The sequence below is a fragment of the Cotesia typhae genome, unplaced genomic scaffold, assembly GCF_013202065.1.
Source record: "Cotesia typhae breed Kobodo isofemale line unplaced genomic scaffold, CoteBio_Ctyphae contig_48, whole genome shotgun sequence".
Taxonomy (NCBI): Eukaryota; Metazoa; Arthropoda; class Insecta; order Hymenoptera; family Braconidae; genus Cotesia; species Cotesia typhae.
This window is the reverse complement of record NW_027423756.1, coordinates 2,464,695-2,753,052: the sequence shown is the minus strand read 5'-3', so window position 1 is coordinate 2,753,052 and position 288,358 is coordinate 2,464,695. Positions and strand designations below refer to the sequence as shown.

The 288,358-nt window shown below is 34.5% G+C and overlaps 4 protein-coding genes across 4 annotated transcripts; 2 read left to right on the top strand and 2 right to left on the bottom strand.

Moving 5' to 3' along the window:
* Nucleotides 1–37,860: 37,860 nt before the first annotated feature.
* On the top strand, nucleotides 37,861–39,980 carry LOC141529762 (uncharacterized). Its single transcript, XM_074246451.1, has one exon. The coding sequence runs from the start codon at nucleotides 37,929–37,931 to the stop codon at nucleotides 39,750–39,752; it is 1,824 nt and encodes a 607-aa protein (XP_074102552.1). The 5' UTR covers nucleotides 37,861–37,928; the 3' UTR covers nucleotides 39,753–39,980.
* Nucleotides 39,981–91,245: 51,265 nt separating this feature from the next.
* Nucleotides 91,246–287,781, bottom strand: LOC141529316 (dual specificity calcium/calmodulin-dependent 3',5'-cyclic nucleotide phosphodiesterase 1-like). Its single transcript, XM_074245817.1, has 11 exons — nucleotides 287,627–287,781; nucleotides 263,086–263,250; nucleotides 224,766–224,961; nucleotides 215,015–215,128; nucleotides 213,043–213,292; nucleotides 132,279–132,536; nucleotides 132,023–132,192; nucleotides 131,434–131,679; nucleotides 100,608–100,828; nucleotides 92,039–92,131; nucleotides 91,246–91,975 (listed from the first exon to the last, which is right to left on the bottom strand). The coding sequence occupies exons 1-11, from the start codon at nucleotides 287,670–287,672 to the stop codon at nucleotides 91,917–91,919; spliced, it is 1,818 nt and encodes a 605-aa protein (XP_074101918.1). The 5' UTR covers nucleotides 287,673–287,781; the 3' UTR covers nucleotides 91,246–91,916.
* On the bottom strand, nucleotides 108,733–110,661 carry LOC141529322 (uncharacterized). The gene is made up of 2 exons (XM_074245823.1): nucleotides 109,186–110,661; nucleotides 108,733–108,998 (listed from the first exon to the last, which is right to left on the bottom strand). The coding sequence occupies exons 1-2, from the start codon at nucleotides 109,562–109,564 to the stop codon at nucleotides 108,733–108,735; spliced, it is 645 nt and encodes a 214-aa protein (XP_074101924.1). The 5' UTR covers nucleotides 109,565–110,661.
* Nucleotides 220,323–223,246, top strand: LOC141529720 (uncharacterized). Its single transcript, XM_074246396.1, has 3 exons — nucleotides 220,323–222,276; nucleotides 222,464–222,746; nucleotides 222,817–223,246. Exons 1-2 carry the CDS (start codon nucleotides 221,898–221,900, stop codon nucleotides 222,727–222,729), a joined length of 645 nt encoding a protein of 214 aa, XP_074102497.1. The 5' UTR covers nucleotides 220,323–221,897; the 3' UTR covers nucleotides 222,730–222,746; nucleotides 222,817–223,246.
* Nucleotides 287,782–288,358: the final 577 nt, after the last annotated feature.

Here is a 288,358-nt window from a genome sequence, read left to right as displayed (position 1 = left end):
ATTATGAATGCAATTATTTTTAACATCAATCTATTGTTATCATTATAATAACTATCAGTATTATCTTCATTTTTCTTGTTATTATTAGCATGATCATTTTTATTACATATTATTATTATCATAATTATGTTGTTAGTAAATAATACGATTCATCAAACTCATAATGAATATAAGCATTATGTACAGAATATTGTCGTTTTGAATGTCCGCGCAGTTCGGTCGCAGTATAGCAGTGCCACCTATATCTGTAAAACACTCGACCAGAATTACTTAGGCAATGATCAGCTGACTATTACATAGAAACTAAACCCAAACAATGTGAGCTCTTGTAGATATTGACTCTAGTTAATAAATAATAATTAATTTAAAAAATTCATATGTAAAGTTGATAGATAGTAAATTCTAGAGATTTTATTTAAAAAAAAAAAATTTCAACATTTTATGTGATTGAAAAAATTTTCAATTCCAATTATGTACTTTTGCCGCAGAAAATTAGTGCACAAACAATTGTAACAATAAAATCACGTTAAACTTTTATTTCTCGTAGAGTAACTAATAAGCATTAATAAAATTCCATCAAGTATATCCTTTGGTTTAGATTGATAGACAAATTATCAATCATAATATTTATATTTTATAAAATCGTAAAATAAATTTCCATGGTTTTTGTAATATTGATGATTGTTACTATTTCTTTTATTTTCGATTTCGAACTTTCTAACTACAGTTTGTGTTAGAGTAACATTGACGAGCCCTAGTGAGCATCGACGCAAGCTCATAACTTTTTTTTTTAACTGTAGTCTCCCATCTAGTAGAGAGTTACCATACATTCTCGAATTATTTAGTCTGTGGCATGTCACTTTCTCCATAAGAAAAAAGTCAAAATCTAAAAATCTGGGTCGCTATAGTTTATGCTAGAGAATGTAATTAATTTTAAATAGAATTTATTATTTTCAATGACCATTATCAATTAATATTGATAATATAACATATAATGTATAATTATAGAGTAATATTGCAGAAAAAAAAGTTCTGTAGAATTAATAAAATTTTACAACCTAAAAATATCGTTCTGCTTACGTTAAACACATTCGGTAGTCTGGCGCTCCGTTTATAACGGAATTTTTGAACGGAACTTGGCGCCAGATTCTACCGAATCTGTAGATTTAGATAATGACATTATCAATTAATAAGAAAAAATGTGTGCGTGTACTAGCGTACACTCGTAAGAAGTGAAACTTCTTTATGACGTTATTTTTCAAAAAATAATTTACTATATGCAACTTTAGAGAAATTGGTTAAATAAAGTTAAATTAGATAAAATTTAATACAAGGCTTTTATTATCATAAATCCAAATTTTACAATTATTTCATTTTAGCTTATTACTACAAAAATTATTATTGAATTTCATTAATTGTAATAGAATTATTACTATTATTGATGTCGTTATTATATATTTGTGTTATTAATGGCTTATGGTAACTGAAATACGAAATATATTGTTTACATTCCACAAAATTTAATAACCGAGTGAAAACTCCATCAATTGTAGTGCCGGATCCCGTTGTCGACGTTTGAGGATTGTTTTTCATGGATAAATTCAGTTTATCTTTCAGAAATTCAATTATAAATACATATATATATATATATATATATATATATATATATATATATATATATATATATATATATATATATATATGACAGAGGTTAAGCTTAAATAACTTGAAAACTTGAAAAATAAAATAAAAAACATGATCACGCCCACGTGTTAGTATTTTGAAAAATGCAATCAAAAACCGAGGTTGACTTTGATTATTTTAGAAAAATAAATACCACAACCAACATTCAAGTATTAGAAAAAATTGATACCATAATTACACCCACGTGTTAGTGTATTGAAAAATACAATCAAAAACTGAGGTTAATTTTAAATAACGTAGAAAAATAAATACCATACTTACACCTAAGTATTAGAAAAAGAGATGTAATTACTTACTTTTTTCATAAATTCACTTGAATTAGAATTAAAATAAACCCTTTGATTTTGCTGATCACTTCAATATAATATATATATATATATATATATTAGGGTGGGTCAAAAAAATCGAATAATTTATTTTTGATTTTATACTCTGAAAAATAGGTTCGTACACACCTAAAAGAATTCTCTCCAAGTATAAGCTCTTAATTATAACGGAAGGTCCTCCGCTTTGCGGGTTTCTATTTTTTTCGAATAATCAGATAAAAAAATTTATATCTCGCTTCCAACTGCTTGGAAAAATATTCCGTGGCATAGATTTTGTGAGAAATTGAATGCTTTACAAAAAGGTCTCTTATGACTTTTTCAAAAACTCAACCGATTAAAAGATATTCATAGTTGAAGTTTGGCTATTTTAAGGAAAATATTCGTTTTTATTATGAATTTTATAAGTCGATGAAAAAAATTATTTCGGATTGCGGAACTCATAATTTTGTAGGAAATTTACTGCTCTACAAAAATGGTCTCTTATGATTTTTTGATTTAGTGAAGCCGTTACGAGATATTCATCGTCAAACATTAACGAATATCAATATTTCCAGTTTTTGATCAATAATTCGATAAATTTTAATTTAAACTATGAGTTTCAGGAAAATTTACATAAATTTGAGTTTCGATCGATAAAGAAATGTTATAATAAGTTAGATAAAGAATTATTGGAATTATCATTGATTTTCCTTGGAGAAATGCCTCAAGAAAAGATTTCTTTCAAACGTCCTGGTGCTGTTCATCATGCTAGATGGATGGCTAAGGCCATTTATAGTTTGAAAATGTATCTATTCAGAGATGAATTCAAACTCTCTCAGAAAGAATTGCATGGTCTTCGTCATTTCTGTATTTTTATAGTCACATTGTATTTAAAAGCTTGGTTTTCATCAACTTCTGCAACAACTGCTGCTTATCATGACTTGCAGTTTATGAAAAATTTATTGGAGTACAAACATATCAATCCTTTGATTTCTTCAGCTACGTGTGAAAAAATGATTTCGCACTTCTGGTATTTGAGCGATGAACTTGCCATTTTATCACTGTTTGACGATGGCGTTCCATTAGAAGTAAAAAAGTATTGTTGAAGCTGTTAATACTCGTGAAGGTACAGATTCTAAAGCTAAAAGATTTGTAATTGCTAAAAAGATTTGAATTCATTGGCGCAGAGAACTCTGAGTGACTTTGTGTCTAAAAAGTCATTAAATCTTTTCAAAATCTTCGATCTGCCGTATGACTTTCTTGATGTCGATGTTGAATTATGGCCTACTAATGAGAGTTATCTCGAAAATAAAGAATACTTTCAACAACTAAAAGTTGTCAATGATTCAGCAGAGCGAGCTGTTGCATTAGTCAGTGAATATAATCAATGCTTGACAAAAATGAAGAACAATTCCAGTACTTATTGCAAGTTGTCAAAGAACATCAAAAAACATTCCCAAATTGTAATAAAAGAAATTATTTATAGTAATAGCGTACTGTTATGTTAAAAATATAGACAATTATATTGCAATTGATAATTCAATAAAAAATTTATCTATAAAAAGTTAAATACTGGTTGTTTCTCACTTGATTCAATACTTTTTATATTAAATTTGACAAAGAAATATGTCATTCACTTCAAATTAAACTAATCATTGGCTATATGTCGAAAAAAATGCTCTAATTTCTTGTTTTAATGCAATCAAACAAGCTCAAGACTGAAAACAATATTAAAAAAATTGTTTATAACATTTCTTTATCGATCGAAACTCAAATTTATGTAAATTTTCGTGAAACTCATAGTTTAAATTAAAATTTATCGAATTATTGATCAAAAACTGGAAATATTGATATTCGTTAATGTTTGACGATGAATATCTCGTAACGGCTTCACTTAATCAAAAATCATAAGAGATCATTTTTGTAGAGCAGTAAATTTCCTACAAAATCATGAGTTCCGCAATCCGAAATAATTTTTTTCATCGACTTATAAAATTCATAATAAAAACGAATATTTTCCTTAAAATAGCCAAACTTCAACTATGAATATCTTTTAATCGGTTGAGTTTTTGAAAAAGTCATAAGAGACCTTTTTGTAAAGCATTCAATTTCTCACAAAATCTATGCCACGGAATATTTTTCCCAAGCAGTTGGAAGCGAGATATAAATTTTTTTATCTGATTATTCGAAAAAAATAGAAACCCGCAAAGCGGAGGACCTTCCCGTTATAATTAAGAGCTTATACTTGGAGAGAATTCTTTTTAGGTGTCTACGAACCTATTTTTCAGAGTATAAAATCAAAAATAAATTATTCGATTTTTTTGACCCACCCAATATATATATATATATATATATATATATATATATATATATATATATATATATATATATATATATATATTTATCACGTCACTATAGAGCATTGGGAATAAAATAAGCGTGCAATAGAAAAACGGTCAAGTATAGTGGTAGGAGTAAGCCCGTTAAAACGATATGCTATTGGTAAATGGCAATTGCACGACACCAGCTAGTGGTCAAAGTCATCACTACTCAAAGCGGGTCATGGGCTCTTATGGAAGTCGATGCAATCGCCACCTGGATTTAAAAAATGTAACTACTCAAAACTGGCCGCAAAATACATCGGAGACATTTCCCAACCCCTACTCCGCTGGAGAAAGTATACTTCGAATCACGCGTGGTAGGGAGAAAAAAAAGATGGCGCGTAACGGAAAAATGTGACGCGTAACGAAAAAACTATACTAAATTTTTTTCGAACCTCGATAAAGAAGTTTCACTTCAAAAAAGAGATTGATTTTTTTATCAAATAAACCAATTTTTATTCATTCAAATTCGATCAAATTTTTTGTTTGATTCAACACAACTAAAAAATTGCTAAAGATTAACATGTAAAACATGGGCCACGAATAATGATTGTTTGGAAGGATGATGTCATTAATCATCTACGATGTAGCCGAAGGTGCGTTTCAATAAATTCAAGAATACATCAACATTTTAACTCATAAAAAAGAACAAAAACAACATTTAATCCAAATTATTCATGAAAACAAAAATACTTATCATTCTAATGTGACTAAAAATTGCTTAACGAATAAATGTGAATAGAGACAAAAAAAATATAAATCAGTGGCAACATAATTAAGAATGTAGTCAATACACCGTATTGTTAACGTTAGTGTAACTATGAATCATTTTAATAAAATTGTTAAAATATTTATAGATGAAATGAATAATAAACTCAAACCAAAAATAAATTCTAAAGCAATGACTTTATCAAAAAATTATAATAGAACTTTTTTGTAGAAAATTTCATTTCCCATTAGAATATGCTTCAATCGTAGTTGTAATGACAATTTTTTAAAGAAAAAAATTAATTGCAAAAGTTCCAAATTCCCATGTTATTTAAATGAAAAATGTGACTTGATTTCAGCACGGTTTAATTTCGTAATTAAGAGCTTATTTCTGTAACATACTTTTTTTTAGTTCAAGAACTAAAAATCCAGGAGGTGATGGCGGAAAAAAATCAACTTGGGAAATAACGGACACTCTACTAAACATGTATAATCTTAGTTTGAGACACTACAAAATGTCCCGACTTTATCAGCCTGGCGAACTACCACCCGAAATTTCCGTTACCGACACTAGCTAAAATAATAGGTAGTCCCGTGACGTCACAAGACGTCACGAGGAGGGGAAAAACGGCCACAAACCCCGATACTTGAGCGGTGATCGACACTTCGATCTATCCCCCGGTGTCAACCACCACGTTAGATTTATCTTAGTCATTCTTACCACTATACCACTATTGCCACTATTAGGTGATTACTCACCAAAACTAAATAATTATTAACAACTATCACATCTATTAATTAATTAATAAGTTTATATCATCATTATTACTACTATTCTGTGTTAAAATATGATTGCGTTATTATAAATAATTAACCATCGACAACCTAGAATATTAGTAAAATATTCCTATTACAAATTTATTGTATTTCGTCACCGAATATAATAAATATATTTCAAGTGTTGAGTTAGTGAAATAAAATTAAGTTTGTTGCAATTTTGTTACCAATCAAGTTAATTTATCCACTATAATATTCACACTGCGTAATTTCATCTAATCAATTACAACACCAACCACGGGAGAAGGACCATCTGTACAGTAACTTTTGTAAGTAAGTAAAATAAATTTAACTGGCACACGTGGTAACTTCTGTCCCACAATCTATCTAATCGAGCTCTCTTAAAACAAAAGACAATCATAAATACGGGAGCGGAATATCCCAGGGCAGTGGACCAAAATTATAAACGAAATCCAGGCGACTATTTCTTATCAGCGAGGTTTAATGGCCTGAAAACTAAGAATTTTCATAGAAGTAAAAATTCTAGTGTTTCAAGTTATAACCATGCACTGAAAAAAAAAGTTTTCTGCTCCGCTTTATACAGTACCACTAATGTCAGTATCTTCACGTTGTTGTCTAGAGGAGAGTGAGGTTATGAATACAGTATGCTAACGATAGCATTGATTTTGTGAATGGCACCGAATAGATCATGACGGTCAGTATCCAAACTGTAACTCGTAGCTTTACGGATTGTACCAGTAATGACGGGATTTTGCATATAATAATGTGATATAATATAAATAAATATAATTTATTTAATGCCGTAATATGGACGGCAGAGTTTCTAGGGTGCACCTTTAATATATATATATATATTAGAGTGTCTCAAAAAATCGAACATTTTTTTTTTTAATGAACGTCGAGAAATCGTTAAAGTAGAAGGAAAAAAGTTCTACGAAAAATTACTTTGGTAACATCGTAATTTGTCTTATGATACATCATAGCGCCGGACCATACGATGTACTCTCTTAAATCGAAATAGTGACTGTCGCTTATGAAATAGTGACTATTCACTATTTAGTAGTGAAAAGCATACCACTATATTAGGGTGCTTTTTTTTTTTGCGACTATTTTTTTCGCTCCCATCCCGAAATTTTGTTGGAAATACACCCAAAAAAATTCCCTGAAAGTTTGAGCCCTTAATATTAATATTAAGTACTCCTACACAGCGTGTGAAGATTTCCCATTTGAAATATACGAGAACTTTCATTTTTTTTTAATTTCTATAGCTCAGTGGCATTTCATAGCATTGCTTTGACCATGGACGGGTTTTTTCAGAATTGAATGCTCTACAAAAGTGTCCATTGTCGCGAAGTCGTAACTCATACTGGTGGGGTAGTACGGACCGCCAAACCGAATTTTTCATAGAATTCTTGTTTTTCACTCATTATCTCATAAACAACAAGACATATAGAAAAATGTAAATGATAATTTTGTAGGAAATTCAATTCTCTACAAAAAGGTCCTTACCACCAAATCACTAAGATCGATATTTTCTGAGATATTAGTCATTGAAGTTTACGTAGCATTAAATTTCCACAAAATGTTGAATCAAATCTTAAAAATATTGATTTTTTTATTCGTATCATAATTATAATTAGTAATTACTTATTGATTAAGTTGCAAATTCAACGAAAAAAATTTTTAATTGTATTTTTCTGAAGTTTTTTTATTTTTAAATAAATTTCTCATTTAAATCACACCATAATATTTGAATTTATCATTTAATAATTCAATATTAATGAAATTCTAGCTAAAAATATATTGTGTATGATCATTACAAAGAATATGGGATGTTTCTTTGTTGCTGTGTATTGTGATACTGATTAATTGCGGTTTATTTTTATTGCTCTAGTAGTACTACTGAGCTTTCACTTGACCTTGAATGCGTTCAACAAATTTCCCCTTTAATTGCAGCGCTTTCTTTGTTTTCGCGTACTAATCCCGCGAGAGTAAGAACAAAGCTTAGTGTGCATTCATCAGTGTGACGCCGTTGTATGTATACTTTGTTAAATTTGAGGTTAGATCGACTTTAACAATAATTAAAATGAGTGAAAAATTGGTAATAAAACTTGGAATTATTTAATTGGATTTGAAAGAAGCCAAATAAATAATAATAAGCTGCCTCCGTATCGTGACTTACTGAATTTGTTTATGTATAAACATCAGTCTTTAAAATTAACTATTCGAAATAGTGCTACTAGTGTTATTAACGATACTAATACTATTTGGGCTAGTTTCAAGATTCCAACTATACGTCCTCAGCACAGTCTTGCGAAGTTGGAAAAATTTTATGCCGAATATATAAAAGTGAAGACACATCATAAGAGGGAAAACAGATCGAAAGCACAAAAACAGAATGTTGCAAAGTTTAACCAAAAACTAGATAAATTGTTCGATATTTCCAATTCCACAATGGTTAAGAATTTGCCAAAAGAGCAACAACAATTTCTGAATGAGTGTCAAAAGGAAAAAGCAATCTTCACTCGCCCGTTACTACTTTCTTGCCGGTGGAAACTTTCATAATAAATCTGATACTGAACAGGAGATAGCAAATGAAGATAATGAGAACAATACAGACGAATTTGGTTAGTTTCTTCTCACGTACAACTATAAATTATCAAGCTCAACAATCAATCATTTTTTAATAATCGAAAACAATTTCTTATAATTTAGACTCATATTTTTTCTACTTACTTGTAAAATTTAATTCGCATTAAAATTCTAATTTTCTTAACCTCATTTTCTGAAAATTGAATTCTATATAATTTGTCAATATTTTAAAATTTGTTTCTAGATTCATAACTTTTTTTTCTAATTATTAGTCTATCATTTTTGGTAAAATTTCTATCAAGTAAATCTGAATAAGGAGATAAATCAAAATTTATTTAATTTAATCTAATGCGCCAAAAGAAGTATAACTTCAAAAATTTGTTTTCGATTTTTTTGCAGTCGAAAATCCCCACGCTATTAAAAAATTGAAGTCACTGTAACCAATAAATTTAAAATACATATCATTTTATCTTATTTTTATTGGGGAAAATTGACGGAAACTCAATTCAAAGAATATCTTTGCTTCTGAATAACAGAAGCTGAATATAAAATTTGAAAAATGTTTTAATCGATTGGGTTTATTTATTTAATTCTGAAAAAAATTGTTTTAGGCATGAAATTATCGCAACATTCGATGCCAGCAAGTTTTTGTAGTCTATCATCAAATTCCAGTGAGTTGAAACGAACATATTCTGATTTTGAGAATGAACTCCTTGTACCTCGTAAAAAGAAAAAAATCAATATTTTAACTCCAGAACTTGTATCAGCTTTAGATCGCACTGGAACTAGTGATAGAGATGCAATGTTTATCATTGCAGCTGTTATAGAAAGTCTGGGATTAGATATTGATAAATATAATGTGAGTTATTCTTCTATTCGCAATGCACGTATTTCTAAGAGAGAAGAAATTGTCGATGCAATTAAAAAAGAAGAAATAGACGAATCTTGCGTAGTTCATTGGGATGGAAAAATGCTACCTACAGGACAAGGAACATCAAAAGTAGAACGGCTCTCGATACACATTTCAGGAATAAGTGGCGAAAAATTTTTAGAAGCTCCGTTGCTTTCTGACGGCACAGGTATAAGTCAAGCTTCAGCCGTATTTCAGACTCTGACGACACGCAATATTTGCGATAATATTAAAGGAATGTGTTTCGATACGACTGCTTCAAACACAGGTAAATTGTCAGATTGTTAAATTACATTTTCAAACCTACGCTAGTCATAATAATTAAAGGATATAATAAGAAGTCTAAATTTTTGGGTGTTTTTCAACGAGCTGTAACTTCGAATAGAATGATTGTAGAGCAAAAACAAAAAAGCAAATAGTAGCTCTAAGTGTCTAGTTTTTAGATACGACCATGACAATTTTTTTTTATCACGTTTGAGTCGGGAGAAATGCTGAGGAAACTACAAGAAAAAAATTTTCCAAATTTTTTTCTTGTCTAAAAAAAAGGTCTACGGGCTTCAAAAATGTTTTTCCATTCTTTCACTCAAAAACGCTTGCAAAAAAATTTAATGTCCTTTTATTTGACAGAATTAGAAAGCCTGTGCGATGATTTGCCGCGGAGTTATCGTCAATCAAAGCAAAGAAGTTCTTTTTAACTTTGATAATTAATAACTCTGGGAATAATGGTCGTATGAGAAATTGACGGAGAGTTTTAAAAACTACACGATATTTTCTATGAGATTCAGAGAATGGCTTTTGACAAAAAAATTTTTTTAATTGAAAATCCAAATCTCAATGAAAAAGATTTTTTTCTTAAGAATCTTTATTTTTCGATCAAAAGATTGATTTTTTTAGAAATTTGAAAAAAAAACAAAAATTTCAAGAAAATAAATAAAAATTAAGAAATTGCTCACAATGGCGATTTTTGCGAAAACAAAAAATTTGAAGCTTCGGGACACTATGGAACAAAAAATCGCAGCACTTTGAATTTTCCAGGGATTTTAGGAGATACTTTAAGGTTAAAAAATTACCCATGAAATTTTTTGTTCATCCATTTTATCCAAAGTCATACCAAGTTATCCAAATATCTTTAATTATGCAAATTTTTGTCTTTTTTCAGTCAAAATTTTCAATTCAGAAAAAATTTTCTCGTCAAAAACAATTCACTGTATCTCATAGAAAATATCGTGTAGTTTTCAAAACCCTTTTGATTTCACATACGATCATTATTCCCAGAGTTATTGTTTATCAAAAGTAAAAAGAACTTTTTTGCTTCGATGACGATAACTCCGCGGCAAATCATCTCACAGGCTTTTTGATTCTGTCAAATAAACGGGCATTAAATTTTCTAAAAGAGCTTTTGAGTAAAAGAATGAAAAATTTTTGAAGCCCGTAGACCTTTTTTAGACAAGAAAAAATTTGGAAAATTTTTTTTTATAGTTTCCTTAGGATTTCTTCAGACTTAAACGTGATAAAAAATTGTCATGATCGTATCTGAAAACTAGACACTTAGAGCAACTATTTGCTTGTTTTCTGTTTTTGCTCTGCGATCATTTTATTCGGAGTTACAGCTCGTTGAAAAATACCCAAAAATTTAGAATTTTTTTATGTCCCATAATTTTTGTGACTAGTGTAGGTTTGAAAATGTAATTTAACAATCTGACAATTTACCTGTGTTTGAAGCAGTCGTATCGAAACACATTCCTTTAATATTATCGCAAATATTGCGTGTCGTCAGAGTCTGAAATACGGCTGAAGCTTGACTTATACCTGTGCCGTCAGAAAGCAACGGAGCTTCTAAAAATTTTTCGCCACTTATTCCTGAAATGTGTATCGAGAGCCGTTCTACTTTTGATGTTCCTTGTCCTGTAGGTAGCATTTTTCCATCCCAATGAACTACGCAAGATTCGTCTATTTCTTCTTTTTTAATTGCATCGACAATTTCTTCTCTCTTAGAAATACGTGCATTGCGAATAGAAGAATAACTCACATTATATTTATCAATATCTAATCCCAGACTTTCTATAACAGCTGCAATGATAAACATTGCATCTCTATCACTAGTTCCAGTGCGATCTAAAGCTGATACAAGTTCTGGAGTTAAAATATTGATTTTTTTCTTTTTACGAGGTACAAGGAGTTCATTCTCAAAATCAGAATATGTTCGTTTCAACTCACTGGAATTTGATGATAGACTACAAAAACTTGCTGGCATCGAATGTTGCGATAATTTCATGCCTAAAACAATTTTTTCAGAATTAAATAAATAAACCCAATCGATTAAAACATTTTTCAAATTTTATATTCAGCTTCTGTTATTCAGAAGCAAAGATATTCTTTGAATTGAGTTTCCGTCAATTTTCCCCAATAAAAATAAGATAAAATGATATGTATTTTAAATTTATTGGTTACAGTGACTTCAATTTTTTAATAGCGTGGGGATTTTCGACTGCAAAAAAATCGAAAACAAATTTTTTGAAGTTATACTTCTTTTGGCGCATTAGATTAAATTAAATAAATTTTGATTTATCTCCCTTATTCAGATTTACTTGATAGAAATTTTACCAAAAATGATAGACTAATAATTAGAAAAAAAAGTTATGAATCTAGAAACAAATTTTAAAATATTGACAAATTATATAGAATTCAATTTTCAGAAAATGAGGTTAAGAAAATTAGAATTTTAATGCGAATTAAATTTTACAAGTAAGTAGAAAAAATATGAGTCTAAATTATAAGAAATTGTTTTCGATTATTAAAAAATGATTGATTGTTGAGCTTGATAATTTATAGTTGTACGTGAGAAGAAACTAACCAAATTCGTCTGTATTGTTCTCATTATCTTCATTTGCTATCTCCTGTTCAGTATCAGATTTATTATGAAAAGTTTCCACCGGCAAGAAAGTAGTAACGGGCGAGTGAAGATTGCTTTTTCCCTTTTGACACTCATTCAGAAATTGTTGTTGCTCTTTTGGCAAATTCTTAACCATTGTGGAATTGGAAATATCGAACAATTTATCTAGTTTTTGGTTAAACTTTGCAACATTCTGTTTTTGTGCTTTCGATCTGTTTTCCCTCTTATGATGTGTCTTCACTTTTATATATTCGGCATAAAATTTTTCCAACTTCGCAAGACTGTGCTGAGGACGTATAGTTGGAATCTTGAAACTAGCCCAAATAGTATTAGTATCGTTAATAACACTAGTAGCACTATTTCGAATAGTTAATTTTAAAGACTGATGTTTATACATAAACAAATTCAGTAAGTCACGATACGGAGGCAGCTTATTATTATTTATTTGGCTTCTTTCAAATCCAATTAAATAATTCCAAGTTTTATTACCAATTTTTTCACTCATTTTAATTATTGTTAAAGTCGATCTAACCTCAAATTTAACAAAGTATACATACAACGGCGTCACACTGATGAATGCACACTAAGCTTTGTTCTTACTCTCGCGGGATTAGTACGCGAAAACAAAGAAAGCGCTGCAATTAAAGGGGAAATTTGTTGAACGCATTCAAGGTCAAGTGAAAGCTCAGTAGTACTACTAGAGCAATAAAAATAAACCGCAATTAATCAGTATCACAATACACAGCAACAAAGAAACATCCCATATTCTTTGTAATGATCATACACAATATATTTTTAGCTAGAATTTCATTAATATTGAATTATTAAATGATAAATTCAAATATTATGGTGTGATTTAAATGAGAAATTTATTTAAAAATAAAAAAACTTCAGAAAAATACAATTAAAAATTTTTTTCGTTGAATTTGCAACTTAATCAATAAGTAATTACTAATTATAATTATGATACGAATAAAAAAATCAATATTTTTTAAGATTTGATTCAACATTTTGTGGAAATTTAATGCTACGTAAACTTCAATGACTAATATCTCAGAAAATATCGATCTTAGTGATTTGGTGGTAAGGACCTTTTTTGTAGAGAATTGAATTTCCTACAAAATTATCATTTACATTTTTTCTATATGTCTTGTTGTTTATGAGATAATGAGTGAAAAAACAAGAATTCTATGAAAAATTCGGTTTGGCGGTCCGTACTACCCCACCAGTATGAGTTACGACTTCGCGACAATGGACACTTTTGTAGAGCATTCAATTCTGAAAAAAACCCGTCCATGGTCAAAGCAATGCTATGAAATGCCACTGAGCTATAGAAATTAAAAAAAAAAATGAAAGTTCTCGTATATTTCAAATGGGAAATCTTCACACGCTGTGTAGGAGTACTTAATATTAATATTAAGGGCTCAAACTTTCAGGGAATTTTTTTGGGTGTATTTCCAACAAAATTTCGGGATGGGAGCGAAAAAAAAAATAGTCGCAAAAAAAAAAGCACCCTAATATAGTGGTATGCTTTTCACTACTAAATAGTGAATAGTCACTATTTCATAAGCGACAGTCACTATTTCGATTTAAGAGAGTACATCGTATGGTCCGGCGCTATGATGTATCATAAGACAAATTACGATGTTACCAAAGTAATTTTTCGTAGAACTTTTTTTCCTTCTACTTTAACGATTTCTCGACGTTCATTAAAAAAAAAAAATGTTCGATTTTTTTGAGACACTCTAATATATATATATATATTAAAGGTGCACCCTAGAAACTCTGCCGTCCATATTACGGCATTAAATAAATTATATTTATTTATATTATATCACATTATTATATGCAAAATCCCGTCATTACTGGTACAATCCGTAAAGCTACGAGTTACAGTTTGGATACTGACCGTCATGATCTATTCGGTGCCATTCACAAAATCAATGCTATCGTTAGCATACTGTATTCATAACCTCACTCTCCTCTAGACAACAACGTGAAGATACTGACATTAGTGGTACTGTATAAAGCGGAGCAGAAAACTTTTTTTTTCAGTGCATGGTTATAACTTGAAACACTAGAATTTTTACTTCTATGAAAATTCTTAGTTTTCAGGCCATTAAACCTCGCTGATAAGAAATAGTCGCCTGGATTTCGTTTATAATTTTGGTCCACTGCCCTGGGATATTCCGCTCCCGTATTTATGATTGTCTTTTGTTTTAAGAGAGCTCGATTAGATAGATTGTGGGACAGAAGTTACCACGTGTGCCAGTTAAATTTATTTTACTTACTTACAAAAGTTACTGTACAGATGGTCCTTCTCCCGTGGTTGGTGTTGTAATTGATTAGATGAAATTACGCAGTGTGAATATTATAGTGGATAAATTAACTTGATTGGTAACAAAATTGCAACAAACTTAATTTTATTTCACTAACTCAACACTTGAAATATATTTATTATATTCGGTGACGAAATACAATAAATTTGTAATAGGAATATTTTACTAATATTCTAGGTTGTCGATGGTTAATTATTTATAATAACGCAATCATATTTTAACACAGAATAGTAGTAATAATGATGATATAAACTTATTAATTAATTAATAGATGTGATAGTTGTTAATAATTATTTAGTTTTGGTGAGTAATCACCTAATAGTGGCAATAGTGGTATAGTGGTAAGAATGACTAAGATAAATCTAACGTGGTGGTTGACACCGGGGGATAGATCGAAGTGTCGATCACCGCTCAAGTATCGGGGTTTGTGGCCGTTTTTCCCCTCCTCGTGACGTCTTGTGACGTCACGGGACTACCTATTATTTTAGCTAGTGTCGGTAACGGAAATTTCGGGTGGTAGTTCGCCAGGCTGATAAAGTCGGGACATTTTGTAGTGTCTCAAACTAAGATTATACATGTTTAGTAGAGTGTCCGTTATTTCCCAAGTTGATTTTTTTCCGCCATCACCTCCTGGATTTTTAGTTCTTGAACTAAAAAAAAGTATGTTACAGAAATAAGCTCTTAATTACGAAATTAAACCGTGCTGAAATCAAGTCACATTTTTCATTTAAATAACATGGGAATTTGGAACTTTTTGCAATTAATTTTTTTTCTTTAAAAAAATTGTCATTACAACTACGATTGAAGCATATTCTAATGGGAAATGAAATTTTCTACAAAAAAGTTCTATTATAATTTTTTGATAAAGTCATTGCTTTAGAATTTATTTTTGGTTTGAGTTTATTATTCATTTCATCTATAAATATTTTAACAATTTTATTAAAATGATTCATAGTTACACTAACGTTAACAATACGGTGTATTGACTACATTCTTAATTATGTTGCCACTGATTTATATTTTTTTTGTCTCTATTCACATTTATTCGTTAAGCAATTTTTAGTCACATTAGAATGATAAGTATTTTTGTTTTCATGAATAATTTGGATTAAATGTTGTTTTTGTTCTTTTTTATGAGTTAAAATGTTGATGTATTCTTGAATTTATTGAAACGCACCTTCGGCTACATCGTAGATGATTAATGACATCATCCTTCCAAACAATCATTATTCGTGGCCCATGTTTTACATGTTAATCTTTAGCAATTTTTTAGTTGTGTTGAATCAAACAAAAAATTTGATCGAATTTGAATGAATAAAAATTGGTTTATTTGATAAAAAAATCAATCTCTTTTATGAAGTGAAACTTCTTTATCGAGGTTCGAAAAAAATTTAGTATAGTTTTTTCGTTACGCGTCACATTTTTCCGTTACGCGCCATCTTTTTTTTCTCCCTACCACGCGTGATTCGAAGTATACTTTCTATTCCTGTCTCAACTTCTATCAAATCGAAGTTTCAACTCCATAATACAATATTTATTATAAAACAATAAAGTAATAGACACAAAACAGGTTGAAATAGATTTCTCGCAATCAATAGTAAAACACAAGTAATCTAGGTTAGAGTAAACGGATAAATAATCGATACAGCTGTCGGTACGGTCGGAATAAGAAAGAAACGAGCAGCACCATCGTGTAAAAAAATTACGAACCTATTTCAAAAGTTATTAATAATTAATTTATACTATCACTAAAATAAATTAGATAATTAATTAGATAAAAAAAGTATCTTTGAGAAATTAAATTGTAACTTATATAAATTATGTTCTTAAAGATAGATAGATTTAACGACTAATTAATTACTTCAAAAATCCTTCAATTGCGTAGAATTGTAAAAAAATACTCCGGAATGATATAAGAAATGATATTTAACGACGAACATAATGATCAATAACTATTGATGAGAAAAAATATTTTTTTAACTTTCAAAAATAAAAAAAAAATAGTAGCTATGGCGGTCCTACGACCGGAAATGCCTGAAAAGTTGTAGAATGAACAGTAGTTTGTTCTCACAAATTTTCAGGGAAATTAAAATATGCATGATTTTCAGAAAATGACTTTAAAATTTTAAAACTTTCAAATGACGTGGAAAAATTTTTCAAAAAAATTCTTCGTATTTTTTTTTTAAAGTACACAAAAAAACAAAAATTTTGAAAAAAAAAAGTTTGAAATTTGGCCATTTTTGTAGAAGCTATGAGCAAAAAACCAAAAAAAGATAACTTTTGAACCAGTAGTCAAAAAAATCTCTAAATTTACGAAAAGGTGTTTTTTGATGCATACTAAAACATATCAAAAAAAGGCCATTCAGCAGCCGAAATGGAAGTAGATTTAATTTCATTAGTTATTAAATAAAATTTCAAATATCGACAATCTAAATTGACAAACTGAGTCAGAAAATGACTAAATTTTTTAAAAGTTGCGCCATCAGGACGGCTGCAATTGTTAGATTTTTATGAAATCTACTAAAAACTGTTTCTTTTAAGTGAACTAAAATGAGTAATATTAAAGCTATTTTCACTTCTAGCTAGTAAAAATTTAAGCTTAATAAAAGAGCTTCAAGATGCATTTTACTGAATTCCGATATCTTGTCTAGTTCAGTAATTATATCAAGTTAAAGTAGTGTAAACATCAATTTTTACGATTTTCAAAATTTCAAAATCCTGTTATTTAAAAACTACTCGACCGATTGAGCTCATCTTCGAACTTAACCTTGGTATTTATTGGTAGATAAAGCATGTTGATTTTCAGAAGAATCGGATGTAAATTGAGAACGCTATCGTGCCGACAAGCCGCGTTATATATATATATATATATATATATATATATATATATATATATATATATATATACACATACATATATAAACTTTTGAACCATATATATTTTCTGACTCAGCTCGACAAACTGAGTTAGAAAATGACTAAATTTTTTAAAAGTTGCGCCATGAGGACGGCTGCAATAGTTAGATTTTTATGAAATCTACTAAAAAAAAAAAAAAAAAAAATAACAACAACAACAACAACATGATGATGATGATGATGATGATGATTTTTGTTCTTTTTGTACATTTTAAACCGGTTAAGAAACGGTAACCGATTGGTTTTACGGCGACAGTAATTTTTAATTTTTTAAAGCTTCTTGAATATGTTAAGGAATTCAAAACATATTTAAAATTCATTGATTTTTACTAAATTAATAAAAAAATAAATTCTATTGATAAAAAATTCTAAAATATCAATTTCTCGATTAAAGATCGTGTTATGAAGAAATTAAGCACTACAAAATTAATTAAAGAGTTTTTAAAACAACTTTAAAAATTTTTTTTTAAATTTACATATCTTACCATTTTTATAATTATACCGTAAATCTACCATAAAATGTATTAATTAAAAACGTAAATTTGCCTATTTTCAGACTTAAAATGCCTAGTGACCATATAACAGAATTATCACTCAGATTCAGCTTTATTTGATATCATTAAGTCAAATCCGGCCTGACAAAAACATACCAGAAGATATCAAACAAGGCCATATGCCAGTTGAAATGAAAGTAAATTTCATAATGAATAGAAAAAATAACTATTAGGATTGTAGACAAAAAAAAACAGTATAACAGCAAATTTCATAATTGGCATAGCGGAATAGGACTTAAGGGGGTATTCTAGTCTACAGGCCCGAATTTCGAGCGTTTTTTGACAATTGATAAGAAAAAAAAAGCATTCGATATACACTAGTCACAAAAATTAAGGGATATAAAAAAAATTCTAAATTTTTTGGTGATTTTCAGCGAGCTGTAACTCCGAGGAAAATGATCGCACAGAAAAAAAAAAAAAAAGCAAATTGTAGCTCCAAGTGTCTAGTTTTTAGATATGACCATGAAAATTTTTGTCATCGTCAGGTCTGGAGAAATCTAAGAAAACTACTGAAAAAAAATTTTTCGAAATTTTTTTTCGTCTTAAAAAAGGTCTACGGGCTTCAAAAAAATTTTTTCGATTGTTTCGTTTAAAAGCTCTTTTAGTAAATTTAATACCCTTTAATTTGACGTAATCAAAAAGCCTGTACGATAATTTGCCGCGGAGTTATCGTCAATCAAAGCAAAAAAGTTTTTTTTGACTTTGGAAATCAATAACTCTGGAAATAATGACCGTATAGGAAATCGAAGGAGGGTTTTGAAAACTACACAATATTCTCTATAAGAAAACGTAAACCGCTTTTGAAGAAAAAATTTTTTTTGAATTGAAAACTCGGACTGAAAAAAAGACAAAAATTCGCATAATTAAGGATATTTGGATAACTTGGTATAACTTTGGATAAAATGGATGAACGAAGGATATCGTTGGTAATTTTTTAACTTCAAAGTGTCCCCTAAAATCCCTAAGAAATTCAAAGCGCTGCGATTTTTTGTTCATAGTGCCCAGAAGCTTCAAATTCTGTGTTTTCGCAAAAATCACCATTATGAGCAATTTTGTGATTTTTATTCATTTTTCCATTGAAAAAAATTTTTTTTTTCAAAATTCTTTATTTTTTCGATCAAAGAGATTGATTTTTCAAGAAATTTGAAAAAAAAAAAATTTCAATTTTTTTCGAAAATTTTTTTCGAAATTTTCTCAATTTTTTTCGACTGTTGTTTTACCGCCGGCATTAGCGTTACCCAAAGCGTACCACGTGGAGGTTGCTCGGTCGGATTTACGCTTCTCACACACGCGCGCGCGCGTGTGTGTGTGTGTGTGTGTGTGTGTGTGTCTTTGCCTGCGTGTTTGTCTGTTTGCAGCTGCCGAATGACCTCTGTACGCACGGCAGTAACTGCTCAGTACCGTGTATTGCCACCTCTGTTCCGAATCACAGCTCGTAAACGCTCTTGCATGTTGATGCATCGTCGAATATCACGTTGCGAAATTCCTTGCCAACAACGTAACAACGCTTGAGTCAACTGATGAAGATTGTGCAGTTGCGGATAGTCTCGCCGCAATCGACGCCCAAGCATGTCCCAAACATGCTCAATTGGGTTCAAATCAGGACTCATCGCTGGATGATTAAGCGTTGTTACGTTGTTGGCGCGGAGAAAAGTTCGCGTACGAACTGCAGTGTGAGGACGAGCATTATCCTGCATCAAAATGAACCGTCTTGCCCCCATGCGTGTGCGCATAGGCAGGACGTGTGGCTCCAGAATTTCGTCGACGTACCTATCGGCAGTCAACGTCCCACGAACGATGACCAACGGGGTTCTGGTATTGAAGGACACGCCTGCCCACACCATGACTGATCCACCATTGAAAGTTGTAACTGGTCTCGTAAAACCATCCCGATCTCGTTCTCCACGACGGCGCCAAACGAGAGATCGTCTATCGCTGCCATGAAGACAAAATCGAGATTCGTCAGTCCATAATACACTGGTCCACTGTCTACGACCCCAATGGTGATGATCATGAGCATAGGCCAATCGGGCTCGGCGATGTCGTGGAGTGAGCATAGGCACGCGATTTGCGCGTCTAGCGCGTAGTCCTTGCTCTCGAAAGCGATTTCGAACCGTCGATGCCGATATGTGTTGTTGGGGAGGACATTGTCGACGATTGCGAAATTGATGAGCGATCGTGTGGGCATGCGCAGTAGGGTTTCGACGAGCTTCTCGAATGATAGCTCGATCATCACGCTCGGTAGTGATTCGTAGTCTACCTTGACCCGGACGACGATCGTAACTTTGAGTCGCGTTAAATCGGGCATAGGCCCGACTGATAACGGACTGGCTCACTCCCATAGAAGCTGCTACTTCCACCTGACTGTAGCCCTCTTGAAGGAGGGTAACAATGCGAGCCACATCTGTGGCAGCTAAATGTCGACGAGGCATATCAAAAGGTGCTTATCAAAGAAAAGCTTACATAAAATTCACGTAAGGAATTTAGGCTAAAAAGAAAACGTAAAATTCAAGTTTTGTGTGAGGAAAAGCCGAACTCCGCGGGGAGTATATCAATTTGTTTTTATTGAATTTTTAAAATGAGATTTAAAACTAAGGCAGTTGTAGCGGACAGAAAAAATTGAGTTAATTTTTTTTGACAATAGTGAAGCATTCTGAAGACGATAAAAAAAAAAATTAAAAAAAAATTTTTGATAAAAAAATTTCGAAAAAATTTTCGAAAAAAATTGAAATTTTTTTTTCAAATTTCTTGAAAAATCAATCTCTTTGATCGAAAAAATAAAGAATTTTGAAAAAAAAAATTTTTTTCAATGGAAAAATGAATAAAAATCACAAAATTGCTCATAATGGTGATTTTTGCGAAAACACAGAATTTGAAGCTTCTGGGCACTATGAACAAAAAATCGCAGCGCTTTGAATTTCTTAGGGATTTTAGGGGACACTTTGAAGTTAAAAAAGTACCAACGATATCCTTCGTTCATCCATTTTATCCAAAGTTATACCAAGTTATCCAAATATCCTTAATTATGCGAATTTTTGTCTTTTTTCAGTCCGAGTTTTCAATTCAAAAAAATTTTTTCTTCAAAAGCGGTTTACGTTTTCTTATAGAGAATATTGTGTAGTTTTCAAAACCCTCCATCGATTTCCTATACGGTCATTATTTCCAGAGTTATTGATTTCCAAACTCAAAAAAAACTTTTTTGCTTTGATTGACGATAACTCCGCGGCAAATTATCGTACGGGCTTTTTGATTACGTCAAATTAAAGGGTATTAAATTTACTAAAAGAGCTTTTAAACGAAACAATCGACAAAATTTTTTTGAAGCCCGTAGACCTTTTTTAAGACGAAAAAAAATTTCGAAAAATTTTTTTTCAGTAGTTTTCTTAGGATTTCTCCAGACCTGACGATGACAAAAAATTTTCATGGTCATATCTAAAAACTAGACACTTGGAGCTACAATTTGCTTTTTTTTTTTTTTCTGTGCGATCATTTTCCTCGGAGTTACAGCTCGCTGAAAATCACCAAAAAATTTAGAATTTTTTTTATATCCCTTAATTTTTGTGACTAGTGTATTTAGTATCCATTTTTTTATCACTTGTTTATTTATATTCAAAAAGTACAAAAAATTAGTTGAAAAAAAAATTTTTTTAACTTCCCGCTAAAAAAACCGAAGATTTTCAAAAACCGGGAAGTTATTGTTTTCACCCCGTTTTGCCAAAATCGAGTTTTCATCAGATCTCGATGTTTGAAGGTCTCAGGAAGCTTCCCGGACTACTGCAGCGATGCTGTCTGTTTGTATGTCTGTGTGTGTGTGTGTGTGTGTGTGTGTGTGTGTTAACCGCTTATAACTTTTAAACGGCTTAACCGACTCTATCGCGGTTGACGCCAATCGAAAGGGCTTGCCTGAACTTAGGTTTTGAATATAGTATAGACCGATTCAGACCGGTAGATTTTCAGAAATTTCAAAAAAACTACAAAAAAAATTTTTTCAAATGAGGTTTTTTTTTCTAATAACTTTTAAACGGCTTTAACCGATCGATTCCAAAAACTAATCAGCTCTTAACATCAAAAAACCACGTCGATCGCTACCAAGCCGGTCAAAATCGGTTATTCGTTCCTGAGTTATCGTTGACGAAACAAATCGACAAAAAGTGTTTTTTTCGGATTATACTGAAAATTTTGGTCCAATCAATTTGTGTTTGAAAGTATATCATATAATTTGAAAAACTACGTCGAATGCCGCTAACCGCGTGAAAATCGGTTCATTCAAAAGTTATTGCGGTTTGAAAATTAAAAAAATAGTGATTTAATAAACTCCTATCAAACTTTTGAGCTCGGAGAGCTCAAAACTACACGAAAATGAGATTTTTAAACTTGAAAAAGTCAAAAACATAATAAATGCAATTTCGAGCGCTTAATTACGAAAATAGCGGGAAGTTGCAGGGATGGCCTTCAGGGTCAACCATTTTCCTAATTTTTTCCATTGAGTTATGCGTTCTTGAAGTTGAGGGGAAAAAAAAAGGCCGTATCCTTGTCACCATGATTTCTACTCTTGTGGTCATCTGAAAAATAAAACAATAATGGATTCTTGATTAGTACGAATTCCGCTATCTCATGAATCTGTAAAATTAGAATAAAATTTTCATTCTTAAAATGGCAGCTACTCAAAAATAAAGGTCGATTTTTTACTAATTTTTTAACTTTGTCGAATTATGTAAAAATATCACAAATTTTTAATTTTTTCGATATTTCATACGATAAAGAAACATTCAAAGAATATTCATGTCAAATTTCAAGTAAATCGGCTGATTAGAACTTGAGATATTATGGCTACCACATCGAAAAGAGTATCTTCGAAAAAAACGCGTTCAAAGTTTTGAGTTAGGTTTCAGACAGCGTGACTGATGAAATAGTACGTATAACTTACATTCTCTTAATCAGCCATCTCAGCTTCATACATTGGGCCTTCCTCTACTTAAAATTGATTGATTTCAGCATTTTTTTCCTTATAACGAGCAGTTCTTTCTTCTTTTGGAGCATCTGACGCTCGAACCTCAGACCGTTGAACCGTTCTTGAACCGCTCTTGAACCAGTCTAGTTGCCACGACACTAAAACGGCTAAAAGTTAAGAAATAATTTGAATTTTTAAAAATCCTTTGAGGGAGATATTTTTTAATATCTAAACTATTGGATCATGAAAAGAAATATTTTCGATTTTTTCAAATTCTTAGACTTGAATACCCCCTTAATTCGAAGACAGCACATATGATATGGTACTTAATTAAAGCTTATTTAAAGAACTTTTAAATGACATTTACAGAGATTCAATAAATTATCCCATTCAAAAGTTATTCAAGTAAGAACGTGAAAAGATATAAATTTTTATGATTTTGAAAATTTTGAAATTTAGGCATTTCTAAATTACTTGACCGATTAAACTGATCTACGAACTTGACTATAGTACCTATCTGCGGAATAAGTATGTTGAGTATATCCCTATATACTCCTATAGATATATCCCTATATGTATGTATATGTACATACATATAGGGGTGGAAGGGGGCAAAATGGGCTTGGGGTGGCAAAATGGGCTACCCCCAAAATTTCGTAAAAAATTTTCTTTTGTTATTATCGCTCCAAAAGTTCAACTCTGGAGCGCTGGGTGGCGTCCGTAAAGGGACTCTTTTCTAGAAACTCTACCATACCGTCTTTTTTTCACGAAGTTTTTCCCCTTTCTTTTCTTTTACGAACTTTCCGAGTCCATCCAGACGAAATTAAAAGAGATTGTAAACAAAAAAGTCACATTCTAGTATACCGACCAATGATTGTGAGTAAATTTTAAACAGTTACTATTAAGTGGCGTTCAGTATTTCCTTGCTGGCAGTTTATTATGAAGCGGACCTAATTTTAATAAAATAACAACCACGCTATAAAAATATATTAATGAAAAAATAATGAATATAAAATAGTTTTGTTGCCCTTGTGAAACTTCATAAAATTTAAATGTCATTATATGTCTCCTATTCCTCAAAAGTTAAACTTATAAAGCGATAATAACAAAAAATATTTTATGTCATTCGGCCGTTAAGTGGCGATTTTGACAACGACTTTTTTTCGATATTCGCTTTAATGATTGTGACGCGAACTTTAAGCTCATATCGAAATATTGTCGCTGTCAGAAAACCGTCACTTCACGGCCTTATGACATAAATATCTATTTTTTCCAAAAAGCTATTTCAGTTTTCCAAAATATATGTGGACGTCATTTTCTACGATTCAAGAGAAAAAAAAATTTTTTTAATTTAAAAAACAAAAAAAATTTTTTTTCAGTAATTTTTATCATCATTAGGCATCATAATAATTTTTTTTTAAATCTAAGACTTCTTTTTCTAAATTTTTAAGGTCTCGCTATGCAAGAAAATGATTGAAAAAAAAGTCATTGGTTCCATGCCAGTTTTCTAAAATCAAGTTCTTATCTGATCTTCACGTTCTCTGTTCAAAAACTATTGCGTAAAATCAACACAATTTCTACGTTAAATATGATCAAGACAGAATTAATGTTAAAATTCAACTCAAAGTGTATCAAATTTTAACACCAATTTTGTGTGGATCGTATTTAACACAATATTTTTTAATGTGTTTTGAAGTCCTAGGAAGTTGTCCTCAATATTCTTACGAGAATGTCTGTCGACGCGCGCGCGCGCGCGTGTGTGTGTGTGTGTGTGGGTGCGTTTTTTTTTTTATAGAGAAGCGAAAACAAATCTTTCAAAGACACCGCTGTCATTAAAAGATGATGGTCGGTAGTGTGGGATTTTTACTCACTAAAAAATAATGCTCTCTCTTCCCCCGTGGATAGTACAGAGATGACTGAATCGGAACCGCGTGAGCATTACTTCAATCCAGTCCATGTTGCGTCTCACGACGCCTACTCCTGGTTACTGATTCCTTTCTGCGGTTTCGTCTTTTAGGTGCTGCGCGTAGGCTGCAATAGCTAACTAGTTATCTTCTTTTCTGAGCATGCAGGCTATCAAGCTCTCGGGGGAGAGCGTAGAGCCAATAGTTTCTTCGGAGCTGCTTCTGTTATCCTTCCACAGATCACACTTAAAAAACGTGTGTTCGGCGTCGTCAATTTTGTCTGGGCAGTATTTGCAAGTTGGCGTGCTATGCAAGCCCATCTTGAAAATATAGGCGTTGAACTGTTCATGTCTTGATAATAGCTGAGTCAAAAAGAAGTCTGTTTCACCATGCTTCCGAGAAAACCAGACATTTATGTCCGGAATCAGGCGTGCCGTCTGTCTGGCTGTTTACCCGGATGTCCATCGGTCCTGCCACTCATGTAGTATTCCCGTCTTCATCTTCGCTCTTGCCTCTTTAAAGTTGTCACCATTTATTTGTAAATTTTCGTTCTCTCAAATGCTAGTAAATTGATTGGCATGGCACCTGCTATGACCAATACGGCTGCTTCTGAAGCCGTGCGGTAGACATAGGTGACTCTGAACGCTCCTCGTCGTTGCACTAGCGCTATCTCTCGTCGATTTTCTTTTTAAAGATATCCGCCCATATCTTCGCTCCGTAGAGTAATATAAAGTAAACTACTAGAAACATCCTTTTTTTTCTGATTCGTAGCCTCAATGTGTTGGCCATGATTCTCGACAGGTTAGATATTGTCTTGTTTGCTTTCGTGCGAGCGTTTTTGAGGTATTCTCGAAAAGACAGCTTCTCGTCGATCACAAATTCTAAATAACGCAGTGCTCTTGTAGATGTCAATGTTGTCCCTCCCATGTCAATGACGAAAGGTTTTGGAAACCACTTTTGTCGAGTCAAGACGACGATCTCGGATTTCTGCTCGACGAATTTCAGGTGATGTTTCTCAAGCCAATCTTCGACGGCGTCAATGGTTTTTCGATCAAGTAGTTCTGTCTTCTTGGCACAGTCTACTACTATCACTACCGCAACGTCGTCTGCGAAGTCCGTGAGTTCCACTTGTTTTGGCAACGGGATTTCTAGGAGTTCGTCATAGTTCGCGTTCCATAGGTCAGGCCCCATGATTGAACCTTGCGGCACGCCAGACGTTATGCCATATTCTTGTAGGCCTTCCGTCGTTTCCGCTATCAGCGTTCTTTCGTCAAGATAGTCATCGACTATTGCCAAATTGTCCGGCTACGCATCAAATTTGTGCTTCAAGGCATCTAGAATGTCTGGATCGCGCCAACTGTCGATTGTCCTTTCCGGAAGCCATGTTGGTTTGTGACAAAGCTTCCAACATGATCGATGTCTTTGTGTATTCTTCCCTGTATAAACTTCTCGAGCATTTTTCCAGCAATGTCCAGCATGCAGAGTGGTCTGAACGACAAGCGTGTTACAGGTCTATCTTTGCCTTTGTCTAACAGAACCAATCTCTGACGCTTCCAGGCCGTTGAAAACGTACAATTTGATAGGCATGCATTGTAAGCGTCCAGAAGTATATCTGGGAATTCCAGGGCTACTATCTTGATCACTGATGCTGGGACACCACAGGGCCAGGTGCTTTTCCTGTCTTGAGAGTCTTCGCCACATCCTGTAGTTCCTTGGTTGTGAAAGGTGTTTCGCTGTTTTTCATATAATGTCTTCTTTCCCTCGGTAGGTGTTTGGGAAACAGCTCACCTACGATACTACTCATTAAGGCAGGTGATTTCGGCGCTTCTGGTCAAGCCTTTCCAAGTCGTTTGGCGACAATTTGATAAGCTTTACCCCAGATGTCTTTATCAAGGTCGTTACAGATCTCTTGCCACAATTTCGCTTTGCTTGCTTTGATAGCCAGATTTAGATTCTTCTTGGCCTGCTTCTACTCACTCGATTGTAGATCTTGATTGGGGAAGTGTTTCGCAGCTCTCGTTGCTAGCCGACGTAGCTCATTACATTTTTTTCGAAGTTCTGCTATGTCTTGAGACCACCAGTATGCCGGCCTATGGAAGCCTCGCTTTTTCATCCATGGCATAGAAGCATCGCATGAAGTGACGATCGATTCCATCGTATTTGACACTAATGTTTCTGTCTCGTAACGAGTATTCGGAATCAAATTGTTCTGAAAAGAAGACGAGCTTCGTGTCAGAGAAGTTCGTAGTGCCTCTGAATCGAGCTTCCTGGCATTCCATTTCCGTGGCCGATATTCACGACGCGGTACCGCAACAAGTGCTAATCGAATGCTGAATGTCACATGTTGGTGATCACTGCCACTGTATTCCTGCAATACTGTCCAATCCTCGATCATGTTCGCGATTCTTGGAGTCGCCAACGTGACATCGAGGATGAATTCCCGGTATCCTGGTCTTCTAAAAGTCGTAGTATTTCCGGTGGTCAGCACTATGAGGTCGAGTTTTGCGGCAAAGTCTTATACTTCGTTGTCTCTAGTGTCAGAGAAGTCAGCACCTCATTCAGCCAATTTCACGTTAAATTCGCCAACCACGATGGCTCCCTCGTTGAACTTGCGGATGGCGTCCTGTATGTCTGCCATTTTTTGTCGGAACATCCGAATCCCTTCATTGGATTAAAGGTAGACGCTCTTAAAGTAGGTCGTGGAGGTTTTGATGCCGACGAATCTTGATCCGCTCGATGGTTGTTTTTGGAGTGAGCGTTCTGACTGAACCGATGTTAGCGGTTGCTATTTTTATCGCAGCCATGAAAGTAGCAGTGTCTTCGGTCTTGCGACCCATTTCTAGGAGCACGACCCCGCGCTTCGTTTGTTTCATAGACTTTATGTCTACTCCAGTCTCTGTCGGGTTAATCTTGGCCTAGATTTTCTTGAGGAGATCGGTGTACGTTCGCCTTTCAGCTGGTTAGACAAGCACAGCCTTTGTTCTTTTCTTCTTCCTCCTCGATTTCTTTGAGCCACTCTTACTTGGCCTGTTTTGGGCTTTAGTAGATTGTGCCTTTGACTTCTGTTCTCTTTCCTTTTTTTTCTTTTGCCAAGTCAGTTTTATTTATGTGTCCTCTAGGGCAGTCTTTTTCTGTGCTTAGTTGTCGCTTGCCGAGGAAGGGCTGGGCCTGGAAGGCAACCTTTTCTTGTTGTTGTGTTTTCTTTACGGTGGCAGTTTTTCAGGAGTGCCCGAAAGTGGCTGTGATTTTGTAGTCATCCACGGAGATATTTGAGTAGTTGTCACCGATGTCGTTGGTGATTTGATGAGCAGCCTTTGATTCAATCCGAAGATATAAAATTCTAAAGTTAAAAACATTTTTTCCCTATGTTATTTAAATAAGAAATAGAAAACTACAATCCGCGACCTGTAAATCTCCAAATTAATAACTCATACTTTGACGAAGTCTTTACTATAGGATTCTCGGAAAGAATTTGCTGACCATTTGAAAAAATAACAAAAGACTATTTTTGAAACAACCCAGATTTTTATTATTAGTATGTAAAAATTCAATTTTTAAAAAATATTCAAATTTTGAAGATTCAAATTTGCAAAAGAATTTATGATGTAAAAGAAATTTAACTTTTTCACAATTAAATTTTTATCCATATAAAAAAATTTTTTAAATTAATTTGCATCTCAAAAAAAATTTTTTTTGTTAGTATAAAAAGGATGCCAAATCAAATCGGACAGCTTAACGAAATTTTAGTTTTGATTCTTTAAATTTTTTTACATTTTTCAGTTAAGTTTTTTCTTTTATTTTGAAATTTTCTATTTAGCTTATACAGAACAATTTCTAAAAGCTTGATCATAGCATGAATAATGTCTCAGTCAACCGATTAAGTTGATCAGTATTCTTTTTTGTTTTTGGTTTTGAAAAGTATGTTTTTATTAATGACAATACGGATACATAAAGTAAGTCAGAAACATGTTAGAAAATAACTTGAATCAAATTAATATAATATTTTGATTACGCTTGGTTATAATGCAATATAAATCTCAGCATATTTTTATCCATAGTTCAACTATATAACCGCCAAGTTTCTATCTTTTTGGCTGAATCTTTTACCATTTTTAAATATTTTTGATGATATGGAAAGAATTAATACCATAATAACATAAATTATTCCTCACAAGCTAATAAAATATGAAACTATAAAAATATTATAAAATATATTAATATATAATACAATATTTTAAAACTACAGATATTTACATATATACTTTTGTACTAGTTTGTTAGGCTTGCGATTGCCTGACACAATAACGTTGTGTTTAGGCAGATAGAAATTTCAATCTTATACGTCGTTGTCTGCTCCGTTGTTGTTGGAGCTGTTGTTTGAGTCTAGCTCGTCTTCTGAGCTCGTCAATGAATTTATCGTCATCTTGTAACCACCAACAGTCCTCGGATAGTCGGTCGAGACAATTTTTATCTGCGACAAATATCGTTATTGAATACATTATGTTGATGTGTTGTATGTTTCCGTTTAGTGGAATTGTTTGATTAATGTAGTGTTTGTTGACATGGAAAATTATTGGTATATTATTTTCATTTTAGATGAAACCAAGTTTATCCAGATTGCTAAATATTTCATGAAATGAATATTTACTTCTGGCCATTCTGTGAATATGAAATATGTCTACACATTTAAGATTAAATAAACAAATATTATCTATTTGGTTCAGTGTACTGCAATACTTTCTTGTGAGTCTTAAGATAAAAATGTCGAAACGTGGAATACCTGCTGAATTTTATAAGGTATTATTATCTACGCATTTTATACTCGGATTCTGCTGCCCTGTAGAGTCCTAAAAAACTTCTTATATAGGACCTTTCCAGTCTTCTATATTTTTCCATTATTGAGGCACCTGTATTCCAACATATTGGAGCTGCGTATGAAAGTATAGGTCTTATTAATAGATGACAGCAGATGATTTTGGCCTTGGCTTCTATGTTTTTTGTTGTAACAGATTCCTACATTTGCTCTTCCCTTGTGGAAATAATTCTCTGAAAAAACTCTTGACAAGTCTTTATAACTCTGAATAAGACTTTTCGAAATTCTTCACATCCCTAACTAAGTGAAGGAAAGACTTAATAAGTCTTCAAAACTCTGCAATACTCTTCAAAAGTCAAATTTTCCCTGCAATTTCGGAATTTCTCAAAGAGTTATTAAGGCTTGATAAGACTTGTTCAGTTTTACAGGAAAAGAAGAAAATATTTCTTTTCAAAAAAATTACGTATCAGAATTAAATAAAACTATAAAAAAGAATTAATGCATGTTTTAAAAAAATTTTTTTTAAATAATATTTTCATCACGAAAATACTTTGATGGGCATCGAATCACTCATAGTTGAGCAAGTCAAAACATCAACAGCAAATGAAGTGCACTTGCTGTTGGAAACAGATATTACTCAAAGAGTAAATCCAATCGGTATTTAATTTGGACTATCAAATATTAAAGTCAACTTTCTAGGTAGGAAAGAATTTTCTAACCACATGCCACCTATTAGAAACTAAGAACACTCAAAGATTCTAACTGTAAATTCGTAAACTAAAATATGTTAGGTATCAATTAATTCCAGCAGATAGCGTGTGGATAGAAAATTCTTTCCTACCTAGAAAGTTGACTTTAATATTTGATAGTCCAAATTAAATACCGATTGGATTTACTCTTTGAGTAGTATCTGTTTCCAACATCAAGTGCACTTCATTTGCTGTTGATGTTTTGACTTGCTCAACTATGAGTGATTCGATGCCCATCAAAGTATTTTCGTGATGAAAATATTATTTAAAAAAAATTTTTTTAAAACATGCATTACTTCTTTTTTATAGTTTTATTTAATTCTGATAAGTAATTTTTTTGAAAAGAAATATTTTCTTCTTTTCCTGTAAAACTGAACAAGTCTTATCAAGTCTTAATAACTCTTTGAGAAATTCCGAAATTGCAGGGAAAATTTGACTTTTGAAGAGTATTGCAGAGTTTTGAAGACTTATTAAGTCTTTCCTTTACTTAGTTAGGGATGTGAAGACTTTCGAAAAGTCTTATTCATAGTTATAAAGACTTTTCAAGAGTTTTTTCAGAGAATTATTTCCACAAGGGTTATGGCTTTTTTGGATTCTATGTACCATCTCAACCTTTTACAAATGATTTTTTCTGGAAGTTTGCACATATTTTATGTTAGAGCTATGGGTCTATAACTGTTCGTTTTGGTGGCTGGCTTATTCGGTTTCAGTATTGGGACTATTATTTCCTCTTTCCAGTTGTCAGGGAGTACTTGATTGGTCCATATGTGGTTGTAGAGGCTTAAAAGGAACATTAAGCTTTCCCAAAATTTTCTCCTGCTTTCTTTGAATATTCTACGTGCTTTAGCTCTTTTCTTTTTGAATTCTATCTTATATTTATCATTTAGGTCATTAAGGTTATTTTTATTTTACTGTTTTCTGGTATTTTTAACCTCTTTGGAAGCTATAGAGCAAGTTTAGTTCCACCAAGGTACTTTTTTTTTCTTTGCGATCCCAGCAGATTTGGGAACACATTGATCGGCCACTAATAGGAAGATTTTGTTCCAGTGGCTCAGTACTGAGTTTATAGCAGAGTTATCCAGATTTAAAAGGTCATTTTGTTTAATTATAATCTTGTTTATGAATTCTTGATATCTTGCCCAGTTAGCCTTTTCAAAAATCCATTCTTACTAGATTTCATAGAAATCGATCTATTGCATTGGTCCTCATGACGGAACTTTTGAAAAATTTTGCTATATTTTGACTCAGTTCGTCGAGCTGATTCAGAAAATACATATGGTTCAAAAGTTTATATATGTATGTATATATATAGATAGACGATATAACGCGGGGCTTGTCACGACGATAGCGTTTACAATTTTAAACTCATCCTTCCCAAACTCAACATACTTCATCGATCAATAAATACCAAGGTTAAGTTCGAAGATGAGCTAAATCGGTTGAATAGTTTAGAAATTATAAGAACTTGAAATTTTCAAAATCGTAAAAATGCGAATTTTTTCACTTTCTTCCTCGAATAAGTTTTAAATGCTCTATTTTATTACATTTTCGACAATTGCATCTGAAAGCTCGATAAAACAGCTACAATTTTTATATATTAATATATATTTAGATTAGAAAGTACTATACTTACTATTAAACTATCGATTTATGAAATTTGCTGTTGCATTTGTTTCAAAACTATTTTCCATTCTTTGTCTTTCCACTCATATCGCATTCGTAGATTCTATCAGATTAATTAATTAAATTACGCTTAATAAATATTATTTTTCAGTAGACATTTTAAATCTTTAAGTACGCTAGTACACAAAAAAAGACTTATGATCCTAAGATGGAAATTAAACATTAAAGCTCATCTTAGAACATGACCTTCGTATTTATCTGTAAAATAAGTATGTTAAGTTTGAAAATGATCCATAATGAGTTAGCAACGCTATTTTCGTATCCAATTCAAGTAATTTTTAGATTCTTACAGTCATTTTAATGAAATTTACTTCCATTTTGGCTACCGAAGGCCTTTTTTTAGGTATTGTAGTTATATTTTCAAGTTCGTCCTTGCTAGTCAGTTGGATATAATTTGAAAAATGGTCACTGTCATAGAAATGGTCTAAGATCGACTATTCCAATCGGATGTTTAGTCTAGTAGATGCGATTGATGAGTCGATGTTACTAGTTGTGATATATTAATTGCTGAAGTGGGTTACTTGGCCAGTGTTTAGGAGCATTAGGTTGTCTCTGCAATCAGTACTGGTATTGGTAGTTGTTCTACAAGGTTCTATATATCCTCTTCTATGATCGGGGAGCTGTTGGAGAGGTAGATGCTGCAAATTGTCATTTGGTATGGGAATTTGATTTTTATTGCTACTGCTTCTATGTTGGTGATGACGGTATCCCCTTGACCTTGCCATCTGGATCCTACTTTTGAAAAATTTCTGAAAATTTGGAAGATTGGCGCAGTTGTTGTTTTGAAAGTTAGTTTCCTGAAAACAGAGGGTTAGTGGGTTGATCTTGTTAACTAGAAGTTAGATGTTCTCTAATCGGTTATAGTAACCATTAACGTTCCATTGTACTATGGCCATTTTTAATATTATTTTGTTGGGTTAGGTTGGGGAGGTCGGGATGCTTAAGGGTCTATCCCCAGTTCCTGCGAACTTCTGGTTGAAAATTGGTCTTTTCGCATCAATCTAGAACCTAGTTTTTCAGTCTGGAGTTCATGCTAGGGTATATATTTTTAGCCATATCCAGCAGCAGATCAGTTCTGGTTGTGTACTCGGCTACTATTTCATCTACATTTTGCTGGCCTTTCGCTGAGTCTATCAAATTCCTGAACTGTGTCAAACTTAGATAAAAGCTTTCAGGCGGGTTTTTGAATTCGTTATTTAAGTCTTCCCAGACTTGTCCATCTGTTCTGATGTGGGCTTCTTCTAAGTCCCTCTGGGTATTGGCGTCGTCCAGTTACCTTCTAGCTCACTAGTCACGCTGGAGTTGTCAAAGTCCTACTCCATGTCACTTAGAATGGCGATCTCTGTTGACATCGACTCTACGGTGCTAGAGTGTACTCTTTTTTGTCCCTCCATTTATGTTGGGGTTAAGAGAGGAGCCATGTTTCCAGTGGTCATTTTTGTTTCATTGGGGCTAACTTGCGTTGTGGGGCTTCCGCTGGATGGAGGTCGGGAGTCCGCTGGTGGGGGTCGGAAGAGCTATCGGAGATTACTGTGTTGAGTGTGGGTGATATCTGTACGGGTGATTTCGCGACAGGTCCCATCCGGGGTGGCAGGTTATTCTTATCAATTTCTCTAGTAGTGCGGTAAGATTCAGGGGTATCTTTATTGTTTACTTTTGGGCATTGCTTAGCAATGTGTCCTTCTTGTTTACAAAAAAAGCATGTCATCGTGTGCGTCGTTAAATAAATCCAATAATTCGTTTCTTCGAATGAGATTTGTAATGACTTCGGTATTTTATTAACATCATCACGGGTTACATATAATTACCTTCTGAAGCTTAGTATGTGGTTAAATCTTGGTACTGTTAGTCCGACTCGAAGGAATGTTATTGGTGAGGCAGGGATAATGTTAAGCTCTTTTAGTTTGACTATGAGCACGTGGTGGGGGATGACTGGACACACATTTGATAACATTATCCTTTTATTCCTGGTAATTAGAGGTCTTATTGGTACTAGTTGATCGTGTATTTTAATTATTTTATGTTGGTCTACAGGCTCGTCTGCTAATTCCTTTGTGGCAACGTAAACACAAACGCGGTTGTTGGCGATTTTTGAGATGAATTTATTAATGCTGGGAGTATAACTTTGGCCAGTGCTAGAGTATAGTCCTTTAACTGTGTGTTATCTAATACAGCTATGATAATGGCTAGGTTTTTCTTTGAGAAACAATCAGCTTGTGCAACGTTGGAGTAGCTTGGCGAACTTTGGGTCTGTGGGGTCTAAAGGTTCACCATCCTGACCTTGAATATCTCTAGGTAGAAATTTGGATAGAGTGGCTTACGCGAGCACTAACAGGGTAAATTCACAGAACTTTTGCGCCGAATTCTTAACTGCTAGTACATAGACGAACACAATATACACTCGAAACACGTCTGTACTAGACAACGGTTGGGTCAAGACTGTTTAAATTAATTATGCAATAGTTGATTAATCATTTTGTTCTGCTCGAACATGAACAATGCAAGTGTAATAATTGTTAAACTATAAATTTGGGTTTTTTTTCTCTCTTGAAGCAATTCTTTGAAGACTTAAAAATAGATCCCCGTAAAAAAAATTAGGAAAACGGTTGACCCTGACGGCCACCCCTGCAACTTCCCGCTACTTTCTAAATGGAGCGCTCGATATTGCACTTATTATATTTTTGAGCTCGAAGAGCTCAAAAATCTAATTTTCGTGTAATTTTGAGCTCTCTGAGCGCAAAAGTTCGACAGGAGTTTAATAAATCACTATTTTTGGAATTTTCAAATTGCAATAACTTTTGAATGGATCAACCGATTTTCATGCGGTTGGCGGTATTCGACGCAGTTTTATCATCCTCATGAGTGATTTTCAGGCTTTAATTGATCGAACGGAAAATTTCAGAGTAACCCCGAAAAAAATACTTTGTTCGGTTTTCTTTCGTTCACGATAACTCACGAACGAATCAACCGATTTTGACTGGACTGGCGGCGATCGACGCAGTTTTTTGATGTTAAGAGCTCATTAGAGTTTTTGAAATTGATCGGTAAAGCCGTTTAAAAGTTATTCCAAAAAAACACTTTTCAAAAAAATTTTTTTTGTAGTTTTTTTACAATTTCTCAAAATCTACTTATCCGAATCAGTTCAAATTTTTAGGAAATCTGAGTTTGGCAAAGCCCTTTCGGATGGCACCAACCGCGATGAAATCGGTCAAGCCGTTCAAAAGTTATAAAACGGTCACACACACACACACACGTCATAGCGGGAATAGTCAGGGAAGCTTCCTAGGACCTCAAAACGTCAAGATCTGATGAGAACTCGATTTTCGAAAAACGGGGTGAAACCAATAACTTCCCGATTTTTGAAAATTTTCAATTTTCTTAGCGGGAAGTTGAAAATTAAAAATTTTTCATTTTTCACATTTTTATTAATAACTTTCATTGTTCCGTAATTAAAAACTTCAATTGATCACCGAAAAAGATTTTTTTTTTTTTTTTTTCAAAATATTATTAATGATCCGTCTTTATGTTGTCAAAAGCTGCGTAGGAATAATTTATTTTTTCAATTTTCGTCTCTTACCGTTTAAAAAATATTATAAACGAATGCGTTGTTTATATGATAAGTGAAATTTTTTTTTATAAAATTTCAATCGGTGAAACAAATAATGATTCTTAAAAGAAAAATTGATCCTTAAAATAATTTTTTTATTGCTTAAAAACGCATTTTTTTGTTACGTTCAACGCTTAAATCATTTTCGATTAAAATTGTAATAAATGACATAGATGAACAATAATGATTAAAATTTTCTTGGTTTTTTTTTTTTTAATTTCTATGTAAAATTTAGCAATCGCTTTAAAATGTGAGGTATTTAAATATTTTTGTCAATTTAGATCATTTATAATTTGAATCCATAAGATACATAGAAAAAAAATAAAAATCGTGAAGTTAGCAGCCGATACATAAGAATGTTTAAAAATTGGTAGAACAATTTTTCTTTTCGGTCTTTACCACCGAATTAGATTGAATCGAATTGAAACGAATAGAACCATTAGCGTTTCACAAGTTGGATTGAATCGAATAAAGTCGAATAGAAAGTTCTATTCAATCCCAATTGTTGGGAATTACTTTAATAATTTTTAAATCAAGTAATTGAAGTTCGTTAAATGCTTCGATCACATTGTTTTCATCAAAACCACCGTATATTCCTTTTAGAACTACGGTCTTACGGTTTTCATCTGTTGGTGTATATAAATAAAATTTCATTTTATTGGTTTTAAGTACATTTTTTAAATTATTAAATGTGTCTTTGGTGCTGGCAAAAATATCAACTAATAATTCTTTAGTAAAAGTAAAACCCACGTGTTTGATCCAAAATGATTTGTTGTCGACTCCATTGTCGTTTAATGTTTTTAGTAAGGTTTTTATTTGTATGTATTGGTGGCGGCTTGATACTTGATTTTGTAGCAAAAGGTGGCGCTGGACCGTTGAAGTTATCGATCGTGAATCTACGACGGGCAGTGTTTTTAACTGCTAGTCTTCAGAAAATTTGATTTTTTTTTTTTTTATTAAAAGTAATATGAGATACAAGGCGTTAGTTTAAACCAATATAGTGTTACGTTCTGGAATTTTCCGAACTTCAAGAATTATTTCCAGGCCGGCCGCGTTAGCTGATCGATAGATTCCCGGTGGGCCGCACAGATAATGTCTCGTACCATGATTTTTATTTATAAGATTATTATTAATTTTTACTGATAGGAACGGGGTGGAACAGCTAATAAGCGCTCGCCCCTATAGAAATATTAGGAAATAGGGTGGAACGCTAAGAAGCGCTCCCCCTATTAGAAGTAATTAGTCAAGATTAACATTGTGACATAAAAATTTAATGATAAGGAAAAGGTTAGATAGAAGCCGGTGGACAAGGTCCGAGCTCGAAGAGCTCTTCCGGTCGACTGACTTAGTTAATTATTTAATTATACAAATGATCAGAGGCACCCATTGTTGGGCTCAGGTTACATCTCGGGAACGTCGTCGAGGCCCGGATCCCATGCTGACGTGGGTACATTAATTGTTTCAAATCTGTTAGATGTGCTGGGCCCGTCATTTTCCGATAGGGGAGGTTCTTTACTGTACCTCCTTGGATGAATAAACCCATCATACGTGGATTCTTTGTTTGACGAAGTTAAGCAATCAATAATTTTGTTTCAATTCTCATTAAATATACTAATGAGTTCTAATATAACATGAGTATGTGATCCTAAATTATTTTCGATCTTTTCGAAAATCATAATATTTTTTCTTTCAAAATTTGAATTAGGTTCTGATGGGGATTTCCCCATTAGGACCTAAAAGGGGTTGCCCAATGAGGGCCGCATAGGACTTCGCCCGACATTCCTATGTCGGGCCCCTATTAGGCAGCCCGATGAGGGACCAATAGGTCTTACATTAAAATTTGTAGTTGAGTTAGTCTTAATTACTGTTATAACATTATTGCTTTTTGCTATCCATATATGGTTAAATATTATAAATACATACGATCTGGAGCACATAACATACATCAGCTAAAAAAGTTACATAATGTAATGTTTAAAAATTACATTTTAAGACATTGACTTATTCTTACTTAAATGAGTAAAAAAAAAACTAGTATCACTAAAATAATTTTGACTGTATATTTCAATAATATGTAATATTTTATGTTAATAGGTGAAAGTATGGTTTCAAAATCGACGAATGAAGCATAAAAGACAGACATTAAGCAAAGAAGATGGCGATGAAAAAGATGTTCTATCTTCAGATGGTGTGGAAAATCTTACAGGAGATAAGACAATGACGGACGAGGATGAAAAGAAAAATTGTCATAAATGTGATATTACTGGTGGAGCTAATAATACTCTTAATGAAATTAATGATAATGGATTATCAAATTCTAGTAAACATTCATTGAGTGCTTTAAATAATAGAGGTGCGAGTGGAAGTATGACTTTTAGTAATAATAGTAATGGCGCTAGTAGTATCGGTAGTACAAATAGTGTATCAAGTTCATTCGAAAGACTCGTAGCAGAGGATGATTCTCGATCTAACGATGAAAGTGCAATAGCATCTCCAAAAAGAACTACCAAAAAAACCATTGAAGTGAAAATTAAAATAGAAGGTGACCATAAAAATTTCAATTCTCTTCAAAATCAATTAATAGTGAGTCATAAATCCCCAACAAACACCACAGAAATATCTTCAACTGCAAATAGTAGAACCTGCTTAACTACTTCAGATTCTACCGGAGTAAATTCAACTGCATCTGGACAAACTTCTTCTACGAGAAGCTTGACACCATCATCAACACCTGGAACTCCAGCATCTATTCAACTGCCGCAAGGTAGTCCGTTAGGAATACAATCAAATCAAAATCCTTACACACAAAGACCAAGGAGTTCTCCATCGTCAGCAAATTATACTCCAAGTACTATTTTGAATAATCTTGCTAGCACTGACCACAAAACATCCCAAACTCCATCAAATATTCCTGCCACATCACAAATGAATAATCAAACGTTACATAATACGTATCAAACAGTAAAAACCTTTGAGTATCAAAATAGGCAAACTTTAAGTAAACAAAACTTTGCGATTTCTGGTTATCATGATCAATCTCAAAACGTATATAGTAAGAGAGATACGTATCACCAACGTATGTTGCTTAGAAATGAACTACATCCGCTTTATCCTCGACAAAATCATGCAACTTCATCTTTACCAAATCACAATAAAAGAACAAATACAACCGCAAAACCTATATATAACTCTTCGATGCAATATCATCAGCAACAAACACTTTATTTACATGCAGGTGATTACAATGGATATTTACAAAATGGACCGAACTATCATACATCATATCATAGAAATATACAAAGTGGAAATATATATGGTGTCAATCAAACGTACTCTAACTCTCACAATGAGCAAACCTCTGATGGATATATAAGTAGTAATCATTATAGTTATACTACATCAGAAGTATATCATAATACAGAAGAAAATATAAATATACACGATCATTCTGGTATGTCCTTACCAACGGGTCATAATTATTATGATAATGTTACTGTACAGCAACCGCATCAAGAAAGTTCTACAGAAATATATGCTGTTCATCAACCATCTATTTTATCGAATCAAAGTGATGATAGATATTTAAGCAAATATTCCAATTCTTACTATGCTCAAAATCCACCATTGCAGATACATCAAGGTGGCGAAGCATCAAATATTCCAAGCAATTATGTATCATCTCCAGATCCTTTCCCAACTTCTGGAATGACGAATGCAGCAACAGCTATAGCTGCTGCTACTACCACCGTCATCACTCCTTCTGAGAATATTGAACAGTTAGAAAATAACAGTGAATCATATGCAAACACAGGTAGTTTTTATGTCGACCCAACTAATGCTGCAGCATCTTCACCCTCGGGAGAAATAAGCAACAATTGCTCTGATTTTAATTTTCTCAGCAACTTAGCCAATGACTTTGTGCCAGAATATTACCAACTGAGCTGAGCCTTGAATAAAAAATTGTATCAGCAGGACTGACTTTTTGGTGCGTGATAAGATAGATTTAAGTATATAATTTAATGAACCATGGTAAACTATGTAGATTAATTGAATAAAATGAAAAATTTCCTCATTATTTGATACACCTTTCCTATTAATTTCATATTTCATTAAGTGACCGCACATCATAAAATAGTTGGAAAGCTTGTAAAGAAAATAGCATTCGCTACGAAATAAAGCATTAAGCTGCGAGGTTGAAATTAGTTTTGAAACATATCGCATGGTTTTTGACGTCATAACTAAAATTACAATAAATTTATTGATATGAATGAAACTTTAAATTGCCTGTGCTATGATTAAAGCGTTTCGTGAATATATTAGTAAGTAAAGTGATCATTAGAAAACGTTTTCTTGCTACGGCAAAAAATGGTGTGATTATTACGTTTCAATCTCGCAACGCTACTTATTATAACCCAAATCTAAAAATCACTTGTTAATGTTTATTAATAAATTAACAGTCATATAAATACCCTTGATTCTTTATAAAAACTATTTGTCACTGTAATTTGCTTTTTATTGAACCGCTATACGAACTATTTAAAAGGAAGTCACATGAAAGAAACAGTATCGCGAATAGCGATACAATCCTAAAAAATAAAAGGATTAGAAATGATTCCTCATATGAAAACCAGCCATCAGAGACAGTATTTGAAATGATTTCAAAGATGAAAAAATTGTTAAATATGATTAAGAAATAAAATATGATCCCTTAGTCATGATCATCCCTTGCGACCTTTAACCCACTCTGAAAACACTCTGGATTCAGAGTCATAGTAAAAACATACTGAATCCAATCCGTTTCCAGGATAGTTTTGTGCCTTTTTCAGAGTAAAACAGGAGTGGTTTCAGACATCATTCAGAGTGGTCCAAAGTGAATTTAGAATAGACCTCGAAGTGGCTTCAGAGTGAAATTAGAGTGGTCTCAGAATGATAAAACATAGTTTTCAGTATGGACTCAAATTTTTCCCAAAGTAAATCGAAAGTATCCCCAGAATAAAACCAGATAGCTTTCAAAGTAAATGCAAAGCATTATTTCAATTGAGTTCAAAAAAGATTTACTTCAAATTGTGTGTATTCAGAGCATGTAGAAGTCGAGCTCTCAGTTCTTACATAGTTTTTTTTAATAATCTTATAAATACTGATCAAAAATTTAAAAATCAAATAAAATATTTAAAACAATCAATTTTTAATGTATATTGCATCTTCTATACTGAGCCAGCTACTTTTTCCATTTGACCTCCCGATTTTTTTTTTATATTTAATGTTTCCAAAACCAAAAAATGTATGTCCATTAATTTTTTTGATTTTCTTGACCATCCGCTTTTTTAGTTCAGAAAAAAAGTCGATATTGACTATATGCCTGCTCCATTGGAAATTTTTCATCAATACTTGATTAACCGATATTCTAAAAGAAAAAAAAAAGGGGTATTAAATAAAATTTTAATATTCTTGAATTTTTAAAAAAGTGAAAATTATTTAAAAAATTAAATTACAATTTACTAGATCATTATTAGACCCATATATTTCACTCTACAAAACGGAAGATAACAAATGAATATGAACTGTTTGTTGGCGTCTTCTCTTAAGAATTATAAACTAAACAACAATTGAGTAGTGGATAGAGCTTTTTTGGATTCGGAGATCCATTGAACGGCATTCATAAAACCGATAATTTATTTGATTTCAAGAGATATTACTGAATTTTCGCTAAAAAATTATGACTTTTTAACAACGTAAGAGGTGTCATTAAAGTTTAAAGTTTTTAGGCTTAAATTAAGTTTATTTTCAATCTCCTTCAAGTCTTGACTAGCGAAATAGATCTTAGTATCATCTGCAAACAACCTACATTTGACACCTAAGTCATTTATTTCTCTAATCATATCATTTACATAGATTATAAACAATAATGGACCAAGTTTTGAGCCTTGTGGTACTCCATTATCATTTCTAATCTTGTCTGAAAAAATATTCTGTACTTTGACTCTTTGCCTTCTGTCATATAAATATGAAACAAACCAATTTAAAATATTTCCTCCAATTCCGAGTCTTTTCATTTTTAAAATCAATAATTTTCTATTTATCGTCTCAAATGCTCTAGCAAAATCAATGAATAAGGTACCAATATACATGCCTTTATCAAAATATTTTCGCCAGTCAATAAGAGATGTCTGTACCGCTGACTCACAAGAAAAATGTTTTCTGAAACCAAATTGTTCATTGTCTAACAAACCCTTTGATTCCAGAAAGTTCTCCAGCCTATTTTTGACAATTTGTTCCAATACTTGTTCCAATATTGGCAGGGTGTTAATCGGTCTAAAGTCTTTGACATTTATACTATTTTTAATTTTTTGCAACGGTGTTATTGTTGACAACTTCCAAATATCTGGTACCATACCATCTCCCAATGACTGATTAATTATATCCATAATAATGCAAGGATCCGTCTCCCATACTAATTTTACAATTTTTACATTTATGTCTAATTTAGAACCTTTATTATTATCCAAATCCTTTATTATTGATCTTACTTCAGCATAAAAGGCAGAGTCAAACTCGTCAAATTTCGTAATATTACTATCGTCATATATATTTATATTCCCATTAATATTAATAATGTTAACGTCATCATTCGAAATATTATTCTGTCCATGAACAATAGCTTCGCCAATCTCATTTACGATGTTATCAATACTATTTACAAAAAATTTATTAAATTCATTTACAATTTCAAATTTATTTTCTATCAATCTCCCATCTACTTTAATAGATTCAATTTTATTTACTACAGATTTTTTATCACCCATAAGGCTTTTAATTTCAGACCACATCAACCTCGCGTTTTGTTTATTTTTATCAATTTTATCTTCGTAATATCTTTTTTTGCTCAACCTCAATTCATTTACTATCCTATTTCTCAATAATTTATAATTTATCAAATCTTGTTTACATTTGGTAGATTTAGCTCGATAATAAGCTTCATCTCTAATCTTTAATTTTTCTATTATAATACTGTTAATCCATGGTTTACTATTCCATTTTGTTTTTATTGTTTTCTCCACTACTGGAGCTGTTTTATCCATGGTTTCATAAATAATTGAATTAAATTTATTAACAAATATATTGAAATTGTTATTATCGGAGTCAATTTTTTCGTTCCTTAGCATAATTATTTTCTCCAACAATATGTTTCGGAATTGATCACTGTTAAAATTTTTGTTATCTCTAATCAGTACTTTTGAGTCTTTATCTGTTTTTATTGCAAAATTCTACGTTAATGATAATAATATTATGATCTGAAATTTTCGGTGTTTTCAATACTTCTGTTTTACATTTATAATTACTAAAAAATAAATCTATTATTGTATCTGAGTAAATCGTTGATCTTGTGGGAGATCTAATTTTTTGTTTAAGACCTAACGCACCCAAGTTATTTAATATTTTTTTACTATAATAATTTTCTTTCATGACATCAATAGTAAAGTCGCCAACAATTAGTATTTTATTTTTATCTAATATATTCTTACTTTGTAAGAATTTATCAATATTCGAACAAAAATCACTAATATTACTATTTGGAGACCTATATAAATTAACTATTACAATATTATCTTCAGATTTTAGTTTACAAATATTGATCCATCTTCCTTTACATATTTTTTCATTAACACTTAATAATTTAAATTGTATACTTTTTTTCACATACGTAATTACTCCTCCTGTCCTGTTATTTAATGTATCTGTTCGTAGAAAGTTGTAATTATGAATGTATATTTCATGGTCTTGTATATCTTCACTAATATGTGTTTCACCTAGGCACACAACGACAGGGTTAACCATTTCTATCCATTTTATTAAAATATATTTTTTACCGATTAGTCCATTAATATTTAGCGAAACTATTTTTAATTGTTAATTATCACGTATTACATGTAATATTCTATTAGCCTCATTTTTTAACATCTTTGCATAAAACTTACATTCTATATCCGTCGCTTCATGGTTTATATTCCAATCCGCCAAGTTATATTTTTTTACCCAATTTAAACAGTTTATGCACTTTTTAACACTATTCTCACATTCTGACTCCTTATGTTGTTCCCCACATTTTCTGCAAACGACAGCTCTTCTACAGTTTACAGCTTTATGGTTATATCCCCAGCAATTGAAACATCTATTTACATCTATGAAATTATATAATTTAAAACTCATCCAACCAATTTTTATTCTACCAGAATCCAATGACAGTTTATGAATCATTGGATTTATTTCTATGAGCATCGACCCTGTCTTATCATTTTTCATGTATTTTTTTATTAATTTTATATCTATTTTTTCATCAAAATTTAATAAATTATTTTGTTTCCAAATATTTCCCGTGAGAATACTTTGGTCCATTGAAAAAATCTCTTTAGTTATACCAATAATCTTTATTTTTGGTCGTTTTTTACTAACAATTGTGACGTCAACCATATTTCCAAGTTTATCATTAATTTCTTTTGTCAAAATAGTTTTATCTTTCTCTTTTTCTAAATCCACAATAATTTTACCATTTGCACCACTACTAACTTTGTTTATTCCAATACCAAGTTCTCCGACATTGATATTACTTTTAACATGTTGAACAGTTTCTATGCTGTTTTGTTTACTTTTAGGTTTAATAATAATTCTTTCATTAGGCACCTTGTCAATTTTATTGTGTTTATCTTTAGAATTATTTATATTACAATGACATAAATCCTCTTTGAGTATATTTATTTCCTTTCTAATCATTTGAGCTAAACTATTGTTTATTTCCCCAAGAGTTTTATTATTTACGGTGCTCTTACTAATCTCACTGACAATTATATTTACTTCTTTTTTAACTATATCACACAATGATTGTTTTATTTCAAAAATCTCACTTTTCAATTTTTCCAATATCAATTTGTTTAGATTATTTACGCTTTCTTCCAATTTTTTACTTATACTATCCATAGCTTCTTCTAAATTTACCTTTGAATTTATTTCTTGATTTACTGCCACTGTATTTGTATGTCTAATATGTGTATCAACTAGAGATTGTATAGAAGTTGATTTCCGGTTTATCGGAATTGAGCCGTTTGACATTCTAATACTTTTACTTTTCTCAATTTTATTTGTTGTCCTTAAGTTGACCTTTTCATATGGTCCATTGCAATTTATCTTTTTATTATCATCATCCAAAACTTTATGAAATTTAATACAGCACGGATGAAAAAATAATTCACAAGCTAAACATTTTTCTACAATAGTCTTTATATCTTTGTCACATTTGACACAGATAAATTTTTTATTCGTATTCATCTTGATTTAATTTCAACTTAATTTTTCACTTATAATATTTAAAACAAATCTATTTGGTTTTACTTTAATTATAAAATTTCACTATTAACATTAATTAAACAACTTTTAAATTAATTGCTTTACGGAGCTCCGTACGACACGTCCGTACACTCCGGCGTCTCAATAGGATATTATTAAGGATATAATTAAGGATATTATTTTACGTATGAAAAAAATTGAGTTGTCAAACTTGAATTATGTACAATTGAATATGCCTGACGCGTTAAGTAGTGAAACTATTAACCTAAATATAATCCAAGTTTATTTTGAAGATGATGCTTTTCAACACTTAAATGAATTGATTCAAAGGAAACGTCATAACAACACTAACTGGACCTGTTACAGTTGTAAAATATTTGATTGTATTACAACTTAGTATTAAACATTTGAATGAACTCTCACATTAGAATATCCCTCGAGTATTTTAAGTATATTTACTGAATTTTTATTTTGCTTGTAAATTTGAAGTGAATCAATCGAGAAAATTTTAGGAATTTAAGAAATTGAATTTTTACCAAAAATTTTTATTGCAATAAATTTTGAATTACTTGTTTATTAATTAATTCGAAAACTCCATCAATTTTATTCTTAAAAAAAAAAAAAATTAAATATTAGAAGCACATCGTTGAATAATGCAAAAATCAACTACTACTTCACTATAATTTTGTATCAAGTTAATTATTTAATTTTATTCTCTTATTGCATTGAAAAAATGGATTTAAGAGCATATACGCGGTTCTGTAATAGGGTTATCGGCCTAATTATTAGAAATTATTAATGACTGATTATTAAGACTAATTATCAGCGATAATTAATATTATTAATTCTTGTGAAACACAAAATATTTACTTTTCGAAAAAATTTGATTCCTTAGATCATTAAGCCTCGCTGATCAGAAAATAATCATCTAAGCTTCTAAAAATATCAGATTCGCTGCCCTGGAATATTCCACTTTCGTGAACAAATGAATGTTATATGTTCTTATTTATTTTAAAATATTGAACAGAAGTTCTCATGCGTGCCAGTTAATTTATTTTACTTACTTACAATATTAACTGCGATAATTATTCTGTGCTTTTGATTGATTCTTTTAGATTGAATATAGATAGTCGTAGGAGATAGATAGCGGTATTTTCAGTAATGATGTATGTATAGCGGTAATTACTATAAACTTAACTTCATTACACAAAATAAGCACTTTTAATATAAACTTGTGATATTTCGGTAACGTAACTTAACAATGAAGTAGAATGCTTGTAACAATAGAATGAATATTACTTAATATTAGAAATTTAATAAAGAATGAATAGTAAATTATGGTGAGTAGTCACCTGATAGTGGCAATAGAGAATATATAATTAAATTAATGATAACTTTTGGTGAGTAATCACCTGATAGTGGTAATAGTAATATAGTGGTAACATTGACTAAGAAATATCTAACGTGGTGGTTGACATCGGGGGATAGATCGAAGTGTCGATCACCTCTCAAGTTTTTAGGTTCGTAACTGATTTTTCCCTTCTCGTGTCGTCCTGTGACGTCACAGGAGCTACACATTAATTTAGCTAGTAACAGTAACAAAAATTTCGGGTGGTAGTTCGCTAGGCTGATGAAACCGAAGCATTTTGTGGTGTTTTACTAGGTTTGATTAATACCATTTGATCTTTATAAATAAAAAGAATTAAGTTACTAAATCGAGCTTTAAAACAGTTGTTACATTTAAAATTTCAAAAAATATTTCGAATAAAATAAATGCATCATTGATATTAAAATAAGAAATCTTGAAACAGCTTAAATATTTATTATTTATATGATATCTGTGAAGATATACTTTATAGTAACATTAACGCTAGGATAATAAGAAGTTTGAAGGATTTGATAAATGAGAGAAAACAAATGTTTTCATAGTTCATAAAATTTTATATAAATTTCATAGGTTAATAAAGCTTAAGAAAACTAATGTCTATTTACATATTAACAAGTAGGCTAGTAAATTCATTGATCACAATAACTAATCAAATAATAAATATGACGAGTTCGGTTAGTTTGTTAGATATTATAGCTGCCATATTATAGTTACAAAACTTTAAGCACAGTTCAAATACATGTATGTACTTATGGTTTAGTTGGAATCAGATCTTCTAGTCACAATGTGAAATCTTAAAGTTGCTCTGAAGATAATCTCTAAATTATCCAAAAAACTATTTCTCATCTGCGATATCGATTGAAGTATATAAATTATGGCTTTATAAGTTAATACTTATTAAAAATTTTAGTTTGAAATAACTGCTTAGTCTAAAAAAAAAAAAAAAGAGCGTGTGTACAGAGTACACATGTTAAAAGTGAAACTTCTTTGGCAAACTCAATTTAAAAATTTATTAATTAATAGTTAATAGATATCGAAGATAGGTACATAAAGGATTTATGCATATATAGTATTAAAAGAATTAAATGAGAAAAATTTACACTATAGTTATGTCACATATTCTTTCAATTCATTTCTTCTATGTGTGCAACATTATCTGATAGTATTTGTAATGGTATGGTTGTCACCACCTAAGTTCTTGACATAAGTTCTTGTGTCAATAATATATATCAGTTAAATCCTTTCAACACTATCTATGCATAAATTCTTTATGTACTTGTCTTTGCTATCTATTTATTAATTAATAAATTTTAAATCAAGTTTGCCAAAGAAGTTTCACTTCTAACATGTGTACTCTGTACACACGCTCTTTTTTTTTTTTTTTTTTTTTTTTGGTGACATCGGAGTGCAGCTAATAGATTGTTCATCAATGTATGTAGTTAAATTTTCTGAAAATAAAATAAAATTAGAAATTTTCAAATTTACCACATATGCGTGTTACGTTCGCAAAATTTGAGATATTTAATTTTAATTTTTTTCCAGGTTTAGCCGCGTTCGGTAGTAGACAGACTCCAAGTGGGCCTTGTCACTAGACCCTTTCTCAAAATTATAAGAACTTTAGGAATGGTTTTATTAGAAATAAATCAACAAAATTTCGTTAGTTAAAATTGTAACGGGGTTTTTTATTATCCCGCTCAATAGCAGCCTTACTTATTAATTAGATATTAATTTCGAATACGATGAGATTATAATATATTGAAATTAAGGGCGCCACCAGGTTGTTATAACGGTGTTCTGGAAACCGGAAGAAAAATGAGAGATAATCTACAGGGCAGAGAGAAATAGGAAATCTTCTGGAATTAATAGAATTAATCAGTTCGTGGTTACCAATTATTTATTTTACAAAGCACTCACATGCATACTATAAAATTAATTTCCAAACTTATTTCAATAATATCTTAATTAATACCCGCGAAACAGAGGGAAAACCGTACCTTAATTCACGGGTATGTAGACCACGTGACCTCCAATTATTTTACCAATGTACCGTAATTCCAATGACCAATTTTTATTGTAACTTCTGATATAGAGGGGAAACCGTACCATTTATCTGAAGCTACTCGTCAACTATCTCACTCTCTCTCACTCATAACTCAAACCAAAATTAAAACAATTTATTAAAAATATCTTATCGAACTAACAAAATAACTAGCGATTATTTTCAACACAATAGACTTAGTGATGCTAGTAACGTGACCTTGAATTTTCATAAGTGTAATAAAATTATACTGCGTAGTAACAAAATTTGCAACTACTTTCTTATAAAATTTTACAAACGATTAAATTAATTAATTTAATTATTTAACTGAAAATTATCCGCAATTAATTCAATAATTAAAGTAAATTCCATTGTCAAAATGACGCGTAAAAACTTATCAGAAAATTCACCTCGAGGTCAAACCAATAATTTTCTCGGTATCGGACCACAGAAATTTCTAGCAACTAATAATTAATTTTTAACCACAATCAATTAAATTATAAAATCAATTAAATTAATTAAAATAAATAAAACCTTGCCTGAAGAGGAAATTAGACCGGGTGAAAACCACGGTCAATTTTTCGCCCACGAGAAATAACCAGATACCTTGCAAATTCGACGAACTCCTTCCCGCCAACTATTGTTACGGCCCTTGTTCTGCTGCCGTGCTCGTCGCTCTCGTTATTCTCGGGAATTTCTTTTTCTGCCTTTCCCTACCGCAATAATATTTCCTAAACGTACAATTGGATTAGTATATTGTAAATTATTAATTAGAACTAATTAACAATTATAAAACATCGCTCGCGTTCCAACTAAGTGGACGTGCGACTAGATAGTTACCTGAAATTCCAACTGTGTCCAAAACGTTCGGTGGTACAACCTCTTCTGTCTTGTTGCCAGTCGCCTCTTACTTGTACTCGCTCCGGCCCATCGTCCCTCTCCCTACAACCTAAAATGCCCGAGACCATCGCGCTCTGGTGTCGCGTCGATAATTTATCGAACTCACAACAGTTCGTGATAGTTACCAGGGGTAACAATGTACCCTGTTACAAAATATATTGTAAGACTTAATAATTTGGGTGGAGTCAGTTCATCTACGGACATAAGTCCGGGGCCGAAGATATTCATCAGCTGACTTACTTAGACTGACTGCTTTGGATTTGTATCCAGAGTACAAAGAATTATTATAATTAATAAAATCGGCAACGTTGTATCTCAGGTTACTCTAGAAAAGTCGTCAGAGTCCAGCTCTTACGATGCTTAGGCTAGAGCCCGGCGACTCTCTTATCGGAAGCGATTTCCGTCACTTCGCTGACGATGAATTTTATTCATCATCAGCGAAGTAATTGTGATTTTTAATATAAAATTAATTGAAATATTTTTTAATTTTGCGAGAACGTTACACCTCTCGACCTAAGAAAGTCGCAGCGCTTCCCAAGAATCAGTGTGACTTCAAAACGAAAATCAATGACTACACAAACTAAACGTTCGGCCGGAGGTGAAAAATAAAATTTTATTTAACCTAAACCTGAGATACAGCGTGAATATTAATTCGTTCTTAAAATTTAGTACAAAATTTAAGATCTTTCTGACCTTGATTATTTGGCACAAAAAAAAACAATCGTTACATTTATTTGTTGAAATATAAGTTCATGAATATAATACTTTTACAGAACCAATCTAATTTGTCATTAACAGTCCAGTTGATTCTTGGAAGTGAACCTCTTCCAGATAGACGTTTCTTGACCTTAAATCTCGGTTCTGATTTTTCGGAAACAGGATAGCTTCCATACTGTTGTGAATATCGAGGTAATGGATTTGACAACATACGTGGCACACTGCGCGGCCAGACATAATATGCTCAAAGTGAGATATTTCTTCACGTCGAATCCTCTTATGTTGAAAGTCCAATCCTTCAGGCTATACAATAAGCATACCACTATACCCAAATTTTTGCATGTGGCAGTCATCAACTTCTCGACCATTGATAAGAACCAGTGGAAGTTGATGGTCCCGATTAGTTCATTTTTCTCAACGTGTATAAATTCATACCTTATGCACGGGAGATATGCCTCCTCACATAAATCCTTTGGAAAAGTAGATCCTTTCAGAGGAGTCGTTTTGGTCAAGTTTTCTTGACACAGCCTCGCAGATAGACACAGATCACTTTGCAGATTTCTGAAGGCCATGGAGTACCATTCTGACGTCATGATGTCCGACAATCAAATTAGACCAGTTCTTAAAAGCTTTTTTTTTTTTTTTACATTTGAACTAAAAAATCTTAATTTATTTCTATTGTCTTTTATTTTCTTAATATTTAAGAAAATTAAAAATGAATCAATAACATTCATCTGTCGGCGACTTTTCAAAATCATATTTGTCATATTTGTCTGTGACTTATCAAAACCATATTTGTCATACGTATAGTTAAAACAATCGTTATTCTCCAGGATAACATTTTTATCTGGAGGCAATTTTAAACTTATTTTAACCTAGCTATCTCTAAAGTTAAGCATATAAAAACAAAATCTAATGCAATTTCTTAGCCAATGTAGTCGTATCCATACACATCTTATGAATAATAAAATTAAAGTTAAAATTTTCGTGATAGTTGAGCATGCACACAAAACAATCGCTTAATATCTTTTGGGAATTAACACATTTCCAATTTCTATTGTGGGAGTCGTTTACTTCAGAGCCCATACAAAGAATAAGGATCGGTCGATCATTGGACGATGATAGGCATCCGATCCTTGATAATCGGCCGAGAATCGGATTTTTCATTGGGCCAAGGCTGGCTGGGTATCGAATGTTAACATCGTCCCAAGACTGGCGACTAAGCATAGGCCGAGCATAGTAACCGAGCATCGGCTGATCATCGGCTGAGCATATTCAAACGGAAAAATAATTTTTAAATCATGCTGAAGTATCACGAAATTATTGATTTTTTCCAGTCGTATTGTTATGTAGATTTTTAATTTCGTCCCCAGGTTGCACAGAAGCGGCGAGCTTATCGATGTTCCTTGAAAAAAATTTTAAGATTAAAATGCGATGGGAATCGAACCTGGTCCATCTGCGTGGAAGTCTCGAACATTACCAACTGCGCTGCATGCCGTAGTTAACAGAAAGAATTTAGTTTAGTTATTTAAATGATCAATAAGTATTTTATTCCAATGCATACCAATAATTCGCTTTATAGGTACTTTATTTTCTCAATTTTTATGAGTAATTAATGAATAACTAATTGAAAAATTTTCTCTAATAAAAACGGTAAATTTATCACCTAACTTATTTGTTTGAAAATGTTTGTTATCTCCCATATATATTCAATAATGCCAGTAAATAAAATTTAAGAAACAGCTGATGTGATATTTAGAGGAGATGCATAGCAGAAAATTTATCATATCGGCCAAGCAACGTCTGATGACCATTTGTCGTTGCTATGAGCTTAGTAGAGCGGTCGATGATGAGCCATCCATAGGCTGATCATAAGGCGCTGATCCTTGTCCAAGCATTAATAGCCTAGCCTCGAACGATACTCCATACACAGTAAAAAATTTACATCATTGCGTCAAAAAATTTAATGTAAAAAATTTTTGTGTTAAATATTTAACACTTTTATGTTTAAATTTAACAATTATTATGTTAAATCAACACAAAAAAGTGTTAAATATTGAACATAAAAATTTTTAACACAAAATTTTTTGACGCAATGACGCAAAATTTTTTACTGTGTATGGGTATGAGTTCTTAACTTGAAAAGTAATTCAGTCAATATATTTGTTAATAAAAATAACATTTTTGTAATTTACATACATTTTTTGCATTAATTTTCTATAAGTTCTGCAAGAAGTAAATTCATCATATCATCGGCCAAGGATAGACTGATGATCGTATGTCGTTAGTAAGAGCATCGATCGGTGGCCAATGGTGTACCAGCCATAGGGCGATGATAGAGTACCGATGCTCGGCCTAGCATAAGTAGCCTAGTCTTGGCCGATCATCGGTTTTTTTCGAGCATCGGTGACTTCGTATGGGAGACGACCTACACTGGCGAACTATAATTCGAATCTATTATGTCCGAAAAATATAATCTTAGAATTTGGTAGCTGGACTATCGGAGGTTTGAATAACAGATTAATTTCCCTAACGAAAGGATCTTGAAATGGACAATCGACCTCGGAAATAATAAAATAACCTCTACTTACTATTGTGAATCCTAATTCCAACGATGATTCGGCCTTTGATTGGACTTTATACCTTTGACTTCCGCTGCTTGGCTTCTCCCTTCCTCCTTCTGACTGGAGATTGAAGATCGAAAGTTGAAGGATGAATAGCTTCTTAATTTATAAATGATGGAACACTTCGATTCGGGTTTTTAGTTTATATATTCTGATTAACTGGCCCTATGGGCAAACACGTCTTAATTTACACTTATCACTTATTAACTAATAACAATATAAAACAAGTTGAAGGTTTATATGAGTTCGTAACTGGAATAACGACTCCGGCAAACAAAAGTTCGCCGATTATAATTCACAAAAGAAAAGATAATTTGAGAGTGGGACCAGGTCACCGGAACTGCGGGAATCTCGATTATCGTAAACACGAATCGTGGCTCGAAGAATCACAATCACAGAACTCGGAAATACCGTTGAGGAAATCGAAATTAATAATTAGGGAAAAGATGACTAATTAATTTAATAATTGAAGTCTGCCTATACGTCTCGGTGTATAGGACTTACCCGGGCTTTAAGGTAGAACTGTTACCTTGTAAATAAGCTGGTGAATTATGGTATTCGCGGTTTTTATCACCTCGGTCGCGATTTGAAAGAGGGGCTACTAATTAAACAATTGGTTCTGTTGATGAGGTGACAATGCGCGATAATGTGTATTCTTCAGCCACGAGTCAGTTGTCACGCAGTCCTGGTTGAGGTTCCCTAAATATGCAAACGCTGCACTTTTCGGCGGGAATGGGAGGCCCTGTATTATATACGGTATGCCGGATTTAACAAATCCAATGATTTTATATTATTTTTATCATCTGGCGAGTAGAGCAATTTATGTTTAACTGGTAAAAAATCTACAGTTTCAATGCGTTCAATATCTACATTTTTATCGATCTCAACTAACCTGACGACTTGAGTTAACGATACCAAACCTTCCGTTTTTGTAAAAACTACGTGTTCTTCGGTATGGTCTTTCAACAAATTGGTATTAAACTTAGCTCGAGCTATAACAAACTTTTATCATTGGGTACGGCTCTTTATTTGGATAAAATTTCAGCGGTACGTCTACGTGCTCAACTTTATTGAAATTAAATACTTTCCTTCTTTGGGCAGTTCTAATTATTCTTTTCAGTTTGACGGACTTTACATTTTCAGAAAAGAACTCCCGTCGGCCCCCGTCGAAATAACCCAAGGGAGACTCTAGTTTTCCGGCTGCGAACATATTTGTTGTGCTGATTGATTACAATAAAAATCATTTTTTTCAGAGGATTCATAACTCATCAAATGCGCGTATCGCTCCTGAAATATCTCATTCTGTTTAAATACAGCTATTGATGACGCGTGCGTTTGCTCCAACGTGTCGTGAAGTTGCATTAAACATTGAATTTGAAGCAGAGAAAGAATGCCTTTAAGACAAGCTGAAATCGCGTCTTGCTCAATGAATGATCTATATTGGTCAGATAGATCGCCTTTTTCAAATAATTCGGCATCCAAGGTATCGCGATAAATGGATCATGCACGGTTTATGTATAAAGTCATACTTTCTTCCGGCTTCATAAAATCTTTTTCGAAGTCCGCTTTTAACTGATTTGCTGTCCAATTATTGCCAAAAATGGAACGAACTAGATTTTCGAACTCTTGCATATTACCGTACTCTAAATGTTCAATAGTATCGCGAGCTTCTCCTCCAAATCTTTGTCGAACAAGTGTCAAAAAGATAAACTCTGCATTTGAAGAAAGTATTAAGCAAGCCCGTTTACATGATCTTATAAAATCCGAGACTGCTGAACTAGAACCGTCAAAACTAGCCCTTATTAAAAAAAAGAATTAAAAATGATCTCACATGTTAAATGCCCATAAGAGATAGTATTAAAAAGGATTTGAAGGATTAGAAAGTATTCAAAATGATTAAAAATCAAATCATTTTGAATTCTTTTTTTTAATGAGGGAGGTACATGCGATAACGCATCTTTCACCGTAATATTTTCCGTACATGCAATAGTTTCAAGAACGGAGGGCCTATCAACTTTAAGAGAGAGTTCAGTTTCCTTGAGTCGTTGGGCCCAGGCACTAAGCAATTACGTGATTTCGCGAAGTTCGGAATCTCGGACTTCAACTTCATTTTCTCGTTGAGTGACGTCAGTCTCTCTTTTCCACGAACGTTCTCTGAAAGCGGGTAACTTGCGTTCCTTTTCGTTAAGCGCAAATTCGCGTTTCTTTTGCTCTTGAAACTGAGCTTCCAGGAGCTGACTCCATTTGAAGAGCTCTGCCTCCGTTTGAAATACTGCCATTATTACAATTTATCAATCACCGAACTACTATAATTTTTCTGAAAAGGCGTTATCATTGGTAACTAAATTGATTAAAATTTTGTTTCAATATAAAATAATGACACTCATCGATGAAACAGACATTTTAGACGTTTACAAGCAATCGTACGAATAAATTCAAGTTTCAATTTGCCTACAATTTCCCTACAAAAAAATTAAAAAAACATAATTTTAGGCGAAATTCTGAGAACGTAACATGCATTATATTATATAGCAATTTTATTTAAACACTAAACTAAAATAAAAATAATTTATGATTTTATTTTTTGAAATTTTTAATTACTAAAAGAAAATTTAATAACAATAAAAATAGATAATTAATTTAATTAATGACAGGCAACAGTGATAGTATAAATATTATATAGAATGCAATATAGAGAATGTAGTTTATGCATGGTACTTTGGGCATATTCATGTGATCGAAATAAAAAAAAAAATTAAAAAAACGGTAGTTCCTGAAGGCCTTCGAGCTCAAAAGTCTGATAAAACACAACTTTTCAAATTTTCAAACTGCAGTAACTTTTGAATAACTGAATTGATTTTTACGCAGTTGGCAGCATTCGGCGCAATTTTTTAAGCTCTATAAAGAATCTGTAAGTTTAGTTTGATCAAACCAAGAATTTCGGAGTAATTCTGGAAAAACACTTTTTTCGGTTTTCTTTCGTCAACGATAACTCACGAATGAATGAACTAATTTTGACCGGACTGACGGCAATTAACGTGGGTTTTTGATGTTGAGAGTTGATTAGTTTTTGGAATCGATCGGTCAAGCTGTTTGGAAGTTATTCCGAAAAATGTCGGAGTAATGTTGAAAAAATCCTGGCATCCAAATATTTCGTCGAGGATATCTCTCGAACCAATCAACTGATTTTTACGTTCTTGGCGGCGATCGATGCAGTTTTTTGAGTTCTAAAAAGTATTCCATTTCACGACAAACGATCCGAAAAGAAATATCGAAGTTATGTGAAAAAAACACTTTTTTCGGTTTTTTTTTCGTTCACAATATCTCTTGAACGAATCAACTGATTTTGACCGGATTGATGGCAATCAACGCAGTTTTTTAAGGTTGAGAGCTGATTAGTTTTTGGAATCGATCGGTAAAGCCGTTTAAAAGTTATTCCAAAAAAACCACTTCTGAAAAAAATTTTTTTTCCTATTGTTTTTTAGATTTCTCTAAATTTCTCAAAATCTATCGGTCCGAATTTTCAGGAAATCTAAGTTTAGTGAAGCCTTTTCGAATAGTACCAACCGCGATAAAATCGGTTTAACCGTTCAAAAGTTATAAAAGAGTTACACACACACACACACACACACACTATACTGTGCCAAATAAATCGACTATTTTTTTTTTTTTTCGGTCCCATATCAAAATTTCGTTGAGAGTGACGAAAAAAAAAATTGTGTCAAAATTTGAGCCCTCTATCTTCATTTTTCAGTTAGCGCTCGAAGAAATAAGAATGTTCGCCAAAAAAGGTTTTTTTTCACTTATTTTTTGGTTATAGACAATTTATTATACCAAATATAAAAAAAACCCTTGGTATGGTTTTGTAGGAAATTAAATTCTCTACAAAGATGATTTTTTGTCGAACTTAAGAAATCAACAGCTTTTTTTTTTATAGCTGATTAAATTACAATTGGTTCTATAATTTTTATTTTTAATTATTGATGAACACTTATTAAACTACTTCCTAACGAAAAGAACATACTAATGCAATTTTTTTAGGATTATTTATGATCTAAAAAAATAGTTTTTATGCTTTAATTGATTGTACTACGGTACTATAGAAGTTAAAAATAATTTTATCACCAAATATAATGAAGACAAAAAGATTAATTTTTTATTTATAAGTCTCATTGACTTGAAAATTATTCATGCTTTAAAATTAATAAAATGTATATTTTTCTGTCATTTTCATTCATCAACGAATTCCTCTATAGCCTTCGTAACTCGAACCGGCAGTTTTAAAAACCCCGCCAGTGTGCAACTACAAACATGATTTAATAGATGTCGTTAACATATACGTCACAGCTGGTTAGATAAAGTTGGCTACATTGACTACATTGACAGCTGACTAGTATTTATTTTAAAATCTGAGACTATATTGATATCTTCGGAGATTAATTGTTACTCGTTTTGTAGAGATTTATTAGCTATGTCGGAAAATAGTTTAAACAGTATTTATCTTTTGGGTGCCGTTCATAATAATTTGCCATCACGCAAGCTGCCTAAAAATGGCGACGTTTTGAATTATTTTATGTTTAAGTATAAGATCTTAAAGAAGACAGTTCGTGAATGTGCTGCAGAGATTATAGATGAAGTTCAAGAAATTTGGAGTGATATGAATACACCATTGATAAAACATCAACATGAAATTACAAAAATGGAAATGCTATTTACAGAATGGAGAAATTTAGATAAAAGTCGACTTAAAAAACATTCGGAGTTTCATCTGTTGAAAATAAAAAAATTTACTGATAAACTAAATGAATTATTTGATGTGAGATTAAAAAAAGATATATCTCATGACTCCTGTCCTGAAAAATTGTTTTCGTTAGTAAGAAAAAGTAAAGGCCGGTTAACACCGATACCAGATGACGTAGAAGATGAAAGTTTTCCTCTTGAACCAATAGAGAATGATATTGATGAGAATGGTAATTATTATAAACTTCTTATATGTTGACAAGACATTAAAATCTAATTTTTCTTAAAGTTTATTTTTTAAAAACCTAATCATTCAATATTTTTTTTTTCAGTCTTATGTCAAGCTTTATCTGACACATCTATTTCTTTTGGAGAATTGAGCAGATCATCTTCTAGTTCTTGTTCAAGAGCACCAAAAAGAACGATATCTAATTTTGAAGACGAATTTCCGCAACGTTCATACGAAAATAAAATAGATGTTATGACTCCCGAATTATCATCAGCTTTGGACAGATCAAATGTCTCTAGCAGAAATGCTGCTTATATCGTTATCGCTGTCGCAAAAAGGTTGGTTCTAATCCTAACAAAATTAATGTTAGCCATAGGTCAATACATAGAGATCGTAATAAAATGAGAAAAATGATGGCGACAGATATAAAAAATAATAATTCTGCTGTCCAGAATTTACTATTACACTGGGACGGTAAATTGCTCCCAGATTGTGGTGGTACTCAGAAAGTTGACAGGCTTCCAATAGTTTAATCAGGTCTAAATTATGAACAACTTCTAGCAGTTGCAAAATTAAACAGTGGTATAGGATTTAACCAAGCTCAATCGATAGTCGTAGAGTTAAAACGATAGGACATTGTCAATAATGTTAAAGGAATGTACTTCGACACTGCCTACGTTAACTCAGGTATTACATTTTTGTGCAACTAGATTAAAACTATGTGCTCTAAGCCAAAGATTATGCTTTATCGTCATTGGATTTTTCTCATTGGTTTTTTGTATTGATCATTATTGACTGTATTTAAAGGTGATGAGAATGGAGCAGCAGTATACATTGAGAAAGCTTTGAATGAAAAATTGCTCTGGTTTCCCTGTCGGCATCATATTTATGAGCTAGTCTTAAAAAGTGTTGCTGAAGTTGTCTGGCCTGTGTCTTGTGGTCCAACTCCTGCAGCTTTTAATCGATTCAAACGAGAATGGTCTACGATTAATCAATCCTAGTTTGAAACAGGAATGGATGATCTAAACGTCAAGCAAATTTTGTGTGAAAAAAAACAAGATATTTTGGAATTTATTTTAGATTAAATGAAGGTAAACTTAATCAACTAAATATCACTTTGTTTTTATACGACAAGTATCATCCACGGATCAATAAAAATATTCTGATTATTTTAGGAATTCCAACCTAGAGGGGATTATAAAGAGCTCTTAACTTTGGTCTGTATATTTTTAGGAGAAGTTCCACTTCAAGGTATTTCTTTCAAGACTCCTGGAGCACACCATCATGCTCGATGGCTGTCAAAAGCAATTTACTGCTTAAAAATGTATTTATTTAAAAGTCAATTTAAACTTGCTAAAGTCGAGCTTCCTAAACTAACACAAATTTGTATCTTTATTGTCGATGTTTATATCAAAGGTTGGTATAATGCATCAATCAGTATCTACGCTCCGTATCAGGATTTCATGTTCTTGAGTAGTATATTAGATTTTAAACACATAAACGTAAAATTTTCCGAAGCTGTATCAACTAAATTTCTTAGACATCTCTGTTACTTGGCTGAAGATCTTGGGGCATCATTCTTCGATGAAAGAATTCCATCGGCCATTAAGATAAAAATGGTTCAAGCAATAAAAAATCGACAGAGTACAACAGAAAATACGAGAAAGTTATGTTTGAAACAAAAAGATTTAAAATCATTCGGCTCAAAAGATATAAGTGATTTTGTTATTCAAAAGTCGATGGTTTCATTCGAGAAGTTCGGTTTATCTACAAATTTTCTTGATTTATCTGTAGATCAATGGGAATTCGATGACGAGTACCAGGCTTCTTTAGAAATTGTTCAATCGATAAAAGTTGTAAATGATATTACCGAAAGAGCTGTAGCGTTAATTGATAAATATAATGATAGTCTCACTTGTGATGAAGAACAAAAACAGTTTTTATTACAAGTTGTTGCTGAGCATCGCAAAAAATATCCCAATTGTAACAAACGAAATTTATGTGAGTAATATGTTTACTCGAATCTCGTAACTGATTTCAAAATAATTCAAGTAAAGATCTTATTAGTTTCATTTATATATTACAAGAATAAAAGTGTGTCTATTATAATTATATTAATTTTTTTTTTAAATGTAAGCTTTTAAAAACTAGTAAAACATATAAATGAAGACACTAATATATATTAGCCTATCATTTTTTTACTTTATTAAAATTTTTTGAGATATTTCGTTTTTAGTAATTATCTATTTCTATTAAAATACTAATGATTTTTCATTTAATCAGCTATGAAAAAAGCTGTTGATTTCTTAAGTTCGACAAAAAATCATCTTTGTAGAGAATTTAATTTCCTACAAAACCATACCAAGGGTTTTTTTTATATTTGGTATAATAAATTGTCTATAACCAAAAAATAAGTGAAAAAAACCTTTTTTTGGCGAACATTCTTATTTCTGCGAGCGCTAACTTAAAAATGAAGATAGAGGGCTCAAATTTTGACACAATTTTTTTTTTTCATCACTCTCAACGAAATTTTGATATGGGACCAAAAAAACAATAGTCGATTTATTTGGCACAGTCTAATACATACATACATACATACATACATACATACACACATACATGCAGACATACATACATACATACATACATACATACATACATACATACATACATACATACATACATACATACATACATACAGACATACAGACATACAGACATACATACATACATACATACATACATACAGACATACATACATACATACATGCAGACAGACAGACATACATACATACATACATACATACATACATACATACATACATACATACATACATACATACATACATACATACATACATACATACATACATACATGCAGACAGACAGACAGACATACATACATACATACATACATGTATGCATGCAGACAGACATACGGACATCATCGCGAAAACATTCAGGGAAGCTTCCTAGGACCTCAAAAGGTCAAGATCTAATGAGAACTCGATTTTCGGAAAACGGGCTGAAACCAATAACTTCCCGATTTTTGAAAATTTTTAATTTTCTTATCGGAAAGTTAAAAATGACTAATTTGTATTGAATAGAACGAGTCACAGCGAGTCCGAGGTATGAATTAGAGCGACAAGGAGGGAGATACGACGTCACCAAGCGAGTATCGACGTGAGCGAGGCATCGAGCGGCGTAAGTACCTGAGAGGTCCGAGGACAAATCGACGCTGTATTGCCTTCATTTTCCAATACGACGATCGCCATCGATGACAGTTGGTTAGTCAGTACTGCTGGAGCAGAGGTGACTAAAAACTGTCATGGAGATCCGTTAACTGTTATACGGACCTAGATCAACAATCGATGGGATTTTTTATATTGCTATTGTTGCATAGTGTGATTGTTGAGACGTGTATGCGAGTGTGCAAGATAACTGACGTAACGACGTTTTTTTAAATTTTGTTAAAAAATTAATATTGACTACCGACCTATATTATGTTAAATAAATGGTTATTTTTTTTTTTTGTTAATTTCTTCTGAATTTATTTCGAGTAATTTTAAGAATTTGATTTTATCTTGCAAACCTCTTCTTTCAACGACGAGTATTTCAGCATGGCCGCCGCCTTGAGGAAGAGGTAAGAGTTAGCCGAAGTCGAAGTTTACTAATTGGAGATTATTCTCCTGGCGCCCTTTGTTTTAATTTTTTTTAAGTATGCCAAAATTTAATATAAGCGGTGAGCTTGCTTTGGTAAATCCCCGGGCTAGGCAAAACCACGTTATAATTGTTATAAAGGTACCTAAACGAAACCAGGGGCTCCTGGTCGACGACTGGGGATAGGTATTGTAACAGGCCGCTTTAAGCGCTACCTGTTAATAATTTTTTTTCTTGAGTTAATTTAATTTAAATTTAAATCTTAGTTGTTTTATTGTTGTCCATTGTTTGGATTCGCCGCGACCGAGTCGCCCTCACGTGAATTTACTGACGAAGCTCGATTGCGCACGAAACCCCAGAATTTATTTTGCGACGATAAATACTTCAGTTGGCAATTATAAATTAGCTTTAAGTTAGTTTTAGAATTATTGTAAATGGGTACAAAAGACGACGGCCACTTCACTCGAGAAGAGGAGACAACGAGGATCATCGACGTAGATAATCTTCAAAATCATCATCGTCGAGGAGTCTGTTCCAAAAAACGAGACGACGGACTGCTCGGAATTTAAAGTTGAGCAAGCGGCGCAGCACTGAAGTTTGTAATGTCCACGTTTTCTAATTTGAATACTAAAATATAAACTAAACACTTCATTTTGAATAAATCAGCGGAAAAAAAAACCTCTTCATTGGCCTAATCATGTTAATAAACAATATAAACAGTATAAGCTAATTAAACAGTATAAACAATACATTAGAATACTTTTTTTACCCATATCCGCGGTTCAAAATCAATAACGCGGTTCAACATTAATAAACAATATCAACAATGTAAGTATCATAACCTCATACAATAGAACATTCTATCCAAACATACACGATGGTATTCGCGGTTCAAACTCAAAAATACAGACATGGTCTACAATACAGAAACTAGTTCCCCAATAAATTTATTATTTATGTTCTTTATTAACTACGGCAAATAAATACGTATATTTTCCCGAAAATTTTCCTCGTTCCTCCTTTAATTAAGTCGTACCCTTAATACCTACCACCCCGACGAAGAGTCCCGGATCGCAACAGCTGGAAACGACGATATCTCACTCTACAGAGGGTTTCAGGGGTAGATATTAACAATGAAAGTTTTTAATTTCCAAGCTATAGCTCCTATAGACTCCAAATTTAATAGGAGTCGTCTACATGTGATAAAAAATTATCTAAGAACGGATTTTACACTGAATCACCTCCAATAAAGATCGCGAGAATGAGTGTTGACAATAAAAAATCTTAATTTTCAAAATATAGCTTTAAACAGCTGCAAATTTGGTAGGGATCTTTTGTTTGTTATGTAAAGATCATCTCAATACGGATTTCAATAAATAGGAATTGCAGAGGTGGGTATTGAAATCTAAAATTTTAATTTTCAAACCGTAACTTCTGCAGACTCTAAATTTGGTCGGAATCTTTTTGTTTGACATCAAGTTCAGTTAAGAATGGATTTTCTCGAATTCTAACCCTATAAGGGATTGCAGGGACATTAACAATGAAAATCTCTCATTTGCAAACACTAGTTTCTATTGGATTTGAAGTTTTGTTGGAACCTTTTATTTATCAGGTAGAAATCATCCCGAATAGGATCTTACGAAATTCCTCATGCACATAGAAATGCGGGAGTAATAATTGTCAAACAATTCATATCTTTTAAATGCAGTTCCTATAGACATTGAATTGATAGAATCTTAAGAGAAACAGAAAATCACTGGGATGGCCTCCAAAAGGTCAACGGATTTAAATATTTGTCTTCCTCAATAATCATATTTTCTTACAAAAATCGTCTCTTTGGCAGCTCCGAGAAAAAATGATCAGACCTGATCAGACATGAACAGGCATGAGTCTTCAGGCCTTATCAGGCATGAAAAATGACCATACCTGACCCGATCTGAGCAGACATGCTCAGGCCTGATCAGATCTGTTCATGTCTGACTCGATCAGGTCCAAAAAAAAAATGGTGCCTGTGGGGATTCGAACTGCAGACGCCGTGCTCTCCAGACTAATGCCTTCTCTCTTGACCAAATGATTTATGTTTACTTGGAGATATCTTTCAAACTACTTCAAGTAATTTAAATTTTATACGTGAATTATCCTTACAGTTAACGGAGTTAACTTTACGTAATTTATTAATTATTGGTAATTAATTATATATTAGAGTGATTTATTTGGAACGGCTATGTATTTTTTTCGCCTCATTAACATATGGTTCTATGCACAGTAATGAAAAAATATCTGGAAAACAGTTGACCCTAAAGGCCATCCCGGCAACTTCCCGCGAATTCCATACTCGAGCGCTCAAAATTGCACGTATGTTATATTTTTGAGCTCGGAGAGCTCAAAAACGGTATATGTGTTATTTTGAGCTCTTCGAGCTCAAAAGCCTGATGAATGTTTAATAAAAAACTATTTTTTGAAATTCCAAACTGCCATAACTTTGAAATGAATCAACCGATTTTCACGTGATTGGCAGGTATGAATGCAGATTTCCATGTCCTTTAAAAGAATCGACAACAAAAATTTTTTAGATAAAAATTTTCGGAGTAATTCCGAAAAAACATTGTTTTAGGTTTTCTTTCCTGTATGATATCTCTCGAACGAATGAAGCGATTATCACTGCATTAGTGGCGATCGACGTTTTCGATTTTTGAAAATCTTTAATTTTCTTAGCGGGAAGTTAAAAATTTCTTTAAGATTTATTCCAGAATTATAATTTTATTGTTTTCTTTCAATATTGCAATTTTTTAACTTCCCGCTGAGAAAATTAAAAATTTTCAAACTCGGGAAGTTATTGGTTTCACCCCGTTTTTCAAAAATCGAGTTCTCATTAGATCTTGACGTTTTGAGGTCCTAGGAAGCTTCCCTGACTATTCCTGCGATGATGTCCGTATGTCTTTATGCGCGCGCGCGCGCGCGTGTGTGTGTGTGTGTGTGTGTGTGTGCGTAAGTATGTGACCCTCTTATAACTTTTGAACGACTCGACCGATCGAAACGCGGTTAATGGCATTCGATTAGGTTCCACTAAACTTAGATTTCCTGGACATTTGAACCGATTCGGACGGGTAGATTCCAAGAAATCTCAAAAAAACTGCAAAAAAAGGTTTTTTTTAATTGGATTTTTTGAAATAACTTTTAAATGGTCTTACCGATCGATTCCAAAAACTAATCAGCTTTTAACCTTAAATAACGACGTCGATCACTGCTAACCGCGTCAAAATCGGTTCATTCATTCGGGAGATATCGTGAACGAAAGAAATCGCAAAAATAAAAAAAAAATGGAATTTTTCAAGAAAAACTTTGAAATTCTCATCTGATGAATTTATGTTAACATACTATTTATATTACTTGAAAAACTGCATAGATTTCTGCAAACCGCGTCAAAATCGGTTAATTTGTTCGAGAGATATCGATGTTGAAAAATTTTGAAAAAAGTGTTTTTTTTACATAACTTCGAGATTTCTATTTGGATCGTTTTCGATGAAATAAAACAATTATTAGAGCCTATAAAACCACGTCGATCGCTGCCAAGAACGTGAAAATCGGTTGATTGGTTCGTGAGTTATCGTTGTCGATAAAATTAGGAAAAAAGTGCATTTTTCAAATTTTTCTTAGATTTTCGGTTTGATCAGTTTGTGTTTAAGAGTATATTGTAGAATTTAAAAAACTGGGTGGAATGCTGTTAACTACGTGAAAATCGGTTCTTTCATTCAGAAGTTATTGCAGTTTGAAAATTCAAAAAATCCTGATTTATTAAACTTCTATCAGACTTTTGAGCTCGAGGAGCTCAAAAGTTTAGAACAGCTAACTCTTTGAGCTCGGGGGGCTCGAAGTAACACAAATTATATTTTCGAGCTCGAAGAGCTTGAAAACGCCATATGTTCAATTTTGAGCGCTTAGATATGGAATTAGCGGGAAGTTGCAGTGATGCCTTAAGGGTCAACCGTTTTCCAGATTTTTTTCATTTAAAACGTATAGGTAACTAAAAATTATCTGTGTGTTCTATAATTTAGCAATCTTTGATTCTACTACAATAAACCAAGGTAATAACACCTTAAGATAATGTAACGGGTTACGTTTTCACGTTTTTCAAATTTTTGACCAAATCCTCGATTCGAAATTTACTCGCTGGAGTCTAGGGTTATAAACAGTGATTTATATAAAAAAAAAATAACTAAATACATACATTTTAATTATTAAATTAAAGAAAGAAAATCTGTTTATTGACCTAAATCATGTTAATCAACATTATAAACAATATAAACAAATTAAACAATATAAACGATACTCAAGAACATTCTTTTCACACATATTCGCGGTTCAAAATTAATAACGCGGTTCAAAAACTCAATAAACAATATAAGCAATATAAGCAATATAAACTAAATACAATAGAACATTATTTTTCTAAACATACACGACGGTATTCCCGATGCAAAACTCAAAAACGCGGTCTATAAACACACTAGTTCCTACATACATAACACCCCCTTCTGGTCTAAACTCTACTTCGAGAGCAAGTAGAGAGTATCCTCCTCACCCCCTACAGTCCCAAAATACCCCCCCGCCCATGGTGACTAGCCGTCTGCCCTGGGAGTCCTAAACTATACTCTGAAAGCGAATGGGGAGTATTCTGCTCGTCCTCATCTACACGGCTCTTGGATTACCTACCGTACCTCAGCGGAAGGCCTCGGCACAGGGACTCACAACTTTCATCCAGTCGGTCTACGGTACTTACCTGGGTCTTGGTTAGACTCCAGGTAGAGTATCATTCTCTAGAATTACTTAGTGAAGAATATTCAGCCAAGTAATTCTCCCGAGAACGAATTGCTTGATGAAAATTATTTTCAAAACCAAACTTTACATATTTTTGAACTATCTTTACGAACGAGTAATCTTCGCCCTCTGTCGAGGCTCGCGCAAGCTCATTGATCGTCAAAAATTTCTAAGTTTTTCTTTTCCATACAATAATTTAGTCGTAACACTCATAATTCTTTTCTATTTTAATCTTCATTCCTTCATCATCTATCCATTCTGTCGCTCAAATTCTACGTATTTATTCTATGGAATAATTCCTTACCAAATAATTTCTTTTCCATACTAAATTTCACTCGGGACTTAGACAAATTTTCATTCTTTTAATTTCTTTTATGATTATTTTCTTTTGCTCAATAAACTCGCTTGGCGTTAAAATAATTTCTCACACTTATAAAAATTCTAAATTAATCAAACCTTCAATAACAATAATCTAATAATATTATCCAAATAATACAATAGTGAAAATTAATAATTAATCGTCATAATAATCATAATAATTATTTCTATCAAATTTTAAGTGATTAATAAAAATAACAATATGCATTAGAATCTATACTATCTCGAGTTTTTACAGCGTCTACTATCTTCTTTTTCATATCAAGTGGTACAGCGTCATCAAACAGTGATAAAACGGCGAGTTCATGACCAACCACATACATACAAACATAGTGACAGCACCGCGGAGATCATCAGGGAAACTTTCTGTAGCCTTAAAAGGTCGAGATAAAAATTTGATTTTTGAAAATCTTCGATTTTCTTGGCGGAAAGTTAAGAATTTTTTTTTCTTGGGATAGTTGTTTCAATCTGAGTGTTCAGATTATCATTTTGAATACTAAAGATTTTTACCTTCATTGTAGCCTATGTATCGAAATCTTCTAAATTAAAGTACATGATAGTCTTGAAGTTAGCCAAAGGTCGAAACTCGCAAAAATCGGACCACGATTCATTATTGGTTAAAATTTAGGCACGCGCGTAACGCGCTATTCAAATTTCTAGTTAAATTAAACTAAAATCGTCCTACACTCGGACTCGAACACGGACCCCTACACTCTCTAAGCCTAAATCTAACCGACTGCTCTATACTACGCATGTAGTTATTTTTACGACAACTGTTTTCATTCGGATTTGAAACCTACAAGAAAATTTTTTTCTTTTCTTCTATTGTCCAATGAATAACCTACTTTTTTTTTTTTTTTTTTTTTTTTCATTTTAACGTTAAAATTAAGTATTTCCAAATTCATTATAAAAACTTAATTGTGATTGAGAAATAAAACAGATTGAAGAATTTAAAATGTAAATAAGCATTTGCATTAATGAATCATTAAATGAATTTGGTTTCCATAAACGCTTAAAGCGTTTTACAACATTTGAAAAAAAAAATTAAATTAGCTGATGAACCATGTAAATTGCTTCAAAAAATCATTTAATTATTGAGTATCTATGATTATATCAGCACGTTTATGGACCTTATCCAATTTTTCGAACTTGAAGGAACATTTTGTTCATTGATCACGGAGAGTTGATTATTCGTTGCTTACTAAAATAACAAAAATGTATTTAGATTTTTATTGATATTATTTATTATCTATTAGCTTATTGGTAATATGACTCATATACAATTGCATGCCTTAAGCGTGAGCGTAGATATTGCTCTATTTTCGTCTAAAAATCAACATCCCGTGTTTCTTCTCATTAATTTGTACACAGTTAATTTCTGTGCGGTAAATAAAACATCAAAGCAATCGAGACTTCTGAGGTTAAAACTAAGATTTGTTCTTTGTCTTGGGCTCGATGACAGATACTGACACCGATACAATTTTTTGAGTGATGTTCACGAAACTTATCAAATATAAATATTCGGCTCTCAAAAACTGAAGAATATACAATTCAATGGAAGAACGGTTCAAAAGTGCTAAAGCGATACAGCAACACAAAACATTTATCAAATAAGACCATTACTGAATTGTGTAGTGGAAGTAACGTCTTTTTTTTCATCACAAAAGTCCAAACAACATACTGCGCTAAACAATCCGAGAAAATAATTACTGAATTAAGAGAAATAATTATAATAAATATCAGGATCACGGGCAATTGGAAAAACAGAGTTAAATTAATTTAAACAATCATTGAGTTGCAACATTTCGTCTTTATTCTGAAAACTTTATTAAGCTTTGGAAAATAATGTAAGAATTAACAACATATAAAACATTTCAGGCCAAGTCGAACGGTTTCAAAAATTTAAATTTTAGATGTTCTCAATTTTTTGGTATTTCTAGTACCCCGAAAAAGAGGTTTTCTGATAAATTGTGAGATTTTTTGATTACTGGTTCAAAAAATATCGAATTTCTAAAACAATTGCTCTATTTTTGGTTTTTTGCTCGTAACTTTCTTGATAATGGTCGAAATTCAAATTTTTTTTTCAAAATTTTCGTTTGTAATACCTTTGTCAGAAAAAAAAAATATAATAAGAAATATTCAAATTATTTTTCATTGAAATCTCTCGATTTTAAGTTTTTAGTCGTGTTTTCCAAATTTCATATATCCTTCGATTTTTTTTTTTAATTTGCTTATTTGAACTTATATCCATTCTTTACACCCCGTTCGGTAATGGTCGTAACATAATTACCATTTTTTATCGATTTTCAAAATAAATTGTTTTTTCCGCTATAAATTATTTTGAGTACCGATTTTTTAAACTCTGTACTTTTTGTTTTACTTATAATAAATTGATTTTGATAAATTTCTGCCCCGGATAGAAATTTTAAAGAAATGAAGAAAGGCTAATTTTATTTGCGGGTACCGATTATTACAAATATTATTACAAATATTTTTATTACAAATATTTTTATTACAAATATTATTACAAATATTTTTTTTATCTTCGTGTTTTTTTTTAATATTTTACATCAACGATCGTCTTGTAAACTCGCATACTCCTTAATTAATATGTTTCCGTCGTTTCTGGGAATAACTAAATGAAATTTTTGAGTTCTTGTAATGGTCGTTGCGGTATTGTATCGTAAATCTAATCTTTTTTTTGCCTCACCATTAGTTTTATTCAGGCGAAAATTGGACAACAATATTTGGTAGACTTGTTGGTCTTGACGCCTAGCTGTACAACTCTCTTACTGTGGTTATTTGGTCTGTAACAGGGTAAAATTACCCTGAAGCGATAAGTCGCCGAACATCGATAATTATTCGACGCAGCACTGGCGTGTCTCGATCTTCGGGCCCAAAGAGAGAGTGGGAGGGCGTAGTATTGGATTATTATAGGTGAACCGTGCAGTGCAAACAGAGGGAAGTGGTGTGACCGCCAGACAGAGTGCCACGGAAATCAAGAAAGGACTGATCCCCGGAGTAGAGACGAGACAAAGGAAGCCAACAACTACCAGGACTTCAACCTCAAGTAGTGAGTTAGATCGTCAGAATAACATTAAGATGTCAATAATCACTCTGTGGGAAAGAAGTGGACAACTATTTCTGATTTTAATTTGTAGTTTAGAAAATATGAATGGTACTAATGCGTAGTTAATAGCAAATTTATTTTAGTTGTTTATAGAACTTTATTCAAAAACAGATACACTCTGTAATAGAGTACAAAAATCTTACTTTTTTTGGAACTTAATACTTCCAAGTCAAGTATCTAAAAAAGGAACAATTCTGCGGCCATGCGCCATTTATCGAACACTTTTCATACTAGTTTCAACACTGCGGAACATGTGATTGCTCCATGATGTCTTTGTAACTAACTAATATGTTGTCAGACTTATAAATATTTCATTGGTTATTTAAATTTTTTCCAAAAATTTCAAACAATTTTAATAATACATGAATAAATAACTGAAAAATACATATCATGATAAAAATGTAAATCATACACAACAGATTTTTTCATTTGGCATCACATTGCATGAAAAATAATAATAATATTAACTTCATGTTGTATTCAAAAAATAAATTTTACTTTTTTTTTAATCTTAAAAAACGGTAACCGATTGAATCTAAAAAATTAATTCATTTTTACTGTACTGATAAAAAAATTAATTTTGTAAACAAAAAATTCTAAAATATCAATTTCTCAATAAAAAAAAAATTTTTTTTGTGGAAAAATTGAACGGTAAAGAATTAATGAAAGAGTTTTTAGAGCAACTTTGATGATTTTTTTTTTTTAATTTATACATTTTACTATTTTCATCATTTACACCATAAATCTACCATACATATTAATTAAAAAAAAAATTAGGAATACGGTAGACCCTGAAGGCCATCCGTGCTACTTCCCGCTAATTCCATGCCTAGGTGCATAAAACTGCACTAAAAATACAATTTATGTGTTATTTTGAGCTCTTCGAGCTCAAAAGTCTGACAGAAGTATCATAGAACAATATTCTTTAAATTTTCAAACTGCACTTACTTTTCAATAGATCAATCGATTTTCGCGCGGTTGGCAGAATTTAACGCAACTTTTTTAGTTTCATGATGAATCTTCAAGTTTGAATTGATAAAACTGGGAAATTTGTAGTAATTAAAAAAAAACACTTTTTTGGTTTTTTTTTGTTCCTGATATTTTTTGAACAAATTGACCAATTTTGACCGGCTTGACGGCGATCGATGTAATTTCTTCATGCTAATAGCTGATTAGTTTTTGAAATCGATCAGTGTAGCCGATTAAAAGTTATTCCAAAAAATGTCGGAGTTATGTTAAAAAAACACTTGTTTCCAAATATTTTATCGAGGATATCTCTCGAACCAATCAACCGATTTCCCCGTTTTTGGTGGCGATCGACGCGATTTTTTAAGCTCTAAAATTGTTTTGCGTCATCAAAAATGATCCGAGAAGAAATGACGAAGTTATGTCAAAAAAACACTTTTTTCGATTTTCTTTCGTTCACGATATCTCTCGAACGAATGAACCGATTTTGATCGGATTGGCGACGATCGGCGTGGCTTTTCGAGCTTAACAGCGGATTAGTTTTTGAAGTTGATCGATAAAGCCGTTTAAAATATATTCCAAAAAAACCACTTTCAAAAATGACACACACACACACACACACACACACACACACACACACACACACACAGTGACAGAATCGCGGGGGTTGTCAGGGAAGCTTCTTGTGACCTTCAAACGTCGAGATCTGATGAAAACTCGATTTTTGCAAAACGGGGTGAAAACAATAATTTCCCGATTTTTGAAAATCTGAGATTTTTTGCGGTAAGTTAAAAATGGAAATCTAAATTTGCCGATTCTTAGACTTGAAAACCTAGTGACCAAATGACAGAATTATCATTCAGATTAAGCTCTATTTGATACTATTAAGTCAGATCCGGCCTGATAAAATCATATTAGAACATATTGAAACATAATGAATGGGCTTATTAAATTATATCAGGCCATATCAAGCCATATCAGACTATATCAACAAATTATAGATGGATATATCAAATTATATCAAACCTGATCAAGCCATATCGAGCCTAATCAATCTATATTAGTCCTGATATAGCCAATTTTCATAACAGGTCATATCAGGATCTATCAAAAATTATATGTAGACTTATCAGATCATATCAGGCTTGATATGATTATATAAAAAAATTTTGATATGGCGGTTTGCTGTCGGTACAAAAGAGATTGACGAGATTGCTCTCATGAGTGTACTCCAACTTAAACAACTATACTTAAATATTTAACATGGGTCATTCCCATGGCAATTTCTATTATCGTTCTTATGAACCCGACGTCAAATGGCTGCTATACATGCGCACCATGACTTAGCGGGAAGAAGACCGGCCGGCTTGAGGCACGAAGCCCGGGCAGTGCTGCCAGAATGTGGGTAAAAGCTACCCTCTTTCTAGATCCTTACCCACGGCCCACACAATGATACAGCTCTCTATCCGTGTGCGCGCAGCGCCGGTCTTGCTCGAAAAGAGCCGAGAGTGGCCGAAATTCATTGCCCCTCACGCGTTTTTGTTACCCCACTAAATTCTCTCCAGCTACACTAATGCATGCGAGTTGGGACTGTTAATGTGCGAGCCAGCGTGTTATCTTAATTCTAAGCCCGAAAATAAATTTTTTTGAACAAATGCTGGGAAAAATACAATCGTGCTTAACATTATGCGTACAATTTTTCATGTTTCAGGTTTCTTACTCTAAAATTTTTTTTTTTTTTTTATTTAATAAAAATGTAAGCATTCGTAGATTGTGATCAATTTAAGATGATGATTTATAATTAAATTTATTATAATGAAATTTTTCGAAGTATGACTCACTTATGATAATAATAATAAAAATGATAATTATAATAATGATTGTTAATAATTATTAATATTTATTCTAGTAACGGGTTCATTTAAGTGTCAAACACAATTTATATATAAGTTATTATCTAATTTTCACAATGTGCACCAGTAGGTGTGCGGCAATGTTATTTGCCTCATGCGCACAAAGTCGTGAGTTCGACTCCATGAGACGTAATGTAATTTTTTTTTCTTTTTTAAATAAAAATATTTATTACTATTTTTTTTTGTTTTTAAATAAATTACTTACTATTAAATTCATAAATAATCAAAAATTCAAATAACAATATTGAAAAATAAATTATCCGTAGCTACATACTTTAATTTGTTATAAATTTGTCAAGTATTTTTCAAATATTAATTATTAAAACTAAAAATAACGGTGATTTATCATTTATTAATAGTAATAATTATTACTATTGTTTCTAGAAACTTGAAGTTTTAAATATAAGTTATTTTAAAATAATTATCACAAATTTTTGTGTGGTAGTAATGACTGCATGTTAATGTTTTAACCAACGCGTAAAACTTCGTGGGTTCGAAATCACGTCGAAAAAAAAACTTTCTTTTTTTTTAATTTTTATAATTCTATTTATTTCAAAATTTAATATTTGTTTTTTATTTCACATCAAAATTTAAAATTTTATGTATTTTTATTACAATAAAAATAAATTCTCGTACCATACGCACAAGAATTTATTTTTATTGTATTAATAATAATATTATTTATTTTCATTTATCCTTTGTTATTAATAATAATTATTGTTGTTTGTAACGGGTAATTTTTGAGTGTTTATTCTTTTGAGGAATAAACGGTGAACGACTATGTACGATACTGCGACACAAAACGCCCCCTCGCTCGAATCTGAAGCTCGCCGGAGTCCAGGGTAAAAGGGGGGTTAAACAACAATATACGATCCGAAATAAAACCAGCAGAACTCAGTTACTTATAAATAAACTATAAATAACTACGTCTAAATAACTAAACTCACAATGTCAACAGGTTATGATAGAGAAACAAAATATTCATTTAATTATCAAAATCAATTCAATAGGTTAACGAAAAAGGTTACAATAAAAAAAAGTACAAAACTCTCGTAGTACAATTTTTGGTTATCAAACCTCAACGACTAAATCTAACGACAATAATACAAAAAAAATGACTTCATGACATCGGTCAACGCACGCGTATCACGGCCCGATCAAAACTGGTCTGTACAAAACAAACTCTCACTCATTCTCACTCTCGTGAGCATCAAAATCGCGAACTAGAACTCCAAAAACTGGTTACCCGTTCCCCAGGAGACTAGCCGTCACCCTGGGCCTAAATCTCTACCCCGAGAGCGGATGGAGAGTATCCTCTCCGCTCCCACCTACACGGCTTGTGATTACCTACCGGATTTTCGACAGGGGGTCAAAAATCCGGGGAAGTCAAATCTTGTTGAGAGTTCAAAAGGTACTTACCAGTGTTCTAGACGAACCAAGGTAATGTCCCTCCAGCTGTTATTGGCGGAAGAATATTCCCTCAATAACACTCTGTCACAAGACTCTCTTTTCCGTGCAAAATTTTTGGGCTTTATCATTTTCCCAAAAACTCACTTACAACGAACCAGAATGATCGTTTTTGCCATCTATACGGTGTTTACAAACTATCAATTTATTTGGTATTCTTTCATTCTATATCCATTCGGTTCGTCAAATTCTGAGTTTTACTTTTCACTTTGACAATCAAATATCAACAGATTACATACAATTCGACAGAATACATTCCCATACTAAAATTTGTTCGGGACTTAGAAAATTCCTTTTATAAAATATTTTTCTTTTAAATAATAATCGTCATTTCTTTCATTTTATATCTATTCGCCGCTTTCCCATACTAAATCAGCTTGGGACTTAGAATAATTTCTTTTCTAAATTGGAAATCTACAATAATTTGTTTCCAAAATTAATTACATTAATTTTCTTTCAATAAACTAAAGAAATATAATCACAATAAATAATCGTCGTAGACAAAATAATACTTTTATAACTAACTAATTATTAACCCGTCTAGATATTCAACATTGGTAACTAAACTATTAAACCTTAATTGTTTTAAACAAATGATATTAACTAACAAAAAATAGTTTTAGATATTTATAATCAAACCTAAATTAAATAATAATATTTTCACAAGTCTTTGGTGAATAGTATTTTCAATATCGTAAATTATCATTAATAATTAGAATAATAATACTGCACTCATAAACAACAACTTAAAAAAAAGAAAATTCGGATTATTTACAACGTTAAATAATAATTTCTCGAGAAAATACGCCCGTCGAAGTATCAGGCGGACATGAATAACGAAGAGTAGGTAACTGCCGTCGTTTCCCTCCTTGTCCCTTCCGCGCCAAACTCCTCAGCTGTCCTGCACTAGCCATCGGCCCTCTCTCTCCGACTCAGTCCCACTTCCCTACTCTAGACCCTTTTTTCGATATCTGGGTCATATGTTACTGGTAACATTAAGCCTTAGATAAAAATTATATCAAATTTATTGCAATTTACTCTCGAACAGTCGTAATAGCTGTACGACAATGTTTTTGCCCAACATGTAAGACTTCGGGTTCGAAACCACCGTCAGAAAATTTTTTTTTAATTCCCGCTAAGAAAATCAATGATTTTCGAAAAATCGAGAAGTCATTAGTTTTACCCCGTTTTGCAAAAATCGAGGTTTCAACAGATCTCGACGTTTTGAAGCCCTACACGGAGAGAAAATAATAGAACTTATTCCTATGTAGAATGGTAACCATTACCATGTTACATAGTAACGAAAATTTTAGTGAGAACTCTGTGTAAATTTGCTCATAACAATCTTAGAAATTGTGATTGAAATATGAACAATCACTCATTCGATGCGGAATTAACTTCTTTTGTCTCACTGCCGCGCCGATGCTAAAATACAACAGCAGTCGCGCGGCACCCTATTTTCAACATTAAATAAAAATTATTGCTTTTCAAGCTAGAGTTCCGGGAGTCGATACTTTTTTTTAGAAATTTCTTCCTCTTTAAGGATCTTTTTTCCGATTTTTGATATCACCAATAGTTATTGAGTTATTTACAAAAAACTGAGATTTTTTATTTTGGTTTGGGTTTTTGTTAATAACAAATTGAAATTTTCTTTAAAAAAAAATAAAAAAAACAACAACATTATTTTCAGAATTTAATTCCGCATCGAATGAGTGATTGTTCATATTTTTATCACAATTTCTAAGATTTTTATTAACAAATTTATACAGAGTTCTCACTAAAATTTTTGTTATTATGTAACATGGTAATGGTTACTATTTTACATAGGAATAAGTTTTATTCTTTCTCTCCGTATAAGAAGATTTCTTGAGTATTTTCAAATTTTAAAACCCAAGATTGTAATTGACAGATTGTAATTAACAATTAACTAATGTCGCCATTCTGTCTACTATCTTCTACGGCTTTCTGAGTACGGTCGAATCATTCAATACTAAACTATCCGATTAAAAAGATAGACCTATCAGGATTCTTATCAGCTTATCTTTTTTTCAAGATGTTTCTACAATGTTGTCGCTATTTTGCAATTTAAAATTTAAAAAATATAGAAATTTTTCTTCACTCAACTGTACGCCTTCGATGCAAGTGTGCTTGTCGAGTTTTATTCCAAAGATATTATTTCAAACATTTTATAACATTGATAGTATTTTACAGTTAATAAATTGTTATTGATTTTTGTTAATCGTTCATTAGTTATTGTTGTTAATAATTTATTAGAATTATTTTTAAATTTGATAAATTTTGATTCATCTTCAATATTTCGCGACGGCTAAATCGGGATCGTGTTGGTGTGTGTCCCGATTATTTTAGTGTCAAAGTGTGATTCGTGATTAAGGTTTGCGTGACCAGTAATAAGGGATTAATCAGGACGCGTTTTTAGATTTGGCGGTAAGTCATCAGGAATTTCATTTTAGGTTATCAATTACACCAAACGTTTAATCTTCGTATTTTTTTTTTTTTTTACGTGATTCGTGAGTCGTCATCCTCGGTCTCCTTTATCTTAATTTCGTAATTCACGATTTCTTTCGTCTTAGGTACCCTGTGCCATTGGTGGTTCGATATAAATTTTTAATTAATTTTACAATAATTTTTAGATTACTTTCTTGTTAATAATACTTTTCTTCAAGAAAATTTTTTTTCCATATATCTATTTTCAAAAATTTATTTTCTAAAAATATTTTTTTTTTTTTTAAATAGAACTTTATATACTTTTTTTTCTAAATAAAATTTGCCTTTCTTATTGATCAAATGGCTGAACTGTTGATGAAGAAGCGCAAACTAAATAAAAAATTTCAACACCAGTGATACGACGATTTTCCAGAATGGCGAGAATGGGTTCAGGACATCCCATCGGACCCTGCGAAATTTTTTTGCACCATTTGCAACGTCACACTAGTGTGCGGACGCAGCGAAATACTTAGGCATTCGAAATCGGGAACGCATATGAAAAATGTGCCCTTGATAGGTCAGAAATCGATGGACTCTGAGAATACAGAGTCTTCTTCTGCTGTTTAAGATGGAGTATATGTTTCAACGCCCTTTGATTTTGAAATTCCCGATATAACCTTTCTGGAAAAAGTTCAATCGTCGGAGATTCGCGTCGCAACTTTTGCTGCCGAACGCGGTATTCCCTTATCGATCGTACAGGAAATGGTTAAGTTATTCTAATCAATCGGAAAAGAACCTGCTGTGTTGCAGGCAATGAGAATTGCGAAAACGAAAGTGACGAAAGTCGTAGATAGGGTAGTTTACGCAGTAGAAACGGATCGTATGACGGACACATTACGTGATAGTAAATTTTCAATTCACATCGACCAGACATCGGATTGTACCAACGATAAATGGATGTCGTTAATGGTCCGTTACGTTGAGCCAAATATGTTGACAGTAAGAACTGAATTACTGCAAATGCTTCATTTGGACGCAACGAACTGTTCGGCCATTGAACTGTTCAAGGCGTTCAAGAATGAGTTTTACAGAAAACAAATTCCTCTGCGCAACATTCTTGGTTTTGCATGTGATAATGTATCCGTAATGGTCGGCAAACATTTATCGTTTGGTAAATTCATGTCTCAGAACAACCCCTATCTTATTACTCTCCCGTGCGTTTGTCATTCTCTTGCGTTAACTGCTAGCGCTGCGTATGCCGTAATTCCTGATGAAATTAATCGGTTCATTAAAAATGTAGCTTCTTTCCTTAACGGTAGCCCGAAAAAGACAACCATTTTTCGCGATTTTCAAAATAGCGTCCAGGATCGTCCATTAAAAATTACTCGGTACGCCGAAACAAGGTGGCTGTCACGTCATTCTGCAGTTGTTAGGATTTTAGAAAATTGGTTCACACTGACGGTATTTTTAACTGATCAGTCTGTTGAAAAGATAAAACAGGCAGATGAACTTCTTGCTATTTTAAATTCATCGTTTACTAAAGCATATCTGCTCTTTTTGAAATTTACACTAGAGTCATTCAATAAATTTAACGCATATTTTCAAAGTGAAGCAACACTTATTCATCGCCTGCAACCCTTTTCAAAATATATGCTTCATGAAATCCTCCAGAGATTTTTAAAACCTGCGCTGTTAACGCCAGAAATTTTTGATTCGAACGTTCGCAACATCAATTTCGAAAATTACGCGAATCAGCTTGATTTAAGCAAAATTGATGTTGGTTATGATTGCAACAAATATTTGAAAGAGTTGCAAACTGGAGGAACTTCAGAAGCAGACATCGAGTTGTTACGTCAAAAATGCCTTCAGTTTTATGTTACCGCGGCAAAACAAATTAGGGATAGACTTTCGTTCGACGACGATTTATTAAAAAATTTGACGGTATTTGAAAAGACTCTCGCGTTATTTCATAAAAATCGCGAGATGGCGGTCGCGTGCGTGCTAAGCGTTTGTCGCCGATTATGCGTTACCGATGAAGGTGATATTCGCCGCGAATGACAATCCTTGTATAACGAAAGTAATGATCAGAAGAAAGAATGGAGCGAATTGTCATTTGACGAAATGTGGATGACAATTTGTAACATTACCAATCCTGATGGCTGTTTTCGTTACGAAACTTTGCGTTTGTTACTGGGAATGGTGAGGATATTATCTCATTCTAAGGCGGCGGCGGAAAGAGCATTCTCGCTTATCCCAGATATCAAGACAAAGAAGAGGAAGAGCCTACATGCGAGTACCCTTAATTCTACTTGCGTCGTAAAATCGGCTTTGAGGGCCAGGGAGGACACAGCAGCGACCTTAAAGATCGGTAGGGAACACTAAGATAAATTTCGGGGGGATAATTTATATACCAAAACAGGAACCAAACCACAAGAAAAGATTCGCGTGCAAGCTTTAAATGTAGATGATTCCGGGGAGGTGTACGATTTTATGGAATAGTTGTAATTATTTTTTTCAATGTTAATTATATAATTTATGTGCAATAGATTTTCACTGTTATAACTTAATATTTATTTTAACTAATATATATTTCTCTTTAATTTGTAATTAATGATAAGCATGGGCTTGAAAATTTCTTTTGGTTTCGTTTCTTATCATCATATTTAATCGTGGACTAGACCTATTGGGGATACCACGTGAAAAAAAATGCGTACCACTATACCTTACCCGTTGGGTGACGTGGAAAGAGGTACAATAAAAATGAATTATGGTGTGTATGGTACGAGAATTTATTTTTTATTGTAATAAAAATACATTTAAATTTTGGTGTGAAATAAAAAACGAATGAGCTCAAAGAGCTCAAAAACGTCATAAGTGCAATTTCAAGGGTAGGTATGGAATTGACGAGAAGTTGCAGGGATAGCCTCCAGAATTAACCGTTTTCCTAATTATTTTTTAACGTTACGGACGTTTTTCGCCGGCTAGGGTACTCCATCTCAACGCCCCATAAGAAACTTCGTTTCAAACGTATTCTAAAACTCCAAAATTTTGGTTTTTAAATTTTTTAGTCAAAGATTTTCTGAGTCTGAGGCATATATTACGTCAGTGGTCACAATGACTTTTTTGACGTAGTAGACAAATTAGCGGGTATGGATATCAAGACTAACGAGTGAATGTTTACGACAATGATGTTGCATAGACTGCCATCGAGCTTCGAGAACTTACTTTGATCCACCGAAAGTCAAGAGACATTGCCGAAACTTGAAGACTTATAAATAAAAATAATGATGATAAAGCATTTTGAAATGATCTCAAGGTCATATATGATGGTGGTGGTTGTGGTAAATTTAAATACTACGGAACATGCTTCAAGTGCGATAAATATGTTGTATAAATCCGTGAATTCGCTCAAAGCACATTACCGTCATATGACTCCTCGAATATTTTTGAAAATTTCTTAGTACATGGTCGAAGTTACAAGAAGGCGAATATCATCAGCGTAGGCTAGCGGGAGCACGTCGAAAGCACCCTGACGGTCTTCAGATGTTTTATCTTTAAAAAATTTTTCTACATCTGATATATAGAGTATAAAGAGCAACGGACTGAGTGTACACGAAAAAAAATAACAGTAGAAATTGCTACCGTAACATCTTAATCCAGGACCAGACTTTCAGTATCTCGATTTTTATGTTTAGAAGTTTTGAAAATTACTCTTTATCCATGAGTTTTTACAACTTTAACATCGTAAATTTAAACGAACGATTTCTATCAGAGCAAGTGAATAAGCATGTATACTTTGTGCATGTAAGAGAGATGGAATGCAACCACGACGCCACTGCGGAAAAGTGATCAATTATTTATCATAATATCGATGAGCGTGTTGGCGAGCAAAGAAAGCCGTTAACAATTATTAAGTAAATCACGCATACATCTTTAATTAGTAAAATTCCATCATTTAATAATATGTGTAAGTATATTTTTATATTATTTTATTTTTTTAGTGAAAAACAATATTAGAAATGTTAGGGTGCTGTTTTTGTGTATTGATTGATTTTCATCTCGATACGCGCTAACGTGTTTAAAGCATAACCAAAAAAATTTTACAGAGTTGTACACTGTTATTATTGTCAACAAAGTAGCCAAATTTTTTTGGATACTTAAAAATTAGATAATGTTTATTATGACGAACATTATGATGATTATCAAATATTAAATAATAACAATTAAGAATGGAAAACATTTAATACCTCTGATTTACGTACAGGGTTAGCAACAATAACTTATTAAGTAAAGTTAAATAACGATTATTTTTATATTCCAAAACGATATATTTAATAAAACATGTAAAATGAAATCAATACTCGTAAATATAATTATATTGTTGTTAAAATTGTGTAAATTGAATGAAACTTTGTAAATAAAATTTTAATCGAATTTCTTGTCTTATTATTATTATTATTATTATTATTTTGTTATCAAATGCTCAGGGAGGTTATCCCCGGAGTCCGATTCTCCGAGGGCCCAGCCTGAGCTCTATCCGTTACTGCTGGACCACTCCGCACAACAAGGCGGTTAGTGATCACAGCAGGCCAAAGTCATATCCCTTAAGAGACGGAGAGAACCAACTATAACAGCCTTCTGCATCCTAACTGCCAAGAACTCAGCTTTTGATGAGCAAGTTGGAACTTTGGCAAGTGAGGATACAAAAGATTGTTTCATCACTCCAAGGACGCCAACAATCAGGACGACAAGCTTGCCACGGTAACCTGGGTAAAGTTTGCCAATTTCATACAGGAGATCCTGATATATTTGTCTTTTGTGCTCTTCTTTGGCTGAGATGTTGTATTCAGCCGGGGCCGAGAACTAAATGACATAAATGTCACGAGTGGCCTTGTCGAAGAGCACAATATCAGGTTTGTTGTGATCTATCCGCCGGGTTGTTGCAAATGGCATGTTCCAATAAATTTTGCAACTGTCATTCTTAACAACCTGGGGAATATCTCTTGGCAGATAAGGCAGCATTGGTGTCACGTCAATACCGTAGCAATGACGAAGATAGTAGTACAGTAGTCTCAGGGCAGCATTGTGACGCTGGATATATGCACCTCTCGCCAGCACAGGACATGCCGACAAAAGGTGCATAAGCGTCTCCGGATGTTGTTTACACCTCCTACAGGAAGTGTCCGGAAGCTGCACCTGGAGCACCTTGCTACGGTACTCAAGAGTGTTAATGACACCATCTTGGCAGGCAAATATGAACCCTTCAGTCTCGGACATCAGGCCAGGTGACTTTAAGAAGGAAAACGTCAGCTGGGTGGACAAGCCATGATCACGCACGTGTTTAAAGAACACGCTGTGCATGGACTTGTCCATCAGTTCGCCAAGGAGTAGTTTTTCCTCGGCGTTCCTGATGACGCTCTTAAATTCCTCCTTTCGGAGTTCCATAAGAGCGTTTATTTCTCCAAGACCAAGGGTACTTGCCGCATATATTGCTGCCTTATATAAGAACGACCCCTTATGCGCATTTTCATGTTTATGAACAATTTGCATAAGAAAGTCATCCTCGTCTGCAATGAAATTGACAACTTCATGTGTTAAACCCAGGACCAAACGGTCGTGTAGCCGCTCCAAGCTCTGCAAACCTCTCCCACCGATGGATCGGGAGAGGTATAATCTGGCGACTGATGAATTGGGGTGCAAGCTCCGATTCATATTGATAATCTTACGGGTTTTGATGTCGAGATCTCGTAAATCCTTTTGGGCCCATTTCAGGACACCGAAAGAGTATAGTAAGACTGGGACAGCGAGCATATCAGTAGCTGAGACTTTATTTTTGCCGGAAAGTTCGGAGGACCAAATTTTCCGGAGTCTCCTAACATACTCGCTCTGGAGAGCTGTTTGGACTTCAGAGACCGCATGCATACGGTGCTCTTCCATGCCTAGATATCTATACAACTCTCCGGCGTCTAATTGTCTTAAGACACTCCCATCCACTAACTCGACATCATCACCCGAATCAGAGCATTTACCCCTCGCCAGATGTACGACCGCACACTTGTCCAACCCAAAAGACATTTCGACATCTCGTGTGTACTCTGCTACGATGTTAAGGGCCGCCTGTAGATGATCTTCATCAGCACTATATAGCTTCAGATCATCCATGTAAAGCAGATGGGTGATCGAATATTTTCGATCATCCGTAGGCCCCACAGAGTATCCACGAGTTTTACGAAGGGCAACAGATATAGGCAGCAGTGAGATGCAAAACAGCAGAGGGCTTAAGGTATCACCTTGGAAGACCTCTCGTTTATACTCTACAACTCCGGTAACGTGCAATGCGTTTCCACTTCCAATGTGAAAACGCGTTCGCCAGAGCTGCATTGTACGCCGAATGCATTCCACTATTTCAGCATTGACCCCCAGGCACTTGAGGAAATATCAAATCAATTCATGAGGAGTTGAGTCAAATGCCTTGCGATAGTCAATCCAAGCCATTGACAGGTTGCGTTGATAGTAGTTCGCATCCTGTAAGACGCATCGATCGTCTATCAGGTTCTCCTTGCAACCTGACAGGCCTCTTTTACTGCCACGTTGTTCATATATCTGTTGCCATACAGGCTCTATCTGCTGCAAGATACGGTTATTTAAAATTTTTGTAAAAATTTTATAAACCGCATTCAAGCAGGTGATAGGCCTGAAATTCTTAGGGTCAGACAAGTCACCTTTTTTTAGGTATCAGTACGGTTCGCCCTTCTACAAGCCAGTCCGGAATCGGATCGTCAGCTCTAATGTACGATATAAATATGCGGACCAGATGGAGGTGGGTAGAAGTAAACTTCTTCCACCAAAAGATATTAATGCCATCTGGTCCCGGGGCAGCCCAATTTTTACTGCCATTTAGAGCTGAACGTACTTCATCCACACTGACTGCAGGGCTCTCTTCATCAGCATTCTGCCGACGGCGTTCCCGACAGAATGCTTTGAAGTCGTGCAGAGCTGGAGTGTTGTTGGCGTTCACGTTTGGTCGATCTCCATACAACTCAGTCCAAAAAGCTTCCACCCGCTCAGGTGTTGGATAATTCCCGGTAACATCGGTCTTTGGTGTCAGGAAGCGTGAGGGGCTGGATCGGAAGAGTGAGTTGTCGACCAACCGCTTCAGCCTTTTCTCTAATGACTTTTTAGCAGCCACTAGAGCCCGCAATTTATTAAGAGACTCTTCCTTGATGACAAGAAGAGTACTCTTATTCAGTGTGTGATGAAGCTACCGAAGTTCAGCAGCAATGCGCCGAATTCGGGGCGTGTATGTTCTTTGAGTTGTTTCGAACTCCATCACACACTGAATGCGGGAGACCTGTTTCCGGGATATGTCAATTTTCAAGCCAAGTTGTGAGATGCGCTGTTTCAACCTTGCCTCGATCGAGAGACAATGGCTCTCTCTCGGAAAAGCTGAGACCGCTGCACCATACACAACCTGACTCACAGTGAGCAGGGTGGAATCCTCTAGAATGTTTGCACGGAGATCTTCATTTGCCGTTTCAAGCTGTTGTTTGGAGTAAGTTATCTTTTTAGATATACTTACTTGTCGTTCTATAAAGGGATTGTTGTTGTCCAAGGAGGATTGGCGTCGCTCTTGGTGTAGGTGCGCCGGAAAAGAAAGTCTATTAGACTGCCTTCTATCCGGCACAAGCGATTTTCTGTTACGCCGAATATGAGCGGCATAGTTACGCAGGTGTTTGTGCGTAAAATGCGCTAGCTCCGGATGCATATCACTCCAAAGAGTGTGCATCCGGGCCATATAACCGCTCACCCCCGTTTCGCTACGTTCGTAGCACACCAAGAGATCGACTCTGAGTTCCTCCGTCCACTTAATGTTGGTCCTTCTAGCGCCAGGGTCGTCATAATTCATCGGGTCCGGCGTGCCCCTCTCACCTGATGAATGGTCCTCATCCGAAAAGGACCAGTTGTGCGGAGCACTTCTGAGTTGGTATCTGGTGGTAACTCAGTTATTTCTATGCAGTCGGTAGTTGGCCCACTGCACGGGATACGTCGTTCGCCTACAGACCTGATCTTATGGTCTGCGTTTCCCGCGATGCGCCGCTTGGAGGCCACGTAGCAAGCATCGCTTATTATTATTATTATTATTATTATTATTATTATTATTATTATTATTATTATTATTATTATTATTTTGTTATTAAATGCTCAGGGGGGTTATCCCCGGAGTCCGATTCTCCGAGGGCCCAGCCTGAGCTCCATCCGTTACTGCTGGACCACTCCGCACAACAAGGCGGTTAGTGATCACAGCAGGCCAAAGTCATTTCCCTGAAGAGACGGAGAGAACCAACTATAACAGCCTTCTGCATCCTAACTGCCAAGAACTCAGCTTTTGATGAGCAAGCTGGAACTTTGGCAAGTGAGGATACAAAAGACTGTTTCATCACTCTAAGGACGCCAACAATCAGGACGACAAGCTTGCCACGGTAACCTGGGTAAAGTTTGCCAATTTCATACAGGAGATCCTGATATATTTGTCTTTTGTGCTCTTCTTTGGCTGAGATGTTGTATTCAGCCGGGGCCGAGAACTAAATGACATAAATGTCACGAGTGGCCTTGTCGAAGAGCACAATATCAGGTTTGTTGTGATCTATCCGCCGGGTTGTTGCAAATGGCATGTTCCAATAAATTTTGCAACTGTCATTCTTAACAACCTGGGGAATATCTCTTGGCAGATGTGATGGTAAAAAGTGAGTGGGAGCGAGACGGCGGAGCAGCAGAATTTATTGTCGATGTATCATTATTATTATCATTATTATTACTATTATTATTATCATTATTATTACTATTATTATTATCATTATTATTACTATTATTATTATCACCCTTGTCATTATTAATACCGGAGTGTATTTAATATACTAAAGATGTTTTTTTGTTTGTTGTTCATTTATATTTCTTTGTTTAATGGAAAAGTTTATTTAGTTTTAAATATTTGACTGCGATTTATTATTATTTGGAAATACGCGCGAATTTTTGAGTACGTCGCCGCGGCGAGAGATGGCGAAATATTTCGCCGCTCGTTCGTTTGCAGTAAAAACCGACGAGCTAATATAAGCGAAACTGCGTGGCGATAATTTTTGTTCTTTAAAAGAACAAAAATTTATTTTACCTGAAAGTAAGAATAAATTGAATTCTCGAACAGATTCAAAATATATGAATAATTATTTAATTAATTATTTTCATTGTGAATTAACTTGTTTTTACTAAGTCCCAGAAATGAAATTAGTATGGGAAATTATTTTGGTGAAAATTATTATTTGGCAAATGTTATTTTTTCTAAGTCCCAAACGACTTTTGTATGGAATTGATTTTTGTATGAAATTTATTGAAATTAATTGAAATTGATGGATGAATTTGATATTTGATCAGATTTAAATAATGGAAAAATCTGAAGTTTGACGACGAGCGATAGATGGCGATAATTTTCCAAGATCTTTCACTCTTGGAGAAAGGTCTAGGAAATGACAAAAGCGATTTTGATTGACGGAAAAAGTAACCAAGTTTCCCAGTGGTTATAACCTTCCCAGTAGAAGACCATTCACTAGGAAGGAACCAAGGAACTCCTACCTTGTCTCCGACCAGGAACCAGGTAAGTGCTGACTTGTCCATTGGGGGAAATTTGGCCACCTAGTAGGGCCGGGAAGGGTTGCTTTCCAAGCACCCAGAGGGAACTAGGGGTAAGTAGGGCCGGGAAGGGTTGCTTTCCAAGCACCCAGGCGGGATTAAGGGCAGGTAGGGCCGTGCGCAACCGTCGGTAAAATAGGAATACTACTGCGTAAAGGTACACTACTGGAAAAAATTAAGGGATCAAAAAAAAATTCCAAATTTTTCGGTAGTTTTCAACAGGCCGTAACTTTGAGAGAAATGGTCGTACAGGAAATAAAAAAAAGGAAATTGTAGCTCCAAAAACCAGCAACCAAAAAATTCTCAAAATTTTTTTAGTTTTTTTTTTTTGGTCTACGGGCGTGGAAAAAATTTTTTTAGCTTAACCACCATAAGGATCGGATACTTTGTTCATTTAGCTTTAATTTCTTTCTTTAAAAACCCTGATACGTCCATTCCTCGCTGAGATATCGGTCTTCAAATGGAAAAGGATCTTTTTGTCTTTGATTATCGATATCTCAGCAACCAATGATCGCACAGAAAGTTAAAGGTGGGTTTCAAGAACTTGAATGAATTCCCCTTAACGACTGTCCATTGTTTTTTCGAAAAAAAATTTTTTCTTTCCGTCACATGAATTTGAAAATGCAACAAAAAAAGGGCTTTTAGTGGTTTTTTGGAAAATCAAGCGCTGGATCGAAAATATTGAGGAAACCACTAATGTTAAGTGTGCCTTTTACAGTTCAATATGTCCACAAAAACCTACAAAGAATCAAATTAATCCAGCCAGCCGTTTTTTTGTTTCACTTGATCGAATTTTTGAAAAAATTAAAGGATCACGTTTTTTGCTCTGAAAAGCTCATAATTTTTAAAAATGAGAAAAAAAATGGTTTTTTTGAGCTTTTTCCACATTTTTGTTCCAAAAAGCGCTTAAATTTTCAAAAAAAAAAAAATTCAAAAAAAAAAAAATTTCGAAAAAAAAATTAAAAAAAAAAATTTTTTTTGGAAAAATGTTTTTTTTAACAAGTTACGGAAACTCAAAAAACCATCGCCCAACGATTTTTATCACCTTTCCACCGCTGCATTCCTTGATTCTACTGATCTCTTTTTAATTAAATTAATAAAAAAAGTTAATACCCCCAATCGAATTTCGATTTTTTTCATACGCTTTTCGGAGTTTTTTTTTTCTTTTCTTTTTGTGAATCCTTAGCAAATCGCTTCATTCAACAGTTTTTTCAAAACTAATCCCTCTGCGCTAAAAAAAAATTTTTTTAATTTTTTGGTCAAAATTGAAAATTTCTGACTTTTGATTCTTAATCATGGTTAGACGACATTTATCGGAGGTGGAAGTCGCTCGATTAGTGACTCTTATCGACGAAGGTTACACTCAACATGCAGTTGCTATCCGGATGGGTGTAAGTCAATCTGTCGTATCTCGAGCTTATACCAGATACCAAGAGACGAATCAATATCATCGTCGCCCCGGACAAGGTCGCCATCGAGTCACTAATGCCCGCGATGATCGAACAATTGTTAGAGAAGTTCGACGACAATCTTTCGTCAATGCGAATATTGTCGCTCGAAACTTCCCCAATCGCAGACAACAGCAACAACAACAGCAACAGCGACGACGGCATCAAGTGCGAAACATTTGCTCTCGAACAATCATCAACCGTCTTCATGAAACTGGGTTACACGGACGACATCCTAATCGTGTACCCCTGTTGACAGTAAGACATCGTCGAGCTCGTTTAGCGTATGCTTACGATCATCGAAAGTGGAACTTGAGGGAATGGACAAATGTTTTATTCACTGATGAGTCTCGTTTTAATCTGTATGGCAACGATCGACGTCCTCTCGTTTGGCGCCGTCGTGGAGAATGTTTTCGCCAGAACTTTGTCCGTCCAGTCGTTGCCTACGGCGGTGGATCAGTTATGGTGTGGGGCGGCGTTTCACGAAATTGGAGAACACCTTTGGTAATTGTACGCGAAAATTTGACAGCTAGACGTTACATCGACCAAATTTTAAGGCCCATTGTTCTGCGCAGACGACACCATCTGAGGTCGTTCATATTGATGCAAGATAATGCACGTCCACACACAGCCAACATTACCCGGCGCTTCTTTGAGCGGCATGACATCACATTGTTGCGATACCCAGCAATGAGTCCAGATCTCAACCCCATAGAGCACGTTTGGGACATAATGGGCCGTCGGTTGCGCAGAGAGTATCCAAATTTGCAGAACTTAGCTGCTTTGGAGTGCGCGCTTCAGCACATTTGGAATACCATTCCGCAGTCTCAAATTACCGTCTGCATAAACATGGCTGAACGTTTGATAGTCGTTATTGAAAACAGGGGTGGTAATACCCGGTATTGAACCAACAAAAACCTTCAGAGAATGAGTTTGGAGTCATTAAATACGGTGGAACTGACGAGCCACCGGGTCTCAATTCTCCTGAAATACCTTACACACACACACACACACACACACACACACACACACACACACACACACACACACACACACACACGCACAGAAGCGTAAATCCGACCGCGCGACCTCCACGTGGTACGCTTTGGATAACGCTAATGCCGGCGGTAATTGTTTTCTTAAACTTTTCAAGAAAAATTTCAAAAAAATTTTTTTGAATTTTTTTTTTTCAATTTAAGCACTTTCTGGAATAAAAATGTGGAAAAAGCTCGAAAAAACAATTGTTTTTCTCATTTTTAAAAATTATGAGCTTTTCAGAGCAAAAAAGTGATCCTTTAATTTTTTCAAAAATTCGATCAAGTGAAACAAAAAAACGGCTGGCTGGATTAATTTGATTCTTTGTAGGTTTTTTGTGGACATATTGAACTGTAAAAGGCACACTTAACATTAGTGGTTTCCTCAATATTTTCGATCCAGCGCTTGATTTTCCAAAAACCACTAAAAGCCCTTTTTTGTTGCATTTTCAAATTCATGTGACGGAAAGAAAAAATTTTTTTCGAAAAACAATGGACAGTCGTTAAGGGAATTTATTCAAGTTCTTGAAACCCACCTTTAACTTTCCGTGCGATCATTGGTTGCTGAGATATCAATAATCAAAGACAAAAAGATCCTTTTCCATTTGAAGACCGATATCTCAGCGAGGAGTGGACGTATCAGGGTGTTTAAAAAAAGAAATTAAAGCTAAATGAACAAAGTATCCGATCCTTATGATGGTTAAGCTAAAAAAATTTTTTCCACGCCCGTAGACCAAAAAAAAAAACTAAAAAAATTTTGAGAATTTTTTTGTTGCTGGTTTTTCTACGATTACTCAGAAACCGCGGAGGCTACAAAATTTTGAATTTCTAATCCAAAAACTAGACACTTGGAGCTACAATTTCCTTTTTTTTTATTTCCTGTACGACCATTTCTCTCAAAGTTACGGCCTGTTGAAAACTACCGAAAAATTTGGAATTTTTTTTTGATCCCTTAATTTTTTCCAGTAGTGTAGTAGATAGAGTTTGGCCACCAGGTGGCACTGAAAAACGGGAAAACAAACGGTGTGTGCGGGTTATGTGCGATATAGTAAAGTTTGATGTAAAATTTGTAAATTTTATAAGTTAAATTTCGATATTTGTTGTTTGTTGTCTTAAATAAATAGAGTACTAATTATAATCAGGCTCAAATTTCATTTATAAGTAATATAAGGTATCCCTGAAAAGATCCTGGATTCCGGCGAGATTTCATTCGAGCTAGGGGATATAGATATTTGAGGAAGTTTTGTACAAATCACCAACGGTTAAAATTCACTCCTCTTGGAAACCGGAAAAATACCCGTTACACAGATAAGGCAGCACTGGTGTCACGTCAATACCGTAGCAATGACGAAGATAGTAGTACAGTACTCTCAGGGCAGCATTGTGACGCTGGATATATGCACCTCTGGCCAGCACAGGACATGCCGACAAAAGGTGCATAAGCGTCTCCGGATGTTGTCTACACCTCCTACAGGAAGTGTCCGGAAGCTGCACCTGGAGCACCTTGCTACGGTACTCAAGAGTGTTAATGACACCATCTTGGCAGGCAAATATGAACCCTTCAGTCTCGGACATCAGGCCAGATGACTTTAAGAAGGAAAACGTCAGCTGGGTGGACAAGCCATGATCACGCGCGTGTTTAAAGAACACGCTGTGCATGGACTTGTCCATCAGTTCGCCAAGGAGTAGATTTTCCTCGGCGTTCCTGATGACGCTCTTAAATTCCTCCTTTCGTAGTTCCATAAGAGCGTTTATTTCTCCAAGATCAAGGGTTTTTGCCGCATATATTGCTGCCTTATACAAGAATGACCCCTTATAAGAAAGTCATCCTCGTCTGCAGTGAAATTGACAACTTCGTGTGTTAAACCCAGGACTAAACGGTCGTGAAGCCACTCCAAACTCTGCAAACCTCTCCCACCGATGGACCGGGAGAGGTATAATCTGGCGACTGATGAATTGGGGTGCATGCTCCGATTCATATTAATAATCTTACGGGTTTTGATGTCGAGATCTCGTAAATTATTATTATTATTATTATTATTATTATTATTATTATTATTATTATTATTATTTTCATAAAAATATATTTATTTAATAAAGGATTTTTTAATATTTTAACTCTATTGACTAAAGTGATAGTTTCTTTTAAAATTTCTACTTTACCGATCCCAGATATTGTGTTTCTATTTGACATATTTTACTTTTTTAACACCGTATTTTTTGTCTAAAAGTATTTACGTTGTTGCATCGTATAATTTCAAGTTTTTTCGCTCTGGTCCAGCGCTGCAATGTACTATACCAAAAATTACGATGTTACCAAAGTATTTTTTGATACAATTTTTTTTCCGTGTAGTTTTAAACCGACCCAATTTCATTAAAATAACAAATTACTATCTAATGATTCGTGAAAGGAAAATTATAAGGACTGTCTTTTATTGCGCAAACGATATCAACAAGTTATTTTCTTTAATTTGATAAAAATAAAGCTATTATAAAAAATTGAAATAATTTTTAGTCATTTAGATTTTGGATAGAATAGTTCAATGTATTTCTTTGTGGATATTTTGAACAAAAATTTATGACATCATTTAAATTCTGAAATTGTATAGAAATCACAGTTTCTTTTTTAATGAAAATAAATAAATTCATTCGTTTTCAATTTATGTTAAACGAAAATATTATCCTTCAAGAAAAGAACAATCTAAATTATGTCTCGAGATATATTACATTCTGCCAATATCGAACAAATTTTGATTTATTTATTTTTTTTTTCTTTTTGTATATTAAGAATATTCTCCTTAATAATCTGTAAACACTGTGTTGTTCTACACCACCTAATATCTCGGTTAAAAAAATAAAGCTTTTATTCATCAATTCATTTATAAGATACAATTGATTGAAGATAGAGAGGTGTTATATACGGATCTGCTTCTAAATCGAAAAGCCACGATAGTGCGCTTCTTGAGGATTAATTCAATACAATTGTTTTTTCTAATAAGAAAGTTAGTTGACTTAAATTTTTGATACAATTCTTTTAGAATTATTTGTTCTATGATAAGAAAAAATATGTATATTGCTTTCAACAAATCAGAATGATTCAAGTTTGGCTTTTATTGAAATTTTCTTCCATTGATATGTTAAATTAAAATTTTACGTTATATTAGCTATACCACTCATTTCTGTGCCATTAAAATTTCACTCTTTCCGAATAATAGATATTTTTTTACTGTCTTCTAGTGGCTTCGATTCAGCATCTGAAATAATAAAAAATCGATTTTTATCTTTGTGATGTTTTATAGAAAACGCTATCTACTCACCTTTTTCAGCTAATTCTTTCCATGATTTTTTATTTTCAATCAGACATTGGACCCATGGTTTCATAATTGTAAATTTTTTGTCACCTAATGATTCTAAACATTGATATTTGTTAAAAAAAAATTCAAAACAGGATAAATTTTCAGACTTGTGGCTTTACTGCTTTTTGAGTGTCAGAAATTAAACATTGTAAATGTTGATATTAATAAAATTACATTTGAGTAATAAAGCCGTAGGTATGAGACATTATTTATGTTCAAAGATTATATAGCATATGATATATATTATGTATGAAAGCTTGTAGTTTAATCAAGAAATTTATTTAATAAAGTTGTAGATAATCAAGAAGTCGGCATGCGCGCACCGCCACTGTAGTGAGCGTAGTTTTTAAATAATTTTTTTATGCAATTAAATATTAATTGAAGTATTTTAAAAAATTTTGCCTCATCAAGACACTTCAAAGAGTATGAAGTAGTAATAAACTATAAAGTAGTGATAGACATTCAGCAGTAACAAAAGTTGTATCACCATTTTTCAAAAAGTTAATCAATTGTTAATCAACATTCTTTGTGCGGGTTTGTGTTGTTATAAAAGGAGGTATAAGATTTTAAACAAGCAATCGATAAATTCTTTGTTTTCTGGAACCTCTTCTATAAACATGCTTAACAAGATGACGTTATGAAAGTTTATAGAAAATTTTTATTTTATCAATTATTAATTTTGAAGGAACAAAAAACTTTTTAATTTGTGCAATGTATGTTAAATAATTTTTTTTCCTTATTTTAAGTTGTTACTGATTTCACATTCTTGTAAGGCATTATATGATTACTTATCAAATTTTTTCATGCCATTAGTTCATAAATTTCTTACGAACAGATTGATTAAATATTTTTAAAAATATTTTTCATCATTTTGGTAGCGTGAGAAAATAATGAATTTTTAGAAAAAATATTTTCTTAAATTCAATATCTTATTGTTTCTAATCGTTTTTTTCATATTTTGATTAGTTGAATAAATTATTAAGAAATTTCTTCAACTTCCCACTAAGAAAATTGAAAATTTTCAAAAATCGGGAAGTTATTGGTTTCACCCCGTTTTTCGAAAATCGAGTTCTCATCAGATCTTGACGTTTTGAGGTCCTAGGAAGCTTCCCTGAATGTTTTCGCGATGATGTCCGTATGTGTGTGTGTGTGTGTGTGTGTGTGTGTGTGTGTGTGTGTGTGTGTGTGTGTGTGTGTGTGTGTGTGTGTAGATGTATGTATACCTATCATAACTTTTGAAGGCCTTAACCGATTCTATCGTGGATGACGCCAATCGAAAGGGCTTGATTGAACTTAGATTTTGAATATAGTTTAGACCGATTCGGACCGGTAGATTTTCAAAAATCTCAAAAAAACTACGAAAAAAATTTTTTCAAATGTGGTTTTTTTTTCTAATAACTTTTAAACGGCTTGACCGATCGATTCCAAAAACTAATGAGCTCTTAACATAAAAAAACCACGTCGATCGCTACCAAGCCGGTCAGAATCGGTTGATTCGTTCGTGAGTTATCGTTGACGAAAAAAATCGACAAAAAGTGTTTTTTTCGGATTATACTGAAAATTTCGGTCCAATCAATTTGTGTTTAAAAGTATATCATATAATTTGAAAAACTACGTTGAATGCTGCTAACCGCATAAAAATCGGTTCATTCATTCAATAGTTATTGCGGTTTGAAAATTAAAAAAATAGTGATTTATTAAACTCCTATCAAACTTTTGAGCTCAGAGTTCAAAACTACACGAAAATTCAATTTTTGAGCTCTTCGAGCTCAAAAATATAATAAGTGCAATTTCGAGCGCTTAATTACGAAAGAAGCGGGAAGTTGCAGGGATGGCCTTCAGGGTCAACCGTATTACTAATTCTTTTTTTTTTTAATTATAATTTGCATTCATAAATATAATGGCAAAAAAAATTTATTTTCGTTAATAATTTAGTCATTTAAAAATTTGCTAAAAACAATTTCATTTTTATTCTAATGAAGATTTGAACAAATTCCGTTCGCTAGATTTTGAGTAATCTCGTAAACAAAATGTTTGAAAAATTTTTTTCTTAGAATAACTTTTAAACGACTTTACCGATCACTGTCAAAAACTATTCAGATCTTGAGCTTAAAAAACTACGTCGATCGGCCTCAGACTGGTCAAAATCGGTTGATTTGTTCGTGAATTATCGAAAACGAAAAATTTCGAAAAAAAAAAAGTTTTTTTACACAATTTCAACATTTCTTTGGGGATCGTTTTTGATGAGATAGTCACTATTAGAACTTAAAAATCCTCGTCGATTACCGCCAAGAATGTGAAGAAATAGCTTTTGGATGCTTTTTTGAGCTCTTCTAACTAAGTCTGATAGGAGTTTGATGGAACAATATTTTTTAAATTTTAAAACCGCAATGACTTTCGAATGAATGAACCGATTTTTATATAGTTAGCAGCATTCGACGTAGTCTTTTAAGCCTCATGAAGAATCTTTGAGTATGAATTAATCAAACTGGGAATTTTTGGAGAAACATTTTTTCCGATTCTTTTTCGACAACGAGAACTCACGAATGAATCAACCGATTTTGTCCGGGCTTGCGGCAATTGACATGGTCTTACAATGTTGAGAGCTGATTAGTTTTTGGAATCGACCGGTAGAGCCGTTTAAAAGTTATTCCATAAAAACCACTTATGAAAAAACTTTTTTCGTGGGTTTGATGAGATTCAGTCAAGCCTTTTCGAATGGCACCAACACACACACACACACACACACACACACACACACACACACACACACACACACACAGAGTTCAAGTAGGAAAAAGAAATAATTTTGTAAAAAATCGTTTTAAAGAATAAATACTTAGAGTTTGGTTGACAAAATAGATAGATAATGGAAGAATGACGATTGAAATAGGAAATAATTATGAGCGACTAGACTAATTTATTTTGCGGAAAATGATAACATAGAAATTGTCGACGATCAATGAACTTGCGCGAGCCTCGACAGAGGGGGAAGATTTCTCGTTCGTAGTGATAGTTAAAAAATATGTTAAGTTCCGTTTTGAAAATAAATTTGGGGAAGCAATTCTTTCTCGGGAGAATTACTCGGCTGAATACTCTTCACCAAGTAATTTCAGAGGATGATATTCTACCGGAAGTCTGATCAAGGCCCAGGTTAGTATCGTGGACCGACCGGATGAAAGTGCAACTCCCCGTGCCAAGGCCTTCAGTTGAGGTACGGTAGGTGATAAGTCGTGTAGGTGGGAGCGAGGAGGATACTATGCACTCGCTCTCGGGGTAGAGCTTAGGGCCCTCAAGATTGACAACTAGTCGCCCTGGGGAGGGAGGTGTTATTGGGAAACGAGTTTGTGTTTAGTAGACCGCGTTTTTGAGTTTAAACCAGGAATACCATCGCGTATGTATAGATAGAAATTTTTTATCGCAGTAGTTTTTGTTGCTTACATTGTATATATTGTTTATTGATTTTGAACCGCGAATTTGGGTGAAAATAGTGGTCTAATGTATTGTTGTGACTGTTTAATTTGCTTTTAATGTTTATTAAAATGATTAGACCAATAAAGAGGTTTTCTTTTTCTTTAAATTATTTAAAATGAAGTATTTTGATTATATTTTGTTATCTTTGATGCGATTCCTGTTTATGACCCTGGGCACCAGCGAGCAAATTCGAAGCCAAGGATTTAATTAGTTATTTATTTGAAAATCCGGACGTTACAACCTCCAAACATCGAGATCTGATAAAAACTCGATTTTCGAAAAACGGGGTTAAACCAATAACTTCCCGATTTTTGAAATTTTTTTTAGCAGGAAATTAAAAAAATAAAATATTTTATCATGAAACCAATGATTTTTGATACATGATTTATTTACTAATAGATAAATTTATAAATATAAATAAAAATACATCTATTTATTTACTAATAAATCATCTACTTTTAAATTAACTAGAAATTTGAATAGCGCGCCATGCGCGCACCTTAATTTTGACATAACGAATTCGACCCAATTTTTTTTGCGAGTTTCGACTCCCGGGAAAAAATGATCAGACCTGACCATGCCTGTTCATGTATGATCAGGCCTGAAATTAGACATGATCATGCCTGATCAGGTCTGGTCATGCCTGTTCATGTCTGAAGTGCTAAATATGCTCAGGCATGAGCAGGCCTGTACATGCCTGATCATACCTGTCCATGCCTGTCCATGTCTGTTCATGTCTGAAGTATTAAATTCACTCAAGCCTGACCAGGCCTGATCAGACCTGTCCATGCCTGCCCATGCCTGTTCATGTCTTTAATCTCTGAAGCGTTAAATAGGCTCAGATCTGATCAGGCCTGTCCATGTCTAATCAGGCCTATAATAGCCTCTGCATAGTCAGAAATGTGATGAAAATTTTTTCTTTGACGAAAAAAACTTTTTTGGTCATGACAAAATGTGCAAAATTATTGTATTCTTTCTTAATGTATAGATACTTTTAATTTAGTCCTTGCTAAATGTTTTTTCTATATTTAACTTGGAATCCGTATTTTTATTATATTAAATATATACATTTAATATTATAATTACATACGTATTATATGTAATATTTAATTATATTACATATAATACAATATAAGTATATACATATTGTAGATATGTATTTATACACAAAATATAATATACAATATATAAATAATAAATATAATATTATTTACATAAATAATACCTACATAATTAGGAGTTATAAAGATAGTATAATTAATAAATATTAATGATAAGTACGAAATATATTTATAAACAGAAATAATAAGGACGAACATAACTCTGTTACGTGAATGTTGGGACGCTTCATGTAAAAATTATCCGTAAAACCTATTCTTTCCCGCTTCACAGCATTATTTTCGAATTTAAAAAAATGTGGAACGCTTCACGATTTTGCGTGTCATCCTTATATAATACAATAAAATGTAAATATGATATGTAGATCCATAGATAAATTGTATATACATATATATATATATATATATATATATATATATATATATATATATATATATATATATATATATATATATATATATATATATATATATATATATATATATTGTAACAGGCCGCTTTTAGCGTCACCTGTCAATCAGTTGTTTCCTATTTAACTTTAATTTTATTTTTAAATAAGCAATTTTCCAGTTGTGAGGAAGGTCATTAGTTGGATTCACCGCGACCGAGTCGCCCTCGCGCGGATAAAAACGATCGAAGCTCAACTGCGCGCGAAATCAATTTAAATTGCGGTTGATCATTTGAGTTAGGTAATAAGTTAGTTTTAAGATAAGAAGTATTGTTCGGTACTATAGACGACAGCCATTTTACCCGAGAAGAGGATCATCAACGAGCATCATCGACGTGGAATAACCGAGAAAAAATCACCGACGACGGAAAGCTGACCCGAGGATCAAACGACGGACGGGTCAGTCTATGGGGCTGAACGAGTAGCGCAGGCGCGGAGTTGTCGAGCTGGCTGTTGAGCGAGCCAATGCTCCAGTCAATATATCAAAATAAGTCGATATTGGAAAATTGGACAGGCAGAGTCATCTCTGGAGCGTCAAGAGAATCAAGGGCCCAGAGAGAGGAGAGTGCAGCCAGGCGGGCAACAACCAAGCCATTTTTCCGGCTTCCACGTATTCCCGCGACAACAAACGGACGCTGATATTTTTGAGGTTTCTTTCACACTGCGATTTTTCTTGTCAGTTGCTGTACACTGGTTTTTTTTGTTAATTATTGATTCAAAATAATTATTACGACGACGTGAATAATTATAAATATTCTTGCGACGGATTGTCGATACTTTTGAGCAATAGCTTACGACGTGAGAGTTGCTGTGTCAACTATTGTGACCGACGCAATTTCCATTGTTGGAAATTTCTTTTTGTACATCACACCGTGTTGAGACGCGGAGGTCAATTCGACGTGGAAGCCGAGGACGACGGAGCCGTGCGACCCAGCCAGGACGATATTTAATTGCTGTATTTTCCATTGCTGAAATTTTGTTTTGAGGGAACGACGCCTTCTACCAGGGTAAGTGGTCTCGTCTTTGAAAAATCTCGTGGGATTCACCGACTCGGACGAAGAGTACGAGTGACAAAATTTTTTTTTGTTAATTTTTTATTTCCATTTTATTTTGTGCATTTATTCTGGAGATTATCCCACGAGGTATTTCTGGTACCAATACTAATTGTTGTAGTGATTATTCACATTCTGGTGTATTGCTGTCATAATCCCGATTATTTGAGCTTCGGTCGTGCGGGTAATGCGCCGGTTGAGAATTTTGTGTTGACAAAATCAATCTATTTAATTAGAGAAATTTGACACTAAGTTTGTTTGAAATATTTCCATGCGTAATTTTGGATAACTACTTTCATTGCGACGGTGTCCTAGGTATCAAGGACACTTTATTTGTTTAATTTAATTAATTGATATTGATTAAAAATTTTTTGCGACGATTAATTGATTCAATTTAAGTAAGTATTCGTAATTAAACAATTTTGTGACGAATAATATGTTGGATTTAATGAATTATTAGTATTGAAGAATTTTTTTTTAATTTAGTCCTGATTATTAACTAATAATTGTGCGACGATTAATCTGCCTAATCTAATTAATTATTGTCAATTAGATTTCTTTGTTTCTTGCGATAAAATAAACTGTTGGTTAATTACAAGTTACTAATTATACAATTTAGCAACGATTAATTTGTTGACTTAATTAATAATTAACAATTAAAGTATTTGCGATGAGATTTATCGTCAATTTAAATCATTACTAGTAAGTAAACCATTATGCGACAATTGATTGTGTGACTCAAATAATTACTGTGAGTTAAATTTTGCGACGGTTATTTTTTTTGGACTTATTTAATGATTATTGAACTTAAATGCGACGTTGGTTTTAGTTCTTGCAAAAATTTAATTACGATCTATTAAATTAATCGCGACATTCGATTTTGGTTTATTTTTGGGAATTTTATTATTAATGGATGAATTGTGATTTTGATATTGAAATTCTTTGGACATTTAATTTTGTTAATTAAATTCTTGCGACTTGTTCTTCGACGAAGTTAATTATTAATAATTGAATTAATTGCGGCGTGCGAAATTTGATACATTGATTATTGTGATTTTGTTATTCCGGCGACCATTTATTTTATTTTGTCAATAAATTAGAATTAATACTAAGATTTCGGCGAATTATTAGTACCCGGACGATCGTTCCTAGTTCCTCTTTAATTTAGGTTGCACCTTTTACCCGCCACCCCGACGAAGAGTTTCGGTCCGAGTAAGCCGAACATGATGTGAGTGGAGCCTAGCTCCTGGCGCCCAACAATAATCCAGCAGGTAGGCCAAATTTATTTATCTCGGACTTCGGCCTCGCTAACGCACGAGGTCGAAAAACCCGTTATAATATATATAAATATATAAGTACATATATAAATAATACAATAGTATACGGAACGTATAAATTGTAAAACAATTATATCGACGACTAAGTTCAAAAACACGTAACTATTACAAGGACCATGATCGTTTCAACATTCACAAAATTAGTAATAGCTATTACTAACTTCACACTCTCATGTGTTTTTATTATAGGGATTTCCAACTTCTTGCTTAAAAATTTAAAAGTTTTAAGAAACTAAGTTATTTTTTATTATTAAAATTCAGAAATTGTTTAATTATGAAATAAATAGATAAATTCGTATGAACAATCAAGTTAACTAAATTGTACTGAGAATAATTGATTGTTGAACATTAAAATAGTTAGTTAAATTAAATTAGTTAGACTAAGAACGTAACACTCAGATCAGTTAGCACCACCGCTCAAGACTTCCACGCAGACGGACCAGGTTCAAACCCTTTTACATCCGAGTTTTTTCGGAATAAATTTTTATCAACCAGTAGCCCATCGCCTCAATATAATAGTAATTAAAAAATAAGGAACGAAAAAAATTTTTTTTAAATTATTTTAGCTAAAATTGGATTTTTTGCCTATGCTTAGCCGATGCTCGGCCAATGCTCGGTTCCCATGTTCGGCCGACACTCAGTTACCTATATCGACTGAATGCTACTACCCGATGCTCGCCCAGTCTTGGACCAACGATATTTCATGATATTCGACCGATACTTGAAGATAGGTTGCGTCTTGATCCAGTATCGGGCTGATCTCCATTTCTTGTATGGGAACCGCAATAACATCGGTAGAGCCGTTCAAAAGTTATGAAAGGCTTACGTACGGCTACACACACACACACACACACACACGCGCGCGGATATCATTTCGGAAAAATTCGGTGAAGCCTAGGACTTTAAAACATCAACATCGGTTGAAAACTCAATTATCGAAAAACAGGGTGAAACCAATAACTTCCCATTTTTAGAAAATTTTCAATTTTCATAGATTGAAGTTGATAATGTGTATATGAAAATTTTGAAAAAGTAAAAACACAAGAAGAGTTAGAGCCACACGTCTAAATAATCATCGAATTAAAAAAAAATAAAGCTACCTGTGTCATCTATGTTGTGTCTTGTACTTATTGGTGATAGTGCGACTTCTAACAAATCACTGCAAATCTGCATGCTTGGTTCAACAATAAAGTCAATAAATCCGATTTGTGATTCGGACACAAGAGTATTGTTGCGATCGCACAGGGGTGAAAATGGTAATCCAAGTGCTTGTTCCATATCACCTTGTCGAAAAAACTCTTCTAATAATAGCATAGTCCACCTAAAATTTAAACGGTATCAATAGTTAATTTTAATTCAAAGTTTCTACAATAAAACTACAAGAACACGTAAAAAAAATTGTTCAAATTGTTAGAACAAAAAATCATTTAAAACCCTCAAGTACACGGAGAGTACAATATAATACTGGTTACTTGGCCAGATAGTACTCAGTGACATCTATTGTAAAAAAAATCTGAAAAACGGTTGACGCTGCAGGCCATCCGTGAAACTTCCCGTTATGTATGAGTTAAAAATCCTCGAGATATGATCTATTTCGAAGCTTTAAGCTCTTGGAATTCAAAAACACAACTTCTATATTTCGTCAAGCTTTTCGAGCTTAAAAATCTAGTAGTTCCTCAAAACATACTTTATTTAATATTTTTAATTACGATATCTTCCGTCCAAATCAATCATTTTTAATAGGGCTTACAGCATTTGACGGAGTTTTTTCAACCAGTAAAAATTATAGGGTCAGAAAATAATTGTTAAAATGGTTATTTAAATTGATTAATTAAGAGTAGAGAATAAACCATTTGTAATTTTCGTTCAAAAGAAAAATCATCAAAAGTTGTGCGACAAGGACGCAAGACCGAGAGAGACGGTCGGCCATTTTGTCCCGTGCTAAAACTCTGTGTAGAAGATACTCAAGGTCGAAACTAAAGTATTAGTTCAATTTTAAAATACAATAAAATCTCTCGGCTTACAATGAAATAATTTTTGTCATTATTTCACGTTTACAAGGGAAATAAAATTTGTTAAAATTTTATAGTTTTTAAAATGGATTAAATAAAATAGTTTAAATTAAATGAAAATAATTTATACAATAATTAAGGTTACTCAAATATCGGAATTAATTAGATTGGACTATAATAAATGGATTGAGATTTATTTAATGAATTCTTGGACATAACAAACAGGATTAATTCAAGACACTAAGAACTCTTGTATCAAATAATTATTGTTGGAATATTAAGAACACGATATTAATTTAGGAAATAGGAAAAATGATAAATAGGAATTAAGAAACGATTATTAAGAAATGAGAATGGAATTATTTTATTAATGGGAAATAATTTGTTGTATTGTTATTATTATTCAAATTTATAAATAGTGTGGTTGTGTGTGAGTACAGAGTCTACCTCGATTTTATGGTATACTCCTCTGGCTTCGGGGTAGATCTCTTAGAGTAACGTGAGGATCCGTAAGACAGCGTGCGCTGTGTGGACAGCGTGTGTAGTAACGTGAGGGTCCAGCACAGTGACGTGAGGGTTCGTGGGACAGCGTGAACTAAGATAGAGTAGCGTGAGGGTCTGGTAGACAGCGCGAAGTAGATAGAGTAGTGTGAGGGTCTAGTGGACAGCGGGCACTACAGCGACGTGAGGGTCAGCTAGACAGCGCGAAATATAAACGTATGAGAGATGTGTGTGAATGAGTTTATCCTGCGAATTTTTATATATTGTTGTATTGGCCTTTATCTCAATTGTAAGAAGGAATGGAGGGATATATAATTTTGTAAAACAAATTTCTGTGTTCAAGTTTTGATTCCTTTCAGCAAATCTCTCACGACCCTGACCTATAACTCCATATTCTGGTCCAGTTCTGGATACTGAGTCCAAAAATCCAGTGGTGCCCTTAATAAAAAAAAAGGGCGACCAACGAGCAAAGAACATCCCGTTTCAACGGCATAAAGGTTGGCCAATAAAGCACCATCGATGTTAGCGGAACCACCTAAACGTCTGATGATGATAATAGTAGGAAGCTGCAGGCGTTGGTGGTGGCCACAGCACAAGGTCCTGTAGATTTGAATACTAACAGCAAAGAGAAGTTTGTATTTAATTTCTCTAAAGTGCAGATTCCGGACTATGTTTTAAAGGTTTTGCATTCTCCAGCGAGCTTTGAAGTGCGATTAATATGTAATGATTTTCCAATATCGAACATCATGAAAGATCTTGAATTCGGCATCATAATAGTGAAACCGGCAAACGTAGCAGACGATGAACTGAAAGCTTTGAGAAATAATATTCGTGCAAAATGTGTTTATACTATAAGTTTTTCAATAATCTGGGAAAAAGGATGGAAGGTAAAAGTATGAACATCATTAAAGATCTTTCCAGAACGAAAAGATTCCAGAAACGAAACACGGACATGGTAGTTACATGTAATATTCAACCGTAATTTCCTATTCTTTACCGTTTCACAGTGTTGCGGAATTACACATTTGTAATTGCCGCAATTTGCTGAGAGTGACCGAGGTGCTGCTACAAACGCGCCCTCAGGTGCTCAACATAAACTCAAACCCGGTTGCGCAGTAAATCTCCAAAACACGTGCAAGTAACCAAGTGGTGATATATATTGGTGCATCAAATTCAACATCAAGTGCAACCAGGATCATCAATCAACCCAACTCAATCAAGAAGACCTTTCTCAAGCTCAATATCAACATCGCAAACTCAGGTATTGATTTATTCAATATTCAATGTACTCTTTGATCACACCAGATCCAACCTATACTCATGTTACTATCTCACTTTTACTCATTACCACATGGCGTCCCCATGCTGACACATACACACTCATACCGTCTTATAACATCATTGCAAAACAGCCACCTTTGACTCTCGCCTAGCAACACATCACCAAAATATATTGTCATGACTTCAAGTCTATTATTAGACCACTACTCATCATCTTATGCCCCATTATGTGGGAAATGCCGCATTGCGGGTGTTGCTTGGTGGGGTCAGTCGTGACTGTTATATATACACTTACACAGGCTCTAAGGGCCAGATACTGTTCAGATCTTCAAAGATTGTCACCAAATACTCATACTCATCCGAGATCAAACTGAGGTGGCCTCTCAGTTCACTCATCAAACTCATCAGAGATCGTTAGAAATCATCAAGTGATTCAACTCAGTGCAATCAATATTAATTAATAACTGTGAAGTGCATTTATTAATACGAATCTACAGATTCAAGAACTCAACATGTGTAAATATAAAACTCATAATCATCCACGCTCTTTGAATTGTCGCGTCATAATTTCATCCCTTGTTTTGTGACGCCTTTCATGAACTCATCTTTATTATAACCATTACAATCTACATGTGCTCACAATTACTTATTCTATAATAAGCCCACTCAAATTCAGTAATTTTACTAATCAACCATTACTGTCTTACTCTATTTAGTACATTCTGTGGTCAACAATTTGTGTTCTGACTTGCATCTCGAGACCCACGTAATCAACAAGCTCTTTAGCTTTAAGACTCATTCGCTCACACTGTGAAAGTTAATTGTATTGTTAATTGATTAATAATCCAGTGACTCTAATTTATACAGCTCATCCAATTAATCATTACTGTGAACTCTACAGATTCATGCTCAAGCTCTCACTACACTTACATTCACTCACTGTATTACTCATTGCATTCAGTCAACCTAATCCATACGCTCATACTATGACTATTAATTAAGTGTAATTAATTAATCGTCTGGTGAACCTAATTCTACAACATTACTCATATTTATCGCTCATAATTGCTAGTGTTAATTATATTGTACATTAATTAACAGTTCAATTGAAGATCAATTTTCTGCAACTCATACTCAGTATAATTAACATACATTAATTAATACAACTCAATTAACTCAACTCGCTCGTACTCATAACTCAGCATAGCAATTCAATGCTATAATAATTGTTCAAGTGCTCATAGTGATCATAGTTTATTTAATGCTCAACTTTGTAATCTAAGAATGACTGTGATTTATTTATAATATATGACTATAACCACGAATTGTGTCTCCTCCATCTTTTAACACCTAGTCCCGGCAAATAAATATTTAATGTTAAGACTATTATCTTACACACAGCATTATTTCGATTTATTGCAAAAGCAGATAAAGATAGAGTTACAGTACTTGTAGACAGAGATAAGTATTATTATTATTAGTATTATTCTCGGGAGCAATTTTCAACTCCTACCGAGCGCGTCTTCGGGAGCAGATAAGGAAAGTTCTCACCGTGTTTTTTAACCGTCGGACTTAGAAGAAATAAAATATCCTTCGCGGATAAAAAGTGGTTCAATGGAGAAAAGAAATATGCTACAAATATCACAGGGTCACATACGCCAGCGAGTGCATTGACACCGTTGAAACGAGATGTGCGGTATAAAATTCGATAAATAAACTGCAGAGTGAGAGAGGCCTACCATTTGACGTTTCTTCAAGTGTCTTGAATACGGTTATCAGTTCAGAGACTGGTTCTACTTGACTAGGGTAAAAGGCCACCTAATAAGCGCCATAGAAAAAATAGGTGGCCTATCCAATAACCAACATGGTTTCCGAAAGGCTAGACGCTTAAAATGCCTTTAACTCTGTTGGGTGGAAAGACATTGTAGATGCACTCGACGAGGACTTCAACATAGAATAGTACATTAAAAGAATCATGTATGACTTCTTTGATAGTAGGTATTTTATCTACGACACCACAGAAAGGCCACGTGTGGCTGAAATCACAGCTGGAGTTCCTCAAGGCTCTGTATCAGGTCCAGATATAAATCTCCATAAGGAACGCACGTTACGATGGACTACTAAAACTTACCATGCCAGAAGACACATTCCTTCTTGATTTCGCCGACAATGTTACTGCTTCAGTCTCGGCAAGAAACCCTGACCAATCCCGCCCGCGCATAAAAACTATGATCACTAGGGTGAGTGACTGGCTACCCGGGAAATAGGTTTAGATCTGACCAGATATAATTATTTCTGGTCAGATCTAATTATATCTGGTCAAATCTATTTAAATCTGATCAGATATGGGATTGGAGACATAATCAGATCTAGTCATATCTGATCAGATCTAAACAGATATAACTATGTCTGAGTTGATAAATATGTAACAGGGTAAAATTACCCTAAATCGATAAGTCACCGGATATCGATAATTATTCGACATAGCACTAGCGCGTCTCGATCTTCGGGCCTAAAGGGAGAATAGGAGGGGGTAGTTTTGGGTTAAAATAGGTGAGTCGTGCAGTGGAAAAGGAAGAAGTAGTGTGACCGCCAGACTAAGTGCCACGGAAATCGAGAAGGAACGATCCCCGGAGTAGTGACGAGACGAAGGAAGCCAACTACAACTAGGACTTCATCTTCAATTAGAGAATTAGATCATCATTTTATTCGTCAAGGTTGTGATGGTAAAGAGTGAGTGCGAGCGAGACGGCGGAGCAGCAAAATTGATTTTCTATGTATTATTATTATCATTATTATTACTATTATTATTATCATTATTAATACCGGAGTGTATTTAATATACTAAAGATGTTTTTGTTGTTTCTTTTGTACTTTGTTTAAAAATAATTATTATTTATTATAATGTTTATTCAACATCACGAATTATTTTTGTTTAATGAAAAAGTTTATTTAATCTTATATATTTGACTGAGATTTATTATTTGAAAATGCGCACGAATTTTTAAGTACGCCACCGCGATGAGAGGTGGCGAAGAATTTCGCCGCTCGTTCGTTTGCAGTAAAAACCGACGAGCTAATATAAGCGAAACTGCGTGGCGATAATTTTTGTTCTTTTAAAGAACAAAAAATCATTTTAGCTGAAAGAAAGATTTAATTAAAATCTACGAACAGATTCAAAATATCTGAATAATTATTTTCATTGCAGAATTAATTTTTTTTTACTAAGTCCCAGAAATAAAATTAGTATAGGAAATTATTTTGATAAAAATTTATTAATTGACAAATGTTATTATTTTTTTTTTTCTTCTAAGTCCCGAACGACTTTTTGTATGGAAATGATTTTGTATGAAATTTTTTGTAATCTAATGAAATTGATGTGCGAATTTGATATTCGATGGTTGCAAAATCTGAAGTTTGACGACGAGCGATAGGTGGCGATAAATTTTCAAAATCTTTCACTCGTAGAGAAAGGTCTAGGAATTAATAAAAGCAATTTTAATTGACGAAAAAGTCAACCAAGTTTCCCAGTGGTTATAATCTTCGGGTAGAAGACCCTTCACCAGGAAGTACCCAAGGAACTCGTACCTCGTCTCCGACCAGGAACCAGGTAAGTGCTGACTTGTCCATTGGGGGAAATTTGGCCACCGGAACGGGTTGCTTTTCAAGCACCCAGACTGGACTAGGGGCAAATAGGGCCGGGAAGGGTTGCTTTCCAAGCACCCAGACTAGGGTGATTAAAAAAAAAAGAATATTTTTTTTTTCGTTTGGTACTCTGAAAAATAGGTTCCTAGACACCTCTAAGAAAGCCTCTCCAAGCATGAGTTCTTAATTGTAACGGGAAGGTCCTCCTTCTTACAGTTTTCTATTTTTTCTTATTATCAGATAGAAAAATTTATATCTCGCTTCCAACTACTTGAAAAAATATCTTGTTCCTTAGATTTTGTAGGAAATTGAATGCTCTACAAAAAGGTCTCTTACGATTTTTTTTCGTAAACCCAACCGTTTAAAAGATATTAACGGTTAAAGTTTGATTATTTTTGAGAAAATTTTTTATTTCTTATGAATTTTATAACTCAATGAAAAAAATCATTATGAATGATGAAACTCATAGTTTTGTAGGAAATTTACTGCTCTATAAAAATGGTCTCTTATGATTTTTCGATCAAGTTGAGCGTTTACGAGATATTCATCGTCAAACATCAATGCATATCAATTTTTCTAGTTTTTGATCAATAATTCGAAAAATTTCAATTTATTCTGTGAGTTTCAAGGAAATTTAGACAAATTTGAGTTTCTATGAATAGAAATATGTTATGAACTATTTTTTTAATTAGTTTTTTTAGTCTTGGACATGTTTGATTACATTAAAACAAAAAATTAGTGCATTTTTTTAAATATATAATTCAATTTAGTGTGTTTCACATGTGTTTCACTTTTTATCGAAGAATTTATTTATTTAATTATCAACTGCCATATAATTTTCAATATTTTCAACATAACGGTACACTTTTACTGTAAATAATTTCCTCTATTGCAGTTTGGGTAGTTTTTTCGATGTTCTTTGATAATTTGCAATAAGTATTGGAATTGCTCTTCATTTTTGTCAAGCATTGATTATACTCACTAACTAATGCAACAGCTCGTTCTGCTGAATCATTAACAACTTTCAATTGGTTAAAGTATTCTTTATTTTCAATGTAACTGTCATTAGTAGGCCACGATTCAACATCTTTATCAAGGAAGTCATATGGTAAATCAAAGATTTTAAAGAGATTTAAAGACTTTTTAGAAACAAAGTCACTCAGACTTTTTGCGTTAATGAATTCAAATCGTTTTTATCAATTATAAATTTTTTAGCTTTAGAATCTGTACCGTTACGAGTATTAACAGCTCCAACAATATTTTTTTACTTCCAATGAAACGGTATCGTCAAATAATGATAAAATGGCAAGTTCATCACTTAAATACCATAAATGCAAAATCATTTTTTCACAAGTTGCTGAAGAAATCAATGAATTGATATTTTTGTACTCGAATAAATTTTTCAAAAACTGCAAGTCATGATTAGCAGCAGTTGTTGCAGAAGTTGATGAAAACCAAGCTTTTAAATACAGTGTAACTATAAATATACAAATTTGCCGAAGACCGTCCAATTCTTTATTAGAAAGTTTAAATTCATTTCTGAATAGAAACATTTTTAAACTGTAAATTGCCTTCGCCATCCACCTAGCACGATGAATTGCACCAGGACGTTTGAAAAAATTTCTTCTTGAGGCATTTCTCCAAGGAAAATCAACGACAATTCCAACAATTCTTTATAGTCATCTCGGGGTTGTAGTAACTATCAAAAACAATTAAAAATTTGTCAGAAACAAGAAAATTTTTTTCTTAAAATCGCAGTTAAATCATACCTGTAAGGATTGTGCAATTAAACTAGATATTTCATTTTTTTATCCAAAATGATATCAGCAACAACAGTATCTTCAATTCCAGATTTATAATTAGTTTTATTTATTTCATCCCATGATTTTTTAAATCTTCCGAACATTGGTACGTTTGGCCCAGATGACACAGGCCAATATACTTCAAATGCACTTCTCAATATGATCTCAAAAATGTGGTGACGACATGGTAACCAGATTAACTCTCTTCCCAAAGTCTTTTCAATTGCCTTACATGTACCGTTATGAATTCCTGTATAAAGAAAATAGATAACTATCGTTAAATTTAATATTTTCAACAAATTGTAGATTATATTTAAAATCCAAATGAGTAAATAATTCTCAATAATTTCAAAAGTGAAATTCAGTAAGCAATAAAAATTAAACTAGAACGTTAATAATTAAATATTTTTTAGATTAAATTATCATTGATAAGTTACCTGTATTAACTGCCGTCGTGTCAAAACACATCGCCTTAACATAATTAGTAATACCCCATTCACTCAATGTCGATAAAATGGCTGATGTTTGATTGTCTGCCGTCCCAGAATTCATTTTTGGAACCCCAAGTAATTGTTCGGTACCAAATGCAGTTAAAATAACTGGTAGCCGTTCCACAGATTTTGATCCAACAAGGTCATTCAGCATTTTTCCGTCCCAATGCACAACGTATTTATCGTGTGTCTTAAAGTTGTCATTAAGTCCTTTAGCAATATCTTCTCTTTGAAGCATACGAGCTCGTTGAATTGAACTATAACTGAGCGTTGTATCTTCAATTTTAATACCTACTGCTAGTAAAACCGGAGCAATAATAAACATCGCATTTCTACTGCTGACATTAGCTCGGTCGAGTCCAAAAATGACTTCAGGAGTTAAGACATCAAGTTTTGCTCGTTTTGTCGGAATTGGAGGTTCATACTCTGAATCAGATCCAAAATTTGTAACTCCACTTAATGTATACGTAGAGAACGACTCTGATTTTTCACTTGGAACAATCGCATGACTGGTAGACGGTTGATCTAAGTCTGGAATAAGATCTGTTTTATAAATTAAACGAAGAAAATGTATAGAATTTATTCATTTTGATGACAAATAATTAAGAAAGGACTCCAAAAATTGTCTAGTCAAATGTCATCTAGTCATCTATGAAAAGTTACACTACTACCTGACTTTATAATAATTAAATATCTCAGATACTTACTACTCTCATCTATTCCCATCATAGTTGTGGTTAAGTTTGATACAGGTACATTATTAGAAAGAATCTCTTTATGGGTACCGAATTTTTGATCCAAATACAACTTTCTAATATTATCATCAAGCACTTTTAAGGATTTTTCGCTCACAATGTCGAATAATTGTTCAAGATCAGTCTGAAATTTCATTTCCTTTTGATTTTGCGCTGAATTCTTTTTATCGAAATTTTTTTGTAATTTTAACCATTGACTGTGATAGCGAAGAAATTTTTTGACTGCATTAGGAGCTCCACTAGTTGGAATCTGATTTTTTCTCCACAGTTCAATAACTTGGTCAACTGAATTTTTAGCACTTTGTTTGATTGAATACTTTAAAATTTTAAGTTGGTAGAAAAACACACGCATAACCTCTTTCACTTTTGGTAACTTACATTCCGAAATTCTTTGTAGAGGTATTCCGATAAAACGTATTTCTTTATTCATTGTAGGTTAATTGATGATAAATAAATTTATGTGATGATTATAAGACTTATTTAAAATGAATTATTTTATTACGTATTCAAGATGATCAGTTTTAGGAACACTGAAAATACGGTATTAAATGGGTAGATACTGAAGATAGTTGAGAGTAAAAAACATAGATGGCGTTAGTTTCAGAAGACAAACAGAAGAAGAAATGGAATTTAAAACAAAAATCCCCTCGAACGAAAATTTTATGTATATTTTGTGAAAAACAATTTAAAAATACGCACTGAACAAATTTCATAATAATAAATGACAACGCGATTAAGATTTTAAATTATTAAAGATAAAATTAAAAAAATATTATTAGAATAAAAACTTTCAAATGAATTTTTGAACAGAAAACATCTATAGGAGTTGCTTTTATAATAAAAACTCAAATTTGTCTAAATTTCCTTGAAACTCACAGAATAAATTGAAATTTTTCGAATTATTGATCAAAAACTAGAAAAATTGATATGCATTGATGTTTGACGATGAATATCTCGTAAACGCTCAACTTGATCGAAAAATCATAAGAGACCATTTTTATAGAGCAGTAAATTTCCTACAAAACTATGAGTTTCATCATTCATAATGATTTTTTTCATTGAGTTATAAAATTCATAAGAAATAAAAAATTTTCCCAAAAATAATCAAACTTTAACCGTTAATATCTTTTAAACGGTTGGGTTTACGAAAAAATCGTAAGAGACCTTTTTGTAGAGCATTCAATTTCCTACAAAATCTAAGGAACAAGATATTTTTTCAAGTAGTTGGAAGCGAGATATAAATTTTTCTATCTGATAATAAGAAAAAATAGAAAACTGTAAGAAGGAGGACCTTCCCGTTACAATTAAGAACTCATGCTTGGAGAGGCTTTCTTAGAGGTGTCTAGGAACCTATTTTTCAGAGTACCAAACGAAAAAAAAAATATTCTTTTTTTTTTAATCACCCTAACCCAGACTGGACTAGGGGCAAGTAGGACCGGAAAGGGTTGCTTTCCAAGCACCCAGACTGGACTAGGGGCAAGTAGGGCCGGAAAGGGTTGCTTTCCAAGCACCCAGACTGGACTAGGGGCAAATAGGGCCGGAAAGGGTTGCTTTCCAAGCACCCAGACTGGACTAGGGGCAAGTAGGGCTGGGAAGGGTTGCTTTTTAAGCACCCAGACGAAACTAGGGGGAAGTAGGGCCGGAAAGGGATGCTTTTCAAGCACCCAGACTGGACTAGGGGCAAGTAGGGCCGGGAAGGGTTGCTTTCCAAGCACCCAGACGGGACTAGGGGGAAGTAGGGCCGAAAAGGGATGCTTTTCAAGCACCCAAACGGGATTTGGGGCAGGTAGGGCCGTGCGCAACCGTCGGTAAAATGGGAATACTACTGTGTAAAGGTAGTAGACAGAGTTTGGCCACCAGGTGGCACTGAAAAACGGAAAAACAAACGGTGTGTACGGGTTATGTGCGATATAGTAAAGTTTGACATAAAGTTTGTAAATTTTATAACTTAAGTTTCGATATTTGTTTGTTGTCTTAAATAAATAGAGTACTAATTATAATCAGGCTCAAATTTCATTTATAAGTAATATAAGCTATCCCTGAAACGATCCTGGACTCCGGCGAGATTTCATTCGAGCTAGGGGATATAGATATTTGAGGAAGTCTTGTCCAAATCACCAACGGTTAAAATTCACTCCTTTTGGAAACCGGAAAAATACCCGTTACAAGCTATTAATTATTACTCTATGGGAACGATATGGACCGCGGTTTACCCAATACCCAGTTACTTCTTCTAATTAATTATCAATTGGATCGTTTAGTCGACGATTATTTCAATAAATAATAGTTGAACATTTGCTAGTTTGTACCGAGTGATTTTCATGGGGGCTTATACCCGAGAGTCACTCAATCGACCTTGCGGGAAAATTTTAACAACTAAAAAATTATCAATTAATAAATTAACATCTGAAAAATCCGTTAAATTTATTGTTGTAATTTTCATAACAATTAATTTAGTAAAATTGATTAATTTTTGTTACTTAAAAATAATCAACAAACTTTAATCCGTGGAATTTTGGTCGAGCGTCAGTACATTTTTGTGTTGCAGTAAATTCCAATACCCAAGGTCAAATAAAACTTAGCTAGCGAATGTTCTAGCAAATAAAATTTGAATACTTCGACTTGTGTCGAATTTTTTATAATTGAATAACGATTAGAAAATTATTAAGAATATTTTGTTACGAATTATTTATTAAAATTATTTTATAGTATAAAATTATTTTATCACGTGGAAATTTAGTAAATTTTGGGATTAAGTCCGTGAAGTAGTTTGTGACAGGGAATTTGAATTCCCGAGCGGGGCTTGTGTCACTGTTATCTTGTCGCGGTGAGTAGGGACTACTCCGTACCTTCTGAGCGTGAGTAGCTAGTTGTAAGACTCGTCCCCGGGTCGTACGGGTCGCTAAGTCCCCACCGCTGTCCCCCAGAAAATCTAAACGGGAACGAGATAATGGGAAAATTCGAGAACCTGAGAGAGAGGTTATAAAAGAGCCGGCGAAAACGAAAACAGCAACTTTTTGGCGGACGAGGCTTGTGAGTATACAGTGCCCAGCGACTATTAAAACTTACCATCAAAATTTACGTAAGTAAAAATTTGCTCGAGGCGTCACGAACGAGAGGAACGAAGCGAGCCGTTATATTCTAAATCCTTATTAAATTTCATCCCGTCAGGCCTTTAGGCTGACGAAATTTGTATTTGATCCATTATTTATTTATCGGCATTTACGGAGAAAATTTGTACGAGATATAATAAAGATCGAGGAGACGAGGAAAGAATTGACGGACCGAGAAGCTGAAGGAAGTTGCTGTTCACAAAATTTTACTTGCTCTTGGACAAACCCCATCGTTGACAGAATTAATTGGAACTTCAGGTAAATTGGTTATTCAGGCCATTCTAATCGTCATTAGGCCGAATTAACCAATCTAAGTTTTTATTGAGAATAAATATAATCGTCTCGGGTAGTCTTTACGTATTAGCAAATTCCAATCGAGTTAAGTTCGTCAAGGTCACTTAGTAGTTAAGACAATAGAACTTAAGACATTTATCAATTAACTGGAAAATAAGAAAATAAATATATTCAATTCGGTCTTTTGTTTATAATTATCAAAAATTGAAAAAAAAAATTTAGTTCAGAAAATTTGATAATAAAATTGAATAAGTACGTAGTCTAGGATAAAGGTCATTTATAGTCATGTGTAAAATTTTGGCAATTGTGGAAGGATAAATTTAGGTCGCTTGGCTAAATTTAACGAAGCAATTTTAATTATTGAGTTGAGGAAATTTGGGAATTAGGAAATTATTAAAGAAAGAAACTGTCAGAAGATATTTAGTGAAATTTAGTTGAAGAATTTTGGTTGAGAAATTTGGAAAAGTAATTCTGTAGATTTCGTGATTAGGATCGTAGGAAATGAATAAATTAGAAAATCGACAAGTGATAAATTTTGTGAATTTGATAATTTTGTATTCAGAGCTGTTAGGAAAATTTGATTATTATTTGGAATAAAATTTCGGAAAACTTAGAGATAATAAACGTTGAAAAATTTGAGTTAGCGTCCGGTGGACGATGTAATAGATAAGTAAGAAAAAATGATAGAATAAGGAATCCGTCAGGTTGACGTGGAATTAGGTTTAATTGAGAATCCGTCAGGTTGACGAGGGAAAATTTAGATTTTAAGGTATTCCGTCGGAGTGACGAGGTTTGAATAAATTGGCAAGGGCCAACGTAGGTGAGAAGTTCTCACGATTAAGTTAGTTTAAGTTGTAGGAATAATCGGCAAGGGCCAACGTAGGTGAGAGGTTCTCACAATTAAGTTAGTATTAAGGAAATTGTTAAGTTTGTAGAGTCGATTGAATAAATCACTTTAATTGTTATAAATAATTTTTTTCTCAGTTTTATTTACAGCCTTTCTCGGACTTCTCACGACCCTGTCTTTTCCCTCTCATGCTTCCCCGGTTTCTGGGACACCGTGTCTAAAATCCCAGTGGCGCCCTTTCTAAAGAGGAAAGGGGTAGCTAACTGGACCTGGGCTAAACCCCCCGGTTACAAGTTAAATTAAAATTACTGAAAATTGATAATTATCGGCGTGGACATTAAGTCCAAGAAATCAGTTATTTTGAGTCAAGAATATCACAGGAAAAATTGATCAGAATTAATTAAATTACAACAATAATTTTGTGTTAATAATTTTGAACGTGATTGTAAAAATTATATCGTGATTGATTTAATTGTCAGAAGTTAATTCAGGGTATTAAGACCTTTTGTTCCGAATAATTATTGTTATATTCTTAAGACCATGACAATAGGTTACTTTGGAATTTTAATCTATCTAATATTTTGTTACATCCTGGAAAACATTAAAATCATTTAAAAACGAATCATAGTTCAATGGCCCTAATTTTGTTTAAGCGACTCTAGAATTAAAAATATAACATTTTCATATATCAAATAATACGTAGAATTATCGTTTTAATGACACCAGAGTCATTAAAGTGGAGACATACACAGGGCTAAGATTTTTTTCCAGAAAAACATTTAAAAAAAAGAAATAAATTTTAGCTTTACATTTATTACAAAGGAAAGCCATAAAAATAGAATAAATAGTGCCTTATGTAAAAGGATAAAGGAAAAATATCTTTAACATTTTGTGTACTTCAGTTAAGAAAAAAATAGTTACAGTGACGCATAGAATTTATCATTTCCGTTGGTTGCTGTTTATTCAAGAATTCTAAAATTTACTCAATAAGATAAAGTTTAAATAATTTGAAAATAATAAATTTAAGTAAAAATAACGAAACCTTACTGAAATAAAATTTTAATAGTAAATAGTAACTAATAAGAGTCTAAATACAATTTAAAATAATTAATAAAATAGATCCCAACAATAGACTCCAGTAATCCATAAATAGAGTAAATTTTAAATAAATAATATTAAAGGTAACGTTTACAATTATCTAATAAAAAGAAAATAATCTAATTAATAAGAAGATAATTAAAATAGATCAATTAACTATGAAACAATTAATAAATACAATAAGAATAATTAATTAGCTAAATTAGAAGTAAAGTTAAATAGTATTACTATCAATAAATTTTATCAATAAATAAAAAGAATGTGTAAGTGGATGTGTAGGTGCGCATACCCATCCGCTTGCATAAGGGCGTGACCTGGCCGCTTTTCTTATAGAGAAGGGGACCTGGAGTGGAAAAGTCCTTTTCTATTGGATGGAAATCGTCCCTTCTAAGACCCACAAATTTGGACCCCTTTCTAAAAAAAAACTAAAACTATGGGACTCTCCGGAGAATATTTTTTTTTATTATTCAGTATTTTCCGACTCTGATTCAGACTCAGACTCATTTTTAGTTTTCTACCAGTGCAGGCCTCCCCACTGTGTAAAGTATTCTTTTATTTCTTTTGTAAACTTTGAATTAAATAGTGATTACGAGTCGATTTTCAAACAAATATTCATCTCCAGAGATTGTCCAAATAATACAGGTATTGTAAAGTTCGTTACATATCGATCTCAAAGCGTTTAGTCAATAAGCCTTCAAAAATATATGTTGTTAAAGATTAATTCTTAATATTGTGTCGATTAAACTTTGCATCACGTTCTTGATGTTTTATTAGATTTTGTAATACGTTTATATTTTCACTAATTTTGTATCACGCTCTCATTTTTATGAACTTTTGTAGTACGTATTTAACCGTACATCCATTTATTTGCTTATATTTTACAATTTATGTATTAATCGTAACTAAATTCTTATTATTTCTAAAATTTAAACCAGCTAAAATACTCCCGATCCCAATTTATAGATCTTAAATGATCTGGATTAAAATTAAATAATTTAAAAGTTATGCTAAGACATAAAAATTTTAATAGAATTAAAATTAGCAATCGGAATTTTGAGAATTGTAATAGTTAGCTCAAGGTTATTTAGAAATTGATTGTTAATTTGGAAATATCGTTTCACTAATTACTAATGAGTGAATAATTAATTTAGCATATTTAATTAAAATTATGTTGTGTCCAGGATTAGACCTGGCGAAATATATTTTTGGTCCAAGTCTTGCGACCTATAGACCGGGATCGTGAGATTGTGTTTGGAATGTAATAATGTTTAGATGGGTGGTTTTGCTTTGCGTTGAATTTATTTTAACTATTGATTTACAAAATTCTAAGTTGAATTTATTTTAACTATTGATTTACAAAATTCTAAGTTGAATTTATTTTTAAATATTGATTTACAAAATTCTAAGTTGAATTTATTTTAAATATTGATTTACAAAATTCTAAATTGAATTTCTGAATATAAAAATAACTTAATTTGTTAACTGCTATAACTTACAATAAACCGATGATCCCTGTTGAGTTGACCTTGATTGGATACTGCTGTGGGTTTTGTTAGGATACGGGATGTTTACTTGTCTCAAACTACCGAAGTCGTTATCTTTGTGCTGTTTCACGTTTTCCACGATATGCGGAGAAACAAATTGTGCGGACACTTGAATGAAATCAGGAAAAAATGTATCGACTCGAATTGAAAGTGAAAAAAAACGGTTGTTCTCAGTTACACGTTTTCCTACTGTATGTGGAGAAAACTAAGTATGCGGATACTTGAATGTAACTATAAAAATTTAATACTTGAAAATGGTACTGATGGACCACCGTTTAAAGCAAGTAGCTGTTAACTAACTGTTGAAATAGTTGAACTAGGACTGCCCTAATATTGGAACTGGAAGACAAAGTAACGAACTCTTCGTTATATAAGTGTTCCCTAATTAAGGTTCCACCTCTTGGGCCTTGGGTTGGGGCACAGCATTTCCCAATCAGGGTCAGTTTTCAGGGTATCATCCCTACTCCGTAATTATTTTGGGCAGGTAAAGGACTGCCCTGATGCTAGCTTGTCTGTGTGCACACCCACACACAAACTAACATTTTTTTAATAATAATAATTATATGTTTAAATAATTATTTAGCTAAAAATAATTATTTCTATGTTAATTGTTATTAACAATCTTCAACGTTTTAGTACTTATGATAATGTTTACTTATTAACAAATTTTTCTTATTGGTTCTATTATTTATTACTACAATTAACAAATATATTATTGGTTTTTATAATTGTTATTAATTATTAATTTTTAACTGTTATAATTAACAAGTTTGAAAATGACATATTATAATAAATATTAATATGTCGAATGTATTTTAGTTTATAAATTCATTAATTCGTTATTTTATTTATTTATTAATTTGTTATTTTATTTAATTTGTTAGTGTGTTATCTTATCCTCATTTGGTGTACACGTGACAGTATTGCAGCCCTGTACATTTAAGCATTGGATTTTCTTTTAACTATTGTTAACTAAATAAGTAACGAATTTTACATTATAAAAGATTACAAAAGATACCTCAAACGATCATAAACTATTATTCCCAAACTAATTTACTTTTAATGGTTTATGGATCGTTTGGGGTCCAAGGTTTTATGTTATCTAAGAACCTTTTTGGATTATAGTGATAAAAATATTAGAGATAGTAAAATGCATTAGGCTATTTGTGTAGGCATTTTTAAGCAAATAACCCAAGTACTTTTGAAATAACATTACTAATATATTTTATGGTTCTGGTTTTTTTTTTACCCATTAAGAAAGATAAAGTTCTTATCGGCTTTACTTGGGATTTTATGAAAATTTTCTCATCGATAGGAGAAATATATAAAAATTTGGCAAGATATAACAATTAATTACAGTCAATTTTGTTAAAGATAAAATTTATAAAATAAAAATCAAATAAGGTCAAATCAGTAGTGTTAGTGTGAGACAAGTGTGGGTTATGTGTGAGTTGCAGAGTATCTAGGTCTACGTTTGGTCACTGGGCTGTTACTGCTGTAGTTGGAGCGGGTTATGTGAGTGTGCTGCAGAACATCTAGGTCTACGTTTGGTCACTGGGCTGTTACTGCTGTAGCTGGAGCGGGTTATGTGAGTGTGCTGCAGAACATCTAGGTCTACGTTTGGTCACTGGGCTGTTGTTCTGTAGTAAAGTGTGTATAAGCTGCAGGAGTATCTAGGTCTACGTTTGGTCACTGGGCTGTTACTCCTGTGAGCCGAGTCAACGATCCCGGTATATGATTGGTCTCTGTGCGGGTGATTATAGGTTTAGTAAACGGGTAGACGCCGAAAGGGGCCCGTCACCTGTAGACGCCGAAAGGGGCACGTGTCAGAAATCGACGGGTAGACGCCGAAAGGGGTTCGTCGAGAATAAGGATATTGTTAAGTGTGGTTAGTGTGTGAGTGATTGAATGTTGTTAACTCGTTTTAAGTCGCGATATTATTAAAAATTGTTATTGTTAATAAATACTGATCGATCTTGTTAACTAATTATTTATTATTCAGCAGCACCTTCCTCCACTCTCTCTACCCTTAGATAAGATTTCTCAGCTCTGGACCGGTTCCAGGAACCGTGATTAAAAATCCTGGTGGCGCCCTGATAATTATATTGTTTGTTAGTTTTGTTTGTTTATTTATAAAATTGATTAGGGGCCAACCTGAGCAGGTAAAACTGTTACAAATACATTAGACATAATCAGATCTAGTCATATCTGATCAGATCTAAACAGATATAACAATATCTGGATTGAAAAATACATCAGACATAAAAGTATTTTATTATATCTGACCAGATATAACTATATTAGTTAACTCTTAATAAAAACTTGTAAACTATTTTACTAAATATATTTTCCTCCTAAATAAATATTTTATAAATGTTAAAAAATATTCATTAGAATTAAATAAATTAAATAATTTATTAGTTAGTAGTTAATAAATCTTTCGATCAGCGTATATTGATAATTAATAATTTGCAAATTTGATAAAAAAACTTTGTTCATTACGCATCGATCATGGGCACGATTCACATTACTTGTAGTTATTACAAACTCTATCCACTTACTCTTCAAGTAAGCCTCGTAGGTAAACAGGTAATGAATTAGTCTTTCAAGTATTTGGTCCCAAGTTCGGTTCCCGCACGCGTCGATTTTTTTTTTTTTTGATGGAAATAATTCTATATATTTATATCGGGCCATTATTCGTATATAATTATGTATGAGTATATATAATCTTTTTTACCTGGGTAATTAAAAGATCTGGTCAGATCTGATTATATCTGGCCAGATCTCGTCAGATAGAGACAATTTAAAGATCTGGCCAGATCTAATCCGTTTTTTCCTGATAGTTCCTAAAGATTTCAAATTTGGTAGCAATCTTTTACTTGTTTTGTAGAGATCATCTCAAAACACATTTCAATAAATTTTACTTCCAATACGGATTGCGGAAATGGGTGTTAGAATTTTTAATTTTAATTTCCAAACTGTAATTTCTATAGACTCTAAATTTAATAGGAATCTTCGTGTATAATCTTCGTTTCAGGTTCAGCTAAAAATGGATTTTATCAAATTCCAACTCCAATAGGGATTGCGAGGGCGTTAAAAATGAACAATTCTTATTTCCAAACAATAGTTTTTGCGGACTCAAAATTTTGTCAGAATCTTTTATTTATGATGTAGAGACCATCTCGACCAAGATCTTAAGTACTCTGCCCATACAGGAGTGCAGGCTAGTTGATTGTCGGAAAATTCATATTCTTCAAATACAGTACCTCCAGAGAAACAGGAAATTCCAGAAATAGCCTCCAGGGTCAACTGATTTAGAAAAAAAAATTTTTTTTACATAATGAGACATCAGCTGAAAACGAAGTTCACGGTAATTGACTTCACATGCCAGCTGTGTCAGAGAAATGTGTAGAATGGAAAAATGTTATCGTTTATAAACTAGAACTTTTTGAGGCATGCAATTTAAAACATGTCTATTGGGTGTCAATAACGTTTTCTAAAAATTTCCTTCCAATAATCGTCTATCAAAACATGTCTATTGGGTGTCAATAACGTTTTCTAAAAATTTCCTTCCAATAATCGTCTATCAGCGGGGAAAAAATTATTGTAAGGTTTTCAAAACTCAACATTACTGATATTCAGTCAACGGACTAAAAGTTTTACATATATGTTATTTTTGATGATCACATAACCGATAAATTTTTATTATGGCGAGATCGCGGATTTGTAACAGATGACAATAAATGCATTTTCCAAACATGAAATACAAAAAATAAATTTTGCTACTGAGTTGAATAGAATTTGTAAAAAAAAATGTTAATTTTATATTCTATAAAAAATTAATGTCACTGAAAAAATTTTAACTAACAGAAAAATTCGTCGCACTTGAAGCTAGACAGATTTTAAGTTTACTCATAAGACTTGCAATGACTTTAACTGAAACTTTAAATGCTCATTTGATATCTGTGTAAATTAAAACAATACTTCAAATTAATTTCAACTCTAGTTAATAAATAATAGACATAATTGCATCAAAAATCTTTACAGTACTTCCCACCACATTGAAATCAGTTTTCAGCGCTTTCGTTCGAATCATGTGCTATATAACATAGGTTTTTCTCAATAAATTTGGAAAGTCAAAACGAGAAAAATCACGAAAAATATGGATTCTTCTTTATTTTTTATTTATTTTTTTTTTTTTGTAACAAAGTATTCAAAATTATGAAAGTCATCGTATATAATTTTAAGTTGAACTTTACCTGCGAATTACTTTTAACCGAGTTGACTTAGCGAAAAATTATTGTTGACCTTTTTTGTAGACCGTTTAATATCCTACAAAAATATTTAGTTATTTTTACTACACAATAACTCGTTCAAAAACATTAAAATTAAAAAAAAAAAATCCCGTGTTATTTAAATGGGGAAATAAAAATCACCATATAACACCTCTATATATTGATGTCAAGAGCTCAAACTTCACCACAATTTTTTTTTCGTCATTTTGGACGATATTTTCGTAGTAGCTAAAGAAAAAAAAATTTTAAATTCTTTTTGGCCCAACCCTATTATATATGATTATATATCAGGTTAAAACAGCCAGGTATGATTAAAAATTTGTATACATGCTAATTACATACAAGCACATATGATTATTAGGGCCAAGACTTTCGCAGTTAATTAAATTAACATTTATATGTTTAACCTCAAATTTGAACAAAGCAGAAACGTCAACTTCTTGGCCCTAATGGTCATATATACTCATATGTAACTATATATGGGACTATACGTAATCTTGCATGGCTGTATATTGCTCCATATATAGTCATTTATAATTATATCTAACCTCATATACAAATCCATATATAATCATGTATGATTATATATAATTATATATGGAACTATTGTGACATGGGAAAATAACTCCCGGTTACAGAGAACTATAGTTGTTATTTTTTTATTATTATTATCATGATTATGTTGGCCCTGCTGATAGAATGCGGAGATTCGATGCGCCTGTGTCGTCCCAAGCGGCCTCCTGATCAGAGTGCAAAGCTCGAGGTAAGTCAAGTAGGAAAACGCGCCGAATTTGAATAATTAGTATGGATGAATCAGTGCACTATTGTATAGAGTATGAGATTGAGTGAGAGAGAGAGAGCGACCGTGAGACAAAGCGATCAGACGAACCCGTGATTTCAAGAGCCACCAACGACCAGCGTGATATCTGGCGGACTATGGCGAACGACGAGGGAAAATTTGGAATTTGAATCAACGAATGACTGCACTTATCGATCAACTGCAGTAAAGTGAGGCTCCGCCTGGACGCAGAGCTACTAACTGATCAGCGCATCGACCAATCGTCGATCGTGAGAAAATTATTTGATACAGCCATCGAAAACTACGGCCAGCTGGCAAAGGCCGTGAGCTGATTGGACGCGCAGCTTCTTGTCTGCGCGAGAGAAATAAACCACATGTTGCCGAGGAGGCAGCCATTCTAACAAATAATTCTGATCTGGACGCCGAACCTATCGTATCAAGGCAAAAATTCTATTACGTGCCATTCTAATTGATTGAGCGACGCTTGATTTTGTTTTGAGTTTAATTTTGCTGATTTTTTTTTGTTGATCGTTGATTTTGTCGCTGTAATTTACTTTTTGGAGATTAAATAATCAACGTGAGTTAAACTTTGTGTGAAGTGTGGCCAAGTTACGGTCATCCTACCCAGAAATACGAGAAAAACGCCATCGCCGAGACATCAACGCCAATCCCGTCAGCTTCACCGCCAACTACGTACCGATCGAGTGATTCATCTAGCATCGGAACCAAGGGGTCTGCTGCAGCCGCATGGTAAATCTGATCGCTATTTTAGCACCTGAGTGACCTCATCGGGACTAGCAATTAATTTGATTAAATTGTTGAATTTTTTTTCTTCTGAGTTATAATTTTTCTTTGTTGAACAATTGAGGTTAATGATTTTTGCTGATTTTGTTAATTGAAAAATTTTTTTTAATCGTGAGGGTGACGACACCCAGTGGCCCGGTACCAGCGGGTGTCCAAACTTTTTGTGTGTTCTTGACGTTTTCTTCTTTTTTTAACTTCCCTATAAGAAAATCGAAGATTTTCAAGAATCGGGAAGTTATTGTTTTCACCCCGTTTTGCCAAAATCGAGTTTTAATCAGATCTCGACGTTTTAAGGTCTCAGGAAGCTTCCCTGTCTACTCCCGCGATGCTGTGTGTGTGTGTGTGTGTGTGTGTGTGTGTGTGTGTGTGTGACCTTTTTATAACTTTTGAACGTGTAAATTACCTTATCATTAAATATTTATTTATGCTGGATCGGGATGTTGGAAAGAAGAAAAATGCTCACGCTAATTCGTGTTTTGTCGTTTATTCTATAAAATATCACAGTTTAATGTATTGAACACATGAACTTTTAAAACTATTAATAACACTTTATTTAATTAACTGATTATTTTGAGTCGAGTATTACTATTATTTGATTAACATCATTGAACTAGAATTATGATTAATGGTTATTAATATACGTGACATCAACCACCAATATTAATATTGGGATTGTTCAGAGCGATGATAGTTATTTAAGTTAACGAAATTAACATTGAAATTATAAAAGGTTGATTGCATGAATTAAGTAAGTTAATTATAACATTAATCACTATTAATAACGCGATAATGTTATTACGAGCGATGATGCGAGTGAAGAGCACTGATCGAAGTCTTTATGCGAACATAGTCACAAAAATCTACAGTCCCCAGAGAGAACCAGGGTATCGAAGCATTAAGTGAATGCCTGGTGTTTGGTGACGTCACCTCAGCCAGGTATAATAATGATTTTGGTTGATTACTGAATTATTGTATGATGCATCATATCTTATTAACATGTTAAAGACGGATAAGAGTAATCCCTGGTGACTGGAGATTAATACTTAAGTATAAGGCAACAGTGGAATGCCAAAAATTCCAATGGTTACCGGCATATGAGGTTACACTGGCAGCATTTTCTATAATGATTATTTAGCGAGTTTAAGATACGAATTATTATGATATACAAATAAGAATAATACCTGAGTTACCAATGGTGTTGAGCTTCTTAATAAAACACTTGGTTGATTGAGCTGAGCACAAATAAAATATAAATTTGGAAAGTAAAGTTGATAGTACACAATGCACGTGATGTTAACTGCAGCGTGTAGGTTGGTGTGTTATGCCGGTTGGCGCGCCGGCAGATGTAGACTTCGGGAAATGAAGTGCAGAGTGCGCGTGAGTCGCTGCACCTCTGGTGAGGTTGATTGCGGACGTACCACACGTTCTGGCGCGAACATGTGGTATTTACTCAACAGAACGGCTTGACCGATTTCATCGCGGTTAGTGCCATTCGAAAGGGGTTAACCAAACTTAGATTTCCTGAAAATTTGAACCGATTCGGACCAGTAGATTTTGAGAAATTGTAAAAAAACTACAAAAAAAATTTTTTTGAAACGTGGTTTTTTGGAATAACTTTTAAACGGCTCTACCGATAAATTCCAAAAACTAATCAGCTCTTAACACCAAAAAACCACGTCGATTGCCGTCAGTCCAGTCAAAATCGGTTGATTTGTTCGTGAGTTATCGTGAACGAAAGAAAACCGAAAAAAGTGTTTTTTCGGGGTTAATCTAAAATTTTCAGTTCGATCAATTGAAACCTGAAAATAACTTATGAGGATGATGAAACTGCGTCGAATGCCGCCAACCGCGTGGAAATCGGTTGATCAATTCAAAAGTTATCACGATTTGAAAATTCCAAAAATATTGATTTAATAAACTCCTATCAAACTTTTGAGCTCGAAGAGCTCAAAACTACACGAAAATTAGATTTTTGAGCTGAAAGATCTCAAAAACATAATAAGTGCAATATCGAGCGCTTAATTACGAAAATAGCGGGAAGTTGCAGGGATGGCCGTCAGGGTCAACCGTTTTTCTAGCTTTTTTTTTTTAAGAGGCACAAAAAAGATCTTCCAAAGACACCGTCATCATTAATACTCTACCGCCCATCTTGCAGCAGATAACGATGACGGTAGTGTGGGATTTTTACCCACTAAAAAAAAAACATTCCTCTCCCCTCTCCCCGTTGATGGTACGGGGAGGACTGGATTGGAACCGCGTTAGCATTACTTCAATCCAGTCCGTGCTGCGTCTCACGAAGCCTACTCCTGGCTACTGGTCTCTTTCTGCGATTTTTTCTGTCAGAAGGTGCTGTGCATAAACTGCAACAGCTGACCAGTTTTTCTCTTGTTCGATCAGATAGGTTGTCAAGCTGGAGGGGGAGAGCGTGGCGCCTATTGTCTCTTCGGTGCTGCTTCTGTAGTCCTTCTACCGAGCACACTCGAAGAATGTGTGGTCGGCGTTGTCAATTTTGTACGGGCAATATTTGCATGTCGGCTTGTCCTGTAGTTTCATCCTGTAGAGGTAGTCATTGAATTGGCCGTGGCTTGCGAAGAGCTGGATCAGAAAAAAATCCATGTCCCCGTGTTGTCGAGAGAGCCAGACGTTTATGTCCGGGATCAGACGCGCCGTCCATCTGCCCGTTTCCCCTGACGTCCATCGGTCTTGCCACTCCTGTTGCGTTTCCTTTTTTATTCTCGTCTTTGCTTCCTTGGAGTTGTCACCATTCCTTTTTGCGTTGTAGAGTTTCACTCTGTCAAGTGCTAACAAGTCGATCGGTGTGGCCCCTGCAATTACCAGTACCGCTGCCTCTGAAACCGTGCGATAGGCACAAGTAACTCTCTCTGCTTATTAAAATTTACTCTACCACAACTCTCAGCGCTCCTCGTCATTGCACTGCTGCTATTTTGCGCCGATGAGTCTTCTGTCTAAGTATGTCCGTCCATATCTCCGCTCCGTAGAGCAGTATTGAGTAAACTACTTCCAAGAGCACCCTCCTTTTTTTGGTTCGTGCTCGTATATAGTGTTGGTCATGATTCTCGACAGGTTGGAAACTACTTTGTTGGCTTTTGTGCAGGCGTTTTCAAGGTGTTCTCGGAAGGACAGCTTCTCGTCGATAACTACACTTAAATAACGCAGTGCCCTTGAGAATGTCAATGTTGTCCCGCCCATGTCTACGACAAACGATTTTGGGAACCACTTTTGTCGGGTCAGGACGACAATCTCAGATTTCTACTTGGCGAGTTGCAGGTGACGTTCCTCTAGCCAATTTTCGACGACATCGATGGTTTCCCGGACTAAAAGTTCTGCCTCCTCTGCACTGTCAACGACTATCGTTGCCCTGAATGAGCTTCTTGAGAAGTTTCCCAGCAATATCAAGCATGCAGAGTAGTCTAAATGACGATGGTGTTATAGGGGTTCCCTTCCCTTTGTCTAACAGGACCAATCTCTGCCGCTTCCTGGCCGTAGGTAACGTGCCGGTTACCAAACACACATTGTAGGCGATCATAAGTATGTGCGGATATTCCAGAGCTACAATCTTGATCACCGAGGCTGGGATGCCATCGGGGCCTGGTGCTTTCCCAATTTTGATGGTTTTTGCTGCGTCTTGCAATTTCTTTATAGTGAAGGGTGTTGTTTCGCCGGTTTTTGCATATCGTCTCTTTTCTCGCGGTGGGTGTTCGGGAAACAACTCCGCCACGATGCTGTTCATTGAAGCAGGAGACTTCGGCGCTTCTGGAGACGTCTTTCCAAGTCGTTTAGTGACAATTTGGTAGGCTTTACCCCAGAGGTTATTGTTTAGGTCGTTGCAGATGTCTTTCCACAACACCACTTTATTTGTTTTGATGGCTTTATTCAAAGCCTTCTTGGCCTGTTTGTACTCCATCGAGTATGTGTCTTGGTCAGGGGAACGTTTTGCTGCTCTCGTTGCTCTCCGACGTAATCCATGGCATTTTTTCCGAAGATCTGCTATGTCTTGAATCCACCAATACACCGGCCTATAGGAGCATCGCCTCTTCATCCGTGGCATGGAAGCATCGCATGAGGCGGTGATCAGTCCCATCACTTTTGACACTAAATTTGTCGTTTCATTACAGCTATTCGGAGTCGGGCTGAAAAGTAGACGAACTTCGTGTCAGAGAAGTTCGCAGCTTCTCTAAATCAAGCTTACTGACATTCCACTTCCGCGGTTGATAATCGTGTCGTGTTATCGGAACGGAAGCAGTTTGAATGCTGAATGTCACATACTGATGGTCGCTGCCACTATATGCTTCGGATACGGTCCAGCCTTCAATCATGTTCGCAATTTTTGGAGTCGCACACGTAATGTCGAGTATAGATTCCCGATATCCTGGTCTTCTAAAGGTGGTAGTACTTCCGGTGTTTAGCACTATGAGGTCCGTCCTTGCTGCGAAGTCCGCTACTTCGTCTCCTCTGGTGTCGGAGGGTTCAGCGCCCCATTCAGCTGATTTTGCGTTGAAATCACCAGCTACGATGACTTCCCTATCGAACTTGCCGATACTGTCCTCTATGTTGGCCATTTTCTGTCGAAACACACTACTCCCTTCATTGGGTAAGAGGTAGACGCTTACAAAGTAGGTCTTGGGGGTTTTGATCCAGACGAAGCCTTCTCCGCCTCCGCTGTCGTTCACGGTGACCTTTTTTGAGTTTTTGATCCAGATTGCTGCTGTGCCAGATTTATCGGCGAACCATGTATTACCCTGTATATTTAAATATTGCTCGCAGATAAGGCAGATGTCGATCTTGTCTTCAAAGATACGCTGGCGCAGAAGATTTAGGCGCTAAGGCGCACCTATTCAGGTTACCCTGTAATAAGCGCGTCATTTTTGTTCTCTCGTGGCTGCGACAAGTGCGGTGCGAAATACCTTCCACGCTCCGGAACCGGCTATATGACCTAAGCCATCCTGAACGTCTTTGTCTGCCGTACAAAGGAAGCACTTTGGCATTTCTACGCAATTTGTAGATTTGTGGTTATCTCCGCCACATTTATAGCGGCATTTGTATCTGTCAGGCCCCGTACAATTCTTTGTTCGGTGACCGAATCCTAGGCATTTAAAGTATCGGGTTACTTTCGCAACTGGGCGTATGCAGCAGTTAACCCAGCCAATCTTTATACGGGCCTTGTTGAGGGCTTTAGTTGCATTGGCTTCGTCGATCTCGCAGAAGGCTGCCCGATTACTTCGTGGTGTGGGTTTTGTCAAATTCACCCGTTTGATCTCTAAGCTGTCTTTGAATTCACGTTTAAGTGCTTCGCACTTAAACGTGAATTAATTTGGATCCGATATAATCAAATCGGGCCACTGAAGAATTTTTAGAAAAGTCGATTTTTCACTGATTTTTAATAATTTAGATCTCAGCTTCTAGAGCTTGCATGGCATCCGCACATCACTTGACGAAGCTACAAGAGGGCAGAAATGATACGCATACTAGTAGGCAATCTGAATAGGTACGCATTGGCACAAAACCTGCTGTGCCAGCGCGTCGTTGAAGATAAATTTGACTTCTGTTTTATCTGCAAGCAATATTTAAGCATCGAAGGTAAAATATGGTTCACTGATAATTCTGGCAAAGCAGTGATCTCGGTAATAAACTCGAAGGTCATCGTCGACAATAACGGAAGCGGAGCAGGCTTCGTGTGAAAGAAGATTCCCACCACCTACTTGATGAACATCTACCTTTCACTTAACGAAGGAATTGGTGTGTTTTGCCAGAAGTTGGCAAGCAAAGAGGACACCATCGACAAGCTTGATATCGAAGTAATTGTAGCTAGTGATTTCAACGGCAGGTTTCAACGTCAAATCGGCTTAACGGAGCGCTGATTTCTCTGACACTAGAGAAAACGAAGTAGCAGACTTCACAGCAAGACTTGACCTCATAGTGCTGAACATTAGAACTACCATAACCTTTGGAAGACCGGGGTACAAAGAATCTATCCTCGACATCTCACTGGCAACGTCAAGGATAGCCAACATGATTAAAGACTGGACTGTATCCGAAGAATACAGTGGTACTGTATTCTATCTACGGAAAAAAAGAGAGGAATTTTTCTCCAGTTGGTGAAAATCCCACAGTATCGACTATCATAAAAAAAAAAACACACAGTGACATCATTAACAGATAAAAAAAAACACATACACACAGATTCATACATACGAAGTCACATTCTCGTAGGAATAATTGTTCACCTTACGAGTTCCACTTTTATACATTTTCAACTTCCCGCTAAGAAAATTGAAAATTTCCAAAAATCAGAAAGTTATTGGTTCTACCCCATTTTTCGAAAATCGAGTTTTCATCGCATGCCTTATCGCGGTTGGTGCCATTCGAAAGGGCTTGACCAAACTTAGATTTTCAAGACTATTTGGACTTATTAGGATCGATAGATTTTCAGAAATCTCAAAAAAATTGAAAAAAAAACATTTTTTTTAAAAGTGTTTTATTTTGAATAATTTTATCGATCAACGTTACAAAGTAATCAGCTCTTAACCCTGAAAAGCAACGTGGATCGCTACCAATCCGGTCAAAATCGGTTGATTCGTTTGAGAGATATCGTGAATGAAACAAAACCGATAAAAGGCTTAAATAACTGCGTCGAATGCTGCCAACAGCGTGAAAATCAGTTCTTTCAATCAAAAGTTATTGCAGTTTGAAAATTAAAAAAAGTAGTGGTTTATCAAATTTCTATCAGACTTTTAAACTCGACGAGTTTTAAAGTATAGAACAGCTTTTTCTCTGAGCTCGAAGAGATCGAAATAATACACAAGCTGTATTTTTGAACTCGAAGAGCTCAAAAACGTCATAAGTGCAATTTTAAGCGCCCATGTATCGAATTAGCCGGAAGTTACAGGGATGGCCTTCAAGATCAACCGTTTTCCTAATTTTTTTATACGAATATCTAGTAATTACATTCGTAAAACACTGGGTTTAACACTCTAACTCGCCATATATCCTGACTAAATTAATTGATTTTCACCGAGTTCAATGGCTTTTAATCTTTCAATCATTATCTTAGAATAATATAGGAGGTTCTGAGTACCGTGCATCTTAAGCGAACCTTGCGCGAGCATCTGCTGTAAGTTTCGTATAAAGGAAATGCGTCAGAAATCAACAGTAATATTGACAAGCCGATAAAAACGCTAGCATTTAAGTTTTTGCATTAGTAGCTGTAATTGAAATCGAGATCAAGCACATAATCCTTAAAAAATTAAGTATTCTCTCAGAAACTATCATAGGTAGTTACGTTGACAATGATGATTAGAATGCAAAACTCATGTTCATTTAGTGCAACCAATAGTGCACACCTTATAACACTCATTCAATTTTTAAGAGAGAAAACGAAAATATGATCCTAAATTTTAATATTTCAGAATACTTAGATAATAAAATAAGGTTCAAGCGCACTACTTAACAGATCACTGATCGTCAATGTATTGCCAGATACACACATATGGATATCCGGACAGGCTCGGAAATATTTTTTCAATTAATTATTTTTACTCTGATTAAGATAAATTTTTTATAAAAATATCAAATTCGTTAAGATGGGGTTTTTTTCTTGACATAAGAATTTGGCAAATTAAATAATGCTGTGAAGCAGGAAAGAATAGGAGTTACGGTTATTATTACGTGAAGTGTTCCACATTCACGTAACAGGATACTTGGTACGAAAGGATTGAGAAAGGAATGTGGAGAGTATCTTATTCATGTGAGAGTTTATAGAATATGCCAGAAAAGATTCAGATACACGGAAAAGAAATTATATGAAACATTACAATAGTAATATCGTAATCCAGGACTAGACTTTTAGTATCTTGATTTTTACGATGCTGCCGTCTACAGAATACAATTTGAATTATTGAAAATTACGATGTTATTTAGTAAATTTTTTTTCTGTAAGAGCAAGTGAATAAGGACGCATACTATATGTTTTAATAAAAGAAAGACAGAGTCCAGTAGTTTGCGGCGCCACCACCAAAAGATGACCATCTACTGTATGGAGGGTCTTATTATGTGACTGAACAGAAGTTTAGATATCCTCTCCGGTAGCGTAAGGGGATAAACCTTGAACTTGTGTCGGAAAGGACTCTGGGTTCGATTCCTCGGTGATACAGAATTATTTTTTCGGTGACCTAAGCTCCTTTTTAATTTGAGTGATAGAAATTTACGATGCTGCATCGTATAAATTATGATGTTTGAGTTGAGGTCCAGCACTACAATATTCTATACTAAAAATTACGATGTTTTCACCTTAATTTTTCATATAATTTTCTTTCCGTGTAGCTCGGACTGGGATTCGAACCGAGAACCTTCCTACCCGGTGTATACTTAATTTCTCTTTCGCTTATTTTATATACATTAAGCCACACCGTCCATCTTACGGTAAGCATTTTTACAAATTACATAATGCTGTGAAACATGCTTACATTATTTCATAATTACAACATAATCAAAATAGAGACATTTTTATTTCAGAAAATTACTTGCTTTTGTTAAGGCGAGAGTAAAACACTACCGTACGTGCTTTGCACTATAAGACTTGCAAAATTATAATAATAAAAATAAGTTAAACGACTAAACTGTAGTACCTGTGATGTAACTTCCATTTTTTTGAAGGATGAGATATATCACAACAATGCAGTGCCAGACTTACTGCTTTGCTTTTATCAACAACTGGTTCCGAAAGACTTAGTAGATTTTTCATATTTTTTAATTGCTGAAAATGGTAACTCATATCCGTTGCAAGGACCATGTCAATCACTAAAGATCTAAATTCACGATAATCTTCTTTGGAGAGGTTATGTATTATATTTAACTCATCTTCCTTGAGGATACTAAAAAAAGTCTTGATGTTATTATTGAAAAATAAGTGGGAGAAAATCTACAGTACAAACGATTAAGTATTAGCTGAATAATAGAAAGAATTTTAAATAATTTTAGATTTTATTTTATTTCTGAGTATGTTGATTATTCAATTGGCAAAAGAACTATTATAGGTTATATGTGTCTAACGTAACTCAATGTCTTGATTACTTCATAGAATAAAAATATTAAGATGTTACTATAGTGATCTTCCAGATAGCTCTATCAGCAAAAAACGACACTCAAATGCATATGAAGTGTAGATAAGAAATCAGTTATTGAAATGAAATAAATATCAAATAACCATAATCTTACCGAAAAGTCGCTGACACATGATGATTTTCCAGTACTGCCCGATCATTGTACAATAGTGCTGTATCACTGCCAGCCATAACATGGAAATTATTAGTCGTTCCAGTGTGCTCAAAGTCATGAATTATTGCTGCTATAAATGCAGCAAAAATTTCGAGCTCTGTCAACCAATTCTACATGTAGATATATCATTAAATGAAAAATGATTCCGTTTTAATAAAAAATTATTAAGTATTATCAAAAAAACATTTTCTTATACCATAAATCCAGTCTTATATAAAATATAATGCATCGTTTGTGCTACATCTGTGGCGTGAAGATTATTATGATATGGATTCTTGTGATGACAATATCCTTCTTCAATTTTAGTTAAAAAGTTTTCTAAGGTTTGAGGTGGAATTTTGAATTTTCGTATCAAACCATGACGATTGAGTAGATAATATCCGATACATTTCAAAGGTGAACCTTGTGCTACCTCATTAAGCGCAAATACATCGAATGACCAGTCGTCTAAATTCTGGAAAAGTGATATTACGTATTTTTGAGTAAAAAGTTAAAAATCATGAAAGCCCTAAAAATATATGCATGATAAATCTACTTCTGAAAAATATTTAATGACACTAACTAGAATTCATAGTTACTAATGAAATAATTATATCATGAAAGTTTCAGTCAATTGGTTTTTAAAAAAAAGCAAAATATGCAAAAGAAAGAGAAATCATCATATTTTCTCAGTCTTGATTGAAAGGAATGATCTCAATTTTTAAAGTGTTTTTGCGACAAATAACACCTTCTGGAAAAAAAATAACTGTATAGCTTCTATAAGATCTTCAAAAATAATTGTTTTCTTTTTAATTATAGTGTAACGGAAATTCAAATTTGAGTTCTCGTGTCATTTTCTCCTGGGTTGGTGGTTGGTAAGAAGGCCGCCAGGGTCTGAAACGTACTGAGCACCAGCCCGGCTGGTTCCAGGACACAAAAGTAAAATGTTAAGATTTAAGTATTTCAATTTTATTTTAATTAATAATTTTGCTATAGTTATTAAAGAATTGTTTAGAAAATATACTCTAATAATTATCATAATATTTTCTACTACAGATTAGATGCCGATAATGGCGGACTATTATTTATTGTATATAAAAATTGTTCTAAGGGACTATGTGGCAAGCTGCGAAACGAAGTGCGGAGCTACGACGGAAACTTTAGGTAAATTTTAGAAAATTATCCTGGAGCATTATGAATTTGAATGAATATTAATGATTCATTATTTTCAGTCTCTAAAAATAAAATTATTATTAATTATAAATAAATCTAAATTATCATAAGTCCAATGTTAAGCACCTAGGTATAGATTAGCAGGAAGTTGCAGGGATGGCCTTCAGGGTCAACCATTTTCCAAATTTTTTATTAATTATACATGTGTGTTCATGAATAGTAGTAGTGTATAACTTGTTATTTATAATTTCATTTTTTAATTATTCATTTTTGATCATTTTAAGTTGATTTTTAACATCAAGAGTCATTAGTAACTACACAATAATATAACATTTTACAGAATACATAATTTATGATGTAACGAAGTGTTTTATCTCCATGAGCGGAGTAATAACTTTAGTAAGTCCGTCCTGATTGTTAAGCATGGTTTTTAATGCCTTCTGCGTGTAGAGTTTTGCCCTATGGCTTCAGAATTGAGAACACTTATTAAGAAAGTGTCTTATGGTCCATCTTTCATCACGGTTAGGATATTCATTAATGCTTGTCTTGGTAATCAGGTAGATTTCATTTAACTTTTCATGGCCAATTCATAGCTTATCAACGATACATTTGCTTGTTTTGCTAACTTTACCGGTTTTTTTTTCCAACACCAGCTCAAACTGAGTAATGTTTGATAGCCAGTAGTATCCATTGTTCGTTCCCGTGTTATTTTGTTCGAATAAGTTTATTTCATTTCTAGTGGGTTAGTTTAGCGTTAGGGTGTTTGGAGAGAGTCATAGATTTCGCTGCGTTATCAGCATTTTTTGTTACTTTGGATGCTCTGGTGCACTGATACGCACGCAAAACTTTTTTTGAACTGAAACTTTTTTAGGCGCATGAGGGTAAAATTGTTATGGATGAAAGGCAATAATAATAATATTAGTGTCACGAAGATGTGCAGCGTTTTTGTCGAAGAGACGGGGTGACCGATTGAGAGAGAGTGAGAAAAGGCGAACTTATCATGAAGCACGTCCCTGTTTAAAATTTCCAATAAGATCCCATCAGAAGTGACAAAAGCCACTTAGAAACCCATAAATGTTTTTGTTTTCTAAGTGGCTTTTCTCGCTTTTGATGGGATCATATTTTAGTTTTTGAACAGGGATAGCCATGTAGCGAGAGTAAAGAGCATGCGTTTCTCCGCATTATTCCTAGCATTATTTTCAAATTCGAAAATAATGAAAAAAATAATGAGAGAGAGAGAGAGAGAGATTATATATTATAATATATTTCCATCATCTAGAAATTCATGAACAACAATAGATGCTATATATGGATATGGCTAAAAATTTTTTATCTTCTTCTACTCGATGAAAGACGTTTTTCAGAATTTTTTCAAATTTTTTTATCATACCCAAAAAAAGTTAGGAAGCTTTCAAAAAAATGGCTCTTTTATTTTCAAATAGCCATAACTCTCTCAAAAATTGACTTTTCGGGACGTCTTTTTTTTTTCAAAATATTTGTTTTTAATTGAATTTTTTGAAAAAATAAATAAAAAAAATTTAACATGATCGCTCTTATGAAATAATCGCGTTTTTTTTGTATATAATCGTTATTTTTTCGAAGTTCGTCGTTCTAATTTTTTTTTTCTCAAAAAAAACTTCAATCAATTCTACAATTATCCCCGTGTATCCCAGAGTGGGCCCATTTTTTTCTATTTTATTTATTTAGTTAAAAAAAACATTTTCAACATTTTAAAAATGCAAAAATTTTTTTTTTCATAAATATTATTTATGCACTTTTATAATTTAGATGAAAAATATGAAATATATAATGTAAGCAAACTCTTCGTAACGTGATTGGTCAAATATATCAAAGCATAAAAATATATGCAAAACCTAAATTCATGCGCGGGCAAATTTGAATTCTAGTACAACATAATTAATGTAATTATGTGATTTTAAGGTATTATATTCTCCATATATTATCCGAATTTACCATTACAACGATGAAGATTCAAATTTTATTACGTCAATGCGGTCGATAACCTAGGGTATGATAATTACAGACTTACCTCCAGCCAGTTTACTAGAGTATGTTCTAATTTATAGAATATATACGGCTCTTTTATATTGAGGTCTAAAACAAAACCTATACATCTATGTAATCCATATATATACATAACCCATAGTATATATTACGATGGGGTTTTCCTTGACGGTGCTGGCGTCGACAGCGCCGGAGAGTTCCACCTAAATATTGGCTTACCTGGTTCGTAAATTGTTGGGCGCCAGGAACTTTACGTTCCACGGTTCGGAAGTCAACAATTGATCGTCGTTGGGCGGCAGGTCAACGTCGAAGAGATCCTAAAGTGTGTAGAGCGGGTATAGGAATCAATGCGGAATAATTATTCCACCAGAGAATAAATAAAAAAAATTGGGACAGCTCAAAGGAACAAGTAATGCCCAGGGACTGTTACAATTATTTTTATTAATTAACAATATACTAGATGACCCAGTACGCAGGTTCGGCAATTCTCAACTTCAAAAGAAAACAATCTGAATATAAGCATAATACAAAATAATGAGTTCTTCCTTATTCGCTTAACAAACAAAATTTTGTATTAAGAAAAATAATTGACTTCGCTTTATTATCTTCACAACAATTTATAAATCGATCCAAAACAAAAAATCTGTCCCTCTGGTCCGTTCTCAACAACAAAATCTGTATTCAACAAAAAAATGACAAAAAAAAATAATTGTTTCGCTGCTCGTCTCGTAACAACAAATTTCGAATTTCTCGATACAAAAAAAAATGTTACCGGTCGTCGCTTCGTCTTAACAAATCAGGAATAAAAAAAAATTAACAAAAAGAACACTTATAATAGTTTCGCGTTTCTTCTCCTAACAACAAAATTTCGAATTTATCAAAAAAAAATAATAATTATCGTCGCTTTTCTTCGTATCAACAAATTTTTAATTTCTCAACCAAAATATAATTGTCTTAGCCTTTCTTTCGTAATCAACAACCTTTTTAAATTTAAAAAAAAAAATTAACAACAAAAAAAAATTAGTATTGTTTCGCATTTCTTTCCTAACAGCCAATTTCGAATTTATCATTAGCATCGATTTATCGTGTTTTGGTTATCGATGGCACAATCGATCGATCAGTTATCCTCTGCGGAGGGTAAGTGAACCGTCAGTAACTGTTGTAACCCGTCGGGCAATACGCGGGACAAAGCTCGAGGTAGCGTTTCTATTTGTGCTCATAGATGGCCCTTGAGCTGAGCCAATTTTTGGCGGCAGGCAAACTCAAACTTTTACCAAAGAAGTTGACACTGTACACAACATTCCTTTACAACGGATTAATATATTTTTGGCACCGGATACCTGGCTGACGTCACCCCGAAGCCGGAATTCAACAACGCAGTTGCTGAATTTCGGTACGATTTTACTTTCTGACTTAATTACAAAATGCGTAATTATTTGATCTTTCGATAATAAAAAAAATTCAATAATTGATTATAAATTATAACTCGGACAAGTAGTAGGCCTATTCGACCTCGACTTAATCGCGGACCGCGGTGAAATCACCCAGGTGTATTAACAAATTGCGACCGCACTTACCCCGTTCAGTCGACTCTCCAGGGAGGTTTTGAAATTCCTGATAGCAGGTGTCGGCGGTGCTGACGGCGGCAGAGGCTCTCGGCGATGGCGTCACGGACTTTTGTTGTCGGAATGACCAAAATTTTGTTCGAATTCTTGACTGCCTGGCAGTTGACAATTACAGCAATTTACGAGAGAAATTCCAGCATCGACTGGATCGACACTCAAAATAACAATTACTCAACAAAAATAATGAAATTCACCACGTAAGCGGCTGAATTTTCGTAATAATAATTAATATTCGTTTTAACTTTATTTCGTAGCGTAACAACAAAAACTATCAGCGGTTCAACAGTGGCTTTTTCGGTGTCCGGCTCAGAATTGCTGGCTTTTCCGTTTTCCAGCAACATGTGGTGTTTTTGCTAGCGCAGCTACAAAGCTGCGCGTCCAATCAGCCGTTGTTGGATAAATTTCCATAGTCGATGGTTGGTCGATTCCCAATTTAGTGTTCCATTCAGCGTTCAGGTGGAGCCCTGGTGTGCTCCCGTTGCTTCATCGTACGGTGATTCGTAGATTCCGATTTCGGGTTTCCCTCGTTGATCGTTGTCCCTCCCAGATGTCTCCTTGGTCGTTGATGACGAACTGAACTTCGGGTTCGCCCGGTCGCTTTTCTCATTCGCTCTCTCTCTCTCTCACACACACTCTTAGTTTACATAGTAAATTTTTTTTTCGGACGCATCCATCCATACTCAATTTGATTTATTTTTGGCGCGGTTCGGCTTTATTTACCTCGAGCTTCGCATTCTGACCGGAAACCACTTGGGGCGACACAGGCGCGTCGAATCTCCGCATGCCATCAGCTTGGCCAACATTCTAGACTAATTACTACTTAAGAAAAAAAATAATCTCTAATATGAAATTTTAGTGGGAAAAATTTCCCATGTCACAATATATGGGGTATTCTATGCCAAATCGACCACTTTTTAACTTAACCCCTTCAGATTTAGCTGAAACTTTATCATTCTTTTCTACCCTTTGAAAAACATTTTAGAGAAATTTTTCAAATTTTTTTTTTTCAACCCAGAGAAAGTTATGAATTTTTCAAGAAAATGGCTTTTTTATTTTCAAATATTTTTTTTTATTTTAGAAATTGACTTTTGGGTACCTTTTTTTTTTAATTTTTGTTTTAGAATGAACTTTTCGAAAAAATACACGAAAAAAATTTAGCATGATCAATTATACAAAATAATCGGTTTTTTTGAGTAAAATCGTCATTTTTTCGAGTTCGCCATTTCTTTTTTTTCTTCAAAAAAAACTTCAATTAATTTAACAACTACCCTCGCTAATCCCGGAGTGGGCCGATTTTTTTTTATAATATTTTATAAATTCTGTGTTCATTAGAGTTTGAAAATTTTTTAACATATATAAAATTCTATCACTGTTGTTATTTGTTCAGCAACTGCAAGTTGGAGACTTGCTCTTGCTGCATTTCGTATGATGATGCCACCAATTCCATCACACGGACCTTTGCCATGGGCAGTCGCAGAAAAATGCCATTCAGCAGAAATATCAAAATCATCTTCATGATAATATAAATTTACAAAATTTTTAAAGTTTTTGAATTGTTGAGGAGCCCCACCAGAAAAATAATAAATCTTTTTACAGCGTTCAGGAAGACTTTTTACATAATCAGTTATTAATTTGATGAAAACGTAAATAGCAACGGCATCGTGATTATTACAGTCTGAAATAGTTACTAAACTTTTGTGTTCAGGTTCACCACTTACTTTATAATAAATAACTACCGGAAAAACTGTTGCCTGGTTATTATTCCAGCGAAAACCAGATGCTGCATTTTGTACTACGAACGCATAATTCTCTGCAAAATCACAAATAATGACAAATTCATTTGGTTTCAGTATTTCTTTTAATTTTTTCAAAAATTTGGCTTGTTCTTTAGCAATAAATGAGTGAGGTAAAAGAACTTTTAGCTCACAGCAAAACTTTTCAACGAATTCTTCTGTAGGCTTGATAAAAGTTTCCAAACTACGTCTCGGTTTTGATACCCAATACTTATACGTAATATTCTCGATCTCCTTATACTCAAAACATGTTAGTAGAATGTTACTCAACTCATCGACCCCTGGACAGTTGTGACATCCACCCAAATAACATTGCACCGATGGAGTCTCACAAGATATCATGTCCAAACAATCACTATAGTGTTTCATGGGCTTTTCTGTATTTATTGTTAAAGAATGAAGATTTGCACCTAAAAGAAAAGTTTTTAAACAAACAAAAAATTCACACACTTATAATTATTAATTAATTTGATAATTACCAAGCATCATTAACTTAAAGTTTTGATGGATCGTACATACACAGATGGTGTGTGTTCCACTTGCTCCTGCTAAATCACAATGTTTCGGTCGTAAAGAAGCGAATTTGGAAAATCCAATTTTTTCTGTTGGGTTTACTTCACGGAAACATTGGTATAGTTCTTTTAAGTTAGACAGAACAAGTCGTTTTTGGAAGTGCACTCGATTACCATCATTATTTCGAACTGAAACAAAGCCTTACATACCGGGCATCAAAACACTCATCATCGTTGTGAAAATTCTCAATTTTTAATAACATTTGATGAGTAATTGTCCTCCCTATACAAAAAATGTTAAGTAATTCAGTCTTCAGAAGTACCAGAAACATTAATTCTACGCTATACGTACCTAATTTCGATTCAGGTGTTGAGAGTAGACCCCTTTCTTCAACCAACTTTTTTGCTACCCTTGTTAAATGTCGTGATGTATTCATAGTTTCACAAATACGTTTTTCACTCCACTTGTCAGATAAAAATGTTAAACTTTGTATTTTTAAAGACTTATCCGTTTCTTTATTGAATTTGTCATGCAGCATTTTAATTAAGGAGCGAAAATTTTCGCCATCGTCGATCGATCCTTCATCGGCATCTGAGAGCAAAATTTTTTTTAAGCTGTTAAATATCTGATTTATTTTATTTAAAAATTGATAATCATTCAATTTTTTTTTTTTTGAAGGAATCGGCGATTGATTCAACAGTAGCAATGTATCGTTTATAACGGGTAATTGAGTTTCAGCGCTAACTTGGGATGCCGAGCTTGATTGTGAATTTTTGGGTTCGCTATTAAACGACAAGGAACCTTAAAAAATAATGAAACATGTAGTTGCTAGGGATATATTTAAGTAATGTATGAATAATTTTTAAAAACTTACGGAATGATAAGGATAATGGGAGATCCGTAGAAGTTGTGTTACTATCACTGTCAGCACCATCATTGTTCTCATTGTTGTCACTAGAATCATCTTCACGGTCATTTGCATCAACATTAGGATCATCACTAGTATTTGTTTGTTCCTTTACTGATTTTGAAGATTCTTTTCGACACGAACTGCATAACAAATAATTTCCACCTAACGTTACTTTCATGTCAGTTGCTGGACGTAAAACCATTTTTCTTAAATGTGATTCCAACTTAAATGGATTACAACATCGATCGAATTGCTTTATTGATGCCACCATGTCTTCATAAAAATCTTCCAATCAATTTAGATTAATAGAAGAAAACAATTAGCTTTTCAAATAACACCCAATCAAAATAGTCTTCATGAACTATAATAATTATTTATTTACCAAATGTAATATCAACAATCTTTCACTAGACACTTGATCGCACAAAATATTAACAGAAATTTACAGGTTATGTATTATACGGTATGAAAAAACCGTATTCATAAATCGATACACACTAGCGTATAGTTTCTAGTATACTGACTATAGGTAAGTCTATAATTGTCCTCCCCTGGTTTATTGACCTTAATGATAGTTTAAAATTTGAATCTTGGTGATTATATTCGTAAATTAAATCTATAAATTGAGAATTATACATAAAATCGTTTAATTACATTTATTGTATGATAGAAATAAAGTTTACAGAAAAAAAATTTTTTTCTATTTTTGAAATTTTGACAATTTTTTTATAAATAAATAAGAAAAATATAAAAAAAATCGACCTACCCCAGGATTAGCGGGTATGGTTGTCAAATTAATTAAAGTTTTATTTTTAAGAAAAAAAATGGCGGACTTCGGAAAAGAGTGATGATTTTACTCCAAAAAAAACGATTATTTTATATAATTGATCATGTTAAATTTTTTTCGTGTATTTTTTCGAAAAGTTCATTCAAAAACAAAAATTAAAAAAAAACGTACCCAAAAGTCAATTTCTAAAAATTTATAGCTGTTTGAAAATAAAAAAATTATTTTTTTGGAAAATTCATAATTTTCTTTGGGTTGGACAAAAAAATTTGAAAAAATTCTCAAAAATGTTTTTCAAAGGATAGAAAAGAATGATAAAGTTTCAGTTAAATCTAAAGGGGTCGAGTTCAAAAGTGGTCGATTTGGCATGGGATTTCACATATATATCGGTACTGCAATTCTAATACTTCTTATCCTACAAAATTTGATTAATTGACTTTGCTTGAAGTATGGACTCATTTTCAAGGACAAATAGTTCAATTACTATTTTTAAATAAATATTTTCATTAGTCGAATCCCATTTAATCAGTGTTAAAAATGAATTGTTCTTACCGTCTGCTGTAAAATTTTCTAAATGTGGGATACGACATGTTAGAAAATGGCAGTATCGATATATTGGATATTTTAGTTATTATAATGTTTTTAGTTATTATAACGTAAAGTTATTGTGAATGCTTTGGTCACAACAATACCAATAGAAATCGCATCAAATAATGTATATATCGGAGAAATAAATTAAATTTATGATTTGCATTAATTTTCGACACTTTTGTTATTTTAACTACAATTAAATTCATTTAATTTCTAACTGTGAAATGTGCTAATAGCGGGAAAACTGTGGATCAGGTTTAGGCTGGTTATCTCAATTAAAACTGCGGAAATATCATTAAATACATCAAGTATAAATTTATTTACACTAAATACGCTTAATACTTAATTAATATAATAGCGGATTGTTGTTAATTAAGCGGATAAATTAAGCATAGCGTGTGAAATAACGTGAAGCCGTTTGACACGTGGTTGAACACAAGGTCGGCACTGTAAAAAGCGGTGAATTTACGCACAAACACAATAAATTATCCCAAGCAGACTTAAAGAAAATGAAGCATAATAAAATTAAGAACGTTAGTTAAATTTTAAAGCGAACAGCAGACTTTTATAGCAGATGCGAAAATAAATTATAATAACGGCGATGCGACTACCCAAGAAGCATAGTTGCGAAAAATAATACTAATAATGCGTCTTCTTTCTGTTCAGTCTCGTGAAGAACCCTGACTACGCATGTCAGCAGAGTGAAAAGCCAATCGATGTCGACACTGAAAGTCAATAGTAAATTTAACACATCTGGGGGGATCGAGAAGTTCGGTTTGCTCAAGCGTCTGAAATTTGCAGGAACGAGCGGTTGTCAGGTGCGGCTCATGTCTTCCTCCCTCTAAGTTTCGGAAATCTAAAGCTTAGAAAAGAATAAACATTAACTAAATTCAAAAAATAGCGTGCCAAAGAAGTTTCACTTCTGCCATGTGTACTTTGTAAGTACGCACTTTTCATTTTCCCAACGTTTATTTTGAGGGCTAGTTGCTGAATCTTCTGGGCTATTAGGTTGCTCTAGAACTTGATTTTCTGTGTCTTCCAGACAAAATTGCGATTTAGAACAGATAATACTATTTTTGTTTGGTTCTGCTACGATCAGCAGAGTGCGTACGATTGCGAACACTTCTCACGAAAAGATTAAGTTATGGTCCATTAGTCTTGCTGACGCAATACTTTCTGACCTGGAGATTTTCGCAAATCTTAAGTGATTATCCATGACAGAGAAATCAATGTAGTATTTGGTATATTATTGCTCTAATCAGGTCTGAATTCTTCCATAATTAATTTGAAATCAGGATGCTGTAGACCAAAATGACGTTATGTTTTTTATTTCCTTTATTTTAATATGCTTGTTAAATTGCAATAAATTGTTAAATTGTGATAAATTTAGAAAAATTAATTAAAGGTTTAAGACCGTGATAATTTAGAGAATTAATTGAATTGAATTTAATTGATGCGATGATTTAATTGATTATTCGTTTAACTTTATTCATGGATTCCAAATATTAATTAAAATTTATTTTGATACTATCTTCATGTTATACTGTGTATATGACAACCTGACAATAAATTTCATGATATAAAATTTTAAGATTACTTTAAGAAAAAATTAGGAAAACGGTTGACCCTGAAGGCCATCCCTGCAACTTCCGGCTACCCCGGGAAAAAATAATCAGACCTGACCATGCCTGTTCCTGTATGATCAGGCCTGAAATTAGACCTGATCAGACCTGAAATTAGACATGATCAGACCTGTTCATCTCTGCTCATGTCTGATTTTTTTTTAGTTCTATTTTTAAAATTAATTTGTTCCGTATGACGCATTAATTGCTATCCCCTTATTAATTTTAAATGTACAACTTTCATTGAAAATATCGACTTAAACAAAAAGTTTTTGATTTTCCATGCCAAAACAATGATTTTTAACTATGATTTTTGATGCAATGATACAAAATTTCTTACTCTGTTGCAAGGAATACGCGAAAAATAAGATTTTGAGTAAAAGTTTGAGTTTGATTGCGTGTAAATACCAATATAGATCAGTTGATATCGATAAGCGATAAGTCCTTTCAAGGTGTCTGTTATTATCTTAAGCTACGCCTTCGTTTCATTGCTGTAGTATGGAAGATTGCTGAATTGTGGAACACACAGATATTTCTTAGTTACCTATACGTTTTAAATTAAAAAAAAAAAAAAAAAAAACTTAAAAATTAAAAGAAAACAACAAAATTATAATTCTGGAATAAACCTTAAAGAAATTTTTTTATATTACTGTGCATAGAGCCATATGTTAATGGAGCAAAAAAAAATACATAGACGTTTTAAACAAATAACTCTGATATATAATAAATTATTAATAATTAATAAACTAGGCATAGTCAACTTCCCTAACTGTAAAGATAAGTCATGTATGAAATTTAAATTACTTAAAGTAGTTTGAAAGATACCTTAAAGTAAAGATAAGTAATATGGTTTAGAGGTAAAGTAACAGTCTGGAGAGCGTGGCGTCAAAGTGGTTTTTATAGACAATTTTCCACAACTACTATAATAATAATTAAGAAATACGAATATTCTTTTAAACCATAATATTAAGTTTAGAAATAAGTGAAAAAATAATTATTTCAATATATTTTTTTTTTAAGAAAGATTTATAGGCATTAGCTGCTCCAATCAAGGAGACTGAGGGGCCTACACATTAGGGTGGGTCAAAAAAATCAACTATTTTTTTTTTTACAATTAATACGGAAAAATGGGTTACTAGGCACCTTAAAAAAATTCTCACCAAATATGAACTCTTAATTTTAATAGGAAGATCCTCCGTGTCGCAGTTTTTCATTTTTTTCTCAGTCCAATAGAAAAAAATTCATTCCTCATCATTAATTGGTCGTACAGAAAAAATTTTTTTAAGAATTTTGTAGGAAATTTAATGCTCTACAAAAAAGGTATCTTATGTTTTTTCCGTAAACCTCACCATTTCACTAATATTGAAGATTTAAGATTGATTATTTTAAGTCAAATGTCACTTTTGTTTATGAATTTTATAACTCGACAAGAAATGGCTATTATTGAATGGGCAATAGAAATTTTTGTAGCAAATTAACTGCTCTATAAAAATGGTATCTTATGTTTTGGCGATTAAATTAATCGTTCAAAAGATATTCATCATCAAACTTTCATGTATATCGATTTTAAGAGTTTTTGATTAAATAATCGATAAATTTCAATTTAATCTATCAGTTTTGAGAAAATTTCATTTTTGTCTTTAATGTAAGTATTATTTGAATTTTGTTTTCAAAATTTTTATTCAATAATTCCAAACTTTTTATTTTTCATCATTAGAAATCACGATCATGTTGTTTTTTTATAACGTCTTCAAAACGTCTTAAAAAATTTTTCCACTACAGCTGTATATTGTCCTTGGGAAAATTTCTTCTGTAGAGAATTTTTGTTTTGTATTCTATTTACTCTGTTTCCCTTGTGAACTAGCGCCACCTACATTTTTCTTTATAGTTATATTGTTTTTATTTGTTTACATTTTCTACAGCATTTCTAGTGTTTTCACAACTTATGATCTTGTATATGTGATAAAACGATTAAATATTTACAAATTTTGCGGTCACTACATAAATTTATATATTTATCGAAAATATGGATAAGGAAATTCATTTGATCGGAAAACCCATGCAAAAAATTTCAGAACGTAAGTTGCCAACAGTGAAAGAGGTTATGAGTGTTTTTTTTTATCAGCTCAAAGTGTTAAAATGTTCTATCAAACAAAGTGCTAAAAATGCAACTGATCAAGTTATTGAACTATGGAAAAACAACCAGATTCCGACTAGTGGATCAACTAATGTAATACAAAAAATTCTTCGCTATCATAACCGATGGTTGAAATTGCAAAAATCTTTTGTGCGAAAAAAATCATCAGCCCAAAACAAAAATGTAATAATATTTCAGAATGAAATCAAAGCATTATTTGATATTGTAGATCATAAATCAATAAAACTGCTTGATAATGATATTCGTGAACTATATTCAAATCAAAAAAGTGATACCCGGAAAGAAATTCTTTCAAATAACCCAAATAAATTAAACAGTACTATGAATACGATGGAAGTAGATGAAAGTCGTGAGTATTTACAACATTTAATTATTATAAATTTTAATCAGAATTGAAAATAAATTAAATTGATTATAAATTATGAATAATAAAGTATATTATTGTTTTTCTAATTAATTATATCATAAATGTCAATATGTTCGTAGATGATAAATAAAAAACTCTTTGTGTTCCTTATTTGATGTCAAAATGAATGAGTTCCATATTTTTGCTTCCATTAATTAAATAACAACGCTTATTTTAGATTTGAATCAACCCTCAACCAGCCATGAGATTGTTCGAAGTGAGGAATCAGAGTCATCTTCAACCCTTACATTAAGTCAAGCTACAAATTTCAGTTCAGATTTAGAGTATGTGCCTCAAATACCGACAACACGAGCAAAAATAAATATTCTAACTCCAGAGTTTATCTCAGCACTCGACAGAGCTAATGTTAGTAGTAGAAATGCGATGTTCATTCTTGCTCCAGTTCTATCAAGTGTTGGTGTTAATATAGAAGATACAACGCTTAGTTATCGAACAATTCAACGAACTGGCATACTCTTACGAAAAGACATTGCTATAGGACTAAAAGATAAGTTCAAAGCTCATGATAAATATGTCGTGCATTGGGATGGGAAAATACTGAATGACATTTCTGAATCGAAATTTGTGGATCGATTACCGATTATTTTGACTGCTTTTGATACTGAGCAGTTACTTGGAGTTCCAAAAATGAATAGTGGATCGGCAGAAAATCAAACAGCAACCATCTTGTCAACGTTAAATCAATGTTAAATCAATGGGGTATTATTAGTTACATCAAGGCGATGTGTTTTGACACGACTGCGGTTAATACGGGTAACTAATCAATGATAAAATATTTAAAAGAAAATTTTATTTTCATCGTTCTAGTTGAATTGTTTTCATACATTAATTAAATTTTCGACACGTGCCCATTAGTTATAATTCTTTATTTATTTATAGATTTTAAATATGCGTTACAATTTTTATTAAATACAGAACTTAAAGTGCAATTATCTATTTTTACTATACAGGAATCCATCATGGTACATGTAAAGAAATTGAAAAGGCCTTAGGAAAAGAATTAACTTGGTTACCATGTCGCCATCATATTTATGAGATCATTTTAAGGAGTGCATTCGAAGTCTATTGGCCAGTATCATCCGGACCAAATGTTCCAATATTTGGCAGATTCAAAAAATTTTGGGACACATTCGATAAAACGAAGTATAAATCTGGTGTTGAAGATAGTATTGTTGCTAATATTATTACGAATGAAAAAAATAATCTATCTTCATTTATTAAGCGATACTCACAGGTATTATTTAAATATAATTTTAAGTGTAGAGGATAATTTTTGATTTTTTACGAATAATTAATTACTTTTGGTAGTTATCGCAACCCCGAGATGACTATAAAGAAATATTGGAATTGTCATTAATTTTTCTGGGAGAAATGCCACGAGAGCAAGTTTTCTTCAAGTGTCCTGGTGCAGTTCATCATGCAAGATGGATGGCAAAGGCAATTTATTGCCTAAAAATGTTTATTTTTAGAGATGAATTTGACCTTTCTAAGAAAGAATTGGATGGTCTTCGACAATTTTATATTTTCATAGTTATGGTGTATGTAAAAGCTTGGTTTTCATCAACTTCTGCGACTTCTGCTGCTAATCACGACTTAGAGTTTATGAAAAATTTAATTGAGTACAGTAAAATTAATTCTTTAATTTCCTTGGCTACATGTGAAAAAATGACTTCACATTTATGGTACTTAAGTGATGAACTTGCTATTTTATCACTTTTTGATGATACCGTTCCATTAAACATAAAGAAGAATATTGTCGAAGCTGTTAAGACTCGCGAAGGTACAGATTCTAAAGCAAGAAGATTTATTATTGATAGAAAAAATTTACATTTAATTCTGCAAAAAATATAAGTGACTTTGTTTCTAAGAAGTCATTAAAACTTTTGAGATCTTTGATCTGCCGTATGATTTTCTTGACAAAAATATTGATTTATGGTCTACTGATGAGAGTTATAATGAAAATAAAGAATTTTTCGCACAATTGAAAGTTGTTAATGATGTGGCAGAGCGAGGTGTCGCATTAGTAAGTGAATATAACCAATGCTTAACGAAAGACGAAGAGCAATTTCAATTTTTATTGCAAGTTGTGAAAGAGCATCGAAAAAACTACCCTACTTGCAACAAAAAATTGTTTGAAAATAAATAGCTCAGTTGAAAATTGAAATAAAAAACTTTTTCTTATAACTAACTGGACATTTTTTTCTCTAAAACTGAAATCATAATATATTTATAATGAAAAGATTGCTTTTTTTATTGATAAATGATTAACTAAGCGATAAATAATGTACAATTTATTTTTTTAAATGTAGATAAAAATACTTACACATAAAAAAAAGCTTGAAAAACATTTTGTAGTTTCTCAGTTGATGAAAAAAAATTTTTTCGTGTAAATTTTCTCAAAACTGATAGATTAAATTGAAATTTTTCGATTATTTAATCAAAAACTCTTAAAATCGATATACATGAAAGTTTGATGATGAATATCTTTTGAACGATTAATTTAATCGCCAAAACATAAGATACCATTTTTATAGAGCAGTTAATTTGCTACAAAAATTTCTATTGCCCATTCAATAATAGCCATTTCTTGTCGAGTTATAAAATTCATAAACAAAAGTGACATTTGACGTAAAATAATCAATCTTAAATCTTCAATATTAGTGAAATGGTGAGGTTTGCGGAAAAAACATAAGATACCTTTTTTGTAGAGCATTAAATTTCCTACAAAATTATCAAAAAAATTTTTTCTGTACGACCAATTAATGATGAGGAATGAATTTTTTTCTATTGGACTGAGAAAAAAATTAAAAACTGCGACGTGGAGGATCTTCCTATTAAAATTAAGAGTTCATATTTGGTGAGAATTTTTTTAAGGTGCCTAGTAACCCATTTTTCCGTATTAATTGTAAAAAAAAAAATAGTTGATTTTTTTGACCCACCCTACTACACATAGATAATAAAAATATTGTTATCCTAAATTTTAAGGCTTTTTTTTAAAGTTAATTTTGTTCCCTAAATAATATGAAAAATGTATTTCGTCAAAACAAATAAACTTCTTTAAAAAAAAAAAAAAAAAGGAGAGCGCGGCGTCTACGGTTCGAATCCCCACAGGTACAACTTTTTTTTTTGGACCTGATCGAGTCAGACATGAACAGATCTGATCAGACCTGACCAGGTCTGATCAGGTATGGTCATTTTTCATGCCTGATCAGACCTGAAGACTCATGCCGGTTCATGTCTGATCAGGTCTGATAATTTTTTCCCGGGACTTTCGTAATTATGCGCTCGAAATTGCACTTATGATGTTTTTGAGCTCTTAGAGCTCAAAAATTTAATTTTCGTGTAGTTTTGAACTCTCCGAGCTCAAAAGTTTGATAAGAGTGTAATAAATCACTATTGTTTTAATTTTAAAACCGCAATAACTTTTGAATGAATAACCCGATTTTTATGAGGTTAGTGGCGCAGTTTTTCAAATTCTATGATATACTTTTAAACACAAATTAATTGGACCGGAATTTTTGGTGTAATCCGGAAAAAACACTTATTGTCGATTTGTTTTGTCAACGATAACTCACGAACGAATCAACCAATTTTGACCGGCTTGGTGGCGATCGACGTGGTTTCTCGATGTTAAAAGCTGATTAGTTTTTGGAATTGATCGGTGAAGTCGTTTAAAAGTTATGAGAGGTTGACACACACACACACACACACACACGCGCGCGCGCGCGCGCGCGCGAAATGTCAGGAAACATTCAAACATCGTCTACGGTGCAGAGGGGGGATACCTCAGTACCGGCGAGGGAAGGCATACAAGCGGGCCTGAACTCGTCGTTATCATGGGACCGTTTGAACAGCAGAGTGGACCCCATGGCTCTGCCGTCTAGCAATGATAGCAATGCTACAGGGAGTACTGAAACAAACCAGATGGAAGTAGACGCACAGCAAACAGGCGTTCCTCCAAGAAGTGGAAAACCTGTTGCTCCCGTCAACACTAACACGTATCGAGGGAGGATCAACTCTCTACCGACTATCACTGGCCAACAATCGCCAATGGAACGGCTCGGCAGCGAGATCGAAGAGTTGACTGAGGTTATAAAGGACAAGAGAAATCTCCATCATGAACTCAGAAAATTAGTAGCGTCCATTGCCACGGCATATAAGTTGGCCAACAAACCGGCATCGATGTCGGCGACAACCACGCAAACATCTCTGGAGACCACAAAACCACAAGCGTTTTTGGTCACTCCTGAGAAACCACAGCATGAAAAAAAGAACAAAAAGAAGAGGCCGCTGTCTACACCCAGCCCTTCCTCTGAAATCGACAAGCCAGCACAGAAAAAGACAGCCCGAGATAATACCTGGATCAAGGTGACACGGCAAAAGAAAAAGAAGGAAAGAGAACAGGAGCCAGGGGCAAGAACTACTGAAGCCCAAAACCAGCCAAGTAAGGGTGGCTCAAAAAAAGCCGCGAAGGAAAAAGACAAGAACAAAGGCTGTGCTTGTCCAACCAGCTGAAGGGCGAACGTACGCCGATCTCCACAAGGGAATCAAGGCCAAGGTTAGCCCGACAGAGACTGGAGTAGACATAAGGTCTATTAAAAGGACGAGGCACGGAGGCGTTCTCCTTGGAATGGCTCGAAAGACCGAGGACAGCAAGGCTTTCACCGATGCAGTATGTTCAGCCACTGCAAACATCGGCACGGTCAAAACGCTAACACCAACAACAACGATTGAGATCCTCGACTTGGATGAAATCTCTACCGAGAGCGAAGTCCGCGAAGCACTTAAACGTGAATTCAAAGACAGCCTAGAGATCAAACGGGTGAATTTGACAAAATCCACACCACGAGGTAATCGGGCAGCCTTCTGCGATATCGACGAAGCCAATGCGACTAAAGCCCTCAACAAGGCCCGTATAAAGATTGGCTGGGTTAACTGCCGCATACGCCCAGTTGAGAAAGTAACCCGATGCTTTAAATGCCTAGGGTTTGGTCACCGAACAGAGAACTGTACGGGCCCTGACAGAAGCAAATGCTGCTATAAATGTGGCGGAGATAACCACAAATCTACAAACTGCGTAGAAAAGCCAAAGTGCTTCCTTTGTACGGCAGACAAAGACGCTCAGGAAGGCTTAGGTCATATAGCCGGTTCCGGAGCGTGTAAGGCATTTCGCACCGCACTTGCCGCAGCCACGAAAGAACAAAAATGACGCGATTATTACAGGGTAACCTGAATAGATGCGCCTTAGCGCAAAATCTTCTGCGTCAGCGTATCTTTGAAGACAAGATCGACATCTGCCTTATCTGCGAGCAATATTTAAATATACAGGGTAATACATGGTTCGACGATAAATCTGGCACAGCAGCAATCTGGATCATAAACTCAAAAAGGGTCACCGTGAACGACAGCGGAGGCGGAGAAGGCTTCGTCTGGATCAAAACCCCCAAGACCTACTTTGTAAGCGTCTACCTCTTACCCAATGAAGGGAGTAGTGTGTATCGACAGAAAATGGCCAACATAGAACGACAGCTAGAGAAGCATGGTCTGGCAGCCTCAAAGCTCGCAAGGTGTGTCTTGTTCTTACACTGGACATCAAGAACGCCTTCAACAGTGCGTGCTGGGGTAACATCCTAGATGCTTTAGAACACAAATTTGATGTGGAGCCAGAAAATCTGAGAATAGTAGACGACTATCTCGACAAAAGAACGTTGATAGCGGAAACGACGGAAGGCCCACAAGAACATAACATAACGGCTGGCGTGCCGCAAGGTTCAATTATGGAGCCCGACCTTTGGAACGCAGACTATGATGAGCTTCTGGAAATCCCGTTACCGAAACAGGTGAAACTCACGGGCTTTGCAGACGACGTCGCGGCTACGATAGTCGTTGACAGTGCAGAGGCGGCAGAACTACTATACCGGGAAACCATCGATGTCGTCGAAAATTGGCTAGAGGAACATCACCTGCAACTCGCCAAGTAGAAATCTGAGATCGTCGTCCGGACCCGACAAAAGAGGTTCCCAAAACCGTTCGTCGTAGACATGGGCGGGCGGGACAACACTGACATTCTCAAGGGCAGTGCATTATTTAGGTGTAGTTATCGACGAGAAGCTGTCCTTCTGAGAACACCTTGAAAACGCCTGCACAAAAGCCAACAAGGTAGTTTCCAACCTGTCGAGAATCATGACTAACACTATAGGACCACGAACCAAAAAAAGGAAGGTGCTCTTGGAAGTAGTCCACTCAATACTGCTATACGGAGCGGAGATATGGGCGGACATACTTAGACAGAAGACTTATCGGCGCAAAATAGCAGCAGTGCAACGACGAGGAGCGCTGAGAGTTACTTATGCCTATCGCACGGTTTCAGAGGTGGCGGTACTGGTATTAGCAGGGGCCACACCGATTAACTTGTTAGCATTTGAGAGAGTGAAACTCTACAACGCAAAAAGGAATGGTGACAACTCCAAGAAAGCAAAGACGAGAATAAAAAAGGAAACGCAACAGGAGTGGCAAGACCGATGGACGTCAGGGGAAACGGGCAGATGGACGGCGCGCCTGATCCCGGACATAAACGTCTGGCTCTCTCGACAACACGGGGACACGGATTTTTTTCTGACCCAGCTCTTGACAGGCCATGGCCAATTCAATGACTACCTCTATAGGATGAAACTACAGGACAAGCTGACATGCAAATATTGCCCGGACAAAATTGACAACGCCGAACACACATTCTTCGAGTGTGCTCGGTGGAAGGACTACAGAAGCAGCACCGATGCGATCATAGGCGCCAGGCTCTCCCCCTCCAGCTTGGTGACTTATATGATCGAAAAAGAGGAAAACAGGTCAGCTGTTGCAGTTTACGCGCGGCGCCTTCTGAAAGAAAAAATCACAGAAAGGGACCAGTAGCCAGGAATAGCCGTCGTGAGACGCAGCACGGACTGGATTGAAGTAATGCTAACGCGGTTCCAATCTAGTCCTCCCCGTACTAACTATGGGGAGAGGGGAAGAGGAATGTTTTTTTTAGTAGGTAAAAATCTCCACACTACCGACCATCGATATCTTCCGTAAGATGGGAGGTGGAGTTAACGATAGCTGTGTCTTTTGAAGATCTTTTTTCGTACCTCTTTGGGGAAAAAAACACATACACACACATATATGCGCGAACACACACACACACACACACACACATCGTGGGAAGGGGTCAGGGAAGATTTCTAAGGCCTCAAAACGTTGAGATCTGTTGAAAACTCGATTTTTGCAAAACGGGGTAAAAACAATAACTTCCCGATTTTTCGAAAGTTGGAACGCTTCACGTAATGATTATCCGTAACTCCTATTCTTTCCCGCTTCACAGCATTATTTACGAATTTGATTCGAACTTCGATTCTCTTAGCAGGAAGTTAAAAAACAACTAATTTTATTAAATATTCGTAATAATTCAATTTTTCCGGAATTTAACAATTGTTATTAGTGTCTATTATTAATTTATTGATTTATTTGTACACCTATTACGTTCAAATATTGATGTAAAAATTTATTTTAGTTTATGATCTATATAAATAATGCATACCGCCAACTAACCTAAAATTCTGTATTTATGTATATTTTATTTGGACTGATGTAAGACACGTATTGTAAGTCCTGGAACAGTGGAATTAATACCGTGAATACAGTTGCGTTCTCTCGCAAACATCCATAGATGTCCTTACTTTCACTTTGTTGGAACTTTTTTTTGAATAATCAACTAACTAGCTTGTTTTAGGTTGTTGGTTTTTCATGACGGTGTGCGCGCTCACCGTAAAAATTTACTCTCATTATTTTTCCCTAACGCGCGAGAAGAAGTGTAATTTCAAAAAGACATAAAATAAAGGAATAAAATTAGAAGCAAACTTATTTTTTCTAACATTTTGATTATTGAAAAATGAATAATTAATTAACTATATTAAAAAAATTTTTAATTAAAAATTTTTTCACGGTAAATTCTAGTATATATTGACTGAAAAAAACACAATAAAGTCGCCTTGGATCACGGTTAATGCACACGAAATTCTCATTTTCTTCGGCAAAAAATTAGGAAAACGGTTAACCTTGTAGGCCATCCCTGCAACTTTCCGCTAATTCCACACCTTAGGTACTTAAAATTGCAATTATGATATGTTTGAGCTCTTCGAGTTCAAAAATGCAATTTGTGTTACATTGAGCTCGCCGATTCTTGTCAAGAATTTTCAAGTTTGAATTAATCGAATTAGGAATTTTGGAGTAACGCCGAAAAAACGTATTTTTTGTTTTCTTTCGTTCACGACATCTCTCGAACGAATCAACCGATTTAGACTTGCTTGACGACGATCGATGTGGTTTTTGGAGGTTAAGAGCTGATTAGTTTTTGGAACTAATTGGTAGAGTTGTTTAATAGTCATTTCAGAAAAAACCATATTTGAAAAAAACCCTAGCGGTTTCACCGCTACGATTATATTATGGCCAATTCACGGTTAAACAGCAGTCAAACATTAGTCTACATGAAGTGATTTGACGGTCTTTATCAGGTATCATTGTGAATAATTTTGACTGTTGAATAATCGACTGAAGATCCGTGAAATACCTTTTTCTGCGGGTGAACTCATGGTGATTTTACCGACATTTGACCATCAATTCACCCGCATAGAACTAGCTCATTACGGTCGATTCACCGTCTCACTATAGGAATCCGATGTAACAAAATAAGTGCATTCAACCAGAATAATCGGTATTAAGCTCGTAAAATTTTCGCGTATATGATACTATTGAAAAAAAAAATCAGTGTAAAATCACATCGCCTAGACCGGGAATCGAACTCGGATCATCTGATCGAAAGTCAAGAGATTTTCCTGCAATGCTATACCAAACGTAAACGAAAAATGTCTTGGAATCACGATCTATATTACGGATACTTGATGTTGTTTTGACAATTATTTCTATTTCACGAACTCTAAACAATAACTCATTCTCTGAATTTGTCACCCAAAATGAATGCATTAAATTTTATTAACTGTAAAAAAATCTTTCTTCAATTTCATGAGTCCATGTTAAATTAAAAATTTCATGAAAAAAAAAAATTTTGAAATTTTACAAAAATTTATAAAAAGTGTTTTTTTAAGCTATTGCATAGCTTCTATTGCGGGCCTTGAGCGTGGAGACCGAATCCAGAAATTCTGTAACGAAAATAACCTAACACCCCCCACTCCGATCGGCACAGCGGTGATATTTTTTAGTTTTTCCATCTATCGATGAATAGCAGAAATTTTAATGACTTTTTGAAATATCACGCTTGTCTCTTGAGTTCAGCGGTTGACAACTTTTCTTTCGAAAATATTGAATTTGAAAATAAATAATGATCCACAAGAATCCACAATAAAATATAGGACCACCATTGACGCGGTATTTTCCAGATATTTAGAAGATATCAAGTCTCAAACTTATGTTTCTTATTTCAGTTACTATAAACCTATAGTTTCAATGATAAATATTCCTGAATAACCTACATGTATTGTAAGATACTAAAAATATTTTGAACAATATTAACTTCTCATTTATTTAATAAAAGAAAAAAATTTCTTTTCTTATCGGTCACCACGCTTAAAAAGTATAACTTCAATTAATATCAAAGACAAAAAAACAAAGGAAAAAAATACTGCATAAATAAAATAAATAAATAATTATAATTGCATAAGTTGATAAAAAATGCTATGCAATAGCTTTACCGCTGCAGTCTCCGAGTAGCACACGTCTTTTTTTTTTGTGTAATGTCAAAAATTGAAGTGACTGAATTTTTTTTTAAATTATTTTTTGTTAACTATTTATTTGTAATTTATTTGCCTCATACATTATTCTATGAAATGTTTTTATAATTACAAATCAAACGTATATTATATATAGCCATATATAATAGCTAAATTTGTCATTAAACGCAAAGTTGGGAATTAGGGAAATAAAAGATAAGGGGCAAGGGGGGGACCTTTACTCAGTAGGAATTTTCGGTAACTGAAAAAGTCATTCGGACAGCCCAGACCGGGAATCGAACCCGGAACGTTTGGTTACGCGCCAAAGGCTCTACCAGTTAAGCTATCCGAGACATTGTCCGTAATTCACTCAGCCGTTTATAAAATTTCTACTTTGCCGTCATTATCCTCTGTACCACCATTTGACCTTAAATTCACCCACAGATTACCGTGGATTCACCACCGAAATACTCTTTATTCACCGAATTTTTTCCAGTCATTCACTGTTGTATTTATGTCTGAAGACAATCAAAGGATCGGGAAGTCATGGCTATCGAATAAAAAAAAAATGGAGAAAATTTTGTACAATGTTTACTTTATGAACCATGCAATCACCGTTAGAATACTTCACAACATGACTTATTTTTCACCGTCGAACGACGGTCGTTCGACCATGAACAGACTTTCTTTCATCGGTAAAGTGAATTTACGGTGAACTCGCCGTCGCTTGACCGTAGTTTGACCGTCACCACGAATCCGCTACCCGAAAAAAAATATTTATATATAATTATATACATTTATATATAAATTGGTTATCTACAGGGTGTCTCTGAAGTGGCGGGAGTAATTGTTGGGGTCGATAGAGAAAAAAATACTGAATCGAAAGTTCCTGAGCCAAAAATTTTTTTGGGCCATAGAATTTGAGTTATGAATTAAAAACGATAGCCAATCAGAAGCGCGCTATTCGAGAAATGAAAATGAGCGGGGAAGTAGAGGAGACGCGAGAGTGAGATGCTGCAATAGCAGCTTACTCGCTCACACAAAGCCGAGCATGAGAGGGGATTGTGACGCTATGAGCCGAGTACGTAAGTGTGAATGAGTGGATGTATGAGGTCGCAAGCGGACGGCTTAATGTATGAGTGTGTGTCCGTGTATCGCAGCATTATTGGAGGCGTTGTAACGCTGAATTAAAGCTAACCGGGTACTCTAAGACAGAGGAAAAAATTTTAATTTTTATTTTTATTCGAAAAAATTAATAAAAAAATAAAAAGGCCCAAGATTTAACCAGACCCACAGAAACGGAGAGTAAATTTTTAATTCTCATTTATTTTGCTGGGGATTATTTTCAAATACAAAAAAAAAAAAAAGGCTAAGATTCAACTGGAATCCAAAAAGAGATGGATGAAAAAATTTTTATTTTTTATTTTTAATCAGCAAAATTATTTTTCTTTAAAAAAGAGCCCAATCTCGACTGGAGCAAGAAAAAATGATTGAAAAATTTTATTATTAATTTTCAATCAACAAAATTATTATAAAAAAATAAATGGGCCCAAGTCTCAACCGGACCCAAACAAACGGATAAAAATTTTTATTACTTACTTAATTTGCTGGAAATTATCTTTAAAAACGAAAAAATGCCCAAGACTCGATCGGATCCAAAAAAATAACAGTACAAAAATTTTTTCCCTTATTTTCAATCAGCAAAATTGTTTCTTTTAAAAAAGGCCCAATCTCGACTGGAGCAAAAAAATGATTAAAAAATTTTATTATTAATTTTCAATCAACAAAATTATTTAAAAAAAAATAGTCCGCAGACTCAACCGGACCCAAACAAACAGATAGATAGTTTTAATTACTTATTTATTTTGATGGGAATTATTTTAAAAACGAAGAAAATCGCCCAAGACTCGACCGGACCCAAAAAAAAAAAAAAATAAATTGAAAAATTTTGTTTTCATTTTCAATCAGCCAAATTAATTTCTTTTCGAAACAAGGCCCAATCTCAAACAGACTAAGAGAAACTAATTAAAAAATTTTTATTTTTTATTATTAATCAAATATTATTTAAAAAAGAAAATAAGCCACAGACTTAACCGGACTTAAACAAACGGATAGAAAATTTTTATTACTTACTTAATTTGCTGGAAATTATCTTTAAAAACGAAAAAAATGCCCAAGACTCCATCAGACCGAAAGGGAGATGAATAAAAAAATTTTACTATTCATTTTTAATCATCATAATTAACTTTTTTATAATAAAAGGCTCAATTTCGACCGGACCCAGAAAAAATGATCCAAAAATTTTATTTTTTATTGTTGATCATCAAAACTAATTAAAAAAACAAATGAGGCCCTAGACTCAACTGGACCCAAACAAACGGATAAATAATTTTTATTACTTATTTATTTTGCAGGAAATTATTTTTGAAAACGATAAAAATGCCCTAGACTCGACCAGACCCGAAATAAAATAAATTGAAAATCTTTGTTTTTCTATTTTTAATCAGCAAAATTATTTTCCTTTGAAAAAGGGCCTGATCTCGACTGGAGCAAGAAAAATAATTGAAAAGTTTTATAATGAATTTTTAATCAACAAAATTTTTTAAAAAAGAAAATAGGCCCCAGACTTAACTGGACCCAAACAAACGGAAAGAAAACTTTTATTCCTGTTTTTTTGTTGGGAATTATTTTTCGAAACAAAAAAATTGCCCAAGACTCGACCGGACCCGAAAAAGATAAATCGAAAAATTTTATTTCTAAATATTAATTAACTAAATTATTAAGAAAAAAAAAAAATAGACCCAAGACGCAGCAGGACCCAAATAAACGGATAGAAATTTTTTATTACTTGATCACCAAGATTAATTTTCCTTGAAAAGAAAGGCCCAATCTCAAACAGATTTCGAATAACTGATTGAAAAATTTTATTATCAATTATTAATTAACAACATTATTCTTAAAAAAAAATTAATAGGCCCCAGACTCAATCGGACCCAAACAAACGGATCGAAAACTTTTATTTCCCATTCATTTTGCTAGGAATTATTTTTAAAAACGAAAAAAATGCCCAAGACTCGACCAGAGCCAAGAATAGAAGAATGCAAAAAAATTTATTTTCTCTTTTCAATAACAAACAAAAATTTATTGAACAAAAATCAGCCTAATCTTGACAAGACGATAAAAAACTGATTGAAAAATTTATTATCAATTATTAATTGACAAAATTATTTCAAAAAGAAAATAGGCCCCAGACTCAACCGGACCAAAACGAACAGATAGAAAATTTTTATTACTTATTTCTTATGCTCGGAATAATTTTTGAAAACAGAAGGAATTGCCCAAGACTCAACCGGACCCAACCAAACGGATGGAAAACTTTCATTTCTCATTTATTTTGCTGGGAATTATTCTGTAAAATAATTTTTCAATTAATCGTCAGGTAAAATGTCAAAAAATAAATTAAAACAAACATTGAACTCAAGTCCCAATAATTTTGATATTTTAATTAAAATTATTTTTTAATTAATTGACAGGTAAAATGTCAAATAAGGAGGAATTGAAAAAATCGCTCTCGAGTCCTGATAATTTTGATATTTTTATTAAAATTATTTATCAGTTAATTAACAGGTAAAATGTCAACTAATAAATTAAAAAAAAAAATTGAACTCAAGTCCGAATAATTTTGATATTTTAATTGAAATTATTTATCAGTTAATTGACAGGTAAAATGTAAAAAAATATACTAAAAAAAAAATCGCTCTCGAGTCCTGATAATTTTGATATTATTATTAAAATTATTAATCACTTAATCAACAAGCGAAATGTCAAATGATAAATTAAAAAAAAAAATTGAACTCAAGTCCGAATAATTTTGATATTTTTAATAGAATTATCTATCAGTGAATTAACAGGTAGAATGTCAAATTATAAATTAAGAAAAAAATTGAACTCAAGTCCGAATAATTTTGATATTTTTATTAGAATTATCTATCAGTGAATTAACAGGTAGAGTGTCAAATTATAAATTAAGAAAAAAATTGAACTCAAGTCCGAATAATTTTGATATTTTTATTAGAATTATCTATCGGTGAATTAACAGGTAGAATGTCAAATTATAAATTAAGAAAAAAATTGAACTCAAGTCCATTGTTTGTCCGGTTGATTCTGGGCCCTATTTTTTTTTCAAAATAATTTTCTCGATTAATAATAAAAATAAAATTTTTCAATCAGTTTCTTCTAGTCCGGTTGAGATTGGGCCTTTTTTGAAGAAACATGATTTTGGTGATTGAAAATAAGGAAAAATTCTTTTAATTATTTTTTTGGGTCCGATCGAGTCTTGGGAATTTTCTTCGTTTTTAAAAATAATTTCCACCAAATTAAGTAAGTAATAAAAATTTTTATCCGTTTGTTTGGGTCTGGTTGAGACTTGGGCCCATTTATTTTTTTATAATAATTTTGTTGATTGAAAATTAATAATAAAATTTTTCAATCATTTTTTCTTGCTCCAGTCGAGATTGGGCTCTTTTTTAAAAGAAAAATAATTTTGCTGATTAAAAATAAAAAATAAAATTTTTTCATCCATCTCTTTTTGGATTCCAGTTGAATCTTAGCCTTTTTTTTTTTTTTGTATTTGAAAATAATCCCCAGCAAAATAAATGAGAATTAAAAATTTACTCTCCGTTTCTGTGGGTCTGGTTAAATCTTGGGCCTTTTTATTTTTTTATTAAATTTTTTCGAATAAAAATAAAAATTAAAATTTTTTCCTCTGTCTTAGAGTACCCGGTTAGCTTTAATTCAGCGTTACAACGCCTCCAATAATGCTGCGATACACGGACACACACTCATACATTAAGCCGTCCGCTTGCGACCTCATACATCCACTCATTCACACTTACGTACTCGGCTCATAGCGTCACAATCCCCTCTCATGCTCGGCTTTGTGTGAGCGAGTAAGCTGCTATTGCAGCATCTCACTCTCGCGTCTCCTCTACTTCCCCGCTCATTTTCATTTCTCGAATAGCGCGCTTCTGATTGGCTATCGTTTTTAATTCATAACTCAAATTCTATGGCCCAAAAAAATTTTTGGCTCAGGAACTTTCGATTCAGTAATTTTTTCTCTATCGACCCCAACAATTACTCCCGCCACTTCAGAGACACCCTGTATATATATATAAGAGATTCCTATCTATATAGTCACTCATCACGATATCTCGGGAACCATCAGACCTAGAAACTTGAAATTTGGTAGGAATATTCCTTTCGCCGAGTAGAGGTCAGCTAAGAACGGATTTTACGGAATTCCACCCACAAGGGGGGTTGCGGGGGCGTTAACAATGAAAAATTCCCGTTTTTAAACTATAGCTCCTATCGACACCAAATTTGGTAGGAATCTTCTGTAGGAGATGTAGAAATAATCTATGAATGAATTTTACGATATCTCACCCCCACAGGGGGTTGCGGGGGTGGCTTTGAACAATGAAAATTTTTAATTTTCAAGCTAAAGGTCCTATCGACTTCAAATTTAGTAGGGATATTACTTTTACCATGTAGAGGTCAGCTAAGAACGAATTTTAAGAAATTTCTCCCCCAAAGGGGTTTGCGGGGGCGTTAAGAATGAAAAATTCCCGTTTTTAAACTATTAATCCTATCGACTCCAAATTTGGTAGGAATCTTTTGTAAGAGATGTTGAAATTATCTATGAACAAATTTCACGATATCTCACCCCCATAAAGGGTTGCGGGGGTGGCTATTAACAATGAAAATTTTTAATTTTCAAGCTATAACTCCCATCGTTCTCAAATTTGGTAGGAATCTTCTATAAGTGATTTCAAAATGATGTAAGAGCGAATTTTATAACAACCTACTCTCAAAATGGATTGCAGGGGTGGGAGTTAACAATTAGGATTTTTAATTTCCAAGCTATAGCTTCTACAGGTTTTAAATGTGGTAAGAATCTTTTGTATGTGATGTAGGAATGCTATAAGAGCGGATTTTACGATAGCCTACTTATAAGATGGATTGCGGGGGTAGGTGTTAACAATTAAGATTTTTAATAGCCGAGCTTTAGCTCCTGCAAACCTTGAATTTGAAAATACTTTTGATCTACCCACCTCCTCCTACACATCTACCTCATAATTCTTACGCATTTAACATGTCGCGATATCAATTGTTGCCCAGAAATTATCCTTGAGGCAATAATTTTTTCTATTGACTCAAGAAAATTTATTTGTTTAAAATGGTGTTCTCGGTTAAAAATATTTTCATAATTTCAAGGTTACATATTTTTCAGCGTATTAATAACAAAATAAATTCACATATGATGTTAAATTCAGCTAGAAATAGCTTTTCTCGAATTCTGACTTCAAAAGGGATTACGCGTGCGTTAACAATGAAAATCTCTTATTTTTAAACAATAGTTTTTATGGCCTCAAACTTTTGTTGGAACTTTTTGTTTACAATGTAGAAATCATTTCAAATAGGATCGTACGAAATTCCTCCCCTACATAGGAGTGCGGGAGTGATGCTTGTCAAAAAATTCACATTGTTCCTATAGATATAAAATTTAATAGAATCTCAGGAGAAACAAAAAATCACAGGGATGGCCTCTAAGGACAACCAATTAAAATTTTTTTCTTTCTTAATAATTATATTTTCTTACAACAATCGTCTCTTTAGCAGCGGATAAAAAGTCATCATTATAAGGTTTCTAAAATTTTACTTCATATGTAACTATTGAGTCAACGGACTAAGAGATTAACATACATTTTATTTTTATTGATCATTAATCGATGAATTGTTGTTATTACGGAGAAAATTTTAATTAACAACAAAATTCGCTGGACTTTGACCTAGGCAGATTTTAACTTCACTTATGAGACCTACAATATAACTTTAACTGAAATTTCCAATGCTCATTTAAAATTTTTTTCGTTGTATGAATTGTTATTCATTTTTTCAAGAAAGCCACGGGAATGTTATATTAATTGCACATGGAAAGTTACAATACATATTAGCTAGAAGGATCACGTGGATAAAAGGTAAATGTTGCTCCGATGGAATTTGGAATCTCTAAGTCAATATAACATTCCAATCAAATTTCAAATTTAAATTTATAAATACAATTCTGTAAACGCCCAGCAGAGCGGGCGGGTAACAGCTAGTATGATCATAAATGAAAAATGGCCAAATATATAATTATATATAACAATATTTAAATAGATATGTATAACATCTAATTAATTATTGGGTTAATTTTATGGATAGAGTATTTAATAGAATCCTACGCAATTCTCTGTAACCAATTAAAACGCAAAAAAAAATATTTAGATATAATTTTACGGCTATAACACCAGCGGTCACCCATCCAACTATTGACCATGCTCAATGCTGCTTAACTTTGATGATCTCCGTGCGTCTTGAAGTTTCTGTCTGCTATGCTGCAGTCTTAGATGATGATGATTCTATGATCTACATAATGTATCATATGATTTTATTATAAATGTAATATCGAAATTGATTTTTGGATAGTCATAATTCGTAATTTATTTAACCGAATCTCATTATGATACAACACTTATTTAAATAATAAAATATATAATGATTTTACTATTACGTAGTAGCAGAGCAGACCAAAACATCTCATTGGAAATGTAACAAATTTTGTATTTCAAAATTATTTAAACGTAATTATAAACATCATTTTACACTCTTTGTGAGTACCAAAAAAATTTTTCTTTTCAAAGAAAAAATGTATGTATATGTTAATTATATACAAGCATATATAATTACATATACTTATATATAATTATGTATGGGACTATATATAATCTTGCATGCCTGTATATTGCTCCATATATAGTCATATATAATTATACATGATTATCTAAAACCTCATATACAATTTCATATATGATCATGTATGATTATATATAATTATATATACTTATATATAATTGTATATGGAACTATATATAATCTTGAGTGGCTGTATATTACTCCCTATATAGTCGTATATAATTATATATAAACTTATATACAATTCTATATATAATCATGTATGATTATATATAATTATATATGATTATATTAAATTGTATATAATTATATATGTGATTCCATATATAATCGGATAAGATTATATACAATTGTATATGATTATATAGAAACATTTTTTCTCGGGTAGGGAAATTCTTTTTTGTAGTTTTTTTGAGATGTCTCAAAATCTACCGGTCCAAATCGGAAATCTTAGCACCAAGAGACTGAGTTTTCAATTACTCTTGGTAGCGCCTTATTTGATGCCAAGTCTTAAGTGGAGTCGTCTCCAGAAGGTCACAGATCTTGGTGAGGGCTTCTAATGTGGTATAGTGAAAAAAAAAAAAAACATATGGATTTCGAATTCTATGTGGGAAAAAGTCCGTCTTATGGTTTGAAAACTAAAACGGAAACAATTAAAATAGATTCATACGAAATTTCAATATTTGCTATTTTTTTGGCAAATCCATTCGACTCATTCCTAAATTTTACTCTGATTTAAAAGTCATTTTCAAGTTGTTCTAAAATTCTGAAATTACCTTAATCACATTTTAACACAAATTCGGACATATCTAATATATTCCAAGCCGTTTTTAGTAGATTTCATTAATATCCAACTATTGCATTTGTCCTCATAGCGCAGCTTTTGAAAAATTTTGATTCTCCCTAACTCATCTCGTCAAGCGTGTTCAGAAAACACATGAATTAAAAAAATATGAATGTATCTATTGAAACACTATATTTTTTATTCATTTTAAGATTTTAATTACTTAGATCACTAAACCTCGCGTATAAGAAAATAATCATCTAAGCTTCTAAAAATGGGATTCGCTGTCCTGGAATTTTCCGCTTGTTGAACAAATAAATATCTTTGGTTTTGAATTATTTTATTTATTCAAACAGAAGTTCTCTCGCATGCCAGTTAACTTGTCTTAATTACTTACAATTTTTAACTGCAGCAATGACTCTTTGTCTTTGATTGACCCTTTTAACTGGATATAGATAGTCGTAGTAGGTAGATTGTGATATTTACAGTAATGATGTGTATATAGCGGTAATTACAAAAAACTTAACTTTATTACATAAAATAAGCACTTTCAATATAAATCTGTGATATTTTGGTAAGGTAACGTGACAATGAAATAGAATATTTGTAACAATAGAAAGAATATTATTTAATATTAAAAATATGATAGAGAATTAATAGTTAATTATGGTATGTAGCCACCTAATAGTAGTAATGGAGAATATTAGATTAATTAGAATCATTAACAATTAACTTTTTATGAATTTTAGTGAATAATCACCACTAGTAGTAATAGTGTTTTAGAAGTAAATTGACTAAGAAATATCTAACGTGGTGGTTGACAACGGGGGATCGATCAAAGAGTCGATCACCGCTCAAGTTTTAAGGTTCGTAACTAATTTTCTCCTCCTCGTGGCGTCCTGTGACGGCATGGGGGCTGCACATTATTTTAGCTTGTATCGATAACGAAAATTTCGGGTGGTAGTTCGTTAGGCTGATAAAACTGAGACATTTTGTAGTGTCTTAATATTTATTTATGGTTGTAAGGTTTTTTTTTTCGATTTCTCCACATACTTAGATATTACTTATAAACCAATTGACTTAGTCACCAGAAGTTTTCAGGACTATGTAATTTCATAAGTATAAAAAATTCTGCTATGTGTCACATCAATATCTTTCGAGGAAAGATTTGCCATACTTATACCCTTAGGGCTTATATACCATATCGTGTAATTAAAGCAAAAAGGGCGCATTGCTACAGGATAGTAGGGATCCATGCTAAAAAGGCATTAAACAAATCTCTCTTAGAATCACTCAAACCACAATGATTCGTTGGAAGAAAAAACATAAAATTCGAGCACCCTAAAGCTGAAAGGGCGTTAATCGAGACATGCGCCCTTCAAGCTTTTAGCAAAGAAGTGCCTACAGCTAAATGGGCGCATAAAAAAATATACATTTTTCTACAAAACTGTGAGCTCTTCGAGTTCAAAAATACAATTTAATTGTTATTACAAGCTCTCCGAGCTTAATGAGATATTTTTAACTACCCGCTAAGAAAATTGAAAATTTTCAAAAATCGGAAAGTTATTGTTTTCACCCCGATTAGCAAAAATCGAAATTTCATCAGATCTCGACATTTCAAGACCACAGGAAGCTTCCCTGATGACCCCCGCGATGTTGTCACTATGTATTTAGGTATTTTACAATTTTTTAATCAAACTTGCGTAAAAAAGAATGAAAATACTTACTTGTGTTTGTCGTTTATGTGTATGATTTTATATTCTATTGTTTAAATTTTCAAAAATATGCATAGAATCTTTTGAACAATTTTAATAAATAAAAAAAAATAATAAACAAATAAAATTAAAAATATAAAAAAATTATTTTTAAGTAGTCCAATAATCTAATATATAAAATTCTCGTGTCACGGTGTTCGAACTTGAACTCCTCCGAAACGGCTCGACCGATTTTTGTGATCCTTAGCGTGATTGTCGGCCAGGGTGGAGAATCGGCCAACATCTATTTTTCATCCCCCTAAATGTTAAGGGTAGTCCACCCCTAAATTTTTGTTTTTATTTTTTAGGCAAAATTTTTTGTTTTTATTTTTTTATGACACAGTATACAAAAATACATACAACCCTAAATTTTCACCCCTCTGAGATCAACCCTTATTTTTTATTTATCAATTAAAAACTTTAATTTTTTGGCAAAAATTTTTTTTTATTTTTTGATGACTTACAATAAAAAATCTCATATTACTCTAAATTTTTCACCCCTTTACGATCAACCCCTATTTTTTATTTGTTAATTATAAACTTTAATTTTTTGGCAAAATTTTTTTTTTATTTTTTGATGACGTTGAATCAAAATGATGAAATTACGAATTACCAAATTGGCCGGTATATCAGTTCCAATGAAGCTGTCTGGCGTATTTTCGGTTTCCCAATTCATGAACGGGATCCAGCAGTTATCCATTTAGCTGTCCATCTTGAAAATGGCCAGGGCGTATATTTCACGAACGATACAGCGCTTGATCGTGCTATAAATCCACCGAAAACTACGCTCACCGAATTTTTTGAACTGTGCAATCGTGCGGATGCTTTTGGTGCCTTCGCACAAACACTGCTCTATTCTGAAGTTCCGCGGTATTTTACATGGGCTCAATCGAAAAAATGGATACCCCGCAAGCAAGGGATACCAGTTGATGCGTGCCCCGGTTTATTCAAATCAAATAGTTTGGGTCGTGTATATACCCTCAATACAAGGCAGACTGAGTGCTTTTATCTGCGACTATTGTTGGTTAATGTCACCGGACCATTGTCATTTAAAGATATACGGAAGGTAGATGGACAACCATATCCTACGTATAAAGATGCATGCCTTGCTCTAGGCTTGCTAGAAGACGACAATCATTGGGACAGCATGCTTGCTGAAGCAGCATTAAACTTCACAGAAACACAAATTCGTCTACTATTTGCTATAGTACTGACTACATGTTTCCCGGCCCGAGCACAAATGTAGTGGGATAATCACAAAGATTCAATGACTGATGATATATTGTATCGACATCGTACAAGGTGCAACGATCTAACAATATCATTCAGTGAAGCAATGTACAATGAAGCATTGATTGCTATCGAGGATCTTTGAATTGCTATTGCGAATTTACCAATCAGTCATTTCGGTATGAGCTCACCGAATCGAAGTGCATCTGATTTACTCAACACAGATATGAATCGTGAACTACAGTACGATACTGTACAAATGGCGAGCATTGTTAGCCGCAGTGTTCCACTACTTAATGATGAACAAAAAATTATCTACGACCGCATCATGCTGGCAGTTTCGGCAGGACAAGGAGGATTCTTTTTTTTAGATGCACCAGGTGGGACTGGCAAAACATTTCTTATTTCGCTACTTCTTGCCGAGATACGATCAAAAAATGGCATCGCATTGGCCGTTGCATCTTCTGGCATTGCAGCAACTTTATTAGATGGAGGCAGAACAGCTCATTCAGCATTTAAGCTGCCGTTAAACATTCAAAATAATCCAGATGCAATGTGCAACATAAAAAAACAATCGTCTATGGCCACAGTGCTGAAACAATGTAAAATTATTATCTGGGATGAATGCACTATGGCACACAAACATTCGCTTGTGGCATTGGATAGGACATTAAAGGATATAAAAAACAACGATAAACTATTTGGCGGCACTTTGTTACTCCTTTCAGGTGATTTCAGATAAACACTTCCCGTTATTCCGCGTTCAACCTACGCTGATGAAATCAACGCGTGCTTAAAATCATCACGACTATGGCGTAATGTTGAAAAAGTACAACTGACTGTGAACATGCGCGTTCAAATGCTGCAGGATCCATCCGCCGAAACTTTCTCTAAACAACTGTTAGATATTGGCGATGGGAAAGTTGCTGTACATGAAAACACTGGATGCATAAAATTACAGACGGACTTCTGCACAATCATCGACTCGCAAAATAGTCTCATCGATCACATATTTCCCGACGTACACACACAATATGCAAATCATAAGTGGCTGGCAGAAAGAGCGATCTTGGCAGCTAAAAATGTGGACGTCAATGGGTTAAATTTAAAGATACAACAGCTGTTGCCTGGGGACTTGGTGTCATATAAATCTATCGATGCAGTTTGATATACCAACGAGACTGTGAATAATCCAATTGAGTTCTTAAATTCATTGGATTTGCCAGGCATGCCACCACATCATTTACAATTGAAGGTTGAATCTCCGATTATTCTACTTCGAAACTTAAACCCACCACGGCTATGTAATGGCACGCGAATAGTCATTAAAAAATGAATGAAAAACGTTATTGAAGCCACCATCTTGAATGGCAAGTTTCAAGGCGAAAATGTGTTGCTGCCACGAATCCCTATGATTCCTACAGATGTGCCAATTGAATTCAAACGCACTCAATTCCCAATTAGATTGGCATTCGCTATGACAATCAATAAGTCACAAGGACAAATGTCTGTATGTGGCTTAGATTTGGAAACACCGTGCTTCTCCCACGGACAACTATATGTGGGATGTTCTCGCGTGGGAAAACCACCCAGTTTGTTTGTGTTGGCTAAAGACGGACTAACCAAAAATATTGTACACTCTATTGCGCTAAGAGATTAATTTTTTTCTTTTCAACTGCCATAATTGATAGTAAAAATATAAATATTTATTTTTGATGTTTAGATAGCTATCAAAGACTGTTATTTAAAATATATTCGTTACTCTAATAAAGATTTATTTATTAACCTAAATAAAACATACTTTTATTCTTTATAATGCATTCGATTATACACTAGTCACAAAAATTAAGGGATATAAAAAAAATTCCAAATTTTTTGGTGATTTTCAGCGAGCTGTAACTCCGAGGAAAATGATCGCACAGAAAAAAAAAAAAAAAAAAGCAAATTGTAGCTCCAAGTGTCTAGTTTTTAGATATGACCATGAAAATTTTTTGTCATCGTCAGGTCTGGAGAAATCCTAAGAAAACTACTGAAAAAAATTTTTCGAAATTTTATTTCGTCTTAAAAAAGGTCTACGGGCTTCAAAAAAATTTTTCGATTGTTTCGTTTAAAAGCACTTTTAGTAAATTTAATACCCTTTAATTTGACCTAATCAAAAGCCTGTACGATAATTTGCCGCGGAGTTATCGTCAATCAAAGCAAAAAAGTTTTTTTGACTTTGGAAATCAATAACTCTGGAAATAATGACCGTATAGGAAATCGAAGGAGGGTTTTGAAAACTACACAATATTCTCTATAAGAAAACGTAAACCGCTTTTGAAGAAAAAAATTTTTTTGAATTGAAAACTCGGACTGAAAAAAGACAAAAATTCGCATAATTAAGGATATTTGGATAACTTGGTATAACGTTGGATAAAATGGATGAACGAAGGATATCGTTTTAATTTTTAACTTCAAAGTGTCCCCTAAAATCCCTAAGAAATTCAAAGCGCTGCGATTTTTTGTTCATAGTGCCCAGAAGCTTCAAATTCTGTGTTTTCGCAAAAATCACCATTATGAGCAATTTTGTGATTTTTATTCATTTTTCCATTGAAAAAAATTTTTTTCAAAATTCTTTATTTTTCGATCAAAGAGATTGATTTTTCAAGAAATTTGAAAAAAAAATTTCAATTTTTTTCGAAAATTTTTTCGAAATTTTTTTATCAAAAATTTTTTTTTTTTTTTTTTTTTTTTTATCGTCTTCAGAATGCTTCACTATTGTCAAAAAAATTAACTCAATTTTTTCTGTCCGCTACAACTGCCTTAGTTTTAAATCTCATTTTAAAAATTCAATAAAAACAAATTGATATACCCCCCGCGGAGTTCGGTTTTTCCTCACACAAAACTTGAATTTTACGTTTTCTTTTTAGCCTAAATTCCTTACGTGAATTTTATGTAAGCGTTTCTTTGATAAGCACCTTTTGATATGCCTCGTCGACATTTAGCTGCCACAGATGTGGCTCGCATTGTTACCCTCCTTCAAGAGGGCTACAGTCAGGTGGAAGTAGCAGCTTCTATGGGAGTGAGCCAGTCCGTTATCAGTCGCGCCTATGCCCGATTTAACGCGACTCAAAGTTACGATCGTCGTCCGGGTCAAGGTAGACTACGAATCACTACCGAGCGTGATGATTGAGCTATCATTCGAGAGGCTCGACGAAACCCTACTGCGCATGCCCACACGATCGCTCATCAATTTCGCAATCGTCGACAACGTCCTCCCCAACAACACATATCGGCATCGACGGTTCGAAATCGCTTTCGAGAGCAAGGACTACGCGGTAGACGCGCAAATCGCGTGCCTATGCTCACTCCACGACATCGGCGAGCCCGATTGGCCTATGCTCATGATCATCACCATTGGGGTCGTAGACAGTGGACCAGTGTATTATGGACTGACGAATCTCGATTTTGTCTTCATGGCAGCGATAGACGATCTCTCGTTTGGCGCCGTCGTGGAGAACGAGATCGGGATGGTTTTACGAGACCAGTTACAGCTTTCAATGGTGGATCAGTCATGGTGTGGGCAGGCGTGTCCTTCAATACCAGAACCCCGTTGGTCATCGTTCGTGGGACGTTGACTGCCGATAGGTACGTCGACGAAATTCTGGAGCCACACGTCCTGCCTATGCGCACACGCATGGGGGCAAGACGGTTCATTTTGATGCAGGATAATGCTCGTCCTCACACTGCAGTTCGTACGCGAACTTTTCTCCGCGCCAACAACGTAACAACGCTTAATCATCCAGCGATGAGTCCTGATTTGAACCCAATTGAGCATGTTTGGGACATGCTTGGGCGTCGATTGCGGCGAGACTATCCGCAACTGCACAATCTTCATCAGTTGACTCAAGCGTTGTTACGTTGTTGGCAAGGAATTTCGCAACGTGATATTCGACGATGCATCAACATGCAAGAGCGTTTACGAGCTGTGATTCGGAACAGAGGTGGCAATACACGGTACTGAGCAGTTACTGCCGTGCGTACAGAGGTCATTCGGCAGCTGCAAACAGACAAACACGCAGACAAAGACACACACACACACACACACACACACACACGCGCGCGCGTGTGTGTGAGAAGCGTAAATCCGACCGAGCAACCTCCACGTGGTACGCTTTGGGTAACGCTAATGCCGGCGGTAAAACAACAGTCGAAAAAAATTGAGAAAATTTCGAAAAAAATTTTCGAAAAAAATTGAAATTTTTTTTTCAAATTTCTTGAAAAATCAATCTCTTTGATCGAAAAAATAAAGAATTTTGAAAAAAAAAATTTTTTTCAATGGAAAAATGAATAAAAATCACAAAATTGCTCATAATGGTGATTTTTGCGAAAACACAGAATTTGAAGCTTCTGGGCACTATGAACAAAAAATCGCAGCGCTTTGAATTTCTTAGGGATTTTAGGGGACACTTTGAAGTTAAAAAATTACCAACGATATCCTTCGTTCATCCATTTTATCCAAAGTTATACCAAGTTATCCAAATATCCTTAATTATGCGAATTTTTGTCTTTTTTTCAGTCCGAGTTTTCAATTCAAAAAAATTTTTCTTCAAAAGCGGTTTACGTTCTCTTATAGAGAATATTATGTAGTTTTCAAAACCCTCCTTCGATTTCCAATACGGTCATTATTTCCAGAGTTATTGATTTCCAAAGTCAAAAAAACTTTTTGCTTTGATTGACGATAACTCCGCGGCAAATTATCGTACAGGCTTTTGATTACGTCAAATTAAAGGGTATTAAATTTACTAAAAGTGCTTTTAAACGAAACAATCGAAAAAATTTTTTTTGAAGCCCGTAGACGTTTTTAAGACGAAAAAAATTTCGAAAAATTTTTTTTCAGTAGTTTTCTTAGGATTTCTCCAGACCTGACGATGACAAAAAAATTTTCATGGTCATATCTAAAAACTAGACACTTGGAGCTACAATTTGCTTTTTTTTTTTTTTCTGTGCGATCATTTTCCTCGGAGTTACAGCTCGCTGAAAATCACCAAAAAATTTGGAATTTTTTTTATATCCCTTAATTTTTGTGACTAGTGTATAAGCAGCCCAAATCCACCCTACTCCATCCGCTGCGAGAACCAACCACAGGGCCCAAGTCAGGAAAAGGCGCTAACAGCAGCCCCAGAATCACGGATACAGTAACAACCAAAATTCCTGCAGAGAGTAAGTACATCTGCTAACATAAAAATCCGTCAATCTCAAATGAAGGCGTGGTAAGTTCGTATCTCGAAAACGTCCCACATAAATAATTACAACAACGGAATTAAAACCTCCGTTGCGTATTCTTTAAACTGTTAGTCCAAACCTCCACCGTTTACGCTACCGCTCTAAAAACGCCCTTGGACATAACATAAAGAACACTGGTGGCAGCGGTGGGATATTCGAATACGAAATTATTTAACTTCCGATTGAGAAAATTTAAAAACTCTAACAATTTTCGTTCGTTATTCAATTTTTTTAGTAAAGTAAAGTAAATTCACCGTGTAAATTTAATCTATAATCTTGTTCAATCTTGACGTAATTTCAATTTTTATTTTAGAACGAATTTTGAGTCTTACGAAAATTTTCTCTTATATTTCGACATAATTTAAATTCTATATTTCGAAAATTTTTTCTTTGCCTGGAATTCTCCTTCAAAAGTTATAGAACTCCAATAATATTGTTTCGCAATCGGTTTTTGACCTTAGCGTACATTCTTTAGACAATAAATTACCGCAAAAGGAATTCGCTGACGCGTATATGCCAGAGTTGATTAACACCAAACGGAATTTGCAATCGCAATTCCTGTCAGCAAAATTTATTTTAATTCGGTATTGCGAAATAAAGAAATTATTTTTGCTAACTAAGCAATACTAACATTAAACTCGATTTATTTCGAAATTTTGAAAATTTTTTTTATCCCTTACCTTTACACTACATTTTAAGAGAAGTGTGCTGTGAACCTAGCACCTCATCTGACAAAATTCTCACAGAAGTTTCCTAGTACTAGAAAGGTGCTTTAATTAGCACTTTCTTTTACGAAAGAAGCTCTCACAAAACTCTTGGGAAGAGTGCTTTGAATTTAGCACCTTCTCTAGGTTACACACTCACAAGGGTATAAAACAAATTTTATATTTGTATACTTGTAATATTAACCCATATTAATTATAAGAAAACTATAATCCCCTATCATCAATCGATAAAATTACAATTTTACGATCCAAAATTTTCGAACACTTTTACTATGTTGGGTTAAAATCGATAAAAATTTTTCCGGAATTCGAGAAAAGTTAATGGGAAAGAGTAGACGGTCGGGCTATCGATACCATCTGAAAAAGATACATTCCGATTTCGTTAACGGCAGAGTATACCACCGCCCTCTTATCGAAACTAAATATTGGGAAGAAGATACGGAACCCGCGATTAAGGTAGTCGTCAATCAGGCTGGCGGTCCGAAAATCTTAGAAACCGTTAAGGCTATCCCGGAAATTTACAAAAAATACTAAAATTTAGACAAACCCAAAACCCTATCAATGCTCATCTAAACCCGTCTACACGACATCTAAATCCCCATTGTAAATAGATTTATCCGAAAATCTAAACCTTATCCTTTCTACTTTTAATATCTTTCCGAATTATACATATTAATTCCCTTTAACCTCCTGTTTGACCTCCTTAAACTATTCTCCACTATTGAATATTCATTCGAACACGGGAATTACTTATTCAAATCAGTTAAAATTCTTTTGGCTTAATTAAAGGCATTTAAATCTTCTCTCATTTCAACGTAAAATTGTCTACTACAAATTCAACTATCAACTCGTCCTTACTTACACTACCGTACTCGTCACTCGGTAACCATATACCGCGATAACTAATCTTTCTTTCGTGTCATTGTACTCTACAGCTGTTGACCTACTTACCTAGTGACCGAATAAAAATACATCGCGATTTAAATTAGATAAAATCAAAATTTTTCTTTTTCTTCTCTTGAACAAACCTCCCTTGTAACCCTTCTTTAAATACCTCTCTTACACAGAATAGCTAAATTTAAGACGATTTAATCAAATAAAAATCGTGAAACCATTCGAGGACGAATCCGGAACGTTTTTCGTGCCTTGCTCTAACGATTTCCCGTTTAGAGCCATGGAAAGAAGAACCTTCCGCGTTGATACCTCTATAAACGAGGAAAACCTCAATACCCAAATTCAAACCCTCGCTAAAGAATTACATGATGCACTCCCGTATTTTAACGGAGAAGGTCCAACCGCGATAAAAGATTTCGAATTATTCGACGGAATAGTAAGAAACTGGTTACCCAGCATTCCAGCTGATAATCAGGGCTTTTTCGCTCGCCGCGTAGCACAAAAACTATATGGACGAGCTAAAAGATTAATAGAACATGCAGAACTAGCTTCTGTTGAAGATATTTTACTAATCCTAGGGCGAAAGTTAAAAAGAGGCGACCCATACACCACGTGGCAGAAAAATCTAGCTGCCGCAGCCCCAAAAGAATCTGAAAATATCGAAGATTTCTATTTTCGGTTAAGCGAAATGGTCCGGCGTATCGAACTTAATGCTCCCCAAGATGATAGGGCTGTAGTAAAACGAACTTTCGAAAAGACAGCGGCCACTACTTTCTACGAATACTTACCAGACTTTTTACGAGGCCTATGTAAAATGAGAAGAGCCGAAACATTAGACGACATGTACAAGGCCATCGAAAATGACGCGTACAGAAGACCAGACCGTAGACGCGCAATGAGAGACGACGGAGTTATACTAGGCGAATCCCTACCGCCCTCCGTAGAATTTCAAAGACGAAAGGGACAAGACGGTAACAGACACTATCCACAGATGCCGAGATCTTCTCGTGACTATGACGACCGAGGTAATTATCGAGAATTGCCTCGCACTTTATCATACCACGAATACAGACAAGTCCCAGAAACATTCACTCATAGACTAGTACATCCGACGGACTACTATGAAGACCCATACCCTGACACTTATGAAGAGAATTACTACGGTCCGAATTATCAGAGGGAACAGCAGATTTTAGGCTCCACTTTCGCGTTCGGAACCGAACGAAACCCACAATATACACCGAGAAATCAATATTACTATCAACCTAGAACCTTTCAAAATTTCAATCAAAATCGTTATCACCCTGGAATAAACGGTCCCACTAAAAGAGCGGTTCGCTTCGAAGACGACGAAGATTCTGAAGAAGCCAAATTACGACATAAAAAGGACCCTTCAGTAGTCTGTAATTGTCCGTTTTGTCCGAAGGGAGAACGTCGAGACGCCTACGACCCTTTAAACGGAATGGGCGCTCGTCAACAGGAGGCAATGGCGAGTATGCCCGTCCCGTCTCTGATTACACCGTCGAGGAACCTCAACAATTATCAACAGTACCAAAAGGGTCCATATCGGGGGTTCCAAAATCAACACCCCCGCCCAATCCTCCAAAACTCCCAGAAGCCGGACCTAGAACACCATCCAGAAACGAACGAAATGATAACCCATCAGAGATCGGAACAACAACCCGATCCGAACAACGTAAAACCACCACTCGTTCAACAGAACCCGCCATTGATGACGGCAGGAGAATTACGAGTCCAGGGAAGGACAAACCAAAATGTCTAACGACCGGAAAAGGCCCCTCGGTCCATATACGAAGCCCAGCATTTCGTAATGGAAGGGTAAACGCACTCCTGGACACCGGCTCTGACCTCAACCTACTCTGCATCGAAGAACTATGCAACGAAGTCCTCTGTAACAACGAATATACAGGAGTAGTAGGAGGCATCGCTACTAGCTCAATGCCCATAATCGGTTCAATAAACTTAAAAGTATTCGGAACAAAAATTACCTTCCATCTCGTATCAGAACCACCCGGAGGTTATAAGGCCATACTCGGAAATGAATTCTTTACTCGAGAACGCGTAACCATCTCGTTTTACTGGAATACCTTAGTAATGAAAAATAAACCAATACAACCGATCCCTATAATTAACCCAAGGAAGTTCCCAGAGCAAAAAGTCCTCGCTCTAGGAATTGGGCCAAAAATATACATGTCGTGTAACTCACTCCTAGGCAATTATCAACGCTTCCTCATTGATACCGGGGGGGATGTATGCCTCATCAATGCATCCGCTTTAAAACCCGAAATAATTATCGACACCGGAAAAGCTAGGAAATTCCGAGGACTCAGTGATAGCACTTTCGAAACGTTAGGAACGACCACCTTAAAAATCCTCAATATTGATGTAGAATTTCAAGTTTGTTTGGAAGATTTACCATTCCCTGGAGTGGGAATTCTGGGAAACAACTTTTTCGAAGCTGAAAAGGCGGAAATTTCTTATGATAACCAAATCCTAGTTTTATTATCCTGCCCTTCGAAACCGACACTCTTTAGCTTCGAAACAAAGCCTTCTTCCAGCTACACCTTACCACCTCGAATGAGAGTATCAATATCAGTACCAATCCAAGAGTTTGAAAAAGACGAAGGATACCTCCCCCGAATGAACCTTCCAAAAGGGGTACTCGGAGGAGAAGCCTTTGTCAAGGTAAATGACGGGTATGCCATGTGCATGGTCATCAACCTCAATTCAAACCCAGTAGAGATATCGATATAGGACCTCAAACACTCGAAGAATTCGAATTCGATAACCCTAGTTCAGAGGGGGATGAATCCGACGACTCTTCTATAGAAAACTCCAATCGTGTAATAGACAAACAAGAACGTATTAAGATCTTACTTCAGAAAATACCTGTAGATCACCTAAATCAGGAAGAAAAAGAACAAGTTCAGAATCTCATTAGAAATAATCACGACGTATTTCACCTCCCCGGAGATAAATTAGGTCGTTCCAAGAATTTCACCTGCCGGATAGAAACCACCACCAACGAACCGGTGAGAATAAAACAATATCGATTTCCCCCAGAACATCGGGAAGAAATCGCCAGGCAGGTCGAAAATCTTGAAAAACAAGGAATAATCAGAAAATCTAACTCGCCGTATAACTCACCCTTGTGGATTGTAACAAAAAAATCAAATGACCCCTCTATAAAAAAATATAGAATGGTTATTGACTTTAGGCGATTAAACAAAATCACTAGAGGGGACGCCTATCCTTTACCTCTAATTATCGATATATTAGACCAATTAGGCGACGCTAACTTCTTCAGCGTGTTTGATCTCGCCATGGGTTTCCACCAAATCCCGATGCACCCCGCGGACGCACCAAAAACGGCATTCTCTACTCCAGACGGGCACTGGGAATATCGTTGCATGCCTTTTGGACTAGAATGCGCTCCATCTATCTTCCAACGGATGATGGATTCCACCTTAAGCGCATTAAAAGGGACAGAATTGTTTATTTACATCGATGACTTAGTCAGTTATGGAAAAACCCTACAAGAACATGGGGTGAGAGTGCAAAGATTATTCAATAGACTGAGAAAAGCTGGTCTCACCCTCCAACCCGAAAAATGTAAATTTCTCTGCCCTGAAGTAGATTATTTAGGTCACGTAATAACGAAAGAAGGCATAAAACCAGACCCTAAAAAGATTTCATCACTTAAAAATGCCTCAAGACCTAGAAATCATACGGAAGCCAGGAAATTTATGGGACTTGCAAACTATTACCGAAGATTCATACAAAACTTCGCGGAAAGGGCTAAACCTATAACAGATCTCACGCGAAAAACGAAGCCCTTCATATGGACCGAGGAAGCACAAAAGGCATTCGATGATATCAAAAATGCCCTCTGCGTAGATTCATTCCTCAAATACCCAGATTTTAACAAATCCTTCATCCTCGCTGTCAGCGCGTCAGACTCAAGGATATCCGGAATCCTCAGTCAGCAGACAACAGAAGGGGACGATGACTTAAAAAGAGACGGAGAGAAAATAGTGTCATGTGTTTCACGTGTCTTTCACGACACCGAAACCCGATACACTGACATCGAAAAGCAATGCCTTGCAGTAGTTTATGCCATCCAACAATTTCGACCGTATCTCCAAAAACACTTTACTTTAATAACGAGCAGCCCTTGTATCACCTGGCTAAGGGACAGCACGACTGTCACCGAAAGGCAAGCTAAATGGCGGTCCAGATTAAGCGAATACAAATTTACTGTCATAGTTCGGCACAAAATCACCGAACAATATGCAGAAGGACTCTCATACAACCCCGAAGGTCGCCCCGAGCCCTTAGAAAACGAAAATAACAATACCACCGAAAACGAATATTTGGCACTGCCCATCATGGAGAATACTACCATAAAAAACTCTCGTAAAATACTCTCGGATGAAGAAGCGATTCTATGGGTCAAGCGCCCTGGTCGTCCTCTCGGATCGAAAAACAGACCAAGAATCAGCAGCGCCCCCGAAGTCAGAGAAACAATCGCTTCTCGTCTTAGGAAAAGGGAAATGGGAAAAACACGAGTCCCTCCCAAAATAAACTACTTCGAAAATAGCAACCTTGAGTTAACTATAGATGATCCCAAGTCGCAGAAAACTTGAAACGAAAAAGAGGGGGACGATGATGTTTTCTTGCCAGCCTTAACTCCCGGGACCTCCGCGATTACCCAACCAGATATGGGACAAGAGGGGGACGACGAAGCAGAGAGAGACGAAGAAGTAGAAAAGAATAGAGAAAACATCATCCGACCAAAACAAAGACGAAAAACCATCGAGTTAATAAAAATGTTCGACGAAATCAGAAAAAAACGACCCCCGCCGGAAAATTCTTACAAAGAAAAAGCTCTAGAAAAAATGCTTCTAGAAGAAGCAAAAACTAACTATACCCCCCAAGAATTAGTAAAAATGAAGAGAACCAGCTCTGAAACTGCGAAAAACATCCGCCAATCGCTAAGTAAAATGCCTCCGCTCTGGCGAAGCGAAGAAGATTCTGTAGATGATACTGCAACTGAAATTAATGTCGACGAGTTTCTTAGAGACAACGACAATGACGTCGAAGCAGAATCAAGCAGCGACATCAGCCCAGAAGATGCGGAAAGAAGCGAAGAAAATGAAACTCTCAGTGAAACGGAACACCCCGTCATCGTAGAGCCGGAACCTGCAACCTCAGCAGAAATTGCTAACATCAGAAACATCATCAACATTCACGATAAAAAGAAAAAACAAATGAATAAAAATTCACTAACACCACAAAACTTAATTAAATCCCGATTCACTGGATATTTGAGAGACGGTCCAGAACCCAGAACCCCAATCATCGGAAGAGTCCTCATCCCTGATGAACTAGCGGCCATGGGTATCCATTATGACCACGCAAGCCGCCAAATCGTAGACGAACGCGGCAAGGGAATACAGGAAATAATCGAACTTGAACCGTGCAACACGAGTAACACCCCTATCGAACCAGAACGGGTAGAACAAATAAATAATTTACCACAAAGGATTAAATCAACCAATCCACCAGATAATAATAACTCGGAAAAATCCCACGAATCTGATAAAACCCTAAATAAGTTAACAACATGCGGGAATAAAACAGTGGGGGATGATGTAGGGACACACCGATTTGGACCACCCTTCATCGCTTTCGACCCTCCAACTTTCGAAGAAGCTGAAAATATCTTTGCCGAACGATGTAATCGACCAAAAATATCTTCACCCTCTAGTTCAGACGAAAGTATACCTGAAAAAGGTCCCGAGATAAAAATAAAATTTGCAATCAGCCGAGATGGGCTCACTTATGCCCGAGACCATTTATTACATTTCTTAGCGGCCGACTGCGAAATAATAAAACCTGTAGCGAAGCTGCTCCATGACTTAAAATTTATAAATGCCGAAGACCTTCATGCCTCAAAACCTACAAAAGGGGATATTTGTCACCAAATTAGGTCGTTGTAAAATCTTCACGGTATTTATTAAGACAAAATATTTCGAAAAACTAGACCCAACAGACCTGATCGAAGGATTGAAAAACCTTCGACAGTCGATGCACAAACATGACATTCATTCACTCCGCTGTGCAAAACAAGGAGATGAGTTCGATGACCTTAACATCCAAGCTTATTTACTACAAGAATTAAGAGACTGCCCACTAACAATTACTTTGTGCGAAGGGAATGTCGAGGTACCAGATGAATCCCTACGAATTAAAATAATCGAAGAAAATCATAACAGCTTAATAGGCGGCCACAAAGGCGTAGTAAAAACTTATTGGCGCATTCGTGAAAGATATTACTGGCCAGGAATGAAAGACAATATCTATAATTATATCCGAGCTTGCGAAATCTGTCAGAAAAATAAACTCACGCGAATAAAGACCAAACAACCTATGTCCATCACAGATACACCCTTTGAACCTTTCGAGAAAATTAGTATAGACACGGTAGGACCCCTACCTATAACCCCTGACGGTAACTTACACATCCTAACGATCCAAGACAATTTCTCCAAAGCAGCTGCAGCAGTTCCTCTCCCAGATATCAGAGCAATAACTGTCGCAGACGCCTTATTAAATCATTATATTGCCCTTTATGGGTGCCCTCGCGTAATTCTATCAGACAAGGGCACCTCATTCACGAGCAAATTAATACAACAATTAGCCTTGAAGCACTGAAAATCCAAAGAATAACAACTTCCTCTTACTATCCTCAATCTAACGGAGCCTTGGAGCGATCTCACCAGCCTTTAGTCGACTACCTCCGGGCTTACGTAGATAAATTCAGTAACTGGGATCGATACATCCCAATGGCTATGCTTAACTATAATACCACTGTACATACGGCTACGAAATTCACACCATATGAAATTTTGTACGGAAGAAAAGCGCGTAGTCCAACTCAATTTCCCGACTTCAGTAAAATCGAATCATATAACGATTATCTAGCCGACCTGATTAACCGAATCTCCGAAATTCAACGAATATCTGCGGAAAACCTAACGAAAGCTAAACACGAGTCAAAAATCCGATTTGACAAACATATACACCCCGCAAAATTTAACGTAGGAGACTTCGTGTATACGTTAAAAGAACCTAGAAAAAATAAATTAGATCATCACTATACTGGCCCATTTAAAATAGTTGAAATAAACGAAATGGGAAATTTAACAATAGAAAAAGAAAACGGAAAACGGAAACTAATCCACCCGAATACGGCTAAACCAGCCAGCCGCGAAAATTTCGACTAAAAAGAACTTAGATTGTTTGTTTCAGTAAATATACACATATCTAGCTGCAGAAATCTACGAAAAATTCTAATATGATCCTTGAACCACTTCTCGTCCTGGGAATCGGATACCTGGCATGGGGAGCAGACGAAGTGAAAATAAAACCAATGGAGGCGAATCCGGGCCTACTATACGATCCATTCAAAAGAGTCCACCTCATCAGGGAAGAATGGCAAATCATCAGCTCAATAAACATCGAAAAACTAGTAACTCTCTATCCCTACTTAAATCAAAACATATGGGAAGCTTATGGGATATGCGCTCAAAAATTCAATCATTCATCCTGTGTGTCGTACCTAAGAACAGATACACACCGGGAAATATATGCTGAAATCGAACAAGCAAAACACCGGCTAAGGCAATTCCTCGAAGATCCTCAACTCGAAAAACTACGTCCACAGAATCGCACCAAAAGAGCACCGTGGTTCGGCTTCGTAGGCTCGATTGCGCGAAAACTATTCGGAACCATGGACTACAGCGACAAAGAACATATCTCCAACGAACTAGACAAGTTATATCAAGACAACAGGGAACTCGTACACCTATCTCAAAATAACACCCACATTATTAAGAGCGAAATCAACGAAATCCTCAAACACGAAACGAACCTAACCAACCGAATCAAAGAATTAGCAAAAGTTCAGCATCTCTGCAACAAACAACGAATAAACAAATAACTGACATGCAAAGGATTCAACTGTTCTCAATGATCGACAATGAAAATATTCACCGAATGACTAACCACCTAAGAACTCTTAATAATGCAGAAAAAGCCATAGAGGAAGCAAAATGGGGAAAACTGACCTACCTAACGGTGTCAGCTAAACAACTAAACCAAGCCACCGCGGACATGATCAAAAACATCCGACCTTAAATCCGCCACAACCCCTGGACCACATGGACATCAGCACGCTAGCGAAGGTGTCGAAAGTAGAAACAGGAAAATCGAACGGCCACTTCCTGATAATAATAACCGTACCACTCTTCGACCAGACGCCGTGGTTATCATATGGACTAAAATCACTTCCCAAGGCCGAGAAAATCGGAGATCAATTATCAACATTGACAATTCAGCCTACGTCAAAATATCTAATGACGGAACCTGCATTCGAAGAATATTTCCTCGCTGAACAAGATTATGTGGACAACTGCAAACCCATTGGACCAGATATGGCCTGCCCAACCGACATTCCAACAAAAATAACGAAACTAGAAAAAGAAGTAGATTGTGCAATGGAGTTACTCATAAATCCAAAAACAGAAAATCTCAGAGAGTGCAACGTAAGAATAATCGAAAAATGTAAACTAACTTGGATAAAAATGAACGAGAAAAACACGTGGGCATACTCAACGTGTAAAGAAGAAAACATCCAGTGGAAATGCCCAGAACTAACTACCGGAAACACCATAATCAACGGAATCGGACTAATACACCTACAACAAGGATGCCAAGCAAACTGCAACCAATATAAAGTCCGAGGAACAGGTAGAGAATCAACAAACATAGAAATTATCGCACCAAGTTTCAATCTATCTCTCGAAACGTTAAACTCGAGTATCATATTTAACAACGAAAACCCCAATCTATTAACAAAACTTTCAAACCCAGCTACAATCATCGACAAATTCGAACCTTGGGGTCAAGGGCTAGAAGAAAATGAAGAAAAAATGTCATTAATAGCACTAGACCACCAAAATGAAGAAATAAATAAGAAAATAACCATCGGATCGGTATCAACAATCGGAATATTATCGATCATTATAAGCGGGTTCGCAATACAAAAGCTCATTCGTCGATGCCTACTAAAAACACGACAGAACACCAAAATAATCGAAAAGCCAGTCGTTATAGAACTGAAAACAACAAAAGAAAAAACGACATCACCGTCGGAAGTCAATGAATCACTCCCAGAGAAATCTGAAACCAACGAAGAAGGAAGCTCACCGAGTAAGCAAACAACGACTGAAGAAGCGCCCGAGAACATCGAGAAACCAAAGAAGTCGAAAACATTCCGACTAAAAGACTACAAATCACCGATCTAGACAAACCGAACATCAACATCGTAGAAAATAAGATCAACATTAAAGAATTGTTAATCATAAAACCGATGGGGAAAACCGAAAAATTGATAAAGTAAACTATTAATAATAAAAATCTTCCAACGACATTTTGCCTTATGAAATTTTAAAATAGCCAAAAAACGAGTCAACGGTTTTCACATCAATATTTCTAAGAGAAAGAGATAGTAAAATGTAAAACAAATTTTCTCTTAATCTACAAAATTTTTCTTATTTTACAAAATTTTTTTTGCGACCATAAGACTCACAAGACCGAAGATAAATTTACCTCCGGCCTTGAGGGGACGAGTGGAAACAGCGCAAAACCTCAATTGAAAATTTTTTTTTCTCGCTTTTCTTTATATATAATATAAATTTAACATAAAATTTTCCTTTTCCATTTTACTATCACTATATCATACATTAAGAATTTTATTTTTACATTAAGAATTTTTATTTTTCTATATATTATCAAATTATTCAATTAGTTAATTACATTCAATATATAAAACTCATATTAAGAACCCAATTATACACTATTTAAATTCATATCACCTATATGTAACCAATTATCATGTTTAGTCATGTTATTATCTATTATTATGTCAAACTATTAAATATTTAACTATTAAATATATACACCCAACAATTTCCATATACAAAATTTTTACTTCGTTTTATATGAAAATTCTATTTCAGAGCTAACGTCACTCATACAAAATTTCTTCAAAAAAAAAAAAAAAAAAAAATTTTTTCTTCTTATAATTCAAAACGATTAACTTAAAAGTTTAGTATTTAATAATCAAAAATAAAATAGGAAAAGAGAACTAGAAGAGGCATCTAGCGTTAAACGTAACGAGCTATTAAGTACAGCGGAGTAGCTTATCGACGCCCGCTTCATCGCAACCGCCTCTCGGCAAGCCACGCCCACAACCGCGTTACCGCATGGGTATACATATAATACACGTATACACATATAATTACGAATACACTTCTCCCTCTCTCACACTCTTCTAAAATAAATCTTTAAGAAATTTTCCTCACTACCTAAACCTAAATTATCTAACTAAATTACTATAGTTAACTATTTTATTAATCAATTATTAAAATACCGTTAAACTCTACTTACCTTTTTTTTCTAAATAGGATTAATTTTGAAAAAAAAAAAAGGAGAAAGTACAGGAAACAAAAATGAGAAAACAAAACGAAATAAAAAGAAATAATTTTTATTTTTCAAAAAGAAAAAAAAAAGAATTTTTATATTTCTTTTACATAAGTTTTCACATAAAAATATAAAAAAGAAGGAGAAAACAATTAAATCCTAAAGTTTTTTTTCTAAATAATAACTATGAAGCATCACGCAACATACCTCTATCCCATGGCGACCAAACCATTAAAGACCGCCTCGAGCAAGGCGATCCTTAACCGATCGATCTCCTCGTGGTTGGGGGCAAGCACTTCTTCAAAGTCCTGAACCTCAGCTACCATCGCTAGGTCCTGGAACGCGAAGAAGACAACTGCATCCACGACCTCGGGAGGCAGAGAGCCAAACAGGGTCACCAGGCATGAAGCCGAAAATAAGGCCTCTCTCGGATGGATAGGACGAGCCAACCCCGCTAAGAGACGAATCGCCCTTCTCAAATCCTGAAAAAAAAATTTTTATAAAAAATATTAAATAATTTCCTATTTTTCTATATACAAATTTTTGTTATCAATTTTAAAATAATGCTTTACTTACCCTCTCCCCATACATCATTAGGACCATCTGGTACCAGGTACCATAGCCTTCAAAATTCACCTCACAAGTATACATATCTTTATTTTTTTGAGGAGAATATCCTTACAACAGCCCACGGTTTGAAGTACACTAACACTCAACCCGACTACGCGAACTCGAGAAGCAAAAAAAAAAAAAAAAAAAAAATATCATTTGTCAGCAAAATATGTACAATGCAATGCATTGCAAAATTAAAATATGAATTAAACTTAATTACAAGCACTAGATGACTCCTACTGTTACTCCTTTCATTATATCAAATTATATTAAGTTAAATCAAAATTTGTAAGTGGCTCTCGCTTATGGGGAAGGTGGCCATAGGAAAACCGAAAAACTATACAAGCTTCTCGCTTTTCCGGGGGAATGTTATGTCCACCCCAAAATTTTTCTTTAAATTTAAATCACCCGCGCAGATGGAAGACTTCACCATGCGCGAAAGCCACAATAAAATATAAGCTACGCGACTGCTGGTTGACTAGCGGGGACATCTGCAATCTCAGCACCGCGAGTATTTAAAAAGGCGATCAACAGCCAACGCCTTGTCTTTGATCAAGTAATTCGACTTCCGCGTTTAGTTGACGGACCCGTGCCTTGTAAAAGTCGCTCATCTTGATTTGCGCTGCACTTAAGACGAGTTCAGACTTGGTTCAACTGGCAGGCCACGTATTGGTCTTTGATCAAGTAATTCGACTTCCGCGTTTAGTTGACGGACCCGTGCCTTGTAAAAGTCACTCATCTTAATTTGCTCTGCACTTAGGACGAGTTCAGACTTGGTTCAACTGGCAGGCCACGTACTGGTCTTTGAGCAATTAATTCGACTTCCGCGTTTAATTGACGGACCCGTGCCTTGTAAAAGTCACTCATCTTAATTTGCGCTGCACTTAAGGCGAGTTCAGATTCGGTTCAACCAGCAGGCCACGTATTAGCTATTAGTTCTAAATATCTAGAGAACCGGAATCTCAGAATTCTAATTTGCTCTGCACTTAGGCGAGAAACCGGGCAGTAAGTTTAAATAAAATACCACTAAAAAGCTAAATGTGCGCACTTTACCCTACGGGGGACTGGAGGACGTTAGCTCAATTAAATTACTAAAATTCATTAAGTTAAATTCTTTAAAATTCAAATTGTGAAAGTGTAAGTTTTAATGTTTATAAAAATAAATCTCAATTAAAGTGAAATCAGTTTCCAACAAGTCATTCCATAAAATAAGAAGCCCGTAATATAAGCAGCCCAAATCCACCCTACTCCATCCGCTGCGAGAACCAACCACAGGGCCCAAGTCAGGAAAAGGCGCTAACAGCAGCCCCAGAATCACGGATACAGTAACAACCAAAATTCCTGCAGAGAGTAAGTACATCTGCTAACATAAAAATCCGTCAGTCTCAAACGAAGGCGTGGTAAGTTCGTATCTCGAAAACGTCCCACATAAATAATTACAACAACGGAATTAAAACCTCCGTTGCGTATTCTTTAAACTGTTAGTCCAAACCTCCACCGTTTACGCTACCGCTCTAAAAACGCCCTTGGACATAACACTGGCATGGGGAGCTGACGAGGTGAAAATAAAACCAATGGAAGCGAATCCGGGCCTACTATACGACCCATTCAAGAGAATCCACCTCATCAGAGAAGAATGGCAAATCATCAGTTCAATAAACATCAAAAACCTAGTAACTCTTTACCCCTACTTAAATCAAAATATATGGGAAGCTTATGGGATATGTTCTCGAAAATTCAATCATTCTTCCTGTATGTCGTACCTAAGAACTAACACATACCGAGAAATTTATGCTGAAATCGAACAAGCAAAACACCGGCTAAGGCAGTTCCTCGAAGATCCTCAACTTGAAGAATTACATCCACAGAATCGCACAAAAAGAGCACCGTGGTTCGGCTTCGTAGGCTCAATTGCACGAAAATTATTCGGGACTATGGACTACAGCGACAAGGAACATATCTCCAACGAGCTAGTCAAGTTATATCAAGACAACAGAGAACTTGTACACTTATCGCAAAATAACACCTACATCATTAAGAGCAAAATCCACGAAATCCTCAAACACGAAACAAATATTACCAACCGAATCAAAGAACTAGCGAAAACTTCAGCATCTCTGCAACAATCAACCAATAAACAATTAACAGACATACAAAGGATCCAACTATTCTCGATGGTAGGCGACGAAAATATTCACCGGATGACTAACCACCTAAGAACTCTTAATAATGCAGAAAAAGCCATAGAAGAAGCAGAATGGGGAAAACTAACCTATTTAACAGTGTCAGCCAAACAACTGAACCAAGCCACCGCGGATATGATAAAAAAACATCCAACCTTAAATCCACCACAACCTCTGGACCATATGGACATCAACACGCTGGCGAAGGTGTCGAAAATAGAAACAGGAAAATCGAACGGTCACTTCCTGATAATAATAACGGTACCACTCTTCGACCAGACGCCGTGGCTAGCATATGAACTGAAATCACTTTCCAAGGCCGAGAAAATCGGAGATCAATTATCAACATTGACAATTCAGCCTACGTCAAAATATCTAATGACGGAACCTGCATTCGAAGAATATTTCCTCGCTGAACAAGATTACGTGGACAACTGCAAACCCATGGGACCAGATATGGCCTGCCCAACCGACATTCCAACGAAAATAACGAAACTAGAAAAGGAAGTAGATTGTGAAATGGAATTACTCATGAATCCAAAGACAGAAAATCTCAGAGAGTGCAACGTAAGAATAATCGAAAAATGTAAACTAACTTGGATAAAAATGAATGAGAAAAACACGTGGGCATACTCAACGTGTAAAGAAGAAAACATCCAATGGAAATGCCCAGAACTGACTACCGGAAACACCATAATCAACGGAAGCGAACTAATACACCTACAACAAGGATGCCAAGCAAACTGCAACCAATGTAAAGTCCGAGGAACAGCTAAAGAATCAACAAACATAGAAATAATCGCACCAAGTTTCAATCTATCTCTCGAAACGTTAAACTCGAGTATCATATTTAACAACGAAAATCCCAATCTACTAACAAAACTTTCAAATCCAGCTACAATCATCGACAAATTCGAACCTTGGGGTCAAGGGCTAGAAGAAAATGAAGAAAAAATGTCATTAATAGCACTAGATCACCAAAAAGAAGAAATAAATAAGAAAATAGCCATCGGATCGGTATCAACAATCGGAATACTATCGATCATTATAAGCGGATTCGCCATACAAAAACTCATTCGTCGATGCCTACTAAAACCGCGGCAGAACAACAAAATAATCGAAAAGCCAGTTGTTATAGAACTAAAAACAGTCGAAGAAAAAACGTCATCACCGTCGAAAGTCAACGAAGCACTCCCAGAGAAATCTGAAACCAACGAAGAAGGAAGCTCACCGAGTAAGCAAACAACGAGTGAAGAAGCGCCCGAGAACATCGAGAAACCAAAGTCGAAAACATTCCGACTAAGAGACTACAAATCACCGATCTAGACGATAATCCCGACATCAACATCATAGAAATTAAGGTCAATAATTAAGAAATTATTAAAACACAAAACTGATGGCTCCTTTACGGAAAACCGGGAATCAATAATCCAACATTATAGTAAATTTTCTTTCCATTAAGAAATTTCATTTTAACAAAATTTAAAATTGCTAAAAACGAGCCAACAGTTCGTATAAATGACCCAATTCAAAATACAGAATTTTTTTACATATACAGTAAATAGTAAAATGAAAACCAGTAAATGAATCCAAATTAGAAAAAAAAAAAAAAAAAAATAATAAGTTTCACTGCTAAAGATTCACAAGACCGAAGATAAGACTATCTTCGGCCTTGGGGGGACGAGTGGAAACAGCGCAAAACCTCGATTGAAAATTTTTTTTCCTTTCTTTATATATAATATAAATTTAACATAAAATTTTTCTTTTTCATTTTACTATCACTATACTTACATATTAGAAATTATTTTATTAAAAAGAAGATTATATTAAACAAAATTTTTTATTGACTATAAATAATAACAAAAGAAAAATACAACGAGCTAACGTCACTCATATAAATTTTTCAAAAAATTAAGAAATCATAAAATTTTTTTTCAAAACGATTATTTCAAACGTTTAATAAAAATAAGTAATTAAGAGAACAAGGAGAGTCATCTAATGGCAATTATAATAGAGCCGCTGAATACGCACTCACACATACCCATTGATCGAGCTATATAAACTCTTATAGAATTTCCTTTTCCTTTAAAATAAGCTTTTATTCTTTTGTTTTTTTTCTTCCCCTTTTTCTTTTCCAACTTATTTTCTAAGTTCTAATTAATTATTTATTTATAAAAAAAAAAAAAAAATAAAAATAAAATTTTTTTTATATCTTCTTCATCTAAAACTATTAATTATCCTATTTCTATTTATTACTTATACTACCGTTACAACTACCTGAATTATTATGGTATAGGAGAGAAGGCATATACATTATAAAAAAAAAAATTTTTTTAAACCAAATTTTTCTTTCTTTTTATATTTATTTAAAATAAAATAAAAAGAAAAAGACAGAAGGAAAATTTTCCTAATATTTATATATATGTTCACTTATACATATAACGCAGAAGCAGAATGATCTGCCATTTAATCTCCATTGCCAGCCACCCGATATCATCTGATACGCCTAAAAGCAATAACAGACAAATTAATCTCTTGGCAAGAGATGAAACGATTGGAATATACCTGTTATATTACAAATTTTGCTAACCTTCTCTCCACAAATGGCAAGGGCCATCTAGTATCAGGTACCGTAGTTTTCGAAATTTTCTCAACAGTGTACTTCTCTTCTTTTCTATCTTTAACAAATCTCTTAAATGCAATGCTAGCTCGATCACTGCTGAGACAGTAGTGATACCTGACATGGCTTTGCCAAATCAAGAAACGAAGAAAGATCATCCGTCAGCAAATTAATACAACGCGAAATTAAAATATAATTTAAAATTAAATATTCGCGCCAGACGACTCTCCTGCTGTTACTCTTTTCATTATATTAAACTATATTAAGTCAAATGAAAATTTGTAAGTGGCTCTCACTTATGGAAAAGGTGGCCATAGGAAAACCGAAAAACTATACTAGCTTCTCGCTTTTCCGGGGGAATGTTATGTCCACCCCAAAATTTTTCTTTAAATTTAAATCACCCGCGCAGATGGAAGACTTCTCCATGCGCGAAAGCCACAATAAAATATAAGCTACGCGACTGCTGGTTGACTAGCAGGGACTTCTGCAATCTCAGCACCGCGAGTATTTAAAAAGGCGATCAACAGCCAACGACTTGTCTTTGAGCAATTAATTCGACTTCCGCTTTTAATTGACGGACCCGTGCCTTGTAAAAGTCCCTTATCTTAATTTGCGCTGCACTTAAGACGAGTTCAGACTCGGTTCAACCGGCAGGCCACGTATTAGTTATTAAATACAATCCTAGAGAACCGGAATCTCAAAGTTCTAATTTGCTCTGCACTTAGGCGAGAATCCGGGCAGTAAGTTAAAATATCATTAAAAAGCTAAATTTTCGCACTTTACCCTACGGGGGACTGGAGGACGTTAGCTCAAGCAAATAATTCAAATTCAGTAAATTAAATTACATAAAAATCAAATTGTGAAAGTGTAAGTTTTAATGTTTATAAAAATAAATCTCAATAAAAGTGAAATCAGTTTTCAATCAGTTCATTTCACGAAATAAGAAGCCTTTAGAATAAGCAGCCCAAATCCATCCAACTCCATCCGCTGCGAGAACCAACAAATAGGGCCCAAGTCAGGAAAAGGCGCTAACAGCAGCCCCCAGAATCACGGATCCAATAACAACTAAAATTCCTGCAGAGAGTAAGTACATCTATTCTCATAAAAATCCGTCAGTCTCAAACGAAGGCGTGGTAAGTTCGTATCTCGAAAACGTCCCACATAAATAATTAAAACAACAGAATTAAAACCTCCGTTGCGTATTCTTTAAACTGTTAGTCCAAACCTCCACCCTTTACGCTACCGCTCTAAAAACGCCCTTGGACATAACATAAGCAATTAAAAAATTTTTTTTTAAAAATCATTATTTTACTAAGACAATAAAATGACACATCTCTCAGGGGGCGATCATGGCAATTAGACGCAAGAAAAGTTTCTACTAACGTTTTACGAGTTATTATAATTAACAAATTCTTGTTAATAGTTGAGTGAGTGAAATTACAGTTATAATCTAGTGATAGTTAATCAAGAAAAATAAAATCTGGTGAGTCCTCGCGCAAGAGGCTCACAAAGTCAAAAACATGAATTCTAACTTTAAAATTAATTTCAACTCCACAGTAACAAAACAACAGACACAACAACAAGAAAAGACACAGGATCAAAAGAAACTGAACTATGCAAACATAGCAGCCAGTTACCCAAAAAGAGATCAAGCAATAATAGTTGATGTTATTGAAAATGAAAACATTGAAACTTACTTAGAAGCTCTAGCAACACTTATTCAATCAACAGCTATTCGTTACATCTCTAGAATTGCTCAAAATCATACGTGCATTCATTTGGAATCAAGCAAACTAGTAGAGGAACTGGTAGAAAACAAATGCCACCTAAAGGTAAACAATGTAATATTACCAATCAGACCATTGGTTATAAAAAACAAGAGAGTGGTCCTCTCAAATGTCAGCCCAACTACACTGAACTGTATCATCGAGGAGGAGTTGAAAAAAATACGTATAATACCTATGTCACTTATTACCTATTACTGATTTACAAACTGGGATAATGAATCCAAAGTTCTCCCACGTGCTAAGTTTTCGCAGACAAGTGTTCATCGCTCCAGCGGATGAAAAAAAAAACTACCTGAAAGGTTCCAGGTTTACCATGATGACATTAATTACCGAATATACCCATCATGTGACTCCCTGAAATGTTTTGTGTGTAAACAAACTGGACACTTGGCAAAAAACTGCCAAGAAAAAAATCAAAACCAACTCGTCCTTTTACAGAAACAACAAATGCAGCAGAAGTGCAAGAGGTGACAATGCGGCTGCAGGACCCAGAAGAAGCACAAAGTCAAAGTCAAAGAAGCATGGAGCTGACACCTGCCACTCCAGCCAGCCCTTTTGGAGGTCCAGAGCAGGTGCGTCATCAAGAGAAAGATAAAGATTTTCTAGTCCCAGCATCACCTAAGGTCGGAGATAAAATACAGCACCCTTCAACCGATACAACTGTTTCCTCAAACTTTTCGGCGCACATAGATTTAGAGAAAGATACGGAAACAGAAACAGATAGTAAGACAACTAGAAATTCTGAGCCAGAGAACCTTAACAACTTCCCAGACCTACCGATGGATAATTCAGACAGACTTATACTCAACAAAAAAACCAACAAAAAACGCAAAATAACAAAAGAGAAGGAAGAAGCATATTCAGAAGCGTGGGATAGTATCAAGTCAAATGTAGAAATGCAAGGAAAGTCAGGCTTTTATGTAATTAATGTTGATCAGCTAAGACATTTGATGGAAAATTCTTCCGGGACAAGTGACCTCAAGGAGCTGGTCAGAGAGTATACAGACAATGCTACAGGTATAATAGTAATGTGTGAAGCTATCAGACCATTTATGACAAGATCAATTAAAACTCGGTCCACCATACTCACTAATAAACTGAAGCTCATTCTTGAGTTAGGCACGGACACTGACAATGGAAATAATACAATGGAACATTAATGGTTATTATAAAAAAATAGAACTAAGTCTACTCATCCATCAGCAGAACCCCATATGCTTATGTCTCTCCATATGCTTATGAAACAAACTTTATAAAAGACCACTGTGCCAGTTTAAAAAATTACAACAAATTTTATAAAAATAGATTGGAAGCGAACAAAGCGAGTGGTGGGGTAGCCATCTTTGCTAAACCTAGCACGCTTCCAGAACCAGTTCCAATAGTCACAGAACTAGAAGCAATAGCCATAAGAATAAAATGTACAGATCAAACGAGCTCGCTGAAGGCGAGCGAAGTTCGAACAGTATTATGCGAAGACGTCTCGTTCGAAGATGATTACAATTGTAGTAGCGTCAGCTGCTTCCAAATCCACAACATTTAGAGTATTTTAAATTTTATTTCACGAGATTACTACCCGCTCCGTGGCGCTTTCCGTTACTTACTTCATATTTTAGAGTGTTATCTCAGCGATGATTAAAAATTTTTTTAAATTCAACTTATAATGCTTGTCTTAAGAAGATGATTACGGGCAGATAAGGGTTACTGATTTAAGGGTGGGTATGTAATTATCTTCGAACGAGACGTCTTCGCAAAATACTGATCGAACTTCGCTCGCCTTCGGCGAGCTCGTTTGATCTGTACATTATGCTTTGACGTCTCGTTCTCGATGATTACAATTGTAGCTGTTTAGAGTGATATTTTGCATTATAATTCAATTTGTCGCTAGGATCATTAATGTAATTGTCTTTTCGGCCAGTTTCTTAATGTCCAGCTTTTCGGTATCCGGCATAGCCTCTATGTATAGGAGAACCCAATTCGCATCCCACGTGGTAGCGTACTTTGGTCGCGTTGGTCGTTTTTTAAAAACACCTCGCATAAAACGTGATATCAATTTGTTATCTATTTGGCGTTCGTGGGTGATGAGGGCAATAGCAGCCCTATCCAAATTTAAGGTACCATACTTACAACCGCTGTTGAATCTCTTGGTTAAAAATTCTATGACTTTTAACTCGTCAGCGTCATAAATGTCATAATTTTTTCCTTTTGCGAAAGCCCACCACTCGTTCAGTGAACTTTCATACTGTTTGAGCGTAGATTCTGTGATAGAGCTTAGCATGATATCCGCAGCTTCTGAAGATAGTCCTTTATTTAAATATATTTTCCTGACAAGCGTACGGCTACCAGGGAAAGTGTTCTCGCAAGTGGGTGTACCTTGGATCTGCAAGGAGACATTAAAAGTTTATTATCAGGCTGAAATACCACGGGCGAATCCCTGAGCAACGTTTTTAGTAACGGGTACCAAGGTTGTGTAGGCCAGTTTGGTACAACGATAATGCCTTCAGCTTTATCAGTGATAAATTTTTTAAGAGTAGGTGCGACCAACGCGAACGGAGTAAACGCGTAAATTTTTTCGTTTTTCCAAGGTATTGTAAACGCGTCAACTCTGAAGGCTTCTGGGCTTGGGAATCTGGAGCAGAATTTTTTGACTTTTCTATTTTCGAATGTCGCAAATAGATCTATCGAAAACGGGCCAAATTTTTTGTCAATCAAGTTAAATGCTTTTTCAGATAACTCCCATTCGGTGTCAATGTTCGTGCTTCTAGACGCTGCGTCTGCATGAAAATTATCTTTTGACGAGATGTAAGTTGCGAAAATCCAGATTTTTCGAAGTTCACACCAGTCCCAAATTTGTCGTGCTAAGTTACTTAACCTTGGAAACTGAATACTTCCCGTTTTATCAACGTATGCTATTGCTGTTGTATTGTCTATTCTCAACAAAATTTCACAATTGTTTAAATTTGATGCAAAAGACTTAAGAGCATAAAAGGCCGCCAAAAATTCTAAATAATTTATAAAAAGTTTCTTTTGTTCGTTATTCCACCAGCCCTGCGCCGTTTCACCATTACAAAAGGCACCCCATCCCGATAGTGAAGCATCTGAGGCAATTTCTAATTGATATTGTCCTGTTCTTATCGGGTTATTACCGGTTTGGCTGTTTTTAATCCACCACGCTAGGTCTTCTTCAACGTTAATGGATAGCGTCATATAACCGTCATAATTTCCATCATTTAATAATAACGCGACATATTTTTCTCTCTCTAATTTTTTGCAATAACATAGTCCGTAAGCAACTGCGGGGCAAGCTGCATTCAGGACTCCTAATAAGGTTGCTATCTGTCTGATTTTGTAGGTGGTTCCTGCTCTGAATTCAATCAGTAGGCTTTTTATTTGTTCTTTCTTATGGTCAGTTAATTCAATGGTGTAATCTATTGAATTTACAACTAGACCTAGGAATTTACATTTTTGCGCCGGCTCCATATCGCTTTTCCTAACATTAATTATAAATCCGATGTTTTCTAAAGTATTTTTTGATCATAAAATATTTGCCCGACAGGTATTATAGTCCTTTGCAATAAATAATATATCATCCAGATAGATTACGACTAAAAAAACTTTCTCTCTCAGCATATTTACAACGGGCTTCATTATTTTAGTGAAAATAAATGGACTTAAGCTAAGACCGAATGGTAGGCAGGTAAATTGGTAGATTTCATTTTTAAAGATAAATCGTAAATATTTCCGACTATTTTTATTTATCGGTACAAGAAGATACGCGTCTTTAAGGTCCAGAGCAGCCATAAAATCGTTTAACAATAATAGATTTTTGGCTGTTCTTATATCTTCCATTTTGAAGTGAGATGCCAAGATAAATTTATTTAAATATTTTAAGTTTAGGATAAATCTATGCGTTCCATCTGGTTTCGGTACCAGAAAAAAAGGACGAAATGAACTAGTCTACCAAAAATTCACATTTTTTAATTGCTTTTTTGTTTAAAAGCTTATTAATCTCGGCCTCTAACAACCTTTCCTCGTTACTAGACCAAGATCGTTGCTGAGAGATGTATGTTTGGTACGGAGTTTCTATAAACGAGATTGAGTATCCGTTCAGACAAGATAAAATAAACTTATCTGTTGTTATTTTCGCCCATTCAAGTTTGAATGAGCGAAGCCTACCACCTATTGGTGGATTCCTTACCGTGATTATTTCTTTCGTGGGTCCTTGTTCTGGGTCTGAGTCTTCTCCCGGCTTGGTATTTGACTCGTTCGGGAGCTTCTGGCTTTGAAGTGTGAGAAATTTCTCTGGTTGTTTGTGCCCGTCTGCCTGTGATAGACAGGCGGGCCCCTCAAGTTTCCCTGATAAGCTTGTGACCTCTGGAGCGGTTTTTTCGTAACTTTTACCGGAACTTTCAAGTTCTGGCAAGCATTCTCAATTGCTTTCGCTTCTTTGAGTTGCTCCGCCAATTTATCTCCCTATAGCCATTGGTCTGGAGGTATGGAGTCGACCAGATTCTTGACTCCCTTCTTCATTACTGGCGTAATGTAGGATTTTCGGGCCACTGAGTGTTGGTGAAAGGTTTCCGCTAGTAGTTTACCGGCATCACTCAGATACTCCATGAGTTTTAACTCGTCCACTTCTTTGTCAGAAGTGTCTAGAAGAAGTGATAAGGCAGCACCTACTGACATAATCGCCGATCCTACACACTCTTGCGTTTCATCAAAGTGCTCTTCTCTCTTTTTGGTGATTTCAGAGAGCGCCGGAGTTATTTCCAAATTTATTTTTGGAGGTTCAGCGTAAAACTCTCCCTTCCTAGGATATTTTTTAAGTAAGCTCTTTCTAACATCATCAGATAAACCCTCCTTCATCCATGTCTTCCACCTGCCTTTTATTTCTGGGTGGAATTTGAAAGAATCTTCAATTTTTTCATTTGGATCTGTTCCTAGAATGTCCAAGATTTCTGTGTCCAGCAGTGGCCCTTGTTGGGCTACTTCAGTCTCTTTTGGAGTCTGATTGAGAGCGACAGGGTCTTCCGTGTCTACACCGTCATTTTTCTCCGTTAATTCTCCGTCTTTGCCGACTTCAGGCGTGACGTTTCTCTCTAAACAGAAAGGATTGAAAATTATAATTATACCAACCGTGTAGGTGTTTGATAATTAAAATTTAAAGTTCGTATGGAACTCTTATGAACTATTTGTTCACATAACATGTAAATATCTGTATAGATATTTATACGGAGGCTTTGCCTTTATTAGGCAGGCATCATTCGTATGGAATGTACCCTCGTTTTTTTTTTTTTAAAGATTTTTTTTAAAAAAGTTATTAAAAAAAATTTTTTTTTTTTGAAGAGAAAAAAAATTACCTGAAGATGAGGATGACTGGATTTCTTCCAAATTATTGTCCGCCGGTTGTGTTGCGCTATTTGCGCCACAATATTTTGAAGGTTATCCAGTTGCCGTTGTATGCCATCCTGCCACTTTTTATTTTCCTCTTTTTCTCGCTTTCGATCTACTGATCGAGATCGATAGCGCTTCTTTCTCTTTTCTTTGGGCATAATGGACCGTTAGTTCAGATGATTTTGTTTAATTATTTTAATTAAGTAATGTTGTTTATACTCATAGATGTTGATCGTTGGGCACAACGAAACTATATGAAGTAAGTAACGGAAAGCACCACGGAGCGGGTGGCAATCGCGTGAAATAAAATTTAAAATACTCTAAATGTTATGGATTTGGAAGCAGCTGACGCTACTACAATTGTAATCATCGAGAACGAGACGTCAAAACGTAATATCCTACAAAAGTTACAATTTGCAATATCTACCTTCCTAATAGTCAACAATTGAATATAGAAGAACTGACAGAAATCATTAACCAACTATCTAAACCAATCATGATCTTGGGAGACTTCAACAATCCCCATAAAAACTGGGGCTCCGATCAGAACGACACGAGAGGAAATTTAATAGCAGATTAGTTGGAAGGCAATGAAGAACTGGTACTATTAAATTTAGGAGTAGCAACACACTTCAGCGCACGAAGTGGAACTACCAGCAGCATTGACCTCTCACTGATAGATAGTATACTCGCACCTGACGTGGCATGGTTGACCATGGAACACACATTTGATAGTGATCACTTCCCCATTGCAATAAAATTTCTTTCAACAGACCACACCTACACAGCTGAGCCAAAAGAAAAATTTCTATTTAGTAAAGCAGACTGGACTCTTTTTCAAGATGAACTGGATAAATTACTTCAGGCAGTTCCGAAAATAAACAACAGAGTCGAAATATCAGTGGATGAAATCACCAAAGAGTTCACTGATATTATCATGAAAGCAGCACACACATCGATCCCGAAAGTAACCAGCAAAAAAAGACAGCAGCCACATTGGTGGAACGAGGAATGTAAGAGAGTCATAGAAGACAAAAATAAAGCCTACAAACTATACCTCAAGAACGCAAGAACCGACCAGAACCTTCAATTCAAAATCGATTTCATGAAAAAGAGAGCTGTGGCCAGGAGAACGCTAAAAGAAAGCCGTAAAAACACGTGGAGAGAATTTGTCACTTCTATAAACAATAATACACCAATTACAGAAGTCTGGAAAAAGATCCGCAGCTTAAATACTGGCAAAAGGAAAGAACAACACACTATAGTCCTGAACAATAAAGGAATTCGAACCGCCCACCCGCAAGAAACCGCTGACATCCTAGCAAAGTCCTTTGCTGAAGATTCAAGCTCCTCCAACTATGAGGAAAACTTTTTAGCTTATAAAATTGAACAGGAAACAAGAGGGCAGCTCAACATTCAGAACAATAGCCAGACCATCAACAAGGAATTTTCAATGTTAGAACTCACAAGAGAATTATCTAAGCTAAAAAACTTAAGCCCAGGGCCGGATGAGCTACCGAACATTCTAATCAAAAATTTGACTGTAAAAGGACTATGTTACTTGCTAGACCTATACAACCTCATTTGGAAAAGTCAGGCGTTCCCTAACAAATGGAAAGAAGCAATCATAGTGCCGATTTTACAGCCTAATAAAAAGCCAGACGATCCGAAAAGCTATAGACCGATAACTTTGACGTGCAACATAAGTAAACTAATGGAGAAAATGGTTGCCAGAAGACTTCGATGGTTTCTGGAAACCAAAAATCTTCTATCGCCAAGTCAATATGGTTTCAGATAGTTCAGATCCACCCAGGATTATCTAGCGAATTTTATCACACAAATATGCGATACACTAGCCGTAAACCATGCACAGATTACAGTAGCTTTAGACATTGAAAAGGCCTATGAGATGGGATGGAGATTCGGAGTTTTAAAATCTTTGGACAAACAAGAAATTAAAGGCAATATGCAAGCATATACCAGGGATTTCCTGAGTGATAGGAAAATACAGGTCAGAGTTGACAGTGTCTTATCAGCTCTGACAGATATAGAAAATGGATTCCCGCAAGGTGCAGTTTTAAGCGTGATCCTCTTCCTAGTATCTATAAACAACGTAATAGATGTGATTCCGCAACCAGCAAAAGGAAGATTATTTGCTGATGACCTCTCAATCTTTTGCTCAGGAAAAAATTTAATAACCACAGCTATCCATATACAGCAGTCACTGAACGCCTTGCAAAAATGGTCAAAGAGAGCGGATACAAATTTTCTAGATCCAAGTCAGAATTCATCCTTTTTTCCAGAGGAAACAGGAAAAGTAATATTACTTTATGGATGGGAAATGAGGAAATGAAGAAGACAAAAAGTATTAAAATACTTGGAGCATACATGGATGAGAAACTTACCTGGAAGGATCATATACAGAAGTTGCGAGTAGATTGTACCAATAGACTGAATATTCTGAAAGTAATTTGTTCCACGTACTGGGGAGCCGATAAACAGTCACTCCTCCTTACGTACAGGGCTATAATAAAATCAAAATTAGAATACGGAGCCATATTTTACGACACTGCAGCTAAGACAAGATTAAAACAACTCGATAGCATCCAAAATCAGGCACTGCGACTCAGTCTTGGTGCTTACCGAACAAGTCCAGTCAACAGTCTGTTAGCAGAGGCAGGTGAGGTTCCATTGAAATTGAGACGCACAGAACTACTATTAAAGTACGTAATCAAGGTAAAAGCCCACTCAGAAGACCCAGCATTCAACTTCATGAGGGATAATCCAGGAACAGATATCGTCTATACCATCAAGAACGTCAAAACAAAACCATTGAGAATCAGATTTGAGAAGTATCTGGAGGAACTTGAAGCAACAATACCACTGCCACTACCAAAAAGGTACTATGGTCCACCTTGGGAAAAACCCTGCATATCAGTCAACTTGGAGCTCTCTGAACTACAGAGAAGCACTACAACTCAGCAAACCTATCGGGACTTTTTCGTAGCTATATAAGAAACATATAAAGACTACAAATCATACTATACTGATGGGTCAGTAAAGGAAGGCAGAGCCAGTTGTTCAGTGGTAAACAACCAAACAAAAGTTGGTTTTATATTACATGACTCTAGTTCGATATTCACATGTGAAGCTGCAGGAATATGGTCAGCATTAAAAATGGCGGCAGAGGATCAAGACCAGTGTTATATCGGACCAAGTCCAAGTAAAATAGGTTATATTTTTTTTTCTCTTCTTTATTTTTTTTTTTTTTATTATTTTTGTATTATTTATAACAACGTTTATCTGAGATTGAAACGGAATTCTTAAAGGTTTCAAATTTTCAAATTTTATAGTTCTGAGAAGTTTCTATATATTTTAACAGATTTCAAAGTGTCCTAAATATACAGACCGGAGTAATAAAAATTATCTCCCGCTGAGAACCAGATAAGAGTGCAACGTTTCAAACTCAGATACACATTAAAGCATATTTCCTTTAGTAAATAACTAAAAAATATATTTTTTTTTATTATAGAAACTAAAGACAAATTTTAAAAGGGAAATATCAGATTTAAAATTCTAACGGTTAAAATCTCAACACATTTTTTTATAATAATAGTATTATTTTAAAGGAAGAATTTTCAACATGTTATATTCAGAACTTAAATATTATTTATAAAATTCGGAATTTCAACTACAAATTCCAGAATTACATTTAGAAGGTCAATAAATTTAACTGTAATTATAATGATCATTAATACCTATTCAAAATCTCTTGAAACAAAATAACGAATAAATAATTTAAATCAAGAGTTAACACTAAACAAAAAGAAAAAAATATCAACGAATTCAGAAATTAATGGCAAATAAATAACTTAAATAACTAAATGTTTAAGGAAATTAAAAATTAAATACTCCAACAAAAATAAATGTTAACACAAAATTTATTATAAATACGGGACCTGCGTGGAGGGAATGATGCTACTCCTGAAACGAAGGGACTCATGAGAAGGGGAAATTCTAAACTAAACGGGACTAATTGGTTAGAATTTCCCCCGACTTAGGAAAATAAAACAAGGAAGTCACGCCCAGGTTTTTCCGAGAGGACCCAACAGAGTCAAAGGAAAAAAAAGAAAGAAGTCAGTCGTTTTTTGAACATTGGAAGTGAGTGTTCTACCCTCCCAGTAATAGTAGTTTCCCCTTTGTCGTCTTCTTCTGGGAAAGTAACCTCTCGGGGAAACCATGGCGTTCAACCTCAAGTAAGTTAATTATATTATAAAATTTTCGTCATTATTTGATCGACCTTAAATTTTTATTTGTTCATTGTAATTGTTTTATTCAAATTAAACAAAATGATTTTAATTAAAATGAATTCCTTTTTTTTTTCATTCATTTCGTTGGAATACCTTTCTTCACAGTTTAAGATCCCAAACCTATTGGTTATAACTAGGGTTTAAAATATATAATTAAATAAATAATCAGTTACTTTCGACGTAACACCAGGAAGACACTGTTATATTCACGGACTCTATGTCCTGTCTCTCAGCACTAGAAAATACGGACAATACTTGTTCGCTGATAAAGAACATCATAGAGAGCATAAGCAACTTCACAAGTAATAACAGAAGAGTTAGCCTAGCGTGGATTCCAGGACATCAAGGGATTGCTGGTAATGAAGAGGCAGACCGATTGGCCAAAGAAGCTATCAATAAGGACACAATTGACGAAATTCCGATCACCGTAATGCAAGACACAAAAAAACTCATCAAAAAAATAATTCAATCCCATTGGAATGACTGGTGAGTTAAAGAAAGACCAACTGGCTTAGGCGAGACCAGAGAATCGACCATAGAACCCAACCCAGCAGACTCGTTCTCACAAAGGGAACAAGTGATAATTACACGAATGAAAATTAGCCACACTAGATTAACACATGAGCATCTACTCACTAAAGAACCAAAAAATAGATGTAAATGGTGTGGAGCTGAAGTTAATGTCAAACACTTATTAATTAAATGCCCAGAGCTTGCTAACGTCAGAAATAAACTGAAACTACCAACGAACGTCAAGGATTGTCTCAACTCCGCCAGTGGATGCGCCAGCACGTTAGCTTTTCTCAACGAAATAAAAATAACAAATGATATTTAAAAACAGTAAACAATGATTAATGATATAGATTAAGTAATAAAGGTGATAATAACATATAATTAATTTAATAGTTGTAGAAATAAATATATAAGTTATAATAATGTATAATTTAAAATTAAAATTGATGTAAATTTAACTTTGTAGTTGCCAATAAACAAGTAGTTACGGCAACTTTTAATAAACAATTTAAAAAAAATAAAAATAAAATGACAAAAAAAATTTTTTCAAAAATATTCAATTTGTCTATTTGTTTATAAAAAATTTTTAATTAATTAATGTTAAAAATTTTTTAGCCAAGCTACCAAATGCAATATATGAATCCAAAAACAACTAAAATTAAAGATTTGGGAAAAAAAATTTTTTTAATAACATTAGCCGGATATTTCTATTTTTGATAACTTTGAAAAATCATTATAAACAAATGAAAAAACTTTTACAAACTTTTACAACGCAATCTTGTTCATTATTTATATAACAATAGCTCCTAAAACAAAAAAAAATTGATAGACACAATTTGTAAACTTTTATACAAGATTTCATTAAAACTCAAGTCTCCGAAAAATTTGTTAATTAACAATTGAATAACTTAAATAAAAATTAAGCTAAAAAATTTTTTTTCTGCGGGACTATATTCCTTCAAGTGTCTAGATGAGATTATAATTTATTCAGATTTTTAAATTGATATTGAATGTTCTAAAAAAATTATTTTGTGTTGCATACTTTGCTTGGCAGGGACGCCTAGGCTCCAAAACGGCCGCGCGGAGCCCAACTTTCAACGTTAAATTAAAATTATAAATAATGGAGCTGCAACTCCGGGAGTCAAGACTTATTTTACTAAAATTTTCTCCTCTTTTAGAATCTTTTTTCAAGTTTTAAATATCTTTTATAGTTTTGAAGTTATAGCAACAAAATGGAGACTACCCGTTTTCCACTTCGTTTTTTGTTTATAACAAATGAAATTTTTAATAGCGGATAAATTAAAAAATACCCATTTCTCAGAATTAAATTCTGAATCCAATGTACCAATCGCCATATTTTTAAGATTAGTATTAAGATTTTTCGCAAAAAACTCACTTCTCGACTAGATTAAATTCGGACCAATAGATTTTAAGAAATTTGGAGAAATCTCAAAAAAAATTTTTTCAGAAGTGGTTTTTTTGGAATAACATTTAAACGGCTTAACCGATCGATTTCAAAAACTAATCAGCTCTCAACTTTGAAAAACCACGTCGATCACCGCAAATCCGATCAAAATCGGTTGATTCGTTCGAGAGACATCATGAACGAAAGAAAACCGAAAAAAGTGTTTTTTCGGAGTTACTCCGAAATTTCTGGTTTGACCAATCAAAACTTAGAAATTCTTTATGAGACTTAAAAAAATGCGTAGAATGCCGCCAACCACGTAAGAATAGGTTCATTCATTCAAAAGTTATTGTGGTTTAAAAATCAAAAAAATAGTGATCTATGAAACTTCTATCAGATTTTTAAGCTCAAAGAGCGCAAAAGCATAGAAAAGGTATTTTTTTGAACTTGAAAAGCTCAAGATAACATATAGATTGTATTTTTGAGCTCGAAAAGCTCAAAAAAAAACGGCCATATTTTAACGGAATTAGCGGGAAGTTGCAGAGATGGCCTTTGGGGTCAGCCGTTTTCCTAATTTTTTCCTATGTTTTTAAGCTCTTCGAGTTCAAATGTCTGTTAGAAGTTTGATAGTTGACTATTTTCTGAATTTTCAAACCGCAATAACTATTATACAGGGTGATTCAGAATGACCTTCACAGCGGAAAACTGTAGATAGAGGAGACGATTCTAAGAATAAAGTTCCTTAGTCGCTTTTCGATATTCTCAATAGTTTTTGAGTTATTCAAAATGTAAATTGACCAATCACAGACAAGCTTTAGGAATTAAAAAAAATAAAAAAGAATAATAAATAAGTTTAGCACCACTGCCACAGCAGACTTCAAGTTAAACAATATTTATTTAATTTGAAAAGTTCGATTTCTTACAGAAAAAAAAACAAGAAATGCAATTACAACCTAGAACGTATTTATATATTTTTTTTGGTCGTTTCCTTTTCATAGAAAACATTATCGACTTAAGATGATGTAAATATTAAAAATATAACTTCCGGAGAATTGACAAAATAAATTACGTGTTTTTAAATATATAAACTTCAACCAAGAATGAAAAAAAATTTTTAAACTAATAAAATTGTCTTACTGAAATAATAGCAATTTCAAACAGACAAAAATATAGATGTAGACAATACATAAAATAATTATTGAAAAATCTCTGGTTTTCTTACTCGGTCTCGCTCAGGACATCGCTAAGCGCTTGATGTAGGTCATAGCATATTTGCGAGACTCTCGGCGAGACAGCCAGCGAGATGTCCGACGAGACGTTCCGCGAGACACTCAGCGATACGGCCAGCGAGACAGCCAGCGAGATGTCCGGCGAGATGACTGTCTCGCCGGACATCTCGCTGGACGTCTCGCTGAACATCTCACTGACCGTCTCGTTAACCTCTCGCTGGACGTCTCGCTAACCTCTCGCTGGACGTCTCGCTGGACATCTCGCTAGCTGTTTTGCAGGACGTCTCGCTGGCCGTCTCGATAGGTGTTTGTTGACCGTCTTACACGACATCTCGTTGGACGTCTTGCCAGACATCTCGCTGACTGTCTCGCGGGACTTCTAGCTGGCCGTCTCGCTGAGTGTCTCGCAGGATGTCTCACTGGACATCTCGCTAAGTGTCTCGTTAACCGTCTCGCCGAACATCTCGCTGGCCATCTCGCTAAGTCTCGCAAATATGCTATGACGTACATCAAGCGCTTAGCGAAGTCTAGAGCGAGACTGAACAAGCAAAATCAGAGATTTTTCAATAATTATTTTATGTGTAGTCTATATCTATATTTTTGTCTGTTTGAAATTGCTATTATGTCAATAAGACAATTTTATTAGTTTAAAAATTTTTTTTTATTCTTGGTTGAAGTTTATATATTTAAAAACACGTAATTTATTTTGTCAATTCTCCGGAAGTTATATTTTTAATATTTGCATCATCTTAAGTCGATAATGTTTTCTGTGAAAAGGAAACGATAAAAAAATATACAAATACGTTCTAGGTTGTAAATGCATGTTTTGTTTTTTTTCTGTAAGAAATCGAACTTTTCAAATTAAATAAATATTGTTTAACTTGAAGTCTGCTGTGGCAGTGGTGCTAAACTTATTTATTATTCTTTTTTATTTTTTTTAATTCCTAAAGCTTGTCTGTGATTGGTCAATTTACATTTTGAATATCTCAAAAACTATTGAGAATATCAAAAAGAGACTAAGGAACTTTATTCTTAGAATCGTCTCCTCTATCTACAGTTTTCCGTTGTGAGGGTCATTCTGAATCACCTTGTATAAATGAACTGATTTTCACGCGGTCGGCGGCATTCAACGCAGTTTTTAAGCCTCATGAAGACTCTTCAATTTTCGATAGATCAAACCGGGAACTTCGGAGTAATTCTGAAAAAAACACTTTTTTCGATTTTCTTTTGTTCACGAAATCTCCGGAACGAATCAACCAATTTTGACCGTATTAGCGGTGATCGACATAGATATTTAAGATTGAAAACTGATTAGTTTTTAGAATTGATCGGTAGTGCTGTTTGAAAATTATTCCGAAAACCCTACAAACAAAAAAATAGGTTAGCCAACAAAGCATCAACGACGTCGGCGTCAACCATCCAAACATCTCCGTGGATAACCACGAACTCTCAGCCTTCTCTGGTTACTCCTCACAAACCACAAAAAGGGAAGGACAACAACAAGAAGAGGCTGTTATCCACACCCAATCTTCCTTCAGCTATCGTCACGTTAGCGCAAAAAAAGACAGCGTGGGATGATACCAGGACCAAAGTGACTCAGCAAGAAAAGATAAAAGAAAGAGAACAAGAGCATGGCTTTAAAAAACTGAGAAGAAAGAAGATAAGAACTAAGGATGTATTAGTCTAACAAGTAGAGGTGAATCCTGCGCGCCTTGGTCGTGGTTGGCCCCATTCAAAAAGACTAACCGAGCTGAAATTTTACATACAATTTGGATCGATTCGCACCCATGGATTTTTAAAAATTTCAAAAAACTACAAAAAAAATTTTCTTAAATGTGGTTTTTTGAAATAACTTTTAAACAGCTCTATCAATCGATTTCAAAAACTGATTGATTCTTAACATACAAAAACCACATCAATCACCGCCAAGCCGGTTAAAATCACTTTATTCTTTAGTGAGTTATCATTGACAAAAAAATCGAAAAAAAGTGATTTTTTAGAATTACACGGGATTTCCGGTCTGATCAATTTTTATTTAAGAGTATAATTTAAAATTTGATAAACTGCGTTGAGTGCTGGTAAGCGCATGAAAATCAGTTGACTCATTTAAAAATTATTGCGGTTCGAAAATTCAAAAAATAGTGTTCATGAAATTACAATCAGACTTTTGAGCTCGAGGAGCTCAAAAACGTCATAAATGCAATTTTAAGCGCTTAGATATGGAATTAGCGAGTAGTTGCAGGGATGACCTTCAGGGTCAACCGTCTTTCTAATTTTCTTTATCCTTGGATCTTTCTAATGGACGGTCCTGACTATACTCGGCATTTCATGGGTTTTTGAGCGACTTTATGTATTTTCCTTTCTACTTCCGATTTGATTGGATTTCTTATCTTCTTTGGTTCTTTTAGTTATGATTGCATTTCTTTCTCTTGATTTTTTGTCGTCTTCTTAGTTTGGCTGCGTTTTTTTTTCTTCTAATTTATTGACTTCAGTGAAATCTATGATGTTGATTCCAAAAGATGACTTTATAAGTTTTACAACCGACTGGACTTACAACCGTAGGGATACAGTAAAGAGCTGACAACTTTCCTCCATCGATTTCTTTGCCCTGATCCTATACGTGTTTTTGAGGTTGTATCCTGGCCGTTGGTATCTTAGTGAGTTGTACGTCCATTTTCTCATATTGCTGTGCCATATTATTTTACTACTCGCTTGACTGTACCTCCTGGGTAGTCTTGTCCAGTAATAGGTTCGATTTCGAGTTTGTTGGAGAATCTACCCCTTCTAACGTATCCTGACGTGTCTGAATCAAATTGCGAAGACTTTTCTGAGCCGGATTCGCTTGTTTCCTACCTTCCTGGTTTAGGCATCTTCTCTATTTGAAGTCCGTTGATAGAATAACTTTCAACCGTAACTATTTGGATTTTCATAAACGTTGTTCTAAGTCTTCCCCCTCCACACTGTCCTCTGTGATTAGATAAAGAGTAAGTCACTTACGTTTGGTTGGTTTATTTATGCCTAGTACACCAGGTGCAGTGCCTTTACGTATGTCTTGGTTTTTCCATCTCTCCTCTACTTCTATCGTTGCTTTGTGATTGGCTCGCGGACTCCGTGAATTTTCTTGTGTCAATTCCAAATTGAATAATTTCAATTTCTTTCTTCTTGTATGGTTTTCAATTCTTTATGTAGTGAGACATAAAAATTTTTCTTTAATGCAACAATTTTTATTTATTAGCCCACCAAAGCCTCGTGGATAAGAACTTGGTCGATTGACTCTCTAAATTTATTTTTAGGACCACCAGCTTTCGGAAATCTGCTTCCTTCCGAACGCCGTACTTAGTTTTTAGAATTGTTGGTGAATAGGTGAATAGGATGTTATAGAAAGTTTATATAATCTGATAGGAAGTCTTACGTGTGCCAGTAAATATTCTTTCATCACTTACAATGTGCAGCTAGAGCGAAATTACTGATGCTCAGTTCTAACGGTTCTCAGTACTATTGGTTCCACTCTTGCTAATGCCAGCTTCAACGGAATCCGTAATGAAAGACCATCATCGTTGCCAAATATTTCAATTCCACCATTCTCCGGGAATTTTGGACATTGGAAAGCGTTCTCAGATCTGCCTGTCTCATTAATTGGAGAAAACACAGCCGTCTCTAACGCGGAGAAACTCGTACATCTTTGCAACCGTCTCTCTGAAAATGCTTTAAGTCTCATCTCGAACATTAAGATTTTTGCTGATTTCTTCCGAGTAGCTTGGGTCATGCTTGTCAAAAGATACCAAAAAAAAAGGCTTTTATGGCAGCCCAATAAAATAAACTTCTATGACCCAAACACCAAGGGTCAGATCATCAGACACCCTGAATGCGCTACTCAATACTGTCTCGGAGTCAACTAACTCGCTTAAAGCTCACAGATTTCCGCACTGGTGCTGCGAGAGCACTTTAAAGTTTCGAAGCCCAAACCAAGTCAAATTCCAAATACCCCAGGCAAGATAAGATGCCATCTCAACCGGTAAAAGTTCACTACGTTGCATCTGAAACTCCAACATCAATTTCGTCTGGGTCACCATCTCTTCAAGCCAATGAAAAGCCATTTGTTCAGAACCTCAACAATACCTGTAATTGCTGTGGCAAAAGTCACTATTTAGCCTTTTGTCCTACCTTCTCAGCTATACCCGATGCCCGGAAGCTTCAACTCGTAAGAAAAAAACGCCTGTACTACAAATGCTTAGAGAGACACAACGTTTACAAGTGTAGCAATACACGGACTCGTAAAACCTGTTCTCAACGTCATCATACTCAGTTATATGGAACCTTCTTTAAAAACGCTACACCATCAGAAATTATAAGTACGTCATCTCAAACCACAACAACCGAGACTATTTACAATGACGGTGGTGGCAATCATCTCGAAGCCCACGCAGTCATCTTAAGTCAATAGCATCTCAAACTGATGACAACATCATGAAATTCTACCAGTCCTTTCAAATGATCAACATAACCTAGTCATCTCAGCCAGAGCGACTGCTTGCTCAGGCAAAAGCTACAGCCTCGTCAGCATTCGACACAAGAACATCAGTACTGTAACAGAGTGATCGATACACGGTAAAGGCTCCTTTTTCGGTACTTAGTTAGTTTTCGACGGATCACAGTGCGCTGTGATCGTAAGCCGTCGTAATCATAGCTTGAAGCTATTAAACGAGTTCCAAGGTGTAGAAGCAGGCGTAGTGGTAGTGGGGAGAGCAAAGGAAGTAAGAAAGAAAGAAAAAAATTTGGTAAGTCTCATTGTGACTGAGTAGCTCGACTGGACGACACGCAAATTTTCCAAAAACATCCAGCAAAGTTAAGTATGTGTTATCTGCTCGATCAACGTGGAACGAAGTGACAACACCTTATTAATTTATTGCTTGCTAGGCCGAATATCAACTTGCTTAAATAAATTTTAATTTTGTGATAATTTCTAATGCTGATTTGCGGTTACAGGCTATATAAATATGCAAGGAGCAAGTGATGGTGACCGGAACTTTGCCGCCAAATTAAGAATACCTCACCAAAGGGAAATTCATACCAATACCCGAAGACGAGAAGTTGCAGCTCACCGTGGGAGTGCAGATAAAATTATAAAAACTCCAGGTATAAATAACTAGTCTTAATCATTCTTCGGGACTGCGGCATCAGCCAGGCCTCATGTTGGCTGAAGTTCACGGCCATTTCGTGCTCGGTCACAATCGTTAAATTTAGAATTAAAATTTGAATGAATTATAAAACAATTAATAATACTAGGACCTATTTCGGGTTAGCAATCAATTTATTGAGACGAAATAATTGGTCCGCGTCAGAATATAGATTAGAACACATAGGCCAGTCTGAGTTAATATTACCAGGAAGAATTTCGATTTATTAATCGCAGATTTCAATGTCATGAGTAGAATTTATTTATTGATAATTGTGTAGTTATCAATTTGGCTTAAGCCAGTAAAAATGAAATTGAGTAAACTCTCAAATTAAATTATTTAAATTAGAAATTTATTTAACATAAAAAAATCACGAGGTAAATTATTCAGCGTAATAATTTCATAATTTATTACAATTGAAATAAAACTAGAGTCAAGAAATAATCATTAGAATTATTAATTAAATAATTAGATTAACATTACAAATTAAGACACTTGTTAATTTTTTTCAAAAAATAACTAACATAAAAATTAACAGCTTTAAAAGAGAGAGAGAGAGAGAGAGAGAGAGAGAGAGAGAGAGAGAGAGAGAGAGAGAGAGAGAGAGAGAGAGAGAGAGAGAGAGAGAGAGAGAGAGAGAGAGAGAGAGAGAGAGAGAGAGAGAGAGAGAGAGAGAGAGAGAGAGAGAGAGAGAGAGAGAGAGAGAGAGAATCAGCCATTTTGTCACCCGCCAGAACTTAGCATAAAATCTCTTGCAGTCGTCTATAATCTCTCTGTGTAAACTACAATATCTTTTGACGAAATTTTACATTTAGGAAGGAAATAGAATTTAGTTAAATTTACAACTTACGAATGGATTAAATAAAATAATTTGAATTAAATAAAAATGATTTAGGCAATATTAAGATTACTCAGTTATCGGAATTCAATTAATTAACTCTAACTAAAAAAAAAAAAGGAGTAAAATTTATTGAGTAAATTTTCGGACATAACAAATAAGATTAGTTCGAGATATCGAGACCTCTTGCATTATATAATTATTGTAGTAATATCAAGAACACGGCAGTAATTTAGTAATTCGGGAAATTATAATTATAAAATAAGATTGGAAAATCAATTTATTATTCGGAAAATTTATTGTTGATATTAAAAATGAAAAATAGTGTGCGTGCATGTGTGTAAAGAGTCTACCTTGGTTTCATGGTATACTTCTCTGTCTTCGGGGTAGATTTCTCAGAGTAATGTGAGGGTCCGTGGGACAGCATGCGCTGTGTGAACAGCGTGTGTAGTAACATGAGGGTCCAACACAGTGACATAAAGGTCCGGGGGAGAGCGTGAAATAAGTAAGAGTAGCGTGAGGGTCTAGTGGTCAGTGGGCACTACAGCGACATGAGGGTCAGCTAGACAGCATGATATATAACCGAATGAGAGTTGTGTGTGAATGTGTTTTATTCTATAAGATTTTATATATTATTATATTGGCCATTATTGCAATTGTAAAAAGATTTGGATAAATATATAATTTTGTAAAACGAATTTTTATGTTTAAATTTTGGTTCCTTTTAGTAATCTCTCACGACTCTGAACTATTACTCCATGTTCTAGTCCAGTTCTGGATACTGAGTCCAAAAATCCAGGGCTCTTAATAAATAAAAGAGGCGATCAACGAGCAGAAGACATCCCTTTTTAGTACGCATTGCCACTTGCAAGGCACTTGTAGTATCCGCTGATATGACAACACACTTAATTCGTTTTCTCATTGATCCGAGATCAGAATTGACATTAGTCTCAACTAAGATAATCAAAGCTGCAAGACTCAATCAACAAGCAGCAGAGATCCCGATTGCCAGCGTGGGCTATCACTTTTCAAGTAAAACTCTTGGTCAAACTAACTTAACGTTACGATCCTGCAACTCAAGCAAGCATGCTTGTCTCCGAGCCTACATCTTGCCTCAAATTACCACTCGAATTCTATCCATCACTATTCAGAATCAACACTGGTCACACTTGATCTCTCTCGAGCAAGCTGATCCAGACTTCATAAGGCCTGGAGACATTGACATTCTCATTGGAGCTAGAAGGCTCAACCAAATCATGGAACCTTCTCCCGTAGCCGAAGGCCATCTGGTTCATTTGTTTTTTAGCTCATAAAAGAGGAACATGATTTAACATAACCTCTATTTTAAAAACAACTATAGTTATTTGTTCATATTTACACTACCTTTTTTATGTTTCAAAAATTTATGTAAATTTTTCAATCTTGATTGTTTAGTTTTAAAATTGATTGATGTTGTTAGTAGATAATTTAGGGAGATGTGACGCCCAAAAATTTCACACCCTGCAATATCGACCGAGTTACGCGATGTACCATATCTCGTGCTGTACCGACTGATGCCAACTTCTGTGGATTATTTTGTTAATCTGTTTTACCAGAAGCAAAAAAAAAACCTTGAAGCTTTAGAAGAATATTTTGACGCCAACAAGCTTACAGAACACAGAAAAAAACCGAGGTAATGTTATGTAAATGGTATAACGTGCATCCGGGAGAAAACCGAAAAAAGTGTTTTTTCGAAATAACTTCGAAATTCTTAGTTTGATTAATTCAAACTTAAAAATTCTCCATAATGCTTGGAAATCTGCGTCAAATGCCTCCAACCGCGTAAAAATCGGTTCATTCATTCAAAAGTTATTGCGGTTTAATAATTCAAAAAATAAAGTTTTATAAAACTTTTACCAGACTTTTGAGTTCCTAGGTATAGAATTGGTGGGGTGTTGTAGGGATGGCTTTCAGGGTCAACCATTTTCCTAATTTTTTTTTTTAACTTCCGACATTGAAAAGGTGGTTCTGAGGCACCTCTAAAAAATGCTCACTAAATTTGAGCTCTTAATATTGATAAGAAGAATATCCTCATTACCGTTTTACATTTTTCATTAGTCTCTCATGAAAGAAATCATATCTCATTATTAATCAATTTTTCAAGATTAATAATCTTGAAAAATAAAAGATGAAAAAATCATATCTCATTATTAATCAATTTGTCCAGATCTGATGAAAACTCGATTTTTGTAAATCGGGGCGAAACCAATAACTTCCCCATTTTTGATTACCTTCGATTTTCTGATGGGGAAGTTAAAAAAGGTATTTTCTTTTCGTTTTTTGCATAATTAACCGAAAAATCATAAAACAAACTTTAAGACAAAGATCGAAATTTTTTTGTAGTCTTGTCATAACATACTAATTACCAGATATTTTTCAATCAAATTATTATGCGGCTGGATTAATATTTAAAACCTATTTAATATTTGTTACCTTGACCCAATTATAAAATAAATTGGAAGATTAAAAAAAATTTGTCTCACCTTAAAAACTTTCAAAACTTCTGGAGGGAACTGCATAAGAGTATAATTATTAACTTTCCGAGAAATTCTCTCAACAAAAATTCCAGCTCGAATAGCTTGAGCTACTGCCCTGAATTTTGGTTTGTCTTCTTTCCGACGTTTAACATTAGCTAGTTGCCTTGTAAAAGTCGAAGTTAGCCATTCTCGAACTTCGGTTGGCACTGCATTCGGTTGAACAGCTGAAAGTTCGTCATCTTCTTCACCTGATAGCCTGATAAATAATCACATTAAAAAAATGTACCATAAATATAAAATATTACAGACAAATGATTATTTAATGAATATTATTTGGGTTACTTATCAACTTATCATTAACTAAGAAAATAATCAGTTATCAACGAGGTAAGAGGAAGGGATGTAGTACGCATTTAGCTGTTTCAAAGTGAAGAGACCGAGAGGTTCATAAAAAAATCCCACTTTTGCATAGATTACGTAAAAAAAGAATTCTATGCCTAATTGATGCTATGTTAAGGTAACTTGAGCCTTGAACTTACTGCCACTCTGTCTCACTCTAAGTGGGCTAAGTAAATTATCTAGTCATCAACGCCTAGAGAGTTTTTACTGTGACGCTTACTCGCGCACAACATAATTTTTCTCTTACATACACGGTTACATATTACTTCAACCGACGACAAAATCACTGAACATGAATATTTCGCCAATATCGCAACATCGTTGACATGCAATTATACTCAAAAAATAATACGTACCCACCACATACACCCATACCATACACTAGTAAACACAATTTATTAAGTACCAAACGTCCTTACATGCTATACACATCTACTCCGACGAATATTCGCACTCTAAAATCCTTTCAAAACTGGTGACCCGACTTTATGTCAAAATCGGACAAATCTCCTCATTAAAATCTCCCTGCGACAAAATCTCACCGACAAAATTTCTCTACGACAAATCTTATCGATTATTACACTGATTTTCTATGGAAACAGGTTGATGGCTGATAATATAGAATTTAAAACAAAATGTTGTTAATTAATGCCATTTCTAGTGACATATATAAGTAACGGTTGCTTATATATCAAGGCGAAATTTCTTAGGTCATAATTTCTCAGTAATGGATTATCAATTAAATATTTATCAACATCATAATTAATTTTTGCTAATATTAATCCTTTATTAATATCTTAGACAATGATAGATTATCGGTATTTATTTATTCTAACATTGCTTACAATGATTTTCTCAAAGGTGTACCACAGGGAGGCTTGTAGGTCACCTAACAGAGTGAAAAGGAGTACCTAGAGTTGAACACGATGATTTTCTCCTAGATCTAGAAGTTGCTGAAAATGATATTCTTTTGACTAGATTATGAATACCCCGATTAAGATGATTTTATCAAACTCAGAGTGAGAAAACTTGACTTTGAAACAAGTTTGTTGCAGTGGAAAACTTTTATTTGAGCTTGATATCACGATGTGAACAGTAAGCCTTTGAATTGAAGACTGATTCGCAGCACCGGGGGGGGGGGGGTTAGTTTATATACTTGACTGGCAGGTTTCTCGAAGTCTCAATTTGAATTCTCTTAATTGGGTTCGAGAGAATTCTTCTATATAAATTCACTTTGCAGATAGAAAAATGTATGTAATTTAAGCAAGAATAAAATATTATTTTATTTTAACTCTTTTGATTATAAATTGGTAAACTTTTAATTAATGTTTAGCAAAAAATAAGAATTTTGATCCAGACTTTTCTTTTACGAGATGTTACTAGACACAGACGCGAGTTGAGCGCAGGCGAAAATGATATTTCTTAAAGTACTCATAAGGGTCAATAGGTGGCACCACATATTCTATTCATAATTGTTTAATAATTTTGAATTATTACGCAGGTGTCACTGGTGTTATTTTATTCTGCTTCAAACAAGGACTCTTAAAATTTTTTATCATGATGAATAATATGTACTTACTTTGTATCGCGTTTGAAAATAGTTTCCAACACACTAACAGCATACTGTAAAGCGAATTTTAATGTGTCAAGTGAAACTCCATTTTGGTCAAGCTGCTCCAGTATTAATCTCAATCTGTAATTATTAAATTGAAATGGTTGTAAATATTTTTTAGCAGTCCACAAAAAGAAACATTTGTGATTTAATCGTGAATATGTGTTGAGAATATGCGATTTACCAAGTCTATTTACCTATTTATATTTTTTTTTACCGATTATACTTAACATTATTATAACTCTCTTCAACTCTCTATAACTCGCTCACATGTTGTGCTGATTGGTGGTTATTTTACTACTACGTAGTTATCTCTCAGAGACTTTGTGTATTACTTATTATAATAAACATAATACTTATCATGAGACACTAAAAAATGTTCTGATTCATCAGCCTAGCGATCTACCACCCAAAATTTTCGTTACTGACACTAGCTTAATTAATCTGTAGCTCCCGTGACGTCACAGGACGACACGAGTATGGGAAAATCAGTTACGAACCTCAAATTTTGAGCGATGATCGACACTTCGATCTATCCCTCGTTGTTAACCACCCCGTTAAATTTTTCTTAGCCTTACTGAGGAAATAAAACATTTGGGGTGGACAAAAATTTAGCCAACCACGGTATGGAAATGTCACAACACTGTCAAACATTGTTTACCGCATAGGGAAGGGATACCTCAATGCCAGAAAGGGAGGGCATGAAAACGGGCTTGAATTCGTCGTCTTCAAGTGATCGTTTGGAAACTGGGGTGGACTCCATCGTTCTGCCTAGTAATGCTAGATGAATTAAGAAAACAGCCCAGATGGAAGTAGATGGACCGTGAACAAACGTTTCTCCAAGAAGTGGAAGACCTATTGCTCCCGTAGGTAGTGACCTACCGAGGAAGTATTAGTTCTTTACTAACCGTCACTGGCCAACAATCACCAATGGAGCGGATCAGTCGCACAGCCACTTTTGGTCACTCCTGAGAAACCATCACAGCAAGAAAAGTACAACAACAAGAAGAGGCAGCTAATAAAGGCATTTATATGCCTTGTATTTATTATAGCTATCCATGCCCAGCCCTTTTTCAGCAATTGAGAAGCCAGCACAGAAGCCACAGCCCGGGACGACACCTGGATCAGAGAGACGGCGAAAGAAGAAAAAGATGAAGAGAACAGGAGCCAGCGGCTCAATCTACTGAAGTCTAAAATGAGCCAAGCGAGGGCAGCTCTAAGAAACCACGGAGGAAAACGACAAGAACTAAGGCTGTTCTAGTCCAAATAGTAGAAGGCTAAACATATGCCGATCTCCTAAAGGAAATCAAGGCCAAGGTAAACCCTGTCGAGACAGGCGTAGGCATAAAGTCTATAAAACAGATAAAACGCGGAGGCGTTCTACTCGAAACGGCTCGAAAGACCGAAGATAGCTGTGCATTTACCGACGCGGTAGAGTTAGCTACTGCTAATATTGGTACGATCAAGACGCTCACACCAGTTACAACAATAGAGATCCTTGACTTGAATAGAGTCTCTACCGAAAGTGACGTCCGGGAAGCCCTCAAACGTGATTTCACAAACAGCTTGGAGATCAAATGTTTCAACTTGACAAAAGTTACACCACGAGGCTAACAGGCAGTCTTATGCGAAATAGACGAGGCCAGCACGATCAAGGCTTCTGATAAAGCCGGTATAAAGATCGGATGAGTTAGGGAAAAGAAAGTAAGGTTAATTTATACAAAAAAGGCATGTTTTTGTGATCTTTCGGTGACGACGCAGTTGAAATCCCTTTATTAAAACTAATGGTACAGTAAAATATGATATTCAAAGAATATTTTATAAAAATTTCACAAAGAAATATTGAAAAATATTGAAAAAAGTAGAATCGCGGTGCCCCTCACAACTTGGTGCTGGATCATCGGAAATACACAATTGAAAGTTCATTCGTTAAATGATAGTTTTCCCCAGATAACGCTGCGGGGGAGGGGGGGGGGGGTTTGAAAATTTTAATTTCTTACTTATTTGAAACACTTTGAAGAGAAAAACGCGATTTTTACAAAAAAAAAACGAGAGGTGTCAAGGGACACCCGGATGGAACGAAGTTTACAATAGCTTACTATAGCTTACTATAGCAAAAAGTGTCGTGACAACTTTTCGTGAGAATTTTTTCCGTCTAGGCCCCTTTCGCAACGCGCCATAAGGAACTTCGTTCCAAAAAAAATTAGGAGAACGGTTACCCCTGAAGGCCATCCCGGCAACTTCCCGTTAAATCCAGCCCTAGGCGCTTTAAATTGGACTGATGATGTTTTTGAGCTCATTAAGCTCGAAGAAATAGCGAATGATAGAAATTTCAGAGGACACTATTGTTTTAATTTTTAAACCGCAATAACTTTTGAATGAATCAATCGATTTTCACGCGGTTAGGGGCATTTAAGGCAGTTTTTTCTGTCGCATAAAGAAATTTTAATTTTAACTTGATCAAATTACAAATGTCGGAGTAATTTCGAAGGAACATTTCTTCTAGTTTTCTTTTGTTCGCGGTATCTCTCGTACAAATCGACCGATTTTGACCGGTTTGGTGGCGATCGACGTGATTTCTGTATGATAAGCTGATGAATTTTTGGAATTGATCGGTATAGCCGTATAAAAATTATTCTAAAAAATATCAAAGTCATATTAAAAAAACACTTGCTTTCAAGTATTTCGTCGACGATATCTCTCAAGCCAATCAATCGATTCTTACGTTCTTGGCAGCAATCGACATGGTTTCTTCAGCTCTAATGATTATTCTATTTTATCAAAAACGATCCAGAAAGAAATGTCGTAGATATTTTAGAAAAACACTTTTTTCGTTCACGATACCTTCCGAACGAATCAACTAATTTTGACCGGATTAGCGGCATCGACGTAGTTTTTCAAGTTTGAGTGGCAAATAAATTTTCAAAGTTAATTGATACAACCGTTTAAAAGTTATTTCAAAAAAACCACTTCCAAAAAAAATTTGTTTCTTATTTTTTTTAAGATTTCTCAAAATTTTTCAAAATCTATTGCAGGAAATGACTATATCATAGTCATATAGTCATATAGTCACATAGACAGACAGACAGACAGACAGACACACACACAGAAGCGATCTGGATAACGAACTTGAAGATGGTCACTGTCAACAACTACGGAAGCGGAACAGGCTTCTTCTAGATTGAGGCTCCTACGACCTATTTGATGAGTGTCTACCTTTCACCTAACGAAGGGATTAGTGTGTTTAGCCAGAAGTTCCGGGTTTTCACAGGCCAGCGTACCGGTGGTCAAAAGAGATAGCAGAACTTCACAAAAGATGCCATGAGCTACGTCGCCACGTAATGAGAGCTGTAAAACGCATCCTAAACCAGGACTTATATTCGAACAAGTCCAAGCAGGATAAGAAGACGTTAAACCGAGCCATCAAAGCAAGTAAAACAAGGTTGTGGAAAGATATCTCTAACGATCTCGACAAGGACATCTGGAAAAAAACCTACTAAACTGTCGCCAAACGAGTTGTAAAGGTTTCACCAGAAGCGCCGAGATCTCTTGCTTTAATGGACAGCATTGTAGCGGAGCTGTTCCCCAAACAACCGCTGCGGGAGAAAAAACACTACACTAAAAACAGTGAAGCAACACCCTTTACAATCTAGGAACTACAAGACGCGGCTAAGTCTCTCAAGACAGGAAAGGCACCTGGCCCTGATGGTATCCCGGCATCGGCGATCAAGACTGTAGCCCTAGAATACCCAGACATACTTCTGAATACTTATAATGCATACTTGGCAACTGGGACGTTTCCTGCGGTCTGAAAGTGGCAACGATTGATTCTTTTCACAAAGGTTAAGGAACCCCTGTAACACCTTCACCATTGAGACCACTTTGTACGATAGACATTGCCGAAAAACTGCTCGAAAAGCTCTTACAAGGAAGACTTCAAAATGACATCGACCGCGTTGGAGGCTTTGCTACCAACCAACATGGCTTTCGGAAAGTTCGATCGACAGTCGGAGCGATTAAGAATGTCATAAAGACAGCAACACAAGCATTGTATAATAGCCTAGAAGCTCGAAAAGTATATCTTCTCCTCATTCTAGACGTCAAAAACGCTTTTAACCGCGCAACTTAAAGAAACATTATAAATACTACTTTATGGAATGGAGATACGGGCAGACATATTAAAGCAGAAGCCCTACCGGCGAAGAATGGCAGCAATGCAGCGGTGAGGCGCTCTCAGGGTTGCCTGCGCCTACCACGAGGTTTCCAAAGCGGCTATATTGGTCATTGCGGGAGCCGCGCCCATCGACTTTCTAGCGTTCGAAAGAGCAAAACTCGATGACGCTAAAACCAGTGGCAAAAATATGAAGGAAGCAAAAACGAGGATAAAAGCGGCAACGCAGCAAGAGTGGTTGGACCGATGGACATCATCGGAGATGGGCAGGTCGACAGGGCGTCTGATCCCAAACATTAACGTCTGGCTCTCTTGGAAATACGGGGACACGGACTTCTTTCTCAACCAGATATTGACAGGACACGGATAGTTCAACGCCTATCTTTTTAAGATGGAACTGCACCTAATGACAACGTGTACTGCCCGGATCAAATAGACGACGCCGAATACACGTTCTTCGAGTATGTACGGTGGAAGGACTATAAGAGCAGCACCGAAAAAATTATAGGCACCACCCTATCTCCCGAGAGCTTAATAGCCTGCAGGCTCAGACAAAAAAACTCGTCACAACAACTTTTAAAAGAAAAAACCGCAGAAAGAGACCAGTAATTAGGAGTATGCATCGTGAGACGCAACCCGGACAGGATTTAAGTAATGCTAACACAGTTTTGATCCAGTCTTCCTTATAATACCAATGGGCAATGGAAGAGGAGGTTTTTCAGTGGGTATTGACATCTGAGTCCGACATATCTAGGCCGAACATCTGGTCCTGGGATACGTAAGTGTATTTTTCCTAATCTTCATAAAAAAAATAAAAAAAAAAAACATATATATATATATTAGGGTGATTCAAAAAAAAAGAATATTTTTTTTTTCGTTTGGTACTCTGAAAAATAGGTTCCTAGACACCTCTAAGAAAGCCTCTCCAAGCATGAGTTCTTAATTGTAACGGGAAGGTCCTCCTTCTTACAGTTTTCTATTTTTTCTTATTATCAGATAGAAAAATTTATATCTCGCTTCCAACTACTTGAAAAAATATCTTGTTCCTTAGATTTTGTAGGAAATTGAATGCTCTACAAAAAGGTCTCTTACGATTTTTTTCGTAAACCCAACCGTTTAAAAGATATTAACGGTTAAAGTTTGATTATTTTTGGGAAAATTTTTTATTTCTTATGAATTTTATAACTCAATGAAAAAAAATCATTATGAATGATGAAACTCATAGTTTTGTAGGAAATTTACTGCTCTAAAAATAGGTCTCTTATGATTTTTCGATCAAGTTGAGCGTTTACGAGATATTCATCGTCAAACATCAATGCATATCAATTTTTCTAGTTTTTGATCAATAATTCGAAAAATTTCAATTTATTCTGTGAGTTTCAAGGAAATTTAGACAAATTTGAGTTTTTATTATAAAAGCAACTCCTATAGATGTTTTCTGTTCAAAAATTCATTTGAAAGTTTTTATTCTAATAATATTTTTTTAAAATTTTATCTTTAATAATTTAAAATCTTAATCGCGTTGTCATTTATTATTATGAAATTTGTTCAGTGCGTATTTTTAAATTGTTTTTCACAAAATATACATAAAATTTTCGTTCGAGGGGATTTTTGTTTTAAATTCCATTTCTTCTTCTGTTTGTCTTCTGAAACTAACGCCATCTATGTTTTTTACTCTCAACTATCTTCAGTATCTACCCATTTAATACCGTATTTTCAGTGTTCCTAAAACTGATCATCTTGAATACGTAATAAAATAATTCATTTTAAATAAGTCTTATAATCATCACATAAATTTATTTATCATCAATTAACCTACAATGAATAAAGAAATACGTTTTATCGGAATACCTCTACAAAGAATTTCGGAACGTAAGTTACCAAAAGTGAAAGAGGTTATGCGTGTGTTTTTCTACCAACTTAAAATTTTAAAGTATTCAATCAAACAAAGTGCTAAAAATTCAGTTGACCAAGTTATTGAACTGTGGAGAAAAAATCAGATTCCAACTAGTGGAGCTCCTAATGCAGTCAAAAATTTCTTCGCTATCACAGTCAATGGTTAAAATTACAAAAAAATTTCGATAAAAAGAATTCAGCGCAAAACCAAAAGGAAATGAAATTTCAGACTGATCTTGAACAATTATTCGACATTGTGAGCGAAAAATCCTTAAAAGTGCTTGATGATAATATTAGAAAGTTGTATTTGGATCAAAAATTCGGTACCCATAAAGAGATTCTTTCTAATAATGTACCTGTATCAAACTTAACCACAACTATGATGGGAATAGATGAGAGTAGTAAGTATCTGAGATATTTAATTATTATAAAGTCAGGTAGTAGTGTAACTTTTCATAGATGACTAGATGACATTTGACTAGACAATTTTTGGAGTCCTTTCTTAATTATTTGTCATCAAAATGAATAAATTCTATACATTTTCTTCGTTTAATTTATAAAACAGATCTTATTCCAGACTTAGATCAACCGTCTACCAGTCATGCGATTGTTCCAAGTGAAAAATCAGAGTCGTTCTCTACGTATACATTAAGTGGAGTTACAAATTTTGGATCTGATTCAGAGTATGAACCTCCAATTCCGACAAAACGAGCAAAACTTGATGTCTTAACTCCTGAAGTCATTTTTGGACTCGACCGAGCTAATGTCAGCAGTAGAAATGCGATGTTTATTATTGCTCCGGTTTTACTAGCAGTAGGTATTAAAATTGAAGATACAACGCTCAGTTATAGTTCAATTCAACGAGCTCGTATGCTTCAAAGAGAAGACATTGCTAAAGGACTTAATGACAACTTTAAGACACTCGATAAATACGTTGTGCATTGGGACGGAAAAATGCTGAATGACCTTGTTGGATCAAAATCTGTGGAACGGCTACCAGTTATTTTAACTGCATTTGGTACCGAACAATTACTTGGGGTTCCAAAAATGAATTCTGGGACGGCAGACAATCAAACATCAGCCATTTTATCGACATTGAGTGAATGGGGTATTACTAATTATGTTAAGGCGATGTGTTTTGACACGACGGCAGTTAATACAGGTAACTTATCAATGATAATTTAATCTAAAAAATATTTAATTATTAACGTTCTAGTTTAATTTTTATTGCTTACTGAATTTCACTTTTGAAATTATTGAGAATTATTTACTCATTTGGATTTTAAATATAATCTACAATTTGTTGAAAATATTAAATTTAACGATAGTTATCTATTTTCTTTATACAGGAATTCATAACGGTACATGTAAGGCAATTGAAAAGACTTTGGGAAGAGAGTTAATCTGGTTACCATGTCGTCACCACATTTTTGAGATCATATTGAGAAGTGCATTTGAAGTATATTGGCCTGTGTCATCTGGGCCAAACGTACCAATGTTCGGAAGATTTAAAAAATCATGGGATGAAATAAATAAAACTAATTATATATCTGGAATTGAAGATACTGTTGTTGCTGATATCATTTTGGATAAAAAAATGAAATATCTAGTTTAATTGCACAATCCTTACAGGTATGATTTAACTGCGATTTTAAGAAAAAAATTTTCTTGTTTCTGACAAATTTTTAATTGTTTTTGATAGTTACTATAACCCCGAGATGACTATAAAGAATTGTTGGAATTGTCGTTGATTTTCCTTGGAGAAATGCCTCAAGAAGAAATTTTTTCAAACGTCCTGGTGCAATTCATCATGCTAGGTGGATGGCGAAGGCAATTTATAGTTTAAAAATGTTTCTATTCAGAAATGAATTTAAACTTTCTAATAAAGAATTGGACGGTCTTCGGCAAATTTGTATATTTATAGTTACACTGTATTTAAAAGCTTGGTTTTCATCAACTTCTGCAACAACTGCTGCTAATCATGACTTGCAGTTTTTGAAAAATTTATTCGAGTACAAAAATATCAATTCATTGATTTCTTCAGCAACTTGTGAAAAAATGATTTTGCATTTATGGTATTTAAGTGATGAACTTGCCATTTTATCATTATTTGACGATACCGTTTCATTGGAAGTAAAAAATATTGTTGGAGCTGTTAATACTCGTAACGTTACAGATTCTAAAGCTAAAAAATTTATAATTGATAAAAACGATTTGAATTCATTAACGCAAAAAGTCTGAGTGACTTTGTTTCTAAAAAGTCTTTAAATCTCTTTAAAATCTTTGATTTACCATATGACTTCCTTGATAAAGATATTGAATCGTGGCCTACTAATGACAGTTACATTGAAAATAAAGAATACTTTAACCAATTGAAAGTTGTTAATGATTCAGCAGAACGAGCTGTTGCATTAGTTAGTGAGTATAATCAATGCTTGACAAAAATGAAGAGCAATTCCAATACTTATTGCAAATTATCAAAGAACATCGAAAAAACTACCCAAACTGCAATAGAGGAAATTATTTACAGTAAAAGTGTACCGTTATGTTGAAAATATTGAAAATTATATGGCAGTTGATAATTAAATAAATAAATTCTTCGATAAAAAAGTGAAACACATGTGAAACACACTAAATTGAATTATATATTTAAAAAAATGCACTAATTTTTTGTTTTAATGTAATCAAACATGTCCAAGACTAAAAAAACTAATTAAAAAAATAGTTCATAACATATTTCTATTCATAGAAACTCAAATTTGTCTAAATTTCCTTGAAACTCACAGAATAAATTGAAATTTTTCGAATTATTGATCAAAAACTAGAAAAATTGATATGCATTGATGTTTGACGATGAATATCTCGTAAACGCTCAACTTGATCGAAAAATCATAAGAGACCATTTTTATAGAGCAGTAAATTTTCTACAAAACTATGAGTTTCAACATTCATAATGATTTTTTTCATTGAGTTATAAAATTCATAAGAAATAAAAAAATTTTCCCAAAAATAATCAAACTTTAACCATTAATATCTTTTAAACGGTTGGGTTTACGAAAAAATCGTAAGAGACCTTTTTTTGTAGAGCATTCAATTTCCTACAAAATCTAAGGAACAAGATATTTTTTCAAGTAGTTGGAAGCGAGATATAAATTTTTCTATCTGATAATAAGAAAAAATAGAAAACTGTAAGAAGGAGGACCTTCCCGTTACAATTAAGAACTCATGCTTGGAGAGGCTTTCTTAGAGGTGTCTAGGAACCTATTTTTCAGAGTACCAAACGAAAAAAAAAAAATTTTTTTTTTTTGAATCACCCTAATATATATATATATATATATATATATATATATATATATATATATATATATATATATATATATATATATATATACGGTGATATCACCGCAGGAATACTTAGGGAAGCTTTCTAAGATCTGAAAACGTCGAGATCTGATGAAAACTCGATTTTCAGTAGACGAGGTGAAACCTGTAATTTCCTAATTTTTTCGATTTTCAATTTTTTTAGCACGAAGTTAAAAAATTTATTTTGTTGAATATTCTCTAACTTTTCATATTATGATTCATTAAATTAAAGTGATTATCAATTAGGTTTGAAGTATATCTATAAAATGAAGTTAAAATATGTCTGACCTGCTGGCGGCACCATTACAAGCTTCTGGAGTATCAATAGCTGGAATTATATCATCTGTTAAGCCAGTATCAAGTGTTACTTTATTGCATTGAGTTAAGTAATTTTTAGAAATAAAGAGTGAATTGGAGCTTGATGATGAAGAAATGTCCTCTCGTTCAGGACAACTATGATATCCAGCTGCCAGAGATGTTGATTCTGAAATGAAGAGAAATTTGAAATAATGATGGCTAGGTCAATCTATATCATTCATCATATCGAAACTATTGTTAAAAGAATAACACCGTCCCATAAAAAAAAAAGTGGACGATACTTCCGACCGGGCCTATCTGTTTTTATGTATTTTGATGTGCTGAATCCGAATATAAAGTCAGTTTCACCGATATACCCTCAAAATTTTGAGTAGAATGCAAAAAACCTAAAAAAAAAAAAACGTAAATAATTGCGAAAAACTACAGTTAAAGAAATTTTTGTGAACCTGGTTCAAGTACGATTTTTATGTATCTCAATTCTCTGAATCTGAATGTTAAGTAGTCTCTTAAGCCGTCAAAATTAAAAAAAAATTGCAAAAAACTCAAGAAAAATTGCAAGAAGTCTTGAAAAAGCGAAACTATCGAAATGAAAAAATTTTTTGGATTCAGATTGAGTATGGTTATTTTGTACTTAGTTTCACTTAATGTGAATCTGAAGTTTTCTTGCACCATTGGCGTATTAAAATAGAAAAAAAAATTTTTATAATCAAAAAAATTGCAGTTACAAATATAAGAAAAAAATCTATTGAACACGATTGTCAATGACGTGGATGTATTTTTAATGCACAAAATATGATGATAGAACTGAAAAATTCAGAAAATTTGTCTGAAAAAAGAGCACGTAAGGAAAAGGTACAAAACCATATTTTCGAATTTCAGACTATCGTTCACTTGTATCGAACTGGTTTATCTTCAAATGACCTACGCAGTGGGTTCTCTTTATATTTTCTGTTTTTTCTGGTATTTCTCTTGTTTGCATCCAGCAAAATCTGCCATCATGTTGACATTTTAATGAAATCGTTTTCCTTGTTCTTGGTTATAGTCTTCAAGATTTCCAGGAAAGTGATCGATGTGAGAAGTCATGTAGTGTAGTTTGAACTTCATTCAGCAACCTAAATTTTTGTAATTTTTCACTAATTCTCCCTCTAACGTCCTGTAGATTTCGCTTTTTTATTTCCTTAAAAGTGTTGAGACATATGTTTGAAACTTACCCAAGCTGCTCTCTCCGTCTCGTTCATTTTTCTCATAAAATTTGCATCCTGAAATAGAGTTTGAATTTGGGGTCCATTAAAAATTCCGTACGATCTCTTGTGCCTTAAACCAGGGCACATCCACGTGGTGACAGTGTGCGACAGAACCATCTGACAAAGTTCCTGGGTTAACGGCGTATACGCCGGCATGGCAGGTACAAGTAATAAGTACTTTACGCTGCAGGGATCCGGAAACCCAATGTCGGCATCTGGTCAGGGTGAAAAAGCACACTCGCAGGCGTGGTCATCAAGCGACTGCAGATCTTCAGTAGTAAGAGACTAGGCTACTGGATAGTATACCAACACAAGAAGTAATTCCCATATTTGTAATAAAAGTTCCTAATATAGGATGAGATGTTGATTACTCAAGGAGCAGAATAATTCCCAGGTTATGTCTTTGCTGGGTGATAAGCTCATGTCTTCAACCGGTAAGAAAGTTGCATCACGCTTCCCCAGAAGAAGACCATCTTATCGTCGAAGGTAACCAACCACGGTAGCTTGATCCTTCCACGAAGAAACTTCACTAGGCCTACGCGGTCGCACCGTCATTGGGACCGTGCTGTATCCCGACCAAGTCAGTCGGTAGTCTGATCCTGGCTTATGACGTGAGACCCAGAAAGTTTCACTCCGTAGATTAAGGTTGTGTTCCTCAGACGAGAACATCCACGTTGTCATCGGTTAGTCTATCAAACGTGCCTAATGACATCGTGGGGGGTCACGCTGCGATGATTAAGCCTCCAACATGACTTATTAGATGACTAAATGGTAGTTACGAACAGTATCTCGGATAGCTTAACTGGTATAGCCTTTGGCGTGTAACCAAATGATCCGGGTTCGAGTCCCAGTCTGGGCTGGCCGAATAATTTTTTAAGTTACCAAAAAATTCCTATTGGGTAAAGGTCCCCCCTTTACCTTTATCCTTTATTTCCCCCAGTTCCCAAATTTGCCTTTAATGACAAATTCAGCTATCAATTATCGCAAAACTCTTACTTTTGTGTGACTGAAATTGCTAGTTTTTTCTCGACTAATAGAAATAAAATACAATACGCCAATGTTTCATCGGCTATTGAACCACAGAAAACAATAGTCGTAGATCGAATCGTGGCTCTTAAAGAGATGGAAGTAGAAAAAAAGACGTGTAAGTGGAAGAAGAAACGCAAGAAGAAATCTCTAAAGATAAAAATTCTGAGAATGAAGATCGTTTGAGAACAAAAGAGTTCGATACTAACGAAAAATAGATTAAAATTCGAGAAAATCGTTCTCTCCACTGTAGTTATACATCATTTTTTGTAAATTTTGAAATTTTTTTAATTTTTCAATTCTAAGATCATATTTTATCCACCAAAATACAAAAAGTCATTAATGGCGTTGTCAAACAACCAATAACACAGTACAATAATAATTATAAGAACTTAGTTCTAACTAGCATTTCAACAAATATAGCTTAAATCTAAATTCAGCTAAGAATACAAATTCAACTACCAACATATTTATTTGTATGTACTGGGACTAGCTGGGCTGGTGCCCAGTAAGTGACAGACCCTGGCGGCGCTTTCGCCAGCGACCAGCCCGGGAGAATATGACGCGAGAATTTAAATTAAATACCGTGACACCTCCCGACCAGACCGGATTCACCCTCTCGTGAGTTTGGGTGAACCACAGCATTTTCTCCCATGGTTGCTTATCTGCCTCCGCACGTCAACTTAAAATAATATCTTATTCTCTACTTACCTCCTTTCTCTCTATTATGGAATGGGTAATATGGTCAACCTCAAAATAACCCAAAAATCTACTATTCAGTTAGTTTTATTACAGAAAAGGGGCCGATGACCAACAACCAAAGCAAAATTTGAAATCAAACATACATAGGAGTTAAGAAATAAATGAACATGATGTCACTTGACCCATCAAAGTAACATAATATGAAAATAAAATAAAAATAAGAATAAAATGAAACAACTCGATAACTGCAAGGCACCCTTGCACCAGACTGATAAGCTGCCTAGTAGCCGACTTCTCTTTGTAGGGCCTTAGGTCGGTTGGTAATAAGTCACATTCTCATTGATTGTCTTAAAACCCTTGGCGTGCTCTTGGAGTTGGTCATGAAGAGCTCTGAGGCACTTCCGGCACCGACCATTAACCACCGAAATTCCAGGGCACATCAAACACCACCCACGGACGAACAGGCAGAATCTTCCACGTGGGGCACAGCACTGAGGCTCCTCAAAATGACGAGTGCACAACTCACAATACTTGGCCCTATATTCCCACCACGTAAGTGAGCGTAGGGTCAGCTTAGACTCACTCAAAAAGCTCTTGAGAATCTCAGGACATTGCCACGACCCTCGCGGAGCCTTCAAGCCCGCTTGGACAATTTTCCTCTAGGGCTAAATAGCACTTAGTCGCTATTCTATAAATAGTCATTGCTCGTCTCAGATAAATTAAAAATGATTAAGGAAAGCGAAAACGATAGCAATAGGATAGCATTATAATTATAATATTCAAAGGAAAAAAAAAAAGGTTAGCAAGATCGGTAGTAAGAAACAAGAAATCAATAATTTGCCAGGCCAAACCTAACTACAACACGAGACTCTCATCACCTTCCTCGAGAAGAGTCTCTGCTCTCTTGACTAGTTTCAAGTTCTTAATATAGGTACGACCAACAGCCCTTCCATCAATGGTCTCTAACTCAACAATCACGGAAGTGATCACCGCACGCACCACGAATGGACCGAAAAACCGAGGCCCGAGCTTACCTACAACCTGCTCCTCTTTGTTGGACAGAACCTTGTTTGGTCGATAGACTATGTCACCAACGAAAAATTAGAACTTACGACGACGAGAATTATAGAATCAAGCATGCCGCTCAGAGGCTTTACGAATATTCACGTTTACCAGATCCTGTAGTTCAATCAACCTGTCCATGCGTTGAACCCATGCGGCGACCTCAGTTGGCTGATCGATCTGGATGATCCCCTCGGAGTTAAGCCCATGGTGCCTCATCGGGCAAGGGTCTCGTCCGAGATTCAGGAAGTCAGGACTTACACCCAATGAGTCATGCTTGACTGTGTTGTAGGCGAACTGAAATTCATAGCTGAATTTATCCCAATCTCGATGGTCTTCACCAAGATAACTCAAGATCATCGTCCTGATGTTCCTATTCACACGCTCAACTGGGTTTGCCTGCGAATGATACGGCGGCGTGGCCGGATGCTGGATGCCCCATTCTTCCAGGAGAGCACCAACTGCCATGTTGACGAACTCCTTCCCGTTATCAGTCTAGAACACCTTAGGCGTTCTCCAACAGTTGATGATCGCCTGGTGTAGATTTCGAGCAACGTTTTTCCCAGTAGCTGACCGAATCGGGGCACATTCGATCCATCTTGTATACAAGTCTTTGAAGATGATCAATTTCGCAAACCCGGCTTTGGATCGAGTAAGCTACATGGTATCAGCCGCAACTACTTCCGACGGTTGTCCTGGGGTACGGATTCTCATTTCACTTGCGGGTTTTCGCTGTTCGGGTTTCACTTCCTTGCAGGTTAGGCATTTGCTGACGTAGTCTCGGACATCGCAAAACATACGTGGCAAATAACAAAGCGCACGCGCCCTTTCGTACGTCTTGTCCACCCCTAGATGACCAGCTTGAAGATCGTCGTATACTTGTTCCAAGACAATCGGTTTGTCATTCATATGAACAACCAGCTTCCATAGTTGGTCGTTGTTGCTCAGGACATTCTTCAACCTTAACTCGCGCTCGTGATAGAGCTGACCACCCTCGTATTTATTCCTAGGAATGGCTATGGGAACATCTGCGAGGATGACGCGTTCAACGCTTCGTTTTCTGACTCACGACAAGATACCAGCTCAATGTCATAGCCTGACAGCTCCAGAGCCTACCTCGCTAACTTCCTAAAGGGATCTCTGGTGTTTATCAGCCACCAAAGACTAGCACGCTCGGTCACGACCTTGAAATGGAACCCTTCATTGTACGGACGGAACTTTCTAACATCCCAGACTACCGTGAGACACTCTTTTTCGGTAATGCTATAGTTCCTCTCAGCTGCTGTCGATGCCTTGCTGGCTCAATCAATCAAGATCTCCTTGTCGCTTTCTTGGACTAACCCCGCTTCAAAGCCACTCTGACTCACATCGGTATACAGAATGAATGGCAATTTGTAATCCGGGATAGCCAATACTGGTAATTTTGACAAGGCGTCTTTCATAGGCTGAAAGGCGCCCTGCTCCATGTCGGTCCATCGCCACTGAGCTCCCTTGCGAGTCAGGCGGTTCAACGGCTCGGCAATTTTCGCGACATTTTTTAAATGGCGATTTTACCAATTGATCATGCCATTGAAGGGGGATCGCCTCGCGCGATGATCTCTGTATGAGGAATTGACCGGTCAGTTCGAGTACTGGGAATCTCCGCTCCCAAGAGATTGGATACTCTGCTGCTGATTTGAACCCTTCCCAGCGCTCGGTTAAATCATTACGGCGTCGACGCTAACATTCCCCGAGAAAGATATACGACGAATTTCGTGACCAGTACTTACTTTCATTTGTATCATATTCACTGCGTGAGTTTTTGTCGTTTAAGGAGGCCCACTCGAGGAGTGCGAATATGGCTTAGAGTGTCCGTTATTTCCTAAGATGATTTTTTTTGCTACCACCCCCTAGATTTTTAGTTCTTGGCCTAAAAAAAAATATCTGACATAAGTAAGCTCTTAATTACCAAATTAAATCGTGCCCAAATTGAGTTAGATTTCCCTTTAAATAACACGGGAATTTGGAACTTTTTGAAATTAATTCTTTTCCTTTGAAAAAAATGCCACTACGATGCGAATTCTGATAGAAAATTGAATGCTTTACAAAAAAGTTCTCTTATAATTTTTCGATAAAATTAATCTTTTAAAAGTTGTTTGGGGTTTAAATTGTGTTTATGGTTATTATCATAGTTTTTCAGTCTTGCTAAGAAATCTCATGTGTTATAGTCATTTTTTTCATCTATAAATGTTCCAAAAATTATATTAAGAAGATTAACAGTTACAGTAACGTTAACAATGCGATGTATCGAATACATTCTTAATAATATTGCCGCTTATTTGTATTTTTTCTATTTTTATTCGCATTTATTTGTTAAGCAATTTTTAGTCGCATTATTAGAGTACCGATGAAATCAAATTTTACAAAACAGGTGCATTTCACTATGGACGATAGATGTCAAAAGCAATTTATTAGCTTTAGCAAGATCAAGAATCTTGAACCAAGAATACCATTTTAAATAAAATAACACTCTCGAGTCAAGAAGAAAAATTCTTAAATCTAGAAAATTTTCTTGAACTAAGAATTATATCTTGACTATAGAATTTTTCCTCTTAATTCAAGAAATTCTTTTTCTTCAAAACGGTGTTCTTGGTTCAAAATTCTTGCTCTTGAGTCAAGTTCAATTTTTTACCAGTGTAGTATTCATTTATGTGTCATTTTGGTTTGTGGCACCTTTTGCAGCGTCGGCTTTTTACCAAGACTTAAATTATATCAAGATTGTGTATCAATACAGGACGACTGATAAGAAAATTTCTGAGGCAGTATTTCACAAAATCTAAAGCCATCGGTGGTATTTAACAAGTGAAAAGACTGCTTTGGCTTTTTTTGATCAAATCATATCACTTCACGTCAAACGAATAATGATTAAGGTAAATTATTTGCATCACTCGACTGGTACGAAAAATTTCATGCTAACTTTACCATCTCTCTAAGCCTCTGTGTGTAAATTATGCAATTTCGAAAATTGATTACTCAAAAACGGTGGGGTAAATTGACTTGAAATTTTGGTGGTGAATTATTAATATATTTGAGGAGCCCTATTTAAAAAAAAAGAATTAAAAATTGAATGCATCCTTTTAAATTTCCCTTCGAGAATTAAATAGGATTAAAAAGACTTCGGGATTATAAGTTTTTTATTCTATTTAATCGTCCGTGGAGAATTAAATAGGATTAAATAGAATTTTAAATATAAGAGATATTCAATACTTTTGAATTCTCCGAGGAAAATTAAATAGTATTAGAAAGAATTCTGTTAGGAGATCAAGATTTACCCAAGCCCGCTTAAGCTTATTATTATTATATATCTATACTAGCTATTACCCGCCCGCTCTGCTGGGCGTTTACAGAATTGTATTTATAGATTTAAATTTGAAATTTGATTGGAATGTTATATTGACTTAGAGATTCCAAATTCCATCGGAGTAACATTTACCTTTTATCCACGTGATCCTTCTAGCTAATATGTATTGTAACTTTCCATGTGCAATTAATATAACATTCCCGTGGCTTTCTTGAAAAAATGAATAACAATTCATACAATGAAAAAAATTTTAAATGAGCATTGGAAATTTCAGTTAAAGTTATATTGTAGGTCTCATAAGTGAAGTTAAAATCTGCCTAGATCAAAGTCCAGCAAATTTTGTTGTTAATTAAAATTTTCTCCGTAATAACAACAATTCATCGATTAATGATCAATAAAAATAAAATGTATGTTAATCTCTTAGTCCGTTGACTCAATAGTTACATATGAAGTAAAATTTTAGAAACCTTATAATGATGACTTTTTATCCGCTGCTAAAGAGACGATTGTTGTAAGAAAATATAATTATTAAGAAAGAAAAAAATTTTAATTGGTTGTCCTTGGAGGCCATCCCTGTGATTTTTTGTTTCTCCTGAGATTCTATTAAATTTTATATCTATAGGAACAATGTGAATTTTTTGACAAACATCACTCCCGCACTCCTATGTAGGGGAGGAATTTCGTACGATCCTATTTGAAATGATTTCTACATTGTAAACAAAAAGTTCCAACAAAAGTTTGAGGCCATAAAAACTATTGTTTAAAAATAAGAGATTTTCATTGTTAACGCACGCGTAATCCCTTTTGAAGTCAGAATTCAAGAAAAGCTATTTCTAGCTGAATTTAACATCATATGTGAATTTATTTTGTTATTAATACGCTGAAAAATATGTAACCTTGGAATTATTAAAATATTTTTAACCGAGAACACCATTTTAAATAAATAAATTTTCTTGAGTCAATAGAAAAAATTATTGCCTAAAGGATAATTTCTGGGCAACAATTGATATCGCGACATGTTAAATGCGTAAGAATTATGAGGTAGATGTGTAGGAGGAGGTGGGTAGATCAAAAGTATTTTCAAATTCAAGGTTTGCAGGAGCTAAAGCTCGGATATTAAAAATCTTAATTGTTAACACCTACCCCCGCAATCCATATTATAAGTAGGCTATCATAAAATCCGCTCTTATAGCATTCCTACATCACATACAAAAGATTCTTACCACATTTAAAACCTGTAGAAGCTATAGCTTGGAAATTAAAAATCTTAATTGTTAACACCCACCCCTGCAATCCATTTTGAGAGTAGGTTGTTATAAAATTCGCTCTTACATCATTTTGAAATCACTTATAGAAGATTCCTACCAAATTTGAGAACGATGGGAGTTATAGCTTGAAAATTAAAAATTTTCATTGTTAATAGCCACCCCCGCAACCCTTTATGGGGGTGAGATATCGTGAAATTTGTTCATAAATAATTTCAACATCTCTTACAAAAGATTCCTACCAAACTTGGAGTCGATAGGATTAATAGTTTAAAAACGGGAATTTTTCATTCTTAACGCCCCCGCAAACCCCTTTGGGGGAGAAATTTCTTAAAATTCGTTCTTAGCTGACCTCTACATGGTAAAAGTAATATTCCTACGAAATTTCAAGTCTCTAGGTCTTTTAGTTCCAGAGATATCGTGATCAGTCAATCTACCTATAGAACAGCTCCTATATTTTTCATTGTTAACGCTCCCGCAAGTTCCTTTGGGGATGGAATTTCTGAAAATTTGTACTTAGCTGGCCTCTACATGGTAAAAGTAATATCCCTACTAAATTTGAAGTCGATGGGAGTTATAGCATGAAAATTAAAAATTTTCATTGTTAACAGCCACCCCCGCAACCTCTTATGGGGGTGAGGTATCGTGAAATTCGTTCATAGATTATTTTTACATCTCTTACAAAAGATTTCTATCCAATTTGGAGTCGATAGGAGCAATAGTTTAAAAACGGGAATTTTCCATTGTTAACGCCCCCGCAACTCCCCTTGTGGGTGGAATTTCGTAAAATCCGTTCTTAGCTGACCTCTACTCGGCGAAAGGAATAATATATATATATATATATATATACATATATATATATATATATATATATATATATATATATATATATATATATATAAGTGTGTTAAAATTCCACACTTTTGTGTTAAAATGGCACAAACTTTGTGTTAAAATGACACAAACTTTGTGTTAAAACAACACAAAGTGTGTTAGATTTTAACATTAATTTTGTGTGGACCGTATTTAACACAGAAATTGTGTTGATTTTACACAATATTTTTTACTGTGTGCAGATGGTAATAAGCAACTGATAACAACAAAAAATATTCGACAGTATACGGAGAGAAAAGAATAGATCTTATTCTCATGTAAAATTGTAACCATTACTATATAGTAATATGTTACATAGTGATGGTCATTTTTGTGAGAATATTGTATAAATTTGCTGATCTTGTATAGATTTATTTTTTTCAAAATAGGGTATTTATGTTTTTTAAAATGGGGTCGTGCGGAACCCCATTTTCAACATTAAATAAAAATTATCGTTTTTTAAGCTAGTATTTGTCGATAATAGAAAAAGTTTTTGAAGTATGATTGTTTACAGATTGGATTTTTATTTATTAACTGAATCGGTATATCTCTTTATTAAAATAATCTAAAATATAAATTCAAATACTTAAAACTTCCTTATAAACGACATTTTTGGTTTTGTTATCTGGCTGAAGAATGACCAAATTTTCAGGTGAACTTACTCGTGAGCATGCTACATAAAGTTGACCATGAAAGAAACAGTTATTCCTCAAATCCACACCAGCCATTTTTAAGCTCTGCCCTTGTGCCTTGTTAATTGTCATAGCATAACAAACTTTAATTGGGAATTGCAGACGATTGAATTCGAAGGGGTAGTCTGATGGAATTAGAGGGATTCTGGGAATTAATACATTTTCTCCTTCATATTTTCCAGTGAAAATCGTAGCTTCTATAACGTTCTTATGCAGGACTTTCACCTGAAGCCTGGTTCCATTACACAATTTTGGAGGATTTAAATTGCGTAACAACATTATTGGTGTGCCAATCTTGAGATTCAGAGTATGAGGAGGTATTCCTGGTGGATTGAGAGTATGTAGGAACTCCACAGGGTAGTGTACAGCGTCTTCGTCCTCCATTACCTTGTCTAGTGAATCATATCTCACTTTCTCAGTTAACAGCTTATTTAACAAAAAGTTGTTTATATTATTCGCTTGATCGTTTGTTGGAGTGAGAATAGCTCTCTCCTTCAACCAAGAACCGCAATTTACTCCAGCTTTGTCAATATCAGGGTATATTTTATTAGTTAATGAAATTAAATCCGGCACAATATCACAAAGGATACTCGAAATGTTTATCTTTTCTTCTATTTCCGTAATATTTCCATCACCTATATCAATCAATACTTTTGAAAACTCTGCTGCTGTTGTATTGAGTTGAAGATGAACACGCATATTGACAGTTAACGATAGGACTTTGACTGAAGGCCATAAAATTGATGATTTGAGACAGGCTTTGACTTCATCTGCACGTGTTCCTCGTCGTATAACAGGTAAAGTCTGTCTGAAGTCACCAGCCAAAAGAACAATTACTCCACCCATTAGCCGTTTGCAGTCTCTGATGTCCTGGAGCGTTCTATTTAGAGCTTCAATAGCTTTCTTGTGAGCCATAGTGCATTCATCCCAAATAATAATGTTTGTTTCTCTTAAAATATGAGCCATATTACTCTGTTTGGAGATATTACAAATCGGAGTCTCAGAATAACCAAGATTGAGAGGTAATTTAAAAGCAGAGTGTGCTGTTTTGCCTCCGTCAATCAAAGTCGCAGCAATTCCTGAGGAAGCAACGGCGACAGCGATATTTTTAACACTCCTGATTTTCGCAAGCAGCAAATTGATTAAAAAAGTTTTTCCAGTGCCACCAGGAGCATCAAGAAAATATAATTGTACAGAATCAGAATCAATCGCATTTAAAATTTCATTATAAACTTTTTCCTGTTCTAAATTTAATTTCGGAACATTTCGGATATAAATATATGTCTATATTTACAAATATAGATATAAAAATACATGGAGTGATTATCATGGACTGGTACCTGAGCAGCTACTGGGGCTTTTACCTTGTTTAAAAAAAAATTAATATATTTTTTTGTAAAACTGGCTAATCGCCACAACATTATTTCTTTTACCTGGTTCAATTCGAGCGTTGAATTAATGCGATGTTGATTGTCAATGATCATTAATACATGATCATTGCCATTCGAATCAGCGGATACCAAAAGAAAAGTGGTCGTTGAAAACATATCTTTGGTAGCCAAACAGCTCCAAAACGAATCCAGTGAACCTGAAAAAAAAAATTATTTAACATTTCTATACGACAGGAAAAAGAATTAAAATGAAATTTAAAATTGGTAATGGCTATTCCCCCCGATGTAACATACAGGTTATATCAAATTGAAGCGATTGATTTGGTTTAGAATTAAACATGCAAACAGTGGGTGAATACCCTTAGACTTGCAAATTATAAAGTACTTACTGGTAGCGCTGCCCTTGTCGAAAATATGGTGCTCTATTTAAATTCATTTTCAGATGAAAGACTTAAACTTTACTGTGACGTTGATGACAGATAAATGTACACTATAGACATGTATTTGTTTATTCATTAACTTCACACGTATCTCCACAATAAAAACTTTTAACGCAACTTAGTATTAGTAATTACTATTTATAAAAGTTTGAATAAATTTATTTTGTTATTAATACACTGACAAAATTTAAAATTTTTATTATTAGCACCCACCCCCGCAACCCCCTGTGGGGGTGAGATATCGTAAAATTCGTTCATAAATTATTTTTACATCATTTACAGAAGATTCCAACCAAATTTAGAGTCGATAGGAGCTATAGCTTGAAAATTAAAAATGTTCATTGTTAAAAGCCACCCCCGCAACCCTCTGGGGGGGTGAGATATCGTAAAATTCATTCATAGATTATTTCTACATCTCTTACAGGAGATTTATACCAAATTTGGAGTCGATAGGACCTTTAGCTTGAAAATTAAAAATTTTCATTTTTAAAAGCCACCCCCGCAACCCCCTGTGGGGGTGAGATATCGTAAAATTCGTTCATAAATTATTTTTACATCATTTACAGAAGATTTCTACCAAATTTAGAGTCGATAGGACCTTTAGCTTGAAAATTAAAAATTTTCATTGTTCAAAGTCACCCCCGCAGCCCCCATGGGGGGGGGGATATCGTGAAATTCATTCATAGATTATTTCTACATCTCCTACAGAAGATTCCTACCAAATTTGGTGTCGATAGGAGCTATAGTTTAAAAATGGGAATTTTTCATTGTTAACGCCGCCGCAACCCCCCTTGTGGGTGGAATTCCGTAAAATCCGTTCTTAGCTGACCTCTACTCGGCGAAAGGAATATTCCTACCAAATTTCAAGTTTCTAGGTCTGATGGTTCCCAAGATATCGTGATGAGTGACTATATAGATAGGAATCTCTTATATATATATATAGATTATTATTATTATAACTAGTAAGCTGGCGGCAGCCTACGCGCCGCTTGACGGCGCATACAATTTCTCTCCCCACATTCTTTTTCTATACTTGTATCCGTATGTGCGTTCTTCACTTGGTCGTGTCACACGCTACCACGTGCTATATATATTAATTCTCTCTATTAAAGATTACGTTATATTAATTACAGTTTGTTAATTATTAGAGTTTTAGAAGACAAATAAAGATTTATTTAGAGTATTAAATATAAATACTGGTGTTATTTAATTCACTTCCTCACAGGTTATTGAGGCCCAGTGCACGCTACCACAGCGTTTGTGATTTTGTTACTAAAAATATAATAAATTTTGTGGAAGTGATTTATTATAAGGTAAGAGTATTTATAAACATTAATTTAGAAAATAAAAATACAAAAATTAAGTAAGAAGATAAGACGAAATGAATAGATGAGTGAGTCATGCATGCACATAGAAGATAGAATGCAATAGATGCGTATTAACAGACGACGAATTAGACAACTTAAGAAAAACTGACAAATATTTATTTGCGTCATTAAATAAATTCATAGATTTCTGAAAATAATTTTCAGTATATTAGAATGTGACAAAGAGATTAACATTAAGTAGATTGTCTTTTGTTTTGTGATGAAATAATTAGTGAAGCCGGTAGGCGCGAAAAATTTCAAGATGTCGGATAACGGCGTCATAATAATAATAATAACATATAAGAAATCACGTGTATTACACTTTAGATTACGATGCTTTAAGATGATTTAAACTCGATTTTGGATTTGATTACGAATCATAATAAATTTTGAAATAAAATAAAAATGTATTTGGACATGTCATCAATATTGATCAATATAAAATACATATCAGAAATATTTCGGTAACTTGAGATATGCGATGCTTGCGTTCGGTATCAAGTATCTTATAGTTTGTGAGGTTGTTTGTTTGCACAATGTATCCCGAGTGTGTGCGTGATCAACCGCCTTCAACGTCGTTTTATTGTCGTACGTAAAACTATACATTGGAATAGGTGTGCATACTCGAGGTGGTGCTGTGTCGATGATCAATTTTGCGTTTCAAATTAAAGTAAATTGCTGTGCGTTTATTTTGGTTTAGAAGCACGAAACAGAATAAAAAATTAAGAAGAGTATCGGGTACTAGATGAATAGAATTTTAGAATATTAATAATAAGAAATAGATGATAAATTATTAATTAAATAATAAACTACTAATTAAATGTATATTTAATTAAATTTAAATTCTGTTTCATAAAATCCGAAATAGATGTCAGAGTCAAATAAAAAAATTACACTGGTTGACTATGATAGTGAGGGAAGTCTTGAAAGAATTGAAGATCCTGAAAATGTGGAACAAGAATCAGAATTAAAAATTAAGACTGAGAAAATTGTGGACACTTTTTACAGTCTGTCACAGTTTAACAAAGGATTGATTCAATCCACAGATGAAGTTAGTTCAGAGTCATCAACAACAACTGATAATAATAAGGAAGTAAAGGTGTCATCCAAAAGGATGAATAACTTCTCAACTCCTGTCAAACCAAGCCAGTCGACGAGTAAGTAATGACTATAAAATAATTTAGAAGCTGTAAACATAATTAGAAGACACACTTTAAGAATAGATGAAAGTGTTTAAGAGTAGTTAAATTAATTTTTCAAGAAATTTGAAAAAAAAAAAAAAAAAAATTTTCAATTTTTTTCGAAAATTTTTTTCGAAATTTTTTTTATCAAAAATTTTTTTTTTAAATTTTTTTTTTTTTATCGTCTTCAGAATGCTTCACTATTGTCAAAAAAAATTAACTCAATTTTTTCTGTCCGCTACAACTGCCTTAGTTTTAAATCTCATTTTAAAAATTCAATAAAAACAAATTGATATACCCCCGCGGAGTTCGGCTTTTCCTCACACAAAACTTGAATTTTACGTTTTTTTTTAGCCTAAATTCCTTACGTGAATTTTATGTAAGCTTTTCTTTGATAAGCACCTTTTGATATGCCTCGTCGACATTTAGCTGCCACAGATGTGGCTCACATTGTTACCCTCCTTCAAGAGGGCTACAGTCAGGTGGAAGTAGCTGCTTCTATGGGAGTGAGCCAGTCCGTTATCAGTCGGGCCTATGCCCGATTTAACGCGACTCAAAGTTACGATCGTCGTCCGGGTCAAGGTAGACTACGAATCACTACCGAGCGTGATGATCGAGCTATCATTCGAGATGCTCGTCGAAACCCTACTGCGCATGCCCACACGATCGCTCATCAATTTCGCAATCGTCGACAACGTCCTCCCCAACAACACATATCGGCATCGACGGTTCGAAATCGCTTTCGAGAGCAAGGACTACGCGCTAGACGCGCAAATCGCGTGCCTATGCTCACTCCACGACATCGCCGAGCCCGATTGGCCTATGCTCATGATCATCACCATTGGGGTCGTAGACAGTGGACCAGTGTATTATGGACTGACGAATCTCGATTTTGTCTTCATGGCAGCGATAGACGATCTCTCGTTTGGCGCCGTCGTGGAGAACGAGATCGGGAAGGTTTTACAGACCAGTTACAGCTTTCAATGGTGGATCAGTCATGGTGTGGGCAGGCGTGTCCTTCAATACCAGAACCCCGTTGGTCATCGTTCGTGGGACGTTGACTGCCGATAGGTACGTCGACGAAATTCTGGAGCCACACGTCCTGCCTATGCGCACACGCATGGGGGCAAGACGGTTCATTTTGATGCAGGATAATGCTCGTCCTCACACTGCAGTTCGTACGCGAACTTTTCTCCGCGCCAACAACGTATCAACGCTTAATCATCCAGCGATGAGTCCTGATTTGAACCCAATTGAGCATGTTTGGGACATGCTTGGGCGTCGATTGCGGCGAGACTATCCGCAACTGCACAATCTTCATCAGTTGACTCAAGCGTTGTTACGTTGTTGGCAAGGAATTTCGCAACGTGATATTCGACGATGCATCAACATGCAAGAGCGTTTACGAGCTGTGATTCGGAACAGAGGTGGCAATACACGGTACTGAGCAGTTACTGCCGTGCGTACAGAGGTCATTTGGCAGCTGCAAACAGACAAACACGCAGACAAAGACACACACACACACACACACACACTCACTCACACACACACACACACACGTGTGTGTGAGAGGCGTAAATCCGACCGAGCAACCTCCACGTGGTACGCTTTGAGTAACGCTAATGCCGGCGGTAAAACAACAGTCGAAAAAAATTGAGAAAATTTCGAAAAAAATTTTCGAAAAAAATTGAAATTTTTTTTTTTTCAAATTTCTTGAAAAATCAATCTCTTTGATCGAAAAAATAGAGAATTTTGAAAAAAAAAATTTTTTTCAATGGAAAAATGAATAAAAATCACAAAATTGCTCATAATGGTGATTTTTGCGAAAACACAGAATTTGAAGCTTCTGGGCACTATGAATAAAATAGCAGCGCTTTGAATTTCTTAGGGATTTTAGGGGACACTTTGAAGTTAAGAAATTACCAACGATATCCTTCGTTCATCCATTTTATCCAAAGTTATACCAAGTTATCCAAATATTCTTAATTATGCGAATTTTTGTCTTTTTTTCAGTCCGAGTTTTCAATTCAAAAAAAATTTTTTCTTCAAAAGCGGTTTACGTTCTCTTATAGAGAATATTGTGTAGTTTTCAAAACCCTCCTTCGATTTCCTATACGGTCATTATTTCCAGAGTTATTGATTTCCAAAGTCAAAAAAACTTTTTGCTTTGATTGACGATAACTCCGCGGCAAATTATCGTACAGGCTTTTTGATTACGTCAAATTAAAGGGTATTAAATTTACTAAAAGAGCTTTTGAACGAAACAATCGAAAAAATTTTTTTGAAGCCCGTAGACCTTTTTAAGACGAAAAAAATTTCGAAAAATTTTTTTTCAGTAGTTTTCTTAGGATTTCTCCAGACCTGACGATGACAAAAAATTTTCATGGTCATATCTAAAAACTAGACACTTGGAGCTACAATTTGCTTTTTTTTTTTTTTCTGTGCGATCATTTTCCTCGGAGTTACAGCTCGCTGAAAATCACAAAAAAATTTGGAATTTTTTTTATATCCCTTAATTTTTGTGACTAGTGTATATCAAAGATGCAAAAATTACCATTTAAAGAAGTTAGAAGACGAGCATCAAGACCATTACAAATAATACATACGGACACGATGGGTCCAATAAAACGAACTTCACACCCAGGACACAAAAGATTTATTAATGTGTACATAGATGATTACTCCAGGTTAGCTAGAGCATATTCAGTAAAGACTAAAGATGAATCAGGAGAAATATTAGAAAAATTTCTAATATCTACAAGAAACTTACTCGGCAAAGATGAAAAAGTATGCTACGTTAGATCGGATCAAGGAACAGAATTCACTGGTGGAAAATTTCTAGAGGTTTTAAGAAAAGAAAAGATAGAATTAGAATTAACACCGCCTTATACCCCTGAACATAATGGAGTCTCTGAAAGATTCAACGCCACGTTGCAGAGAAAGGTCAGAAGCTATATGCTAGATTCTGGTTTACTCAAGAGTATGTGGGAGTTAGCAGTGGACGCAGCTGTTCACTCATACAACCGAACACCACACAAATCTATAGATTATGATGTACCATTGATGAAATTTAATAAGGATGAAAATTGTCATTTTGACAAAATTAAAAGATTTGGATGTATTGGATATATTAGAATTCCAAAACCAGAGCACAAGTTCAGCGAGAGAGCAATCAAAGCAGTCATGGTGGGATATAAACCCACAGGATACTTGCTATGGCATCCAAGTACTGGAAAATTTCTAGAGTCACGACATGTTAGATTCAATGAAAAATTAGTGTACAAAGATGTATATAAGATTAAACAAATAGAAGAAACTGAAGATGAAATTAGTTGGAAATCAGATGAAAATGTACCAAATAATTTAGAAGACAAAACCAACGAAGAAAAGGAGAAACCGGAACAAAGAAAAAGAGGAAGACCCCGTAAAAATTCACTAGATGTTAAAAACTTAAATGAAAAGAAGAACTCATCAGAAGAAATTAGACCATGTACTAGAGGTGAGATGAAAAGAAAATTAGAATCTAAAAAGGATAAAGATAGAAAATTGATTGAAGACATAAGCTTTGCAAGAAATGTCAACGTGTCTGAAGATCAATTTAACATGGATGAACAAGAATCAATAAGATGTTTAATTACTACTTTAAACAAAGAACCTATCAGCTATGATGAGGCAAGTAACTTAAGTGAAAGAAGTCAATGGATGAAAGCTATCAAAGATGAATCGGACTCAATAACTAAAAATGACGTCTGGGAATTCGTAGAATTGGAAGAAGCAAGAAAAACTAAAGAAAAATTAAATATCATTGATTCAAGATGGGTATTTAAAAGGAAAATAGGATTAAATAAAGATGTACTTTATAAAGCACGACTAGTATGTCGAGGTTTTAAAGATAAAAATGATTATGATCTAAAAGATACATATTCGCCAGTATCTAGACTATCACTCATTCGAGTATTACTTTCAATAGTAAATAAATATGATCTAGAAATCTGTCAATATGATGAGAAAACTACATTCCTCTATGGAAATTTAGATGAAGATATTTACATGAAGATACCAGAAGGTCTAGATGTAGATGAAAAGATGAAGCAAACAAAGATACTTAAATTAAAGAAATCTTTGTATGGATTAAAAGTAAGTCCTAAGAAGTGGAATATAAAATTCAATCAAGTAGTAAAAGAGATTGGGTTCGAAAATGATTTACATGAACCATGTTTATACACTTGGAGGAAAAATGGAATTGTAGCTGTACTGCTAATTTATGTAGATGACATTTTAGCTGCTAGCAATGATCCAAAGAAGTTAGACGAAATTGGAGACCATTTATGTAAGAATTTTGAGATGAAAGTTCTTGGTGAACCCAAGAAATTTCTTGGAATTGAGATAGAAAGAAATAGAGAAAAGAAATACATTGTATTAAATCAAAGTAGTTATATCGAAAGCATTTTAGATAGATTTAAGATGACTGACTGTAACCCGCAGAATACTCCAATGGTTACCAGACAAGCTGAAAATAGAAGTAAAAGAAGAAAATTGGAAGAGTTAGAATCATCTGAATGTGAACAATCGTCAATAACTAGAAAAGTTCCATACAAAGAGGCAATTGGAAGTCTTATGTACTTAGAAAATGGAACTAGACCAGATATTTCGTTTGCTGTACATTACTTAGCTAGAAAACAACTAAGTGCTACCGAAGATGATTGGAAAGATGTAAAAAGAATTTTGAGATATTTGAAAGGTACAGTAAATTTAAACCTGAAATTCACAAGTAACTCAGATGACCTAGGAGCTTTCTCAGATGCCAGTTTCAAAGATAATGATGACTCCACGTCATCAGGAGGATATATTATTAGACTTTTTGATGACGTAATTGCTTGGAGAAGTCATAAACAATGGTACGTTACACTGTCCACTTGTCAAGCAGAATATTTGGCAATGAGTGATGCTTGTCAAGAGATAATATCTCTGGATAAAGCAATTAGATTTGTAATTGGAAAGACATTATTTCCTACTACTATTTGGTGTGATAACAAGTCAGCAGGCGACTGTACTGAGAAGGATGGAAGTCACAAGCTTAAGATGTTCGACAATAGTGTAAATGAAATTAAATTAGAATTAATAGAAAGAGAGAAAACAGGTAATAGAAAGCACATGGCAAAAACACATGGTGATTTCATTAAACAATGCGTTAATGAAGATAGAATAAGAGTCAGTTGGATATCTACGAAAGAGAACCTAGCAGATATACTTACAAAACCATTACCTGCAGAATCATTTAGATATTTAAGAGATAGACTTTTGGACTAGAATAATTAGAAGTTCATAAAATTGATAGAATTAATTATAATTATATGTTCACTATGTTACAGAAAAATCTGTTGATCGTAAGAAGTAGCGCAGTGGAAGCTGGACGTGGGAAAATGAAGGGAGTGTTAGGAGATCAAGATTTACCCAAGCCCGCTTAAGCTTATTATTATTATATATCTATATTATTATTATTATAACTAGTAAGCTGGCGGCAGCCTACGCGCCGCTTGACGGCGCATACGATTTCTCTCCCCACATTCTTTTTCTATACTTGTATCCGTATGTGCGTTCTTCACTTGGTCGTGTCACACGCTACCACGTGTTATATATATTAATTCTCTCTATTAAAGATTACGTTATATTAATTACAGTTTGTTAATTATTAGAGTTTTAGAAGACAAATAAAGATTTATTTATAGTATTAAATATAAATACTGGTGTTATTTAATTCACTTCCTCACAAATTCACATTCAGAAATTTTCTGTACTTTCGAATTCTTCACCAAGAATTGAATAGTATTAGAAATAATTCGTATTTGGAAACTTTTAATACTTTTCAATTCTCCGCAAAGAATTAAAAAGAATTCATCATTACAAGCTTTTAATTCTACCTAATATTAAGTAGGATTAAATAGCATTTCAAGTAAGAGACATTCAATACTTTTCAATTCACCGCAGAGAATCAAATAGTATTAAAAAAAATTCCCATTCAGAAATTTCCAATACGCAAAAGTAATTACATCCTTTTTAATTCTCCGCAGAGCATTGAATAAAATTAAAATAAATTCAACATTATAAGCTTTTTGTTCTTTTCAATCCTCCTTGAAGAATTAAAGATCATTAAAAAGGATTCAAAGTGAAGACTTTCATAATTATTTGAAGAAAAATAAATAGTTTCAAGAAGAATTCATACTTGAAAATTGTCAATACTTCTTTATTCTCCATAAAGAATGAAAAGGAATTTAGTATTATAAGCTTTCTATACTTTTTAATAATAATAATTTCAATACTTTATAATTCTCTGCAGAGAATTAAATAGAACCAAGGAAAAATCAAATTATTTTGATTTTTCCATTTTTTTTTTAATTTTTTAAAGGAGGTGAAGGAAGGATAAGGTTCCATATCAAATTCACATTCATTCCTCTTATGTTTAACGCTTGCCTTAAAATTAAGTTTAGAAAAACAGCTATCGCTCTAACCGAGATTCGAACCGTAAACCTAACGCACGCGAGACTATAATCTAACCGTAATGCTGTACGAACGTTGGAGAAACTTATATGTTATGAGTTTCAATAACCACTTGTAGTATTTAGAATTAAAAACGATAAGTAAGTATTAAATTTTTTCGAAATCCAATTCATTCTCTCGTATTCTCTTCAAGAACGAAATCGTAACATCATTTTGGAATTAAAATGGATAAATAAGGATTAAGCTTTTTTGAATCCTCTTTCATTCTATCGAATTTTCAGTGATATCAAAATTACAACATCATTTTAGAATTGAATAGGATAAGTTGTGATTAAATTTTTTTGAATTCTCTTTAATCCTTATGTATTCTTCGCAAGGACAGTGATTACAACATGAATTTAGAATTAAAAAGGATGAGTTGGTGTAAGATAATTGTCTTAACATTAAATATTTATTTGCCGGGACCAGGTGTTAAAAGATGGAGGAGACACATTCGTGGTTATAATGGTATTTATTCTAAAATTAATCACAGGCATAGCTTTGGTTGTACAGAGTTTGAATAGTTCACAAATATTGAGCACTTTGAACATAGTTATGATCTTGAATTATCACATTAATTCATGAGTACGCGTTGATTGAGTTTAATTGAGTTGTAGTAATTAATGCATATTAATTAGACTGAGCATGAGTTGTAGAAAGTTGATCTTCAATTGAACTGTTAATTAATTTACAATGTAATTAACACTAGCAATTATGAGCGAGAAATATGAGTAATGTTGTAGAATTAGGTCACCAGACGATTAATTAATTACACTTAATTAATAGTCATAGTATGAGCGTATAAATTGGATTGACTGAGTGTAATGATTGATAGAGTGAATGAATGCAAGTGTAGTGAGAGCTTGAGCTTGAATCTGTAGAGTTCACAGTAATGATTAATTGGATGAGCTGTATAAATTAGAGTCACTGGATTATTAATCAATTAACAACATAATTAACTCTCACAGTGTGAGCGAATGAGCCTTAAAACTAACGAGCTCAATTGAGTACTTGAGTCTCGGGATACGAGATAGAACACACAACGTTGAACACGGAATGGCCGACAGGCCCAAGAGCTGGTGGCAGTCACCCCCAATCTCCACCACGCAACATCTGCAATGCGGCATTTGATTTTGCCGCATGATGACGAATTTCTATTAGCAATTGTAATATTATCGTTGCTAGGTAGAAAGTGTAGGTGACTGTTGTACATGTGTATGAGAGAGAGCGACACATGAGTAGCCATGTGACAATGAGTAGGAGAGAGAGGGAGCATGTGAGTATGGATTGTGATAAAGTGATCTCAGATGATTTACAATAAATACTTAATTGTACCTGAGTTGCCAATGATTGCTGGTCAATGAGATGAGTAGCGATGCTGTAGTTGGCTTCAGTAAAGCTGAGTGGATGAGTTTGATGATTTCGTAAATACACAAAATTGCACTGGTCACGGTAAATGCGTGTGTACGCTGTACAATTAGCACGTGTTATGAGGAGTATGGCCGCTTGCCGGTGAGCCAGTTGAGTTGAGGTAGAACACCCGAGGGCGCTTGTGTAGCGGCGCCTCGGTGCTACCAGTTTGTTGCGGGAAGGTTTGAATGATTCCGCAACAGTTGGTATTAAATTATTTCAAATTCTAATTCACTCTCTTGTATTCTCTTTAAGAACGAAATTATGACATCATTTTAGAATTAAAAAGGATGAACCTTTTTTTAACCCTCTTTTAATCTCTCGAATTCTCCACGAGGTAAAAGTTGCAATATTTTTTTGAATTAGAAAGGATAAGGTGGTAATAAATACTTTTCAATTCTCTTCAATCTTTATGAATTCTTCGCGAAAACAGAATTACAACATGAATTTAGAATTAAAAAGGATTAATAAGGATTATTCTTTTTTGAGTCCTCTTTTATTCTCTCAAATTTTCCGTGAGATAAAAACTACAACATTATTTTAGAATTGGAAAAAATACATTGGCATTAAATTTTTCTAAATTCTCTTTAATCCTGATGACTTCTCTGTGAGAACAGAAATGACAACATAATTTCATAATTGAAAAGGATAAATAATTATTAATCATTGTTAAATCCTCTTCTAATGTTTTGAATTCTCTCCAATGACGGAAATTGCAACATTATTTTAGGATTAAAGAGGATAAGATATTATTGAACTTTTTTTAATCCTCTTTTATTCTTTCGAATTCTTCGCGTGAACAGATGTTACAACATTATAATAGAATTAAAAAAAATAATTTAGTATTAAACTTTTTTAAATCCTCTTCTATTCTTTTGAATTCTTGGCGAAAACAGAGATTGCAATATTATTTTAGAATCAAAAAGGATGAGTTAGTATTAAAAAGGCCATTCAACAGCCGAAATGGAAGTCAATATTTCGCATGGAATAAAATTTTTTTTTTTTTAATAATTTATAATGTGTGTTTAGAATAAAATAATGACATCAAAACGAATGCAGAAGTGAAAATTGTAATTTAAAAAAATCTTTGAACTGCTTTAATATATATATATATATATATATATATATATATATATATATATATATATATATATATATATATATATATATATATATATATATATATATTTATATATACATGGATAGATCCATTAATTCTCGACGAAAGTGTGCGTACTTAGGTCAGCAAATTTGATGCTGATTTTTTCCTTAAAAGTCCACCTTGAAAGAAGACGATCCTGAAAATTTGGGCCCGATATAATCAAATTCGGCCGCTGGAGAATTTTTTGAATTTTGAGAAAAGTCGATTTTTCACTGAATCCTAATAATTTATATCTCAGCTTCTAAATAACTTAAAGACTCCTACCAAACGACATTCTTCTCAGTAGACTGTCTACTGTTAAGAAAAATATTATTATTTAGTCTAAACTCATATAGGGCTTAGCTGACAGCCTCTAACTAACGAACTGCTTTGGTTAAATTTTACCTATTTGTAAAACACTATTATATGTACAAGTTAAGGGTCGACCAGCAGCTAATGTCTTCTATTGGGGTATACTTCAGTGGAATCTATGCAACTTTTACTTAATTGCTTCTAATAAGTGAAGTTATAGCCATCTGAAACCAATCAAATTTTAAGAAATTGCAGTTTTCAGATGGCTAGAACTTTTTTCTCCGAACTTGGATTTTTTTCAAACTTTCAGGAAAGTTGCTTTATTATGTTCCTAGAAAACCCTTCTAGGAAGCCCTTGAAAATTTGAGCTAGGGAATCGAGCTTGTATTCAAGTTATGAATTTTTTAATATTGTCAAAATGGCGTTGAATTTAATAAGGAATTCCTTAATGTCAATCAGTTTTATAACTTGTCAATAATTGGTGTACCCAGATAATCGATTTAATTATTCAAAATTAATTAGTATAAGAAGTGCTGGATAGGATATTGATGTTGTCAATGTCTAAAAAGGAGATCTCAGGTCAGGTAATTTAAGTGTTGTGTTTATTAAGAAAAAATACAGAGGTCTGTCTACAATGAATAGTTCTTCAGGACTGTCTTCTCAAGTCCTTTTTCTTAATTACTTTACCTACTACTTCGGCTTCTCACCCCATTAGTCATACTTTTACAATGCGCAAAACTAACATAAACTTAAAGTGCCCACGCACCCGATGAAAAAAGTTTGTGTCTAATTATATATGATTATATAGGTTCATATATATGATCATATATGATTATATATAATCATATATGAAGTTATATATAATCATGATTATATATGAGGTCATATATAATTATATATGACCCCATACATAATTAGATCTGATCATACCTGGCTGTAATAACCCCATATATAATCATATATAAGTCTATATATGATCAGATCTAATTATATATGAGTTTATATATAATTAGATATAATCATACCTGGCTGTTGTAACCTCATATATAATCATATATAAGTCTACATATCATCAGATCTGATTATATATGAGTCTATATATAATTAGATATGATCATATCTGGCTGTTATAACTCCATATATAATCATATATAAGTCTATATGTGATCAGATCTGATAATATATAGGTCAATATATAATTAGCCGGGCCAAAGAGTTGGTGTTTTAAGGTTAGCGGTAAATTTTAAGATTGATAATATTACCACAGAAAAATGTTCAGATCGTACACAATTTCAGATATGACTTGGTATACTAGACTGAAGTTGCTGACTGAAAGCGGAACACGGAATCGGACTGTAAATATTTGAAATTGAGTCCTCCAAAGTATGAGATTAAGTGCGCCAGCGACAAAATAAAATATTTGTGTAATATTAAATTACCGTTGCTGTCAACAAGCGTGTTTTGCTCAACTAATTATCTCATCGGCAAAAAATGTTCAATAAAAATTTAAAGACAAAATTCAAAACAAATTCAAAGATCAAATTCAATATAAATTTTAAGACAAAAATTCAATAAAAATTTCAAGACAAAATTCAATAAAAATTTTAAGACAAAATTCAATAAAAATTTTAAGACAAAGTTTAAGACAAATTTCGAGACAAATTTAAAACAAAATTAAAGACAACTTTCAAGACAAAATTTAATAAAAATTTTAAGACAAAATTCAATATAAATTTTAAGACAAAGTTTAAGACAAATTTCAAGACAAAATTCAATAAAAATTTTGACAAAATTCAAGACAAAATTCGAGACAAATTTGGAAAAAATTCAAGACAAATTCAAAGACCAAATTTAATATAAATTTTAAGACAAAATTCATGACAAAATTCAATAAAAATTTCAATACAACATTGGAGACAAAATTCAATAAAAATTTAAAGACAAAATTCAATACAATATTGAAGACAAAATTCAAGACAAATTATAAGACAAAGTTTCGCATTCAGTCAGCAACTTCTGTCTAGCATACCAAGTCATCTGAAATTGTATACGACCTGAACATATTTCTATGGTAATATTATCAATCTTAAAATTTACCGCTAACCGAAAACACCAACTCTTTGGCCCTGACAATTAGATCTGATCAGACTTGTGTAGTCAGATGTTATCAGAATTTTTTCTTTAAAAAAAAAAAAATTTTTTTTTGGTCTTCACAACAAGTGCAAAATGATGTTTACCATTACGTTTAAATCACTCTGAAATAAAAAATTTGTTACATTCCCTATGGAATGTTTAGGTCTGCTCTGCTACTTACTGCTTTGCCACTGCTCTGCTACTGCTTAACAGTCAAATCATTATTTACTTTATTATTTAAATAAATCTAACGTAATAATGAGATTCGGTAAAATAAATAATTTAAGACTATCAAAATATATTATAAAATTAATTTTTATATTATATTTATGATATACTGATTTGATACGTTATGTACTTCATAGAATCATTGTCATATAAGATAGCAGCACAGCAGACGGGAACTTCAAGGCGCATGGATATCACTAAAGTTAAGCAGCATTGAGCGTGGTTAGTAGTAGGATGGGTGACCGCTGGGGTTATAGCCGCAAAATTATATATAAAGTTTTTTTTTGTATTTTAATTGGTTATATAGAATCGCGTACGACCATATCAAGTACTTCATCCATAAAAGTAACCAAATAATTAATTAGAAGTAAAAATATATAATTAAATATTGTTATATATAATTTTATATTATTATATATAGTTATACATGATTCTATATAATTAGACCTGGCCAATTTTTGGATCTGATCGTATATAGACAATTACGAATGATTATATATGATTAGACAAAATCATTTTTCATTGGGCATTTCCAAAATACTTTTAAAATTCACTCTCATAATTTTACGCAACAATCTTACCTATCTGTCAAAACATCTGCTAATTTGCAGACAATAATTAATGTCTGCAACCTAGACCGAGTTAGCCGAAAACCTTGCGTCAGTGTGTGACTCGGACCCCGACGACTCTCTCGCGAGTAACCTGAGATGCATAATGGCGTCAAAACGCTGATTGTAATATTAATGAGAGTAGAGTCAAGTCAGTACCCACCGGGACTTACCGAGCAACGGACGTATGACTTGCCTCCTCTCCCACATCCTTCATAATAAAACCGAACCTATTTGTCTGAACCGACATCTCCAAATTTATAAAGCCAATCCCTGAGAGCGCTTCCGCCGTTCCACCCCAGGGTGTGAGCGCAGAAAGACGTTCCGACTTCCCTCCTCCGAACCTAGTGCCTACGGGCCGTTTTCGCGGTACTGGCTCATGCCTAGGGGAAGACGTTCACGTCGAGCAGGTCACATAGTACAAGCTGCTCGAGCTCGACGCTCTTTAAACTCGGCTCTTAACCGAACGCCCGCGAGTGAAGTAAAAGCCAACGTGGAGTGGAGGGCCCAATCATCCGAGACTCAGGAATCGGTAATCGTCAGCCCAGGCCAGCCAGACCATCGCCCAGCGTATTGGACAAGGATCGACAGAAACTGCATGCTCGAGGAGGGCGAGCACAAGAGGCCCTGTTTTGGATATTATTCTGAAGAATATTTTACTATCCATAAAGGGGAGATCGTAAGTGAGATCCTCTGAAGCTATAAGGTAAGAAAGTGATAAATAGGTAGAGAGCTCGCCTGTGCGGGAGAATCAGGAGTCTATCGACCATCTAATACCACCCACCTGGATAACTTAGTTATGACCGCCCGACCAAAATTCTGGGACGTTACAGTGGTGCTGTGACCAGGATCACAGACTAGCTTTCAAAAAAAAAAAAAATGGTCTTCTCTATTAATTTGTGAAGAAGTGAAATCGAGTGAATCACCGATTGTAGAAGTGATCATTGTCTAAGTGAACCCGTGAGAATCAGTTACGTGTGATAAGCCACTAAAGAAAGGATAGGGTTAATTAATTTACAGATTATCACCTTCGGTAAGTCGCATGTATCAGTAAAAGAAAATTAACTCTCGGAGTAAAATCACGACTTTGGATCTCCATAAAACCTTTCACGTCCGCGAGGAAGAAAAAAAAAAAAAAAAAAAGTTTTTTTGTATCGAATTTAACTAAATTGCATGAAAATCAGCGATATCTGCCATCTAAACGACAAAGCATGTGCGGGTTGAAATTTGCTGCTTTTCATACACAAACAGTGCAGTAACTTCGGCCGAGGAAAATCATGTAGAGAAAATGTAAAAAGAAAAAAAAATTTAAACACAACGTAGGGATTAAAAAAAAAAAAAAAAAAAAAAAAAAAATATTGACTATTTGTAAAAATTGTTCTACGATCTTCGGAAATTCTTCACTTATTCGGACGATAGACACCCGTCGGAACGCGAAGCTTCACCCGCCGTCGGACGGTACCATTGCAATCCGGGTAACCGAATACCAGTACGGAATATTCTCAAAGATGCGATTTAATGAACAAACGGTATTTAAATTAATAAATTTAAATAATTTCAAAATTAATTAAACCATTTAATGTAAGATTTTGAATATAGTTAGCGCGAATTTTCTTTTAATTGCTATTGAATGAGTATGTTATGCAAATCTCTTCTAGGCATTCGAAGTCTCTCTAATAAAACGACTTTTGTTATTGTTAAATCATTAATAAACTTACGAAATTTAGTGATTTCTTCGGATTATTAATCGAGTTTCCGTTATTGATTTCAAATTTTACCGATTGAGTATTAATTAATAATAATGATTATTTAATTTTAAATATATTACTAAAAAAAAAAAAAAAAAAAAAAAATTTTTTTTTTTAATTTTTAAATAAATCATGCCGCCGCCTAAACCTCGGACACAGGAAGAGCTCTCAAGGTGGAGCGAGGAGCTAGACAACCAATGTCAGCAACATATCGATAAAGCAGCTGCCCTCCAAGCGCAAGAAACATTATTAAGCTCGCGATTGACAAACCTTTCGAGTCGCGAACGGGAACTCGAGGACGCGCTAGCGAATCTAAAAGAACGAGAGTCCCGATGTAATAATATGGAAATTGCGCTAGGGGAGAGGGAATTAGCAATCAAAGAACACGAAATCAACGCCGGAAGCGCTGCTTTACCTGACAAATTGGTCAGGAAAGAGAAAGAAATACGAGTTAGGGAAGCTGAGTTGGAAAAATTAACTCGAGAATCTCTCGATTTCTTGCGGCAGTCGGACTTGGACGCAAAACGGCGACTTCAAACCCTGGAGGAACGAGAACAATCGCTATCGGCTCGCGAATCGAGATTAGAGTCACTGAAAGAGTCATTGGAAAAAAGGGAGTTAGAACTCGAACGGCAGGATAAAGAACTTCAGGAAACCGCGGAATCGCTTAGAAATTGGGCCCGCGAGCTTAAAGAATCGAAGAACGCCGCGCCAAAATTAGACTCCTCCGTCAATTTGCTAAAGGCTGAAATAGCACAACTCGGAGTCTTCGCGCCCGACTCAAAATCCACCCCACTTGCCGCGACAGTTAACACTAACATAGCTCTCAAGGACGCTCTCTCCTACGTTCCGGAATTTGACGGCTCCAGTTCAACGGTGTCGGATTTCATACAGTCATGTACACGTGCATGCTCCATGTTACCAGCGTGTGCCGAATTCATGTTTTTGACGTTAGTAAGACAAAAATTTAGAGGCGATGCACGCATATCGGTAGAAAATATGGATTACAAAAATCTGAAAGAATTCGATAGCTCGTTGCGCTCTGTCTTCGATCGAAGGCGCAACGCCAACCAATACAAAGCAGACATGGAGAATATCCTGATGAAACCGAATGAGAGTATGGCTTCATACGTGAATCGAGCCCGAACGATTTATCGCGATATAGTGCATGCCGAGAAAATGGAACGCGGAGATCTTCTTGAACGGGAAATGCAGAAAATTAACAAAGACACCATCGCAGCTTTCCTCAAAGGAATTCCTCCCCTTCTCCAGGTCCAATGTAAGCTCCTTCCGCACGAAACACTTGAACAAACATACGCTTCCGCGATTGACGCATACAAAGAGTATGAACTAAACGCAAAACGTTTCCATAATCAAGAATCAACCACACCCGTTATCCACACAGTCGCGACGGTCGCTCACGTACGAAACACCGATAACGGCAGAGGCGATCAGAAGAAAAGAGGCGAAAAATCGTCGGGAAACGGGAAAAGGACTCAAAGGTGCGAGTTTTGCGGAGGTTACCGTCACGTGGAAGCCGATTGTTGGAAAAAACTCATTCCGGGCTTTATCGGAATTAAAGAGGGCAAAAATAATCAAAACCCGAACGTCAATAACAAAGATAATGATAAACCGATCAACCACAGCGTTCAAAATAAAAATAACGCCCCGCAATCGCGTAATCAAAACGACGGCAAAGAGAAAGCAGTATGTTCTTGCTGCGGCAAGACGGGGCACGACATAACAACCTGTATTAAATTTGCGGCGCTTATTCAAGAACGCTACGGACAGTCGGGAAACGTGAACTTCCCGGGGAAGAACGTCGACGGGCCCCGCGGGAGTCCAAACAGCTCTCAAAATCCGTCGAAACCCACGACACCCCAGTCAAAATTGCAACAGTAATTGTTAATTTACGTAAAACAAGCGTCCCCGCTATTCTGGCGAGAGGAAACGACATTAAAAATTCTATAACGGTTATGTTAGATACCGGCACAGAAGTAAATTTAATTAAAATCGGTACGCTACGTAAACCGCAGTCGATCGATAAAAATTCGAAGCTGGCGCTATTGGGAATTAATAAAAACCCAGTTCACACTTTAGGAAAGGCCTACGTTGAACTATTCGATTACGAAATCGAATTTGATGTCGTAGGAGACGATTTCCCTACGACACACCCTGCTCTTCTGGGTGCGAAGTTCTTTAACGAATACGGCGCGAGACTTCTGTTTGATCGAAAAAAATTTGCGTTTTACGATGTAGAAATACCTTTCTTCTAAACGAAAATTGAGAGATTACCCCCAAATTCCGTTTCCGTAATAACAATTAAAACTACTTCTGACTCTTACGATTACGGTTATGTGCCACGAATTTATTGCGCAGCCGAAGTAGAGCTCGGAGGCACTTTTGAAACCAGAAATGAAGGAAATACCCTTCTGAGAGCTTACAATAACTCGGATCATGAGGTTCTTATCCCCAAGCCTGTGGTTGGTTTGGGATCTCCCTTATGGCTGGACGAAAGCGATTACTTCTCCGAATTAGAGTCAACAAAAGTAACCGACGATTTCTCTCACAAAAACTTCGATTTAGCAAACAATTACTCAAATTTTACCGCGCCGAACGACAAAATTAACCGGCAGTTTAAGAACACGCTGTCTCGCATCGTAAATCTGCCAGAAAACATAGGATCTAGTGTATTCACGATATCTGAAGATCTTAAAACTCCGGAAAGCACAAAGAGTTATCAACTCCGTGCATATCTCCGACGATTTATTAAATTCTCAGCGCGAAGAAATTAAAAGCACGCTTTACAAAAATCAGGACTTATTTTATTTACCGGGAGAAGATTTGGGTTCTACAAACGAGATTTTACATCGAATAATTACCACGGATGATAACCCAGTATTTAAAAAACAATATCGCTTTCCTCCTATCCATAAAGAGGAGATTTCGAAACAAGTCCGGGAATTGGAGGAAAAGGGCATCATAAGACCATCAGAGTCAGGATATTGTTCGCCTATATGGATAGTTAAAAAGAAGGAGGACTCGTTGGGTAACAAAAGGTGGCGCATGGTGATCGATTTCCGCGATTTGAATGAAAAAACATTTACCGTTGTATATCCAACGCCAAATATCATAGAGATTATCGATCAAACAGGTAACGCAACCTATTTTTCGACCTTTGACTTGGCCAGTGGGTTCCACCAGATTAAGATCCATCCCGACGACATCCACAAAACTGCCTTTTCTACTCCTGATCAACATTATGAATTCGTAAGAATGCCGTTTGGGCTGAAAAATGCCCCCCCCCCCGACTTTCCAAAAACTAATGAATAAAGTATTGATGGGTATGATTGGCAAGGGTGCCTTCGTTTATATGGACGATATAGTGATATATTCTAACACTTTCGACGATCATGTCGCTAAGATGAATGAATTATTTCTACGTCTTCGAAAGGCCGGGCTACAATTGCAACCCGACAAATGCAATTTATTCTGCAGGGAAATTAACTATTTGGGACACATTATCTCGGCCGAAGGCGTTCGGCCCGATCCTAAAAAGACCGACGCGGTCGAGAGATTCCCGATACCAACCTCCGTAAAGAAAATTCGAGAATTTTTGAGTCTCACCGGTTACTATAGACGCTTCATTGATAACTACGCGAAAGTCAGTAAGCCGCTGACGTCTTTGTTGCAAAAGGACGCCGAGTTCGTATGGGACGAGAGCCAAACGGGAGCGTTCGAAGCCCTTAAAAACAAATTAGTTAATTCACCAATTCTCCAATTTCCCGACTTTTCTCGCGAGTTTATTATCACGACGGACGCGTGCGACTACGGTATCGGAGCATGCCTGAGTCAGGGTAAAATTAATTAGGACAAACCAGTATCGTATGCCTCACGATTGTTGAACTCCGCGGAACGTAACTACTCGATGATTGAAAAGGAAACTCGGCCGGTCGAAAACAACACCGCAAGTACGCGAAATCGCACCGAACGTTCGCGAAACCCGCGATCGGTTGTCTATGGAAGTAGATAACGTACTGATTTTTGTTAACGTTCGAGGTGAACCCTGCGATGCGGGTAGCCGCGAACTGATAGACTCACTAGATATACCAAAAAATTTAAATAATTCCTATTGCCGATCAACGGTAATCCCGTACAAAGGGAATAGGAACTGCATTTTAGCAGTACCGAAAAATAGAAACATAGACCTTGTATCCGCAGACGATATCCGTGAAACACTAAATAATGTTTATAATAACGTCTTGGAATTAGGCCTAGAATCCTTCAGTTTAGCTAAGACAAAAAAAATCGACGACGTTAATTGGTTGACCATCCAACAAAGCTTAATAGACGTATTTTCCGATACTCAGATTAAAATCACTATTTGTCTAAATTTGGTACGAATTCCTAATGACGAGGAAAGATTGCAAATCCTCAAGGAATACCATGAGTCCGCTGTAGGTGGTCATAAAGGCATGACCAAAACTTACAAACGAATCAGGCAGAATTTTTTTTGGCCTAAGCTAAAACGCGACGTCATTAATTTTATTCAAAAGTGTATGGATTGTCAACTAAAGAAATTAGTTAGAGTCAAGACAAAGCGACCGATGGTGATCACGGATACTCCGAATGCAGGTTTCGACAAGATCGGTTTAGATATAATGTACCCCACGCATACTTCTGCATCGGGCAACAAATATATCTTAACGATACAAGATCTTTTGACTAAATTCTCAATGGCGATCGCGCTAGAACAAGCAACGGCCGTCGAGGTGGCAAAGGCTCTGGTGAACAGGTGGTTTTGCTACTTCGGCCCGCCAAAAGCTATACTGACAGATCAAGGCACTAACTTCTTATCTAGTTTGCTGAAAAATATAGCGAAAAAGTACAAAATTAAACAGCTTCACACGTCTGCCTACTGTCCGCAAAGCAACGGCTCCGTTGAAAGGTCACACCATGTGCTACAAGAGTACATAAAGCAATGTATTAATGAGGAGGAAGACTGGGACGAATTTTTAGATCTAGCCTCTTTTTCGTACAACGTGAGTGAACACGAAGGCACGGGATTCACCCCGTACCAGTTGATTTTTGGGAAATTACCTCGTCTCCCTTCTCAAATACAAGCAGTAGAAGAAACTAATGATACGTACGTCGAATACTTAGAACAATTATTTAGGCGCATTAAGCAGACAGAGGTAGCAGCCAGCGAGAATTTACGTCGATCAAAAGAGAAGAATAAATTTTATTACGACAGAAAAATAAATCCAATAATACTTAAGCCAGGGACAAGAGTGTTCCTGCTGTTGGAACCTAGAAAGAGTAAGGGTGATCCGCAGTATACTGGTCCTCACGAGGTAGTGGGCATAGGGCAGAATGAAACCGCGGAAATAATAGTAGATGGTGTATCAAGGTTTGTACACATTAATAAACTAAGAATTTCTCGGGTTTAATTTCAGATGGATTTCGGCCCTGGAATAGCTATACTGTTGATGATCCTCCCTCTCTCTGGAGGATTACTGGGATTCGATTGCGGTGGAGCATCGATGAACACGTCTACGTTGTCACTGCTCGATGTAGGGGAATGCAAGGTCAAACGAACACTGCTTCAAACAGAGACGGTTCAAATTTACTTGTTGCAGCCCGCCGAAATTATACACGTCCACGTTATGGAGTGCAAAATCTTGGTTAATCGAAAAATCGAACATTGCGGCATGCATTCTCACACATCGGCAGTTTTCTATGGTAGACGCGAGTATTATTTAAGCTTAGATTATACTAAATGTAGAAAAATGCATGAGACCCGATCGGTCTGGTTATTCGATCGAATTGCGTTCGACGAATTAAGCGTAAACGGAACCACTCATCGCTTAGCAATATTGGCGGGTAGCCTAAGCATGAATGGCGACTGCGAAAAAGGTACTTTCAGCGACAATTTCGGGACGTGGTCGGGAGTAGTAGTAGACGCGACATTCGAGATAATGCTGAATGACTATGAAACCTCGTTGAACACAAAAACAAACAAAATACTTTTACAATCCGGAACCCGGTGCGACGCGGATAAATTAACGTGTGTTACTAGTGAAGGCACATCCGCGTTCTGGACCGAAGTGCCGCGAAATTCGTGCCTGATGAAGTACGCCAAACTTTATCAGGGGCCCGCCGTAAGATTAATCGGCCAAGATGAACAGCCCGACGTCTACTCACTTACCACAGAAGACATTACATTCGCGCTCGCGCAACGAGGAACAGTGGAAGTGTGCGGTCAATCAGTAGTAAAAACCGAACACCCGAAATTATTTATCGTAGTCACAAAGAGTCCGGACTACACTCTCGCGGTCGAGACCATCAAGACGGAAGATATAGATATTTTCTCGTATATTAACAGCAAGTTCATATACGTAGAAAAACACATCCGCCAACAGCTTCAAAATTTATACCACGACGTTCTAGTTCGACGATGTGAACTAGAGCGATCCGTGTTATCCAACGCTTTGGCATTATCAGCACTGACTCCTGACGAATTCAGCTATGCCTTGATGAAAACACCCGGATACTACACGAGCGTCGCCGGAGAATTAGTGCACATCACAAAGTGCATACCGGTACCCGTTAAGGTTCGGGAAGTCGATAAATGTTACCAGGAACTGCCCGTAACTTATAGTAACAAAAGTTACTACTTAACACCAAAATCTAGGATACTAGTGCAACGCGGTACTTTAACAGAGTGTAACTCTATTCTGCCAATAGGTTATCGCATCGACGGGGTCTGGTTTCATCTAACACCCCAGGCTATCAGAGCACCTGAGCCACAACAACTGAAACCAATGGCGGCGCCAACTTGGAATTACGACAACCCGGAGCACCTTGCGACGTCCGGAATCTATTCACAAAAGGATCTAGACAAACTAAGGAGTCGGATCATGTTCCCGGCAGAAAAATCAGCACTCCTGAACTCTATCGCTATGGGGGCAGCCGGCCAACAGATACCAGCGGGCAGCGTCAAGATGATGGGATTGTTTGACGAAGAATCTCTCGAAAAATTAGCCACTAGCACCGCACATAAAATTTGGCGAAGTTTGGTCGATTTTGGTTCAGTTACAGCCGCTATTTTCTCTATTATGCTTATCCTGAAACTAGTGAAATTCGTATTCGACATGATCTTTCACGGATACGCGTTATACTCCATATATGGATGCAGCGTCCTATTAGTAACCATGATATGGGATACTTTAGCTAATCTTCTACTTCATCGTCATCACCATCACAAAAGAATCTACGACGAGGAAGGCCAACTACAACCTACTGCACCAATTCCAAGGCCAAGGTCAACTCTAAGTATATTGGACGAGAGCCACAATTTCAAGACGTCCGCCCCACCGGCCGAAACTACGTATTCCGGCCTGAACAAGCAACTGGAAGGTCATCACCTGGAAGATCCAAGGAAAGGTGTCCACGAGTGCGCAACCAGAGAACTATTAATGCGTTACCGAAACCGTGAAGTGCGTGATAACGAGTGATAAACCAGACCGATCGCGAAACTTACGCACACAACTATCATTATTAATTAGCCATAAGGTATTAGCTAAGTCCATAAGAAATGTAGACGTTAAGCAAGTAGTTCTGCTCTTTATTAATGAAGCGCAGTCAGCTAATCATAACTTTTTTTTATATATACCTTTTTTATATATATATATATATATATATATATATATATATATATATATATATATATATATATATATATATATGTATACCCTAGAGGTAAACCGGTAGTAACCTACCACGCCTTTGTCCCTCTACGGGACACATCTAATAATATTATATAAGTATTAATTACAGATCAAGGTCGCAAATTTATTCTTCTCGATGGAATTATAATCATAATATCTGATAAGGATAAAATTCCAATAGCGAAATAATTAGTTTATATCTGGCAGCGGAACGGCGATTAAGGAACCAGGACTTATATAAGATCTTCTTTTTTTTGGACTATAAGCAACTAGGTTGGGAGGCGTCCCACCCAGATGGTGTAAAACGAGGATCGTTAATCACCGTTCGGCTGCACCAGACATTCATTTTATTTTTTTTTGTATCGAATAATTAATAAAGCATATAGGCCGTACTGGCAGAAATCATTGTACTTAACAATAAGTTGAAAATATTGTAAAACATCGCATCTCAGGTTCAATCACCTTAAGTTAAAGATAAATGGAGCCATTAATGATCTAGCTTATATAGAGTCACTACTTAGAAATTGGGAACTCGCAGGGCTCCCTCGAAGCACTGCAAGTCTCTCGGGCTGGGAGATGTAACGTCCTAGCCAATTGGGGTTGGGAACCCTTAGTTTAAATCCTACTGAATCAAAGTTTAGCCGCACTCTTTAATTTTTTTATTGTGATTATTTCCTTTCGGTAAATTAAATTCACCGATATCTTAGTTAAACTCCAGCTAATCAAATCATGGAGAATTCCGCTGCTTCGTTGGCGGTTATCGCCAACAGAGTAACGGAAATCTCTACAGATAAGACGGCTCCCAGAAGGCGTCGCGGACCGAGTTAGCCGAAAACCTTGCGTCAGCGTGTGACTCGGACCCCGACGACTCTCTCGCGAGTAACCTGAGATGCATAATGGCGTCAAAACGCTGATTGTAATATTAATGAGAGTAGAGTCAAGTCAGTACCCACCGGGACTTACCGAGCAACGGACGTATGACTTGCATCCTCTCCCACATCCTTCATAATAAAACCGAACCTATTTGTCTGAACCGACATCTCCAAATTTATAAAGCCAATCCCTGAGAGCGCTTCCGCCGTTCCACCCCAGGGTGTGAGCGCAGAAAGACGTTCCGACTTCCCTCCTCCGAACCTAGTGCCTACGGGCCGTTTTCGCGGTACTGGCTCATGCCTAGGGGAAGACGTTCACGTCGAGCAGGTCACGTAGTACAAGCTGCTCGAGCTCGACGCTCTTTAAACTCGGCTCTTAACCGGACGCCCGCGAGTGAAGTAAAAGCCAACGTGGAGTGGAGGGCCCAATCATCCGAGACTCAGGAATCGGTAATCGTCAGCCCAGGCCAGCCAGACCATCGCCCAGCGTATTGGACAAGGATCGACAGAAACTTCATGCTCGAGGAGGGCGAGCACAAGAGGCCCTGTTTTGGATATTATTCTGAAGAATATTTTACTATCCATAAAGGGGAGATCGTAAGTGAGACCCTCTGAGGCTATAAGGTAAGAAAGTGATAAATAGGTAGAGAGCTCGCCTGTGCGGGAGAATCAGGAGTCTATCGACCACCTAACACCACCCACCTGGATAACTTAGTTATGACCGCCCCACCAAAATTCTGGGACGTTACATACTTTACAAAATCTTACAGAGATATCTCTGTATTATTATTAATTAATTATTATATAATTCAGATGGATACTTTGAATAATTTCTGTAACAAAAATTACAACTGAATAAAAGAGAAGACAACTATTTGAGTGCTTAAAAAATTCGTGCAAAAATTTTCACAAAACTGTTGTCTAGGTTATAAATCAAACCGATTTTTTTATGCTATAGTAAAAAAAGGGTACAATTTAAGTGACTTACCTTCATACGTTACATATGGACTGGAATGAAGTGGAGTCGCTGAACTGTCTACAATCGACGAGTTTGTACTTAAACAATTGGATTTTTTTGTAATAGTTGTAGAAATAGAACTGGTCCCTGCATTATCATCTTTTGTAAATTGTTCGTCTGGCCGAATAGAAAGTGCTAAAATCAAATTTCTTTATTTGAATTTCAATATATACTAATTAACATTTTTCAAATTTAAAAAATTACTACCTAACTAGTTATTAACTGAGCTAACAGTACTATTACTTTCAAAACAGAATGACTCAACTCACGGTCTATGATTAAATGCTATTGAAATGTTAGCATGATGATTCCGAAAAAATACAACAATGATACTCAGAACATATAAACGGCACTCTAACGTTAGCTTGTGTCTAATGTCCCGTATTTACAAGCAGTAGTCTATAATTATTTCATTGAGTATTATGTTTGAATATTTTTCTATCCAAATGAATACAAATTTTACAATAAAATATCTTGAGTTATGTTTTCCAAAAATTTCAGAAAATAGTCAATAAATCAAGTTATGTGGTCACAGTAGAAGATCTTCGATACATTGTGAAGAAAAGTATTTGAGCGAATGAATAATATTCTAAGAATTCAAAATCACTTACTTGATGAAAATTTAAGCATTAGCGAAGTATTTAAGAAAAAAGACGGAAAAATTTTTTCAATGAAATAACTCAACCAATGAACCCAAAAATTCGATATGTTCTCAGATACCTTTCTAAAATCCTTAAATATAAAATTATTTTGTCATTTTTTCGTATTAAAATAACATTTTTTAAATTAAAGCCTAATGTGCAGTCTCACCATATTGTTACTTGTCAGTCATAACTTTTAACATTGTCAAACTTGTAAAAGAGACCTCATTGGGGCACATAAAATTGAAAACATATTCCGGTTCAAATACTGCATTTATCGAAAGATTTCGTATTTTCCTCATCTAATTCATGTGGGTCATTTTATCAAACATCACCTGATTTAAAAATCTATATTTTTAAAATATTTCATTTATTTGCATGTTTTTGTATTCATTAAATATCCTATAAAATTTTCCGGCTTAATCTCTAAAAGTTTATGAGTTGACTATTCTTAATTGAACATAGTTGCAGTGTACGTATAATAGAGTCACTTTCTGGTTTATAAACATTATACTCTAGTTGACAACATAAAAATCAACTTCGAGTCAACAAGAAAACGCGAGAGTTATACAGTTGGTCGTATAAACTACTCAGCCGTAAAATTTTAAAGCCGTAATTGAGATTCTATAAAAAATGTTAATATAAAAATTCAGTTTACGGTTTGATAAGTTACTAAAACTGAAGCATCTACAAATATTCGGAATGAAAGCAGACTAAGCAAAAGTTACAATAAACACAAACTTGATCAAGAAAAATAAATTTGATTTTCGTGATTTTTATGGTATATAGAATTAAAAATAACGATTCAGGAAATATCGTTCAAACTGGGAGTGTTGCTCGAATATGTTGACCAATTGACTATATTAAAAATTTGTAATACTAATACCCAAGTAACACGTATTTGAGCAGGATTCACGTATCAGAGTTTTGTTACGTCCCGGTTTCCACACAGGTTTGTAGGTAGACGGTAGAACAACTAGAGCTGGAGATAAAGATGTTACGACCTCCAGAGTCGTAAGTAGAAGGTTCTCGAATTAACTCCGAAATAACTAGCTTCGGTGAATTTAATTAATAAATAACTTTATTTAACTGTTTAAAATACACGTTTAATGAATATGATTTGACAACTGCCGTGAAGTACGTAATAGTGTTTCGTAACCGTAATTAATAGTCTCACGACAAGTATAAATTATGAAGAGCCTTAAGTGTGAGACGTTAAGATTAAGAAGCCGTAGCAAAAAGACAAGCGTCGAACTACCCGTGCACCCTGCTTATATCCCCGTTGAAGGGCCGCGCCCTGAGGGGAGTAGGGCTGCGTATCAGGCCCCGAATGTCCTATTCTCCTGAGTTGATATGCGTAGCATCTCCGAGTCCCACTCGGATGATCCGCGCTGACTCAACTCCGGAGTCCAGGACACACAGGCGTTCGTTATCATTATTTATTTAGAACATTCCTCGAACGTTCTCGAATATACTTATGTACTCCACGCTAGTTGTCTTACAAAATGAATCATTTACCATTAACATTCTTCGTGAGAAAATGTTAATGTAAACTTAAAAATATTTTGTTTACTCAGGTGTTGGCTGAGTTTCACTTTTCTTATCATTTTCTATTTCTATATTTAGTATTTAATGTTTAACATTTGGAATTCTTTACTTATCATTTAACATTATATTTATAAAAAAATGAATGTTTATGAAATTATTGTACAATTGTTAGAGTTTAAATTAGCGCGCGTATTTGCTATCAGAGACATCTACGAATGCAGGTGGGGACGTAACAGTTTTACGAAAAATTCATAGCTACTAACGTCTTATTTTAAGTATGTCTTGGCCAGGGCCAAAGAGTTGGTGTTTTAAGGTTAGCGGTAAATTTTAAGATTGATAATATTACCACAGAAAAATGTTCAGATCGTACACAATTTCAGATATGACTTGGTATACTAGACTGAAGTTGCTGACTGAAAGCGGAACACGGAATCGGACTGTAAATATTTGAAATTGAGTCCTCCAAAGTATGAGATTAAGTGCGCCAGCGACAAAATAAAATATTTGTGTAATATTAAATTACCGTTGCTGTCAACAAGCGTGTTTTGCTCAACTAATTATCCCATCGGCAAAAACTGTTCAATAAAAATTTAAAGACAAAATTCAAAACAAATTGAAAGACCAAATTCAATATAAATTTTAAGACAAAATTCAATAAAAATTTCAAAACAAAATTCAATAAAAATTTTAAGACAAAGTTTAAGACAAATTTCGAGACAAATTTAAAACAAAATTAAAGACAACTTTCAAGACAAAATTTAATAAAAATTTTAAGACAAAATTCAATATATATTTTAAGACAAAGTTTAAGACAAAATTCAATAAAAATTTGGACAAAATTCAAGACAAAATTCGAGACAAATTTTGAAAAATTTCAAGACAAAATTCAATAAAAATTTAAAGACAAAATTTAATACAATATTGAAGACAAAATTCAAAATAAAGTTTAAGACAAAGTCCATATAAATTTCAAGACAAAATTCAAGACAAATCTTAAAACAAACTTTACGACAAATTTCAAGACAAATTTAAAACAAAATTCAAGACAACTTTCAATACAAAATTCAAGCTTAAAGACAAAAATTCAATAAAAATTTCAAGAAAAAATTAAATATTAAAAGATTAACATTTTTATTCAATTTTGTCTTAAAAGTTGTCTTTAACTTTGTTTTAAATTTGTCTTGAAATTTTTCTTAAACTTTATCTTAAAATTTGTCTTAATTTTATTTTCAATTTTGTATTGAATTTTGTCTTGAAATTTATATTGAATTTGTCTTAAACTTTGTCTTAAAATTTATTTTGAATTTTGTCTTCAATATTGTATTGAATTTTGTCTTTAAATTTTTATTGGATTTTGTCTTGATATTTGTGTTAAACTTTGTCTTTGAATTTTTATTGAATTTTGTCTCCAACGTTGTATTCAAATTTATCTTGAAATTTTTATTGAATTTTGTCTTAAAATTTATATTAAATTTGGTCTTTGAATTTGTCTTGAAATTTTTCAAACTTTGTCTCGAATTTTGTTTTAAATTTGTCTTGAATTTTGTCCAAATTTTTATTGAATTTTGTCTTGAAATTTGTCTTAAACTTTGTCTTAAAATTTATATTGAATATTGTCTTAAAATTTTTATTAAATTTTGTCTTGAAAGTTGTCTTTAATTTTGTTTTAAATTTGTCTCAAAATTTGTCTTAAAATTTGTCTTAATTTTGTCTTAAAATTTTTATTGAATTTTGTCTTGAAATTTGTCTTAAACTTTGTCTTAAAATTTTCATTGAATTTTGTCTTTCATTTTGTATTGAATTTTGTCTTTGATTTTGTATTGAATTTGCCCTGATTAGAAATATTGATTGAAAAGTATTGGGAATCAGTCACCCTATGTGAACTGTATATCTATATACCCTTGTGGAAATAATTCTCTGAAAAAACTCTTGACAAGTCTTTATAACTCTGAATAAGACTTTTCGAAATTCTTCACATCCCTAACTAAGTGAAGGAAAGACTTAATAAGTCTTCAAAACTCTGCAATACTCTTCAAAAGTCAAATTTTCCCTGCAATTTCGGAATTTCTCAAAGAGTTATTAAGACTTGATAAGACTTGTTCAGTTTTACAGGAAAAGAAGAAAATATTTCTTTTCAAAAAAATTACGTATCAGAATTATATAAAACTATAAAAAAGAATTAATGCATGTTTTAAAAAAATTTTTTTTAAATAATATTTTCATCACGAAAATACTTTGATGGGCATCGAATCACTCATAGTTGAGCAAGTCAAAACATCAACAGCAAATGAAGTGCACTTGCTGTTGAAACAGATATTACTCAAAGAGTAAATCCAATCGGTATTTAATTTGGACTATCAAATATTAAAGTCAACTTTCTAGGTAGGAAAGAATTTTCTAACCACATGCCACCTATTAGAAACTAAGAACACTCAAAGATTCTAACTGTAAATTCGTAAACTAAAATATGTTAGGTATCAATTAATTCCAGCAGATAGCGTGTGGATAGAAAATTCTTTCCTACCTAGAAAGTTGGCTTTAATATTTGATAGTCCAAATTAAATACCGATTGGATTTACTCTTTGAGTAGTATCTGTTTCAACATCAAGTGCACTTCATTTGCTGTTGATGTTTTGACTTGCTCAACTATGAGTGATTCGATGCCCATCAAAGTATTTTCGTGATGAAAATATTATTTAAAAAAAATTTTTTTAAAACATGCATTAATTCTTTTTTATAGTTTTATTTAATTCTGATAAGCAATTTTTTTGAAAAGAAATATTTTCTTCTTTTCCTGTAAAACTGAACAAGTCTTATCAAGTCTTAATAACTCTTTGAGAAATTCCGAAATTGCAGGGAAAATTTGACTTTTGAAGAGTATTGCAGAGTTTTGAAGACTTATTAAGTCTTTCCTTCACTTAGTTAGGGATGTGAAGAATTTCGAAAAGTCTTATTCAGAGTTATAAAGACTTGTCAAGAGTTTTTTCAGAGAATTATTTCCATAAGGGTATACATGAAAAAGAATTGAAATTATTCAAAAGTATTCTAATTTCATCATTTTCAATCCTTTTCAATCAATATTTTTAACCAGGGTGGTCTTTGATTTTGTATTGAATTTTGTCTTGAAATTTTTATTGAATTTTGTCTTAAAATTTATATTGAATTTGGTCTTAAAATTTATATTGAATTTGATCTTTGAATTTGTTTTGAATTTTGTCTTTAAATTTTTATTGAACATTTTTTGCCGATGGGATAATTAGTTGAGCAAAACACGCTTGTTGACAGCAACGGTAATTTAATATTACACAAATATTTTATTTTGTCGCTGGCGCACTTAATCTCATACTTTGGAGGACTCAATTTCAAATATTTACGGTCCAATTCCGTGTTCCGCTTTCAGTCAGCAACTTCAGTCTAGTATACCAAGTCATATCTGAAATTGTGTACGATCTGAACATATTTCTGTGGTAATATTATCAATCTTAAAATTTACCGCTAACCTTAAAACACCAACTCTTTGGCCCTGGTTTTGGCAAAGATTGCGATGCAAGAAATCGACTCGCACTGTCTAAAATTTTCTTATATGATATTGTACGCAAAAATCTTTGGAGATTGCTGGAGAAAGAATAGAGTGATAAAAACAGTTGAGTTCATGTGTAAGGTTTGAACACAAAACCTGAAATTTAAATCTGCCACAATTATCTGCAGCAATACCCTTAGGAAAAAGACGTCGCTAGCAACAATCGAACTTAAGAGTAGGCTTGCGTAAGCCTTATAGAAGATTGCTATGACCAGTCTCTAGTAAGATTCATGTAAAATAGTGGAGTCATAAGACTCTATAGAGTTTCATTAACTGTAAATGTCTTTTTATATGTAAGTGCAGCTGCTTTATCTCTGTGCGTCTACTTACGTTGATACATTAAATCTGTTGTCATCATCAAACATCAGGGTCCTGTTCAAGAATAGCCATAGAATTCGATTACATAAACCAGAAGACAGATGTTAATAAAAAAAAAAAAAAACAAAAAATCATAAAAAGTATTTTAAAAACGTCAAATAAGTCTGCCATCAAAATCTACATGGAAAAAACTTTAAAAAGGCTCAAATTAGTAAAGCCAAGTGGCCCAGGAAGATTTATCAAATAATGCTTAAATGCTTCCAGTATAACTTACTATTGATCTCATAAGTGTTCTCAAGATAAAGAAATACAAATAACTCATAATGAAAATAGAAAAGAGAAGCAATTCCTTAAGACCTCACTGTACCAATTCATATGAGAATGGTTAGCGTACACGAGAAAGAAATGATTCTTGTATATTAGACCATTATTATAGAAATTATGATCAAAAATCACAAAAACAGCAATTTATAAAAAATTCCACATCTTTTGAAAGAATAATCACAAAAATCTTAAAATTTGCTAGCAAAAATGATAAAGAAAACCCATAAAATAGATGGATGAATAACTATGACACAATCGCTTTTATTGAAAATTCGATCAATTTGCAATGTTTATGAATAGAAATTCCACTATTCTAAATATATTATACTTCATTATTTCAAAATTTTTACAAAAATACCAAATATAGTTAAAATCGCGTCACGGAGTAAGATTACTGTCTTTCTGATATAAATAAGGGAAAAATACCTCGCTTTCAAAGAAAAAAATTAATTTTAATAAATGATTTGTTTTCTTCAACATTGAAAACACATTAAACTCAATAACAATGTCAGTATTTTTCTGTCAGTTTTTATGTACAATTTATCTGTACGCATAAGTTCAACTTCAAGCTTATCTTATCTTAAACTTTGCTTAATTTTGTGCGCAGAAAAAGTATAAAGTGTGCATTTGAGTAAAATTATTATTTTTAATCTATATTTTAATAGCAGAAACAGCCATAGCAATTAATTTTGCTTATTTATCGTCAACTAACAAAATTCTAAAACCGTAGTCGTAATATCGTCTAAAAGAAAAAAAAAAAGTTTGGAAAATCCAAATGAGCATGCCTTAAGCGCTCATGTCATACACAAATTATTTAGATTGAATGTTTACATTACGATTTGTTAAAGTTTTCATAAAGACTTCTATATTTTTTTTTATCGTTTTTTTTGTTTGAATTTTCCCGCGAGTGGTGTTATCTCCTCTGTAGGTCGAGCTAAAAAAAATCTCAACAGATGATAAAACAGTTAGTAATTATACCATCATGTATGTATAGTTTCTGCTTGTTTATAGTTACTTCAATCCTATTTTATGAAAAATAATACATATGGCCGCCGAAATCGCAGAAAAAGTCACCGAACTGACAGTCGAAAAAAATTAACTGTATTGAAACGGAATTATTTTGACACGCAATTTTCACAAGGGTTTTGGCAAATTTCCTAAGGAATAAAACAAAAAAAAATTAAATCGTGAAAATGATTTTTAACAAAGTTGTGGTGTTGTCAAGCCAATTGCTCCTGTGAATACCACGCTCTTATTCATTTAATTCGTCAGAAAAACGAGTTTTTCCTGAGAAATCTTATTTAATCGATAAAAACATTTTTTTTAACGTGTTCTGTAGTTATTATTATTTATCTCAATATGCTTTTTATACATAATTTTTTTCGTTTAAATTATGAAAATCACGTTGTAATCGAAATCATGATTTTTAGGCGAGAGTAGAGGATACCTGCGCGCTTCGCGCTTAAGGTATGCAATTAGGAAAACGATTGACCCTGAAGACCATCCCAGCAACTTCCTACTAATTCCTCACCAGGGCGCTTTAAATTGCATTTATGGTGTTTTTGATTTTCACACGGTTGACGGCGTTGGACGCAGTTTTATCAGCTTCATAAATAATCGTCAAGTCTAAATTGATCGAACTAAAAATTTCGGAGTAATTTCGAAAAAAGTGTTTTTTATCGTTCACTATATCTCTTGAACGAATTCTTCCGAATGACGCCACCCGCGGCGAAATCAGTTGAGCCAATTAAAAGTTATAAGCGGTCCACATACTTTCACACACACACACACACACACACACACACACACACACACACACACACACACACACACACACACACACGCACACACACACACACACACACACACACACACACACACACACACACACACACACACACACACACACACACACACACACACATATATATATATATATATATATATATATATATATATACATGCATACATAGTGACACCCTCGCGGGGGTAGTCAGGGAAGCTTCCTGTGACCTCAGAACGTTGAGATCTGATGAGAATTCGATTTTTGCAAAAAGGGGTGAAACCAATAACTTCCCGATTTTTTTAAATCTTCGATTTTCTTAGCGGGAAGTTAAAAAAAGAAGAGTCCTTCTGGAAATAGTCCATTTGGTACTGCTTTATGGAGCGGAGATATGGACGGACATATTAAAACAGAAGACCTACCGGCAAAAAATGGCAGCAGTGCAACTGCGAGTTGCTCTTAGGGTTGCCTATGCTTACCGCACGGTTTTCGAAGCGGCTGTATCAGTCATTGCGGGAACCACGCCCATCGACCTGCTAGCGTTTGAGAGAACAAAACTCTATGACGCTAAAAATAGAGACGAAAACATGAAGGACGCAAAAACGAGGATAAAGGCGGAAACACAGCAAGAGTGGCAAGACATCAGGATAGACGGGTAAATGGACAGTGCGCCTGATCCCAAACATCAACATCGGGCTTTCTCGGAAGCATGGGAACATAGGCTTCTTCCTCTCACAGCTATTGACAGGACACGGACAGTTTAACGCCTACCTCTTTTAGGTGGGATTGCACCGCACGCCGACGTACAACAATGACAAAAAAACTAAGACAAAGAAATGACAAAACAATAAGACAAAAAAAATTAGACAGAAAAAATAAGACAAAGAGAAGACAAAAAAAATAAGACAATGAAATAAGACAAAAAAAATAAGATAAAAAAACTAAGGTGGCAAATAGCTAAATTGTATTGATTGTACTTGAGCTTAAATCGATCAGCAGGAAAAAATTAAAATGTAAAACCTAATTTTTTAGTAATTTTCAAGTTTTTAACCGAAATTATTGTGTAACATTTTTTGAGCTTGTCTGAGCCAAAAATATTTCGAGATTATTTTGTAGAGAATATGTTTTTCTATATCTACCAACAAAAAGTTAAGCCTAATAAAAAAAAGTGTAAAAATATAAAAATTATATTTTTTATAAATTTCAAGTATTTGACCGGAATTATTTTAAGTCGACTATTTTTTTTTTTATCTACTGTTGTCTACCACACAAGTATTAAAATCCGCTTCTAAAACTTTGCTCCTCTTTCGTCTAGCCTAAATCTGTACGCGGAGACTTTTGCTAAAAATTATCTGAAATTTCATGAAACATTTGTAAATATTTCCCATTATCCTGTATTTGTGATTTTTATTCTATAGTTTGGTCGTTGATGTCAGATTGTAATGTTCAAGCCCACGTGTTTTGATGCCAACCTCACTTTTATTTTAACATTTTATGCTTAAAATATAGTATAGTATTTAAGCGCTTAAACTTGCTCGCGATCGTCATTTCGCTTGTGATTATTAATTTAAATTTGCTCTATTTTTAAGTTTAATTGTTGGCCCCAACTTCCAGGCCCTGTTAATTATAAATGCTTATATATAATTAACATATACAAAAATTTTTTCTTTGAAAAAAAATTTTTTTTGGTACTCACAAAAGATGTAAAAGGATGTTTATAATTACGTTTAAATAATTCTGAAATACAAAATTTGTTACATTTTCTATGAGATATTTTGGTCAGCTCTGCTACAACGTAATAGTAAAATCATTATTTATTTTATTATTTAAATAAATGTTATATTATAATGAAATTCGGTAAAATAAATAAATTATGAATTATGACTATCCAAATATATTATAAAATAAATTTTTATATTACATTTATAATAAACTCATATGATACATTATGTAGATCATAGAATCATTATTATCTAAGACAGCAGCACAGCAGACAGAAACTTCAAGACGCACGGAGATCATCAAAGTTAAGCAGCATTCAGCATGGTCAATAGTTAGATGGGTGACCGCTGGTGTTATACCCGTAAAATTATATCTAGATATTTTTTTTGCATTTTAATTGGTTACAGAAAATTGCATAGGACCATATTAAATACTTTATCCATAAAATTAACCCAATAAGTAATTAGATGTAATAAATGTCTAATTAAACATTGTTACATATAATTATGTATAGTTATATATAATTATACATGATTAGATATGATTATATTTGGCCATTTTTCATTTACAATCAAATATAACCAATTTATATATAAATACATATAATTATATGTAAATATTTTTTCTCGGGATATGATATGCTACTCACGTTAAAGCTCATTTAAAGAGCTTTCAGATGCAATTAACAGAGAGATTCAATAAGTTATCCCATTCAAAAGTTATTCAAGTAAGAAAGTAAAGAAATATGAATTCTTAAGATTTAAAAAGTTTATAAATCCTGGCATTTCTGTTACTTGACCGATTAAGCTCATCTTTGAACTTGACCGGTATTTATCTGTAGAATAAGTATGTTGAGTTTAATAAGCATCCGTTGCATCCATGAGTTGGCGAGGTTGTCGTCGTGACAAGCCGCGTTACATTGTATACATTCATATGTAAACTGTTGAACGATATGTGTTTTCTGACTCAGCTCATCGAGTTTATAGTCGGTATATAGCAAAATTTTTTAAAAGTTCCATCATAAGGACCAATGCAATGGTCAGATTTCTATGAAATTATCAAAAATGACTTAGTTTTAACACCTTATTAAGTGACTGAACAAGAAATTACGAATGGTGTTTCAAATAGCTTAACTGGTAGAGCCTTTGACGAGTACCAAAGTTATCTGGGTTAAAATCTCGGTGTGGACTGTCCAAATTTTTTTTTTATTCATTATCTGTGACAGTAGCGTGAATTTACCGTGATTCGACAGTATATTGAGCGTACAGTGTCAGTCACAACTTCGTAGTTTTACTAGCCTATGTATACATTCATCTGTTCTGCACCCACAATAGGTAAATCAACTGTCGTAATACAGACGTTTACCACTCACTTCTCTATTAGTGGAGATGCATAACTGATATTTGCATCGTAAAGTCACCGCAAATATTTAATAAATTTATAGTAGACATCGTTTACAATGGTATCCGAGTCTGACTGGCCAATCGCAGGATAAAAACGAATCTTATATGGTGAAACAAGCGTGAAACAATTATGAATAAAACTTTGCTTTCACCGTGTCGCCGAAACCGCCAGGGAGTCTAACGAAAAATTGTTTTTCTTGTAATTACACTTTTTAACTTCCCGCTAAGAAAATCAAAGATTTTAAAAAATCGGGAAGTTATTGTTTTCACCCCGATTTGCAAAAATCGTATTTTCATCAGATCTCGACATTTTGAGACCACAGGAAGCTTCCCTGATGACCCCCGCGATGTTGTCACTATGTATTTAGGTATTTTATGTGTGTGTTTGCGCGCGCGCGCGCGTGTGTGTGTGTGTGTAAGCCGCTTATAACTTTTGAACGACTAAACCGATCGGAACCTACCAAACGGCGTTCTAAAGAGTTCCCCCAAACTTAGATTTCCTGTGAATTTGAACCAAGTCAGACGGATAGATTCTGAAAAATTTTAAGAAATCTAAAAAAAACCAGAAAAAAATTTCTTTTGAACGTGGAGATTTCGGAATAACTTTTAAACGGCTTTATCAATCAATTTCCAAAACTAATTCACCCTCAAGCTTAATAAACCAGGTCAACCGTTAATCCGGTCAAAATCAGTTGATTTTTTCGGAAGATATGGTGATCAAAAGAAAATAGAAAAAAAGTGTTTTTTCGGAATTATAAATCAGAAAATTGGTTACCTCTATTAGTGCGGCATATAGGCAGGCTAATAAATCACCAACGACGTTGGCGTCAACGACCCAAACATCTCCGAGTCTGAGCAAAAATTTACAGCCTCCTCTGGTCACTCCCAAGAGATTATCACCGCAAAGAGAGGGCAACAAGAAGAAGAGGCCGCTGTCCACGCCCAGCCCTTCCGCAGAAATTGACAAGCCAACACAGAAAAAGACAGCCCGGGATGATACCTGGACTAAAGTGACTTGTCAAAAGAAAAAAAAGGAAAGAGAACAGGAGCCAGCAGCTCAATCTGCTACAGCCCAAAACCAGCCAAGCAATGGTGGCTCCAAGAAACCGAGAAGGAAGAGAACGAGAACTAAAGCTATACTTGTCCAACCAGCTGAAGGGCGAACATACGCTGATCTCCTGAAGGAGATCAAAGCCAAGGTAAGCCTTGTCGAGACGGGCGTAGACATAAAGTCTATTAAAAAGACGAAACTCGGAGGCGTTCTCCTTGAAATGGCTCGAAAGACCGAAGACAGCAAGGCATTTACCGATGCAGTAAAGGCAGCCACTGCAAACATTGGCACAGTCATAACACCAACAACAACGATCGAGATTCTCGACTTGGATGAAATCTCTTGTGACTCAGATGTCGGAAAAAGGGTCTAGGGTAGGGGAGTGGGACTGAGTCGGAGAGAGAGGGCCGATGGCTAGTGCAGGACAGATGAGGAGTAGGGCGCGGAAGAAGGGACAAGGAGGGAAACGACGGCAGCTACCTACTCTTCGTCATTTATGTTCGCCTGATACTTCAACGGGCGTATTTTCTCGAGAAATTATTAATTAACATTGTAAATAATCCGGTTTTCTTTATTAAGTTGTTGTTTAAGAGTGCAGTATTATTATCCTAATTATTAATAATGATAATTTACGATATCGCAAATATTATTCACCAAAGATGTGTGAAAATATTATTTAATTAAGTTAGATTGGATTATAAATATTCAAAACTATTTTGTGTTAGTAATATCGTTTTGTTTAAAACAATTAAGGTTTAATAGTTTAGCTACCAATGTTGAATATCTAGACGGGTTAATAATTAGTTAGTTATAAAAGTATTATTTTGTTTACGACGATTATTTATTGTGATTATATTTCTTTAGTTTATTGAAAGAAAATTAATTTAATTATTTTGGAAACAAATTATTGTAAATTTCCAATTTATAAAAGAAATTATTCTAAGTCCCAAGCCGATTTAGTATGGGAAAGCGGCGAATGGATATAAAATGAAAGAAATGACGATTATTATTTAAAAGAAAAATATTTTATAAAAGGAATTTTCTAAGTCCCGAGCAAATTTTAGTATGGGAATGTATTCTGTTGAATTTGTATATAATCTGTTGATATTTGATTGTCGATGTGAAAAGTAAAACTCAGAATTTGACGAACCGAATGGTTATAGAATGAAAGAATGACAATTAATTTGATAGTTTGTAAATACCGTATAAATGGCAAAAACGATCATTCTGGTTCGTTGTAAGTGAGTTTTTGGGAAAATGATAAAGCCCAAAAATTTTGCACGGAAGAGCGAGTCTTGTAAAAGAGTGTTATTGAGGAAATACTCTTCTACCAATAACAGCTGGAGGGACATTACCTTAGTTCGTCTAGAACACTGGTAAGTACCTTTTGAACTCTCAACAAGATTTTGACTTCCCCGGATTTTTGACCCTCTGTCAAAAATCCGGTAGGTAATCACAAGCCGTGTAAGTGGGAGCGGAGAGGACACTCTCCATCCGCTCTCGGGGTAGAGGTGTAGGCCCAGGGGTGACGGCTAGTCTCCTGGAAAGTGGGTAACCAGCTTTTGGAATATTAGTTCGCGATTTTGACGCTCACGAGAGTGAGAATGCGTGAGAGTTTGTTTGTACGGACCAGTTTTGATCGGGCCTTGATACGCGTGCGTTGACCGACGTCACGAAGTCATGTTGTGTATTATTGTCGTTAGATTTAGTTGTTGAGGTTTGAATAACCTAAAATTTGTACTACGAGTTTTGTTATTTTTTTGTAATCTTTTTCATTAACCTATTGAGTTGATTTTGGTAATTAAATGATTATTTTGTTTCTATATCATAACCTGTTTGATATTTTGAGTTGTTTATTTAGACGTAGTTATGTATTATTTATTTATAAGTAACTGAGTTCTGTTGGTTTTATTTTGGATTGTATTTTGTTGTTTAACCCCCCTTTTACCCTGGACTCCGGCGAGCTTCAGATTCGAGCAAGGGGGCGTTTTGTGTCGCAGTATCGTTCATATTCATTCGGCGTTTATTCTTAAAAAGAATAAACACTCAAAAATTACCCGTTACACTCAACCGAGAGCGATGTCCGTGAAGCACTCAAGCGTGAATTTACTGACAACCTAGAGATCAAACGGGTAAATTTGACAAAACCCACACCACGAGGTAATCGTGCAGCCTTCTGCGAAGTAGACGAGCCCAGTGTGATTAAGGCCCTTGACAAGGCCCGTATAAGGATCGGTTTAGTGAACTGCCGTATACGCCCAGTAGTAAAAGTAACACGTTGTTTTAAATGTCTTGGTTTTGGACACCGAACACGTCAGTGTGCGGGACCAGACAGAAGCAGGTGCTGCTACAAATGTGGCGGAGAGAACTACAAGGCCGTAAACTGCACGGAGAAGCTAAAATGCTTCCTCTGTGCTCCGGACAAAGATGCTCAGGATGGTTTATGCCATATCTCGAGCACTGGAGCTTACAAGGCATTCCGCACAGCACTTGCAGAAGCCACGAGAGGACAGAAATGATACGCATACTACAAGGCAACCTGAATAGGTGCGCCTTGGCGCAAAACCTGCTACGTCAGCGTGACTTTGAAGACAAAATCGACGTCTGCTTTATCAGCGAGCAATATCAAAACATCGAAGGTAAAACATGGTTCGCAGACGAAACTGGCACGGCAGCAATTTGGATTGTGAACAGAAAGAACGTTACTGTCAGCAACAGCGGAAGTGGAGCAGGTTTTGTCTGGATTCAAACCCCCACAACCTACTTCATGAGCGTCTATCTCTCACCTAACGAAGGGATTAGTGTGTTCCGACAGAAACTGGCATATATAGAAGATGCGATCACTAAGTTCGACCGCGAAGTCATCGTAACCGGAGACTTCAACGCTAAATCGGCTGAGTGAGGCGCTGCTTTCTCCGACACCAGGGGCAACGAGATCGCTGACGTCGCGACTAGACTCGACCTCATAGTGCTAAACACCGGGAGCACTACGACCTTTAGAAGACCAGGGTACCAAGAATCCATCCTCGACATCTCGTTGGCGACTTCAAGGACTGCCAACATTATTGAAGTCTGGGCAGTATCCGAAGAATATAGTGGCAGTGATCACCAGTTCGTAACATTTAACGTTGGATTGGCACCTGCTCCGGTTTCACAACGCGACGTTTCTAAGCGGAAGTGGAATGCCAAGAGGCTAGATCGAGAGGCATTGTAAGCTTCACTTGGACGAAGCTGGTCCACTCTCCAGAACAACCTGACTCCGGATACCTGCAGCGAGATGGAAGAGGCAGTGCTAAATACGATGAAGGAAATTGCTGCCGCATGTGACGCCTCTATGCCGCGGCTGAAAAATCAGAGTTTCCACAGGCCGGCGTATTGGTGGTCAACAGACATAGCAGAACTACGGAAAAAATGCCACAAGCTACGTCGGCTAGCAACGAGAGCAGCGAAACGCTCCCCTAATCAAGATCTACTTTTGAGCGAGTATAAGCAGACCAAAAAGAACCTCAACCGGGCAATCAAAGCTAGCAAAGCGAAATTGTGGCAAGAGATCTGTAATGACCTTGATGAAGACATCTGGGGTAAAGCCTACCAAATTGTCACCAAACGACTTGGAAAGGCTTCACCAGAAGCGCCGAAATCACCTGCTTTAATGAGCAGCATCGTAGCGGAGCTGTTTCCCAAACACCAACCAAGGGAAAAAAGACATTATGTGAAAAACAGTGTAACATTTTTCTAGAGACATACTCCTAAACACCTACAACGCATGCTTGGCAACTGGCACGTTTCCCACGGTCTGGAAGCGGCAGAGATTGGTTCTACTAGATAAAGCCGTGCAGTGGAAAAGGGAGAAGTAGTGTGACCGCCAGACTGAGTGTCACGGAAATCAAAAACGACCGTTCCCGAGAGTAGTGACGAGACGAAGGAAGCCAACTACAACTAGGACTTCATCTTCAATAAGAGAGTTAGATCATCATTTTATTCGTCGAGGTATTAATTATTACTCTGTGGGAAAGAAGTGGACCGCGGTTTACCCAATACCCAGTTACTTCTCCTATTTTATCAATTGGATCGTTTAATCGACGATTGTTTTAATAATTAATAGTTGAACATTTGCTAGTTTGGACCTTGCGGAAAAATTTAACAACTAGAAAATTATCAATTAATTAATTAATATCCGAAAAATTCGTTAAATTTATTGTTATAATTTTTAATAACAATTAACTTAGTAAAATTGATTAATTTTTGTTACTTGAAAATAATCGATAAACTTTTGTTCGTGGAATTTTGGTCGAGCGTCAATACATTTTTGTGTCGCAGTAAATTCCAATACCCAAGGTCAAGTAAAACTTAGCTAGCGAATGTTCTAGCAAATAAAATTTGAATATTTCGACTTGTGTCGATTATTTTTTATAAGTGATAAAACGAGTAGAAAATTATTGATAATATTTTGTATTAAGAATTAATTATTAAGAATATTTTATTAAGAATTAATTATTGAAAATAAAATATAGTGGAAAATTTATCGAAATTAATTTATATTGTAAAATTAATTATGTCGTGAGGAAATTTAGTAATTTTGGGATTAAGTCCGTGAAGTAGTTAAATTAAAATTACTGAATTTGATAATTATCGGCGTAGACATTAAGTCCAAGGAATCAGTTATTGAGTCAAAAATTGTCACAGTAAAAACTTAGTCAGAATTAGTTAATTAAACTTGTGTTAATAATTTTGAACTTGATTGTAAAGATTTATATTGTGATTAATTTATTTAACAAAAGTTCATTCAAGGTATTAAGCCTCTCGTTCGAAATAATGACATAGGAATTTTAAGCTGTTTTAATATTTTAAACCAAGGAAGATTAGCAGTCGGAAATTGAAAGTTGGATATTAGTTCAAAGTTAATTGAAATTGGTTGTTAATTGGAAGTTATCCTACTATAAAATACTAATGATTGAATAATTTAAATTAATAATATTGTAATTAAATTAAAATCATTTACTTCAATTTAAAATTGTAAAATTCAATTAAGCAAAGTGTGGGTTATGTGTGTGAAGAATTGTACGATTTATGCGTGATAGAGAGTGTTAATAGTGTTAAGTTTGGTAGTCCGGTGGACTTAATTCTAAGTTATAAAAGTCTGTAAAGTTAGTTCGTTTTGGTAGTCCGGTGGACTTGTAATTTTAAGCTTAGTTGTAGGACAGGTGTGGGAGACCGTTTGTTCGAAAAAGCCCATCTAGTCATCGTATCGTCGTTGGAAGGTTCGTTTGTAAATATCGTTTAATTCGCAGTTATTCTCCGCTTCGTTAGATAATAAGTTAATTATAGTGTGTGAGTAAGCGCTTAAATTGTTGTTTGTTAATTTTTTATTGTTAATAAATATCGATCGATCTTGTTAATTAATTGTTTATTATTCAACAGCACCTTCCTCCACTCTCTCTACCCTAAGATTAAGTTTTCTCAGCTCTGGACCGGTTCCAGGAACCGTGATTAAAAATCCTGGTGGCGCCCTGATAATTACATTGGTTATTAGTTTTGTTTATTTATTTATAAAATTGATTAGGGGCCAACCTGAACAGGTAAAACTGTTACAACAGTGAAATTATTGTTTCCCTGGTTTTCAATTTGTTCTGGTAAACACGTGGGAAACTTACGTGTTACCGCTCGGCATTTTTTTGATTTGTTTGAACGACCTTCTCAACAGGAGGTTCGGTATTAACTGATCCTGATCCAGGTTGGTAAAGGACAATTTTCCTTGGTATGTCCTATCTTGTAGAAAATGTTACAAACTTCTCTTCTTGGACCAGGGCAGAACTCGAATGTATGACCTGGTGTGCCACAGTTGAAACAGGGGCTCGGTCCGCGGATGTATTTTAAATTATACATGTGACCCAGGTCTTGTATAGGTGCATTCGAAAATTGTGGTCCTGTTTATTGAAGAGTCCCATATTGTCTTGATGATATGGTATTAGGAGTTTGATTTTGTATATTCTGTACAGGCAATTGTTGGTTTCCAGGTTGAGTAGCATTTGTTTGCTGTGTTAGATAATATCTCGAGCGAAAATATTGTTTGTTGGCTGGAAACTGGTTATTAGGACGCCTGATGACTCCATAACGGTTGTCATACTCCCCTGAATTTAATTGCATATTATTGAATTCAGGTAGTTCCACAATTTCCTCAATAAACTCTATCTCCTCGTTGGTATGTTGAATAGCTCCAAAACGACGTTTATCCGTGTTTTTAGATTGAGAACCAGACTGGTTTTTGCTACTCGAACCCTTGGTGCACCTGGCCGCCTCGTGTAATACGTTGAGAAGATCTTCATATGTTGTTACTTGCCTGGAGAAGACCATGAGCCTCAGCTCATCTGTTAGGTAGTTACGAACACAGTTCACCTGTTCCTGGACTGGTGGAGGAATCTCCATAGATTGATATTTTTGTTGGACATTGAGCACGAACTCCGTGGCATTATCCCCAGGACTCATCCTCATCTCACTTATGTCCAGGATCATCTGATGGTCGGTAACAGGGCTGCCGAAAGCTTTTCGGAACTCCTGCTTGAACTGGGCAAAGTTTTGCCATCTATAATAGTTCGAGTCCACCCAATGAGCTGCTGCTCCTTTCAGGGTGTAACTGATCACCTTCATTAGCTCTGGTTCACTCCAATCCTCACGTCTCGCTCTAGCATCCAGTGAGTTCACGAAGTCGTTAGCTGTTATACCTTTTTGAGGAAAGGAAATGCCGGACATCTGTATGCTATCTTTAATTTCCTTCCAGCGGTTATAGGAAATGTGTCCAGGTCTAATGTTGGTGTTCACCCCGTTGAAGTCACCTCCAGGCAATCTATGTGTGTAATTATCGGGACAATTCCCAGAATAATTAGCCAGTAGTATGTAAGTGTTACCTGGTGTGAAACCCCGGTAACCATCTTGTTGTTCAATATTTGTTGTTTGATAATCCTGATGATTTATTGTATTTATTAATGGGCGAAAAGTCAAGCCGATTGGTCGAGTCTCTTGATTATTTAGCTGTTGGTATATAGGAGAACTCGAATTTACTCCAAGATGCGCTGTCCCTGTGTAAATCTCACGAGCCAGTCGTTCACGATCACGAAGTTGACGAATTTCCTGCTCTTGTTGTTGATGCAGGCGTTCGAGACGTTCCCGTTGAATTTGTTCTTGTCTTAACTGGTCTCTTAATGCCTGTTCCCGCGCCTCTCGCTCTCTTATGGCTTCTTCGACTCCTTGAAGTCGTGCTCGTGGTCCTTGAATGGTTGCAGGATCACCTCGGAGTCTGTGTTGTAACCAGGAGATCTCACGGTCCATGTCGTCTATTATTCCGTTCATCGTGTCGGCAACCTCTCCAAAATGTAATGAAGTGTTTGAAGAACTGGTTGGAGCTGGTGTGATCGTGTTCCTTCCAATTACGTCGCCGATTCTGGCCATGTTTTGATTTCCAGGGAACAACGCTGTCCCACTCGTACCTGGGGTCTCGCCTATTGATATACGTTGGTTATTTTGGACCGAAGACATTACTCCCGCGGATCCATGTTGTCTATAACCCGGGTTTAATTGAGTCGACTCACCCATGGGCGCAGGCATGACGCCTGACCCGGGTACTTGAGCTCGCTCCCCCAAGGGTCTCTGATCAACGATGGATCCTGGTTTATTTGTAATAGTCGGTGATGTTCTACCCCGACCTCTACCGAAGGAAAGTCGTTGAGCCTCCACTTCTGGCTCTTCGAGTCCTTGAGACCTGGTTCTCGGTCCACCTGGACGTATCATTGTGTTAAAATTTACAAAATTATTTCTCGAATCTGAAGAATCTCACCGTTGAAATACGACAATAACTTGTAATTTAGAATGTTTTAATTGAAATATCCAAATTTGATTATTTTATATTTTAGAGAAAATAAAATAATTCATAAAGAAAAAATATATTGATATAAATTTCAAAAACTAAAAGAATTTGTTCAGAAGAAAAAGATTTTATAATTTTGCCAAATAAGATTTAATTATATATTCTCTATGTAAGAAAAGAATTTTTTGTTAAATTTAATTTAAGTAGGATTAAAAATTCTTTTAAGGATTATATGTCAAAAATTCTTTTGAAAAGTAATTTACGATGTTGTAATTCACTTGTTAAATTTTAATTTAGGGAAAATAAAAGAAAATTTTACATTGAAATAAATTTCAAAAGCTAAAAAAATTTATTCAAAAGAAAAAGATTTTATAATTTTGACAAATAAAATTCAATTATATTCTCTCTATGAAAGAAAAGAATTTTTTGTTAAATTTAATTTAAGTTGGATTAAAATTCTTTCGAAAAGTAATTGTCGAAATTTCTCAAGTAAACACCTCAAAAATGAGGAATAAAGTTACCCGAGGTAGTCAAAATCGATAAATATTTTAATCCTTATTGAAAGAAAAAATATTTCGACTTATTTCGACTACCGGGTTTGAATGTAATGATGATTATCTTTGGTACCCTGAGTAGCTGTGACTTGTAGAAGAAACTACCACAAGCTACTGGGTTTAGCTGTATGATTTTTTTTTCTTTTTTCTTCTTATCTGTTTTTTTTTCTTTTCTCGTTTTTCAAAAATTTTAAATAAGAATTAAATTAATACTGAAATTTCAATTTCAAGGAAAATTAAAAGAAAGAAAATTTTATCGACGCTCACTAAACGCAATTTTCTAAGTTAAAAAAAAAATTTTTTTCGAATACTAAAAAAAAACTTTTAATGATTGAATAATATGTTTTCAATTAATTAATTAAAATTTTATTACTCAACAACTTCCATTTTCTCTCTATGGGGTTTTTAAGAAGTTGGGCGCCAATGTAACAATTTTACCTGCTCAGGTTAGCCCCTAATCAATTTTATAAATAAATAAACAAAACTAACAACAATACAATTATCAGGGCGCCACCAGGATTTTTAATCACGGTTCCTGGAACCGGTCCAGAGCTGAGAAAACTTGATCTTAGGGTAGAGAGAGTGGAGGAAGGTGCTGTTGAATAATAAATAATTAATTAACAAGATCGATCGATATTTATTGACAATAAAAAAAAAACTTAACAGTGGTTGACTTAAAATTAGTTAACAAAATTCATTCACTCACACACAAACCACACTTAACAATATCTTATTCTCGACGAGCCCCTTTCGGCGTCTACCCGTCGATTTCTAACATGTGACCCTTTCGGCGTCTACACGTGACGGGCCCCTTTCGGCGTCTACCCGATTTCTAAACCTACAATCACCCGCACAGAGACGAATCATATACCGGGCTCATTGACTCGGCTCACAGGCGTAACAGCCCAGCGACGAAACATCGACCTAGATACTCCTGCAGCTTATGCACACTTGATTACAGAACAACAGCCCAGTGACGAAACATAGACCTGGATGTTCTGCAGCACACTCTCATAACCCGCTCCAGCTACAGCAGTAACAGCCCAGCGACGAAACATAGACCTAGATACTCTGTAACTCACACATAACCCACACTTGTCTCACACTAACACTACTGACTGACTCTAATTAATTTTTACTTTATAAATTTTATTTTAGCAAAATCGAATGTAATTAATTTTAGTTAAATAAGTTAAATTAAATTATTCAATCATTAGTAATTAATAAAACGACAATTTTCAATTTACAACCAATTTCTAACTATTCCAATTCTCAATTTCCAATTGTTAATTTTAATTCCATTAAAATATTAGATGGATTAAAATTCCTCAGTAACCTATTGTCATGGTCTTAAGAATATAACAATACTTATTTAGAACAAAAGGTCTTAATACCTTGGATTAACTTTTGATAATTAAATAAATCACAATATAAAATTCTCAATCACGTTCAAAATTATTAACACAAGTTTAATTAACTAATTCTGACTAAGTTTTTACTGTGACAATTTTTGACTCAAATAACTGATTTCTTGGACTTAATGTCCACGCCAATAATTATCAAATTGGAATCAAAATTAATTTAATTAAACCACGGACTTAATCCCCCAAAATTACGAAATATATCATTAATGAATAAAAATAGTTTTATAATATAAATTGATTTCGATAATTTTCCCTTATACATTATTCTCAACAATTAATTCTTATATAAAATTCTTAATAATTGATTCTTAATATAAAATATTATCAATAATTTTCTACTAGTTTTATCAATTAAAAATAATCGACACAAGTCGAAATATTCAAATTTTAATTGCTAGAATATTCGCTAGCTGTTTTGCTTGACCTTGGGTATTGGAATTTACTGCGACACAAAAACTGACGCTTGACCTAAATTCCACGAATAAAAATTTGTCGATTTTTTTCCAATGATAAAAATTAATCAATTTTACTAAGTTAATTGTTATAAAAATTGCAACAATAAAATTAATGAAATTTTCGGATGTTAATTAATTAATTGATAAATTTTTAGTTATTAAATTTTCCCGCAAGGTCGATTGAGAGATTTTCGGGTATAAGCCCCCATGAAAATCACTAAATTCAAACTAGCAAATGTTCCACAATTAATTTATTAATAAAATTTTCGTCGATTAACGATCCAATTGATAAATAATTAGGAGAAGTAACTGGGTATTGGATAAACCGCGGTCCACTTCTTTCCCACAGAGTAATAATTGATACCTTGACGAACAAAACGATGATCTAACTCACTCGTTGAGGATGAAGTCTTAGTTGTAGTTGGCTTCCTTCGTCTCCTCACTACTCTCGGGAACGGTCCTTTGTGATTTCCGTGGCACTCAGTCTGGCGGACACACTACTTCTCCCTTTTCCACTGCACGGCTCACCTATTTTAACCCAAACTCACCCCCTCTTATTCTCCCTTTAGGCCCGAAGATCGAGACGTGCCAGTGCTATGTCGAATAATTATCGATATCCGGTGACTTATCGATTAAGGGTAATTTTACCCTGTTACAAATTCAAAAAAAAAAAACCACTTTTTTTGGTTTTTTTTGTTCATGATATTTCTTGAACGAATTAACCAATTTTGACCGGCTTGACGGGGATCGACGTAATTTTTTCATGCTAATAGCTAATTAGTTTTTGAAATCGATCAGTGCAGCCGTTTGAAAGTTATTCAAAAAAATGTCGGAATGATTTTAAAAAAACACTTGTTTTCAAATATTTTATTGACGATATCTTTCGAACTAATCAACCGATTTCTACATTTTTGGCGGCAATCGACGGGATTTTTTAGGCTCTAAAAATTATTCTATACCATCAAAAACGATCCGAGAAGAAATAACGAAGTTATGTGAAAAAAACACTTTTTTTCGATTTTCTTTCGTTCACGATATCTCTCGAACAAATACACCGATTTTGACCAGATCAGCAACGATCGGCGTGGTTTTTCAAGCTTAAGGGCGGATTAGTTTTTGAAGTTAATCGATAGAGCCGTTTGAAAGATATTCCAAAAAAACCACTTTCAAAAATGATTTTTTTCTTATTTTTTTTGAGATTTTTCAAGATTTCTTAAAATCTATCGGTCCGAATCGGTTCAAATTCTCAGGAAATCTAAGTTCGAGGGAACTCTTTAGAACACCGTTTAGTTCGTTCTGATCGGTTCAGTCGTTCAAAAGTTATAAACAAGTTACATAGTCACACACACACACACACACACACACACACACACACACACACACACACACACACACACACACACACACACACACACCCCCGAAATATGAAAAAAAGAAAATTCATTTTTCGAAAACTTTACACCGGTCGTGCCCTTTAATGCAGTTTGTTTCAATTGACATTATTTTTTGAGGTTAAGAGCTGATTAGATTTTAGAATTGATCAATGCAATAGTTTTTGAGTAATTAACAAAAAATTTTTTTTTAAGAATTGTGAGCATCTACACAGAAAAAAAAATTTATCGAACCAAGAAAATCGTCAGAAAGACTGAAGTTATTTAGGAGCAAGAAGAAATTTTCTTGGCTTAAGAAAATTTAACTTTGTTCAAGAAATTTTAACTTCATCAAAGAAATTTTCAATCTTCGTTAAGATTTTCTTGATTTAAGAGAATTCACGCTTGACTCAAGACTTTCTTTCTTTCTGTGTACCGATCCGAATAAATTCGTAAATGAAATATTTCCAAACTTACAAGAAATCAATGGTAATAAAACTCTTTCGAATGCCATAAACCACATTTTGATTGGTTAAGCCAAATCGACGTCGTTTTACGCATCTTTAAGAGTTGATTAGATTGTTGAATTGATCGTTACGTTTGTATAAAAATTATTCCAAACAAACATTTTTTTGAAAACTTTACTTTTGAAATTTCTCAAATCTACTGATCCGAATCGGTTTAAGTGGTATAAAAAATTTACGTTTGGTGCTCTTTCAATCACAGCCAAGTTTGCTTAAATTGGCTAAGCCATTCAAAAGTTATGAAAGGTTTACACACGCACACACACACACGCATGCACACGCACACGCACACACACACGCGCGCGCGCACGAGCGCGTGTCCAGCCGGGAATAGTCAAAACGGCTTCCTATGACCTTACTTGGAGATCTCTTAAAAACTTGCATTCTCCAAATCGGAACGAAATCAATAACTTCCTACTTTTGAAAATCACTTATTTTTAAAGCGGAAAGTCAAAAACATCTATGGGTCATAACAGTTAAAATCATAACAGTTAAAAAAAAATTATAAAATTTTTCGAAGCTGCATACGGATCAGTACTCTTACCACGTTTATACACACCACCTAAAGTTTTTCAAAACTAAATATTAATATTATATTAATTACCCTTTAAAAATGATCATACCTGATCAGACATAGAATAGTCAGAATCAGGCATGAATCTTCAAGTCTGATCAGATATGAAAA

Excerpts from the sequence above, each read along its gene's own strand:
- LOC141529762 (XM_074246451.1), top strand. The coding sequence starts at position 37,929 with ATGAAGCATAAAAGACAGACATTAAGCAAAGAAGATGGCGATGAAAAA.
- LOC141529322 (XM_074245823.1), bottom strand. The coding sequence starts at position 109,564 with ATGTTTATTATTGCTCCGGTTTTACTAGCAGTAGGTATTAAAATTGAA. Across the intron at positions 108,999-109,185 it reads CACGACGGCAGTTAATACAG|GAATTCATAACGGTACATGT; the intron begins GTAACTTATCAA and ends TTCTTTATACAG.
- LOC141529720 (XM_074246396.1), top strand. The coding sequence starts at position 221,898 with ATGTTTATTATTGCTCCGGTTTTACTAGCAGTAGGTATTAAAATTGAA. Across the intron at positions 222,277-222,463 it reads CACGACGGCAGTTAATACAG|GAATTCATAACGGTACATGT; the intron begins GTAACTTATCAA and ends TTCTTTATACAG.
- LOC141529316 (XM_074245817.1), bottom strand. The coding sequence starts at position 287,672 with ATGTGGTTTATGGCATTCGAAAGAGTTTTATTACCATTGATTTCTT. Across the intron at positions 224,962-263,085 it reads TCCATATGTAACGTATGAAG|AATCAACATCTCTGGCAGCT; the intron begins GTAAGTCACTTA and ends TCTTCATTTCAG. Across the intron at positions 92,132-100,607 it reads ACACAACATAGATGACACAG|AATCATTAGGTGACAAAAAA; the intron begins GTAGCTTTATTT and ends ATCAATGTTTAG.